General features: G+C 35.9%; 6 protein-coding genes and 1 long non-coding RNA gene across 9 annotated transcripts; 3 read left to right on the top strand and 4 right to left on the bottom strand.

The window, feature by feature from the left end:
* Window positions 1–71,359: 71,359 nt before the first annotated feature.
* oaf (BRICHOS-like domain-containing protein out at first) lies at window positions 71,360–211,240 on the bottom strand. Its single transcript, XM_074134737.1, has 6 exons — window positions 210,805–211,240; window positions 167,010–167,123; window positions 114,688–114,822; window positions 105,680–105,863; window positions 76,232–76,491; window positions 71,360–73,119 (listed from the first exon to the last, which is right to left on the bottom strand). Exons 1-5 carry the CDS (start codon window positions 210,904–210,906, stop codon window positions 76,235–76,237), a joined length of 792 nt encoding a protein of 263 aa, XP_073990838.1. The 5' UTR covers window positions 210,907–211,240; the 3' UTR covers window positions 71,360–73,119; window positions 76,232–76,234.
* Window positions 211,241–216,323: 5,083 nt separating this feature from the next.
* Window positions 216,324–248,153, top strand: LOC141457540 (larval cuticle protein A2B-like). Of its 2 annotated transcripts, none has more exons than XM_074134681.1 (2): window positions 216,324–216,421; window positions 247,541–248,153. In XM_074134681.1, exon 2 carries the CDS (start codon window positions 247,547–247,549, stop codon window positions 248,084–248,086), a length of 540 nt encoding a protein of 179 aa, XP_073990782.1. In that variant the 5' UTR covers window positions 216,324–216,421; window positions 247,541–247,546; the 3' UTR covers window positions 248,087–248,153. The 2 variants fall into 2 exon arrangements, with proteins under 2 accessions (XP_073990782.1, XP_073990781.1); XM_074134680.1 differs by lacking the exon at window positions 216,324–216,421 and adding an exon at window positions 244,142–244,300.
* Window positions 248,154–249,360: 1,207 nt separating this feature from the next.
* Window positions 249,361–251,611, top strand: LOC141457541 (uncharacterized). The gene is made up of 3 exons (XR_012460407.1): window positions 249,361–249,954; window positions 250,040–250,190; window positions 251,116–251,611. It is a non-coding gene; the product is annotated as an uncharacterized lncRNA (long non-coding RNA).
* Window positions 251,612–257,373: 5,762 nt separating this feature from the next.
* LOC141457539 (uncharacterized) lies at window positions 257,374–259,453 on the top strand. Its single transcript, XM_074134679.1, has 2 exons — window positions 257,374–257,599; window positions 258,541–259,453. Exons 1-2 carry the CDS (start codon window positions 257,591–257,593, stop codon window positions 259,351–259,353), a joined length of 822 nt encoding a protein of 273 aa, XP_073990780.1. The 5' UTR covers window positions 257,374–257,590; the 3' UTR covers window positions 259,354–259,453.
* Window positions 259,454–260,137: 684 nt separating this feature from the next.
* LOC141457537 (uncharacterized) lies at window positions 260,138–263,386 on the bottom strand. The gene is made up of 2 exons (XM_074134678.1): window positions 262,862–263,386; window positions 260,138–261,802 (listed from the first exon to the last, which is right to left on the bottom strand). Exons 1-2 carry the CDS (start codon window positions 262,868–262,870, stop codon window positions 260,429–260,431), a joined length of 1,383 nt encoding a protein of 460 aa, XP_073990779.1. The 5' UTR covers window positions 262,871–263,386; the 3' UTR covers window positions 260,138–260,428.
* Window positions 263,387–267,352: 3,966 nt separating this feature from the next.
* Window positions 267,353–272,786, bottom strand: LOC141457542 (uncharacterized). 2 transcript variants are annotated; one of them, XM_074134684.1, is made up of 4 exons: window positions 272,606–272,786; window positions 272,243–272,412; window positions 271,627–272,116; window positions 267,353–269,568 (listed from the first exon to the last, which is right to left on the bottom strand). In XM_074134684.1, the coding sequence occupies exons 3-4, from the start codon at window positions 271,636–271,638 to the stop codon at window positions 267,952–267,954; spliced, it is 1,629 nt and encodes a 542-aa protein (XP_073990785.1). In that variant the 5' UTR covers window positions 271,639–272,116; window positions 272,243–272,412; window positions 272,606–272,786; the 3' UTR covers window positions 267,353–267,951. The 2 variants fall into 2 exon arrangements, with proteins under 2 accessions (XP_073990785.1, XP_073990784.1); XM_074134683.1 differs by having other exon boundaries at window positions 271,627–272,412.
* A 12,693-nt stretch (window positions 272,787–285,479) lies between these two features.
* Window positions 285,480–287,317, bottom strand: LOC141457567 (uncharacterized). Its single transcript, XM_074134736.1, has 3 exons — window positions 286,723–287,317; window positions 285,740–285,891; window positions 285,480–285,669 (listed from the first exon to the last, which is right to left on the bottom strand). The coding sequence occupies exons 1-3, from the start codon at window positions 286,907–286,909 to the stop codon at window positions 285,583–285,585; spliced, it is 426 nt and encodes a 141-aa protein (XP_073990837.1). The 5' UTR covers window positions 286,910–287,317; the 3' UTR covers window positions 285,480–285,582.
* Between the last annotated feature and the right edge of the window lie 1,041 nt (window positions 287,318–288,358).

Below are 288,358 nucleotides of genomic sequence, written 5' to 3'. Positions count from 1 at the left end.
TCGACAGATTTTTACGAAATTTTATACAATTATAGAGAATAGTATTCTCCATATAGAGGTAAAATATAAACAAAATCGGTTGTGTAGTTTACGAGATATTTGCATTTAAAGTTTTCACAGTTTTAAGCAGAAACAAACTTTAACTCTAAATATCTCGTTACCCACTTGACAGATTTTTACGAAATTTTATACAATTATAGAGAATAGTGTTCTCCATATAGAGGTAAAATATAAACAAAATCGGTCGTGTAGTTTACGAGATATTTGCATTTAAAATTTTCACTGTTTTAAACAGAAACAAATTTTACCTCTAAATATCTCGTTTCCCACTCGACAGATTTTTACGAAATTTTATACAATTATAGAGAATAGTATTCTCCATATAGAGGTAAAATATAAACAAAATCGGTTGTGTAGTTTACGAGATATTTGCATTTAAAGTTTTCACGGTTTTAAACAGAAACAAACTTTAACTCTAAATATCTCGTTTCCCACTTGACAGATTTTTACGAAGTTTTATACAATTATAGAGAATAGTGTTCTCCATATAGAGGTAAAATATAAACAAAATCGGTCGTGTAGTTTACGAGATATTTGCATTTAAAATTTTCACTGTTTTAAACAGAAACAAAATTTACCTCTAAATATCTCGTTTCCCACTCGACAGATTTTTACGAAATTTTATACAATTATAGGGAATAGTATTCTCCATATAGAGGTAAAATATAAACAAAATCGGTTGTGTAGTTTACGAGATATTTGCATTTAAAATTTTCACTGTTTTTAACAGAAACAAACTTTAACTCTAAATATCTCGTTTCCCACTCGACAGATTTTTACGAAATTTTATACAATTATAGAGAATAGTATTCTCCATATAGAGGTAAAATATAAACAAAATCGGTTGTGTAGTTTACGAGATATTTGCATTTAAAATTTTTACTGTTTTTAACAGAAACAAACTTTAACTCTAAATATCTCGTTTCCCACTCGACAGATTTTTACGAAATTTTATACAATTATAGAGAATAGTATTCTCCATATAGAGGTAAAATATAAACAAAATCGGTCGTGTAGTTTACGAGATATTTGCATTTTAACTTTTCACTGTTTTAAACAGAAACAAACTTTAACTCTAAATATCTCGTTTCCCACTCGACAGATTTTTACGAAATTTTATACAATTATAGAGAATAGTATTCTCCATATAGAGGTAAAATATAAACAAAATCGGTTGTGTAGTTTACGAGATATTTGCATTTAAAGTTTTCACGGTTTTAAACAGAAACAAACTTTAACTCTAAATATCTCGTTTCCCACTCGACAGATTTTTACGAAATTTTATACAATTATAGAGAATAGTATTCTCCATATAGAGGTAAAATATAAACAAAATCGGTTGTGTAGTTTACGAGATATTTGCATTTAAAGTTTTCACAGTTTTAAGCAGAAACAAACTTTAACTCTAAATATCTCGTTACCCACTTGACAGATTTTTACGAAATTTTATACAATTATAGAGAATAGTGTTCTCCATATAGAGGTAAAATATAAACAAAATCGGTCGTGTAGTTTACGAGATATTTGCATTTAAAATTTTCACTGTTTTAAACAGAAACAAATTTTACCTCTAAATATCTCGTTTCCCACTCGACAGATTTTTACGAAATTTTATACAATTATAGAGAATAGTATTCTCCATATAGAGGTAAAATATAAACAAAATCGGTTGTGTAGTTTACGAGATATTTGCATTTAAAGTTTTCACGGTTTTAAACAGAAACAAACTTTAACTCTAAATATCTCGTTTCCCACTTGACAGATTTTTACGAAATTTTATACAATTATAGAGAATAGTGTTCTCCATATAGAGGTAAAATATAAACAAAATCGGTCGTGTAGTTTACGAGATATTTGCATTTAAAATTTTCACTGTTTTAAACAGAAACAAACTTTACCTCTAAATATCTCGTTTCCCACTCGACAGATTTTTACGAAATTTTATACAATTATAGGGAATAGTATTCTCCATATAGAGGTAAAGTATAAACAATATCGGTCGTGTAGTTTACGAGATATTTGTAGTTAAATTTTCACTGTTTTTAACAGAAACAAACTTTAACTCTAAATATCTCGTTTCCCACTTGACAGATTTTTACGAAATTTTATACAATTATAGAGAATAGTGTTCTCCATATAGAGGTAAAATATAAACAAAATCGGTCGTGTAGTTTACGAGATATTTGCATTTAAAATTTTCACTGTTTTAAACAGAAACAAACTTTACCTCTAAATATCTCGTTTCCCACTCGACAGATTTTTACGAAATTTTATACAATTATAGGGAATAGTATTCTCCATATAGAGGTAAAATATAAACAAAATCGGTTGTGTAGTTTACGAGATATTTGCATTTAAAGTTTTCACGGTTTTAAACAGAAACAAACTTTAACTCTAAATATCTCGTTTCCCACTCGACAGATTTTTACGAAATTTTATACAATTATAGAGAATAGTATTCTCCATATAGAGGTAAAATATAAACAAAATCGGTTGTGTAGTTTACGAGATATTTGCATTTAAAGTTTTCACAGTTTTAAGCAGAAACAAACTTTAACTCTAAATATCTCGTTACCCACTTGACAGATTTTTACGAAATTTTATACAATTATAGAGAATAGTATTCTCCATATAGAGGTAAAATATAAACAAAATCGGTTGTGTAGTTTACGAGATATTTGCATTTAAAATTTTCACTGTTTTTAACAGAAACAAACTTTAACTCTAAATATCTCGTTTCCCACTCGACAGATTTTTACGAAATTTTATACAATTATAGAGAATAGTATTCTCCATATAGAGGTAAAATATAAACAAAATCGGTTGTGTAGTTTACGAGATATTTGCATTTAAAATTTTTACTGTTTTTAACAGAAACAAACTTTAACTCTAAATATCTCGTTTCCCACTCGACAGATTTTTACGAAATTTTATACAATTATAGAGAATAGTATTCTCCATATAGAGGTAAAATATAAACAAAATCGGTCGTGTAGTTTACGAGATATTTGCATTTTAACTTTTCACTGTTTTAAACAGAAACAAACTTTAACTCTAAATATCTCGTTTCCCACTCGACAGATTTTTACGAAATTTTATACAATTATAGAGAATAGTATTCTCCATATAGAGGTAAAATATAAACAAAATCGGTTGTGTAGTTTACGAGATATTTGCATTTAAAGTTTTCACGGTTTTAAACAGAAACAAACTTTAACTCTAAATATCTCGTTTCCCACTCGACAGATTTTTACGAAATTTTATACAATTATAGAGAATAGTATTCTCCATATAGAGGTAAAATATAAACAAAATCGGTTGTGTAGTTTACGAGATATTTGCATTTAAAGTTTTCACAGTTTTAAGCAGAAACAAACTTTAACTCTAAATATCTCGTTACCCACTTGACAGATTTTTACGAAATTTTATACAATTATAGAGAATAGTGTTCTCCATATAGAGGTAAAATATAAACAAAATCGGTCGTGTAGTTTACGAGATATTTGCATTTAAAATTTTCACTGTTTTAAACAGAAACAAATTTTACCTCTAAATATCTCGTTTCCCACTCGACAGATTTTTACGAAATTTTATACAATTATAGAGAATAGTATTCTCCATATAGAGGTAAAATATAAACAAAATCGGTTGTGTAGTTTACGAGATATTTGCATTTAAAGTTTTCACGGTTTTAAACAGAAACAAACTTTAACTCTAAATATCTCGTTTCCCACTTGACAGATTTTTACGAAATTTTATACAATTATAGAGAATAGTGTTCTCCATATAGAGGTAAAATATAAACAAAATCGGTCGTGTAGTTTACGAGATATTTGCATTTAAAATTTTCACTGTTTTAAACAGAAACAAACTTTACCTCTAAATATCTCGTTTCCCACTCGACAGATTTTTACGAAATTTTATACAATTATAGGGAATAGTATTCTCCATATAGAGGTAAAATATAAACAAAATCGGTTGTGTAGTTTACGAGATATTTGCATTTAAAGTTTTCACTGTTTTAAACAGAAACAAACTTTAACTCTAAATATCTCGTTTCCCACTCGACAGATTTTTACGAAATTTTATACAATTATAGAGAATAGTGTTCTCCATATAGAGGTAAAATATAAACAAAATCGGTCGTGTAGTTTACGAGATATTTGCATTTAAAATTTTCACTGTTTTAAACAGAAACAAACTTTACCTCTAAATATCTCGTTTCCCACTCGACAGATTTTTACGAAATTTTATACAATTATAGGGAATAGTATTCTCCATATAGAGGTAAAGTATAAACAATATCGGTCGTGTAGTTTACGAGATATTTGTAGTTAAATTTTCACTGTTTTTAACAGAAACAAATTTTAACTCTAAATATCTCGTTTCCCACTCGACAGATTTTTACGAAATTTTACACAATTATAGAGAATAGTATTCTCCATATAGAGGTAAAATATAAACAAAATCGGTCGTGTAGTTTACGAGATATTTGCATTTTAACTTTTCACTGTTTTAAACAGAAACAAACTTTAACTCTAAATATCTCGTTTCCCACTCGACAGATTTTTACGAAATTTTATACAATTATAGAGAATAGTATTCTCCATATAGAGGTAAAATATAAACAAAATCGGTTGTGTAGTTTACGAGATATTTGTAGGTAAATTTTCACTGTTTCAAACAGAAACAAACTTTGAGTGTAATTATCTTTTTTCCCACTCGACAGATTTTTACGAAATTTTATACAATTATAGAGAATAGTATTCTCCATATAGAGGTAAAATATAAACAAAATCGGTCGTGCTGTTTACGAGATATTGGTAGTTAAATTTTCACTGTTTCAAACAGAAACAAACTTTGAGTGTAATTATCTCGTTTCCCACTCGACAGATTTTTACGAAATTTTATACAATTATAGAGAATAGTGTTCTCCATATAGAGGTAAAGTATAAACAATATCGGTCGTGTAGTTTACGAGATATTTGCATTTAAAATTTTCACTTTTTTAAACAGAAACAAACTTTACCTCTAAATATCTCGTTTCCCACTCGACAGATTTTTACGAAATTTTATACAATTATAGAGAATCGTATTCTCCATATAGAGGTAAAATATAAACAAAATCGGTTAAGTAGTTTACGAGATATTTGTAGTTAAATTTTCACTGTTTTAAACAGAAACAAATTTTACCTCTAAATATCTCGTTTCCCACTCGACAGGTTTTTGCGAAATTTTATACAATTATAGAGAATAGTGTTCTCCATATAGAGGTAAAATATTAACAAAATCGGTCGTGTAGTTTACGAGATATTTGTAGTTAAATTTTCACTGTTTTAAACAGAAACAAACTTTACCTCTAAATATCTCGTTTCCCACTCGACAGATTTTTACGAAATTTTATACAATTATAGGGAATAGTATTCTCCATATAGAGGTAAAATATAAACAAAATCGGTTGTGTAGTTTACGAGATATTTGCATTTAAAATTTTTACTGTTTTTAACAGAAACAAACTTTAACTCTAAATATCTCGTTTCCCACTCGACAGATTTTTACGAAATTTTATACAATTATAGAGAATAGTATTCTCCATATAGAGGTAAAATATAAACAAAATCGGTCGTGTAGTTTACGAGATATTTGCATTTTAACTTTTCACTGTTTTAAACAGAAACAAACTTTAACTCTAAATATCTCGTTTCCCACTCGACAGATTTTTACGAAATTTTATACAATTATAGAGAATAGTATTCTCCATATAGAGGTAAAATATAAACAAAATCGGTTGTGTAGTTTACGAGATATTTGCATTTAAAGTTTTCACGGTTTTAAACAGAAACAAACTTTAACTCTAAATATCTCGTTTCCCACTCGACAGATTTTTACGAAATTTTATACAATTATAGAGAATAGTATTCTCCATATAGAGGTAAAATATAAACAAAATCGGTTGTGTAGTTTACGAGATATTTGCATTTAAAGTTTTCACAGTTTTAAGCAGAAACAAACTTTAACTCTAAATATCTCGTTACCCACTTGACAGATTTTTACGAAATTTTATACAATTATAGAGAATAGTGTTCTCCATATAGAGGTAAAATATAAACAAAATCGGTCGTGTAGTTTACGAGATATTTGCATTTAAAATTTTCACTGTTTTAAACAGAAACAAATTTTACCTCTAAATATCTCGTTTCCCACTCGACAGATTTTTACGAAATTTTATACAATTATAGAGAATAGTATTCTCCATATAGAGGTAAAATATAAACAAAATCGGTTGTGTAGTTTACGAGATATTTGCATTTAAAGTTTTCACGGTTTTAAACAGAAACAAACTTTAACTCTAAATATCTCGTTTCCCACTTGACAGATTTTTACGAAATTTTATACAATTATAGAGAATAGTGTTCTCCATATAGAGGTAAAATATAAACAAAATCGGTCGTGTAGTTTACGAGATATTTGCATTTAAAATTTTCACTGTTTTAAACAGAAACAAATTTTACCTCTAAATATCTCGTTTCCCACTCGACAGATTTTTACGAAATTTTATACAATTATAGGGAATAGTATTCTCCATATAGAGGTAAAATATAAACAAAATCGGTTGTGTAGTTTACGAGATATTTGCATTTAAAATTTTCACTGTTTTTAACAGAAACAAACTTTAACTCTAAATATCTCGTTTCCCACTCGACAGATTTTTACGAAATTTTATACAATTATAGAGAATAGTATTCTCCATATAGAGGTAAAATATAAACAAAATCGGTTGTGTAGTTTACGAGATATTTGCATTTAAAATTTTTACTGTTTTTAACAGAAACAAACTTTAACTCTAAATATCTCGTTTCCCACTCGACAGATTTTTACGAAATTTTATACAATTATAGAGAATAGTATTCTCCATATAGAGGTAAAATATAAACAAAATCGGTCGTGTAGTTTACGAGATATTTGCATTTTAACTTTTCACTGTTTTAAACAGAAACAAACTTTAACTCTAAATATCTCGTTTCCCACTCGACAGATTTTTACGAAATTTTATACAATTATAGAGAATAGTATTCTCCATATAGAGGTAAAATATAAACAAAATCGGTTGTGTAGTTTACGAGATATTTGCATTTAAAGTTTTCACGGTTTTAAACAGAAACAAACTTTAACTCTAAATATCTCGTTTCCCACTCGACAGATTTTTACGAAATTTTATACAATTATAGAGAATAGTATTCTCCATATAGAGGTAAAATATAAACAAAATCGGTTGTGTAGTTTACGAGATATTTGCATTTAAAGTTTTCACAGTTTTAAGCAGAAACAAACTTTAACTCTAAATATCTCGTTACCCACTTGACAGATTTTTACGAAATTTTATACAATTATAGAGAATAGTGTTCTCCATATAGAGGTAAAATATAAACAAAATCGGTCGTGTAGTTTACGAGATATTTGCATTTAAAATTTTCACTGTTTTAAACAGAAACAAATTTTACCTCTAAATATCTCGTTTCCCACTCGACAGATTTTTACGAAATTTTATACAATTATAGAGAATAGTATTCTCCATATAGAGGTAAAATATAAACAAAATCGGTTGTGTAGTTTACGAGATATTTGCATTTAAAGTTTTCACGGTTTTAAACAGAAACAAACTTTAACTCTAAATATCTCGTTTCCCACTTGACAGATTTTTACGAAATTTTATACAATTATAGAGAATAGTGTTCTCCATATAGAGGTAAAATATAAACAAAATCGGTCGTGTAGTTTACGAGATATTTGCATTTAAAATTTTCACTGTTTTAAACAGAAACAAACTTTACCTCTAAATATCTCGTTTCCCACTCGACAGATTTTTACGAAATTTTATACAATTATAGGGAATAGTATTCTCCATATAGAGGTAAAATATAAACAAAATCGGTTGTGTAGTTTACGAGATATTTGCATTTAAAATTTTCACTGTTTTTAACAGAAACAAACTTTAACTCTAAATATCTCGTTTCCCACTCGACAGATTTTTACGAAATTTTATACAATTATAGAGAATAGTATTCTCCATATAGAGGTAAAATATAAACAAAATCGGTTGAGTAGTTTACGAGATATTTGTAGTTAAATTTTCACTGTTTCAAACAGAAACAAACTTTGAGTGTAATTATCTCGTTTCCCACTCGACAGATTTTTACGAAATTTTATACAATTATAGAGAATAGTGTTCTCCATATAGAGGTAAAATATAAACAAAATCGGTCGTGTAGTTTACGAGATATTTGCATTTAAAATTTTCACTGTTTTAAACAGAAACAAACTTTACCTCTAAATATCTCGTTTCCCACTCGACAGATTTTTACGAAATTTTATACAATTATAGGGAATAGTATTCTCCATATAGAGGTAAAATATAAACAAAATCGGTTGTGTAGTTTACGAGATATTTGCATTTAAAATTTTTACTGTTTTTAACAGAAACAAACTTTAACTCTAAATATCTCGTTTCCCACTCGACAGATTTTTACGAAATTTTATACAATTATAGAGAATAGTATTCTCCATATAGAGGTAAAATATAAACAAAATCGGTTGTGTAGTTTACGAGATATTTGCATTTAAAGTTTTCACGGTTTTAAACAGAAACAAACTTTAACTCTAAATATCTCGTTTCCCACTCGACAGATTTTTACGAAATTTTATACAATTATAGAGAATAGTATTCTGCATATAGAGGTAAAATATAAACAAAATCGGTTGTGTAGTTTACGAGATATTTGCATTTAAAGTTTTCACAGTTTTAAACAGAAACAAACTTTAACTCTAAATATCTCGTTTCCCACTTGACAGATTTTTACGAAATTTTATACAATTATAGAGAATAGTGTTCTCCATATAGAGGTAAAATATAAACAAAATCGGTCGTGTAGTTTACGAGATATTTGCATTTAAAATTTTCACTGTTTTAAACAGAAACAAACTTTACCTCTAAATATCTCGTTTCCCACTCGACAGATTTTTACGAAATTTTATACAATTATAGAGAATAGTATTCTCCATATAGAGGTAAAATATAAACAAAATCGGTTGTGTAGTTTACGAGATATTTGCATTTAAAGTTTTCACGGTTTTAAACAGAAAGAAACTTTAACTCTAAATATCTCGTTTCCCACTTGACAGATTTTTACGAAATTTTATACAATTATAGAGAATAGTGTTCTCCATATAGAGGTAAAATATAAACAAAATCGGTCGTGTAGTTTACGAGATATTTGCATTTAAAATTTTCACTGTTTTAAACAGAAACAAACTTTACCTCTAAATATCTCGTTTCCCACTCGACAGATTTTTACGAAATTTTATACAATTATAGGGAATAGTATTCTCCATATAGAGGTAAAATATAAACAAAATCGGTTGTGTAGTTTACGAGATATTTGCATTTAAAATTTTCACTGTTTTTAACAGAAACAAACTTTAACTCTAAATATCTCGTTTCCCACTCGACAGATTTTTACGAAATTTTATACAATTATAGAGAATAGTATTCTCCATATAGAGGTAAAATATAAACAAAATCGGTTGTGTAGTTTACGAGATATTTGCATTTAAAATTTTCACTGTTTTAAACAGAAACAAACTTTAACTCTAAATATCTCGTTTCCCACTCGACAGATTTTTACGAAATTTTATACAATTATAGAGAATAGTATTCTCCATATAGAGGTAAAATATAAACAAAATCGGTTGTGTAGTTTACGAGATATTTGCATTTAAAGTTTTCACGGTTTTAAACAGAAACAAACTTTAACTCTAAATATCTCGTTTTCCACTTGACAGATTTTTACGAAATTTTATACAATTATAGAGAATAGTGTTCTCCATATAGAGGTAAAATATAAACAAAATCGGTTGTGTAGTTTACGAGATATTTGCATTTAAAATTTTCACTGTTTTAAACAGAAACAAACTTTACCTCTAAATATCTCGTTTCCCACTCGACAGATTTTTACGAAATTTTATACAATTATAGGGAATAGTATTCTCCATATAGAGGTAAAATATAAACAAAATCGGTTGTGTAGTTTACGAGATATTTGCATTTAAAATTTTCACTGTTTTAAACAGAAACAAACTTTAACTCTAAATATCTCGTTTCCCACTCGACAGATTTTTACGAAATTTTATCCAATTATAGAGAATAGTGTTCTCCATATAGAGGTAAAATATAAACAAAATCGGTTGTGTAGTTTACGAGATATTTGCATTTAAAATTTTCACTGTTTTAAACAGAAACAAACTTTAACTCTAAATATCTCGTTTCCCACTCTACAGATTTTTACGAAATTTTATCCAATTATAGAGAATAGTATTCTCCATATAGAGGTAAAATATAAACAAAATCGGTTGTGTAGTTTACGAGATATTTGCATTTAAAGTTTTCACGGTTTTAAACAGAAACAAACTTTAACTCTAAATATCTCGTTTCCCACTTGACAGATTTTTACGAAATTTTATACAATTATAGAGAATAGTATTCTCCATATAGGGTGAAGGGACCGGACCAGTAATTGACTGAGCACCAGTGATTGACATACCAGAAATAAACTGGTATTTTAAGGGATATGAGCCGTTTTTAGTGGTGATTCTTTCAATTTCGTTATTGAGAAGCCTTTGGGCAGCAGTTCCAGAAAAATATTAATTATTGGAAGGTTCCTTGGTATCAGTGGAAGGTTATTTGTGTTAAAAGTTCAAAATCAAGGAAAAAACAAGCCGTTGCTAAGGAGGATTGATAAGAAAATAATTTTTCTTTTCTCTTATTTTTCGTTTATTTGTTCATATATTCGTGTGGTTATCAATGTTCTGTTATAATTAGTATTACTTGTAGATTTCATTTATGTAGTTTTTTTTTTAATTATAAGAAGCATTGAGGATTAAACTGGGGCTGTCAATTACTGGTCCTTGAAACGGCAATCTGCCCAGTAATTGACATGTATGTCAATTACTAGTCCTACAGCTTTTTTCTTTGAGACCAGTGATTGACTTCCTGGGAAAATAATAAGATAGGTTGGTAAATTTTATTATAATTAAAAATTCAATACATTCTAAAATAAAATCATTGATAAAAAATATCGGCAACATAAAATAAATAGTAAAACTTCCAACAAAATATGTTTAAATTAATGAATTAGCAAATGTACGCCTTATTTCAAGAGGGCATGCAGAATGATTATTCTGTAGAGAACAACAATGTATGAACAACAAACTGGAATAGTCGTGATCGCCGAACAGCTTCCGAGGCCTACGTGACTAATAAAAACGACGCCCACGTAACGGAGTTGGAAAATCTCTCATTCTCCCTCAGTTTTGGGTCCTAGCCACAAGACAAAGAAGAAAGGGAGGAAATGGCTAAACCATAGAATTCCATCAAAGAAAACGGCCAGAGGAAAAATGAAGCTCCCTCAAGAGAAGTACCAGGTGCGAAATCAAACATACGTAGAGAGTTGGTGACTTTGTGATGTTTGTGATGTTACCGGTAAGTACAGTTGTGTAAGGGTTGATCGTCAAAAGCTGCATAAAAAAGGGGAAGGTTGAAAAAATATTAGATTATTTAGGTTTGCCTATTTAAAAACTGATTGTAATTAATTATGAATAAGACTAATTTTTGTTATAAATCCAATTGAAAAAGAGATTTAGGTGATTTAAGTGATTTATTTAGATTTAAAAGTGATTTTGAATGCATACCTTATGTCGTTTCATGAATGTATTTGTATGTCAATTACTGGTCCCACCCCATGTCAAACACTGGTTCCACCGAAAATTCGGTATGTCAATTACTGGTTCATTGACATACTTCCAAAAAAAATCATTTTTGGTTGACATAAAGATCGAATTTACTGCTTTTAAAATATTAATAAAATAAAATACATCCTACTGGAGCGGTACAATTTTATAACCTACACCTGGAGCCAAAATAACGGAAGTTATTCTATCTTAAACTCGAATTTTTTCTTAAGCAGTCAATTACTGGTCCCTTCACCCTAGAGGTAAAATATAAACAAAATCGGTTGAGTAGTTTACGAGATATTTGTAGTTAAATTTTCACTGTTTCAAACAGAAACAAACTTTGAGTGTAATTATCTCGTTTCCCACTCGACAGATTTTTACGAAATTTTGTACAATTATAGACAATAGTGTTCTCCATATGGAGGTAAAATATAAACAAAATCGGTCGAGTAATTTACGAGATATTTGTAGTTAAAGTTTTCACTGTTTCGAACAGAACCAAATTTTAACTCTAATTATCTCGTTTTCCACTCGACAGATTTTTACTTGCTTTATTGTGTTTTTAATAAATTTTAAAAAATATTAGTTTAAATTTAATACATTAAAATTTTTTTTTTTTTTTTTTTTTTTTTGGCGCATCAACAGCTGAGGTCATTAGCGCCCGGAGCTTTTTCCAGTGCACTGCCGGCCTCCGGACAGTGTTCTCTCGTTACAGACAACACTGTCCATCACCGGACAGTGAGCTGTAAGAAGCTCCTAGGAAGCTCCTACATTAAAATTAACGAAATTTTTTCGACGAAATATTAGTGAAAGGTTCGATCTTGGTGATTTTGTAGGTTTTTTCGTTTTTTGGACGCTTGCGCTTCAGTTTCTAAACTGTAAGTTTTTGTTAAATTTGCTAATGGAATGCATTTACTTGTAAAAGGGCCTTATACGTAAGTTGTGGTTAGAATTCCAATTCACTCAGTACAGGGTTTTTGAATGGTACAAGTTTGATTGTTCCAATATGGACACAATAAACCCACATAAGATTAAATTTTAATTTTTCTATAGCGGTAAGGGAAACTAATTAAGGTTCCAATAAACCGGAAGCCCTCTCTCTAATTCCGCTAATGCCAATTTATGTGTTCAATTTCATGTATAAAAAATTTTATTCTTGCCTGCAAATTGTGTTTACATATTTAATATGGACCAATCGAAAAGCAATTTTCTAAATGCTGATTTAATCAATTATTTATAAGATTGCAGTACGTGGGTCAATCAATTTGTGGGCAAAATGGAAACCAGGGAGTGGGTAAGTACAAAACAAATCTTTATCTTGAGTTTTTTTTCGATTGGTAAAATTTTCTACAAATTTATAATTTTTACCTTAACGTTACATTAATTTGGTAAACTAGGAATGGCCTAAGTGTCTTTTGCAGTGTCAGAGTAATTAGGAGGCCCCGCCCGATGTAAAATGAATTTAAAAGAAATTTAAAATTTAATAAAAAAAACAAGGTTGATAAGTTCAGAATAGGGAAATTAAAATGCTAACAAAGTCAACACTGTTTCCCAATAATTCGTCAGACATTTGAAAATTAGACATAACATTTTAATTAGCTCTTAATCCTTGGAAAACACTGCAGATTTCCGTTTCCAAATTTTCAATGGCAATATCCGTTTTGTGGTCCTCGTTGGTAGCTTCTTTTTAACACTTTTGTTTTAGATTATATCCGCCTTTAACTGTGATCGGGTATTTTTGTAGATGTATCATCAAATATGAACCAGAGATTGGACTTTTTCTTAAAAGGAAAAAGTTATGGCTAATACTTTGAGAGGCTGTATCTACTTACAGATTCACCATTTTCAAACAATTGTTTCCATTTTGTTTTAGATGGCGATAGATCTGTATTGGCTAAAGCAGATGTTTCAACTTTTGTTAATTAATAAACTTAGAAAATGGCGAATTCATAGTGAACAAAATGCACAATTTGCTTTTTCTCAATTTCTTCAATAATTTAACCATTTTCTTAACTTTTCCATTTCCCCATTAGCATCATAAAATACCACATATATTGTAAGCAAAATATTTATTTTCGGTATTTTTTACAAATAAATTTTTTATATTGCATTATTTGATAATTCATCAAACACCTACGGGGAAAAAGTTAGTGAAACAAATTTGAATTGTTTTTACAAAGAATTAATTCACTGTAAATAATTGACCAATTATAATGAAGAATGAAAATGTAGGCGGTATATTGGGCCAATCAAAAGCACTGAAGTGTTTGTTGGCCACGCCCCACAGCAGTAGTACACGTTCTCTTTGATGGAAATTATATCCAGCTATTAAGTAAGTAAGAAATTGAGTTTCTGTAATTTTTCTTTTTCAGAATTTGATATAATTAATGTTATAATTGATAATATAATTTAATTATAAGATGATTTATCAAATTTATTATCTATTTTACAGAAAATACATATTCTTCATTATTCTTATTTTGTTTTTATTTATTTTTCATAATTATTTATTTTTATTTTTTAAATAGTCTGTATTAAGCATCTCAAAAATGAAAATATCTTAGAAAGTTGCTAAGTTGCAAAGTGATCCGTTTAGATGAGAAGAGACTTAAAATGAAGGTTTAGTCACAAGTTAAACTTAACTATTCCCATCTGATACTCTTAAATCGATTCACTCAGTTGATTCTGCTCTTTCTGCGCTTTATTTATTTATTTACTTTTAAATATCTTCGACATATTTACAAACGTGTTTACAGACCGGAAGAGTAGGATCGAGCTAAAAATAAATCGCCCAGATGAATGGGGGGGGGGGTGAAAGAGAACAGGAAATTTCAGCCATTCATCCGGTGTTTCATAGAAATTCAAATTGGAGGAAATATTGAGAGAATCTGTGCTAAAAAAAAAAAGGCGTGGCTATAAGTTCGTTAAGCGGTTTACTATGTAGTGTAGTGGTGAGCAAGTACAGAAGAGATAACATCAGCCATCGAGCAATCCTGGCCGAAACCCTGTCCAGAGGAGGGTGCGCTTCAAATTAGTATCGCTCCAGCCGACTAACATACACAAACATGGCTACCAAAAAAAACCACCACTCCAGAGATTAAAACTCTGGCCACCTGAACAAACTACGTTAAATACTGTTGCCAAGTATTACGTCACTAAGGATCTTACTGCCGGAACGGAATGTTTTGCAAAAAAGGTGCGGATATTTCTATTTAGAGATTTTCACCGGAAATAGTCGCTTTTATATTCCTCAAATCATGAAGAGTCTATAATTACCCTTACTTCCGGTTGAGGATTTACTGTGATCGTGTTTCTATTTCAAAATCAACTTTTCACCGAAAGTGACAGTTTTAAAGTCCTCTAATAATGAAGGGTCTATAATTACCCTTACTTCCGGTTGAGGATTTACTGTGATCGTGTTTCTATTTCAAAATCAACTTTTCACCGGAAGTGACAGTTTTAAAGTCCTCTAATAATGAAGAGTCTATAATTACCCTTACTTCCGGTTGAGGATTTACTGTGATCGTGTTTCTATTTCAAAATCAACTTTTCACCGGAAGTGACAGTTTTAAAGTCCTCTAATAATGAAAATTCTATAGTTACCCTTACTTCCGGTTGGGCATTTACTGTGATCGAGTTTCTATTTCAAAATATAAAGACATTTCACCGGAAATGACGGTTTTGAAGTCCCCTAAATTCGAAATATGGCGTTTAGAAGATGTTCTGTGCGTATTGTGAGTGCAGTCCGACACCAGTAACTTGGTGAAGAAATTTACTTGCCGTAATAATTTTTCACTTTTTCGTTACTTATTATTATTGCTAGAAAGTGCTATTTCAGCGTAACTTAAGTTTTTATCTCCATCAATAAAAGTGCGTAAAGTTAGTTACTGTCGCAAGGAAGTACATTCTAGCTCTCAACATATTTCGGATTTCTTACAGAACGTAGAGGGGAAAATTTTTAAATAATTGATTTATTTATCCTTTAATTTATCCATTTATCATTTGATAAAAACCAATGAAATATTACGAATTTATCGCCTCACTTCCTGTTGTGATAATGTACGTTTCTTGAAACTTCCTTTTTATGCGATAAAAAAAGGGTTAAAAACAAGAAATTTATTCAGATCGGAACTTTAGTCTAAAGAGGACACTTCCGGTGAAGACTTAAAGTAAAAAATCTATTCGTAATCATAATACTTCCGTTTTTGATGAAGATAAGCTGTGGGAGTAATAAAAATGCTCCCGCCCTTAGAAGAAGTTAAGGAGAGGAGTGGTGGCCTATTTAATTACGTCACAAGATATACGTAATGATATTAAAGTGATAATAACGTCACGCCCTGTGTACTCTACAAAATCCTTGTTTGTATTATATGTAGATTTTACATTATATAAATCTCTAGGAATTATTATCTCTGTGTAGTATGTAGTGTTGCGGTTTTGAAAGAGTTGTCCAGTCTTGGTGTGAGTGAGTACGCTTCGTGTTTTACAATTCCAACGTTAAGGTTATGTTTGTCTGTTTTTGTAATGGTGATGTGGTGCTGCCCGTGTGTAATGAGAGAAACACAGAGTGAGGTTACACTAGTGGCTATCCCAGCCTGACAGTGGAATAGTCAGGGTTCTCCTTTGTGTTCTATAGAATGTGTAACCTTCCAGTATAACCTTGTGAAGCACACAGTGTTGCCACAAGTGTATGGCAGAGGTCCTATTCCAGTCTTAGGACACCTCTACGCTTCAAATTACCCCCCCCCCCACCCACCCACCACAGCAAAACAATGTTGGCACAAGTGGTATTGCTGCTGCTATGTATGGGTTGTACACGGTCGGAGAGTGTCCTGTTTCTCCTGCAGAGATGTTACAGCCACTACTAAGACGGGGAGGAAATACGATTACAGCCTAATTTCCACATAAATCATGGAGTTAGTCCCTCATCCTCCTCTTCTTGGGGCTTCCTCAAACCCCCAAGACTTCTTGGGGGGGGGGGGGTTCCCGAAAACTAAAATGGGTAGAGAGAGGTACGGGCAGTCTTTAGTTGTGAAAGCATACCACACAATCACCTTAGCAAGTGTGTGTTCATTTTGTTTACACAAACACACCAGGACGCTGAAGGCAACAAACAGAGTTACAGTTCTCCCCTTTGTAACTAGCGCGCTCTACGGCCACTTCAAACTAACAATAGCAAAGCCACCTAACAACGACGGCTCGCTTCCTCCGAAGCCTACAGTGTTACTGCTCTTCGCTTTGTTTATCAGCCGGTCGTGCTCTGTTTGTCATATTTATTTATTTCGCTTGCTATTATTAAAATTATTGTTCACAATATAAATTTGTCAAAAATTGAGATTTTTATGATCAAGAGGAGCATCAAGGATGTTTTTAGACTACCCAGATAAGATAACACCTACCCACTCTATGTTCCTTGGTGGTTTCCTCCGACTTTTTTCTGGAAAACAGAGTCTAGTACCACCTAATGGTACATATTTCAGAGAGAGAGATACCAACATGCTAAATTCCAGGACAAAACGGAGCGTGCAGCGGGATAAGCCCCTTCACTGGGGCGCACCCAAGCAATAAATACCCCCACCTCACTCATGTTCCCAAGTGGTGCACTTAACACCACTCAGTACTCGATATTCCTGAGAGGCCGTCTAAAAACTCATAACTCTACCCCAGCAAACTCAACAATTATACAGAAAGACAATCAAGTACTAATCAAACATGCACTTTGTCTAGCCAAGAAATCACGTTTGACACGATTGAGCCATTTCTGCAAACTTTTTAGAAGCATTTTACTCACTCACAATTTCTAGCCGTATGGGAAATTAATCTTAGTTAACTGCAATGGAAAATTTTTAAGGTTCATTTAGGTGGTCAAAAATTGCAGAGTTCAATTTTATTGAGGGTAAATGTTATTTATTGTCATAATAGAAAATTGAATCAGTGTTTAAGTCAATGAAATAAGCCAGTAACTTATTCAGAAAATATTAAGTCAGGGGTCGGCAACCTATTTTAAGTAGAGAGCCATTTCTTCTTAAATAATTTTAATAAATCTTACCAAAAGCCGCAAGGATGGTAGTGTAAACAAACTCTTTAGATCATTTGTATCATAGATTATTGTTTTATGATATTCAATAACATTTAAATGTTTTATATATTTATTTTCACATATTGCAAAGTAAATAAACAAATAAATAATAACTAAACCTGTGTTTGAATGAAAATGGCGGCAGTCCTGTATATTACGTACTGTATTTTAATATAATTCTATTCAATTTCAAACATATCACATTTAAAATTCTTTTTGAAAAAATATCTTTACTTTAATAAATGAAATTTTCATTTGTTTCAATAAAATTGAAATATACAATTTATTTTGGACAGGCTGAAGAGCCACAAAATTTGATTAAAAGAGCCGCGGGTTGCCGACCCCTATACTAAGTGAAACTGACTTTAATTTCTTACAACCAATTTACTATTTCTTAGAACAGCCATTATACTCGTAGCGTAACAATCACTCTACAATCGGAACATATCAACTTTACAATAATCGATACTTGGAAACTTAACGATAGCACTTTCAACAATAAATATCAGCTGTTATAGTCAACATAAATAAGGACACTGATAAATAAAATTAGCCAAACTCATTCAATGAAAATTACAAATTTTATCGAACAAATAATAAATAAATGAGTTATTTTCAGTTGTAGTGGTAACGATAAGAGTTTTGGTCCAGCAAATATTTTAAACAGAGTTTTAATTGGATCAAAAATGCAGATTTCAGTTTGGGCTTAACCTAAATGAAGTCGTAATTAATTGGCTATAAATTACTGAAACATGTCGTCACGTAATCAATAGCCTATTTAGTGGCAAAGTATTTGTATGTTCCGCTACTTTTTTATTCTTTATACATGTTATATAATGGGGAAAATTATTTCGCAAAAATATTTTACTTTTAGGTAATTCTTATCGTTAGTACGAGCGGTGTTCCATTTACGGATTTCTCTCTGTAATTACCGTAACTGTGCTGATGTCACAAAGAGTAGGTGTGGTGGAAGAGGAACAATACTGTTCTACCGGAAGGATCATGGACAGAAAAGAGGAACGTAATAATTGAGGCGGGCAAACAATCCTGGTTAAGAACTCTGACAAGTATTTTGTATATTGTAAATTTCACTATCGATTAAATTAAAGAGAAGCGAAAAAATCGATTTAGTAAAACGGCGCTTGCGGGCGGTTTGCTTTGTTGCAAAGATTGCTTTGTCTGGTGCATGTACTCGCCATACAGCCAGCATCGTCTAGGGGCTTATCACTCACTCTCCATTCTTACTTATAAATACATTCGCTTCGCACATTCATCCCTCTACTATAATACAACTATTTACATACAAACTTACAGCTAATGGATGAATCAGTACTCTATATTCCTGCCATCCTTATAGCTTAACCGAAATTAAAATCACGTAATCCTTCTCTATTCCATTCATTCTAATCGGCTATAACTTTTAAATACAATCATATTTCTTTGCTAGCTCTGCTACAGATTTAAGCGCATAGATGTTGGTGGAGAATATAATGTAGCGAAATGGTGCATCTAAAAATACCTGTATAAGTCGTCAAAAATTCGTTTCTTTTCTACTACATAACGTGGACATATCATTATTATATGTTTGAAATCCTCGCCCTCATTGCAATCTACGCAAAGAGGAGAGAGAGGACCTTTTGTTTTAATCCTGTGAAGATACGATCTCCGCACACCGCGTGGTTCGCTCTCAGCCTGCTTATTGTCGTAACAACCCATTTCAGTTCCCTTATAAACCATGGTTGTCTAGGTAACTGATCTGCCATAGTTTTATAGAATCCTCCCTTTATTACCATTACTGTTAATCTGTCTGCCATTTTTGTAGCGCTGTTTTTGCAATTATACACTTGATATCGGAGTGTGGTAATTTATAATTAGCCATTTCCCCCACTATTGGTGGGCTTCCTTTGCAAGTTTATCAACAATAACAGTCCTACAAGTATTATGTATATTGTCAATTTCACTTAAGGATTAAATAAAGCGGAAGCGAAAAAATCGATTTAGTAAAACGGCGCTTGCGGGCGGCTTGCTTTGTCGCAAAGATTATCGTCTGGTGCATTCACTCAGTATTTCCTCCTTAGGCTTTCCTTGTCGCAGTTCGGCAGATTTTGAAATGAGAGAGAATGGGCAGACAAGTCAATTACACTGAATTTCTTGACGTACAGAGTTACTATTCTTGTGAATGTCAACGTTTTTGATGTACGCCAAGTTCAAAGTCACTAGTTACGTCATTGAAGTAAGTACTTGTTTCCGCTATCTTTACAAAATTGACTTCCGCTCAAGTCTTCATACTCCTAATTTTGTCTCGGCATCTCGAAAAGTGTATTTCCGGTAAAGCTTAGAATCGTCTCCTTCTTCGCCCTCTTACTTGATCCGTGCAGACTAGTGAGTGGTACATGGAGTTGAGAACTTGTAGCCCATTTGTACGTACGAACCGACAGACAGGAAAGTTGAGACTAAGGCTTCCGCCTGTACGTGCGGAAGTTCGCCCCCACAGCGAAGTGAGATGGCCATTATTTTTAAAAGTATTTACCAACGCCTTTTTTTTCTTTTTCTTTATTTTATTTATTTATTTGTATCCGCTTTGATCTTTGACCTGGAGCAAATTTATTTTTTTCTTTACTCCAAAGAAACCGTAAATTCAATTTGTCCATCTACTCTGGCGCCCCCATTGCGTCACTGTGACATCACTCTTGCATTCACTTCCTCCCTTAGTTCTACATCTTCCTTTTCTTTTCTGAGCTGTACTTCACCCTTAACTTTTTATTTAAAAACTCCTTTTTTTTTTGCACTAAGACTTCTTGTAACAGAATATGCTGCACTGACAGATCTAATGTGCCCCTCCTCACTGGTTGGTCAGCACCTCCAGGTGTTACAACTCTCCCAGCTACTCTGAGGAAGTTCTAGAAATAGCGGGTAGCCAGGATTCGCTACTCCAACACCTAGTGAGGACCTAGAAGGAAACAGGAGCCAGTAATTAAGTAACAACAAATCCCTGGAGCCAAACAACCTCAATCACTTGCTTTCGATGTTGTAAAAAAAACCAAGATTAGGTGGTTTATTGTCACTGTATTGGTTGAAATCATAGAAAGTGAGAAATCTGATTGGTGATTGAAACATTTTCATTTTACATAATTCACAATCACACGCAAAACATACACAAAATATTGATTGATTGTTGAATTTAGAAATCATTTATTTGTCAAGCAGGACTTGATTCAGGGGAAAACCTTATATTTTGGCCCAACATCACGATTTAGTGGTGTCGTAACTTAATGCAACACTGATGCATAATGTTTGAAAAATGCTCCTTTTGAAATTAAAATAATTACATGAGACAAGCTATGTATTTAATACAGTGGTACCTCGGTTTTCGAACGACTTGACTTTCGAACAAATCGATATTCGACCAAGAAATTCGCGGAAAATATTGTCCTGAAATCCGAACAAACATTTGGAACTCGAACACCACCGAGATGAGCCGAGTTGTTTTTATATTTACACTTTTAGATCTTATTTCTTGTTTAGATACCTTGTTTTTACATAAAATATAAAAATTAGTCCAGTAAAACTGGCCTAATTTCTGGGGCTTAGAAACGAAATAAACTGCATAGTTTACATTATTTCTTATGGGATAAATTGTTTCGGTTCTCGACCGCACTTCCGGAACGAATTGTGGTCGAAAACCGAGGTACCACTGTACTTCATTACTAATAACAATAGGCATATTCTATCAGAACCTCTCTGTCTGGTTTGCGATTGTACGGAGCATGCGCAATGAGAGTTGGGTGTCAAGTCGATTTTCAAATTTTTCGTCAGCTGTTTCCATCATATCGATCATATTGATCGATCAGAGAACAGTCAGAGAATGAAGCCATTTACCAACAGACTGGACATGCCCAGTAGGCCGTATTTATCTACTTGATGTAGGAAGGTTACAAAAAAAATTCTTAAAACTTTTTCGGGCATGCGCAATGTAATAAAGTGTTCTAACAGAAGTCAAATTCAAACCAGTACAGAGATTGCGCATGCGCGCTAACACATACAAACCACTCGATCCTGAAATAGGCTAAACAATAAGCAAGCCGATAACCGCAAGATTACCTACCATTGCCATTTGCGTAAAAGTTGTAAGTTTAATATAAATAAATAAAATGTAAACAAATACAACAGAATATACGTTAGCAATTTGTTTCTTAATTTTTACAATTGCCGATACTTACAGTTAAACCAACTTGAAGGAAATGTCTTCCCCTCCCTCGTCCAGATGTCCACTCGCTTCCTGTAGTTGGTAGTTGAGAAAAACACACAGCTAATTGAACGTGCAAATATAATCGCCAATTTCACCAGAGATTAGCCAAGATGAGCGTATTCTAGAAAACTATACTTCTTGTAAGATATCATCTACAAACTGTGCTCGTTGTGGAGTGTGCAGAATAAAAATAAAGAACAAGAAGAAAACGATCATATTACTCGGGATTGGTGGGTAGATGCCCGAGGGAAATTGTAAGCGAAGGCGCTCGGTACTGATAGCGCCCAGATTTCCATTATATTTTCTCCAAACCAGAGAAGCCACGGCATCCCATTTTCCCTGTACTACAAGACCCATCCCCTTCTTTCTTTTACAGGCTGCGCCTGTTGGGTTGTCTTTATCTATGCAGCGTCATCATTTAAACAGGTTTAATCCACTTTCGGTTGTTACATCTCCCTCCTGTCTGGGCAATCTCAGAGAATCGTAAAGAAGGATAGGAGAAGAAAAACAAAAGGAAAATCAAGAAAAACGTTTATTCTATCCCAAAGATTAAACCCCCAATCATCTCCGTCATGGTTATCTGCTCATCCCATGGCTGTCAAACAAAACTTTCTTATCAATAAGTAAACTTAGCTTAAGGGAAAAATACCTCCTCAATTTTCATCCTTGAATTTTCCTCTCCAGAAAGAAGTGGGAAAGGAAAATTCTGGTGTTAGAAATTCACACTAATTTCCTCTCTGGGTGTATGTGCTCACAAATCTGGCCACGTTCGTACAGATTTACTTTAGTGGAAAGTTTATTGAAAATTGTTACAGTCATTTTCCTTGAAAATTTCAAACAAGAGAAAATCTGTAGAGTGCTGCCTCTGGTAGGATGATTTTCTTCGCTAAGTTAGGATCAAGAACGCGGTAAAGTCTGAGACATCTCCAAGTTTTCACTTTTACGCTCCAGAAGAGGCCATTAAAGAAACAAGTTAACATCTTTTTTTTGGACTCAGAGGACCTCATATTTCCTGTGAAAACTCGGCACCGGAAATTGGACACGGTCACATTAGTCCCTCTTACCTAGTAAGAGAAAGCAAAAATACAGGTTCCAAGTCTGACAGGAAATTAATATATAATTAAATAAAAATGAATGTTGATTTAATAATTAATGGTGGTCGGTCAGCACCTGGGGTCCTAGTAAAGAAATACCTTAAAAAGAAAGGATTGAAAGCTATCCCGAAGGATCATGCGAGGAAATGTAAACGACAATCCTGTTCCTTTAAAATTGATTAAAATTTAATAGTTGAAAGCTCGGCGGTAAATTCAATGAAATCCTCTTTCTTGCAGCTCGATCAATTATTTATTTTGATTAATCGAAACGTTTCTAGGTAGCCTTATTCTTTATTCAATAGTTTTAGTTCTGATACAGCCACATAGATTTTGTTGATGGTTGGTCGTCTAGGTAGATCCATGGCAACAAGGCGAAAAATTGTGGCAGCCTTGTGAGCAAAGTTAGATTCAATGTGAATGTGAAGTATTTAGATTTGCATCAGGTCAAGGATATGTTGTCAGAGAAGTAAATTTAGTGTTTTCAGGACATTTTATCTGAAGGCAATATTTATGCCAGAATTGCCACTTTTTTACTGGACTGCAGTTTGACTGGCAATGGTCCAAGGTCTGGGGAAAGCAGTCAAAAGAGAAGCTTGGCCAAAGAAACATTGCAAAGGGGAGCGCCACGGTAGCCGAGCGGTTAAGATACTAGACTACTAGAGGGTTCGATTCCCGGTGTCTAGGCCTTGGATTTTATCTAATGGTTAATAAAAGAAATTTACAGTAAAATATGTTTGCTAGTCGCCTCCGTCCACGACACCTAATTTGGTAGTTGGACGTAAAGCCCGCCTGAAAAAAAGGCAATTACTTTACTACTGAACCGATCCCAAAAGTTTACAAATTATGATTAACGCGTTCTTCGAGTATTGCAATGCTTGGAATCTGAAAATTAACCTAACAAAGTCACAAATATTAGTTTTTCGAAATGGGGGAAGGCCCTCGAAAAATGAGAAATGGAAATTAGGTAGCGAACTAATACAGGTTACTAATAGGTACAAATACTTGGGAATAATACTAACACCTACACTCTCGTTTAAACCCCACCTTCATGATAAACTTCACAAATCAAAAATAGTGTGGAATTATTTTATGAAAAACCGAGATATACCATTTTCTGCTAAGAGAAATGTATTTAATACAGTTTCTAGGACAGTAATGTGCTATGGTGCACAGGTGTGGGGAGGAAATATGTTTGAAGAGGCGGAGAAGTTGCAAAGATTCTTTTTAAAAAAATGTTTTAATCTTCCGCGGTTCACCCCGACATATCTGCTGTATCTAGAAACAAACTCGACACATCTCTTCATCTACACGCTCAGACTGCACTTAAATTACATAGTTAAAATTACGCAACTTCCTGCTAATAGATACCCTCTCTTAATGACAAAAGAATTAATAGCAAAAAAACTATTTTGGTATTCTGATTTAGAAAAACTCATAAATAAATTTAATATAACTGCGGATATTTCTTTTGAGAATATGAGTAATTGGAAATCTGAATTTGATAAAATACGTAACCGTTTGGAAACAATATTTCATGCAGAATTCATTGAAAGGGCACAGAGATCAATTTCAAACATGATGTACAGAGAGCTGAACTTTGAGCATAAGTGTATTAGCTATGTGTACGACAATAACATGAGCGATAGTGTTTGGATCATGAAGGCCAGAAGTGGCCTGTTGAATTTAAACTTTAAAATCTATCAACATAGCGAATAGAGCTCACTCTGTAACTTATGTAACTTGTCTCAAACGGAAGACTCTTTCCACTTCATAGCTGTCTGTCCCAGATTAAAAGAAATAAGATTAAACTGTTTAAAACAGGAGATCTTGCAGAAAGATGTGTTAATAAAATACTTAAATTCAGTTGTCAATTTCTGTAAGATTGCCTCAAGATTACGTCAAAATGTAAACTCTAGTGCGTAGATAAAATTTGAGATGATTATTTATTTTGCATTACTATTATTTATTTTAGTTATTTATTTATTTTTATTTCTTTTCTTCTTTTTCTTTTTTCCCATTTATCTTTTATTAATTAATTAAATTATTTTTTGCTTTATTTTGTTTTTAGTTTTTGCATAAGCATAAAAGTTTACAATTTATTTTGCTTTTGCTTATTTGGAGAAGTTTTTCTTTTTCTTTTATTTTCCCGTTTGTATTGTTTTTGTGTAAATTTTTCATCTCATTTTTTTTGTATTTTGTACTTTTTATTTGGTTTTTGTATTTTACCAGTAATGTACCAAATCTGTTTAATTTAATGTATGAGATGACCGACTCCCCCGATGGTCGATGGCCAGGAGACAGTCTTGAATAAAGACTATTATTATTACTTTACTACTGTTTTTTAAATGGCAAAGGGTTTCTAATGATGCTTTTGATTAAATGGAATTCTCATCTAGACGAAAATCCAGTTTAAAAACGAAATTCATGAAAGATCATGAAGGAAACTAAAAGACCAAACCACACTAGTTTAAACTACTAATCTATGTTTGACCACAGTTCCGGTTGAAAGTTCAAATCAAGTTTTTAAGTATCCTTTTAGATTCGCTTTAGTTCACACCTGACGTCACTCACACACACTCAGTCATTGGGACTGGGTTAAAGTTTTAGCCGTTTCCGCCCTGCGTCACCCATATCCAATCTTCACAGACAAACCGTGCGCTAACCCCTTCCTACACCTTCGCAAGTAAAATGGAAATGAGCCATTTTGTTTGGCGAGAGTGTCACGTTCATATCTTCTAATAAGATTTGAATTTACATCGTGAAGCTAAAAGTTTGGTAAACTTATCTTTGTGTGCCGTTCTATCTACATAAATAGATATTCAATTTCAAGAACCCAACTGCGAACTTTGACAACACATCTTTTCTGACATTAAAAGATTTATTAAACAACCCCTATCTTCTTTGGGTACAGCTCTTTGTTGTTTTAAGTGATTTTTGGCCTAATTCAGCGTCAGCATACGTCGTACACTTGTCATTAGCCTCATCCGGTCAATACGATTGGCAGAACTGGTTTTCATTCATGTACTAGACCAGGGGTCCCCAAACTTTTTACACAGGGGGCCAGAGTTCACTGTCCCTCAGGCCGTTGGAGGGCCGGACTATAAAACAAACTATTTTTAAAGTAAAACAAAAACAAAACGGGAACAAATAGAATATTTCAAATAAAGAACAAGTAAATTTAAATCACCAAACTGCCCAGTATTTCTGTCGGAACTATGGGCCTGCTCTTGGCTAATGAGATGGTCAATGTCCGGTTTAGTTATAGTGCTTTGCCTTTCTTCCTACTTCTGCTGTTATATTTCGTCCGTCCCGCGTCACCGGAAGTATTACTGTCCTTGAGCGACGCAGCGCTTTGCGGCACCGTCACTGCTTCTCTCACTGACCACCAATGAAAGAGGTGCCCCTTCCGAAAGTGCGGCGAGGGCCGGATAAATGTCCTCAGGGGGCCGCATGAGGTCCGCGGGCCGTAGTTTGGGGACCCCTGTACTAGACAATGACCCTACACTTCAACTTTACGCACGTTAGGCCAGCTATTGTAGTATTCAACTCCGGAAACACTGACGTCACGCTTGCCCTAGAACCCTTTTTCGAACTTACTTTTGGTGAAAAAATCAAGTTGAGTTTCAAAAAAAGGGGGCTTTAAAGAAAGTTTTGTGTAAGAAAATGGGTTTTATAATGTAATCACGGTCGTCCGATCGATGGCAGTCTACTGAACAGTAGCCCAGCTCGGGAGCTGACAAGTATAGATGGTACTTAAAGCGAGCCTCTCATTCTACGAACCGACTTGAGTACACTTCCTACTTAAGGCTATTTCACAAGAGCTATAATAAGCTTTCTTCGATGTCATGTAAATAATTGCTCAAGACGGAACAGTAAACACTAAATCAGTTTAGAGTGGCCCAGTTTGTTGCTGGCTCCAAGAGAGTATCAAGTAATTCCCGGAATAGAAAATTAATTCCAGTTTCCATTGATTGCCGCAACGGCCCAACTGGAGGCGGTAGAGGTAGAAAAAACTTTTCGATGAGAATATTAAACAAGGCTCGAGTGTTGGCCGGCCAGACCCTGTAATTATTCCATCGATAGATTTACAACCATTCAATCGATCATCATCGATTATACTTGCAAATTTAATTAAGAGATTAATATATTGTGAATATTTATCGAATGGTGCCACATATAGCGGTCCTTGTCTGCGTTATGGGTCTGTTTACTACAGTTTGCGTCTACGTAATGCTGTTAAAAGGCGCATCAAGGTTGGTAATGAAGCTCTGAGATTTCTCAGGATATGAGAAGTGAAACGCAGTTGGTAGTTCTGTTATATGTATCGTACTTACCCATGTTTAACACTTACAAATGTGTAGCTAGTACTGTTCGAGGAGGAAGAATATCACACAAGCGGAAGTGCGCTGAACAGAAGTTTCGAGTTACTAGTTATTTTCTAACAAGTCATTACGGATATGACGTATGTTAGAGGCTTCACTCTAAAAACTTTTTCTCAAGGAAATATTTGATGGGGTTCTAGACGTGCCGCTTCCTTTGACAGCATCCCTTTACTATAGAGATCTAGAGATCAGGTATAATATTGAAGCCAATTACCTTTTCAGTACAAAGTCTGAGCTTAAAGGAAATTTAATGACGTTGATTTGCGATGAAAGAAGGTCGTATGAGGGTCCTTCAGGTTTGTATTTCGGTTCTGCGTCTTGACTCCAAATTACTTCGAGTTGCCCGTCTTAGTGAGCTGGAAAGAACAATTTTAGACTAACTTCCTTGAGATCACGTCGAGCTGGTAACTTGATTCTAAATTAAAGCAATTTCTTACTTTTAAAAGATTGGATTACTTATAATTGTATAAAACTGGCAGTGACTCTCTGTTAGTCATTTTGGTGAATCGCGATGATTACCGACTCCGGATGTAGTAATTAACAAAAGGCAGGAAGCGTAAGGGCGGGCGTGAAACGGGCAACAAAATCATGTTCCCAATTATTAGAATCTCCGTCAGAGAGCAGCATTTATTACTATTATTTTTTTAATGAATCTAAAATCAATGGAGAGCAACTCGTCCAAAATAAAAATCTGACTTGAAGACTCACACGACTTACTCGTACCTCAATTTACCGGAAATAAATTTTCACGAAGCTTAGAATTTGTACCTAATTAACAGGAAGTCAACTTAAATGTTGTACAAGTTGGTTACACTGACGTTACAGCTCCCCCCACCATAAAATCAATATTTTTGAGAAAACACACCTAATTGGATACAGCTAATACCCATTATGTTCAAATTCAAATCGATGTTTTTAGTTACTTCCTGGAATAACCGAAAAAGCGGTTCTGGACAGATGCATTTCCGGTTGGCTGAATCAGTTTCATCCGTTTCGGAATTCAGGTTTAAAATGTTAGAACCATCTTTTGTATTCAAATTTATTAAAAAATCGTTTTGAAAAATCTCAAAAAAACGGAAAAACAGTAAACCACTTCCGGTTGCGGTATTTTCATACAAACAATCATAAGTTTAAGCTTCCGGAGATTTTTTTTTATTTTTGTACTGAGAGCCGAGTGACTAAGAATTCGGTTTAAGTTTGACTGCTGCTTGAGGAGGTTCCAGCAAGACCCGTGTTTGGCCTTCAGCATAAGCTGTTAAGTAAGGGAGCTGGAAGTGTACTGGACAGTAGCCAATAACATTCTCCAGGATTGGCCAGCAGTCCTAGCCAATTATCTTGATTAACAATACACGGTGGGGATATGTTCTCCAATGGAGAGAGGAGACAATTCTGTGGCATGTAACTTTTGGCACACCACTTGGATCTGCCACTTGTCGCCCGCCATTCATTGACATTGCTGACGTAGTGCTGAACCCAACAATCCCCCATGTCCTGGATCAATTAACTAATCTTCACCACCCGCCCACGCACCTTCAAAATCTAAATCTAGCAGTCATCAATATAGTTGAGCTCAATTTGAGAACACAAACTTATCTCTCGAACACGTTTATATCTCCACTAAGTTTAATTTCTCCACTTTGACTGTAAAATTAGTTTAAATTTTACAAAGTTTGAATTTATTATGAACACCAAACACCATTCTCATGCTGCGATAATTATAATTCTAAATTACGCATTTTTGTTCTAACATTGCATTTTTACTTTCCCTCACTCGTATTCCCTACTCTTTCTCGTATGACCAAAACGGCACATCGTAAAATGTACAAATCTGAATTTCAGCAAGCTGCCACCAGGAAACACTGGATCAAATACGCCAACCGGAAAATACTACTTCAACGAGTAGAGAATTAAGATTATTTAAATTTTCTTGTAAAATATTATTTTACTTAATCCAATTTTTGATTTTCATCGATTTGTTTTGGTAAAAATGCCACGTTTCATAAAAATTTCAATACATAATTTGCGTCAGGAGAGTGTCGTGTGAGTGTGCGCACAAGATTAGTTACTTCCGCCCACTCTTACCTCGTAAAGTGATGTTTAATCTAGTAAACTTGGAGTTTTTAACATATAAATAATGCTTTGCGGTTTCGAATCTAATTCCTTATTTTCTGGACATGGCTGGTGTGGTGTGTTCATGATATTAACAGAATGGGAATGCTAGAAAATAGGAAAACATTTGTCATTTCTAAGGAACAGAGAAAATGGTGTACTATGAAATAATAGTAGGCAGAGAACGGATTAGCCATGCGGTTAGCGTATTGTATTCCCATGCGTAGGTCCCGGGTTCGAATACAGCTGCTGACACTTAGATTTTTTTTCCTTCTTACAGTTCATTGTCCGGTGATGGACAGTGTTCTTTGTAACGAGAGAACACTGTCCTGAGGCCGGCAGAGCACTGGAAAAAGCTCCGGGCGCCGATAACCTCGGATGTTATTAAGCGCCTTAAATCATTAAATAAGAAGAAGAATAAGGCAAACAAGGCATTGTCTACCCAGACAAAATAACCTTCAAACTGAACCAATCAAAAATGGCCATGATGTTATCTGGATATAACCTAACGATGCGGGGTTAACCTTCTATACAACGTCCAGGGCTGATCAAGATATTACGTTCCAAGTTCCAGCCTGTTAGCATGATTGCGACCTTCTGTTGGTATTGCAACATGTTTGTGTAGCTGTCAACCATGATGAATAGCTGGCCAAAGAATACAGCATTCTTGGAAAGCCGTTCATCCAAATGAAGAGCGCTTTCATAGCCAGAGTGAGAAATAACGCGGGAGGTATAGTTTGTGCAGGTCTGGACATTTCACAGTTTCACTTTGTTTCCCCTTCAACAATCCCTTGATTAAACAGGCCTCCCATAATGTCAAAGTGTGAATATACAAGCTCCTCTTGTTCTGCTCTAACCAAGGGCCCGCTTTGTGAATCTGCCATTCCCATCAGCATTTCAATGTCCCCCTTTTGGCTTATTTTAGTTGTAAAACTTTACTTCCTTTCCAGCGTGTAATCAACTCCCACCGGAACTTTCCCATCAAGGGAGGAAGAATGGGTGTTTGATTACTCTCCAACAGGATCATTCCATTGACAATCCCAATATACAATTGAAAATGTAACAGTTTTTTTTTTCTGGGCTCTGCCGCGATATCGCTTTAAATATTAAAGCCAACGATTAATATCCTGTAATAACATTGTCACAGGGTTCTGCCACACCAATTAATTAATTTGATTGCCTTCTACAATCCAGCCAGGAACATTAACGATTCACTTTATAAATAATTAAATACCAGAGATATTTTATGCGGTCCATTTCTTCGCTCGGTGTTTATTAATTTCTGAACGGATTTGAATATATTAATTTATTTATTTATTAGCAGGTTGTTTGGTCCCACTCCCTCCTTTTGAATTATGCTACTAGAAATCGATACAACATACCACGATGAGGCATTCAACTAACGGAGAAATTTGTTTCTTGACAGGGTCCTAGGATTATCGAATTACCATTCTTTTTCGATTAATACTATCGATAGATTTTTGGTAAAAAAAAATCGGAAGATTGTGACTGGAACTGAGATAATTATCAAATGATTTTTGGTGAATATCGAGGTGCTATCCATCAATAAAAACAACTTTTTTGCTTTATACCAACGTTTCGGTAATGTTTACTACCTTCTTCAGGGTATTGTAAAAACGTTTGTGAAGTTCAATGTAGTTAACAGTTATGATGATATAGCTCTACATTAAACTTCACAAACTTTTTTACAATTTTTCCCAAAAATCATCTATCAACCAAAACCAAAACCATCATAATTATTAATGAAATAGCTTCTACAAACACATCTTTGATGTACCCGAAATTCATTTGTATCCCATGGATGAAGTTTTCTGGCATAACAATTGGAGAATGAATACTTTCGGCTTCGTCTAGCCGGAGATAAAGTAACCACGTTACCCTACTGATTATAAGGGCACATTATGCCAGTAGAACAGAGAAATACGAAAGCGCCATGATTGGCAGGTAGAGCAGATAAGGAGCCAATCATACACAACTACTTGTGCGATACTAGCGCTGTCAACAGCGGGCATAACGAACAAAACCTCTCTATCGCAAATATGGTCCTCTACATCACATTGAGTCAGACGTTCGCTTGTCATTTCTGTTTCTGTGTGGGTGCGTGTGAGTGTGACGTCACTGTGATGTCAACATTTCCTCACAACCGGCCCCCGGTCGCAGACTATTTAGTTAAATTCCATTACCGGGCGAAATTGAAGAGAGTGTCTCTCAGTGCAATATTCTTCAGCCGCCTCGCAAGGATGGACACTTGATGCTGGCACTTTGTGACCGACTCTGCAAATGATAGATATCTTTATTGGAGAATATAGTGGCACAGATAACTTATCTGGCGGCGAAGTTAGACAACACTTGTCACCATGACGAACAGAATGGTCACAATATTCTGGTGGCATTGCATTTCCAAAATTAATACCAGAACTTGATGATCAGTTCGATTTTCAAACAATTACACGTCACAAGTTCTGTTCCAGTTTGGTATTGCAGTCCCTCAACTTCTTTTCCAAATAAATCTTTTGAAAACTTTAAAATAGCCAAACAATTTTCACAAAATGGCCCCCCCAAAAAAAGAACACAGTCAATGTTGGGTCTCATTTCCGGAACTACTTCTTTTCCTTTTTTTCCCCACCAGGTTCCCGTGTAAAAGCAAACTTGTGACGGAATTCATGTAACGGAAAGGAAGTATTTTATATCTATTTCCGGGGTAACAGGGGTAAAGAGGTGGCAAATCGTTTGGTCCAGGAAGGGTTCTATGCAAAGGGACGTGAACCTTTCTCTAGGGTCGTCACAGGATAGGGAGTGGTAGGGGGAAATCCCAGGCCAAAGACAGACGAAAAAGTTGATCAGTGGCAACTCGCCTTCACTAAATGCAGGCATTTAAATAATTTTAATAAATCTTACCAAGAGCCGCAAGGATGATATTGTAAAAACCTCTGAAGATCATTTGTATTCACAAATTATTATTTTATGATATTCAATAACATTTAAATGTTTTATATATTTATTTTCACATATTGCAAAGTAAATAAACAAATAAATAATAACTTAACGAATGATAAGGCGGCAGTCTTTTGTATATTGTTATAAATCAAGTACTTTATTTTGATATTGTATAATTCTATTCAATTTCGTACTTATCACTTTAAAATTATTTTTGAAAAATAATAAACGGAATTTTCATTAGTTTCAATAAAATTGAAATATACAATATATTTTGGACAGGCTGAAGAGCCACACAATTTGGATAAAAGAGCCGCTGGTTGCCGATCCCTGTACTAGGCGATTTTACTGTCCCTTGTACAAGGTCCTAAAACTTTTTTCCGGGAACCTGATTCCTTTAATTTTGGGAAGCCACTTGCAGAACATCTGGGAAGGTTTTGGGATAAGGATTAAATGGATCAGAAAGTGGTTATCCCAAACGGTCCACGTTCATTCTAACCCAGTTCAGCAGTTGTAATTATTTTTCTCACAGCATCAAGAAGACATGTTGTTCTTTACCATTACAGTGAAACTGTGTGTGTGCTCACAACTAGATCTTCTGTGTGATGTAATTTTGGCGATGTCATGAGGAAGAAGTGGGCTTTCAAGCGACGTAAGGGGGCCCTACTCTAGTCCAGTCCTAAACCCTACTATGTTTTTTAAACAGTTAGATAATTGTGACGCAAAATTTATTGTAAGTTGTTTTATCTTATCGTTGGTTTCTCCGCCATCGCTCTTCAACATTGGAAGTTGTACAGAGAAAGAAATAAAGGCGCCGGGCGGAAAAGCAAATAGATAAAATATTTTATAAAATGGAAAAAAAGGGCAGCAGAAGAAGAAGAAGCAGGGCGGTGGTATAGAGGGTTATAAAATTGAAATGGTATAAATTGAAAGAAGGTGGAAAAGAAGAAGACAAGTAAAAGCGGAACGGAGCAGTTATCTTCAGACAGTGGAAAACTCGACGTTATGGCGCGGCAACACTTTCCTCTCACTAAACATCTTGCGACAGAAACAACGTTACCCACAAGCTGGGAATGAGCGGGAACACCCACGGAGACCCAAAGATATCTAGATACAGAGTGGTACCTAGCCATCTCCACTGGAGTCTGGCGCCGCCAGTGGTGGGAAGTTTTCATATTACCTGGATATCTGTCGTTGTACCCTCTTCACTGGAGTGTTCCCTCACCTCTTCTCCTTCTACACACACACAAAAACTCTTTCAGTGTAAAAACTTAGTAAAGCCTATTTCGGGCACTTTCGGCCACCTTCTCCTGTTCAACTTTACACATTTTCCTCAACTTCCTTTATATTTATTTCCGCGTGATAGTTTCCAATCTTCATCGCAAGTAGTAGTTTTCTATTTTCCACCTCCTTAAAGATGAACTGACATTCTCTTGGTCTGTATATTGCATTGTCAGGACTTTCAATGGAAGGCCTTTTATGGGAAGTCGAAGAATACCAATTCTTACCTAGCCACACCTACTAGAGCATTTTCACCTTTGATAAAATTGGATTTTTCAAGGAAAATGAACGTTAAACTCCAGTAATGGCAATATCGTTCATTTTAGAAAAATGACATTTATAAAAAAAAAGTGTTTTGCCACCTCCACCGCCCCAGAACTGCCCTAAAGTGCCCTTATGTTTCAAAAACCAAACTTAGAGTAGTTAATGCACTAACTTTAAGGAAGTAAGTTTTAGGGAAAACCGCCGATAAATATAAAAATAATTTTCTAAAAGATTTTAATAGAGAGAATTAAGGTTCATATAAATGACTGTCAAGGTAAGTCAAGGATACCAATCCTGGACAAAGGAGAACTGGAACCCGCCTGCAAGTTCCCAGACCAGGTTCTACAGCTGGACTTAAAGCAGTTAGATCAAGGGATAGCTCGTTTCAAGTCATCTTCCTCTGTAACTACCAACAAGAATTGTCAAGACATTGCCCTCCACCTCAACGTATCCCAATTTCTTCTTAAGCTTGCTTCAACTACTGCTGCGGAAGTCTTTCAAAAATTCGCCCGAATTTCAACATCTCATTCACGTATAATGCAATATTTTGTAAGTCAATTAATTTTAAAAAATCTTTAAATTGTTGTCCCTTATTGAAAATAACTAGTCAAAGATTAAGGGTTAACTATAATCAGAATACAGCATCAACACAATGCTAATGTGATTTGTTAATTCTTGTCAATAACAGTTCAGAGTTAAAAATACCCTATTTAACTTTCAATATCTCGCTCATCAATAATTATATCATAATAACATATTGAACAAATAAATAAGCAAACCTTCTACGTAAGAGGTAATTAAGAGTTAATTATTTGAATTTAAAATCCTCTTAAAGTTTAAGACTCAATGATTCGCTCCAGATTTAAATCTTGGACGATTACAAAAAAGTCAGTATCTATATTTGAGTAAAAGATGAATTCTTTAGATGTGTTAGTCTAGGACAGCGTTTCCCAACCTGTGCTACGCGAGTTACTGCTTGGCGAAAAATAATCAATAATGGCGGACATAAAAAAATTAAATCATAAAAATATCATAGAAACGTTGTTTTTTCCTATATAATACATAAAAATTATTTTAATTAATAATATTATACAGTAAAGTTGTTAATGTACAGTAAATAAGGTTAGTCTGTCTCAAGATATACGAGAAAATATAGCAGCACATTTAACAGGATTAAAATTGTCTTTCATGGAGTATTTTCCCAAAACCCCGAAAACACAAACGATAATTGGATTTCAAACCTCCTTCTACAAAGAAAATTTAGAAAAAGCTACATCATTTATCAACAAAAGATAAAGAAAATTTAATAGCATTATCATGTGACAGGACTTAAATGATAACTATGTGAAAATCTGCTTAAAGATATTGATTGTAATGAGTAAGCTCTATCCAAGCAACATTAAATTTAATTGGTACTTACAGGTAGTTGAATGCTTAAAAGAAATTATTTTAGAAGATTTGGGCACAAATATATGTAATCCTAAAGAAGAACTTTGTAAATTAATTAATAATTTTGAAGAGAAAAATATGTATGCAATTTTTAATTGTTTAAAAAAAGTTTTACAACTAAGATCCTACACTTTACAAAGTTTATAAAGTGAACATGAACTTGAACTCCTTTGTAACAGATACATTGTATCTCTATACAAATAAAGATGATAATAATAATAAAATAACACACTCAGAATAACAAATTTCACGAAATACGATCATTTTTACGAAGTGATAAAATTTAGCATGTTGTACTATCAAGTGGTACGCGAGCCGAAAAAGGTTGGGAAACGTTGGTTTAGGAAATAATGGCAGCTAAACTTTTATGGGTAAATGATTTTAAGTAAAGAAAGAGACTTAGTGTATACAACAAGGATGCTGTGTTTAGAGAAAATCGGTGCGACCATTAAAGAGTAAAACACTGACAAGCTCAAAGTAATCGTTCCGGTGTAGTGGCACTACTGGTTACCTGAACTTTGTCGAAGTGCTATTGAGGGTTGCGGATGTCAGCACCGATTTGAAACATCAAATCTGAACTTTTTCCGTTTTTTTTTGCAAACCACTGCTGGTTTCTGATTAGAGAAGGTCGTACGAGTTTTCTGCGGCCAAAATTTTTAATGTGGGCGAGGGTATTCACCAAAATCATTGCCTCCTAATATAAACAAACCTCACTGCAGTGTTGCCAACTAGAAATCAATAAATAAATCGCAAGTTTTTATCTTCATTACTTTCTGTTTCCTGTTTTATTTGACAGTTAATTTCTGTGAATGTCCTGTTTAATCCTTTTTAATTAGATTTCCTGGAGGAAATTAGAAAAGTTGGATAACTACTGCCAGACAGGTTATTAATAGAAAAAATATCACTTCGTAATTGTGCCAATCAGCTGACAGCCAGCTAGAACTTCGTGACCAGAAGCACTCTTAGCTCCAATGAATCTCTTCTCGATTTCTCTCTCTAAAATTAATTAATTGCCAGACTTCTTCTAGTAAATAGCAAAATTAGTTTTTGACTTCCTTTAACTGTCGTAACAAAAAGTATTACAATCGTGCTTCCTGTAGGAAATGCATGTTCTATGGAGGATATCCAACTTTTTGAAGGGGTTTTCTTGAACCGGAAAGTGGTGATCCCAATCTGTCGACTACGTAGTTAACAGTTGTTGAAGTAGAATAAAAGTAAGTAAAGTAATTGCCTATTTTTTCAGGCAGGCTTTGCGTCCAACTACCAAATTAGGTGTCGTGGACGAAGGCGACTAGCAAACATACTTTACTATAAATTTCTTTTATAAACCATTAAATAAAATCCAAGGCCTAGAGACCAGGAATCGATCCCAGCACCACAATACATCTTAGCTTTACAGGTCTCGCCTCTTAACCGCTCGGCTACCGTGGCGCCTTGAAGTGGCATATATTCTCCACAATAGGGGGAGAGGTGTCTGGCCCAAACCAATGGTAATCCGTAATTCTAGCCAATCTAGGCTTCCCATTGCCTGTAATTTCTTTGAAATGTTGGGACAATGTTGGACAGAAGCAAACACGCCCTAGAACCATTCGAGTTTCTTAATTTGGGATGCTATCTTTTGGAATATCAAAGGAAAGGGTTATTCTTGACTGCCAGTTCCTCTCTCACTTTCGGGGTTTCTCTAGCAGTTTGAAGCGCAATACGTACTCCTTGGGAAGCATTAGAGGTACGCGTAAGATGCAACAGGGAGTGGCAATCCCTCATCCAGCTCTACTTCAGGCTTCCATGGATAGTTAAGAAATGTTGATAGAGAATATATCCTATCTAGAATGCTTGTCTTTCCAATTTGGGGGGAATGCTTGTCTTTCTGGATAAGAAAGACATTGGAGGGAGGTTTGAGTTGCCCAAAAGGATTGTTGATCCTGGCTTCCTCCACTGTTCCTGAAACTTCCCCGAGAGATCCTGGTTGAGCTGTTTCATTGCTGGAGTACTGCAGAACGCATTTCAAGTTTTAGCCACATTCTAGCTCTGCAAGCTTTTTGAATTACTTTATTCACAATACAATCAGAAGAAATTTTCGTTTGATGAAATAGATGTCCCAAATGTTAAAAACTTTTTTTGCACGTTTTTTTTTTTTTTGAGAAGTTAATTAAGTTTTTTTCCCCATCCGGAAATACATACACATCTGGAGGACATGGACATGGACCAACTGACGACATCCACTTGTATCAATTGTGTAAACGACTGAGTTTTACATTTAGAGAGCCCAAATGAAATTGGCCAGTCCGACTGACAGACCAACAGTGTAATATGGCCTCCAATACTCTACTGGGCCACTTTCAAAAAGAGCTCATCCATTTCCAGGACTTAATTAATTTGGGACGCTCCAGCCTGGCAAAGTGAAACTAGTTTGGGAGTGCATCTGTGTTTGTGTCGGAGAATCACTTGCGGCCGTCATGTTGTGTGTCGATGGGTTGTTACACGTGGATTGGTTTCCGCTGAACCATGGTGATGGTGGACAACATGTGGCTTGTAAATGTCGCAGTAAATTCTCCCCTATCAGTATTAAAAAGCTGGATGAATAAATTCAACCAAAACTAGCATCCTTTTTCTTTATAACTTGCTGGCGCTCAAACTTAAACTGAACTCTCGAATCTCTCTCTAGTACTCTTCAGAAATCACCTATCAAGCAGCAGTCTTAAGATTGCCAAAAATTTCAAGATAACAATTCAGAAAACTCAGGCAATACATTGGTTGATCAATTCCCAAAATTAAGGTGTAAAAATCCTGATGAACTTGCCGGTATGAGGACAGTTGCGGGAGACCATGTTACATTATTTGGTAAAGTGTATTTGCTTCCTGAAGGATGTAGTTCGGATATTTGGTACTGAATGAATGAATGAATGAATAAAGATGTTTATTGATTCAACTTATTCAAGTACATACAGAAATATACAAAAACATCACTAGACAATGATCTTTCGACCGTCTGTCAAGCTGCTATCCAACTAGAAATTATACAAAACAAAGAAAAATAGGACAGAATAATAAATTATAAGAAATAAATACAATGAACAAAAAGACATACTCGTGACACTAATAATAATATTCCCCTTCTAACTAAAAATTAAATTCTTTAATTAAAAAATTTCTGTAGGAGGACGCCGCTGCAACAAACTTAACCAAGCCCATCCAGTCTCCGCCATTTAAATAAAATAAACATTGTTCATTGTCTAATTGGCTCCTGTTAAAACAGGTTAATCTAAATTCAGTTAAAACTGGGCACACTGCTAGAAAATGAAACGAGTCTTCAATAGCATTTAGATTGCACAAGGAACAAACAAACAAAATTTGGTACTGCCCGGATATTAAGGGAGTTAAGGGAGCATGTAGGTCGGTTAGAAATCATTGATACTTTGTTTTTGGGTGGGAAGGGTGTTGAGGTAAGAGCCCTTGGAGGTGAAGGTTCCATGCGCTTTAGGGCAACAATCAAGCATTGCCCTAATTAAGTTTTCACAGCAAATAACTATGCCTGTGGCATAGTACGTATGTGTCCCTATTTAGGGTAGATTATTTGAGAAAACTTGTTGAAACCATTTTCTTAGTGCTTTGCATATTTGCTGCCCCCCACCTAAGTACTTAACATTTGCCGGAACCTATTTAAATTTGCACAGTACCATTAATTATGGTTGAGGCCGGAAATGGTAAAAGAGGCGGCCACTCCAGGGAACAGCTCGCCCTGGAGGACACTCTTCAACTCCACTTTGCGGATATCCCTCACCCTCTCTTTTAGTGAGAACGACCATAATCCAAAGTCCTTTGATTTAATTAACTCTGTGGTAGTTCCTCCAGCCCCGGTTGGTTCTCCAGATTGGAAAACTAAATCCAGTGGGCGGCGTACGGGCTGTTGTAGATAGCTTTGGACTAATGAATTAACTATCAGCCAGTTTTCTCGGTCATGCTTCTAACCTGTTTTTTTAATCAACAAAAAGTAACCATTGAACGAGAAACTAATTGAGGAAAATGTTCAAAGGAATATCCGAGATTAGAAGTCTGTATTCAGTGTTTGCAAGTTTAAAAAATAAATTAAAAACAAGTTCAGAACTACTTTTATGACAAAGTATCAAACACTTCTAAGGGGCACCGCTGAATGGCGGGCAGATCAAAGTAACCTTTTTCAATTGTCTGGCAGAAACGTAAACTATTTTTGGAAATGACGTGTAGCTTTCCCATCTAGCTTATCGTGACCGTCACTGAAGAAAAGTCACTGAAAAAAATTATTAAAATGTTCGTTATGACGATAAATGTGGTTTTAAAAAAATTGATGCGAACATACACGGATTTTCTCCTATCCCAGCGCTGACGATGGCCCTGCTCTTTTCCACCTCTGGCTTGATTATTAAAGCCCCAAAGCAGAAACCTTAATACTTCCGGTCAAACTAGACGAGAATGGCTTATTTCTCTTTTTATTTGGCAATCGTAACATCATATTCAGGATGGCCGTGTGCACAATCCAATCATGAATTTCGAATGACCATCACTAAAAAAAAGAAAGAAGAAAACTAAGTAATTTTCTTCTAATTAAGAACAAAAGAACTTGATTTCTGCATCAGTGTAGTAATAAATAAGCCAGAGGTGGAATGTACTGACAGGGCAGCTCAGAATTTGGAATTACCATTGCAAAATTTATAAAATAATAAGGAGTTCTCATCTTGTTTGATTGGATGGATTGAGATATCTATTTTATTGAACAAATTACAAAGCCAGCTGTGAAAATATACAAACAGGGTGGCTCGAATTTGAAGTTAGAAGTGCAAAATAAAAGTAAAAATAAGGAATACTCGTCTAGTTTAACACGAAAAATTTCTTCATCCTTTTGCAATCTTTCACTGTCATTTGTTTATAATTAGAATAGAATTTCTTATTTTTCCACTAATTTTTCAATCTTAACTCCAAATTTAGGCGACCCTGTGTGTACGTTCCACCTTTGGCTTAGTTATAAATTCACTGACGCCGATATCTATCTCTCCAGCAAACTAGTTGAAAATTCATTATTTTCCCTTTTATAATGCAATCCTAACTTCAAATTCTGGACTACCCTGTGTGTCATTCCTGAATTTCGAATTACCATCTCAATAATAATAATAATAATAATAATAATACAATAATAAGAATAATAAGAGGAATAATAATAATGTAGGGAAGGGATTAGCTATGCGGTTAGAATACTGGACTCCCACGCGGAGGTCCCGGGTTCGAATCCAGCTGCTGACCCTTAGATTTTCCTAGGAGCTTCTTACAGCTCACTGTCCGGTAATGGACAGTGTTGTCTGTAACGAGAAAACACTGTCCGGAGGCCGGCAGTGCACTGAAAAAAGCTCCGGGCGCCAATAACCTTAGATGTTGACGCGCCTTAAATCATAAAAAAAAAAAAATAATAATAATAAAAAATAATAATAATAATATTAATAAGAATAATAATAAGTTTTCACCTTATAGAGAATTTCATTTAGTTTAATATTGCCATAAAGGTAGTCATCTAGCTTAATTTCATGTTCAGTGTTCAATTTATCCCATTGTTTATACCAAAAAAGTTTTATTCTCTATAATTATTTTTGTCAGTATAATATAGGGATACCTAGAAAGAATTACTACCACAAAATAATTGGAAAAATCCAAAACAGACGCAATGATATTCTGGCTTAGATTAAATAAAGGCATTTTAAAGAATTAAATGAAAAAATTGTTGAAATTGAAGATAATCCATGTTTTCTATTTTTCAGATCACTAAATCTGAGAGATGCAACTTTGAAACTAAAGTAATACGAGGCAATGGTACAAGAAGCTGCTAAGTGTAAATTGTGGAAGAAATCATTTCCATTCCCAAGTAATTATCAGCTAGTATTAACTAATTAACTCTGGTTCAGAGTTTGACTGAAATATTAGTTTTATTTTTAATAAACCCAAACAACTGATGAGTGGGTACCTTCATTAGACTTAGTGAGAATAAACAAAAAGAAAGCAAACTTTTTAGTCTACTTTAATAAATTATCAGCTTTAATACGTCATTTTCTAAATTTAAATAACTTTCACATGCCTTAAATTAAACAGTAGAAATTAGGTGACGCCACATTGGATTCCCTGGTCCCATTAAATTCTTCATAAGAGATCATCCAGCTTTCAAAATTTAATGAACACTAGAATTTCTAATTAATGTAATTTTGAAATAAAGGTACGTAGATTTTCAATAAACTTATATTTTTCAACTAACTTTCAACTAAGGTATTTTTTTGTTTTGTTTTGATACAAGGATTCAACAAAATATATAATTTTATACCAAGTACCTTCAGTTATCCAGCGAACCTCCGTCTGGTTATAAGTTATTGTGTTGAGGGAGTTTATTATTGAGTGGATTGTACCTAAACTCTGTTAAAGAAGTGTGGTGTAGACTCTGATGTAGTTACTATAGTGGCTGAGATTGTTTATCTACCAACTGTTGATAATATGTTGATTCCTTCCAGGGTTGGTAGTGAGATGTGATGACTTACGTACAGACTCTTTCAAGCAGCTGGACTCCTCACTGGCCATTCTGGTTTAAGAAGAAACTTTCCTAAGTTCTGGACAGGTCCAGACTGGTCAAGAATGAACTCGTGTGCCAAGAGAGAAATGTTTAGCAGTTTTGTTTTTTTTTTTTTTAATTGCATAACTAACATAAAGTAACATATTCTAGATAAAAGAATCAACTTTTGCAATAAAAATATTCACTACAAAAATAAATGTAATTTTTAACCTTAAATTGTTTTATTCTTACAAAATTCTTCAAGCAAATCAAAATTAGGTGCATCGTTAATGAAATAAAACAAATTCTGCAATCATTCATAAACCGTAGTTGATGGTGAACCGACATATAAATCTTCAAAATAATTTCTAGTTGTTTTTGCCTAATTTCATTCTTTATTAAATACCTATGGAGGGAAAAATAGTGAAAAAATTCTAGAGTACATTTTTCATAAGAAAAATAGGCCTTAAAAGTCATAATGGTGGACTGTAGAAGTGGTAGGTGGACGTGTAATTGAGCGTGGTCTAGCCCCACCTCCCTACGGTTCTATTGGCCAGTATACACGCCCACAACACACTTGTTCGATCCGCCATTAGGATTTTTAAAGTGTAATATTTTTATTAAAACAATAGTTTAGAATTTTTTTACTATTTTTCCCTCCGTAGGTATTTCATAAAGAATCAGTTTATGCAATAAAAAATTTTTACTACAAAAACTAATGTAATTTTTTACTTAACTGCTTTATTCCAACGAAATTCTTCAATCAAAACAAAATCGGGCAAATGATAATTGAAATATAACATATTCTGCAATCATTCATAAACCGTAGTTGACGGTGAACCGAAATATAAATCTTCAAAATAATTTCTAGTTGTTTTTGCCTAATTTCATTCTTTATTAAATACCTATGGAGGGAAAAATAGTAAAAAAATTCTAGAGTACATTTTTCATAAGAAAAATAGGCCTTAAAAGTCATAATGGTGGACTGTAGAAGTGGTAGGTGGACGTGTAATTGAGCGTGGTCTAGCCCCACCTCCCTACGGTTCTATTGGCCAGTATACACGCCCACAACACACTTGTTCGATCCGCCATTAGGATTTTTAAAGTGTAATATTTTTATTAAAACAATAGTTTAGAATTTTTTTACTATTTTTCCCTCCGTAGGTATTTCATAAAGAATCAGTTTATGCAATAAAAAATTTTTACTACAAAAACTAATGTAATTTTTTACTTAACTGCTTTATTCCAACGAAATTCTTCAATCAAAACAAAATCGGGCAAATGATAATTGAAATAAAACATATTCTGCAATCATTCATAAACCGTAGTTGACGGTGAACCGAAATATAAATCTTCAAAATAATTACTAGTTGATTTTGCCTAATTTCATTCTTTATTGAATACCTATAAAGAAAAAAAATAGTAAAAAAATTCTAGAGTACATTTTTCATAAGAAAAATAGGCCTAAAAAGTCATAATGGTGGACTGTAGAAGTGGTAGGTGGACGTGTAATTGAGCGTGGTCTAGCCCCACCTCCCTACGGTTCTATTGGCCAGTATACACGCCCACAACACACTTGTTCGATCCGCCATTAGGATTTTTAAAGTGTAATATTTTTATTAAAACAATAGTTTAGAATTTTTTTACTATTTTTCCCTCCGTAGGTATTTCATAAAGAATCAGTTTATGCAATAAAAAATTTTTACTACAAAAACTAATGTAATTTTTTACTTAACTGCTTTATTCCAACGAAATTCTTCAATCAAAACAAAATCGGGCAAATGATAATTGAAATATAACATATTCTGCAATCATTCATAAACCGTAGTTGACGGTGAACCGAAATATAAATCTTCAAAATAATTTCTAGTTGTTTTTGCCTAATTTCATTCTTTATTAAATACCTATGGAGGGAAAAATAGTAAAAAAATTCTAGAGTACATTTTTCATAAGAAAAATAGGCCTTAAAAGTCATAATGGTGGACTGTAGAAGTGGTAGGTGGACGTGTAATTGAGCGTGGTCTAGCCCCACCTCCCTACGGTTCTATTGGCCAGTATACACGCCCACAACACACTTGTTCGATCCGCCATTAGGATTTTTAAAGTGTAATATTTTTATTAAAACAATAGTTTAGAATTTTTTTACTATTTTTCCCTCCGTAGGTATTTCATAAAGAATCAGTTTATGCAATAAAAAATTTTTACTACAAAAACTAATGTAATTTTTTACTTAACTGCTTTATTCCAACGAAATTCTTCAATCAAAACAAAATCGGGCAAATGATAATTGAAATAAAACATATTCTGCAATCATTCATAAACCGTAGTTGACGGTGAACCGAAATATAAATCTTCAAAATAATTACTAGTTGATTTTGCCTAATTTCATTCTTTATTGAATACCTATAAAGAAAAAAAATAGTAAAAAAATTCTAGAGTACATTTTTCATAAGAAAAATAGGCCTAAAAAGTCATAATGGTGGACTGTAGAAGTGGTAGGTGGACGTGTAATTGAGCGTGGTCTAGCCCCACCTCCCTACGGTTCTATTGGCCAGTATACACGCCCACAACACACTTGTTCGATCCGCCATTAGGATTTTTAAAGTGTAATATTTTTATTAAAACAGTAGTTTAGAATTTTTTTACTATTTTTCCCTCCGTAGGTATTTCATAAAGAATCAGTTTATGCAATAAAAAATTTTTACTAAAAAACTAATGTAATTTTTTACTTAACTGCTTTATTCCAACGAAATTCCTCAATCAAAACAAAATCGGGCAAATGATAATTGAAATAAAACATATTCTGCAATCATTCATAAACCGTAGTTGACGGTGAACCGAAATATAAATCTTCAAAATAATTACTAGTTGATTTTGCCTAATTTCATTCTTTATTGAATACCTATAAAGAAAAAAATAGTAAAAAAATTCTAGAGTACATTTTTCATAAGAAAAATAGGCCTAAAAAGTCATAATGGTGGACTGTAGAAGTGGTAGGTGGACGTGTAATTGAGCGTGGTCTAGCCCCACCTCCCTACGGTTCTATTGGCCAGTATACACGCCCACAACACACTTGTTCGATCCGCCATTAGGATTTTTAAAGTGTAATATTTCTATTAAAACAGTAGTTAAGAATTTTTTTACTATTTTTCCCTCCGTAGGTATTTCATAAAGAATCAGTTTATGCAATAAAATATTTTTACTAAAAAACTAATGTAATTTTTTACTTAACTGCTTTATTCCAACGAAATTCTTCAATCAAAACAAAATCGGGCAAATGATAATTGAAATAAAACATATTCTGCAATCATTCATAAACCGTAGTTGACGGTGAACCGAAATATAAATCTTCAAAATAATTACTAGTTGATTTTGCCTAATTTCATTCTTTATTTGAATACCTATAAAGAAAAAAATAGTAAAAAAATTCTAGAGTACATTTTTCATAAGAAAAATAGGCCTAAAAAGTCATAATGGTGGACTGTAGAAGTGGTAGGTGGACGTGTAATTGAGCGTGGTCTAGCCCCACCTCCCTACGGTTCTATTGGCCAGTATACACGCCCACAACACACTTGTTCGATCCGCCATTAGGATTTTTAAAGTGTAATATTTTTATTAAAACAATAGTTTAGAATTTTTTTACTATTTTTCCCTCCGTAGGTATTTCATAAAGAATCAGTTTATGCAATAAAAAATTTTTACTACAAAAACTAATGTAATTTTTTACTTAACTGCTTTATTCCAACGAAATTCTTCAATCAAAACAAAATCGGGCAAATGATAATTGAAATAAAACATATTCTGCAATCATTCATAAACCGTAGTTGACGGTGAACCGAAATATAAATCTTCAAAATAATTACTAGTTGATTTTGCCTAATTTCATTCTTTATTGAATACCTATAAAGAAAAAAAATAGTAAAAAAATTCTAGAGTACATTTTTCATAAGAAAAATAGGCCTAAAAAGTCATAATGGTGGACTGTAGAAGTGGTAGGTGGACGTGTAATTGAGCGTGGTCTAGCCCCACCTCCCTACGGTTCTATTGGCCAGTATACACGCCCACAACACACTTGTTCGATCCGCCATTAGGATTTTTAAAGTGTAATATTTTTATTAAAACAATAGTTTAGAATTTTTTTACTATTTTTCCCTCCGTAGGTATTTCATAAAGAATCAGTTTATGCAATAAAAAATTTTTACTACAAAAACTAATGTAATTTTTTACTTAACTGCTTTATTCCAACGAAATTCTTCAATCAAAACAAAATCGGGCAAATGATAATTGAAATATAACATATTCTGCAATCATTCATAAACCGTAGTTGACGGTGAACCGAAATATAAATCTTCAAAATAATTTCTAGTTGTTTTTGCCTAATTTCATTCTTTATTAAATACCTATGGAGGGAAAAATAGTAAAAAAATTCTAGAGTACATTTTTCATAAGAAAAATAGGCCTTAAAAGTCATAATGGTGGACTGTAGAAGTGGTAGGTGGACGTGTAATTGAGCGTGGTCTAGCCCCACCTCCCTACGGTTCTATTGGCCAGTATACACGCCCACAACACACTTGTTCGATCCGCCATTAGGATTTTTAAAGTGTAATATTTTTATTAAAACAATAGTTTAGAATTTTTTTACTATTTTTCCCTCCGTAGGTATTTCATAAAGAATCAGTTTATGCAATAAAAAATTTTTACTACAAAAACTAATGTAATTTTTTACTTAACTGCTTTATTCCAACGAAATTCTTCAATCAAAACAAAATCGGGCAAATGATAATTGAAATAAAACATATTCTGCAATCATTCATAAACCGTAGTTGACGGTGAACCGAAATATAAATCTTCAAAATAATTACTAGTTGATTTTGCCTAATTTCATTCTTTATTGAATACCTATAAAGAAAAAAAATAGTAAAAAAATTCTAGAGTACATTTTTCATAAGAAAAATAGGCCTAAAAAGTCATAATGGTGGACTGTAGAAGTGGTAGGTGGACGTGTAATTGAGCGTGGTCTAGCCCCACCTCCCTACGGTTCTATTGGCCAGTATACACGCCCACAACACACTTGTTCGATCCGCCATTAGGATTTTTAAAGTGTAATATTTTTATTAAAACAGTAGTTTAGAATTTTTTTACTATTTTTCCCTCCGTAGGTATTTCATAAAGAATCAGTTTATGCAATAAAAAATTTTTACTAAAAAACTAATGTAATTTTTTACTTAACTGCTTTATTCCAACGAAATTCCTCAATCAAAACAAAATCGGGCAAATGATAATTGAAATAAAACATATTCTGCAATCATTCATAAACCGTAGTTGACGGTGAACCGAAATATAAATCTTCAAAATAATTACTAGTTGATTTTGCCTAATTTCATTCTTTATTGAATACCTATAAAGAAAAAAATAGTAAAAAAATTCTAGAGTACATTTTTCATAAGAAAAATAGGCCTAAAAAGTCATAATGGTGGACTGTAGAAGTGGTAGGTGGACGTGTAATTGAGCGTGGTCTAGCCCCACCTCCCTACGGTTCTATTGGCCAGTATACACGCCCACAACACACTTGTTCGATCCGCCATTAGGATTTTTAAAGTGTAATATTTCTATTAAAACAGTAGTTAAGAATTTTTTTACTATTTTTCCCTCCGTAGGTATTTCATAAAGAATCAGTTTATGCAATAAAATATTTTTACTAAAAAACTAATGTAATTTTTTACTTAACTGCTTTATTCCAACGAAATTCTTCAATCAAAACAAAATCGGGCAAATGATAATTGAAATAAAACATATTCTGCAATCATTCATAAACCGTAGTTGACGGTGAACCGAAATATAAATCTTCAAAATAATTACTAGTTGATTTTGCCTAATTTCATTCTTTATTGAATACCTATAAAGAAAAAAATAGTAAAAAAATTCTAGAGTACATTTTTCATAAGAAAAATAGGCCTAAAAAGTCATAATGGTGGACTGTAGAAGTGGTAGGTGGACGTGTAATTGAGCGTGGTCTAGCCCCACCTCCCTACGGTTCTATTGGCCAGTATACACGCCCACAACACACTTGTTCGATCCGCCATTAGGATTTTTAAAGTGTAATATTTCTATTAAAACAGTAGTTAAGAATTTTTTTACTATTTTTCCCTCCGTAGGTATTTCATAAAGAATCAGTTTATGCAATAAAATATTTTTACTAAAAAACTAATGTAATTTTTTACTTAACTGCTTTATTCCAACGAAATTCTTCAATCAAAACAAAATCGGGCAAATGATAATTGAAATAAAACATATTCTGCAATCATTCATAAACCGTAGTTGACGGTGAACCGAAATATAAATCTTCAAAATAATTACTAGTTGATTTTGCCTAATTTCATTCTTTATTGAATACCTATAAAGAAAAAAATAGTAAAAAAATTCTAGAGTACATTTTTCATAAGAAAAATAGGCCTAAAAAGTCATAATGGTGGACTGTAGAAGTGGTAGGTGGACGTGTAATTGAGCGTGGTCTAGCCCCACCTCCCTACGGTTCTATTGGCCAGTATACACGCCCACAACACACTTGTTCGATCCGCCATTAGGATTTTTAAAGTGTAATATTTCTATTAAAACAGTAGTTAAGAATTTTTTTACTATTTTTCCCTCCGTAGGTATTTCATAAAGAATCAGTTTATGCAATAAAATATTTTTACTAAAAAACTAATGTAATTTTTTACTTAACTGCTTTATTCCAACGAAATTCTTCAATCAAAACAAAATCGGGCAAATGATAATTGAAATAAAACATATTCTGCAATCATTCATAAACCGTAGTTGACGGTGAACCGAAATATAAATCTTCAAAATAATTACTAGTTGATTTTGCCTAATTTCATTCTTTATTGAATACCTATAAAGAAAAAAAATAGTAAAAAAATTCTAGAGTACATTTTTCATAAGAAAAATAGGCCTAAAAAGTCATAATGGTGGACTAATCAATTAAAAAACAATTGAATTAAACCGAAATTTAATTTTAATAATGATTAAAATTAAAAAATTTAATCGGCCAAAATTAGTCGATTAAAATTAAATTCACTTTTAATTTTATCGGAATTTAATCAATTAAAATTTTTAATCATAACTAAAAATTAAGATTAAAATTAAAATAAATAATCGTAATTTTAATTTATTGAATTAAATTCCAAATTTAGTTTTAATCACTTTGGACGATTAAATTTTTTAATTTAATCAAAATTTGAGAGATTAAATTTTTAAAACCAAATATTGCCAATGGTTAAATCAGAATCGGACCAATGCATCTTTATTCCGCCTAGCTGGTGCCTCTTCTCTATCCATATTATCACCTTTCCCAAACTTGGCACCTTCATTCTACCAGTCTGGTGTCTCATCTATACCATGTTGGTGACTCTCTAGACTACCTTACACACATTTAACCATGTTTACCACTCACTATACTTAGATAGGACCACCTCACACTCACATTTAACCATGTTTACCACTCACTATACTTAGATAGGACCACCTTACACTCACATTTAACCATGTTTACCACTCACTATACTTAGATAGGACCACTTTACACTCACATTTAACCATGTTGGCGACTCACTAGACTTAGATAGGACCACCTTACACTCACATTTAACCATGTTGGCGACTCACTAGACTTAGATAGGACCACCTTACACTCACATTTAACCATGTTTACCACTCACTATACTTAGATAGGACCACTTTACACTCACATTTAACCATGTTGGCGACTCACTATACTTAGATAGGACCACCTCACACTCACATTTAACCATGTTTACCACTCACTATACTTATATAGGACCACCTTACACTCACATTTAACCATGTTGGCGACTCACTAGACTTAGATAGGACCACCTTACACTCACATTTAACCATGTTTACCACTCACTATACTTAGATAGGAGCACCTTACACTCACATTTAACCATGTTTACCACTCACTAGACGTAGATAGGACCCCCTTACACTAACATTTCACCATGGTTACCACTCACTAGACTTAGATAGGACCACCTTACACTCACATTTAACTATGTTCACCACTCACTAGCCTTAGATAGGACCACCTTACTCTCACATTTCACCATGTTTACCACTCACTAGACTTAGATAGGACCACCTTACACACACATTTACTTATGTGCAGTGGTTCATAACCTTTTTATACACGCGAAACACTAACATTAAATAATTTAAAATTCGGTATTTAGCAAGAACATAAAATTAAATTCTAATTAAAAAAAAGAACAATTTTTTGTTTTCGTATCTTTCTTAAGTTTCTAAATTTCAATACATTTAAAATTGAAACTTCGCGGAACACTTGGACCATATTCGCAAAACACCGGTTAAAAACCACTGCTTTATATCTTCTAAAATTATAGTTCTGTGCATAAAATAACTATAGTTTATAATTGAGAAAAACAAAGTGTACAAGAGAAATTTCATACGAATATGTGGTTCACAGTGGGAGATATAGAACGGCCATAATTTTACAGAATTTCATGACCCAAAAAATTATCAACCCTTTATATCTTCTACATTTATAGATCTGAGCACAAAATAACTATAGTTTATAATTGAGAAAAACAAAGTGTCCAAGAGAACAAAATTTCATACGAATACGTGGTTCACAGTGGGAGATATAGAACGGCCATAATCTTAATGAATTTCATGACCCAAAAAATTTTCAACCCTTTATATCTTCTACATTTTCAGATCTGTGCACAAAATAACTATAGTTTATAATTGAGAAAAGCAAAGTGTACAAGAGAAATTTCATACGAATACGTACTTCACAGTGGGAGATATAGAACGGCCATAATTTTACAGAATTTGATGACCCAAAAAATTTTCAACCTTTTATATCTTCTACATTTATAGATCTGTGCACAAAACAACTAAAGTTTATAATTGAGAAAAAAAAAGTGTATAAGAGAAGAAAATTACATATCAATACGTACTTCATGGTGGGAGATATAGAACGGCCATAATCTTACTGAATTTCATGACCCAAAAAATTATCAACCCTTTATATCTTCTACATTTATAGATCTGAGCACAAAATAACTATAGTTTATAATTGAGAAAAACAAAGTGTACAAGAGAACAAAATTTCATACGAATACGTGGTTCACAGTGGGAGATATAGAACGGCCATAATCTTACAGAATACCATGACCCAAAAAATTTTCAACCCTGTATATATTCTACATTTATAGATCTGTGCACAAAATAACTATAGTTTATAATTGAGAAAAACAAAGTGTACAAGAAAACAAAATTTCATACGAATACGTGGTTCACAGTGGGAGATATAGAACGGCCATAATCTTACAGATTTTCATGACCTAAAAAATTTTCAACCCTTTATATCTTCTACATTTTTAGATCTGTGCACAAAATAACTACAGTATATAATTGAGAAAAACAAAGTGTACAAGAGAACGAAATTTCATACGAATACGAGGTTTACAGTGGGAGATATAGAACGGCCATAATCTTACTGAATTTCATGACCCAAAAAATTTTCAACCCTTTATATCTTCTACATTTTCAGATCTGTGCACAAAATAACTATAGTTTATAATTAAGAAAAACAAAGTGTACAAGAGAACAAAATTTCATACGAATACGTACTTCACAGTGGGAGATATAGAACCGCTATAATTTTACAGAATTTCATGACCCAAAAAATTTTCAACCCTTTATATCTTCTACATTTTTTTATCTGTGCACAAAATAACTATAGTTTATAATTGAGAAAAACAAAGTGTACAAGAGAACAAAATTTCATACGAATACGTACTTCACAGTGGGAGATATAGAACCGCCATTATTTTACAGAATTTCATGACCCAAAAAATTTTCAACCCTTTATATCTTCTACATTTTTATATCTGTGCACAAAATAACTATAGTTTATAATTGAGAAAAACAAAGTGTACAAAAGAACAAAATTTCATACGAATACGTGGTTCACAGTGGGAGATATAGAACGGCCATAATCTTACTGAATTTCATGACCCAAAAAATTTTCAACCCTTTATATCTTCTACATTTTCAGATCTGTGCACAAAATAACTATAGTTTATAATTGAGAAAAGCAAAGTGTATAAGAGAACAAAATTTCATACGAATACGTGGTTCACAGTGGGAGATATAGAACGGCCATAATCTTACAGAATTTCATGACCCAAAAAATTTTCAACCCTTTATATCTTCTACATTTATAGATCTGTGCACAAAATAACTATAGTTTATAATTGAGAAAAACAAAGTGTACAAGAGAACAAAATTTCATACGAATACGTATTTCACAGTGGGAGATATAGAACCGCCATAATTTTACAGAATTTCATGACCCAAAAAATTTTCAACCCTTTATATCTTCTACATTTTTATATCTGTGCACAAAATACCTATAGTTTATAATTGAGAAAAACAAAGTGTACAAAAGAACAAAATTTCATACGAATACGTGGTTCACAGTGGGAGATATAGAACGGCCATAATCTTACAGAAGTTCATGACGCAAAAAATTTTCACCCCTGTAAATCTTCTACATTTATAGATCTGTGCACAAAATAACTATAGTTTATAATTGAGAAAAACAAAGTGTACAAGAGAACAAAATTTCATACGAATACGTGGTTCACAGTGGGAGATATAGAACGGCCATAATCTTACAGAATTTCATGACCCAAAAAATTTTCAACCCTTAATATCATCTACATTTATAGATCTGTGCACAAAATAACTATAGATTATAATTGAGAAAAACAAAGTTTATAAGAGAAAAAAATTACATATCAATACGTACATCACAGAGGGAGATATAGAACGGCCATAATTTTACAGAATTTCATGACCCAAAAAATTTTCAACCCTTTATATCTTCTACATTTATTGATCTGTGCACAAAATAACTATAGTTTATAATTGAGAAAAACAAAGTGTACAAGAGAACAAAATTTCATACGAATACGTGGTTCACAGTGGGAGATATAGAACGGCCATAATCTTTCAGAATTTCATGACCCAAAAAATTTTCAACCCTGTATATCTTCTACATTTATAGATCTGTGCACAAAATAACTATAGTTTATAATTGAGAAAAACAAAGTGTAGAAGAGAACAAAATTTCATACGAATACGAGGTTCACAGTGGGAGATATAGAACGGCCATAATCTTACAGAATTTCATGACCCAAAAAATTTTCAACCCTTTATATCGTCTACCTTTTTAGATCTGTGCACAAAATAACTATAGTTTATAATTGAGAAAAACAATGTGTACAAGAGAACAAAATTTCATACGAAAACGTAGTTCACAGTGGGAAATATAGAACGGCCATAATCTTACAGAATTTCATGACCCAAAAAATTTCCAACCCTTTATATCATCTACATTTATAGATCTGTCCACAAAATAACTATAGTTTATAATTGAGAAAAACAAAGTGTATAAGAGAAAAAAATTACATATCAATACGTACATCACACAGGGAGATATAGAACGGCCATAATTTTACAGAATTTCATGACCCAAAAAATTTTCAACCCTTTATATCTTCTACATTTACTGATCTGTGCACAAAATAACTATAGTTTATAATTGAGAAAAACAAAGTGTTCAAGAGAACAAAATTTTATACGAATACGTGGTTCACAGTGGGAGATATAGAACGGCCATAATCTTACAGAATTTCATGACCCAAAAAATTTTCAACCCTTTATATCTTCTACATTTATAGATCTGTGCACAAAATAACTACAGTTTATAATTGTGAAAAACAAAGCGTACAAGAGAACAAAATTTCATACGAATACGAGGTTCATAGTGGGAGATATAGAACGGCCATAATCTTACAGAATTTCATGACCCAAAAAATTTTCAACCCTTTATATCTTCTACATTTTTAGATCTGTGCACAAAATAACTATAGTTTATAATTGCGAAAAACAAAGTGTACAGGAGTACAAAATTTCATACGAATACGTACTTCACAGTGGGAGATATAGAACCGCCATAATTTTACAGAATTTCATGACCCAAAAAATTTTCAACCTTTTATATCTTCTACATTTATAGATCTGTGCACAAAATAACTATAGTTTATAATTGAGAAAAACAAAGTGTACAATAGAACAAAATTTCATACGAATACGTGGTTCACAGTGGGAGATATAGAACGGCCATAATCTTACAGAATTTAATGACCCAAAAAATTTTCAACCCTTTATATCTTCTACATTTATAGATCTGTGCACAAAATAACTATAGTTTATAATTAAGAAAAACAAAGTGTACAAGAGAACAAAATTTCATACGAATACGTGGTTCACAGTGGGAGATATAGAACGGCCATAATCTTACAGAATTTCATGACCCAAAACATTTTCAACCCTGTATATCTTCTACATTTATAGATCTGTGCACAAAATAACTATAGTTTATAATTGAGAAAAACAAAGTGTAGAAGAGAACAAAATTTCATACGAATACGAGATTCACAGTGGGAGATATAGAACGGCCATAATCTTACAGAATTTCATGACCCAAAAAATTTTCAACCCTTTATATCGTCTACCTTTTTAGATCTGTGTACAAAATAACTATAGTTTATAATTGAGAAAAACAAAGTGTACAAGAGAACAAAATTTCATACGAATACGTGGTTCACAGTGGGAAATATAGAACGGCCATAATCTTACAGAATTTCATGACCCAAAAAATTTCCAACCCTTTATATCATCTACATTTATAGATCTGTGCACAAAATAACTATAGTTTATAATTGAGAAAAACAAAGTGTATAAGAGAAAAAAATTACATATCAATACGTACATCACACAGGGAGATATAGAACGGCCATAATTTTACAGAATTTCATGACCCAAAAAATTTTCAACCCTTTATATCTTCTACATTTACTGATCTGTGCACAAAATAACTATAGTTTATAATTGAGAAAAACAAAGTGTACAAGAGAACAAAATTTCATACGAATACGTGGTTCACAGTGGGAGATATAGAACGGCCATAATCTTATAGAATTTCATGACCCAAAAAATTTTCAACCCTTTATATCTTCTACATTTATAGATCTGTGCACAAAATAACTACAGTTTATAATTGAGAAAAACAAAGCGTACAAGAGAACAAAATTTCATACGAATACGAGGTTCATAGTGGGAGATATAAAACGGCCATAATCTTACAGAATTTCATGACCCAAAAAATTTTCAACCCTTTATATCTTCTACATTTTTAGATCTGTGCACAAAATAACTATAGTTTATAATTGTGAAAAACAAAGTGTACAGGAGTACAAAATTTCATACGAATACGTACTTCACAGTGGGAGATATAGAACCGCCATAATTTTACAGAATTTCATGACCCAAAAAATTTTCAAACTTTTATATCTTCTACATTTATAGATCTGTGCACAAAATAACTATAGTTTATAATTGAGAAAAACAAAGTGTACAATAGAACAAAATTTCATACGAGTACGTGGTTCACAGTGCGAGATATAGAACGGCCATAATCTTACAGAATTTCATGACCCAAAAAATTTTCAACCCTGTATATCTTCTACATTTATAGATCTGCGCACAAAATAACTATAGTTTATAATTGAGAAAAACAAAGTGTACAAAAGAACAAAATTTCATACGAATACGTGGTTCACAGTGGGAGATATAGAACGGCCATAATCTTACTGAATTTCATGACCCAAAAAATTTTCAACCCTTTATATCTTCTACATTTTCAGATCTGTGCACAAAATAACTATAGTTTATAATTGAGAAAAGCAAAGTGTATAAGAGAACAAAATTTCATACGAATACGTGGTTCACAGTGGGAGATATAGAACGGCCATAATCTTACAGAATTTAATGACCCAAAAAATTTTCAACCCTTTATATCTTCTACATTTATAGATCTGTGCACAAAATAACTATAGTTTATAATTAAGAAAAACAAAGTGTACAAGAGAACAAAATTTCATACGAATACGTACATCACAGTGGGAGATATAGAACCGCTATAATTTTACAGAATTTCATGACCCAAAAAATTTTCAACCCTTTATATCTTCTACATTTTTTTATCTGTGCACAAAATAACTATAGTTTATAATTGAGAAAAACAAAGTGTACAAAAGAACAAAATTTCATACGAATACGTGGTTCACAGTGAAAGATATAGAACGGCCATAATCTTACAGAATTTCATGACCCAAAAAATTTTCAACCCTTTATATCTTCTACATTTATAGATCTGTGCACAAAATAACTATAGTTTATAATTGAGAAAAACAAAGTGTACAAGAGAACAAAATTTCATACGAATACGTATTTCACAGTGGGAGATATAGAACCGCCATAATTTTACAGAATTTCATGACCCAAAAAATTTTCAACCCTTTATATCTTCTACATTTTTATATCTGTGCACAAAATACCTATAGTTTATAATTGAGAAAAACAAAGTGTACAAAAGAACAAAATTTCATACGAATACGTGGTTCACAGTGGGAGATATAGAACGGCCATAATCTTACAGAAGTTCATGACGCAAAAAATTTTCAACCCTGTAAATCTTCTACATTTATAGATCTGTGCACAAAATAACTATAGTTTATAATTGAGAAAAACAAAGTGTACAAGAGAACAAAATTTCATACGAATACGTGGTTCACAGTGGGAGATATAGAACGGCCATAATCTTACAGAATTTCATGACCCAAAAAATTTTCAACCCTTAATATCATCTACATTTATAGATCTCTGCACAAAATAACTATAGATTATAATTGAGAAAAACAAAGTTTATAAGAGAAAAAAATTACATATCAATACGTACATCACAGAGGGAGATATAGAACGGCCATAATTTTACAGAATTTCATGACCCAAAAAATTTTCAACCCTTTATATCTTCTACATTTATTGATCTGTGCACAAAATAACTATAGTTTATAATTGAGAAAAACAAAGTGTACAAGAGAACAAAATTTCATACGAATACGTGGTTCACAGTGGGAGATATAGAACGGCCATAATCTTACAGAATTTCATGACCCAAAAAATTTTCAACCCTGTATATCTTCTACATTTATAGATCTGTGCACAAAATAACTATAGTTTATAATTGAGAAAAACAAAGTGTAGAAGAGAACAAAATTTCATACGAATACGAGGTTCACAGTGGGAGATATAGAACGGCCATAATCTTACAGAATTTCATGACCCAAAAAATTTTCAACCCTTTATATCGTCTACCTTTTTAGATCTGTGCACAAAATAACTATAGTTTATAATTGAGAAAAACAATGTGTACAAGAGAACAAAATTTCATACGAAAACGTAGTTCACAGTGGGAAATATAGAACGGCCATAATCTTACAGAATTTCATGACCCAAAAAATTTCCAACCCTTTATATCATCTACATTTATAGATCTGTCCACAAAATAACTATAGTTTATAATTGAGAAAAACAAAGTGTATAAGAGAAAAAAATTACATATCAATACGTACATCACACAGGGAGATATAGAACGGCCATAATTTTACAGAATTTCATGACCCAAAAAATTTTCAACCCTTTATATCTTTTACATTTACTGATCTGTGCACAAAATAACTATAGTTTATAATTGAGAAAAACAAAGTGTTCAAGAGAACAAAATTTCATACGAATACGTGGTTCACAGTGGGAGATATAGAACGGCCATAATCTTACAGAATTTCATGACCCAAAAAATTTTCAACCCTTTATATCTTCTACATTTATAGATCTGTGCACAAAATAACTACAGTTTATAATTGTGAAAAACAAAGCGTACAAGAGAACAAAATTTCATACGAATACGAGGTTCATAGTGGGAGATATAGAACGGCCATAATCTTACAGAATTTCATGACCCAAAAAATTTTCAACCCTTTATATCTTCTACATTTTTAGATCTGTGCACAAAATAACTATAGTTTATAATTGCGTAAAACAAAGTGTACAGGAGTACAAAATTTCATACGAATACGTACTTCACAGTGGGAGATATAGAACCGCCATAATTTTACAGAATTTCATGACCCAAAAAATTTTCAACCTTTTATATCTTCTACATTTATAGATCTGTGCACAAAATAACTATAGTTTATAATTGAGAAAAACAAAGTGTACAATAGAACAAAATTTCATACGAATACGTGGTTCACAGTGGGAGATATAGAACGGCCATAATCTTACAGAATTTAATGACCCAAAAAATTTTCAACCCTTTATATCTTCTACATTTATAGATCTGTGCACAAAATAACTATAGTTTATAATTAAGAAAAACAAAGTGTACAAGAGAACAAAATTTCATACGAATACGTACTTCACAGTGGGAGATATAGAACCGCTATAATTTTACAGAATTTCATGACCCAAAAAATTTTCAACCCTTTATATCTTCTACATTTTTATATCTGTGCACAAAATAACTATAGTTTATAATGGAGAAAAACAAAGTGTACAAAAGAACAAAATTTCATACGAATACGTGGTTCACAGTGGGAGATATAGAACGGCCATAATCTTACAGAAGTTCATGACCCAAAAAATTTTCAACCCTGTAAATCTTCTACATTTATAGATCTGTGCACAAAATAACTATGGTTTATAATTGAGAAAAACAAAGTGTACAAGAGAACAAAATTTCATACGAATACGTGGTTCACAGTGGGAGATATAGAACGGCCATAATCTTACAGAATTTCATGACCCGAAAAATTTTCAACCCTTAATATCATCTACATTTATAGATCTGTGCACAAAATAACTATAGATTATAATTGAGAAAAACAAAGTTTATAAGAGAAAAAAATTACATATCAATACGTACATCACAGAGGGAGATATAGAACGGCCATAATTTTACAGAATTTCATGACCCAAAAAATTTTCAACCCTTTATATCTTCTACATTTATTGATCTGTGCACAAAATAACTATAGTTTATAATTGAGAAAAACAAAGTGTACAAGAGAACAAAATTTCATACGAATACGTGGTTCACAGTGGGAGATATAGAACGGCCATAATCTTACAGAATTTCATGACCCAAAACATTTTCAACCCTGTATATCTTCTACATTTATAGATCTGTGCACAAAATAACTATAGTTTATAATTGAGAAAAACAAAGTGTAGAAGAGAACAAAATTTCATACGAATACGAGATTCACAGTGGGAGATATAGAACGGCCATAATCTTACAGAATTTCATGACCCAAAAAATTTTCAACCCTTTATATCGTCTACCTTTTTAGATCTGTGTACAAAATAACTATAGTTTATAATTGAGAAAAACAAAGTGTACAAGAGAACAAAATTTCATACGAATACGTGGTTCACAGTGGGAAATATAGAACGGCCATAATCTTACAGAATTTCATGACCCAAAAAATTTCCAACCCTTTATATCATCTACATTTATAGATCTGTGCACAAAATAACTATAGTTTATAATTGAGAAAAACAAAGTGTATAAGAGAAAAAAATTACATATCAATACGTACATCACACAGGGAGATATAGAACGGCCATAATTTTACAGAATTTCATGACCCAAAAAATTTTCAACCCTTTATATCTTCTACATTTACTGATCTGTGCACAAAATAACTATAGTTTATAATTGAGAAAAACAAAGTGTACAAGAGAACAAAATTTCATACGAATACGTGGTTCACAGTGGGAGATATAGAACGGCCATAATCTTACAGAATTTCATGACCCAAAAAATTTTCAACCCTTTATATCTTCTACATTTATAGATCTGTGCACAAAATAACTACAGTTTATAATTGAGAAAAACAAAGCGTACAAGAGAACAAAATTTCATACGAATACGAGGTTCATAGTGGGAGATATAAAACGGCCATAATCTTACAGAATTTCATGACCCAAAAAATTTTCAACCCTTTATATCTTCTACATTTTTAGATCTGTGCACAAAATAACTATAGTTTATAATTGTGAAAAACAAAGTGTACAGGAGTACAAAATTTCATACGAATACGTACTTCACAGTGGGAGATATAGAACCGCCATAATTTTACAGAATTTCATGACCCAAAAAATTTTCAAACTTTTATATCTTCTACATTTATAGATCTGTGCACAAAATAACTATAGTTTATAATTGAGAAAAACAAAGTGTACAATAGAACAAAATTTCATACGAGTACGTGGTTCACAGTGCGAGATATAGAACGGCCATAATCTTACAGAATTTCATGACCCAAAAAATTTTCAACCCTGTATATCTTCTACATTTATAGATCTGCGCACAAAATAACTATAGTTTATAATTGAGAAAAACAAAGTGTACAAGAGAACAAAATTTCATACGAATACGAGGTTCACAGTGCGAGATATAGAACGGCCATAATCTTGCAGAATTTCATGACCCAAAAAATTTTCAACCTTTTATATCTTCTACCTTTTTAGATCTGTGCACAAAATAACTATAGTTTATAATTGAGAAAAACAAAGTGTACAAGAGAACAAAATTTCATTCAAATACGTGGTTCACAGTGGGAGATATAGACCGGCCATAATCTTACAGAATTTCATGACCCAAAAAATTTTCAACCCTTTATATCTTCTATTTTTTTTAGATCTGTGCACAAAATAACTATAGTTTATAATTGAGAAAAACAAAGTGTACAAGTGAACAAAATTTCATACGAATACGTGGTTCACAGTGGGAAATATAGAACGGCCATAATCTTACAGAATTTCATGACCCAAAAAATTTTCAACTCTTTATATCTTCTACATTTTTAGATCTGTGCACAAAATAACTATAGTTTATAATTGTGAAAAACAAAGTGTACAGGAGTACAAAATTTCATACGAATACGTGGTTCACAGTGCGCGATATAGAACGGCCATAATCTTACAGAATTTCATGACCCAAAAAATTTTCAACCCTGTATATCTTCTACATTTATAGATCTGCGCACAAAATAACTATAGTTTATAATTGAGAAAAACAAAGTGTACAAGAGAACAAAATTTCATACGAATACGAGGTTCACAGTGCGAGATATAGAACGGCCATAATCTTACAGAATTTCATGACCCAAAAAATTTTCAACCCTTTATATCTTCTACATTTATAGATCTGTGGACAAAATAACTATAGTTTATAATTGAGAAAAACAAAGTGTATAAGGGAATAAAATTACATATCAATACGTACCTCACAGTGGGAGATATAGAGCGGCCAGAATTTTACAGAATTTCATGACCCAAAGAATATTCAACTTTGTATATCTTCTAGATTTATAGATCTGAGCACAAAATAACTATAGTTTATAATTGAGAAAAACAAAGTGTACTAGAGAACAAAATTTCATACGAATACGTGGTTCATAGTGGGAGATATAGAACGGGCATAATCTTACAGAATTTCATGACCCAAAAAATTTTCAACCCTTTATATCTTCTACATTTTTATATTTGTGCACAAAATAACTGTAGTTTATAATTGGGAAAAACAAAGTGTACAAGAGAACAAAATTTCATACGAATACGTGGTTCACAGTGGGAGATATAGAACGGCCATAATCTTACAGAATTTCATGACCCAAAAAATTTTCAACCCTTTAATAATAATAAATTGTCTTTATTTAAAAGAATTTACAATCTCAATTTAATACATAAAAACATGACAATATACTACATGGTCAAATGACCGTCCGAGGGGTTCATGGGAGCTGCAACTCTATGATATAGGAAAAAGCAAACGATAAATAAATTGCAAAAAATAAAAATAAAATCAAATAAATAAGCAAATAAACAATCCTCCAAATCACATCAAATTAATATAAATAAATAAACAATCTTCCAAATAACATCAAATTAATATAAATAAATAAACAATCCTCCAAATCACATCAAATTAATATAAATAAATAAACAATCTTCCAAATAACATCAAATTAATATAAATAAATAAACAATCTTCTAAATCACATCAACTTAATATAACTTTTTTTTTTCTTTTTTTTAAACCAAAACCTAACGAAATCAACAGTATACTCAGAAAACAAAGTTATGCATGATGAAGACTTTACAATAAACTCTGCCTTAACATCCATGCCTCTTTACAGTAGCCGATAAGCCTATACCAGTCATCTCCGTTAACATAGTTCATAAACTGATACCCTTCTAAATGCTGCTGGTTGAACCATTTAGATCTAACACCGGCTAGCCTTGGACAAATTGCTATGAAATGATAGACATCTTCTCTGTCACAGACATAGCAAAGAGGACATGAAGCGTCCAACTGGCCGCTGATTGGTTTAGCATTTACATTTAGACTTTCTCCTCTAATTTTTGCAACCCATATCGCATCACTTAGTGGTAGATCATATATATAACTTTTATTATAATCTAAATCTTTATACAATAAATATCTATTTGTATTTCTAGCTGCAGTTAAATTTTCATTTTGTAGTTGAATTAGAACTTCATCTCTTAATTGTTTGAACTGTTTTTTCAAAGAAATAGTATCAGTAAAATCTATTTGAATGTTTATGTTATATTTGACTAATGTGTCTTGAATATCTTTAAACCAATATGTATTACTATCAATAGTTTTTTGTGCCAGTAACCGGGGTAATCTATCTGTAGCAAGATTTAACGATTTAATTATGTAGTCGTGGTGTAATTTAAGAGTATGTATATAGAGCGGCCATATTTCTGTTTCGAGGTGTATAAAATATGTTGGCGTATGCTGAGGCAACTGTAATATTTTCTTAATAAAAAACCTCAGCAATTTCTCTACTTCAACATACAAGTTACCACCCCATACCTGAGCTCCATAACACAGGACAGCACGGGACACTGAGTTAAACACTCTGTGTTTTGCTGGAAAACTTACGTTTGCATCCAACATTACCTTCTTCCAAATAGAATTTAGCCCAGTTTTCGCCTTAGAAAGCCTCGCAAATAAATGCTTTTTAAAGTTCAAAGTAGGAGTTAGTAAGACACCCAAATATTTATAGCAATTAACGACCAGGATTTTCTCTTTTCCGTACCACCATTTCTCGAATTTTGCTGGTTTTCCCCCTTGTCTAAAAACCATGATTTGAGATTTTGAAAGATTAAGTTTTAAATTCCATTTTTCACAGTAACGTTCAAATGCGTTGATAGACTTTTGTAAAGATTTTACATCTGAGGAAATCAAAACAATATCGTCTGCATACGCTAACAACTTAATATGGATATTGCCAATGTATAAACCATCCGGAAGATAATCCTCGAGGTCATTAATGAACAAAGCGAATAATAAAGGACTCAGCAGGCAGCCCTGCCTTACCCCCATCTTAGTTTCAAACAATTCCGAGATCCCTTCTCCGCACCATACACCACTGGCCGACCCCTGATACAACCCTTCAATCACACGCACCATCTTTGTGGAGAGTCCTAACTCACATAATTTATATATCAGAGCGTGACGGTCAATAGAATCAAAAGCAGCGGACAGATCTATAAAAAACGTAAACACTTTACTTTTCTTTTGTTTTAGTTTTATTTTAATTAAACTAACTAAATTAAACACATTATCGACTGCAGAATAGTTTGGACGAAAACCAGCCTGTGACTCCCTCAATATATTATCCTCAACAACCCATTTTTGTAATCTGTTTAAGAGCAGACCAGTAAATATCTTTCCTACAGCATTTCCAAAGGAAATGCCTCTATAGTTGCTCACCAAATTTAAATTTCCTTTTTTATGAAGAGGAAAAATAATTCCCTCTTTAAAATTTGTAGGAATTTCACCTGTTTCAAAAATAGTGTTATACGTTCTAAGTAATTGTCTTTGGAAAAGTTCCGAACTGTTTTTGAAAAATTCATAGGGTACTCGGTCAATACCCGGAGCCTTATTATTTTTAACACTAGTTAAAACATTTTTCAGATCTTCAATAGTAAACGGTTTATCTAATTCATTATTTAAGATGAGTGGTTGAGCATAACTTACACATTCCGAAAGCAGTGGAGGATTATACAAATTACTAAAGTAGTCTACCCAATCTTGAACTGAAATATTACCGACAGATTTAACTGTACTTCCCCTAATGGTCTTAATAACCTCCCAAAAACTCTTAGAATCTTTAATGCACCGCAACTTCTTTATAGAGTCATCATAAAACTCCTTCTTTTTTGTTTTACATACGTTTTTATATTGTTTATTAAGTTTTAAATAGAGAGTTTTATCTTCTTCCAATCCAGAAGCTCGGTATTTTTTCAATTGTTTAAAAACCCCGCGCCTAGCTCTCGAACATTGATTATCAAACCATCTGTTCTTCGGGAGATTACCAAAACCCCTAACACTGTATAGTCTGTTATTAGATGAATCCTTAATTATTTGAATTATATAATTTAATTGTTGCTCCACAGTAAGGGACTCAAAATCACAATCTTGCAGCTTCTCGTCCAAATTCACCGTATATTTATCTTTATATTGATCTATCCATTTTAGTTTCGGTAATAAAGGGAATACCTGCCGTTTTACATCCTCACCATTAAACTTACAGTTCAGAACCAGAGGCAAGTGGTCAGAAAATATATGGGGTTCGACACTAAAACTCGAAACAAAGGGAACCAAACTACATGAAACTGCGCATACATCTATAACCGAGCTACCTGCGCCTCCAATAAATGTAAATTGACCAGCGTAATCGCCTCTAGCCCGTCCATTCAAAACAACCAAATTAAAATTATCAAAAAACTCAATCAGTCTCTTACCATTACTATTAATTACTGTGTCTTTGGAAATTCTTTTATTTTGTATTAAAGGGTTATGCGAAAATAATTTTTTAGAAAAATTCTGAAGGTCACCAAATCTGCCATTAAAATCCCCACACAAGAGAAAATCTGCTCCTGGATTCTCCAAAATTAGGTTGTACAATCTAGAGAAATCGTTGTCCCAATTATTGCAGTTGAGATAAACTGGCACTAAATAACAGTTATTATTTTTACCCTATTTCAATTGTATAACTTCTTCATTTATTAATAGGATAAATTTAGCGCGTGTATGCAAATGTTTACATTCCCTTATGCCATACAGACAACCTCCGGAAGCTCTACCAAAAACAGACCTTCTCACAGCGGGCACCCACCTTAAAACATATCCCGGAAATAGGTTCTCAAAATTACAATAGTCCGCAACTTCAACAAATGTCTCGAAAAACAGGAAAATATCAAATTTCTTTACATAATTATGAAAATCCAAATCATATTTTTTCTTATAAAGGCCACTAATGTTATATGAAAGTATGTTAACAAATTTATTTTTACATTCACTTACATTTAATTGCTAAATTTCACCTATTTCTTCCTTTTTCCGAAGTACCTGGCACTGTAGATTTCCCAGTTTGTCAGGTGTGCTCCTCTTGTTTGCAACTAATTTCTCCAAATTCAGACTTCCTAATGAGTCACTTCTTCTTAAGAATGAAGTAATTTTACCCTGATCCATTTCTAAACTCATAGAATGGAAATTAGTTTTATTACGCTTGTGTATTTGTTGTGTCGATACACCTAATTCTTTCTCCACCTCAGTTCCACTTTTATTTTCTTTTTTTCCTGAAGTTTTTGGCGAATTACTTAGTTGTCGTTTGTTACGGGGAGCTTCATGTTTTGACGCATTTAACTCTTCCACAATTAACTTATCGTATTTCATAACAGAAAACTTTCCATTCCTTCTTGCCTCTAACATTTGAGGGAAAAGTTCTCTACGTTTTTTTACTACCTCAGGTGGAAAATCTTCCGATATAAACATTGACGTTCCTTTCAAGTTCTTGCTATTCAATAGAACCATCCTCTTCATACGCCAAGTAGTGAAACCAACAAGTACGGGGCGAGAAGTGTCACTATTTTTTACTCCAAGCCTTTTTATAAAGTCTATACTCTCCAAAGTACAGTCGATTTTAACATACTCTTTGAAAAACATCAAAATTCCTTTTTCTAATTCGCCGTAGATTTCATTACCAGCCTCTTTAAACCCGTAAATTACAATATTCCTTTTTCTAAATTCTCTTTCAAAAAATTCCATTTTCCTATCATGTGCTTCCACTTTGCAATTAATTCCTTTAACTATTTCTTCTATATTTTTGACAGCAATTATTCTATTTTTCTCATTATCTTTTATAAGCTCTTCTTTCAGATTTAAAATCATATGTTTTAACTCATCCATATTTACAATGATCGTTATTACAAAAGAAAAGAGTAAAGTTTAAATACTTTTGTTTGTCAGGTATTACTAACACAGTGACACACTGACACACACACACCTAACGGGTGGATGATAAGCCTGCGCACTAGTTACTTCCACCTCTTCAATACCTAAATTTTAGGTGAATTTAATCAACTTTTATTAAAATATTAAAAATTCTTTTTCTTTTTTCTTATCACCTGTCCGATTTTAAACAGTTTTCTAAACACTTACTTAAATAACTGCACTGTCTGCACATGCACACCAATCCTCAGAATTATCCATTCAATAAAAACCACTAAATTTCGTAACTAATTAATACACGATGTGAACAGCACCAAGACTCACTTGAACTCTTTTCAACCCTTTATATCTTCTACATTTATAGATCTGTGCACAAAATAACTATAGTTTATAATTGAAAAAACAAAGTGTATAAGAGAATAAAATTACATATCAATACGTACTTCACAGTGGGAGATATAGAGCGGCCAGAATTTTACAGAATTTCACGACCCAAAGAATATTCAACTTTGTATATTTTCTACATTTATAGATCTGTGCACAAAATAACTATAGTTTATAATTGAAAAAACAAAGTGTATAAGAGAATAAAATTACATATCAATACGTACTTCACAGTGGGAGATATAGAGCGGCCAGAATTTTACAGAATTTCACGACCCAAAGAATATTCAACTTTGTATATTTTCTAGATTTATAGATCTGAGCACAAAGTAACTATAGTTTATAATTGAGAAAAACAAAGTGTACAAGAGAACAAATCTTCATACGAATACGAGGTTCACAGTGCGATATATAGAACGGGCATAATTTTACAGAATTTCATGACCCAAAAAATTTTCAACTCTTTATATCTTCTACCTTTTTAGATCTGTGCCTAAAATAACTATAGTTTATAATTGAGTAAAACAAAGTGTATAAGAGAACAAAATTCCATATCAATACGTGGTTCACAGTGGGAGATATAGAACGGCCATAATTTTATGGAATTTCATGACCCAAAAAATTTTCAACCCTTTATATCTTCTACCTTTTTAGATCTGTGTACAAAATAACTATAGTTTATAATTGAGTAAAACAAAGTGTACAAGAGAACAAAATTTCATACGAATACGTGGTTCACAGTGGGAGATAAAGAACGGCCATAATCTTACAGAATTTCATGACCCAAAAAATTTTCAACCCTTTATATCTTCTACATTTATTGATCTGTGCACAAAATAACTATAGTTTATAATTGAGAAAAACAAAGTGTATAAGAGAACAAAATTTCATACGAATACGTGGTTCACAGTGGGAGATAAAGAACGGCCATAATCTTACAGAATTTCATGACCCAAAAAATTTTCAACCCTTTATATCTTCTACATTTATTGATCTGTGCACAAAATAACTATAGTTTATAATTGAGAAAAACAAAGTGTACAAGAGAACAAAATTTCATACGAATACGTGGTTCACAGTGGGAGATATAGAACGGCCATAATCTTACAGAATTTCATGACCCAAAAAATTTTCAACCCTTTATATCTTTTACATTTATAGATCTGTGCACAAAATAACTATAGTTTATAATTGAGAAAAACAAAGTGTATAAGAGAACAAAATTTCATACGAATACGTGGTTCACAGTGGGAGATATAGAACGGCCATAATCTTACAGAATTTCATGACCCAAAAAATTTTCAACCCTTTATATCTTTTACATTTATAGATCTGTGCACAAAATAACTATAGTTTATAATTGAGAAAAACAAAGTGTATAAGAGAACAAAATTCCATATCAATACGTGGTTCACAGTGGGAGATATAGAACGGCCATAATTTTACGGAATTTCATGACCCAAAAAATTTTCAACCCTTTATATCTTTTACATTTATAGATCTGTGCACAAAATAACTATAGTTTATAATTGAGAAAAACAAAGTGTATAAGAGAACAAAATTTCATACGAATACGTGGTTCACAGTGGGAGATATAGAACGGCCATAATCTTACAGAATTTCATGACCCAAAAAATTTTCAACCCTTTATATCTTTTACATTTATAGATCTGTGCACAAAATAACTATAGTTTATAATTGAGAAAAACAAAGTGTATAAGAGAACAAAATTCCATATCAATACGTGGTTCACAGTGGGAGATATAGAATGGCCATAATTTTACGGAATTTCATGACCCAAAAAATTTTCAACCCTTTATATCAGTGGTTCTTAACCGTTTGATAGACGCGGAACAAAATTATATGTATATATTTTCCTCGCGGAATACTAACATTAAATAATTTGAAATTCGGTATTTAGCAAGAACTTAAAATTAAAAAAAAGGAACAATTTTGTTTCCGTATCCTTCCTAAGTTTCTAAATTTCAATACATTTAACACTTGGACCATATTCGCGGTACACCGGTTAAGAACCAGTGGTCTAGAGACTCGTGAAGAAGTCCAAGTCAAAAATTAACCGAAAAGTATTTATTGAAGACGCTCAGAAAAAGGGCCTCGCCAAAACGTGGTTCGAACCATTGGTTGAAAAGCCATAAAAGTGTATGAATTAATTAGTTTGATCAACGATTGAAATTGAACTAATTCGGTGATTAAAATTAAAGTTCAATTTAATTTTCAGATTTAATCATAATTTTTTTAGTTTGATTAAATTAGTTTGATTAATGATTAAATCTGAAATTTAATTGATTAAATACCTAATTGTCATATGATTAAAATTACGATTAAATTCGCCGATTAAATTCTAATTAAAATTAAAAATAAATTTAATCAATTAAAAAAATTAATCAATTAAATTTAGAATTTAATTGTTTTTTTAATCAGTGCCCAACTCTGACTGTAGAAGTGGTAGGTGGACGTGTAATTGAGCGTGGTCTAGCCCCACCTCCCTACGGTTCTATTGGCCAGTATACACGCCCACAACACACTTGTTCGATCCGCCATTAGGATTTTTAAAGCGTAATATTTCTATTAAAACAATAGTTTAGAATTTTTTTACTATTTTTCCCTCCGTAGGTATTTCATAAAGAATTAGTTTATGCAAAAAAAAAAATTTTACTACAAAAATTAATGTAATTATTAACTTAACTGTTTTATTCCTGAAAGAAATCTTGAATCAAAAAAGTCGAAGAAGCACCAGTTCTAGAGGGTTTAACTTGAATATTTTGGGGGGAGAAAAATCTGATATTCACCCTCCCAGGACTTCCTCTAACTGCCATTTACGAAAAAATAAAAGTTTCTTGAAACTTAGGACACAGGCGCGGCTTAAATATTTATTTCCTAAATAAGTAACACTGCGGGTGTTGCAAGACTTATTTTTGTGGGAGGGAGTAATATAAAGTTAAAACGAATATCTATTCTGAAAAAGTTTAAAGATGGAAAGTAAGGATCAAAATAAAATTAAAAAAAAAACTCTTTATTTTATTATTAAAATATATTTATGCATTTAAAAATTTCTTTACATTTTACAAGAATATTTTTTTTTAATTTTCGAAGCTTTATTACTTCTTTATAATTCAAACTTCTCCTTTCTCAACGAAATAAAATTGAAAAAGAAGTTCCATTCCAAATTTTTAAAAGGAAAACAATTTTCCGAAGAAGTTCTTAAGAAAAACGTTACAAAATAACAATTAAAAATAATATATGATTTTGTCATACTAGAATTTGACTCTTCTTTAAAATTAATCTATTGGCCTTTTTTTAAAATGGTAACAATTTAAAAAGAACTGAATGGTATAACACTCTAAAAACACCATGTAAACATTGAATTTTGGTTTTATACCAATCTAGTAAATCCTCTGCAAAGCTAGTCGAAACGTAGGTTACAAATAAAAGAGAAACTAGTTTTTCACCCTTTAAAACGCAATTAATGTTTAAGAAGAGAAAAATTAAAAATAGAGCTAAACAATTGTGAATCATCAAAAAAGAGAATCAATAATAATCTTCATCTTTACTGAAATATTTCCAATAATTGATACCTTGGCTATAATCTTTATCAGTATAATGTGTTATACATAATTTATTTATATTTTAATATACATTGAATTGTCTCTTATCAAATTAGTGTTTACACAAGGTTAGAAAGCTGAGGTTACACGACTCTAAATAGGAAGAAAGGCAGACTCACAATATTGTTTCCATTTTTTTTTTTTTAATATTTAAACTGTCGATATATCGATTTGTTTACATCGATTATTCTCCGTTTTTACACATTAGAGATTTATTTACACAGTGTTTACAAGATTTGTATAAAAAAATACAGTCAAGCAACCCTTTTCTCTCTTTTTTTTTTTTGCAATTTGGGCGGCATTCGTTGTCTCCTTTTACTTTTTAAAAATTTCATTTATTTATTCCTAAAAAATAGTACAATAGTTTTAAAGTTACAAAAAAAAAAGAAAAGAGCCTTCAGTTTTGTGTGGTGGTGTTCAATAAGCAGAAGGAAATAAATACAAACGATTGTAAAAAGTTTAATACGTATTTTCAGTATCTTAAGTTGGCAACATTGAGGCCAGCAAAACAGCTGTTTTATCATCGATTATGGTTGCTTATTGTTATTGTTGAGTGTGGCTGGCAACAAACCTTATGAAGTTTGCATTAGACTGATAAACGTAATCCGAGCATTTGTTCAACTTCTGGATCAGTGCTTGGGAAGCTTTACCTTCGGATTGAGGCTAAGACTGGATGTACTATCGATGTCGTCTGCTTATTGGACACCCCGCTTATAATAGAATTATTTATGCGTTCTAAGTTCTGATCTAAAAACTTGTTCATATACATAATTGCAAACTATCAGCGCCATCGTCATTTCTATCCACCAACTTTGGTCAAATTTGATGAATAATTTTTAAAATAAAATAAATTATGATGGCACTGTATCTGAACTCTGGTCAACAAGTCAATGTTTTTTCCTTGATAGGTCAAATTGGATCTTGGATCCCATGAAGCTGGAAATTACGTAAAAGAAATTTTAAAGGAACTCATTACTGATCTCACGATGCTCTCACGAACTGCAGGAATATGGCGAGCAAAACTTGGGAATAATTTCCCTTTCCCTGAGCAGGATTGCACGGCGGTGGTGGGAGACTTGCAAATTCTCTTCAGCAACGGAAAACTTAAAGAAAGATTCCAGAGACTAAACACGGTAAGAGACCCGGGCCCAAAGCTTTGCAAAAAAGGAGACCGTTAAACTAGTTACGAGGACCTGTGGCGTCTGTTGGCTAGCTTACAACAGTACGATCAGTGCAGCATGTGTTAGGAGAATGACGGGAACGGTCATATCATTTTTTGGCTGCACTGAAATCCCACGATTGTGACTGAAGATCTCTGGCGCTTAGAGATCACAACGCAAAAGAAAGAGGATAAAATCCTAGAGAGGGAAGGTTTCCCCTATTATTAAAAACACAAGAGGTTGAAACACAAGAGCCGTTTTACTGGGAAGTCCTGCGGAACAGAACCCACCCCTTGCTAATCTAATCTAATGAAAGTAAAACGGTGGTGAGACCTAATCATCTGCAAAAAGCTTCAGCATTCAGATCAAGAGAGCTTCTGCAGAGCCAAGAGAATCAATGGGGGAGGAAGGACAACCTGCGAAATGGTAACCTCGCAAGTGTTTTTGTTGAAAAAGGAAAAGATTTCACGAAGGAATCCAAGATTATGAGGAAGTTGAGAAGGATATTTCTTTGAAAAAGATAATTCACGGTTGAACAACAAGAATTTTTTTTGGGAGTCTCCAACTCTCACTCAATGAATCTGAACTCAGGTTCTCATCAAAGTCTACAGTGGCTTGACAGATATAATCCGCCATTTTGAGTCAACTGTTCTTGTTCAGGCCGTTAGAGGCGTTGAAACTGTTCCAGAAAATAGCCACTCTGACTTCAAAACTGACATCTTTTCTGAATGTTTTTCAACCCCTAAAAAAGGCCTACGGACTCACTAAAAGTTGTGATGCACTCATCGCCGGTATGGTAACTATCTCCGTTATCTTCCAGACATACCTTCCCACTCGAAATAGGAATCAGAAATCTTGTATTATCCCAGATAATTTAGTATTTATTTACTCATTTGGATCTTCTTTTCTTCTGGACCAATACAGAAGCGAGATTACCCATTAAACAATTAAAAATTGTACCCACACTACAGTCCTGAAATTAGAGCACCAATTTTATTATAATTACATCATTGCAAGTCTTCCAAATTGACCAGATATTCATAGTAAATAACGCTAAATATTTAGAAGTCTTTGTTCATATTGAATATTAGTTTTACAATAATTATATTTGGTGTAGTTCATTTTTATATTTTCCTTACATTTAACAATTAAATCAATCAAAAACGTAATACAGAAAAATTATAAACTAAATTTAATTTCAGCTGGCAGTACTATTTCACATTTCACAAAACGTCATTGTTTTCCAAATTAGCTTGGAAATGGCCCTCTTTCTCAAACAATGTCACGGATGTGCCGGAGATCGGTGGAAATAATTTCGTCCATCTGGAAAACGATAAAATTAAACCATTAGAAAGAGCAATGATCGATCTGCTGCCACCAAAGTAGGCAAGTATGTTTATCTAAACAGGAAATAAACTAAAAAATTACTACAGACCTTAAACACTCTTGATAATTAGCAAAAATTAATAAAATATTATCGATATTTTTCTCCCTCTCTAATTCCTGCAACGAGAATGTATTGTGGGACTCAAATTATCGATTTTTTTCTCCCTCTCTAATTCCCGCAACGAAATGTATTGTGGGACTCAAATTATCGATATTTTTCTCCCTCTCTAATTCCTACAACGAGAACGTATTGTGGGATTCAAATTATCGATTTTTTTTCTCCCTCTCTAATTCCTGCAACGAGAATGTATTGTGGGACTCAAATTATCGATTTTTTTCTACCTTTCTAATTTCCGCAACGAGAATTTATTGTGGGACTCAAATTATCGATTTTTTTTCTCCCTCTCTAATTCCTGCAACGAGAATGTATTGTGAGACTCAAATTATCGATTTTTTCTCCCTCTCTAACACCTGCAACGAGAATGTATTGTGGGACGCAAATTATCGATTTTTTTCTACCTCTCTAATTCCCGCAACGAGAATGTATTGTGGGACTGAAATTATCGATTTTTTCTCCCTCTCTAATTCCTGCAACGAGAATTTATTGTGGGACTCAAATTATAGATTTTTTTTCCCCTCTCTAATTCCTGCAACGAGAATGTATTGTGGGACTCAAATTATTGATTTTTCACAGTGAAAAATCCGTTTACCCTAAGTCAGGTGGTGCGAGCGCGTGGGTCTTTGAGAACTTAAATATCTCAAAACGGAGATCGAAGAAGGAGGAAACTTTTCATTTAAATTTTTCTGGAAAATAATTCCAATTTAAAGTGTCGTGGTTTCCACGGTTTTGATGGAAGCCACTGGAGGAAGTGAATGTTCTTGGGTGGCTGTTGCTGAGAATGTAAAGTTACAGATCTCTAGATGTATACTAGGTTCAAAGAAAACCTCAGGAAACTGTGGAAATGGCACTTCCGGTAAGCCGCTTCTCATCTAAAGCTTGCTGTAGTCCTAATTGTACATCAAAGCACAGCTTTCTTTCATTATCTTTTATAAAAGAGTGAACTGACAAAACACATACCGACAAACCAAATTTGTAAATATCACTGTTTACGTGTACTAAAAGAACGCCGGCCGAAGAAGCTTTATGTGCCGAACTTCCTCTCACAGTTCGGGAATCTCTCTCTCCGTTTCCTTGGTTTTTTCCCACTGGTGGTGTTCCAGATTACCTCCTACTGGTTTCCAAGTACTAGAGATCAGATGTGGCACCCTAGTATTTGCAACTAGAAGGAAATGGAATTCAGGCGGCCAGACCAACCGATATGGTCGTCCTGGGCGACAGGATTCCCTTGATCAGCAGAGACTAATAAGTGTTGATCCTGAGTCTTTAGCTCTAATGCTTCCAGCGGCAGGTCGGCACTGCACGTGTTGTGTCAGTGTGAGGGGCTTGTCTGGCTAAGGATGTTACTTCTCGAGGAGGAAAAAAACCAAGGCCTCTTGAGCTTTACCCAGGAATTAAGAGTCTGATTAAACGGACAAGTCTGGAGGGCGAGCTCTAGAGTAGGGGAGCCACAATAGATCTCCAAAGGAGTCGCAGTGGCGTAGGCCTTAAGTGCTGCCCTAATAGAATCTTATCTTCCAGCGGCAGGAGGTAGAGGGGAATCTTTGGAATCAATTACTGGGTCTGAATCTACGTCTAAGTAGCAAGAAAATTTAGGTAGCATCTCTGACGAAATAGCTAACTCTTAAGACTAGTTTCTGCCATCCCTTCGTGAAGTTCCTCATAGTCACGAAATTTGGGCGTTGAGACAGCAACTGCTGCATGACTTCCTGGACCATTTCTTTCGGCAGCATAAAGGTAGAGTAAAATTCTTTTCAATTATAAATAAATTCTTGATGTTAGTGAATCCAAGTTTTGTATACATAAATAATTGAATTAACCGACGAGAAAGGCAAGATGCCGGCGGGGGCGGGAGATAAATTATATCTAAAGATAAATGGACGTAAAAAAGAGGGCGCACCGGAGAAGGCACTACTCATTCTTAATGATAACTAAATAAGTGGGCGAAGAAGCTGGCAATTAGTCTGGCCGGAAAAGGAGAGAACCAGCGAGCCACGCTGGAGCCGCTTTACCGGATGAACAGTTCAAATTAATGAGTTTAACAAGCTGGCAGAGAGCGGAAAAGCCCGCATGGAGAACTTGATGAGAGCGGCACCCACCGCCAGGGGCGCTGGTGCAAGCCGATATCGGTACCGCAACTTGCATGAACTCGTCCGACTGTAAACTAAAGCAAACATCACGTCTATTTTATAAACATTTCACACAGTGTTACTATAAACAAGGCATGTAAGACTCCACTCGACTGACTATTACTTGATATTCTCAGGGTTCTAACTTAGAGGTCGTCAAAGTAGTCTATATAGACCCCCGGGGCCTATTTAACAAACGTAGGGGGGTAGATCTGAGCCAGGGGGTCTTATTTATAATTACTTATTATTTAATAAATATTAAGGTATTTAAATTTCTAAATTAAGATATTTTTCATAAAACTATTTGTCACATAATGTAAAATTACTTTAATAAATGATTAAAATCATAAAATAAATGTACAAACCCAGTACCTAATAGATAGTTTTATTTTTAATTAACTGAAAAATACTTTTATGGGGGAGGGGGTCGATGGAGATTTCGAAAAATTATATAGGGGGGTCCATGATCAAAAAAGGTTTGGCGGCCCCTGTTCTAATTACATTTACTTCATGCTAACATTAACTATTAAGTAAATAAAACTGAAAAACGAGTCCACAAAGTGCTACTTCCGGTTGAGCTATTTTGACCAAAATCACATTGTGGCGCCCTCTGGTGGTACCTAAGCGGAAGATTAAATTTCAAATTGCGGTAAGTACTTCCTAGATACTTGCATACAGTCCAATTCGTAAAAAACATTTTTTCGTAATCCAGGAGCTTTTAAAAGGGATATTTCCGGTGAAATATCAGCACGATTACACCTCCTCTTACTAGAGTCAGAGAAAGTAATAAAAGAAGATATACCTGTCATTCATCCCAAAGACACAGCTGTTTCTGTCGAACATGGTATGTGTAGAGATGACATTTACGGCACGTCCTAATGCCACATCTGTACGACGTGCCATCCTTGGCGCGACAATACTTAAGCCCGCAAGGGTACCAGCCGATGCAAGTTTCCAGGTGACAGGTACAGGGTGTCCACAGCCCTTTGGCTTCCCTACATCGTGGACTTGGACCGGGTGATTTTCTTGCGGCCAACATTAACGCTCCTCTACTCGGACCTCCTGTAACACATAAGTGCATACATACATTTGAAAAATAACTTAAGTTGAACCAAAGTACCATTAAGGAGAAGACTTTATACGACTTTTCTGTAATTTTTCACGCAGTCGCTTTAAGGTTTTTATTTGAACTTGAACAAAACTTATTCTTGAGGAGCTGTGACGCCACGCTTGACTTCAGCAGTGCTATTTTATTTCGTGAACAATAATGAAGGGAACTGCCTTCTTTTTAATACAAATCGTAAGTTCCAGGAAATCATAATTACGAAGAAATACGAAAATAGAAAGTCGTGTGAGTCTTCTAACCAGATTTTTTGATTGGAGAGAATATCAGCCAACCAGTAGTGCACTTCAAGGGGGCCATAATCAGTTTTAATCAGAATAATCAGAATTAACTGAATACCATAGGCGCCACGGTAGCCGAGTGGTTAAGATACTAGACCCGCAATGCTAAGATGTATTGGTGGTTTAGTGGGTTCGATTCCCGGTCAAGAGACCTTGGATTTTATTTTAATGGTTAATATGAGAAATTTACAGTAAAGTATGTTTGTTAGTCGCCTTCGTCCAAGACATCTAATTTGGTAGTTGCAAGTAATAAAGCCCGCCTGGAAAAAATAGGAGTGATGACGATTAATTAATTGGTCATACATCCAAGACCGATTTAAAAACATTGAAAACCAAAAATGAAGAAATCCGGGAGCAATAAAACGGTCTGGTTATGAATATTTCACTTATTTTCCCTGTCACCGCTTTTCTTTTCAAAGGAAAATACTTGAAAGAAAAAGTTTGTTTTCTCGTTAAAAATAAATAAATAATTGCTGCTTTAATGGGAGTTTTCTTTTTATGACAATTTTCCTCGTTTATTTATTTATTGAATATTGAGCCTGGCGCTAGTTGGGGGAAATCATTAGCTCTGCTTTTTGCAACTCTCTGCATCCACTTCCTTCTTCCACTTCCTGCATGTGCGCACGCACCCCCACCCAAGATTATTCCTATTAAACGAGTCATTACCTCACGTCTATCGTTATAAAAATGCTTTTTAAGCAGCTGAAATTTTTCCATTCAAAGCTGAAGAAGTTCTGATTTCGTTTCAAGGTGACTCGGGAGCTTTCTCTGACGATTTGGTAAGCAAGCGTTAGTTCCTTCAGGTTTAGCACTGAATGCTTGAATTACATCTTGTTAACATTGACTCTTCAACAATCCTAGACAAACTACCGAGAATTGTCAATTCGAACTATTTAGTATTTCCTGTTAATCACTATGAAATTTGTAGTTCTGCGATAAAGCAAGATAAACATCTTGGTGTGGGAGGACCAAGTAATGGCTGCAAGTATTGAGCCAAAAAGCAGTTTTCTGATCACGTTTCCATATCGAAAAGTTGGCCGAAGAAAGAGGCCCACGGAGAGTCAACAGTGCCGAACCCTACGCCCTACAGGTCACAGCAGGCAGCCCTAGTTTCAACCTACCTTCCTTCCGCTCCTAACAACTTTTCCACTTACGCCATTCCATCGCTTCTCCTCTAGTTCACCCCTCGCTCTCCACCCAAAATAGAATCGACAAATACTGATGGAATATCTGTTTGTTTGACTTCTTTACATTAAGTAGCATTTTATTAGTATACAATTTTTAGGTTGTTCGACGTGTTCCGACATTTTAATAGGGCGGGCTACAGTTGGTACCAATGATTTGATTACTCGATAGGATGTAGTAAACATTTAAGTTCCGGCTAACAGAATACAGATCTTATGCCGGATGCGCTTGCTGTTCCAACATCATAATTATACTAAGTATAAAGTAAACCACAAAATCAGTAAACCAACCAAGTATACAGTCAGTACCTTGAGAATTATGATGTCACATTAACAGGAAGTGGTGTTAGTGTGACCTACACCGGTGTGGGTTTCCACGATGTGCTCCTATGTAACCGGAGCGAGAGTCAGGTAAGCTACAAATCAGGTACCAGGAAGCTATAATTACCTCAGGCTGAGCTCTAAACCTGATATTGTAGGACCATTAATTCTATAGGGCGGGCTATAGTTGGTAAAAGGCTATAACTCTCTCTCTCCTATTTCTGCCAGTGTGTTTGTGTAAACTAGCCACTCTTCTACGGCATTCGGTTCATCCAACTTCAATAATATTCAATTCTAGCCTTGTTACCGGTCCGCATTGTTTATCACCCCATTTATGGCTCTTTATCTTTCAATGACCGAGTTTATCCCTTTATTGCCTCGTGACTTTGGACGTGTCACGAAAAGGAAGTGGGAAATATTTGAGTTATGTTTCTAGTCTAGGACGATAAATTTGAATCCGATATGGGCGAGGCTTATTAGCTGGGAAAAAGACAAGAATATCTGTTGTAATGGTGGGTAGGTGAAAGCTATTGGGTGAACCACACTCGATAACCAATAGAAACAAAGAAATGAAAAGAAGGAGTAGGCCTCTCTATTGCAGAATAAGAACGTCTGCAATTGAAAGATCTTACGTACAGATCTTGCGGATTATAAAGAAAAGTTTAATGCATTGCTGAAATCCCAAGTTTAAACCGGAAGTACCACTAACAAGAATGGATTTTCCACGATTATTTCTTGATAGTTTTCCGGAAAGGCAATATTTTCTTCAAACTTTTGTAACCTGATGTTCATGCTGTTCAACAAACCTTATCTTGAGCATTTGATTAAAGAGATTTTGTAGGATGGGTAGAAGTGGGGGGAAGTAATGCCAACCTAGATGTGATAACTAATAAATCACACTTTATACACCTCAATGAGTTGTTGGTTGGTAGACCTGTCCAGGCCGACGTTTTAATAGCAACGGCCATGGTTGGGGTAGGTCAGTGGCAGAGAGAGAGAGAGAGATAAATCAGCGTCATAACTCCGTTATGCTGAACATTCCAACATCGCGAACTACCGGTGACGTCATCATCATGATGCAGCATTTGGCCACAATATCCACCTACACTCACACACCACAACAAAATCTCCATTTAATAAACACAAACAACACATACGCACGTATTTCATGTCTACCCTAAGTACAGTAAATTCCCGCTGGGGGCAGCTCTGTCTCATGACGGCCGCTTACCAGAATTACTTCCTATTTCCTGGTAACAGCAACACTTGCTTTCCAGCCAAAATGATATTTTTTTTATATTTACTTATTTTTTTTATCGAAATTAAGGTTCTTAACATTATATTTTTGTTCAGCACACGCCCAGATTCCAGAGCACCATCTTGTGACATTTTTCTTGTATATCACGTTTCTTTTTGTTGGTTCGAAATTTAAAATACTAAGAAGAAAACATGCAGAAACTGCTGCGCCACAAAGAGCCAGGAAAATCCTTCTTTGTAGCTCATTCTGTTCCAGTATCAACATGTTCTTAGGGTGGTAATCAAACTCAAGTTATTCAGAACAAATTTGTGTGTGTGTGTTCAACATCTATGAAAAAGGGGAAACTTCAAATTACATATTAGGCTGAGGAAAATGGTTCCAACGATTTTCCGGAACTCCATTATGCCCACCCTGGGAGTGTCTACTCCAGATTTCCTACTCCGGATCACCGCAGTTCTCGTCTCCGCTATTTTCTCTTTTATTTTTCTAAAATTAATTACAGCAGAATGGACGATGTTGATGATTAAGTTTACAACTTTAATTATGTATAGTTTTTTTTTAATTTAGTTTTTATAAACATTTCCCCCACCACCGTCCGTCCCTCTGTTATGGAAATAAAAGCCGGGAAAACAAAAGGGACAACAAAAAACACAAAGAAAATGCACTTTGTTCAGAGAAATTAAAGTGGGTGAAATATGGAAATTAGAAAATCCAAGTTTAGCTAAGAGTCGGTCGGTCGGCTGGAGGCTGGAAGGCGGCATTTCTCCAGCACCGTCTGGAGCAAATAGCTACAGTGTGCCCTTCATACTCCTAAATCTGCATTACAAGAACAGTAAAGATTTAGATTTCTTGTTTTTTTTTTCTCTTTCTGTCTTTCTCTCTTGTTGTTACGCAGAAGTAGAAGAACAATAACTACTGGTACCATTCTGGGCCCTATTGGGCTTTTTCCCTGCAGTATATGCTTTAAGGGCTCTAAGTTCGAAAGTGAATAGAAAAGGGCTGTTCTTGCAGTAGTTCGTACTTCAATTAGTAACTACCGAAACTTGTCGTGGAGAGGAAGAGATTGTGACATTATCTCTAAACAGGATCCACCAATTGGATTTACCAACATATAGAAATTAGGATTACAAGTGCAAGGTTTTCCCCTTAATAGTGATTTTCCATTATCGCATATGGTGGTTTTACAGAAAATTATAGTCAATATTTAAGGCGCCACGTTAGCCGAGCGGTTAGAGGCTAGACCCGTAAAGCTAATATGCATTGTGGTACTGGGTTCAATTCCTCGGTCTTAGGCCTTGGATTTTATTTAATGGGTAATAAAAGAAATTTACAGTAAAGTATGTTTGCTATGTCGCCTCCGTCCACGACACCTAATTGGTAGTTGGACGTTAAGCCCTGCCTGAAAAAATAGGCGATTACTTTAACTACTTACTTTACTTTTAGTCAATATTTATAGACTTAGAATGAAAAAGAAAATGTTCTAAACATACCTGAATCAACGCTGAACCAAGAAGAGATTTAATTTGCCGACTGACAAACAAAACTGAAACCAAAAGAAATTTACTTCCGGTGCAGAAATGTCGCCGCTGTCTCACATGTGGGTACGCAGAGGAAATATCTAGTTCAAACTTCCGGTGATCGTAAGTACGTGATGTTCTATCATTTGCTGATGTTTTTATGAAAGTGTCGTCCACTGATTCAAGCGAAATCATCTCACAACTTACATCCGTATAGTCTACTTCATACTCTGCATCGCTCAAATAAGAGCAAAGTAACCAGTCGTATGGTGCGCTGAAATAATAGTTATAACTAAATCCTGTTATAACAGGCTAGCAGAACTAGCGACCCGCAGAAATACGTATACCGTTGAGATGTTTGTCCAGTGGAATTCGCCATATCGTTAGGCGGATGTCCTTGGCCACATAATGTAGGATATTTGGGTCTGCACTACGCGCTGGCGGTGGCTAAAAGGGTTTTCCTGTTAAGGGTGTTCTTGCTGTAGGCGGAAGTGTGGACCATATTCTTTATACGCACACACACAGACACAGGTAAAAATACCCCAAGGACAGTGTACTGTTCTCAAAAGATAGAGTGAGTATTCCAGGTTTTATGGAGGTGAAAGACCAAGATACTGGGGTTGCTACGCGTGGGTGGGTGAAAAATGCTTAGTTCGTTTGTGGGTCATCCTTGGGGCCGGGGAATGCGGGGGGGCACTTGCCCTAATATCTACCGACAGGGACAATGGACCCAGCACCCTGTTTGGATGTCTCCTTCTTCCCGTAGTAGGGGTCGCTTAATACCCCCAACACTCTTGGCCAGCAGGTACTTCACGCATCGCCACCCAGTTCTGGCACTCTCCTGCCAACACCCTCCTCGCCACGTGCTGATCCACAGGCCCACGATGTAATCCCCCTATCAACTCCATTTCTCCCCCCCCACACCTTCTACACACAACTCAACCTTACATCCCCTGCTTGTACCAATTTCTTCGAATAACTGGCCCAACATAATAACCTCCCACTTTGGCAATCAATCACCATTTTCCTATTTACTCAAGGATACAATCTGCTGGTACATTCTCATCACCATTATCTTGCTCATGTTCACAGGATTTCAACTTACACATTTACTTCAGATTCGAAACTTCAAAACACATTTTAATTCTCATCGAATGTTAAACAGGAATGTCTCTTTAGAGCGGAACCTCCCGCAACCTCCCTAAAAATGACCTAAAACCAAATTTAACGAGGGGCCACATTCCATTGTGAGTTGTACAACATGGCGCCCTGGGTGGAATGAGTCGTAATACAGATGGCCAGTAATTCTTTTAATGGCCACAACTAAGGCGCCATTTATCTACCCCCATTTTATTTATCTTCCGTTTGTTCTAAAGTTTTTGCGCCATTTGTTGTTCCATTGCAAGTGATCGTGTACACTTTTCGGGAAAAAGCTATTAAATGATTAAGATAAATTATTCTGAAATCAAAATTCACAAAAATTTTAGAGACATCCTGGTGATGAATATCAGAATTTATGGAATGATTAATTGCAGCTCATTTAATACTACTCTGATTGATTCTGATTCAATAATAAATAGGTTACCGTTTAGTGTCGTCTAGAATTAATGGTTCTCATGGACCATTGTTTTCCAATTATTTCTAGCTGGAGGTTTTGATTTATTGTACCAACATTTTAAAAGTTAACCGCACTGATTTTTAAGGTGAAAAAAGAATTGTGTAAAACACCAGGACAAGATTCATGTAATTTTTAAACTTGGAATTATTATAAAGTAAACTGTTATGAGAGGGTTGTCTGTAATAAAAGGATGCTGACAGAGAAAAAGGGAAACGACTATTTCAAAGAAAAGTATAAATCAAAGTACACATAGAGATCATTTTCTTAAAACCAGGGTTTTTCAGGTGTAAAGTGAAAGTAGATGGCAATTCGTTTCTTATCCAGTAGAAAACTAAAAAATAAAGTCAAGCTTTCTGCTCGATTCTCGAAAAGATGTGCGGCCCGCCAGTAAATAATTGGCTCTGGTAGCGCCGCCTGTCTACAGTTGGCAGAACTGGTGAAGAGGAAGGAGTGGGAGCTCTAGCAAGGTGCCTGGGAGTTTTGAGCCAGTCGCCCCGGGGGCTTCTCACAAGAACAGACGATAGTGTGTGTCTGCTGTCTGTCCGCCATTAAGCTTCGGTCGGCTTGCCTGGTGTCATTCTAATCAACTGACTGTCTGGTCTCTGGTACAAGTTGTGTATATGTTTATTGTTAATGTTAAGTTACTTGGTTTAAGTCAAAAATGGATGTAAGTCAAGTTAAATAATAAAATTTTATTGTGTCTGGTTACTCTGAATAAGGTATTCCAAGTGTTTGTTGCTTCCACCACCCCTTATCCACCCTTTTTCCTTTATTATCTAGCTCTCCCTATTTGTCCTTAGACCAGGAAGGTCTAGAATTGTACTTTTCCAAAGTTCTTTTACTTTTCTTAAAAGCTAAATAGGAAGTATCTATTAAAAGATAGACTATCCCATGCGGGTATTCTAGTCTTCGATTAGTGAAGAGGTTCGACATTGGGAACTCTGGATGGAAACGAAGGAGCTGGCTCTGGCCCACGAGACAAATCCATAATTAGGACAGACTGGAAGAACATCGAGTCCAGCTGTTAAGGGTTCAATCTGAATTACAGCTAACTGAAGCTCAATTCCTGAACTTGATGGGAAGAGTGAATAAATAGATACTGTTCTTAAGTAAAGGAAGATTAACCAAGCATCATCTTCTGTACTTTCTCATACATCCAGTGAGTGGAAGTCTCGTGATCAATTCACATTTTGGGTTTAAACAATAGAAACAACAGGTTTTGAAATTCTGAGTTCGACTATCAGTTTATTCATGTAGAAAATATCAAAATACTCAAGATCCCACTTAATTAAAGAAACTGCCCTGTTTTCTCCTCCCAGGATATCTCTTCCAGTGGAAACCAAACTTCTGGATTTCTCAGCAAACTCAAAATACTCTGTGGCACACCTACCAATTTCCGTGCTTTATTCCCTGCTAACTGAGGATATCTAAGGATCTAGACTGTGAGTGATTACTTGATAAACTTCGTGTTTATAAAGACTTGGAGCCTGTTGTATTTGAAAGTTGGATGAGAAAAACGGGTATTCTGTCGGGTAGGATACCTCTTAGTGATCTGATCCTTAGGGTTGCAGCCTTGAAAGGCAGAAGTATGTTGGCCTCTCTCTCTGTCTCTAAGTAGAATTAGCCTTCTCCAGAACCACACATTGATGGCAACAATTTATGCTGGTATAATTCACTGGAGAATTCATTATGTTCCTGGAACAGCTAGAATCTTGGAGTCCTGTAGTTAGCGAAGTGGAGCAAGTGGAGGCAGATCGATGGAGGGAGTTAAAAAAAGGAAGAATGTGTGATTGTGAGGTGGCGGCCTGTGGCTGTAAGAAGTAGTGACGTAGTGTGACGAGTGCAGCACACGGCCAGTGACGTCAACACCTGTTGCATCTGCTCTAGATTCCTGGAGGGCGAACACTGTGATTCTGCCGCCTTCTACCTACCTACTACACTGTGTTCTCTGTGTAGTGTGACCTTCACTTCCGGTCCAAGACACGAAGATTAAACTTTTGCTGGCCACCATTCTTGTGTCTAACTTCCACTTCAACAAACCAATTTTACTTTCTCCTAACGCTCGCAAGAAGAAAGTATTGTAATCGTGCTGATTTTCGATTTAAAGTTCTTACCGGAAATAGCCTTTTTATCTAAGCCGGAAATAATGGTTTCACAAAGTGCCTTCATGATTTTGTCCTTAATGGTTTTCATTAGAGCTTGGACATTTAGTAAGTTCGTTAAAATGCGCTGGTTCGGCGAAATCGGCAAGTTCCCCACAGTTCATGTTTACGCTGACATCATTCTTACCTTTTCCTGACAAAGGATCTTATTCTACGTCATACAATCATAGTTAAAGTTCTTAACTCCTTTTGGCCCAGCTACTGACGACTACCCTTATTTTTTCGGGGACAACACCTAACCTTGGTCTGTTGAAGTGTAAGTAATCTCCAATTTCTGAAGAGACTTCCCGCATAGCTACTTTTATTTTTTTGCAGGCCTATCACGGCAATGGAATCAACCACAATCTTACAGAGCTTTTCCTCTTGTGGATGAGAGGGGTTATCCAGGGATCTATCCCCTCTCTACTTCAGCCATAACCACCTTTCCTTTCTTTCTCTTGGCAGCAATGATTTCCGGTCCAAGCAGTTTTCTATACCCATTTCTGCACATCACATTTGTGATCTCTTAATATTCGCAAAGCGGTTTGAATTGCCACCCGATGTGCGGCATCCAAAAAATTAGTTATTTAGGCCAGGAAGTGAATATTAAACATCAAGATGTATCAGTTTGTGACAACAAGATCGAATGTTTAAAACTATGTTTGCCAGTGCTCGACTGGAAATTCCATTATAAGATCTTAGCTAAAAGAATGTTCTAGTATCCTGCCTAAAACACTCATAAATTTCCTTTAAAACAAACAGGAAGCATACAAGGAAAACCTGGACTGAATAAATCTGAAACACTCAAATTAATTTGAATATAAGATTAAAGATAAACATGCGCTAAAGGCCCAGCTAAAGGCGTACATACGTTTATTACAGGGAGACTGGAATATGTGAGATAAGCATAAAGCTCACACGATAAGCATACCTGTATGTAAAGAGGAACGAGAGAGAGGGTGTGGAGTATATGTGATTATAAGGTAGACATAGTGCGGATGTAGAACATACTGTGAAAAAGATACAAGATAAGAGATATAGGTAGCACTTATTGTTATTACAATCGCCGGGTAGGGTAACCTTCCGCTCACAGGAAGGTTACGCTGAGCTCTACTATATTATAAGAAAGAATATCAGCGGAAGGTTATACGATACCAGGTTTATTTTATTAATATAACTATAGAGAATGGTGTATTGTATAAACACAAGGAGAGGGGTGAAAAAAAATGGGCCTTGGTTGGTTATAATTTATGGTGATATTTTGGAAGTTAAAACATTTAATGGCAGGTGTTTTTTAGGCACTAAGTACAGTTACTTATTGGTTACCTTGTCTGGGTTCTCTCTACGGACCGAACACTTTACAGCGGATATGGTCTTATTTGCTTCTGAATGATTAGGCACGCGTCTCCAGAGAATGATCACTTTAGTTAGAATGCAAACAGGAAGAACACTTCAATTTTGAGTTTTTATCAGAACTACAGTACAATCTCGATTAAAACCCATTCGAGACGACGATTTTTTTCGAACACGGTCCCCAGGAGCGAAATTTTTTTTTTTTTCTTTATATTGTTCATTTTTAATAAAAAAAAATAGTTTACTATGGAATCACCCAATTCGTAAGTGAATTTACTAAATAAGATCACTGCACACAAGGGTGTGCAGCTCGCTCCTCAAAAATTTTTTTATTAACTACTGCACCCTAGCGGTTACTTGATGTATTTATCCTTTAGAATAGACGTTTTTGTTTATGTAGGTCAAAGGTTGTCCCACAGAATGCACTGGTAGAGTGACAGTAGTGTTTTTTTTTCTATTGGTCCTCCCATTTTGATATTTTTTCGTCACATGTTGCTTCAGAAAGGGGTTGGTGGAAATGACATTTTATTTTAAGAATTTGGATAAATTACTAGCGAAACCTTATACACCTAGCTAAGTTCTTAAGAAAGATGTACTCAGTTAAAAAAGAAATTAATTGGTTTTCTTTAAATTTAAGTCTTTAGCCAATTGGGTGCGAGCAAAAAACCTAAATAAAATCGATTTGAGATGTTCAGAATTTGTTTTACTATTTTTCCCACAAAATAGAGGGTTTGAAGGATAAATTGTAATTTTTTGAATGAAAAATACAACTATATGAATAAATTCATGCAGTGAAGGGTTAAGCCTTCAGATAATTTTTAGATTTTTTGGTACACAGTAAAACCCATGCCAAATTTTGTTTTCCTGTACTTTACAGATTTCATTAGTTCAAGAAAAATCTTATTTCTACGACTAGTTTACTCAGACTAACTGATAATTGCACATTACTGTCATTGCCGTCTTATAGCCTCGGAAATCAATTGCACAAACAGTGTGCAATCGGCCTCGAATGGGTTTTAACCGGGCTGACTTCCGGCTATACCCACCCCGGAAAACTGAAATCCCGGGGTTAAACCGAATACACTACTAATACATAGTAGTACATTACTGTTTCGTCCCAGAGATCAACTCCTATCTTAGACGGCAATCATTTTTTTATTTTTTACATACAGATTTTTGTTTTCATTTGTTTTAATTTTTAATATTTTTTAACCCTTCAAGAAAATCAGGTATAAAAGAAGAGTTGCTGCCATGTCTACAATTATGTTACATCGGAAGACAAAAAACGTTTTCCTGTCGCCAGCGAAAATTAACTTTTGTTTCGCGGCGCCGATCCAGGTGTTCTTATGATGACTCAACATGATCCCGGTTAATTGAGGTTGCACTGTATTATGAAGTCACCTGAGGGAACGGAAAAGTGATGTTCAGAAATTGGTCTACGTTTATCTGTGGGTTCGTAGAACAAAATAACTGAAAAACAGAATGTTCCTATTGGTTGGCTGTAAATGCTATTAATATTCATAAGTATTTCCAAAACCATTATAGAACCTAGAGCTCATACTGGTCTCTAGCGTAAGAATAAATACATTTTTACAAATTGTGAGGAAAAGAGGGTAAAGCGAACCTGAACGGTTCGGTCTACACAACATCCCTTCCAAAGCCAATTTCTCCTACAAGCATCCTAAATTCTGGGAAGGAATGGCAGAGAAAGAAAAAAATGCAATTCCTCTTCAATATGTGTCGCAGAAGGGCCTTCTCCCCTTGGTAAGCCTGGAGCAGGGACTTCCCTTCCTCTCAATGTACAGTACAGCGATCGTGCTTTTTTAAATTGAGTTTTGAAGCTCTCTAAACACTAGCAAAATATATATTTTTATAAGCATCAACGTGAAGTCTTTAACGTTTGAACAGAACAGCAGAGAGTTGAAATTGTTTCTCCAAATTTTCTTAATTAATTTGTAATTCTTAACATTAAAATAAAGAAGGTTAATTTAAAGTTAATAAGGGGGAAAAAATGGAATTGCTATTACGATCCTCTCGTAGTTAGGGTGACGAACGCAGTATTTGTCTAATTAAAAACTTCAACGTATTTAATTTCCTTCAACAAATTTTATATTTGTAAAATTACGAGTACAAGTGAAGTAGAGAACTGTATGGCAATGCTAGGTATGTGTTTAGATTTTGTTAAAGATATTTCTTCACCTGCACATCTTCCCGGGTACTTGGGAAAAAAAATCCCATCAGATTTATCCAGGGACAGAGGAGTGGGCGGAAGGTGAGAAACCATAAGGGAAGGTGGGAATACAAAGCGCTCCGCAGGTTCGCCGGAAATAGGCAGGGATGCTGTAGCTGTGGCTGTTTACTATCGTTTCTCCTTCTCCTTCCCGTTGGAGGCAAGAAGAGCCGTCTCACACCCTACACAAACATCCACGCAGCAATACTCCAATCTCACCAACTCCAAATCATACTTCTAAACCTGATTTTTTTCTCTTTTTCCTCTTTTTGCAAGAGAGTCCTTGCATGTGTGGATAAGCTCCAGTTTTCCCAAAGGAATATCTCCCGCCCATTTTCATACAGATTCCCACCCCTAGACTATCAGAACCTCTACCGTCCATCAATATATTTATATATATATATATCCATTACGTACTTTAACCCCTTTATATCCCCATATCCTTGGGGCAAACTCACATACACCTGAGTAGATCTCCCCTCTAATAGAGTCTCCATGATCACATTTATCAGAAGAAAAAGGAGAGAGAAGAAAACCTACTTCCTGCGAGTACACAGGTTCGCTCAACCTTACTTAGTGCGCCATGAATAATGGCCGCATAAAAAAGTATATATTTGGCGTGAAACACACTCATACCACTTCCTTTAACTATTCTACCAGTGAACGGAAGTGTCGCGAGTGATGAGTTTAGACCGGAAGTCTTCTTCTATAAGGTCCTCAAAGTAATTTTTTTAAAAACTAGTCCGTGTGAGTGCCGACATCTTCCCTCTCCCTCTTTCTCAGCAGGTTACAAATACTTCAAATTTGGAATTTGATTTAGACATTGAATTCTCTGTATAAATATCATAGAAATAATGAGATCGACTATTATATTGTAACGAAGTTGGCCTAAGCCAGAGAAGAAAGGCCTAGATTGTTCTGGGAGTTGAGTGGCCGAAGTCTATAACGTTCCACCACTGTGTAAACAAAAGGCCAGACGTTACCTGAGCCGGAGAAAAAAAGGGCTAGACTGTTCTGGGAGTTTAGTGACCGAAGCCTATAACGGTTCACCACTATGTAAAAGCCAAGGGAGCGGCCCCAGTTGGGGTGGGGGCAGTGTGTGTTTTCCCCAGCCACTGATTGACAGGTGGGAGTGAGACAGTCGGAGTTGGAGTGAGGGAGTCGCAGTTGAAGTGAGGCAGACACAGTTGTAGTCAGTCAGTTTTGAGAGAGTCAGTGTTGCGGAGTGCTTCAGAGTTAGCCAGTTAGTCAGTTAGTGAGGAGAGCTGTGTTAGTGCGGTTGAGTCTAGCGCAATTCGGTGCAGTGCGGACCAGTAGTCAGTCGTGAAACAGTTTTGTGGCGTTACGTAGTGAGTAACAGTAAACTGTTGTGACTGTTGTAAATGGTAACTGTAATGAATAGCGTTAGTTGCTAGTAAATGTTAATGTGTTAATAAGTCAAATTACTACTTATAAGTTTAGCGAGTTTTATTATTTATCGAACCCACATATTAATAACTAGTGGCAGTCACTAGTTGTAGTTGTAAAGTTTTTTTAGTAAAAGGACGAAAAACTTTACAATATTCTGAAATAGCCAAATATTAAATTTGAAAGTTCCATGATTTCCGATTTTTGGTTATGACCTTGGAAAGTATAAAATCCACTTTTTCGTACTTGGTTAACTTCAAATTCGTTCTTTAGTTCATTTCCGTTGCAAGCTCATAGTTCTAGGTCTACACGAATGTAGTTCTTTCTTTTAGAAAGCGATAAGAAAAGGTACAAAAATTCCTTGTTCCTCGCTCTGTCTAAACTGGCAGCAATATTTGTTCTGCTCTGAACATAAATGAAATGTACCATTGTGTATGTGAAGTTATATATATATATATATTTCTTACCAGGGTCTAAATAAAACTTAATTAAGAACAGCTGTAAAAGAGAGCTAGTTGGACGCTTTAGAAGCGGAACTTTTGCGAGGGAAAGAGCGGGCAGTATCAGAAGTACAACACAGTTGGTAGCAAGACAGTTCAAGAGTGGGAGGTAAAGTGGGGAGAAAGTAAAACTAACAACACTCACAAATAAAACACGCACACACTGACATTTTAATCATGAAGTTAATTGTTCTGGCAGGAAGAGTTCATGTTAAAGGTACAGAGAGAGAGAGAGGTTGAGGTGGAAGTGCGCCAGACAACGGGTTCTGTTGTGTGAGCGAAGTAGTAGAGTAGCACGCCCCTTGGTGTGACGTCATTCATGTGTGCAAGTTTGTACAAGACTGGCCGGCTCGTGGGCTGGACTGGAACATGTCTAAACATGCAATGTACACCGAGAATACCACAATACTTGTTGTTTTTGTGCACGTATTTCAAGCCTCAACAATATTTCTAAACCGTATTCAAAAGCGATCATTATAAAAGTTTTTTTTTTTTACTTTCTCTTCCTGCTCTAAAGAGGAAGTATTGTAATAGAATGTTTCAGTGCAGAATATCCTGTTAACAAAACCTTTGGAAGTACTTCTTCTGAACCAGACTGTTCTCGTTCCTCGTACCCATTTTAAGGGACTCCTCAGCTCTGGTTTTGGCATTAGCCACTCGCTCAGGGAGCCCTCGAGTTCCTTGGGCTCCCTCCAAAGTCCTTCTTTCAGTGGAATTCCCTGTGCCCTTAAATATATTTTAGCTTCTGACCTAAGTATGAGGTGGCTGCATATTTCCTGTTGCCAGCATTCATATACAATCTCGTAGCGCCGCAGTAAGCTCTCTTGGACTCACAGATAGATACGAGGTGCTTTGGAAAGTTTCCCAAGGGTGCAGCCAGGTTGAGTGACCGAGAAAACTTAAAATTTCAGTCTGGCATTCCGTGCAGTGAGAAAGGTTTCCCTGGCACCTGTGAAAGAATAGCTGTAGACTCATCCTAAAGACTCCTGCTTCTTTACCTCAGCCCGTCTTGAAGTCAGTTTTAATCTTACCCTCCACTTAATGGAAGGAGTCAAAATCTTAATTGTTACTGATTCTCTATCGCTTTAATGAATGACAAAGCTCTGTAGAAAGTTACCATTACATTTGACGACCTCATTTGTACTCAATATGATTTGTCACTATTGCTGGAGTGACTAAAGAACTGGAAAAAAAAAATTGTAAAATAAAATTTAAAATCATAAATCTGAAGAATTGTTGGTGGGTAAAGTTGGATGCTAGGGAATGAGTCTGTGGGTTATTCAGTGTGCGGGCAGCCAGACTGTGGGTATGAGCCAACTGCCGGAGCCATGTGCCCGCCTGAATATTGTTATAACCGTACATGTATATATATTACAGTGCCATATTGTTGATGTAGCGACCCGAATATGGCAGATTGTACCATATATTTAAGAGCATGAAGGTTTTGTAGAATAAGCAGCAAGCATTGCACCCCACAACACTAACTACACGCTGGGGTCGGTCCTTCATCTTGTGTGATGTTTGTGGTGGCAATACTGCTGGTGGTGGTATAGCAGTAGATTGTTGGTAACACTGTTCACAGTTTGGTGGCCATGTCCATAGTATTCTAACACTATATAGACTTCACTAGTAGCCTCTCCCATCATGACGCACCATATAACTATCATGGATGGAGAGTGGAGGGGGTATAACTTCCCTTCATACAAACCCTTACTGTTCTCACAGAATAGCACAATATAGTTTTGATGGTGTTGGTACACAGTGTGGCCAACAGGCACAGTCATTACTTGGCCCACTGTTGCCAACATTATTATATATATGTATACAGGGTACACAGTATTCCCCATTTCTTTCCACCCCAGGGACGTCAGTTTTCACAAGTCGGTTTTTTTCATTCTTGTTCACAAAGCTGTCATTATGGTTTTAATTTTATGAATATGTTTTACACCACGAGTATTTAGAAATTAAAGTAAATTTTTAGCATTTCTTTTTATTTAAATTTCTTCGAGCTTGAACCCAAACATTTGGTGTCTCTAAGCTTCCGGGGTATTACGAATTATCCTTATCTGGACGTGCAAAGAAATATAGGTACACAGTTTTATAATATGTAATCATTATTGATGACGTTATTCGTTTCCAAGACTTTTTCTTTAAAGAGAGGGATGACCGGAAATGGTGTCTCTCCCACTTCTTTTCCCACTCTAGATCTTGTGATTGTCTAGCTCAGCGTTTCCCAACCTGTGGTTCGCTTACCACTGGTAGTACGCGAAAAATAATCAATAATGGCGGACATAAAAAATTTTAAAAAAAAAGTAAAGCATAAAAATATACTAGAAACGTTTTTCTTATAATACATAAAAAATTATTTTAATTAATAATATTGTATAGTAAAGTTGTTAATATGTACGGTAATAAGTAGGGAACGGATTCGTATGTATTTACATATTTTTTTCTAGGCAATTTACAGACGTTTTTCAACTAGAAGTATTCATACTGACACTTTTTAAGCCGTTTGAGTCTACTTTTATTTCACATATTTCCACATATTTGGATGTTATCGCATATTTATACATATTTGATTAAAATAAATAAACATTTCTACATATTTAATCAAAATATGTACATATTTTTTCATATTTTTCATTTTGGGCATATTTTCATAATTGGGAGGTGGTTGACAGGAACTGTGAACCACAGACTGTAGGGCTGTGAATCACAGTGGGTACAATGGTTATTGTAATTTACACAGAATGCTGCTAAACAGTGACGGGCACTTGTTAGTTCTTTGAAGTTGTCTAACGTTGTCTGTTCTTTCAGCTGGTTCGTTGAAGTGTCCAATTCATTTCGTTCGGTCACTTAGTGTATTCTTTTTTGGGTGAAATGCCACGAACATCGGCCACAAACGAACAACTGATTGCTAAATATCTTCGCGAGTTTCCAGCAGAACTTTTTCTGATGGAGACATTTTGTACTGCACAGCTTGTGACAAGCGCGTTTCTTGCTCTCAACGTTCCCAAGTCACCCAACATATTGCCACCGGATCGCACATAGAGAATAAAAACAGAAAGAAAGAGAGGACATCCTATCAAGCCTTCCTTACATCTCCATCATCAAGTAAGTCTACACTGAGTACAGATCTGTGTCGGGCTTTGATTAGAGCAGATATCCCTTTCCACAAACTTAAAAATCCTCATTTCAAAGGATTTTAGTCGTTACAAGTCCATCTTACGCCCAGATCGTCGTCACTTTACGTTCGAACATTTGAAATTTCATGTGGTTGCAAACAATTTCGAAGAGAGAAGTTTTCAAAATTGAAAATTTAACACATCTTTTTATAAATAGTAAAAATGTTCTTTGTTGTATAAATCATTATAACTTGTAAAAACAAATTATTTTGTTCCTAATAAATTATTATAAATTGTAAAAATGTTCTTTCCTTGTATAAATAATTATAACTTGCCCCCCCCCAAAAAAAAAATCCATTTTCATAAAAAAAAATGTCCATTTTACTTAAATATTCCAGAAAATATTTTAGGGAAATCACATATTTTCCACATAATTGACGAAAATAAATGCATATTTTAATTAAATATTTGGCATTTTTAAATACATAAAAATCCGTTCCTTAGTAATAAGGTTAGTCGGTCTCAAGATATACGAGAAAATATAGCAGCACATTTAACAGGATTAAAATTGTCTTTCATGGAGTATTTTCCCAAAACCCCGAAAACACGATTGATAATTGGATTTCAAACCCTTCTTCTATAAAGAAAATTTAGGAAAAGCTACAAAATTATCGATAAAAGATAAAGAAAATTTAATAGAATTATCATGTGACAGAACTTAAATGATAACAATAGAATGAAAAAAATAATTGCCATTTCAGTCGAGTAAAATTTATTTTGCCGAGATTTTCGACCTAGGGACTAGGGTCATCTTCAGGGCTAATTTGCAATTTACTGTTTTACATCATTAGAGGGTTGGTGGGTCTTCAGTCTTGGCTGCTCATCGACTAACTTCCAGAATTGAAATGGCAAGTACTTTTCATCCTATTGGAACTACGAAACAGTCAAAAAGAATGAACAACAATTAAATGATAACTATGTAAAAATCTGCTTAAAGAGACTGCATTGTAATGCTAATGAGTAAGCTCTATCCAAGCAACATTAAATTTAATTGGTACTTACAGGTAGTTGGATGCTTAAAAGAAATTAATTTAGAAGATTTGGGCACAAATATATGTAATCCTAAAGGAGAACTTTGTAAATTAATTAATAATTTTGAAGAGAAAAATATGTACGCAATTTTTTGATTGTTTAAAAATAGTTTTAAAACTAAGATCTTACACTTTACAAAGTTTATAAAGTGCACAAGAAAGTGGAACTCCTTTGTAACAGATCCATTGTATCTCTATGCAAATATAGATGATAATAATAAAGTAACACACAGAATAACAAATTTCCCTGAAATACAATCATTTTTATGAAGTGGTACAATTTAGCATGATGTACTTCCAAGTGGTACGCGAGCCAAAAAAAAGGTTGGGAAACGCTGGACTAGCTGAAAAACTTTCGAGTAAAATTAAAAATTTGAATGATTTAGGGATTGTACAAATTTTTTTTTTTAATAACAGAAAATAAAGTACACTGGTGAGAATTCTGAGCAATATTGCTGCCCCAGTTAGCTGGTCCAATTTAAATGGTTATTTTTAATGGGTTACAAGTTTTCTGTGGGGGAACAGAAAAAGGTATAAACCCAAAAACATTTAATTTGTATCCAACATAAAATTGGGGAAATTTTTTTTTTAAAAAAACCTGTTTTCACTAAACCTATTCATTATTTCTCTACTTTTTTTTTTAATTTTCATTTTTAACGGGAGATAGCGCTCCGGTAGAGCACAATTGTGTACACGATCTGTTAGTAGCGGCCGGTTAGTACGGGCCCACCGCGGCGAGGGGCGCTGCGATCGCGTCCATTACTGCCAACTTAATCACCCACCCAACACCAATGCTACCTTTATCCGTTTGCAAATAAATCGTCACGTTATCATTTTCACGGCCAGTTTCAATTTCACACTGGCACAATATTATTAAATAGCCAAGCAGCAACAGAATTGATATGTCCATTTTCAATTCTATACATAACAAAAGGCGTTCATTTTATTTAATGTGTTTTACGTATTAATTTATTTAATAATTTCATTTATTCTCTAGCGTGAATACTCTTACGACTTTTCTGCAGAAATGCTCACACAATTTATGATGAATAAACTGAGACCTAATCATAAATTTGAAAAAAAAAAACCTCACAAGGTTATAGAACTATACGAAAGGAACTATTTATATTTTGAGCCTAATAATAAAAAAAAACAGTAGGTAATTTGTCATTGAAAATGACTTTATTGTTTTTCAAAATATTCTCCTTTATGATCTGTACACTTCTGCACGCGTTCGAACCACTTGTCAAAGCATTTTTTCCATTCCGCTTGAGACACCTCCAAAACAGGGTTTTTGAATGCATCAACGGCTTCTTCTGCCGACGAAAATCGTTGTCCACGTAATTTATTCTTGACGTTCGGAAACAAAAAGAAATGCCAAATCAGGACTGTACGGCGGATGACCCATTAATTCGATTTTTTGAGTGCTCAAATAGTCGGTTGTTAGACGAGATGTGTGACAGCTGGCATTGTCTTTTGATGAAGAATGATCCGACGGCCCTGGTTTGTTTTCCTTATTTCATCGAAGACTTCCGGCAAACAAATGGTTGTATACCATTCAGAATTGACCCGTTCTACGTTCCTCTAAAGGCACTGTTGCCATATGACCAGTTTTTCCGAAAAAAACAGGCGACCATTTGTTTCGAAGTGCTTCGAGCGCGAACAACTTTTGTTGGATTTGGTTCATCTTGAAACACCCATACAGTCGACTGCTGTTTAGTTTCCCGGCTCATACGCATATATCCATGATTCGTCACCTATTACAATCTGATACACGTCTTTTGAAGCACCGCCATTGTATTTCTTAAGCATTTGTTTGCACCAATCAACAAGAGCATCTTTTTGAGATTTTGTCAGATTATTTGGGATAAACCTTTTTCACGGCTAAATGATCATGCAATATTTTACATATGCTGGTGGAACTAATGCCTAAGATTGCCTCAATCTCACAGTATGTCACATGACGATCTTGCATTATTAGTTTTTGCACAGCATCAATGTTTTCTGACACAACAACTGTTTTTGGACGACCTTCATGACTTTCGACAGGTGAGCGAACGACGACCACGATTGAATTCGTTATACCAGCGTTTCACGTTGGCAAAGGATGGGGCTTTATCGCCAAAAGTGGAAGTAAGTTTAATCGATGCACACCTGTCTTGATAATCCACGTGGAAAGTCGTAATAAATCATTGCACGAAAATTTTCACGAGTTAATTCCATTTTTTCGCTTCCAAACTTTCAAGTGGAAACGTCAGATAGCACCTGACAACACTCAATGTTGCCAAGGCTCAAAATATAAGTAGTGCCCCTCGTACATTTTCTCAGACATTGCTATTTTAGCGATCATTTATAACTAAAAAGTAAAAACAAAAATTATGAAAGTGGTGTTTTCGGCTGTTACTACAGATTTCAGGGGAGAATCTTGCTCAAAATACGATTAAATAGATCGCATATTGGCTTGTCATTATGCGATATCACGTTGGTGAGCTAGAGTTTCTAGATTTTCTGAAAAAAGCTCTGTGTGGGACCCCAATTGAGAGTATTACTGATGTAAATTCTTAATCGAAACTTGACACGTAATACTTTCTCTGACCTAAGTAAGAAAAATGTACAAAAACTTTAGTAAACTTAAAAAAAAAAAATCCCAAGTTAAGTTTTTGGCTGAAATGCTAGGCTGGAAAGGGCGTTTAGTCTTACACATGGTGGCCAGGCTAACGGATATAGTGGAGCGGAAATCTTTGAAAATAAGACAACCAGCTGTAATAAAAGTGAACAAGAATGTAGCAGATAAAAATAGTGTATTATTTTATTCTAAAACATATTATCACACACTGTTCACCTCAGGTGATTCTCTCAATAGAAATGGAAAATTGAAATTAAAAAATATATATATATTCCCTAGGTATTCCTTCTTGTAAACAATATTATCTCAGAACTATTTACTTTCAGCATTTATTTACACACAGCAGATGAGCTTTTCTTGTAAATATTAATGTAAATAGAACAGGAAATGAAAAATGAAATTACTAAAAAAGAAAAAAGAAGAAGAGAAAAGTAATTGTGTTAAGAAAAAAGTCATGCGAGTGGTCACCAGGATATTTTTCTCTCGCCATCTTGTACTTTAATTTATTAGGGAGACCCCCCCTGCCTCTATAGGGTAAATTAATGTGCAGACTCCGCTGGACTGTATAATTAAGGAGCTTGTATATACACAAGTTTAATAAGAAGAACTTCTATCGTATAACTAACTGGCAGCGAAGGGCCTTGAAGCCGGGCGCCTGAGATTATCATGCTGGCTGTGACAAAGATTGATTTACCCATGTTCACCCGCCTTGTCCACCCGCTACCGTTTAAGTCAACTCAATTATTTATGGCTTTATTAAAGAAAAAGGTATTTTCATAAGACTGTCATGTTGACACGGAGGTTATCTACGGCCACTTTTCGGAAGGAATTCTATCACTGAGTTTACATCATACTCAGTGCCTTCTTTATCAACGATATTTATTGATTATAATTCGAGAAATTGCGAGCCAAAGCTTGAGAAACGTTGCATCTTCCCCCACACCCTATCCAAGTCCGCTCCCACAGACCCATTGTTCATTTCACAGCAGCCACCCCGTCTGGTGAACAAACACAGCGGACCAGACAGTGATGCTGGCTTTACCGGTCGCTCCTAAACAGCTCTAATCTACGGGGATTATTTAGTTATTTGATAAAATATGAGATGACGTGATCAGCTTACACAATACACCAAACTATATTCTATAAATAATTCAAAGAATGGAGAGCTTACACTTATGTTTGGCCATTCATAAATAATCTATCCTTAACAAAAACTTACAGTTTTAAAAGTTAAGTATAAGGGTTGATTAAACGCCAAAAGGTACACAAATCAGCAGTTCCCAACATTTCATTAATACTTCATTGATATAATTTAAGTAATTTTACTGCATTAACTTTTCCTTCACATTTTTTAGAATTTATTAGATGTCACAGACCCTTATGCTGGCCATTTTCGTCTACAAAATATTTACTCAAGTAGCACACCATTTAACTTAGATTGACTGTAATATCTGTTTATCTATAATAATCAAACTATTAATCACAGGTGAAAAAGAAAACGTTAAAAAAATATAAAAAAAATAAGAGGCTAAAAAATTCATAAACTTTTTTTACATCAATGATTTTATGCATTTATTTTTATTTTTAAATAAAAATCATTGGTTTAAGTTCATTCTTCGATTAAAGCAATTGTTATTTTATGTTGTAGTCAAACGTTTGTAATAATAAGTAATAAATAATCTGGCTTTATCGCAAATAATATAGTTTTCTTCAATTACATTCTCAATCTAGGTGTTCTTCCCACAATGTTATATATATGTAATATAAAATAAAGAAAATAAAGATATGCATATTTTTAGGACAGCTAATTATTCCAGTATTTTACCATAAGTAAAATTAGGGGGACTAAATTAAATTACAATTGAGAAATGAGTAAATATTATTGAATAATCTACTTGTTATTAAATGTATGTTATTTGTGCTCACGAATATTTCGGTAAGACGAATTTAAGACTGAAATATTGTTTTGAATCCTCCGTGATTGAAATTTAAAAAGTGGCCGACTCTAACTTTGTTTTTTTCTACTTTAACATGCATGTATATGTGACTACTCAGAATAATTCATCACTCATTTTATCATAATTATAATAAAAAAATATTATGAATGAACTGGCCAGCATAAGGGTCTGTGACATCTAATAAATTCTAAAAAATGTGAAGGAAAAGTTAATGCAGTAAAATTACTTAAATTATATCAATGAAGTATTAATGAAATGTTGGGAACTGCTGATTTGTGTACCTTTTGGCGTTTAATCAACCCTTATACTTAACTTTTAAAACTGTAAGTTTTTGTTAAGGAGATTTTTGTACCTTTTGGATAGATTTTCCTTTTTGTCTATTTGCAAAGTTACGTCTGCTTTACAGATTTTTTAAAATTTGGAATAAGCTATTCTATCATTATAACCTGATAAGGTGTTAAATCGGAACCGTAACTACCACTGGAGAGATCTTTTTAAAGAATGATTATAGTTGCGGTCCCCAAACCATCCTCAATAACCATTTTTTTGAGAAAGCGTTTTGAATAAAATAGGAAGGTATTTGTACGTAAATAGCAAAATTAAACTGCGATTTCAGTACTTCCTTTTAAGAGGAGCAAGAAAAATAAACTGCGATTACAGTACTTCTCCCTAAAAGGCAAAGATTTTGAATCGAACGACAATTCATTGATGTAAATCGGTTCACTCATTGATAATTTTAACGATTGCAGTACTTCCTCTTAGTAGGTGTAAGAGCATGATGGCACTTCACAGCCACGTAGAGGAGCTTTAACCACTTTATTTGAGCTAAATTTTATCAAAATCGGACTAAGCTTTGTAGAAATATTGGTAATAATAGTTTTAGAAAGGGCCTTATTTGGGTGGGGCGAACTCCCCTCCTTATGAGCCATAGCGTCGAGACTTTTAAAGTACAAATCTGTACAAAATTTCGATTCGAATGACACTTCATTCATGAAAATCGGTTCACGTGTCGATAATTTGAAACGATTGCTATACTTCCCCTTAACAAGTGTAAGAGCAGATCGTCGCTTTATTGTTAGGTAGGGGAGCCCTAACCCTATCATCCTACCAAATTTTATCAAAATCGGGCCAAGATTTACAGAGTAATTAGTAATAATAATTTTGGAGGGGGCCTTACATAAAGGGGGCTAACTCCTCTCCCATTCGATGTACAGGGCCGAGACCCCCAAAAGGCACATCTACATAAAATTCCGAATCGAATGACACCTCATTCATGAAAATCGGTTCACGCGTTTAGGCGCTACGTTGTTTACAAAAAAGGTAACAAGAACAACAACAACAACAAGAAGAAGAAGAAGAAGAACAAGAACAAGAACATTTTTTGAAAAAGCCGTTTTTGCTCATTTTCGGCAACTTTTTTCTCAAAACCTATTAGATCTGGGTGGTTGCAAAAAAATTACAGTTATAAAGGAGGATTTGCCCTATATTATAAAGAAAATTTGGGAATTTTATCTTTTATAGAAAAATAGAAAAAAATTGTCAAAGTTGGGTGTTTTTCAACGTTACACTTTTTCGTGCAGTTTTTGATGGTCAACCCTTATACAACTGTCCTACCGGACAGTTTTAATGAATGAAACATGAAATTACGAAGTAGGACAAGTACGAAGTTCTATCTTTGGAAATACGGCTAACACAATTACAGTTGAACAATTTCTGGCTCGCACGAACAATCACGAAGAAAGGCCGCAGTTTTATAGGTTGTCCGGCCAGTGGGGAAAGAGAACCTTCCCCTACTTCCGGCTATCTGTTTCCCCTCCACTGCTTCTCATGGCCGTAAGCACTTTCTTACTGTGGTAAGTACAATGCTTTGTTTTCTGTACACATCTTAGTCTCAGTTCAACCAATTTGGAGTTAGAAATGCAGATAGGTCCTGTTGCCCAGCACTACAGCCAAGAGAGGATTGTGGTCTACCCTAGTAGATCCTGTAGGAAGACCCAGCTATGTGGCTATTACTTCAGCCTAGCCTCCAAGTGCCAAAGACATTTCAAAATAATGGTGCTTTTGAAAGAATTAGCTTAGAAACCAGTGAGACTGCACATCAACCTCCAAACTGTCTTCATCTGAAAATTGTTCCCATCCTCTTTTGTATGGCCTTTGTTAGGATACTTGCAGGATGTTTACATTTGTCCTAAAGAAATATACGATAATTGGTGCAAAGAAAAAACGGTCTATTCTCCGTTTAGCACATCTCAGTACCAATCTATAAAATCAAAAGATTAGAATCGCTCGATGCGTGATGGTAGCATTATATTATATACTCGTATTATATTATTTAACTAAGTTCTAATAATAATTTCAGTAAGCTTAATAATTTTCTCTTCTCAATGAATTGATATTATACAAATTTACTTACACCAAAGATTGCTTAATCAATAATTAGTAATCAATTTAAGATCATTTACTTAATTTAATTTGCACTTCTATTTTTTGTAAGAATTCGTTTTAAAGGGATTCTTCTATCAGAGGTCTTGTGACTGTCTCTCCCACCAAACTCTAAAAGGGAAGGCTAATTGGTGAAATATCTGAACATCAAAGGGCCCGAGCAATTGTGACAACAGGCAGACTGTGCTGTAAGGGAGAATCCAAAGGGCTGGATTTTATCTGTTGTAGTTTTTTTTTTTTTTTATCGATTTCAGTCCGGTTTAGGATCTTCATCCATCATCAGAATCATTTGATTTATCAGTTTTAATTGATGTTTTTTTTTACATGAATACGTCTTTAAATTTGCTCTCATATGGAGGCAATCCAAAAAACCTAATGATAACAAAATCCGGGGGATACAGATTGGCATTACAGTTTCGAATCTATCGTCTACATCCAAAATTAAATTAGACCATTGGATAGCTAAAGGATCAAAGAATTCATTACGATAAGCGAGGACTGTGACGCATCGCGCGCGGTGGAGGGGGAAGCGCCGCCATTTTGAGATCATTTTGTTGCATGTCGAGATTTGCAATTAGTATAACTTTTGACACAGAGAAGCTACGATGTTCGTTTAAGTTTTAATCGTCAGCTGTTGTCACAATCTATCGATTGTATATAAAACATTAGTGTAAAATAGTGACAATGAATAAAATAAAGGTGTTAGAATAAAAAAATATTATCAAAAATATATAATGTCTGCCTTTACGCGTCGAAAAGCCAAAACCAAATACAGAGATCGTATATTGTTGGAAAGGGCTTCTCAAGAACAATCGAATGGTAAAAGTCGCAAAGCCGGTGGAGTCGCCATATATCGCAACATCAATAGCTTCACTGATTGTAATAGAGTTAACATTGACATTTCGGAAATTTATTTGGAAATGAAAGACGCAAAAGCTGGTGATGTCTGACTAGTAAACGAAAAAGGCCAATGGCATCTTCAAATTCGTACTCGGGCGTGTGTTTATCCATCCGGGCACAGCGTTAGCAGAAATTAAACTCTTTATGTTACGATCGTTGTTAAAATATTCCAAAATCATCTCTAAAATTATACCCGATTACGAGCCTGATCTTACTACACCAATTATGATAGTTGGAGACTTTAATGTTGATGTCTCACAAAACCGCTCATTGCCCGACTTCATGCTCAACGAGTTCAATTTGTCTTATATTGAAACTTCTACAACAACGTTAGGTAATACCTATATTGATTTACCAGAAATCTCGATGTATCTTGTATGCCATTTGTGTCGTACTTTTCGTATCACAGACCTATAATTAATAAAGTTATATTGTAACACAGTAATTATTTGTTTCCTTGATTTCATCCTAAATACATAAATAAAAATATTTTACATAAAATATATAACCCGTTACGTAAACGTATTCACGTACAACACACGGCCATGTCCATGACACAGCCACACGTTAATTTTTTTTTTTTCATTAAACTTGCTGACCCCTAAAAGGGTATTTCCAAAAAATAATTTTATCCTAATGCGATTATATTGTACAAAATGTACTAGTTCTATATTTAGATAAATACGAACAGATACATCGAGAATGAGAGGGGAACTAATCTATTTTAATAAATATTTTTTATTAAATTACACAGTTGGTAAAACTATACAAACTCCAGCCTACTACCTACGGGGAACCTAAATGAATTTCCTGGAAGAAATTGTAAACAAAAAGTCTTTAACTAAGTAAGCAATTAATAGGCCTATCGAGCAAAAACAGGAAATCTGAAAACTATTCGGTAAATACGCAAAAAGCTAGTGGGGGGGGCGCCTTCTCTTCAAAATTTTACAACCTCTTAGGGGTCAGAGGTCGGCAACCTCAAGTAGAGAGCCATTTCTTCTTAAATAATTTTAATAAATCTTACCAAGAGCCGCAAGGATGATAGAGGGTAAAAAGCTCTAGTAGATCATTTGTATTCGCAAAATATTATTTTTATGATATTCACTAACATTTAAATATTTTATATATTTATTTTCACATATTGCAAAGTAAATAAACAAATAAATAATAATTAAACCTGTGATTGAATGAAAATGGCGGCAGTCCTGTATATTACGCACTGTATTTTAATATAATTCTATTCAATTTCAAACCTATCACATTTAAAATTCTTTTTGAAAAAATATCTTTACTTTAATAAATGGAATTTTCATTTGTTCCAATAAAATTAAAATATACAATTTATTTTGGACAAGCTTGAAGAGCTACACAATTTGGATGAAAGAGCCGCATGCGGCTTTGATCAAACAAACCATCGTTCGCCATAAAATGACATCTCCTTTCACCGGATATGGCTTGCCTTTAATAAAAATTGTTGGAGCCATTTTCAACTCCTAATAACTTGAAAGGAAGGAAGGAAGAGTCCACTAATAGGGCTCCTAAACGAAATATAAAATTTGGTCTACTTGCAATTCAAATATTTTTTTTTTTTTGGTTACCCTTCCACGGCCATTTGTATAAATAACTTCTTCATTTCCGTCAAATATTTTTCAAGGTGAAACTTAAAATGGATTGCCAAACTTCCTTTTATAAAATGGTAAGAGAAAAAAATCAAGAAGTTGAACCGAGTTAATGGAAGTGAGTGTTGCTAACTAAGTACTCGGACATAAATATAAGATTTAGGGCTATTTTTGTTTAAAGAAAAACCAAAACAAAACAACAGTGTGGCGCCCTTTGCATGAGTAAACAGAAGACGTGGGACGTTAGTGTGGCAGCTTGTCGCTGACAGCGCTCTCACTGCCTTATAAATCTACATTATCTAGCAGGCCGTGGCGGAGCGGAGGCACTTCACTCCCACACAATATTTATTACCCTCACAATTTTTTTTTCTTTTTTTTTAAATGCTCAACAAAATAAACAAATAACCTCACTGTGTACAACTCACACGACTTTTACTTGCTACCATCCTGGGGACTAGTGAGAAATTTAGGGAAGCTCAATTAAAAAATGTTCCGTGGAAGAATGTTCGAAACTAAAGAGCAGTTCTCCAAAATGGCAGACCAAGATTTAAAGTTACACTTGCTGGAAGTGGCTGACCGTGTCTCCACCAACTAGGCGTTCTAAAGCGAGTTGGCACGTCGCTAATGCCAGCCATTAGCATGCAGACAGGAAATACATGTTTACAACAAAACATATGCACATACAAACAGTTCTGTGTTTTGTTCTAAACTGGGATTAATGTAAAATTAAATACCAATTAACAAGACTGTGAGGAATGCAAAGCAAATAGCTGTGTGTGTGTGTGTGTGTGTGTGTGTGTATTGTGGTGACAGAGAGGGGAAGGCCCGCAATTAGACGCAGTCTGCGGTCCCTTGGGGAGGCCTAATTGTCCCACCTGCCCAGAGACAAACAGTGGCATGCCTCCCATTACCAACACAGCACGTAGTAGTGGCGTATTATGCCTCTAACGTTCTCCTACCGACTGGTACTGTAAATACCAACAGTTCGGACAACTCAGGGCGACCTCCAAACAAGTCCTTCCCCCCTCGTAGTAGAGAGAAATTTCTAATCTTAAACATTCTAATTCTAATTTTACAGGTTTGCTTCCAGGGATAATCTGGCTCAGCCAAAGTAAACCTTGAAAAGCATCTTCTGGCCCTTTCTTCAAACTCGCAAGGGCAGCCCTTCAGTTTGTACCTCCCATTTATATAATACCGAACATTCTTCTGCAGTGGTACCTTAAAGAAAAGCCCACCCTGTTCATCTCAAAGAATATCCTTAATCGAATTCTCCTGCGTTAAGTTCTACAACTTCTTGTCCTTCAAGCTGCTTTGCTAGAACAGAAGATACAACAAGATCCCTGAGGCTGTAACCTGGAGTCTATTGCAGAATGGAATTTATCACGAAGGCCTCTGCAATTGATAATTGACCAGTACTAATGAGTGAAAGACTTCCCGTCTTCAGGATCTAGGAAGCAGGAGATCCAAGCAGGAAATGAAGGAAAAATGGCAAAAACAAAAGAGGGAAGCCAACAGCCATATTAAACTAACATTGCCCACACGCTGATTGTACTGACTTGGTAAAGAGGTCCAGTGGTCTATGTCGGTCCGACGTGTGTACGTGGCGTCGCTGGCTTCCGTACAGAGGGAGTGCACGTGCCTGGAGAGGACGCCACTGCGCGCCACCTCTACCAGCATGTCCATGTCGTAGCGCTCTTTCTCCTTCTCGATTTCCGGCGTCCTCAGGGTGCCGGGGTTTTTCTGGAAACAAAACAAAAATCAACATTTACAAAGTATTTCTCTTTCATGAAGAAATGTATCGCAACCCTTAACACCTTTTAAGACAAACGGCTAAAGTGCCCAGCCAAGGAAGTGGTAAGACAAGCGAAGACATACGTATACTTCACAGAGAAAAAGACATTGATCCAAATATCAGCTGTTAGTTAATTAAATTAAAATCATAGCATAGTTACAATCGCGAGTATCCTAGGTCATGGCATAGATCAAAATAGGGTTCGCCACTGCAAGAGACTATAGAATATGTATTACTATCGAAAATAAATAAATAGAGAGGTAAATATTCGGGAAGAAAGCTCGTAGAATGTATTAAGCATGTACTTTATGCAGATGGGAAATGCCTTTATGAGCCGGAAAATTGAGGAAAGAAAAGATGATACGTGGCTCGTAGCGGCCACTTTTCGCAGCATCTTTAATATTTTAACCATTCTCTTAGCAGGTAAGAATTTTTCTTTATATTAACATTGGAATAGAAAATTCCGGATCGATATAGCATATCGATTAAAGGCATTAGACCCTTGCTACATGTTACTACGTGTAAAATAAATCACGTCATGTACATACCAGAGGAAAAACTACACCATGTTTGCCACTTTAGAGCAGGACTAGGGTGGGCCAGATGTCTTGTCGTTTCGATGAGCCCAGGAGCTTTCCGCATTTTAAATTTTTTGTCCTAGATTTGTTCTGTTTGTATAAAAGTTCTGGATTGCGTTTTTTCTACGTAATTGTTCTTATCAAAAACTCTAGATCTGTTATCATTTTATTTGGAACATTTTCCCCAGAATTCGGTGAGTGGGGATGGTTACGTTTCCCTCTAAACTGCTACATCAATATGAGGCTCTACCACTTAGATAATATCCTATTATTAAACAGGATTAAATGGGTTGGTTGCTGAATCTCCGAGTTTGTAGGATATTCCCTGAAGTCCCACTTTACAGGATAGCTTTTACCTGGAATTTCTGGGTAACAAAGTACCAAAGAAAAGTCCCTTTGATCCAATAAGCGAGCTTGAGGAAATCTGCTCCAGTCTTTTCGAAGAACTCCAGGCAAATTAAAGGGACTGTTAGGAACTTCGCACTGCTTTATCTTCTGCTCGGAGAATACAGACAATCATTTAGTATTATAGGCTGTAAATTACACTGATCCTTCACAAGGAACCCTAACACTATCCTATTCCTGGCTCAAAAATGCTCTTTGATCGAATCTTTCCCGATACATTTCTGGACTCTTTCTTGAGTTAGTGGCACATATTTCGGTGGGGCCCCCTGAGAATCTTGATCTTCAGCAAGACATTTTCGAAGAAAACTTCCGCTGCGTCTCTCTGGAAATGGTTTGGGGGGGGGTCAAACCGGATGATCAAAATTCCACAACAGGAAATACCACTTTTTTTGTTTTTGAGAAAGACTCCTACGATTTTTCCAAAACTTGATCTATAAATTACCACCTACAAATAGTGTTTGTAACTGATCTAAAACATAATTCTAAATCTTTTTTAGGGCAGTTCTGAGAAGTCCTTTTAATATAAAAGAAAATTGGGGATATTCAAACCTGTAAAAGTTTCAAAACAGCAATAACCAAACCAACTTACGTCTGTCGATCTCGAGAGCACAGTGTATAAGAGTCTATAATAATAACAGACAGTTTTAGTTCCAAGTTTCCTAAATAACCTGCTGACATGCAGCATAATAAAACCATTTCGTCGCCTTCCCATTGTTGCTCTCGATTACCATTGTTTGGTTTTTCTGTTCCAAAAATGAAATTATATTTTACTTTTTTTTTTTTTTTTAGAATTGAATGAATAGAATAAATCAGTGTATGAGCAGTGAATCCCTTTCTACGTATCGAGTCTTTGGTTCCGGTCAAGAAGTATCATTCCCAGGATGATTTTGGACTTCTTCTGTGAAGTGGAAGTATTGACTGGCGGAAGCTAATCAGTACTGCGGCGGCCATAGCTATTGACTCCCTGAGATAATGAGCCACCATATATTCAGCTGATTATACTCCCTCACATTCCCCTAAGCTGTGTACTGATCCCTATAATGAGTCGTCAACTCAGTCTAATCACTGTACTGAAGCATTTCCCAAATATCCCTAAATATAACGTTTACTCATTTTTATTTATTTATTTTTTTAAAATTTATTTGTTATTCACAATCTACAAAAAGAATAAAATGTAATTAGTGAATATGATACAAGAAAGTCTTTATGACAGGATCAGCTTGATGAGAGAAGCTGCCCACCGGCAACACTCTCGCTGGAGTTTCTTGCACTACTGAAGCTGGTCACGAGGCCATCAGCGTTTCAATCGTCGTGGAGGACGTTCTGGAATCGTTTTGGAGGCAAGAGGATTTGTACAGTATGGAAAAGAGTCAAAGAATTTTCTATATTTAGATTTAGATTTTCGTCAGTTACGTGTGAGATTTTGAGATAGTTATGGAGGGTGGAGTTAGAGACATAAAATGGCGGAGAATTCGTAATCTGACGGATTAATTTTTGGATTGGAAGGACTGGATCTTTTGTAAATTGGAAAGTTTGGTTGAAACTCACGGTTCAAGCCCGTAAGTCCAGATCGGTTTAAGTACGCTGTAGTAATATTAGTCGTTTATGTTCCAGTGGTAGTTTTGATTGTCTGCCAATTAGTCGTAACAGTAATTTGTTTCGTCGGTTGAGTTCCAATCTTTTCAGTTTAGTGTGCGGATTCCACGTTGAATCTTTTGTCGATGTACAATCCCAAGGTAGCGAACTAAATTAGCAGAAGGAAGAGGAATTGAGTTAAAACTTATAGGGGTAATTATTTATTTTTTTCCAACTTGTTTGACAGCTACGTCACTTCCTCTAATTGGGACTTCAAAATTTCGGACCTAGTTGAACTGGACAGTAGTTCACTACTCTTTGTGAATTCCTTTGCCACTTACACAGAAGATGGAACCGCTTATACCAAAAGCTAATTACTGGTCACGGCTCTCACAGTACTCCAAGGGAATCAATATTCCCAGAGGAACAGTTTCGAATCAAAGCGATTGGTTAGGGCGCACGGAAGTTGTCCAAGTTCAAATAATGAAATCTTCAAATCAGAATATTGTATTCACTTAGACATAAAGCTGCAGCAAGCTGTTCCGCAAGGAAGCATCTTAAGATCCTATCTTATGAGGGGGCTGAGAAAATTGCACTTTTAGTTGTGAGAAATATGTAGTTTAGAAAAATTTAATTTAGTTGAAAATAAAATAAGGAGGGGACGTGCACAATAAACTACTAGTAACGGAAGACTGGAGAGAATACTTGTGTGACGTCATAGAGGAGCGTAGAGACGACAGTATCCCCCACCCCAGGCGAGTTTAGTATTATCCAATAAAATTTAATAATCTTGTTCATTGCAGAGCTGTATAGTGCGTGGTGGGGGTAGCCTGGGGCAGGAAGTGGGAATATTAGAGACCAGCAAGTGGGGTGCAGGCAGAATATTTCAAATAAATTCAATATTAAGGTTATGTTATGGGGCGCCAGAATACTCTGTAGTGAGGGGGCGGAGGCGAAGACCAAGGGGGTTGCCTGGAGGGGGAACGGCTAAGCCGACCAAAGCTCTAGGAGTGGCGCTCACAAAGAACTTTACATTCTGATCGGGTGCCCTAAGGGCTGGTAGAACGCTGCATCCTTCCATATCTAGCTGGCAGGCTAGAGGAAAATATCTTTGCAGATCAGTAGGATAGGTAACCAAGCATCGTCTTGGGGAAATTTGGAAATTCCACACATTTCCCAAAACAGAGCCTGAAATGTATTTATCCAGGACTAGAACACGCCCCACACAGATGAAACTAACGTTTTTGATTCACCAGGATCCACTAAAAATGCCGGGAAACTGACCGGAAACCAGCTATATAACTCACACCTTCTCCTACATTCAACTTTCTAGTTACCCCTTCACGTGATTTAACTGATTTAAGACTTTTTTTTTTTACTAGAATGGGCAGATGGGACTTCAAACTATTAAAGACTCATTAAAATCCACTCGAACTTTTTGTAAATAATTCTCCAAAAAAGTGACCATTACAATTCTCAGCCGCCATTTAAGACCCACAAAGTAAGATTTGGGGCCAAAATCGACCCACAGGAAGTGCCATTTGACTTTAATTTTTCGATTTTTTCAGTTAAGTGAAATTTTCTCGGAAATGCTCCAACCTTTTTTCCTTAAGAAACTTGTTATTCACATTGTAAAATTTATAATCGATATATGTATAACATATATATTGAAGCGAGACTTGAAAAGCTAATATGCTTTGTGGTACTGGGTTCGATTCCCGGTCTTAGGCCTTGGATTTTATTTAATGGTAAATAGGCGCCACGGTTGGAGGCAGTAAAGTATGTTTGCTAGTCGCCTCCGTCCACGACACCTAATTGGTAGTTGGACATTAAGCACCGCTTGAAAGAATATACGATTCCATTATAATGAAGCATTCGTCCAAGAAAATTCTTTTAGGGTACTTTTCAGTCAAATGTGGTTGTAGAAAATGTTTTTTTTTGAGGTTTCAGTAATTTTCTTGACCATCTCAAAAGGTTTTCCATTTTTCCACTAAAGTTTTCCAATTTCCCTGTTACAGATCAATTTTGTTCGTATTCAAAATGTCAATTAAACTTTTCAATAGTGTTTTAGTGCTGAAGGTTTAGGCAGAAGATATTCTCCACTTTGAGAATGGCCTGTTTCCATCTGATGAATCCCAATGACTCTTAACTAAAGCGCCGAAAGGTGGGATGAGAAAAAACGGGGAGATTCGATTGTAGTTCTCAGTTAGAGAAACCACCAAACGTTACTGTGGTCGGCAAAAGTAATGGAATAAAAGTTGCAGTGTAGTTACCGGACAGAGAGCATGGTTTGATGGTAGATAACTCGTGAGTTCTGAGAACTTTGTAAAGGGTAAAGTTTGTGGTAACCCAAAGAGAGAGGGAGAGAGAGAGGACGGGAGGGGGAGGAGTTATGGTGGAGGTCATATGTTTTGTTTGAAAACAGGATGTAAAATGATCATCTGTAAGAAGATTGATGGGTATGGGTTTGGTAAGGGTTTGAGGGACATCATTGTTCAAACCCTTTTATGTTTACCTAAGAACACATTCTAGTCAAAGAGAGTAGTTGGAGGACCAATAAAGGGCTCTCTGAAGACGACAAATGACCCTTGTGTTCCGTACCGCGCACACTCACAGCGACTACAGGTAGGCTTGTGGCAAAGATGCGGGCTACTTGCAGCATCCATTATCCCCCCAACAGTGTAGTGCAGTAGTTGAAGGTTTGAATGACGAGGGTCTTCCTACAGATCAGCGAGCTAAGGCTGGCTCGGTTCTGGTGAAGGGCGTCCAGTACTACCCCAGCAGCATTTATCTTCCTCTAGAGGAGAGACCATGGACCATGGAGTAATCAGCATTGCTCGCGGTACCCTTACCTCACACTTAACGATCATTTAAAAGCTCACTTAACCTCCCCTCCACACACATCCAACCAAATTATCTATCACTACTACCAACCCTCGTGGCGTTATTTAACTAAATTATCGTGCAAAATTAGCACCCATTTAATGCAATTAACCTAAGCCAAAAGCTAGTAGGTACTACACCATCAATTAGTTTGCATATTAGTGGTATCCACTAACATGGCCGCTCTCTAATGTTACGTCACAAGGTGTATTGTTTATTAACTCTGGCGACAACAGAGCCCATCAGTCTGAATAATTATCTTTTAATCAGCAGCGCGTAGTAAGGTTGTCTCATTTGGGTAGACTGTAGCCGAGGCGATTCTTCAATTTTATGTCATTAAAACTTGTGGACTAACTCTCTTCGATTATTGGACTCATCTAAATCGCGACCATAGAACAAAAGTCATTAGAAGATCTCTGTAAAGGAACTCCCTGCAAAAGTCAAATACAAGTTTTTTATCAACTCCCTGGCAGAAATAATTACGAAACTGTTTTTGGAATTGTCGTACATCTCTCCGGGAAAGTTACCAAAAGTGGTCCTAACTGTGTTCTTTACAGGAAGTGAACAACAGTAGGGTTACTATATGTATGGCTAAAAGTGGCTTAGATTGTTTAATTAAGTCCGGATATAATCTCCGGTAATTATATATATATTCAAATTTGGAATAAAAAAATGTGTAACACGACGAAAAAAGGGAAAAGGGCGGGAATTGCCAGCAGGAGGTGGAGGAGCAACGCGATTGAAGGGACAGTAATTACCGGGAACAGAGTAATTACCCGCCCTTAGGGTGCAGCGCTATTCCCAGGGAATTATCTTCTTTTTTTGTTCATACAAACTTAACCCTGGATCACAGCTGGATCCTCTATACCTAACTCTACATACCTTGGGATTGTTTCCCTTTGCAGAAAGGGAATAGCTGGCCCTTAATAGTCCTCTGACCTTCTTCCTGCGCTGAGACTGAGCTCAAGTTATCTAATCTTTAGATAGATCGCAGAGGACCCAAATTTGGCTATTCTCTCTAGAATCCTCACTAGGAAGTAACAATCTTTGAGTATACTTTAAGGTGACCTAGCTTTAGACAAGAAAGAGGAATTGAATTCTAAAAAAAAATTCCTCTTTGGTCGTCGGGTATAACTAGGATTTTCCTATTGCTTGACTTAAAGGAAATGGGAGCACATTTTCTTGTTCCATTCTTCTAGTCACTTCACCTCATACGGTGGATTTCCTCAACAGATTTTATATAAAGAGACGATCATGAATCACGATGTAGAAGTAATTATTGTTGTCAACGTTATAAATACTAGAAGCGGCTCATGGAGTCTAAGGAGATTAAGGGCGTCGGGTAGTTTGCTGAGAGGAAGCGAAGTATTCAAGGAAGTAGAAGCCGAGTCTATTTCTGCTGATGCCTTCTTTAATAAAGGAAGCCGTTGGAATGTTAGTTATGGCGGGAGAAGTGTGTGTGCGTGTGTAAATCACCCTTACGTCAGCCGCTTCCACAAAGAATGGAGTGCGGAAACGCCGTGTTACCGTGAGGCGGGAGAGAGAGGTATTTATTAAGATGAAACTGAATGTCATGGCCTCGCACAGCCTCACCCAAGGAGTCCTCCAACACTACCTTGCCGCTGTTCCCTTAGAAACTGTTAACTTGTGTTTAAATATGCTGACATCTTGGTTATAAAGTACGGAGCGGTCGGTAAGATATCCAGCAATGTAGTGGTAATGTTAACCTGAAGATCCAGGTCTTAGAAATATCAGAAAAACAGCCAAAGGCACTTTTCGGCAAGGTTATATTCAAGGAATTCATTATCTTTGCCCAAATCTATACCAACAAAAGCTGACAAATTTTCCTTGTTGGTGTTCCTCTCGTACTACAAGCAACTCTTCCGAACAGGCAACCGGGACGACGATATTGCCCGTCTAATTCAGCTAGTCGTCGGTAATCTTGAACAAGCCCTGTTACCACATATCACTCAACCAATTGCTCGACTGCAAATTGCTTATATATACGTATTTCCGATGGAAATATTGAACTGAGTACGAAAATAATAACAAAAAATCTGGTTTCGACAAGTTACTCTTTACAATGGCTTTTTCAAATTAGAAATTTTTACTAAAATAAGCAGGTACCTTCGACCTATTCACTCCAAAAACTCTTTTTAGGAAAGGGAGCCGTCCAAAAAACCTTCCTGGACAGGATGTACAGACTGGATTTTGGAAATAACTAATCTTAAATAAAAGTAATTAAAGAATAAAAAATATTTATTTAAAAATATAATGTTTATTATTATTTATTGTATTTTAACAAGATTATTAGTCTGGCAAAAACTATTATTTGTCCGACTAGAAGAATTACTTTGGTGAGGCGCTCTAAGTTCCTGGGTGAAGTATTAGTTTGTCTTAAGGGAGGCGGCAGAGGTCGAACTTAGGGTGTCTGCGGTCACTCTGTGAATACAGGTCAGTGTGCGGTAGACCGCACACTAGATAAATCTTCCTCAGTATTCACAGCCCTACGGCACATAACGATTTTCTGACTTGAGAGTCTACTGTGACACTCACTTGAGTTTCTCTTACTAGCTTGAGTTTCTCTTACTAGCTTGAGTTTCTCTTACTCACTTGAGTTTCTCTTACTCACTTGAGTTTCTCTTACTCACTTGAGTTTCTCTTACTCACTTGAGTTTCTCTTACTAGCTTGAGTTTCTCTTACTAGCTTGAGTTTCTCTTACTCACTTGAGTTTCCCTTACTCACTTGAGTTTCCCTTACTAACTTGAGTTTCTCTTACCTCAATAAGATACTCATATCTGCAACTCTAATTGACAAAGTTTCTATTGCAGTGGTTAGACTACTTCAGTTTAGTGAGCAGGGTTTCTTTTTCTATCCGTTCCCTGCAAACAGTTAATAAACAAAAAGTACATCCGTTCATACCCAGTGAAGTAAAAGATAACTTAACATAAGCGGAAGTGACGACATAAACCTTGCGAACAAAAAAAAAAGAAGCAGATCAACAGAAAGACTACACGTAGAGAGCCAAAACTATGGAGACCAACTATTTTGCTTCTTTAGCTTAAGAAATTCTTCAAAAGATAAAATTCAAACTGAACGGATTAGCTCCCCTCTCACCAAACTTGGAGACCTCGTAAACCCTCAGATTCTTGTTTGCAAACAGAACTGGTCTTTTGGACAGAAAGAAGATCTCGGATTTCCTGCTTGTTTTCCAATTTCAGGCCAATAGTTGCCATTATGACCAAATTGGTGGTCCATTTGGGGGCATCACTTATTAGGGGATGGAAAACATAGTTTCATCGTCAAGTATAACTAATTGGAAGCACCTACCTGTCTAAGTTTAGACATAGCATCTGAGGAGATGAACTCGTCCTTGTTTACGTGACACACGAAGCACATCACCTGGTACTGGCTCTGTCCTCGTTCTTCTTCGCCCAGTACCAAAGCTTTCAGCACCTGCACTTCCTGTAACATACATCGAATTCAACATCAATTCTATAGATTAACAACTGAATGACTGATGAACAAAATCAGTTCGACTCTATCGACTAAATCATTGTATTGAGAATATACGTTGCTCTACTACATGTTTACCATACTCTTACCACAAACGGCAGTTCCGGTTAGACAGATTTCTCTGAGCACGCTGCAATTGGAAAGAGAAGGCTTTACGCTGAACAGCTGTCGGATAGTTAGGATTTGGTGCATGCATAGTTCTTCTGTAGCCCAGCATCAGTCTCGTTATTTAATAGCCACACTTCGTACTTGTATGCTAGATCTGTAGCTTTAAGGGGTGGGTCCTGTTGGAGGGACCAGGATGAACAGGAGAATGTTCTGTTGTGTTCCAATGAGCAGGAACGTTTCTAAGAACCTTTATACCAAACAAACTTGAAATAGAGTGAACCAAAGAGTTAGACCAAACTACATGGAACGTCAACGTAACGCAAAGCGAACGGAAATCAATGGCCACAATCCATTCGTCAACTTTGAGGTCAGCAAGTGTAGAGCTCAACACTAAATTGACCTCTGATTATGGATGAAAATCGGAAACCAGTCAGGGATACCAATAAAAATGCGTGCTGCGACCGGATAACATCCAGTACTGCCAACATAATCACATTTTCATCAAGTGTAAACTTATTTGGAATTCAATGTCTCACTTTACGGAAAACTAGCGTTTATAAATTATAACTTTTTACAAGTAGCAAAGAAAAAAAAGTTATACATTTTGGAACATGTTCCAGGCTGTTGGTTGCAGAAGCTTGGGAAGAAAACTCCCTAGAGTTTTGGTAAATGACAGAAATAGTTTATGACTGGATGGGGGCAAGTTCCCGCAACTTAAGCACGCTCATTATTTTTAATAAAATAAATCTAGAATTTTCCAACCGTAAAACTTTTGATTTAACTTTTATAATTATCTAATAAAAGTGGCAAAAGTGAACGCAAACAGATTCTCTCTGTGTTTTTTGGACCCCCCTGCTCACCCCAAAAAAAGGAGAAGTTTTGGAAGTCCTTGCTTATTTCCAGTTTCTCCCGATTCCCTCCCTGGATGCATTTTCACCATGTGGAAAAGTTGTTATTTCTGGAAATTATGTGCTACACTGAGAGAGGGTTTTCACTCCTCCCTCAGTTTGGAGTGTTTTTTTCTTTATTTATTCCTGTGGCTTGGTGGGTCCCGAGGGAGCGACTGGGGTCCACTACAACACTTACAAAATGCCCTCCAGGGAGACCTCTTGATTGATTCACTTTAGTTCGCTCTCACCCGTTTATCTTCTTTCTTTCTCCTTGTAAGCTTTTATATAAATTAAAAGAAATACAAAACACACAACACATAGTGTGTGGGGTAACCAGGGATTCCAGAATGTATGTAAGTAATTGAATGGGGAAAATAGAATTCCCTCAGGTTACCCAAACAGGCGTGGTAACTTAGTGCGCTTAGTAGAGGGGAGAAATGCTCATGGTAACCTCTTCCTAAAGTAACTGAGAAATTCAGTGATTTTCCTGGAACAAGAGATGAATTGCCCATCACTTCCTGTCACAAGCCGGAAGTGCGGCCTTAATGCAAACAATTGAAACTAAGAGCGACTAAATAAAAACCTTTTCCGAAATAAATTGAACTTTTTTCATTCCCTAATTCCTAGGAAGTGATTGTGTAGGTTTTCATCTGTAGTTTTCCCCAAATGTAATTTTCAGTCAGCCTGAAAACGCTGAAAGCCCAAATTTGCTATTTTGACTCGGTGCCTACACGGTTCCCCCCCAACAAGCACTTGGGCGGAAAACAGGCCACCGGATGTGCCTCTTGGGCGCTTTCTTCAACGATTTCCTTTAAACTTGGTATGCTTCCTGCTTAAAGTTCCCAAGGGAAATGCTGGCCTAAGACTATTCCGGCGGAACTCAAGGGCATGTGAGCGAGTATTGTGAACACATATAATACACCTTGATGTGATACGAGAAACCTGTGAATTTCCGCTTAGACAGGAAATAGGAAATAATCTGGACGACTGCAGCCACCCTCTCATGAGAAACAAGAGAAAGTGAAAAAATAGAACCAAAGAAATAACCAACCAACCAAAGGAGGTAAAAACTGTAATTAAGAAAAGTTTGGATCGAGCAGAGCGGGGGGGAGACACTGCGTTAATGTAACGACTGCACCGTATCCCTGTGACCAGCTGGGGGCAATTCGGCCTCCATTAGGGGGGTTCCCTTCGTTAAAAAGTTGCCATTCTGTTTTTTCCTACTCCTCTTCGAACAGTTTTCTTTCTTGGTTTTTCACTGTTTTTATGCATAATTTTCCTCTAAAGACTCATTTGTAAGCAGGTGATGAAACCCAGTGGAGACACCAAGACGCCCCCTAGACTTCCTGCTGGTAACTAAGGTAACGACATCTTCCCTATGTACGCTGACATTTTATTTCCGCTAGCGTGTTATTAAAAATAAAAGAAATAATTATTTCTAAAAGAACAGAATTTAATTCAATATCTTCAAATTTTACCAAACAAATAAATTGTACAAAGAAAGAACATCATTTTTTTACAAATTACAATAAACTTTTACGTCTTTTAAAGATAAATATTGGCGATTGTGACGAAAATACGGAAATGCACGTTTAAAATTGCCGGATGGTCGTACTTGGGAAGCAGTCATGAGATTTGACTGTATTAAAGCAATCAAAATCAGCCAACCGGAAACAAGGAACTTCCGCGTGGGAGTCTACAGTCCAATGATCTCAGGATATTTCTTCCCTGAGCGGAGTTACTCAGTGAGAGATTGAAGGTAAAAATAAAGATTAACTTTAAAATGTCTTTCCGGTGAACGCTACTAAGTTCATGTCGTTAGTTTTGGAATAATATTATGTTGTTAAGAAGATCTCAGGGCGCCACGGTAGCCGAGCGGTTAAGATACTAGACCCGCAAAGCTAAGATGTATTGTTGGTTAGCAGGTTCGATTCTCGGGGTCCTAGGCTTTGGATTTTATTTAATAGTTAATATGAGGAATTTACAAGTAAAGTACGTTTGCTACTCGCCTTTGTACACTACACCTAATTTGTAGTTGGATGTTAAGCCCCGCCTGAAAAAATAGGCGATTACTTTACTTTACTTTAAGATCTAAAGTTCCACTTCCACTACAGTAAGTATACAACTAGAGATGGTCAGTCGCCGAGGCTATTCGACAAATGCTGTATTTGGGAAGGACGCGCTTACTCTGCCGAGGGCAGCCTGAAAGAGGTTGGTTTGGTACACAGAGGGCAGTAATCTGTAAATCAATACCTCTCCACTCTATGTAGAGATCATGTACTGTTTCTAATTGGCTAAAGAAGGCCTCATTCGCTGCGTTAAGCTGTAGAAGAATCAAGATCATTAAGGCTGTATTGTACGAGCAACTCCCGCTGTTTAGGGAATCCAATTGAAGAGAAATGAGGACATCCTGCAACAATGTTCTAGAAAATACGACTAATTAACCATTCAGGATTTCCATTGAGATTCTTCCACTTCCGAGCTACATCTAGTCTGTAGCAAAAAAAACAGCATCTCGTACTTTTAAGAAATCTCCAGTTTAGATCTCCCAAATCTTTGGACCATCATCGTAAACAATCGGACGGGGGATGTGGAGGTGTGACAAATTCTGCGACAAAATTTTGACTTATTGATTGGTGGGGAATAACTACTAGCACGAGCTAAAGCAACAGTCCACACCAATATGGCACCCTTCCGGGCCGGAAGTGCGACTGCGTAAAACGATTAATATTTATCGAGTTCCTGTTTATGACTGTCGCCAAAGCGATTTCATGGAACTTGGACTTAACTCAGGCTTCAGAGAACTTATGGTGGGTTTGTTACGTCAAGCACTTCCTGTGACGTTTCATTTTAAAATATAAAATAAAAGACTTGCCTTTTCGTGTTCAGATCTGACGTTTCAAGAAAATTGTAATTACGTAAGTAGTGGAAAGCGGAAGTTATTAAAGTGTTCACATAAAATATTTTGATTTTTTTTGTTTTTTGTTCAAAAAGAGAATAGAGCCGCATTGTCTGAGAAGACGTCACAGTGAACTCTTCAGGAGTTCCGGTTATCCCTGTCCACCCCTCCTGCGGTTATTCTCCCACCACTCTCTCCCAGCCCTTAATTATTTCTCAATCCACTTCTTTTTTAATTCGTTCTTTATTTCTTTTTTACCTTTTGAAAGAATTGCTCACGCTGACATTTTTTTTTTGAGTTCTTTTTGCTCGCCTCATTCCTGCTGAATGGCCGCCTCAATAAAAAGCAAAGCCCTTGAATAATTACGTCAGAGAAATAAACAGAGATTAATTCATTTCTTTATATAAACGATTTCATTTATTTCTAAGATTAAAATGTATTACTGTATAAAAAAGAGAAAACATACTTAACGCTCAAAGGAGAATTATCGCGACACCCCCTCCTTATCTTTTAGAAAATAAATTTACCTGAAGTAAATAAACGTTTTAAATAAAGTGAAAGATTTGCGGGCGCTAGGTGTGCCCATTGAATAGAAAATCAATTCCAAGAATTGATTGAATGAGGGACTTGTAAGAAAACTCTTAAAAAATGACGTAATGAAAATTTTCTTGAAACTATAGCTAATGGAAACTAAAAGTTTCCCGGGTAAAAAGGGCGGAATTCCGATCAGAATAATTTTCTTAAAATTGGGAAATTTTAATTCCAAATTAAAATAATGCAGAAAATGCCCAGAATGAGACTCAAGATCAGCTGTGGTACACGCTCGTCCACTTTGGTCTGATATTGCCAAAGAGAAAAACATCAGACATCAATCAATCGATTGGGCTAAATTTCCGAGATTAGAATCAATACCGGAAATAGCAAATAGACCATTTAAACCATTCATGAGTTCGTTGGATTATAGATTAGATTAGAGATCAGATTAGACTAGGGTGGCCTCAAGGCCTACGCCACTGCGACCCCTTTTGATCTATTGTGACTCCCCTCACTTTAAAGCTCACCCTCAAGACCTGTCCTTTTAATCAGACTATTAATTCTTGAGAGCGACTCTTGGGTAAAGCTCCACAGGCCTTGGTTTATCACTCCCCGAGAAGTAACATCCTTAGCCCAGACAAGCCCCTCACACTGACACTAACACGTGCAGTGCCGTTTCCTCCTCCTCGTCCAGACAGAACCTACAAAGGCTAATCTGCCAGGCCTATGCGATGCATGGGTTTTCTGAGTCTGCAGTGGCCAGTTAATAGTCCTACAATCATCCTTATAGCCCCACGGCTCTCTATACGGATATACATCTATACATCTATACGGATTATAGATGCAAAGTGCTGGTAATATAATTCAGGAAGTTGTTGTGTCTTTTGCGCGCATCTCCCAGACTTCTAAATGCTTTTGTACTTTGTAGTTTTCATAAGAAACCTTTACCTCTAATAACCGACCTTTCCTGTAGAGTTGAAGGTAAATATTGTAATCGTTCATAACTACTCTGGAAGAGATTAGCTATGCGGTTAGCGTATTGGATTCCCACGTGGAGGTTCCTGGTTCGAATCCAGAGCTGCTGACCCTTAGATTTTTTCTTACCTAGGAGCTTCTTACAGCTCACTGTCCGGTGATGCGACAGTGTTGTCTGTAACGAGAGAACACTGTGCGGAGGCAGGCAGTGCACTGAAAAAAACTCCGGGCGCCAATAACCTTAGATGTTGATGCGCCTTAAATCATTTAAAAAAAAATAAAAATAAATCTACTCTGATTGGATATTATCCAGCATTGAACTACAAATTACCACTTCAACTAAATGTTTATCCAAAAAATGTTTGGAAAATCAGTTTCGATTAAAAGACAGTCCAATATTAACATCACAATCATGGTGGACTTACTTCTCCTGACCCACACTTAAGAAGATTTCCGTTTTTCCTTCATTTTTCCCTACAAATCTACTTAATTTTTCCCCCCTTTAGAATTAATAAGATAAATTAATAAATACGATTACATTTTATTAGATTCTTTCTTATAAAATTGCCAATTCTCATAATTCATCAAATACCTACGGGGGTAAAATTAGTACTAAAATTCTAAACTATATTTTTCTATGAAATAATTAGTGTTGAATAATTAACCAATCGCAATCATGCAGAATCAGAGGTAGAAATATGGGCGGTTATAATTGGCCAATCAGAAGCTGAAAACTTTCATGAAGGCCACGCCCACAGTCAAGCCCTCTCCTTTCCTACCAATGCAATGCTGTTTGCAATGGCTGCTAATTGAAATGTACCGTCTTTTGTTGACCAAAAAAAAAGAAGTTTTTATCCATAAATTTGTCGGAAAATTTTCAGTTCAATGGCCCTAAGTGATAACTTCAGATACAGGAAAATGCACGTTGATAACTCAAAATAACTCAAATAACTCAAAGCACGTTGACCACGTTTTTCTAGAGAACAAATATGGGAAGTTCTGTATATTTGTGAAGAGGTACTTTTTGGTCATTGTGGGCGGTGGCTTTTTCCAGATGAAAGTTATTTTTCTCCTTCTTTTTAGTAAGTTCTCAAGATTTTTTTATTCTCCATTTGGACCAATACAGTTGCGAATTATCCGCAAACTATGGAATTACCCCTTGCAGTGTAAACAATAAAAAGAATACCATTTAAATTAGAGAGTATTGGTGCCAGTAAAATGCTATATAAATAGTAATTTCATAGTAGTAGGTAGTTATATTTACTTCCAAATAAAAGTATTCAACAACAAAAAACACAGTACTGTACCGCATGAACAATATCGGATTTCCGGTATATACAAACACGATTAGTGGGAAATTTACAGTTTGCCATTTATAGTTTGTCTAAGGCCGAGGTCGCCAAAGTGACCTCCAGGGGTCTATTTAAAAAAAAAGGGATCGATCTGAGCCAGGGAAGACCCCTGGATCTAAGGGAAGAATCGACCAAAGAGCTTCAGCACTTCAGACATTATGCTAAAGGAATAAGGAGATGTTATAAAATTGAATGAAATACGACCTCATTTGGCTAACTTTGTGATTTGGTAAAATTACAGGGAAAGCCGGCCTACTTTTCTCTTTGTATTCATCGCAGTCGGTGAAAATTAACTTCGCCAAACTGGTGCGGATGTTCTTGAAAAGTGGGCCAAGGTAAAGTTTAATGGTTTATTAATTTAACTGCAATGGATTGCGCATGCGCGACACTACCATTTTTAGCTTATACAATATAGTTATGAGTAAAATATTAGTCATTATGATGAATTTAGCTTCAGTGAAGTTTTAGAGATTTTGTGGAGGGAAAGTTCCGTTTTCGAGGGAAAAGTAATGGAATATGGCGGGGAAATTAAAGAGACAGAGCGGAAGTGAAGTCACTCATAGCTGGCAGGAAGGAAGGGGAAAGTTGTTTGCGTAGACATTATTCAAGTATTGGAGGAGGCTGCGTGAGTGGGGACACACTCCGAACTGACAGGCGCACACATCCTCTCTTAGGGCAACTCTAACTAATCCTAAAATCCCAATTTCACCTCCCCGCCCACTGCGTCATCACCCCGTCCCGCTAGCAGTGTGTGCGTCACATATAAACTCTATCAATCGGAAGTACCAAGTTTGTAAAGCCCAGGGAACTGAGACAGACAGACAGAGATTGGAGACACACAAAGCGAGAAACTCCTAGATTGGATATGCTACTCATTTCTCTCATGGATCAAGCTCCTGGGAAACAGTTCTCTCCCCCCACCCACCGTCAGATGGACGGATTTTACACACACACACACACACACACACACACACACAAACGTTCTCAGTAAAGTTGGAAGAGAGAAACTAGCTAGACGAGCACTGAAGAGGCCAAGTAAAATGGGATGACAGACATTGAATGAGTTCAAATAGAGGACGACATCCTGGGATGACTGCTTATAGGGGTAGAATGGGCAGACATGTTGAGACCAGATACACCAGACAACAACATAAACACAACAGCTATTATTAGATACGTGCGTGCACAATCTGCATGTAAAACTGAGCTCCTAATAACCATGCGCACATTCTGCAGGAGTCATGTTGCATTAACACATAATCTGAATTATGCCTCAAACCCTAATTTAAATCTAATTTCATGGTCTATGAACCTAAGAACAATTACCATTATTTAAAAATAAAGAGGATACAAAAGTCTGGACTATTAAACTAAACTATCCTGAAGAAAGAGATAGGAGGAAGATAGGAATGTAATCTAAGATTCCTGGAACTGTTCGGTCTCAGGCATTCATCCCTGTTCTAAACCACTATTCGCCGGGAGCTTTAAATCAGATATTTCCTGTGTAAACTAGAAATCAGATAGTTTGAAACTCTACCAAAAAGAACGTATTTATGTCGGGATTCTAGGATAGCTGCTACGTCACACTTCCTTCTAAGGCACCATTTTGCATAATTTTGAAGTCAAGAAAATTATAATTGAAATTGTAACTGGTGAGAGAATCTAAAAAAGGTAAATCGCAGTAAGATAAAAGTCTTGTGAGTGTTGGCATCAACATCTATTTCCGTAAAAGTTCCGGAAAGAAGCGGAAGTACGAGAAAAAAAATAGCGATAAGTAATTCTAGCGTTTACTCATTGCTAGCAGCAGAAATGTAAATAATTTTCAGAAAGTATGATTTACAGGCACTCGGCCAGCACACAGCCAGTAAAGTGCCAGAGAGCTGTCAATAGTGTCGATATAATCGAATTATGGGGCCACCCCCCAATCATGTCAATTTAGCTTGTCCCAGCGTACGACAGACAATTTATGCTGTATTTAAATATGTAGACGTAGTAGCTGTCTTTAGTCGATTAATCGATTAGTTCACGAGGAAACGACTTTTCCAGATTTCATTGCGTTTACTTTTCCGCCAAGAATAAATATTAGTGACGTGGAGTGGTTTTCTATTATACGTTTTCACGGGAAAAGTAAGTTTTGAGAGCCAATGGGCTCGAAGAAAAAGTGGTTTTAGTTGAATGAGTTTGTTCAAAAGTGGAACAGATATTTCAAATTTGTTCCGGTTCATTTTCGACCTTTCCGGAAGTGCCGCCTTACTGAATGGGCTTTTCTCTTTTTTGAGATTTTTTCACGAAAATTAGCGGCTCTTACGATATGTTTTAGCGTACGCTTATTGAAGATAAATAATAATAATAATAATAATTGCATTCATTCATTTAAGTAGTAATCAATAAATATTTAAAAACACGACAGTGTTCGTCTGCAGAGTTGTTTTAACAAAAAGAATACTCTGATAAAACTTTTAAAAAATAAGAAATAAATATTAACCTTTTATTGTAGTACATATTTTAAAAGAAATTAATGAACAAAATAAATTATAGTCTACATACATACGTACGCACAATAGAAGACAACAAAACGAACAAAAGACGAACAGATAACTTCTAACAATACAATACAAAACAAAAACATAACTATTAGGTATTATAAAACAATAAAATGCCCCTTCTAACTATTTATTAAAGATAAACACTAAACCTAACCTAAAATTAACTAAACATTAAAAATTAAATTTCTCAAATAATATTTTCTTATAATTTAAGACATTTTCAGGTAAAAATAAATAAATTCTGCCAATTCCCTATTGAAGATCATATTTATCGCTACATTAATTCTCTTTTACCTTTATTCCCTCTAGGATCAGAGCAGTTCAACGGGAGGTCTTCCCTGTGACGTAAAGTGACATTCAGTACTACATATGTACGGTGCTACTAACTGTACAATGATGGCATTAAATTGTTTTTTTTTAAAAATATTTTTAAGAATTCGTCCAAGAGAACCGCCGTGAAGTAATTCTGAACAACCGAACGTTCAACAAAAATTTCAAAGTTTGGAGGAAGTGCGTCAGTTTAAAGTTGTAATGGCTGCAATAAAAGGAAATCATGAAGGTGAGCAAACCAAATTAGTTTACTTGCAACCGCAAATAAACTAAAAGCATTTCCAGTTCCGACTGTAATGGCTAGCAGTGAGCAAGATTGGTTCTCTCTCAGACGACACGAAGCTGATGGAGGAGTTTTTTTTAGATGTTATAAATAAATGTCTTAGAGAAATGACTAGTGCCACATCTCTTGCCTCCCACGTTCCAGGGCGGAACGGGGTCATTTTATACCACCCATAACATATATATATCAGGGTAAGCCTATTTTCCTCTAGACATTTCAGCAGCACCTTTAACATTCTTTTACAGCTCTGCATCCCCTACCCTACCATCAGCTGCACGTCCTTGGTCCTTGCGTCGGACCAGAACAGAGTATGTTCCGTTTTCTTATCGCTACATTTATCTGACAGTTACTCCTTCTTGGAGACTCGCCATGGCTCACTACCACCTCCTCTCCGCTATCTCCAGTCGCCAACAGTTCCTACTCCTCCCCACTTCTTGGTCCTCCACCCCCAAAATCGCCGCCACCTTCCACGACACTGATAAATTTTTCTCAATTAAAAAAAAAAAAACGAACTTGGCAACTTCCTTATTAACTCCTACATCCTGCATCCCCCTCCCAAAAAAAAACATTTCCGCTGGGATAAACTCAACAAAATACCCTCATTCTTCTCCTACAAGTTTAATTTTTCTAATTTCCAGCTTAAATCTAATTAAGATTAGACAGTACAAAAAAAAGAAAGAAATTCGCAGACTCACAAAAATCTTTTCACTAGATAAAATTTTAAAACCATGAATGCTTTCCTGACTCTGAAAGGCCTGCAACCTCTGATGAGAATCATTCTTAACTATAAGAAGATAAGTTCTCGTCCTGGAGGTCCAACTGATCCCACGTGTCCAATAAAGCCCCCCCCCCCCCAAAATGCATTTACTTTTTTCCTCTATACGTCCAATTTACTTTGTCCACATTCTTTCTAATTGATAGATGATTCCATCCCAGTATTTGATCCAGAAAGCTATAACCTAAAATCACCTCTACTCGTTTTTCAGCTATAAATCCCTGGTATTCGCAACTCTTTTTTCTTTTATGAAAATAGATGCTTTCAGGACGATCCTCTCGTTCCAAAATGCTTTTAATTAAAATCAGCCACTTCGAAAGCAAAATCTTTATAAATAACACTACAAACCTATCCTAACTATTGTAGGTAAATTTAAATGTGTTTGGTATACGAGTGGCAACACTGTTGAGGGTGAGTGTGAGAGGGGATGATAGTTTGGGGTGGTAAGAGTTTAGGTAGCAAGTGACGCTCTTTATGTTAGGTTATGTTGCTTTTATGTTAGCGTTATGTATTATGTATTAAGTGAATAAACTAAACTTATGTTAAATTGGTGTTTAATTCAACCCTTAAGTATTCAACGTATAATTTTTTGTTTTTAATTCTCATTTTTACACTACCAAAATATAAAGTCCAAGTCTGAAGAAAACCTTCAGGTTTAAAACAAGTAAAGTTTTGTATTTTACAATTATAATTACTAGTTCATTATTTTTGGTGACTGATTCATAGTAAAAAAAAAAAGTAAGAATAAAGTAATCGCCTATTTTTTCAGGCGGGGCTTAACGTCCAACTACCATTTACTAGGTGTCGTGGACGGAGGCGACTAGCAAACGTACTTTACTGTAAATTCCTTTTATTAACCATTAAATAAAATCCAAGGCCTAAGACCGGGAATCGATCCCAGTACCACAATACATCTTAACAATGCGGGTCTAGTCTATAGACTATAGGTTATAACCGCTCGGCTACCGTGGGCGCCTAGACTGATTCATAGTTTCAAATAGGATGAAACAAATAACTGCCAGTTTCAGTCATTATATATTTTTATTATGCCGGAGCTTTCGACCTAGGGACTAGGTCATCTTCAGGGCTAATTGACATCGTAATATTTTGCTACATCATTAAAGAAGGCTGGTGTGTCTTCAGTCTTATCTGTTCATGGACTGATATGTGCTCGGCACAATAAAATAGTACAAAATATGACTCTGAAATTGGCAGCTAATTTTTCATCATATTGAATTATAATTTCTCGTATCAAATTCCCGAAGTTGCTGCGTCACAAGTCTATAAATTCAAAAATACCTTTCACAAAGTAAGCCCAAGTGTAATTTCTAACATTTTTGAAAGTTATCCCTTCTTAAGAAATGAAGAAATTGGGGCCCCTCTAAACCCCCTAAATTTTTTTTTATTTCCGCCCGCGAAATATGTCTATTTATTCATTTAAAATCAAGAATGAGCAATTTTTGGTATTCGTCGCTCAGAATTAGTACTGAAAAGATCCGACTTCACATGAATCTTGTAAACAATGAATAAGATGATTTCGGTTCTGTTTTATACAGGGCATATCTAGACCCAAGAGGGCAGGATCTGTTGAACTTGACTCACAGTGCAGTCAAAGAGATTATGAATGTAGTTTCGACCTTATAGTCGACTATTTCACGGAACTATACAAACCTCTTATAAAACCCAAAAATAACCAACATATTTTCTCTCTTTACCCCTACCCACCAGAGGCGCTGCCGGCTGGTTAAGGAAAAGTAAACAACTGGCCGAGTAAACATGGGCCAAAACCCTTTTTATCTCTTCGGCGGATTTACTGGCAGATAGAGCGGCCGGGCCGTGTCTACACCAGGACGTTAAGGTAAACACTCCAAAAAAATATGACCTCACAGGAGGAACAAATTTTCAAGAACCGTCACATGAAGATGTACGTTCACTGCATGATGCTTGTTATCTTTATCCCCAGAGGAGATGTAAGGAATCGTGCACCACAGGAAATAACCCTCTCGCTTAACATCTATTCCTTTTGCTTGCTGTTATTGCTACTAAGTAGGGGGAGGGTATTTTAATCGTGCAGATTTTCACCGGAAATAGGGGCCTCAATCTCTCTCTCTGTTGTGCGCATGCGGAAGTGGGACTGAAAGAGTTCCGCCGCAACTAGAAAAGACCAAAAATCGCAAAATTGCACATCATTGTGCAAAGGATGCCACAATCAGGTTTTAGCGGAAATGGATCTACCGGAAGTGCCGCTTTACGACATTTAAAAGCTGCTCCGGTGATTTTCTTTCAACTCGGTGTACCTCTTTTATTTGAAAAAAATCTTCCCTAGAACATTCAATTAAGGGCACTTCTCTAAAGTTCCATTACTGTTTATTGTACTGTAAACTTACTCACCGGAAGTGCCATTTTTGCCTAAAATAGATTTTTTCCCCCCAGCAGTTATAATCTTGGGAACCGTTTTCGATTGAACGGAAGTGAGACTAATTTACGAAAGTTTATGATCTTCGGGGCCGATGGTGATGTCAATACTATGAGTTTCAATTTCCGAGTTACACTCAACACACACACAAACCCATTTGTTCGAAACCACCTTTACGAACTAGTAGGACCAAAAGTGCTGGTACTTCCGGTGAGTATCAGCATGATTACGGTACTTTCCTTACAGGGGGGGGGGATTGAAAATGTAAATACTATATGACTTCGAGGGGCTCAAGAATCTAGTTCTCGCAGTAAGTCTCCTTTACCCGTGGTACCATGTTGCCGTAGAATATAACTACAATACCGCAGACATACGTATTTACAAAAAAAACTACTAGACAGATATACTGCCCGCCATGTTTTTTTTTTTTACAACACAATAAGTAATACGTATATGTGTGTGATGATATGAGAGAGGTTATTCATATGCAAATTAACTGAAATACATCATGTGTAGACTATGTGTGGTTGAGTGTGTGTTTTGAAGAAGATTTATGAAATTAAATTACGATCACAGGACAGCCACTCTTCTGGTGTGCGGACGTTGCGACTACGACTACATAGACCAGGACAATATGAAGATTATTAACATGGCGAGTCTATCTCATAGTCGGGCATGAGCATAACACCTAATAAACAGCTGTAATAAAACGTTAGTACAACCGGAAATAACATGGAGGAAATACAGTCTGACATCTCGCTCTAGTTTAGCGTAGTACATGAACACAATCCTGGAAATATCGAAACAGGAAATTAAATTTAAAAAACAAACAAAAAACTGTGTGAACATTACTGTTTTGGACGCCATGTTGGATTTCTTGTTCTAACTGACAGATTTCCGGTTTGAGAACTTTGTAAACCATATTGGTGATGACCAGTATACGGGATCTTGGCTCGTGTTCGACTTTCATAGTCGATGGTGATGTCACCGATCGTTAGCTAGACCATGTCCTTGGGACAAAAAAAAAAGCGACTCCAGACTTAATCGATCTTGCTGTAGATTACATGCTGGGGACTCATAGACAACAATCATCTGGATTAACAATCCAAAATCCTCCCAAGTATAGGTCGATGCTCCCTCATTTCTACGACTCTAACATCACAATCCTTTGAAGATTCCTTTAGGTCCACGACTTAACAAAATACCGATTCAACAGATTCCATAATGGACTCTTCTTTCACCATCTCCATTCCTCTCCATCTTCACTTCCAGGAAATCCGGCTGAATTGTGGATGGACCGAGATCTTTCTAGCAACTTAGGGCAGGATAACTTCCTTCCCCGTTTGCTTCTATTTTAAAACTCTCCTCTCATTAAATATATATATACATATATATATTGTATATATATATACAATATATACATATACGTATACTTATAGTATATACATTTTCCTCTACTTCAGATAGAGTTCCCAATATTGGGCAATCGAACTCCTTAGTAGGAGCTGACGTCAAAAAATCGAGCGTTACTAGATTTTGTGCTCAAAATTCAACTAAAGTCCGTTTTATAAATTATTTATTTACAATTTAATAATTTGGGTAGGAAATGTATTTTTATTCATTTTGGTTGCACTCAATTAACTCTAATAGAAGAAGGAATCGCAATCATGTGGAGTTTCAGTCAGACTGAATCGTTTTTTTGGCAGCAAAGGGTTTAATAGATGTGTCTATGAGAGATTGTCTGTGTGTCTATGAGAGATTGTCTGTGGGTCTATGAGGGGTTGTCTGTGTGTCTATGAAAGATTGTCTGTGTCTATGAGAGATTGTCTGAGTGAGGGGAAGAGAGGGGGTGAGCACACCCCCAAAATGATCAATCACTGGAAGTTCAACACAAGACACAATGAGACTCGACATCAAGCTTCCTGGAAATCCCACTAAATTGCTAATTCATACTAATGTCAAGGATATACAAATGATCAAAATGGCAAATTAGGTAGCAATCAGCTGACAATGAAAAGGAGAAAAATAAATCAGTATAAATCAGTAATCAGCAATTCGTGACTCTGCGCAGCCCCAGGAAACATCAAGGAGAGTACTACAGCAGTTCTGCTACAATATAAAAACCGCAAAAGTGAACAACACGGTGATTCAAGTCTCTGTTTTTCGACTACTAAATGAAAATGACGTCACACTCCAATGTTCAGCTTGTACGGTGAATATTCAAACTTGGTCTTTAATGAATTTAAATCAGCATTGGTTGGTTAATAATATACAAAGCAGCCAACTCTAAAAGGACTGAAGTGTATTTACCCAAGACAAAACTAACACAGCATCTATCTTCTAATGGAAGATTTCATCAACTGATGGCTGGTTTCCGGTAGTGTAAAATCTTATCCAATGGAAATTCTCTAAATTAAAGGCATTGCAGTAATTTCTCATTACCAATTTCATTTCTCGTATCTTGCAGTTGGAAGTTTGACTAGAATTGTCTTATGTTTTGTTTTGCGGTTTGTCCAATAATGGCACTGATATTTACTTAATCCTCCGGAAGTGTCATTTAAATGTAATCAATGGTCTCAGAACCAGAGTATAATAATTATAAGAATTCCGGAAGTAAATCCTAATTTTTTTTTATAAAAAAAAAGAAATAGATGAGCGAAAACACTACTTTATAGAATAAATTTTTGAAGTTTTTAGTGATTTAACACACAAAATAGTTATGAGGAAATTCCTCTACGTCATTTATGGTGGTGAGCTGAAGTTGTGCAAGCGTTAAGCGTCACGATATTCTGAGTAATCAGCTGGTCTCAAAACTCAAAAAAAAATTTGAAAAATATGCACAATTACAGTTCCAATTCCAATAACTTGCAGACGCCATATTGAAGGGAAATACGTAACGAAGAAGTGGAGGAATGAGCAACAGGAAGTTATTACGGCTCATGAATACCAGATTTAGTGGGCACCCAGGCCTGGTATTCAGCGCAGGTGATGCGGATAGATAGATACAGCCAGATCGTAATCCAATACAACAGCCTGATGGGTTATTGGATATCCCAATGAGGTTATACAACCTCTGAACTGACAGATTTTATTTTTAGATATAAATACCGGTCGGCCAGAGAGATATCTACGTTCGACAATCGGAACGCAGTCCAAAAGTCCGTTGGCATGGTAAAATCTCATTCTACAAATAAATTCCAGTTGTTTGGAGGCGGCAATGTTGGCATGCCCCGCCAAAATATGGAATACTTTTTTTAGTGAAAATGGAAAAAAAATAAATAACTCTGAACTCTCTCTATCGGCAGCATAGCAAATACTGTTTTGTGGCAACAATAACAACGGAAACCCCAAGGGCTCCTTGCTCGAAATGAATTCGGCTTGCGCTACTATTCTCCAGATTGTCTAGCTTCTCCTCTTAGATACTTAAATAATGCCCTCTCGTGACCCCAATCGCAGAGAAACTCCGGTTGTTTTCTCCAGTATTGGCTGATCAGCTAATCAGTGCTCCAGGTTAGTTAATAGGTGTTTCTTTAACCAGCCCGTGCTCTGTTAAGACGGCACGAAACCGATTTGTGGTTCCGACCTCAACATCAAATTATCCAGAATTCCAGTTTTACTTACTTGAAGCTGATTAAATTTGATATTCGGAACAGACTCACTCTCCTGCCCACCTTAATTAAAAATAAAGCCAAATTTTCTCATACCAAAATACTTCGATAAAACTGAAAGCATCCTTTACCGGAAACTTCTAAAATAATTCCAGCGGATGAATGGCACTGTTTTTAACCAGGAACTACTTGCAAATGGTTAGCCTTTTATTAACCAGGACAATTGGCAACACTGACTTCCATATATCACACACAGACCGATCACACTCAGTCCATGAACGGACAAGACAGAAGACACACCAACCCTCTAATGATGTAAAAATATTACTTTGTAAACTAGGTAAATAATTTTTATAAATTTCGTTATATTATATATATTTATTTTAATAGAATCATTGTTAACAATCTGTAAACATGTTCCACAGCCCTGAAGATGACCTAGTCCCTAGGTCGAAAGCTCGGCAGAATAAATGTATCACGACTGAAATGGCAATTATTTTCTAATCCTATTGAAACTATGAATCAGTCACCAAAAAGAATAAACAACTATTAACCAGGCTATTATTCTATGAAGCATACAATATCGGTAAATGAACGAATGAATGTCGTCTTTCAACAACAACATGACGGTTACCAATGTTTCGAAGTTTATGGCAGCAATTGTATCTCACGATAATTTGGAAAAAAAGTTGTCGTGATTGAAACTTTGTGAACGGAAATCCATTAATTTATAACAATTAATCGCCGCTCAAAAACAAATCAATTTTTAATAAACACTATTCATGAAAATCGGTTCGCGCGTTTAGGCACTACGTTGATTACAAAAAAGGTAAGAAGAAGAAGAAGATTTTCTGAAAATACCGTTTTTGCTCATTTTTAGCAACTTTTTCCTCGAAATCTATTAGATCTGGGTTGTTGCAAAAAAATTACAGTTATAAAGAAGGATTTGCCCGATATTTTAAAGAAAATTTGGGAATTTTATCTTTTATAGAAAAAGAGAAAAAAAATTGTCAAAGTTGGGTGTTTATCAACGTTACACTATCTTCGTGCAGTTTTTGACGATCAACCCTTATACAACTGTCCTACTGGAAACAGTTTTAATAACCAATTCATACAACCAATCACAAACTAGTTTGGGGTATGAAGGAATTCGAAAAAACTATTTTATTTGATTTCGGCCCAACCAAGGTATGTAAGCAATAGAACTGCATCTACAACAGCTAGTGCTGCACGAGAAACGAGACAAATCTCGGTCTCGGTACCGAGACCGAGATCGAGACATGATATATATCTCGTCGAGAAATCTCGGTCTCGTCTCGGTTTTTCAAATATTAATTTTTAGCTACAAAATTATAAAATTGTGTTCTTTATTAATAAATAATCATTACGGGTATTGAATTAATTATTAAAAGATACGATTTTATTATATATGTTCAATATTACTACATCTATTTGACTTCGAATTACATAAGTAAAGTAAGCAAAGTAAAGTAATCGACTATTTTTTCAGGCGGGGCTTTACGTCCAACTACCAATTAGGTGTCGCGGACGGAGGCGACTAGCAAACATACTTTACTGTAAATTTCTCATATTAACCATTAAATAAAATCCAAGGCCTAAGACCGGGAATCGAACCCAGTACCACAATACACATTAGCTTCGCAGGTCTCGCACCGCTCGGCTACCGTGGCGGCCCCCTTCGAATTACCTAATTTTTATATAAATTCACTAAATTTCACTATTCATATCATTCATTCATTCAATTTCATAAATTTCACTATTAATAATCTAATACTTTGAACTTTGATATTATTTAAATTATATTTTAGAATTTTAGAATTAATGAATTTGAAAAAAAAGACTATCTATGCACCTAAAAAATATTGCCACAAATTTTCGTTTTTATGATACACTTTGCCCAAGCATTGATACATAAAAGAGCTTTTACTGAGTTAGAGAAGATCTTCTATTGGTCATTATCATCGCAGCTTGCGAAAATAATCTTTCCGATGGCACTGAAGTTGCACAGATACTAAAAATATCTTTTGCCATTCTAGACAAATTTTTGAAGGAATTCTCAAGTGTTTTCCACCATTCTAAAATGTCAACGTCAACTGGTGCTTGGTCTAATTTGGTATAATTAATTATTTCTGTCTTCCATGCTTCGGTGATATTTGCTGATTTTTGAGCAAATGGTGCAAAAATATTGATGCAGTTGTCGTCGTCGTCAAAAGGTGAATCACCAGATTCTTTATCTTCACCAACAGCCATGGAGCGGGAAGTTTGTTGGGAGGTGTATTTTTTATTTCATGAATCGACTTGTTATAGGAGGCAGATTTGGGTCTTTCATTTGGCGCGTTTTTAACATCTTTTTGAAATTATATAAAGATATATAACAGTAATAGTAACATATGATGCATTGAAGTGTAAGTAGTAGTCTTCTTTTACACACATTTTCATTATTACCAATATATAAATTAAAATAATTATTAGAAAATAATAACATTTTTTGAAAAGATTATTAATAGCAAACCGCTTTTAATACTTAAACAAAAATTCAAAAAAACCGAGACCGAGACCGAGATATCTCGACGAGACCGAGACCGAGACCGAGACTTGAGCGACCGAGACCGAGATCGAGACTGCATAAAGTCTCGCCTCGTCTCGGTCTCGTGCAGCACTAACAACAGAACCAAAATGTAGAACATATCTTGACGAGTCCTCGCAAGAGATGATTGCATCTTTGAATGCACTAAAAGTTTTCGTCCCACGACCTTAGAACACGTTTATTTCCGGTGAAAACAAAATGTTAGGTAATCGCCCTAGAACTTGAAGCTCATTTAGTGGGAACAGTGAAAACCAAAAAGATAAAATGATTGTGAGAGCTATAGCAGCTTCCAAAGCACAAAAGTCATGCAAAGCGGAAGATGAGAACAGCTGGCTAATTAAAAGTTTTTTTTAGTTCTCTCCTTTTCTTCCTTCCGGTTATTTTTAGCTGCGAGTTCAAGTATGACGTCACTATTATCAGAAAGGCGAGCCCATAGAGGGAAGAGGTTATAAAAAATAAAAAAAGAAAAGAACAGTGTAGAAAATAAATAACATTTCTGATAGAACTTGTAACATTATGGGGCACTAATGGCCTGTTAATTTATTTATGTGGACAGAGAGCGAAGAGGAAGGGGTAAAAAAGAAAAGCGGTTATATATTGCCAGGTTATGACGTAGTATATTGGGTTAGGTTTAGGGCAGACAACAACAGCGCCGCCAGCCGGGAAGCTGTGGAATTTATTGCTGGTTAGTAAATAATCTAGCAAGGATTACAACTTCCACGTTCTTATACTCTTGTTTTCATCTTATAACCGTTATAGAAGGCTGAGCGATTTCCTAATGGAGCTGAATTTTGGAAAAGATTTTTTTTTCCAGCTCCAAAAAGTTTCCAGTTTCAATTGGATTTCCACCAAAGAATTCCTGGTGAACTTGATGTAAGGGGCCCAAGATGCTTAGCCCTGAGGGGAACTCATCCCAAACATGAATTGTCCAGGAAAATGTTTAAAGGGGAAATTAAAGTTGAGTATTTCCTGGGAGCCACAATGATACTAAACTAAAATTTATTAAAAATAGAAAGTTTAAAGCATAACCTTGAGACATTACCAGTCAAAAATTCTTCGAAAACTTCTTAAAGCTTCGTTCTATGTATCTAACCTCACCATCCATAATGAAACTCCGAAATCCCTTTCATTAAAGATCTTGCTAAAACTCGCGTTTTCTCAAATTTCATTCCTCTACTCAGCAGCTCATCCTAACCCTCTCATAGAACACCTATCTTCCTCCACATTACGCCAGGTAATCCTTCTAAGGAGACTGAAGAGAAGATGGCCTCGTGATCTACTCTTATCGCAAGAGCAGGGCAGGATTTAGATGAAAAGAGGCCCCCTAGGCTATTCCACTTATGAGACCCTTTCACCTCCGATTTTTAAGTTTTTAAATTACATGAGAGATAATAAAATACATCACACTACAGAGATACATTACTAAAACAGTGTTTTAGTGTTCACTGTTTTTAGAATAGTGTAATTTTAATTTTGCTAACAATTTGAATGTAGGCCCCTCTTGATCTTGAGGCCCTAGGCTGAAGTTAGCCTACAGGAAAATCCGGCCCTGAGCAAGAGCACGTTTCTGGAGTGACACCAATGGGTGCCTTCTCCACTCGTGATTTTCACGTATTTTCTTTTATTTTTTTCATCAGATACCATATTTGCTTGTTGCAACTGCACAGAGGTAAATTCCAATAAAAGATTAAAAAAACAAAAAATTGATAATTTAAAAAAAATAAAATAAAAGTCGTGTGAGTTGTACATGGATTTTTTTTAAATTTTATAAATTTCATAGAAACCATAAGTTACTAATTAGTAACTAAGTATAGAACTTCGGAAGTTCTCTTTTAAGGTGAAGTGCTCTGCCGGAGTGAGAGCGCTTAATTCGAACAAGGAGAGAGAGCAGACCGTTCCCCAACGACAAAGTTTTAATGGCTTCAAAGTGGGAACTGCTCCAGTTTTTCTGCTAAGTTCATTCCCGCCGCCAGCCGCCCCCATTTGTGTTAAGTAAGGTAAATGGCTGCCCCTCCCCTTCGCACTCTCTCTATTGTCATTTCCTTGCTCTCTCTTCGTCACACACACAGTCGTCAGGATCTTAGCCGGCGCTTTACTACAATGAAAGCACAAAAGAAGTAAAAACCGTGTAAGCGAGCGAGGTGAAAAGTGTAAAAGGTTGACGACAGTGTAGGTAACTGCCTGAGGTGAAGAACAAAAAAAAATAATAAAAAAAATAAAATAAAGGAAAAGACAGGAGAGAGGGGTAAAGGTTTTTGTGCTACTAGGTTTGAGTTGGTATCCCTGGTGAATAACAGCAGGAGTGACTGTGTTAGTGGAGGAGAATGCTTCCAGTATTCTTGCTGCTCTTGGTAGCGTTAAGTTGTGTATTCGTGTAAGAATGGTTTCTGGCCCTGTGACATCCAACCAACCCACCCGCCACACAGAGGATCTTCAGGTAGAAATTGAAGATTTACCAACCACTCCGCTGCCTGCCTGAGTGGTGGTGTTGTGAAGTAGGTTTTGTCACACCCGACCGACCAGTGGTGGGTCTTGTTCCAGATGAACGAGGTCCTCTTCCTTCTTCTAACCTTCTCCTCCTCCTCCTCTTTTCCATTGCATTAAGATGGTGGCAGGAGTTGTTTTATAGCCACACTTCTTGCCAGTAGACTCTCTCTCTGCAGGAGGTAAACGGAACATAGCAAGAGCTCTCCAGATATATCAAGCTGGCAATGGGTTTATTTTGTGCGGGCAGAGGTCGCACGGACTTCCATTGGCCTTATTCATTAATCAATTTTGGGGAAATTTCGAATTCCCATCTTAAACGATCCACTTTCAACACTTATTTTAACTAACCAATGAGTAATTACGCCCCACTCACCGCTCAAACTTAGAAACCAAAATAACTTTTTTGCTTTATACTAACGTTTCGGTAATTTTTGCTATCTTCTTGAGATACATCAACAGTTATGATGATATAGCTCTACATTAAACTTCACAAACTTTTTTATAATACCCTGAAGAAGGTAGTAAAAATTACCGAAACGTTGGTATAAAGTAAAAAAAGTTGTTTTTATTTAAGACCGCACCTCGATATTCACCAAAAATCATCTATCAACAACGGTCGAAAAAAACCATAACCATCTTAGAAACCAAAGTTCATCTCTAGTTCGCCCTTGCAACTACATAATTCAATCTTTTTATTTATAATTATCCGTACATTACTTCAATTATTATCGCAGATTACAAATCTGAAAACATAAAAAAAGTCTAAAGTAAACACACTCACACGACACACTCTTGCCACTTCTCTCGAGGGTATAATTTCGAGAAACATTTAAATTAAGTAATAACTTCAATGTGGCCTAAGACAATTTTTTATCAGAGGCGCCACGGTAGCCGAGCGGTTATGATACTAGACCCGCAATGCTAAGATGTATTGTTGGTTTAGTGGGTTCGATTCCCCTAGTCTTGGGCCTTGGATTTTATTTAATGGTTAATATGAGAAATTTATAGTAAAGTATGTTAGGCGGTTTTAGGCTAGACCCGCAATGCTAAGATGTATTGTTGGTTTAGTGGGTTCGATTCTCGGTGTCTAGAGGCCTTGGATTTTTATTTAATGGTTAATATGAGAACTTTATAGTAAAGTATGTTTGCTAGTCGCCTCCGTCCGCGACACCTAATTTGGTAGTTGAACGTTAAGCCCGCCTGAAATAATAGGCGATTATTTTACTTTACTTTTTTTTATCAGAAAATAAAAACTTTGTAGTTACAAATGAACGCGTTTAAATAGAAAATAGTTGAAATAAAAAAAAAGTGTTAATATTTCCTTCCGTACAATGGAACCTCCGGTTTTGAAATGTTAACCAAACCGGAAATCCTAACCCTCCTCTACAGGATGTAAGACCTAAAATCTTGTAATGCACTAAAGTGGTACATTAGAAAGGAACTTAAAGTGCCCAAATCGAATTTCGAATAAACTCCAAAGCACATCTGGGTTGACCAAAATGATCCTCAACTTTCTACTTCTAGATGGTAATGAGTTCAACACTAAAACTGCACTTCGCCACCCGATTGGTACAAAGTTATCCATCATGGTTATTCAATCTACAAATCTTAATCCAAGAAACAGTAGATTAAATCTGCATTCCACATGCTGGCTCTCTGAACATATTCCATTAAGAAAGATACGCTACTGTTGCAGAAGTAATGGTAAATTAATGATTTAGAAGTCAAGAAAAAAAACATGGAAAGGGTGAAGGAAAACCAGTAATACATTTATAAGGAAAATGTGGAAAATTCGAGCAGAGGGGGAGGGGGAAACAAGGAAACTTACAACATTAGGGAAAGGAAGTCGGACAAGGATAAATGATGCAAACATTGTAAACCAAAATGGACTTACGATCTGCACTGGATGGATTAAATGGACGAAACAATCTTAGAAATACATAAAGCAAATCGAATCAGCCAAAAGGAATAAACTTAACGACTAGAAAGTTAAAATATTCAACCAAGTAGTTAATGATTTTTAACGGAGGAGGAATGAATTAGAGATGAAGATGGTACCCACATCTTCAAATCGGTAAACACAATAGATCCAAGATTCTAATCAATCTTTGCCCATAGTTTGATGAGAAAGCAGGGCATGTAAGTTCAGTTATACCAAGAACTGCCTAAAGTCAAGAAGTACGAGTACATGTAGTGCTCTGACTTCTGTAATGGGCTGAATTCTAGATATGAAAGTCGGGTTTGCGGCCTTCACAGGAAAAAGGAAGTGGGACTGAGACTACGAAGGAAATGAGTTGAATGGAGACTGAGACTAAGGACGACTTAATTGAATAAAAATAGAATTTATTATCGTATTGTACAAGATGTACACGATTTCAATTGGTTTATATTTCTAGAATCGATAAAATGTATTGAAGTAAGGCCAATTGATTCACTCATTTTTATTTCTAAGAAAGACGGACAGACAAACAGCCTTTCCTTTCAATTTATGTCTGTGTGAGCGAGACAGAGAGTCAGAGACTGATGTCCTTCTCAATATAAGATCTCCAATACAGGATTATTTACGAGAATTGGTTTTAGATATCAATTTTATTTCTCATTACTCTCAATTGTACGGAACGCCCCCCCCTCTCCTACTCCTTTTTAATAAAAAATTTCTGATCAATTCTCTTCTCTTTTTATTACGAAAGTGGACGCTCTTGGAGGGAAAGGATGCACAGCTATCGATAATCTTCCAAGATCGATAATTACAAAAAGTACGGTTACAATGGTTGGGCTGGATCACGAGACAGTGGGGAAAAATCTGTAGCGCCAAGTCACACGACTTAAATTCTTTATTTTCTCAACAATTTTCTGATTTTCACTAAATGATATTAACCCCTAAGTTCTTAGTGAAAAGCGAATTTTTGTGGTAAACGTTCTGGCTCACTTGGCCCTACTGAATTAAAATTTTAATAATCTTTAATATTCTGGGGCACCATTAATTTTGAACAAAATTTCATTCAGTACTGAACTTTCTGAAGGGGGACACTGAAATTTAGGGGGCCTTGAGGGCACTGAATTTCAGCAGCATCCTTTATCTCCTGCATCTTACCTACGCTCGCAGATGTTTTTTTTTGGAAAACTCACCTTCCTGCCAAAAATTCTGAACATTAACTCGGGGCACGATTGCCATACACCCGGCTACGAGGAGTATGAGCCAGAAACTTCAACAACAGGTATCTAGGAATCGATTTTTAATTAAAAAAAAGAATAAAGGTCATTATATCCAATCACGTCATCATCATGAACTACAATGAAATGAGTGAGCGGCACTTTGCCAACAACTCTTAAGAGTTACGACAGAAAGAAAGGAAGAATGCCTTTAAATTGTATCTTCTTCCAACAATGGATATTGAATATAATGGTCTAACCGAGAGGTGGAAATGGATAAAAACCAATTTGGCCAGAATTACCCGGCAGCCGCTAGCGCCGCCAGTGGTGCATAACTTAAAGAAAGGATATTGCAGACGGCCGCCAGATAGAGCGCCAAGTTACCAATTCAGGTGCATCAATACTGTGGGGTGGAGGGGATAGATTACAATATTACATCCATCTATTTGGCACTTAAAGCGGGGCTTTCCCGCTCTTTATTGCCGTGAAACAATGGGCAGCCTCTTCCGCCCGGGCAAGCGGCTTCAGCCTGTCAAGGCTCCCATCATCCGGTTCCACCATTACTGTTTTACATATTCAATATTCCAGTTTAAATTGTAAAACAGCCAATTACCAGTATTGTTTTATTTTAAATATATCTAACCCTATCGGCTATTGGCTAGTCATTGCGGATTTAATTAAACTTTCCCCCCTCCCGTAACGCTGGTGTCACATTCAATGGCAGGAAACACATTCAAATTATGGTAACCAAAATCTGGTATTTTTTTTCAACTCACACGACCTCCTATCGCAAATTTTTCTTCTAACTCCCAACATTTGGGTCATATTTAATTATTACCAACATAACACAATTTAAATGGTTTATCAGACTGAAATGTAAACCATACAGTCAAGACAAAAGATGCCATGTTTCAAAAGTAGTACAAGCTTTAAAAAAAAAAACGTTAGAATCATTTTCAAAAACTTCTTAAAAACTGAGAACACAATACTAATTTTGACCGGAACCCTACTGCGCAGCCATCTGGTGGCATCTAAACGAAATATGAATTTCACTGCACCATTTCCTTTTTCTTTCTTTTTAAATTTCAGTGGATTTACACACACGCACAAATTCATTGAAACCCCCAGGAGAAGCCTCAAAACGGAAGTTAAACTTGGAAACCGGAAATCAGCACTGTTACAGTACCTTCCCTTACTAGTCTAGGGGTGGCGGAAATTAAAAAAATCTAGTTTGTGTAACTCATATGAATTTCTTTTTCTGTAATCCTAATAATAATATTCTTGGGTAAGTTCAAGTAAAAACCTACTGCTGACCTTGATTTAGTACTTACGTACTTTAAGTACTTACTGCACAGAAAGACATACAGAAAGCAGACTTGAACAATCCAAGTGTTCAGTCGAACTCGATCTTTCTCAGCATCCCCTCTTTTTTAAATTTCCGGCCATGCTTTTCCCGCATTTTAGTTCCCGCCAAACTTCTGTAGCCAACGCATCTTGTAACCTTCATTGTGTGTTCACTTCTCTTCTTTCCAGGCTACAGTGTTCATCTCGTTCATCGGCAAGAAGAAGGAGCAACAACCGCCTTCCTTAACATACTTCTCTTCAGCATCAGTTTTTCTCCATCTTTATCGGCACGGTTGTCTCGGTGTTTTTTGTTTGCCCTCTTTATGACCCTGGCCCTTCCCGGCCTTGACCCCACTTGGTGTCCAATCTTGTCGAGATAGTGGGGCTTACGCACTAAGGGCACTAGAGATTAACCCTCTCTAAAACTCTCGCGTCTTCCGCTTCTGGGCGCCTACACCAAGGATTGGGGAAACAGATACACTTCCCCCTAACTCCAATGAGTTACCCCACTACCAGTAGGCTCCGCCCAGTCACAGAGGAAAGAGTATTTATTTAATTCTGAGGGCACTGGCGTACCCACAGGTTTGTTTCCTATTAAAAATAAGGTTTTTTAAGGAGACGTTTGAAGTTGTCAGCGCAAGCCAGTGTAAATGAATTCAACAAAGAAAAAATAATAGAGTTGGAAATAAATGTAATTGCATGAATTTCTTACCTCGGGTGTAAAGAAATAGGAGAGCTCACTACAGAGACAGAGAGAGAGAGAAAACAGTGGACAAGCAATGAACAAAAACCCCAGTGCCTGCTGGATAGTGTTTGAGATGAACAGCTACATCTAAAAAAGGGAATAGAGGATATAGACTGAGGGGACAGTTGTAAGATAGTACAGCAAAGACAAAGCGCCGACTGACAGACGGACAGAACTGAAAGAACACGTTTCCTTTTTTTCTTGATTTCATTAGAGTAGACGGTTGTCTGTTTCATTTCCACTATCGTATTTCCTTCTCTTCATTTCCCATTCCTGTGACACCAGCAGCCCTTTTGTACATCCAACTCTTCGGGTAATATGAAGCAAGTATTTCCTGTATAAAGGACAGTATTTAGGAATTTCGGGTTATACGTAAAGGTAATTCCACAAAGCTGATATTAATATCCAATAATTTGGAATCTAGGTAAAAGCAGAAGTCAAATTTTGGAGTGCGAGTTGTCACCGATTATGAGGGCACTGCCTCGAGCGCGAGCTGAACAAAGATATCCATCCCTGCGGGACGCCCTCGTAATATCTTCACATGAGACAAAGTGATCGTAATAACTTCATGTCTTGGTTTGTGGTGTGAGTGAATCTGAATGAAGCAGGAAATCTTATTGCGCCATTTTTCACAGGAAATACTGATTTTGTTTTTTGGGTATGATTCTGGGATAGCCGTGACGTCAAGTGTCCTTTATTTCTACCCATACTCTCGTTCAATAAGCTCTCGAACGGCACGAATATTGTCATCTGTTAGGCTTGAATCTTGGGCGTCGATCATGACTTTCGTTTTCAACCCGTTCTCGTTCGCCCTTAAATTCTCTCGCCCACGCAAACACACGATTCTGAGACAGTGTACTGTCCCCAAACTGTGCCCGCAAACGAGTTAAAATTTCCAACGGTTTAACGCCTTCATTAATTAAAAACTTGATGATAATAAGCTGCGCAACAGACGAAGGGACCTCTTGCTCGGTCATGGTTGAACGCTAACCAGACCGGTTCCCCCACTCCTCATAAACCAAACATCTACTCCACACAACATTATCTAGGTAGGACCTGCACTCTAAGAAGAATAGCAAAATTACCGTTTATATTTGATTTACCGTAGTACTTCCAAAGTTGTCCCGTCATAGGTTGGGAGGTCCAGGGGACCTTTCCGGTGTAAATTGATTGTCGAAAATTCTGACATACTTATTCTCTGACAGTCGGGGGATGTTAAAAGAGATTATTACAGCACTAGTTGGTAAAGTACTTTGCTTAACACTTTCAGACATTGCTGAAAACTTCTAAATAAACCCCAGAGATGACGGTACCAGCTCACGACTTCATTGCTCTCTTCTAGTTTAGCAAAGAGGCTTACCGAAGTGGCTGGTTCACCAAAGTTGGTGTACGTATTACCAGGGGAGAGAGGACAGGACCCACAGCGAACTACTAGTGAGTCTTAATATAGTTTTAGAGAATGGTACATGTCAAGCGAACTGTGTTCTCCAGCCTAACAACCTTCTTACACACCTCTCAACAAACTGCCGTTTTGCCGCGCCTTGGACGCACCGCCTCCTGGATATTAGCCCGGGCCTACAGTTGCTCTCAACAAACCTCTCTTTAAACAAACTCAAACTTCATACCCGGGAACTTCTCTCCTCCAAACACAGCCCCCGCCTACCTAATATCCAGCTTGCTTCCGCTTCACAGGGCAAACAACTCGCATGTGTACACACTTGAATATGTGCGCCAGTTGTCTACACATATACTCGTATGTTTAACTTAATCATTTATTCAAACAGGTTTCGCTTACATTCTCGCATCATGCGTATACTACACACTTTATCGTGCTAATAAAGCAAACTTTCAAGCTCGTGCAGGCAGAAACCTGCACCAACATGCACACTCACACCACTTTCGCTCACCTAATGTAATATTCTGTAATTTTAATTTAATTTTTACAAAAAACTGAATTAATAAAGAAAATTGTGTTAATAAGGCAAGAAGTTCTACCTCTGGTCGTTTATATTGTAAATTAGATTATGAATTAGATAGTAATAATAAATATCTAAATGACCATTTCCATTTTAATGACATAAAATGGATCTTGAAAGCCAGAGGAGGCTTGCTTTATCTCAATAGTGCACCTTCAAGAGAACTCCCACGTCGGCTGTGTTCTCTATGTAATAAATCTCTACCGGAAGACCTGTATCATTTTCTGTCAGTCTGCCCTATTTCGAAAGAGTTTCGGCAAGCGTTTCTTAAAAATAGTGAATTGACGATGGAAGAAACGCTAAAATATCTAAATGGCGATCTCCAATGGAGACCGATTATTAATTACTGTAAAGGTGCATGGAGGTATAGAAAAGAATTAATAGCAGAATTTAATTTCTAAAATCAAGTGAAATAAATAAAAGTAGCAAATATTGTTATATGGATAATAGTTTTCTATAAAAATTCTTAATAAATAGCTTATAAAATAATAATAATTAGTTAAAAAATAGTTTAGTATGAGAAATGAATAATACATTGTAATGGTATCATAAGGTACAAACAACAACCCCGCTGATGGTCTCAGACCTAGTGTATGTCTTTATTTTGTTTAGTCTTATTATTTAAAGAAGGATTTCTTATTTATTATTTATTTTAAAGGTAATTTATAATTTTTGTGATTGTTTACTTTTTTGTTATTATAAAAGGAAAATAAAGACTATCTATCTATCTATCTACAAAAAACTGGACTTGAACATTACGTACAAGTACTGTAATTAAATGATCCTGTCAAAGCAAGCTTGACGGCAACAGCGCCTCTAAGACTGGTATTCTTCTAAGCAGGGGAACCAATTAAATTTCAAACGGACTATTACAACTGTAAATAAACTGCACTTTAGACGCGAGCTTAATGTAACCACGCCCCTTAAATCCAACCTTACAATTGACTGAGGAAATGTTTCAAAAATAAACCTTTAAGTGCAATGAGTTTGCTCATAGGCCTTTTAGATATAATGCAAAAAAAAGAGAGCAAAATCGATTTTGTAAAGAGTACTTCCGGTGGCACCTAAACCAGGTATCAAATTGGAAGTTCCTACCAATTTTAGTTTTTGAGTTATGCAGCCCAGTCAAAAACACTAACCACGCAGAGGAAGTCAGAACAATTTGTAAAACCAATCATTCAGTCTTCAAAACGGATATTTTAGTCGATATATCGAAATTGAAAATTTGTCACGATCCTCTTAACGGAGAAACAGGAAATAAGAAGTTGAGTACAGCCAAATCTTCGCAGCAAAGTGGCACTTCCGGACAATCGATTTACTTAAAATTAGATATTCGATTTACATATCTAGTTGATATTGCACTTTACAGCAAGTTCAGACCTTGGGTAGATTTCTGAGATGTGGTACAGGAAGTTTGTAGGGGGGGACTGAACGGACTTCCTATAACGTGCCATTTAGTGTAGTGTACGGTTCTACCATTTATGCAATATTAATTAGCATTAAATTTGATGCTGAAATTCCGAGTTCGAAGGTAATTGCTGAAAAGGAAGTTGCTCATTACATGGATTTCTCATTTGGTTAAGATTTTCTAAGATCTGGTTCCTTAGTTTTCTCTGGACTCAATAACTTTTTTTTGTTTTACACAAAGTGGTCTCTGGTTTACAATCCATATTGTGTTAGGAAGATTTATCTGGAATTCGGGATAGAAATATTTTAAGGAAATGTCTTTGTTGTGTTCGATTTATCCGATTTGTTCGTTTTGCGTCCTTATTAAAGAAGATTTTCATTTTGGAGTTAACTTCTGCTCCCAAAAGTGTTGGCTCCGAGACTAATTATGGCTGAAGGGAGGATGGTCAAGTTGAAAGGAAACTGGAGTACAGCTCTGGAAGTTCATCACAGTCTCCTTTAATCAACATGGGATTATGAAAGCGCAAAAAAACCCCTGGCCGTATGATGTGTTCATTTGCAAAAGTATAACGGGGTCTAAGGATGGGGTACAGACAGGTGCAAAAAGAAGAGAGATAAACACCCCCCATACACACATACAGGTGAAGGCGGAGAACCAAAGCGAAATGATCAATCCTTAACCGGTGCAGAGATTACCCTAATTAAACCCGGCTACAGGGTCCACTGTAGTTGGGTGTGGAGAACCCCAAGGCCATAAATAGGGTTTCCTTTGAACTGGCACAATCTCTGTAAGCCTTGCAGTAATTAGAATTGTAACGTGGACAGATTTTTTATCCCTGAATCCCTGTCCAGGCACAGTTTTTTATTTTTATTTTTGGTATCCCTGACAAGTTGCAGGCTTTCATCTCTCACCAGAGATTGACTAATCAGTTTGGTGTAGTGACGTCAACTCCATTTATGTTTCCGTCCACACTTCCTGGGCTAGCCTCCACTGGAATTAGTGTTTATCTGAAGATTCCACAAGACAAAGACAAAGTTCCCACAAAGTTTTACTTCCGTCAGTGCAAACAGTAATAAATTGAAGATAGCCAACTGATTTGTAGAAGGTTTTCGATCTATGGCGGCAATACCCAGGTTTAGTTAGCGTCGGTGATTGGTGTACATCACAGTTTCTAAACAGGAAGTCCTTGGAAAATACTGAGGCTCATTGTCAAGTAACCTGCTTATTGTCAAGTAACCTGTCGTAAGAGGGTACGTGTACGGAAAACCGTCTCACCTGGAATGGTGTAGTAAGCCCAAGCTGACTTACAGGAGGGTGTAGAGAAACCGTAAGTCATGAGCTGGGCATGGCTGGAACAGTGACCATTTTAGGCCTTAATTAGGAGACAGAGTCTCTATGAAATGGTACCACGGGATCGTGAGCCACAGCCCGCTGGAGTTCTGACTCCAGGTTCACGAGTTAATGAAAGGTTTCGTGGTGGTTGTGGTAAAGCAGGGACGATGGTAGAGACCCCTTGTCTATTGTATGTGGGAGGAGGATGGTCGTTTAGCCTTCGGGAATAGTTGCGCCACCTTCTAAGTCACCACAAGAACATGTTAAGTAAATAATACACCCTAGAAGTAAAGTGAATGAGTGTGATGTCCGTAAGCCTGCATCATACAGTTTTGTAGGCTTTGCAGAGTTGCATTGACTTTCCTTATTTCTGCAGAGAGATTTTTTTTGGCACAGATGATATGCGAATCGATTTTCTAAAATCGATTTTAATTGAAACATTTCCTTGGAGAATTAACGTAAAAGACTTTTCTTCCATTAATATTTAACAAAAGTTTTAAATTTGAGAAAAGTCGGCCCCCAATGGAACAGATTTTGGCATTTTGAGAGTTGTTTAAATTGTGCTTAAAATTGAGATCAACTTACTTTTAGAACAAATTGTAAGTTTCAATTACTGAGTTTAAAATATCTACAGCATCAGTGCAGTTCATCTCATCGAGGATGAGGATAGCACAACATCTTAAAAAAATAAATACCAAGTCAGAAAATATTAATTGGGAAAAACTATTTCTTCTGCACCACGCTCCCCTCATCTACCCTTCGTGTACGTCTAGCGAGAAAAACGCTTTTTGGATCCTGCCAGGAGAATATACTTCCCTGCCTTTTCATTTAACCTGCAGGAGATGCCCCCTTTATCTACAGATTATTTACAGGAAAAGCAATTAAACTTTACTCTAAAGAGGATTATACGTCATTCTCCACCGCTACGTAGATACAGATCGCTATCTGATAGAGGAATTATGGTCTACTTCCCAGTTCAGAGTTCTCACCGAGCTGCGAGCTATCAAATGCCAAATAATACTTATAGATTATTTGATCCGGAAATATCCGGCAGAGAAAATTACATCGCAACGAAAATTTGGAAATGAAAAAATACGGTGAGAAAATTTCCATCCAACTTCCTCTTGCCATTCCCTCAGTTTCTGATTCATACATTTACTCCAATCCAACGCAAAACGAACTAATAAAAAAGCCAACAGCTGTAACTGTAAACGGAAGTAAAAAATATAATAAGGGAAGTTACAACATGGGGCTGTGGCTATCCAAAAATATATTTTTCCAGTTTATGTACTTGTGCACCTAGATAACGAATCGGCACAACTTCCGCCGGAAGCAGAAACGAACTCTACCAAGAACATATGTATATATATAAAAAAAGAAGTAATAATAATGGTCCAACATAAATTGGTTAAATTTGCACAAAATACGCTACCTTGTGAATTTTCTGGCAATACACTCACATTTCTTCCGTTAGCAGGGATACTTTTTTTAAAAACTCGTAAAGGGAAAAAAAACGGGATCGTATCAAAATGTTTAACCGGAAATACAAGTTTCCGAAACGCGTATTTATTGGTGAAAACATAATTTACTTGGAGCTGCAACTGCATCAACTTTGCTGCAAAGGAATTTGCATAGCCTCCTTTGTGAAGTCCCCTGAGTCGAAAAAAGGGCATATGCGTGCAAAGTACGATCAAAATGTTTCGAAACTCAGCCGAGTTTAAACCTTCGATGAAAGCATCTGGAAGTGATTTTCTACTGGAGTTGTTGTTATCTTTTGGATCTTTTCCACCGATATCAAATCATCTTGCTGTAGGCTTCCAAGTCTAAGGTCCAAAGTTCGCTATATAAGGGTTCATGCTGAGTATTTCCAATTAATCAAACCTTAGACCTACACGTGCCAGTCTAGAAATCTCTTTCATTCTCGAAGACACACTCTCTTCAGATCCAAAGTTATTGAATTAGTGGCATTTCCAGGGAAGGCCTCGCCCTGGACATTAAGGGCAAATCACAATCGATGGAAACCTGTGGGATGAACAAGAAGGAAAAGCCCCTTCCTCTTCTTCTTCTAGAAAAGCCATCAATAAGCTTTATTATGGCATTAGCCACGAACTTCCCCAAATAAGAGAAGATAGATGCTGGTCCAAACTGACAGACTGCATCATTGTAGATCGTATCAACTTCAACACCACATAAACGTGATCGCGTAATATGATTAATGTCCTTCTGGGCTATGTATATATAGACGAGGCTGATTATATCTAATTTAGGGCTTCATTACTCCTTATTACAGTTATGGCGTCGAACTCATCATACTGTATATTAGTCATTACTCATAACTTCAAAAACATTAATTATCTGACAGAATAGGACATTTTTCTTTCAGATTTTGGTGATTAATGAGTGCTGCACTCTGTGGCAGAGAGGCAGAACCACACACTTCACTTCTCAGGACAATATGGCTGCCTTCGTATTTAATTATATTTTATAATTTATATTTAGCTTGGTTAGTATAGATCCACAAATCTAATTATCTAATTGACCCATTTTACGACACTCCCTTCATCAGTGGCTCTGATATCATTTGCAGGTTTACTATGAAGTGTGGACGTTTATCTCGGGTTACTCGTGTGGAAACCTTTTGACATTGCACACGTCATGACAATGTAAGCTTTGTCAGGGTGGAGGGTACTTGGAAATACAGATAACCTACTGCTTAGGGCTGTTGCTCTAATTTAGCTCACAAAAAGCTCTCTAATTGTGGCCAATAGCATTTAAATAAACACCGCTTGAAACCCGGTTTTCTCTTAAATCTGCTGAAGTGGGCAGCTTTCAGCGCATCTTTTCTGCAGAAAGATCCGAGAAAATCGATTTACATTGTCTGAGGCAAACCGGAAGTACTATCAAGAGTAGAAAAGATACCGTCTCAAGGTGCCTTTAGTAATAGTATATCTGGTGATGCTATCATAGATACGGCCAATTACAGCAGCTGCCTTTCTTGATGGTGCGGATTGGTCTAAGCACCTCGTAGCTGAGCTCTAGAAATCGGTTTAAACCAACGTGGGCGGCACGTTTATCGTGATTCTAAAAGAGACGGAAGTGATAAACAAAACATAACCAAACTAATAAAGAAGATTTACAAAGTGCAGAGGAAAGCATCCCAAGAAGTTCCATTATTTTCCAGTTGACATTTACACCGTGATCACCTAACAGTGTGCTTCCAAGGTAGAGAGCGCCACAATACGTACGTAATAAAAGTTGTTGGAAAAGTATGCGAATAACAGCATTGAAGAGAAGGCGAGCATTACTCTCGATATTATGACCAATCGATATCGGCCCCCTGCCGCTCCTATAAAGATCACTGGCTCGGGATATATAACAATAAACTCCTTAATGGATGGAACCAATATCATCGCAGAGGGTGGGGGAAAATTGGAAAAGAATTGGAGTTAGGGCAATTCTCTCCTCGCATTGGCCGCCATATTGCATTGTTAGGTGACTCTTTACCAATCCAACAACTAGATGACCCAAGAATTACTCTGGACAAATAGCAAAACAATCTAACAGACAGGTACCGACATGCTTTCACCTCATTTCAATACTTTTTTTTATTTTTGTAAACACATCCTTGCCAACAACAGTTTCCTGTCGGTTTGGTTTCTGTCCAAAACATTTGACGGCTGCGAAATTGGCGCCAGAGTTGAGCAGACATAATTCTGAGGAACCACCGGCAATCTGAATTCGAAATAAAGGTGTAATTATTCTCTTCTCAGATCCGCAAGTCCGCATATGATACAAGGTGGACTGAACAAGGAGCTTCATCTAAAGACCAAGTTCAAAATTGTATCCAATTAATTAGTAAACAGTCCCGGGTTAACTGGATCATTATTTTCTAAAGCAGGAACTGGTAAAGGAACAAGCCATAGAGGGGTCTGAGAAAACGGTACAAAGAATCTGATCAACAATTTCGAAGGATTTGTAAGTACGAAAGTAAACAATCAAGTAACCTTCCTTTTTCACTAAATATCATTAGTAACAATAATTCGACTTCTATCATACAGAATTCGATACAATTTAGCACAATTATAGACTTCATCTATATCTAGAATTGAGCGAAATTAGATAATTGTAGACGCAATTGATAATGAAATATAAAAAGTTAAATTTTAGTAACCTTTCGTTTTCCCTAAACTTTAGATCCTAATAACTCGAATTCTACTGTACAGACTTTGATACAATTTAGCACAATTATAGACTTTACCTTTCTGAAGAATTGAGCGAAATTTGAAGATTGTAGACGCAATAGCAAAGAATATAAAAGAATGTAAAGTTTTGTAACCTTTCGTTTTCCCTAAACTTTGGAACCTTATAACACGAATTCTACTTTACGGAATTCGATGTAATTTAACGCGAAAATAGACTTCATCTATATCTAGAATTGAGCGAAATTTGAAGATTGTAGACGCAATAGCAAAGAATATAAAAGAATGTAAAGTTTTGTAACCTTTCGTTTTCCCTAAACTTTGGAACCTTATAACTCGAATTCTACTATTCGGAATTCGATGTAATTTAACGCGAAAATAGACTTCATCTATATCTAGAATTGAGCGAAATTTGATGATTGTAGACGCAATTGTGAATGAAATATAAAAAGTTAAACTTTAGTAACCTTTCGTTTTCCCTAAACTTTGGAACCTTATAACTCGAATTCTACCAGACACAATTCGACACAATTTTACACAACTTTACCTTTCTCTAGAATTGAGCGAAATTTGATGATTGTAGACGCAATTGTGAATGAAATATAAAAAGTTAAACTTTAAAGTAACCTTTCGTTTTCCTTAAACTTTGGAACCTTATAACTCGAATTCTACTTTACGGAATTCGATATAATTTAGCACAATTATAGCCTTCATCATTATCTAGAATTGAGCGAAATTAGATGATTGTAGACGCAATAGCAAAGAATATAAAAGAATGTAAAGTTTTGTAACCTTTCGTTTTCCCTAAACTTTGGAACCTTATAACTCGAATTCTACTTTACGGAATTCGATATAATTTAGCACAATTATAGCCTTCATCTTTATCTAGAATTGAGCGAAATTAGATGATTGTAGACGCAATAGCATAGAATATAAAAGAATGTAAAGTTTTGTAACCTTTCGTTTTCCCTAAACTTTGGAACCTTATAACTCGAATTCTACTTTACGGAATTCGATGTAATTTAACGCGAAAATAGACTTCATCTATATCTAGAATTGAGCGAAATTTGAAGATTGTAGACGCAATAGCAAAGAATATAAAAGAATGTAAAGTTTTGTAACCTTTCGTTTTCCCTAAACTTTGGAACCTTATAACACGAATTCTACTTTACGGAATTCGATATAATTTAGCACAATTATAGCCTTCATCTTTATCTAGAATTGAGCGAAATTAGATGATTGTAGACGCAATAGCATAGAATATAAAAGAATGTAAAGTTTTGTAACCTTTCGTTTTCCCTAAACTTTGGAACCTTATAACTCGAATTCTACTTTACGGAATTCGATGTAATTTAACGCGAAAATAGACTTCATCTATATCTAGAATTGAGCGAAATTTGAAGATTGTAGACGCAATAGCAAAGAATATAAAAGAATGTAAAGTTTTGTAACCTTTCGTTTTCCCTAAACTTTGGAACCTTATAACTCGAATTCTACTATTCGAAATTCGATGTAATTTAACGCGAAAATAGACTTCATCTATATCTAGAATTGAGCGAAATTTGAAGATTGTAGACGCAATAGCAAAGAATATAAAAGAATGTAAAGTTTTGTAACCTTTCGTTTTCCCTAAACTTTGGAACCTTATAACTCGAATTCTACTATTCGAAATTCGATGTAATTTAACGCGAAAATAGACTTCATCTATATCTAGAATTGAGCGAAATTTGAAGATTGTAGACGCAATAGCAAAGAATATAAAAGAATGTAAAGTTTTGTAACCTTTCGTTTTCCCTAAACTTTGGAACCTTATAACTCGAATTCTACTTTACGGAATTCGATGTAATTTAACGCGAAAATAGACTTCATCTATATCTAGAATTGAGCGAAATTTGAAGATTGTAGACGCAATAGCAAAGAATATAAAAGAATGTAAAGTTTTGTAACCTTTCGTTTTCCCTAAACTTTGGAACCTTATAACGCGAATTCTACCAGACACAATTCGACACAACTTTACCTTTCTCTAGAATTGAGCGAAATTTGATGATTGTAGACGCAATTGTGAATGAAATATAAAAAGTTAAACTTTAGTAACCTTCCGTTTTCCCTAAACTTTGGAACCTTATAACTCGAATTCTACCAGACACAATTCGACACAACTTTACCTTTCTCTAGAATTGAGCGAAATTTGATGATTGTAGACGCAATGGTGAATGAAATATAAAAAGTTAAACTTTAGTAACCTTCCGTTTTCCCTAAACTTTGGAACCTTATAACTCGAATTCTACCAGACACAATTCGACACAACTTTACCTTTCTCTAGAATTGAGCGAAATTTGATGATTTTTGGCTGAATAGGATCGGAACCTTCCAACTAATAGGAAAGTTACTAATGAGCTGAACATAAATGTATGTTGAATAATATAATATATACATAATTGGTACTACTTTCATTTATTGTATGTTTTTATACGAAGTTTTATTTTATAAAATACTAAAAAAAAAAAATCTGCTTTTTTTCATCTGTTTGAAACCTTTTTCTTTAAATGTGGCGATACAGGCGATGTGTAAATTTAATAACAGATGGTGTTAGCTAACAGTCTGGTCTTTATGAGAAATATAGATGGAAAAAAGGCACCCAAATTGCACGCTCATAAGAAGTTTAATAATATGATGGTGGCACCATATTTAATAAAACTTAATATACTTTGTGCGGCGGTGGTGGGAGGAGGAGGGAGAGAATATAACAGCTGATTTCTACTTCCTTTCGTCTCTGGGCAAGGGGGAGTACGACTGCGCAGATTATCCGCTTTTGGTTTCTCCTGAATATATTGTACTAGTGGTTTGCGTTCCCCTGACACCAAGGAAATGGTGTCCTTGTGAGGAAGTATCTCAAAAACCACCAGACAGTTGGCATTTCGTTTCAGAAACTCCTGGGGCTTTTCGTTACTGAGGCAGTCTGCGGATAGAGAGAGGCATATGTTTGCCAACTCAAATGTTTATTGCCTGCGGAAACTCAATATTGTGACGTAGTCACATCGTAACATTTCCGCTTTCTAGTAAGTAAGAGGAATTCAAAATTCATGTTAATATGTGGCCTGTAAGAAATGTGTACAATTAAGATTTAGTTGGCCTTGCATATTCAAGGTTCCACGTCCGGGAAATTACGACGCACAATTACGTCAAAAATCTGTAAATACTAAGTCGAGGTGACTTTGGCAATCAAAATATTCAATGTACAGATGGTATTTAGTGAATGGAGCCGACTCGGGAGTGGCGATCCATGTTCCAGCGGGAGAAGCCGAGCTGTGTGGAGATATATTACACTTCCACCTAAGTGGAGGGGCTCACACCGCGCGCGCGCGTGTGTGTGTGACTGTCCACTGTAACTAGCACTGGCTCATGCAATAGTGGTTTACCCAGTTAAGTACCAAATACTCAATCAACTACAGAGAATCTGCTGCATCTCTTAAGCCCCCGGCATCATCACCGAAGCCCCCGCTCAGCACCACAACACGTTCCTCCTAACAAAACAACCACCAATCCAGCAGGAAAATCGTGCACACCACCCGACATACAGTTAAATTGTTGGGATTTGTGAAAGGATCATTGTTGAAAACAATACTCGACAAATACTTGGTGTATTTATAAACGTCATCAACGTGGGAGTCACAGTCACTTGCAGGGATTGTGTATAACTCTCTGGAACGGTTTATCTCTTAAATCCCTACAACCACCGGGAAAAGGAGAACAAACCACTGAGTGGCGGCATTCATCCTGGTCCAGGTCACGCATGTTACACACACTCAGACATACCATGAATAGAATAAGTATTTACTTGGTTCGATTTGAAGACACAATCAACGGCCCAAAATCAAGATGTATTGGGGGTAATTCCTTCAATGGGACCAGTGCATTAATCTCAAACTATATCTCAGGCTTCCTTTACAGGGCGCCAAATCTACTTTCCGGCGAGACCCGGAAATAAAATTAAAGTCTATTCTTAGTTTTGATTAAAAATTTTGAATTATTTTAAATTGTGCAGATTTTCAATTGAGTTTTCCAAAGTTGAAATATCCTTTTTTATGATTCCCTGAATCCGGGGAAAAACGGTTTATCACAAACTGCACTGGAGGGGGGGGGCCAAAAAGTTGGAATCAAGAGCTGGAAAAATTGAAGTCTGATGGGTTAGGTTTGGTTGCAAACAAAGACGCAACAATAAGGTTTTGTTCCAAACGGAAGTGACACGCTTCCTATTAGCATTGTAACAACTGGGAAAAAGGGTAAAATACAAACAATGTTTTAGGCATTTGTAATTTTTTGCAAAACCATTGGTCTAACATTAACTTTTTGCAAAAACGATTGGTCTAACATTCCAAAAAAGTCGTTTGCGTCTAACCCACATCACATTGGCAGCTTTGAACTCCGTTTGCATCTATCCTACATCACATTGTCAGCTTTGAGCTCCGTTTGCATCTATCCCACACATCACATTGTCAGCTTTGAGCTCCGTTTGCATCTATCCCACACATCACTGGCAGCTTTGAACTCCGTTTGCATCTATCCTACACATCACATTGTCAGCTTTGAGCTCCGTTTGCATCTATCCTACACATCACATTGCCAGCTTTGAGCTCCGTTTGCATCTATCCTACACATCACTGGCAGCTTTGAACTCCGTTTGCATCTATCCCACACATCACATTGTCAGCTTTGAACTCCGTTTGCATCTATCCCACACATCACTGGCAGCTTTGAACTCCGTTTGCATCTATCCCACACATCACATTGTCAGCTTTGAGCTCCGTTTGCATCTATCCCACACATCACATTGTCAGCTTTGAGCTCCGTTTGCATCTATCCCACACATCACATTGTCAGCTTTGAGCTCCGTTTGCATCTATCCCACACATCACATTGTCAGCTTTGAGCTCCGTTTGTATCTATCCCACACATCACATTGTCAGCTTTGAACTCCGTTTGCATCTATCCCACACATCACATTGTCAGCTTTGAACTCCGTTTGCATCTATCCTACACATCACATTGTCAGCTTTGAGCTCCGTTTGCATCTATCCTACACATCACATTGCCAGCTTTGAGCCCTGTTTGCATCTATCCCACACATCACATTGTCAGCTTTGAACTTCTCAAAACTCGTTAAAACACAAATTCGATTATTTGAGACCACCACAAGTCAAGAGTTGTTGTTAGAAGTTTTCCCTCAGTACTCAGCTTAAGTTATTCAAAACTTAATATTGAACAACTTTCAAACAGTGTACAATCAATTCAACATGTAGTGCACTCCAGTTAAATTAAGACTTTGACCCACACCGGCAATCAAATCTAGACCCAGGGCACGAACATCTAGCGTAATAGATTTTCAATTAAAATCGGAAAACTTCCGAGACTACTATAAGATCGTATATTTTACAAACTATAAAATTGGAAATCTGTAGCAGTTAACCCGGCTATTAAATGGCACGATCAGACCAGGTAATTGTTTTGGTCCAGCAGTTTCTTGCTGACATTAAATCCCGCCGGGAGGGTGAGTCATGTTTCTTTTACCCAGTGTATCGTACCCTGCACTTAACTGCTTAATTACAGGGAATTCTTTTTTATACTTATTTCTACATCACCCATGTTTTACAAAGTGTTATTTAAGCTCAATTACTGTTCTATTATTCCAGTTATCTGGGAGTAAATCAGGAAGTTACAACAATCAGAAAAATCCTTGGAAAGTTTTAATTTTTCCAAATGCAAATTTACTTTTTTTCAGTGTGTGAAAGGAAGGCTTTTCAATTTGGGAAAATAAATTAAAACGGAAGCTTTCTTTCTTAAAACTTACGCGTCAGTGAAAACTTTTTGTTGCAAGTAAGTTCTTAGGAGAACCAACTCACTTCCTATGGCCAGTTTTACCTCGTACATCCTATTTAACTCACACGTAACTTTAACTGAATTTGAAAATTAAACAGATACATAGATAAAGATGTTTATTAATTTTTCCTTATAACAGGTACATAAAGAAATATTCAAAACATCATAAGACAATGATCTTTACGAACGGTCAAGTTGTTATCAAAATAATAATAATACGAAACAAGTATAATGATTCAGTGAAGAGAAAATAAATGAAATAATTCGCTCCAATTTAACAACAAAGATATACAATATAAAATGAAAGAAAATAGCATAATCTTGAAAATAATAATAAATTATTCCTTTCGTAATTCTAAAGATTACGTTCTGTGATTAAAAACTTTCTATAGGAAGATGCTGCTATAATAAACTTATCCAGACTCCGCCATTTTAATAAAATAAATATTGCTCATTATCCAATAAGTTCCTGTTTATCCTAAATACTTTTAATGTTGGACACACTGCTAAAAAAAAGAAAAGTGACGTCATTAACATGCAGATTAATACGTAATGGTAATGAACTCAGTTCTGATTTTAATGCAAAATTTGATTTGTTCAAAATTATTCAAATTTAAGTAACTATTGTTAGAACTATAATTGAGTTGAAAATACAAAGTATGGTAGATAGCGGTATTGAGTTTTAACTTTAAATTGCTATTTGAATTCATACTCAATTTGATTGAGAATAAAATTTAAATTTTCCTGGACATTACTGCTTGTTCAATTTTATAAATTAATTAACCAGTTGTATTTATTTGATATACGTATCCATTCTTTGAACCAATTAATTATTTCTTTGGCCACCAATAATGGTAGACTGTCAACTGGTGGTTCGAGCAGTCTAATAATATAATTAATGTGCAGCTTCAATGTTAGCAAATAGAATGGGGATAATCCCTTCCCTAAATATGATGCGTAATTCGGCACATTCGCTGAGAGTCCAATCTTTTTACAAAATACCTTTACAGCTAAAAAATTAAATAGATACTTTAATGTGAAAATGTAAGGCGCCATGGTAGCCGAGCGGTTAAGATACTAGCCCCGCAAAGCGAAGATGTATTGTTGGTTTAGTGGGTTCGATTCCCCGGTCTCTAGGCCTTGTATTTTATTTAATGGTTAATATGAGAAATTTATAGTAAAGTATGTTTGCTAGTCGGCTCCGTACACGACACCTAATTTGGTAGTTGGACGTAAAGCCCGCCTGAAAAAATAGGCAATTACTTTACTACTTACTTTACTTTAATGTAGACTCTTAGTTGCGAGAAAATTAAACCTAATCCACGTCTAATCTTTCTTTAAGGAGATCGATGGAAAATTTAAATTATCCAAAAATAGATTTCCTAAGTTTTCTCTAAGAATAAGAAACATCCTGTTTAAATGCTACTTCAGGCAAGTGTATAGCAAGAAGTTTTACTAAATAAGAACTGAAGTCAGCTCGTTCAGACAGGAAGTTCAACTGCAGGAAATTACAAGGCCTGTACATGTAATTTAGAATCAGTCCTTAAACGATGAATAATAAAAACCAAGTTTTATATACTGCATTTAAAAAAACACCACAAAACCCTTTAGGAAAAAAGGGAAAATTAATCCCTTGGAGAAGGCTTTACACGTAAATAAATGATTATTGTTAATATACATATTTGTAAATAAAACGCACGCTAAATAAACTGTACATAAAACTACATATATACACACGAAAATGCTTTAAAATAAAAATGGCGTAATTTTTACCCATATTGCAAAGGAAGCGAGCTTATTTAATTTTTTTGTATACATTTGTGAATGTTTTACATGGGAACAGAGCGGCGACTCGGCAATGAGTAAAATATGGAAACCTTGGTGGGCCACATAGACGGGAAGCGGCCAGGGGATGAAATCCTATGGGAAAGGATGTATATATATTTAAAAAAAAAGCAAACAGTAAAAGGGACCAAATCTGCAAGTCGGAAGGAGTTCGGTTTGCGGGATGTATCCTGCTCAAAGACTTTCTGAGCAATATTCAGGATGATAATCAAAGAAGTGAGAGACTGGGGAGGCTAGTCCCATCTTTTGGTAATTACAGCGGAACCAGAACGGGGGGGGAGGGTTAGCGAAAAGGAAGAAGTCTGCGATGTGTGGAAGACTTCCGGTGTGATCACTTACTCTTACTACTACTCTCACAGTTCTAACTCGCAAACTTACTCTAACTTCCGTACTTTCGGGTCAAAACTTGATTCTTACCAACATTATACGTACTTCCTAAGACCGGGGACATTACACTGAACTGAGAATCCCCTAGGCTCTAGAGAACAGCCCCAAAAAAATGATCAAAATAAAACAATTCATGAAAAACAAATAAGAAACTTAAGAGAAAATAGTGGCGGCCATTTTGGAGAAAAACTCAAAATGTGGAAAATCTACTCAGTAAATTGGTAATTCCGGTGAGGGGATTTCCTTCGAATATTGATTCCAGTATTAATTAATTCCTGTTGATTGCAACAGGTGATGATGCCGTAATTAGCACTGAAATAGCACTTTAGAGGAAAGCTCGCCTCTCCCTTTTCCAGGACAGCCCTTACAGGAATTTCCCTAGACAAATACGGGCTACAGATCTACTCACAAAGCAACTTCGTACACCAAGATTGAGGAAAACTGTAGGAGTCGTTTTCAAAAAAAAGAAAAACCTGGAAAAACGAATGGTACTTTAAACTGAATATCCTGTATACTACACAAAATTAGATAAAACTATTCTCCACTTAGATTACAGGAAATACTAGGATACGGAGGCGGCAATCTGGGCCAAATGCATAGTTGGCCGACCCCAGCCGCCTCTCAAATGGAATGCAGCGAACATTAGCGACCAAAACCGGGATGTGAATTACTAGAAAACCAAATAGTTCTCGGCCAACTACAAAACAAAACCAACAACGGGCGAAATCGCATTGTATCACAGTAGATATTCCGTGCTCTAATCACCACATGCTACTAACATTCCTGAATCTACCCTAAAAAAATACATGGGTGTTACTACATTGTATACAGACAGCTGAAACTGGGTAGAACCTGGAAACTACCGTTAATGCTGAAACTAGGGATACTTTCAGCCCTCTCGTCTACTCAGGCAAAGGAGGAACGTAATGACTGCAATATTTCTGGAATGTTGTTTAAAGTCTTTTGTAGCAGAAATAATTACTAACCTATAGCTGAACAACACTAAATAACCGAAGTGACACCTGAACAACGGCAAAGAAAGTGAAACTAAGTCAAAAGTAATATAAGTAAATAAGGCGGGCTTTACGTCGTAACTACCAAATTAGGTGTCGTACGGAGGCGACTAGCAAACATACTTTACTATAAATTTCTTTTATTAACCATTAAATAAAATCTAAGGCCTAAGACGGGGAATCGAACCCACTAACCAACAATACATCTTAACTTTGCAGGTTTAGTATCATAACCCCTCGGCTACTGTGGCGCCTAGAACATGAAACTACTACACCCCAGGAAAAAGCCCGAGACACTGGGTACCAACCCCTCTCCGTGAGGCAGGATAAGCACAACAATAGTTCATTGGTAAAAACAGGTGTGCCTCGGAGTTTATAGAAACCACATAGGGAAACCAGTAACCAGTATTTCCAACAATGCAAACCAGTTACCAGTTAGCAGCAATCTTGCTCGGTATGTTTAACTAATGCCCATTATATACTTAAAGCAAGTTGAGTGTGTGCCTTGTCATGGGCGATCTGCTATTAAAATGGCCCAATATAGTTTAGCCAAGTTGAAAGACTTTTACGTCAGTTGTAAATGCCTTATTCAGTAACTAACCAACTTGGTCTTCTGCATTTCTCAAGAGCGTTGCATAATTCCAGCTGTCAAATCTTCCTTCCTAAAACTGGGAACTGTTGCATCCTATAGATTAAGCTATACACCATTAAGCGTCAGAAAAAAGCCGAAAACCCCATAATTAAGGATTCCTAATATTTCAAGATGGAAGAGTAGTAAATCTAAGGGGGTAGGCCGCAAAGATCTGGTTGATTGGCTCTCCAGAGAGTATTGGGTTGTAGAGATTAACAGCTCGAATCGAACCCACTAAAACAGACTCTAGGTAATCAAGTTACTTCCAGCAATCTTCAAGTTTGGATTAGTGTGGAGGCGGTAAATACATTCAAGTCCGCCCCCCCTATCTCTACTCCATCATTATGCAAGAGGAAGTACTTCGGTCGTGTCCAATTTCCGTAATAATAAGTCTCACTGGGCAAAGAAAGGTCAAGGGTGTGCTGCTGGGGTGTTTCAAGTAAATAATCAAATAACTGGGCATCTCCCACTTACAAATCTACTCTTCGTAACCACTACACCAACACCCGCTCCTCAATACAAGTAATGTGACTACATTTTTACACTTAAAAGACACATTAGAGGCAGCCTTACAAACTCGCTTCCCCATGAAGCATCTTTCATCGAATTTTCTAGTAGAAAAGTTCCCAACAAAAGTTGTAGATGTACTAAACATAAAGGAAACTTGGCCATTTTCGAGGATGTATCCAAAAAGCTGCTGGATGTAGCCTGCCAGAACCCAAACATAAATCTACTGTTCTGTTACCAAATAAATAATAGATTGCTGGCTAGTTAATAGAATTTGAGCACTTAGGGAACAAGAATGATTGGGAAGCTGGGGAAAAAAATGAATGATTACTTCTCCCCTGAGTGGGCCAAATAATTCGGAGCAGGAACGATTTATGTAGTGTGGAGTTGGGAGTGTGAAGTAGGATATTAGAGGAGCCTTGCCCCCTCACAAAGAAATCCCTCAGGATCCTAAGTGCGGCAAATGAATGATGAGTGTATAGAAAACAAAAAGAAGAGGAAAAGGAGAGCTGGAGCGAACACCGGGACAAGCTTGCCAAACACTCTCACAGATCTGGAGAAGGGGTAACATGTCAGCAGAATGTACTCAGAGTAACCCGTACTTAGAGATCACTGGTTGTTATGGCAACCAGTATATGTACATAGAACACGAGTGTGAGTGCCTTTTAGAAGCTGCTACAGTACAGTACACACAACACACACATGGACACTACGGTGATGAATTACTGGAGAACAGATTCAGTGGCGCTGTCATACGACGACTAGGTGCACTATCAGCTGGCAGAAATAGCTTGCGCGGCCCACCTGTTCCAGCTGATTTACAGCCTAACCCACTGCGTCCTAAATATGCCAACTAAATCAAAAGCACGAAAAGAAAAACTGATATTCTCTTGGAAATTTTTGGAAACATATCTTGCGGATCTGCCAGTGAGTCCAGACGTTAATGGACCCGCTATCCTAATCTAACCATTTACTGCACAGGAATCAGACAATGTACCAAATATATAGCAGATAAAAGTTACGAACGCCGTCTGTAGGCAAAGAGAAACACTAAAGTGGGACTTCCGGTGGAGGATTTTCAAAAGTCAAGTTTCTGGCCGAGTTTCGCGCTGAAACTAAAACTGAATACAGTTTCACAGCTTCCTTTTTAACTTCTGAGCCAAAGTGTGACGACACAAATTTCTTAAATTATAATTATACAATTTCTAGACCAAAAAAAAACTCTTTAAATTTGACGTCACCACATTCTTTTAGCTAAGGAAAAGTAAACATGTTTGTGACCACTCGCATGATTTCCTATTTTGCTATAAATAGATAGCCCTCCGGCGGTTATGATAAAGCGACTAACATTTCTACATACATCTGCAGAGCCAGTAGGACGAGGCCGGAAGTGCCCGGCACACACAGACAGACAAACTTAATTACATATTTCATAATTAACTTTTTCCACACTCACACACGCGCGCGGCACATTACTGTCCACAGCCTGCATGATCTCTCACACATGTTCCAAACTCCTCTGACTAAAAGCTAATGGGTTTTATCAAAGTTTAAAAGCGCGGCCACCCCCCACGGAAGTACTTCTTCCTCCACGGGCTGAACCAGGTCGATGAAGTGTTTTTTTTAAAAATCCTTTTTAGCAGAAAATTTTGTGGACGTCTCGCGCACAACTTACAACTGTGTTCATATATTTCCTACATTAGCTGCGAGACAAAAAAACCTCAATATTTAGAGAATAGTTGGGGCTCTTCATAAAACGGAAATGAAGAAATCCATAATCATCTGTAAACATGGGATTCTATTGGTGCCAAATAAATGACCAATACAGGGCAATAAAGCACCAACCGCGCTAAATAATGAATCCTCAATCCCAACACTTCCTAGCTGGAGTCCTGCTTATTCTAAAACTCAGCATCCCAGTGCAAAGATCACAAGTGATTACCAATATTCTGTGAAAACATCCAGGGAGAAATATCCCATGGTGCTGTAGAGATATTACAAAGTCCATATGTACGTACGAGCACAGATGGTTAGTCACATTAATGAATTTAGTGTGCACCAGAAAATTTATGGTTATTACAGTTACGGTTATGGTGAGCGCTACAATGGTGCACTCACTTGGTCGGTGTGAAAGTTCATTACACTAAACTGTTACGGGGCCTTAAAGTGCTGCCTTATCTCAGTGAACATTAGCTGCTTAATAAGGTGTTATGGGAAACTGCATAAGCCATATTATGTACGTGCATGAAACAGCCAAGTCCATATTATGGCCAAGCGCCACACCACAAACTGGCACTTTAACACATGGATGTCTCTTTGATGGAATAAGCACCAGCAGCCTGCCATATAGTGCACTATATGGCGCACAGCTTATGGTCTCGCAAAACATGCTCTCATATTAATTCTATTAAAGTAACCAGCTGGTATATTGCGTCATTAAAAGAGGAATGGCGGAATGCCATGTAGAGCATAAACATGGCTGTATTAGGCAACTCCACTAATTTAATGACTACTTAATTTCGAATGTTTTTTTTGGGGGGAGGGGGAAACCCTCACACGATAATTTTCGATATTTGGAATCGATACTAAATAGGTAGTTAACTTTATCGATTCAGAAAAGTCGAACTTCCAGTTAGCTGAGTTCGATCCAATTGGCAACCAAACAAATATCGGATTCGAAATTTCAGGATGCACAAAGATCAGTCAAGAAAATTCGCATTTCCGGGATTGCTGAAACCAATTTAAACTGAACAAACCATTTTCACATTTACCCATAACGATGCAAGCTATTTAAAGTTATCGATTTCCCTCCACCTATTATTATCGAGAAAGGATTTTTGCCTAATTCCAGAACAGTTTGCCAACTTGTTTGCCAGCCGGCTGAATTAATTTATAGCGGAAGTAATTCAGCTTTAATCCAAAAAAGCAGCCAACATGATTGAAAAGTTTTCAATACTTGAAGAAAATTCAATTAAATCACTAACAACTTACTTTGGGTAGATTATTAATTGAAAAACATTCGAGTAGAATTAAGTTGGTTATACTGTTTTGTAAGATTCAATTGGTTACACTGCATATATTTGGTGAGGGAGGGGGGCTTAGATAGACCATGATGAGAAACGTTTCACTAAACATTTGGAAGTGAACTTGAATATTGTATCCAATCTTGGGAGTTTTAAAATCAGTATCGCTTGGGAAAGCACATATATGTAGTTGTGTGGAGATCGGAAAAGGTTTCCAACCAATGGGAAGCAGGGGATACAAACATTAATTGGATTTTCTTGGTATTCCTGCCTTTCACAGCTAAAATTAGAAAATTTGGTACCAATGATTTTGCGAAATATAATCATTGCACAAAGTTCAATTTTTTTTTTAAAGAAAGGTTTTTTCAAATAGTGCCAAATAGTAATAATGATATGTCCACGTTATGTGGTAGAAAGGAAACGAATGTTTGACAACATACGAGGGTCGTTTGAAAAGTCCGTGCAAAGTCAGAGAGATAGCACTACTGGCGCGTATCGAGGTTATGTTTAGTTAGTAGCATCTCTTGGAAGAACACACACCAAGTTTCAGCCAGATCGGTCTATTTCTTTGTGTTTGGCATTCGTTTGAATCGAGGAAGTCGAGTGATTTTCAAAAAATGGACGAAAAAGAATTTCGTGTGTTGATTAAACACTACTTTATGAAAGGCAAAACGCCTTAGGAGACTAAAGAGAAGCTTGATAAACATTATGGTGACTCTGCACCTTCGATTAGAACAGTTTATAAGTGGTTTCAAAATTTTCGGAGTGGCCATATGGGCACAAGTGACGCTGAACGTTCTGGACGCCCTGTTGAGGTTACTACTCCAGAAATCATTGATAAAATCCATGATATGGTGATGGATGACAGAAGAGTGAAGGTGCGTGAGATTGCTAGTGCTGTGGGCATCTCGAATGAACGGGTACATAATATTTTGCATCAACATTTGGACATGACAAAGCTATCCACAAGATGGGTGCCGCGATTGCTCACGCTTGACCAAAAACGAAATCGTGTGAAGTGTTGCAAGGACGGTTTGCAGCTGTTCCAGAAGAATCCGCAGGACTTTAAGCGTCGTTTCGTCACTGTGGATGAAACATGGATACATCACCACACTCCTGAGACCAAAAAACAATCTAAACAATGGGTTACCAAGGGGGAATCTGCGCCAAAAAAGGCGAAGACCGTTCCTTCGGCCGGAAAGATTATGGCGACTGTCTTTTGGGATTCGCAAGGAATAATCCTCATCGACTATCTGGAAAAGGGTAAAACTATTACAGGTGCATATTATTCATCGTTATTGGACCGTTTGAAAACCGAGCTGCAAGAAAAACGCCCACGATTGGCCCACAAAAAAGTCCTTTTCCATCACGACAACGCACCAGCTCACACCTCAGCAGTTATGGTCGCAAAATTAATGGAAATAGGGTTCCTACTCGTTTCACATCCCCCCCCTATTCTCCAGACTTGGCTCCCTCGGACTACTATTTGTTCCTCAATATGAAGAAATGGCTGGCGGGAAAAAGATTTTATTCAAACGAGGAGGTGATTGCAGAAACGAATGGCTATTTTTCAGACTTGGACAAATCCTATTATTCGGAAGGGATCAACAAACTAGAGCAGCGTTAGACGAAGTGTATAAGCCTAAAAGGAGAATATGTTGAAAAATAAAAAAGGTTTACACCAAAAAATTAATTAGTTTTTATTTCTGCACGGACTTTTCAAACGACCCTCGTATACAGGTATTTAGATGCACCATTTCGCTACGAAGACATAATGTTCTCCACCAACATCTATGTGCTTAAATCTGTAGCAGAGCTAGCAAAGAAATATGCATGTATTTAAAAGTCATAGCCGATTAGAATGAATGGAAGAAAATGATTAAAGATGGATTACGGTGATTACAATTTAGGTTAAGCTATAAGGATGGCAGGAATATAGAGTACTGATCCATCCATTAGTTGTAAGTTTGTATGTAAATAGTTGTATATAGTAGAGGGATGAATGTGTGAAGCGAATGTATTTATAAGTAAGAATGGAGAGTGAGTGATATTCTAGTGATAAGCACCTAGACGATGCTGGCTGTATGGCGGAAGCCAATGCCAAAAAAAAAAAATAGTCTATCGTTTCTAAAACACGGGAAAAAAGGTTTGACCCGGAAAACTGTTTCGAATAAGCGTTCCACGTTTTATAAATATCGATGGATCGATGGCTCTTCCGGAAAACAGACTATCTTCAACTTAAAAGTACTCAGCACTCAGAAGGCGATGAAACGGTAACAAGCTCTTTAAAGTATAGTATTTTAAAGACGCTCTTAAAGTTATGGTTATCTGATTTTTTTTTTTTTTTTTTTTTTTCAGAATCTCTGCAGAAAAACTAATTAACATCAAATTAAAATGATGTTCTTTACGTAGACAAAGACTTCAGTAAATTTTAAAGCATTTCAAGAAGCCATTTTGAGAAAATTCCAAAAAATTAAAATATAAAATCGCTGCAGAAAAAAGATGCACTTCCTGTTGATGGATTTCCGCCAAAAATGTTGTATCTGAAGTGAAAAATGGTACCAAAACGGAATTTTAAAACGAAATAGTTTTATTTTCTGGTAAAATTTTGGTTTTGAGATATTCTATTAAGAAATACACTCAATACGTAAGTGTACAGATTATGAACTAAAAAAAAAACCGTTGGTTTCTCGAGTTTTTACGAAACTACGAAACTACCCACTTCCGGTAAGAACTTACAACTTTCTGGAGAACAATAGTAAGAGAAAGTTGTTAAGTATTAGCACCAGAATTTTTTTTTTTTAAATAATTTTTGTGCACGTGTTTAAAACTTTAAGCTTTGGTATTAGGACACGTGAAAGTTGCCCAAAAAAAAGGATACTCACAGTTCTGAAGTCTATCAGCTGAGTGATGAGGGTACCGTCAGTCCTTTGAAACTCCAACATTACCGTATCGTCGGTAACATTAGCTGTGATAGTCTCCTGCAGTACATCTCCGCCCTGGAACATACATCAAGAACAGATGTCAACATGGAACGCCTTAGATCTGTGAAATGAACCGGAAATATAATATATATATATATACGTACACTAAACACAAACACACACACACCCTCTATGTCCAGTCGGCTACACCGAACTAGATGATCAACTCTGTGTACATAGGTGCACTCTGAAGGAAAATGGATGATTTTTCTCTTTTGGATCATTTGCCAGCAAATTTCCAAAGTGAAACGGTTTGGAACGAAATGCGAACATAATGCAACTATAATGGTGAAATGGTAGAAGAGACAGCCTTTATTACAATTTCATTACTGAAATATAAACATCAATTTAACAGGCAAATCTGATGTGAGCACTGTTACTAGGCATTTTAAAGGCTTAAACGATGACTACATTTAAATGGTTAGTTTAAAGTCATTAGAGATAGAATTGTAGATTGTAAGATGGAGAATAGATTGTAGATTGTAAGATGGAGAATAGATTGTAGATTATAAGATGGAGAATAGATTGTAGATTGTAAGATTGAGAATAGATTGTAGATTGTAAAATGGAGAATAGATTATAGATTGTAAGATGGAGAATAGATTGTAGATTATAAGATGGAGAATAGATTGTAGATTGTAAGATTGAGAATAGATTGTAGATTGTAAAATGGAGAATAGATTGTAGATTATAAGACGGAGAATAGATTGTAGATAGTAGTTTGGGATAGTTGCTCCGGAATGCTTTTCACATTGAGATCCTGTACTCCGCGATGCCTCCACAACATTTGAAATCAAATTCACAAATATACCAGCAGAATATGCTCCATAAAAAAAGAGAAAGGGCTTTTGTAGAAGTAAGGAAGTTGAGAGAGAGAAGCTGACTTACCTCTTCTGCTCAATTCCTTTTTCAAGGAGAAACTAGAAGACTTTGAGGAGCAGTAAGAGAAAACACTCTGGATATTCCTGCACTTTCTCCTGTTTCTTCTCAAGGTTATCATTTACCCTATTTCTCATTTTACTCCTCCGACTGGCACTTAATTCTTACACCCATCACTATTCAGTTTCTTTAAAAAAATGGCCCGCTTAAAGGGAACCTATACTTCCCCTTCCCTTAAACCGATTTTTACAGGAAATACTTTACAGAAATCTGCACATTATACAATTAGTGACCACACAAAGCTTAAAGAGATAATCGTTTCATCCGTTTTGGGAGCAACTATCCCAAACTACTATCTACAATCTATTCTCCATCTTACAATCTACAATCAATTCTCCATCTTACAATCTACAATCTATTCTCCATCTTGTAATCTACAATCTATTCTCCATCTTATAATCTACAATCAATTCTCCATCTTACAATCTACAATCTATTCTCCATCTTATAATCTACCATCTATCGTTTAAAAATAAGATACAGTAACGTGGCACTTCCGGTTTTTCAATAAAACCTTATTCTTAGTTGGTAACCAAGAGAACCGTCTAATTTTGTACATTCTGTGATTTTTCGTTTTGAGTCAAAGTGGAGACCAATTCTAAAAACCATTTTTTCGTGCTCTGGGGACTTTGAAATGGGGAGGAAAATCTGCATGCTTCCGCGGTACATTCTCTTACTAGTAAAGGAAACAAATAATGATTCCTGCTTAGTTGAAAAGAAGATTGAAGATTCGCCTGCTAACGGAGGCGGACGCCTGCTTTTATAAATTTAGTTTGCTCATTATTGACAGAGGAACCCAAGAGACGATGAGCTAGTTGTAGAATAACATCATCATACCCACACCCACTGTTCCGGTATCTGTGCCCGCAATTAAAACCTAGATGAGGTACCCAGCTGTTCGTATTACTGTGGAAGTACTCGCTGTACAAGCAGCATCCCAGAACTACCGACGAAAGTGGCTAGAAAGCGGATATTGGGATCAGTCGAATGATGCTGCCTTTAATTCTCACTGGCTCCTCCCAACCCCCACAATCAGCTTGCAATGGGAGCCAAAAGAGAAAATGAAAAGAAAAACACACACAAAAAAAAGGAAAATGGCGGACATTAATACCAGCTGATTTCAAAGAAAGAAAGCGCCTGATGGCCACAGCTGATGATGAGTAGCTGAGGCACACAAAAACTACCCTCACGAGCGAGGAGGGGGGCGACTAACCCTCTTTTAACCCTGAGACGGCTTCAATTTTTATTTTATTTTATTTATTTTTTTGGTTACCGCAGCTAAAAACCACAAAGAAGCGGAGGCAGTTTAGGGGGAAGAATGAAGTAATTATTTGCTGTTTAGCTTCAGCACTGCCTCCCCGGAGAGCTGTGGAAACTGGGGGCGGCCCCATTTTCATTTAAATTGGATTATGTATTTATTTATTTTTTTTATTTCTCTCAAACATTAAGCCTTCTTCTACTAAAAGGACTATAAAAACTCTAAAAACAGATGTGGTTAAGCGCTTTTGGAGGAGCTAACCTAAGGGGTGCACATTCTGCCAGCGATCTGTCTCTTAACTCATGACATGGAAGTTAAAAGAAAGAAAAAAAAATCCCTAAAACTCAACAGAATCTACCCAAAATTAAGGATATACTTCAATAATCTCATTTTTACAAAAAAGAGGAAGTGGAGGAACCAACTGTTCCTGGAAATCGCAGTTCAACAGTTACAGGAAGTAGTGCACTCTCTCTCCGTACCCAAAGATATCCTTCATTTACAAGATTCTGGAGATGGATGCTGCCAGTATTTCCAGTCTTGCGAGGCTTGACACTTATGACAGGATGTAATAGAGCTGTTGAAGGTCGTTCAAGCTAACAACCCCTCTGCCAGTACTAAAGACGATAGCCCATGGGCTACCTAAAGGATTATCCTGCTTCTATGATCTTATTTCAACTGTGGTTATTGTTTATTATTTTTGGTGACTGAATCATAGTTTCAATAGGATGATGAAATTAACGCCAGTTTTAGTCATTACAAAATTTATTCTGCCGGAGCTTTCGACCTAGGGACTAGGTCATCTTCAGGGCTGTGGAACATATTTACAGTGTGTTAACAATTATATTACCAATTAATTATATTACAATGAATATGTATAATGTAAAGAAAAGTATATATACGCCAACTTACTACAAAAATACTTGACAATTGGCAACACTGACTTCCTTACAACCAAACACAATCACACACAGACCGATCACATTCAGTCCATGAACAGACAAGACAGAAGACACACCAACCCTTTAATGATGTAAAACAGTATATTGGTAAATTAGGTAAATATTTTTGTAAATTTTCGTTACATTATACATATTCATTGTAATATAAATATTGTTAACACACTGTCAAATATGTTCCACAGCCCTGAAGATGACCTAGTCCCTAGGTCGGAAAGCTCGGCAGAATAAATTTTTGTAATGACTGAAACTGGCATTTATTTTTCCATCCTATTAACTGTGGTTATACTTAAACTTATGGTCTTTTACTGAAAACTGTAACCACACTTCTCTCATCCGAATTTCCTGGAAAACTGACTACTCTGGGGACTTCGAAATGGATTCGAAAATCTGTATGCTTCCACGGTACATTCTCTTACTAGTAAAGGTAACCAATAATGTGATTCCTCCTTAGTTGAAAAATAGATTTAAAAAAATGATATTTCCGGCTGGTCGATTTTAAACCGAACCTTATTGTTAGGGTACCCAACTATACCTAAGCGAAAGAATTTTGCGAGTCTATGATTTGGATTTTCGGTGTGTACTCACACAGCCATTGAGGTGGGCATCATTTTCATAAACTTTGTTTTTTTACTGAGCGGAACTTAACAACGATTAATTCTGCTGGAGAGCGTTGCGGGAAAAGTAATAAAATAAATAGCCGAAATTATAAACAATGAAGAATGAAGCCGCAGGACAAGCCAGAACATATAATAATAAAGTGTTCCTGGATAGGGGCAGCAGGGAATGAATGTTGAAATGGATCAAGTTTGCTGGAAGAAGTTGGAGCCGCCTCAGGGAGAAAGTTTTGCGGGCGAGGAAGGAAGACCGGCGGTGGTCCGTCCAGAGATTCGGGCGAGTTCCAGCTACAACAACCTCCAGTTCTTCTCAACTCTTCTTTACGCACACTAGTTGCTCGTTTTCCAAAAATACATCGCCGCCTCCTTTATCCCTCTTTTTTTTTTTAACCCCCCCTTCGGAAAGTTGGCCATCTTAGAAGCAGAAAACCAACTCCTGAACAAGATCCCACACAACGGCGCAAACTTTATAATTTTATCCCTTCCATCGCATCCGAGGCTGTTGGTTCCTGTTCTTTAAATATAAATAAATACTTTTGGCCCAAAACAAAAGAAACAATTTAATCTGTTTGCAGAATTTACTCTTTCTAAACTATCTCTTCACTTCTGTTACTAGGTACCCACAGATTATAAGAAAAGCTTGGCAGGGGGCTAAAGATGGAACATTGAATCCCTTCCACTGCGGCTGGAACATAACAACCTTTTTGATGATGACACGTTATGGATGTGATTGATTTATTTGCTTCGGACCGATTCCCACAGAGTTAACGCCACCAAATCTATAATCACTTTAAAGGTGGGGCTATTAGGATAATTGTAGGGCCACTGTAGGCCCCAGAAAACACATGTATTGCATGGGCCTAGCAGATGGATAGCCTTTTGTAGGTTCTGTCAGGAAGAGGATGTCAGTGTGAGGGGCTTCTCTGGCTAAGGATGTTAAACCAAGGCCACAGGAGCTTTACCCAAAAGTCGCTCTCCAGCATTAAGAGTCTGATTAAACGGACGGGTCTGTAAGGGCGAGCTCTAAAGTAATGGGAGCCACAATAGATCCAAAGGGGTCGCAGTGGCGTAGGCCTTAAAGGCCGCCCAATTAGAATCATATCTTATTTTGCTAGGACTACAAAGGAGTCGGCACAATAAGCCACGTTTAGACTACAGTGCTTGGGCTATCAGACCCACCGCTTCCTTTGTCGCCAAGCAGTGAATTCTAGGAGGCCGGAGTAAGCTCCCAGGACATCCCAGAACTTCATCACCCCTCAGCTCGTGGTAGCTTCTTCCAGTGATGGTGATCCCTCAGCCAGCGAGATAGATCTTTAATTTCCTCAGCTTTCTATTATTTCTGTCCAGTTTTCCCGACTCGCATTCCGCAGAAATATAATTTTCTTCTTGTCCGCCCTAAATAAACATTCCATTTCCCCCTCCCCCCAATCAGCCAACTCCTTGCGACCTCGTACACTCATTTATTATCCGGAAATTGTATTGACTTAAAGTTGATACTTTAATTTTCTTATAATCATTCCGGTATATTTGAACAGCCCTTCTGAATAAATAAAAGCGGAAGTATAAGTCAAGAGTTTTCATAATTCCAGTGAGAAAAAGGGAAAAATGAAAACACTTGGGCTAACATTCACTCGCGTAGTGAGAATTAACGGAAGTACATCAGACTAGAGGAACTTCCAAGCGGATGTTACCGGTTTAAAGGGAATTTCCAAAAATTTGACACGATCACAGTACTTCCTGTTTTGGCAGAATTTCATTGGCGCTCATTAATCTTATCTAAGCTCCGAGGTTTTAAGGGGGCTTCCTCCCCACCACTGCGGCACATCACAGCCACTTTTAGTAGCTTTAGGCTTTTAATTCCTAAATACCCAGTTAATAGCATTAAATTGTATTTTATACACAAGTCAAAAGCTTTCAAGCTTTCATACAGAAACGCGGCAATTATTTTGTACTCAAACGAAGCGGTTTTGGTGCGCTAGTGTGAGTGTGTAAAAACAGAGAGAGAGAGAGATGTTATTAGGAATAAATTATTGTAGCCTCATAAGCTTAAACTGGCTGGCACACAGTAATACGCACATCCTGTGAGTGTGTGTAATTAGCATGCTAATTTGGCGGCAATGAGTGTGGCAGGGAGAGTGGATAATGCGGGAGAAAGAATAGAAGGGTGGGGAGCGATCCGGAGCAAAGCAGAACAGTTTTAGTACTTAGCGGATTTATTGAAAAGGTTCTAAATTTGATGTTTAACATTTGGTAATATTAAATTTAGCTTTTCCATTAAAGCACACACACACACACACACACTCACTTATTCACAGAACTTCCGTTTTATGATAAAACTGGTGGTGACGTATTTCCTCTCCCTCACAAACACACAGTGCTTTCAGCTATCCGAGTACATTTCCGTTTAATTCAGATTAGTAAATTTAACTCGAGTTCACAGTAAAAAAAACCTTACGTTTGAAAAGTCTCAGTATTATTTCAGAAAATATTATTTTAAAATGTTCTGATGTTTCGAACCAGTCTAACATTACTGTCAGATAAACACCGTAACTGTCGGGAAATAATTTAACCGAAAAACTTTTTTAAATTTTAAACAAAACCATAATTCATGAACAGAGCTTTTAACATTTATCATTGCCTAAATTTAAAATAATATCATCATTAAAGAATTTCCTTAATATAAAATCGAAACCCCTAACTGGAAAACTCCCACAATTTTCCTCGTATTTTCTTTAAACCTACGAAGTAAAGTAGTAAAGTAATGCCTACCAATTAGGTGTCATGGATGGAGGCGACAAACAAACATATTTTACCATAAATTTCTCGTATTAACCATTAAATAAAATCAAAGACCTACAGACCAGGGGAATCGAACCCACTAAACCAACAATACATCTTAGCATTGCGGGTCTAGCCTATTACCATCTAACATACTTTACTATAAATTTCTCATATTAAACATTAAATAAAAACCAACGCCTAGACTAGTGGAATCGAACCCACTATACCAACAATACATCTTAGCTTTGCGGGGTCTAACCTCTTAACCGTTCGGCTATCGTGGCACCTCTTTAAACTTATATGAAATCACTATAAAAATAAGATTTTTGAAGGTAGATTATTTCATTTGTACTAAATTTTTTGCAAACTGAGCCCACAGTACAGTTGGAGGAGGTCAGCCTGTGAAACCGGAATGGTAGTTTCGGCGAATAACCTCCACATTTGGATGCCATCCGGTGATCAATTATCTTTTCTAGATCTCTTTTGAGCATCATGATCTCCGTTTCAGTCACATTTACGGCCAACATCAAACCAAAAACTGATTGATCCTATTTTTTTTTTTTTTTTTTTTTTTTTTTTTTTTTGGCGCATCGACTGCCTTGGCCATTAGCGCCCACTAATAATGTTCTTTTCACTTTCCAAATACTACTCGAGCTGGGGTGACACGTGTGCAGACCCATAGCTTCCAAACACTACACCTTGCTTAGCAAGGTAGGGTGGAGCCTGGGTCTGCAAGATTGTCTCCACACATCCCCTCTTATGATTGATCCTATTCTTCTCAGTTTGAAGAACATGGCTATTTCTTGGAGTGAAAATATTTTCCCGATTTTTCGTCCAGGTTTTCTAGAAAATCCAATCAAGTAAGAACTATTTAAACCACGTATACTGGAATACTGGGGGTGAGTATTCAAGTTTTTTTTTTAATGAAAATCGTTAGGGAAAATTAAGTTTAGAAGGTTTTTTTTTTAAGAATGCTCTATCAAGACTAGGAGAATATACTTCTGAGGTCTGGGTACCAGGTTTTACGGGTATTTTTGAATGACTTTAGAGGAGGCCAAAATCAGGAAGGTAGTAAAAGGAGCTTAATATAAGCAGTGGGGAAAATGTAATAAAAGAAATGAGAATTGCGCGCCGGAAGTAAGGCGAAAAGCTAACTGCCCGGATGTGGTATGCCTGGCGTTGCCAGGATGAGGTCTTAGCACTTGAGAAACTGTTCTGAGCTCCATTTGTAAGGTAAACGGTGCGTACCCTTTAAAAGCAAATCTGACGACCTCTGCTTGCCTACTTTATACCCAATCTGAGTCCTAGTTAAATGGCCCTTGATAGCAAACTCCTGTTTTTATTAGTGCTCTAACGAATTTACCCAGTTCAATTAAGGTGGTACAATGTAAGCAATGGCTTGGACAAAAACTAGCGAAAAGACTTCTGTAGCATCGATCAGCGGACCAACCAGCTGGCCTACATCTACGCTACCCTCGCGTATTCTATATTAGATTCTCCTCAATGAACTCGACTTCTCGGAAACTTACAGAATACAGCAAATATGTTCACACTGTACTGCGACTGACCCGTGCCACTTTCTCAAGTCTTCTACCCAAAAAGGATTCACACTTATTTACTTTATCTCTTACTGGGAGTAAGGCTTGAGGAGGGAGCAGATGAAGGAACCGATGTGGGGTTGTTGCGACGCCCGTTGAAGTGTACTATCTCGGGCACGTTTATAATTGAACCACGCCTTGAACGCACCTCCAGATTGCAGACGGATGCTTTCAGTACCATGGCCAGACGGATGTTCAGTTTGCTCCGTCACTTGTGACGTCACAGTTTTCTTCCTGTTCCTCCTAAGTGGAAGCCTGCTTTAGCTTATTTATCATTTTATATTCCTTTAAACCTAGCTTATCAGCTGTCCTCTACAGATCGAGAAACGCATTCTTCACTGCAGCGAACGCCCTTCCAATAATATCGATATCGTGGTGTATCAGAATACCGCCCACCAGTCTTCTTTCCATCTATGACCGAAAGGAAAGTCTCACGAAACCAAAATATTTTCCACTTCCTCAAGACACGGATAAATTTATTAAAACTACGATAGTTGCTTTATGTAAGCAGGAAGAGGAAGTAGAATGGTTAAAAATTCTAATTTAATTAAACAAGTTTCGCTCCATCGATTAGGATAGCAGTGCAATTTCCAACAATATTAAACAGCTAAAAATGTTCTTAAAGAAGGAGAAGAAGGCGAACATTAATAAGAGACTGGAGGAGCCCTTCAAGTACAGAGGCTGCCCCACACCCCCAAGAAGTATTGTTCAAAGAGAAGAGAAGGAAACTGTTGTAATTTCTCAGTTGCCGCACTTAGACCTCCATAATTAATAATCATCCCGAAAGAGGGAAGGAAAAAGAAAATTAAAAGGAAATCGCCGCTAATGGGCGCCACGAGACCCGCCTTCCGTTTATCCAACGCTTTTTATTATCTTCCTGTTTTTTTTTCTTCCAGAATGCAGAATCTTCACGTTAGACAATAGAGCCATTGGATGGGTAATAATTTATGTGAATTTGTTAAATAAACATGTTTTAATTGGCTTTCTTTTTTGTAAACAATCGAAAACAAGAGCCTAGTACAACTTCCACAAATCTTCCCCCTTATTAAACAGTATAAGCAGGATCACCAATTTCTGGATAAATGTACATTGGCAACATTGACTGCTGTAGCTGGATTGTGACGAAAGAACTTGAAGAACCTTTAGAACCGGAAATATTGCAGTTTTCTCACCGGGAACATCCGTTCTATTTTCCAAGTTTGGAAATTCCATTTTAATAAAGCCGATGGAAATGCTAAATTCTGAATTTCCTGGGATTTTTAGTTTTTGAGATATTTGGTGTCCAGACCCAGAGATACCCCCCTCCAGGAAACAGCTATTTCCGGTGAAAAGTAAATTTAGCACGATCGCATCTCTTCCGTTCACCAAAAGAGAAATTAAAAAAAAACCGTGGCTGTGTCATGGACACGGCCGGATGTTGTACGTGAATACGTTTACGTAACGGGTTATATTTTTTATATAAAATGAATTTATGTCCGAATGGATTGTTGACAAACGTCGTAGTGAAACGTGCACTAGCTGCTGCCTAATGTGTCTTCATAATCGACGATCGAACACAATCTATGCCTGTACAGTCCTTGTAGATGTAGAAGCGATTTCATCAACCACTTCCATAATTTCAACCGGCCCCAGCTGCAGATGTACTGACATCGTCGTTGATTCGCTCGGCCGCATTCATTCTTTTACGTTCCCGGCACAGCTTGACTCGGTCATATGGTGTTTTATTATTACCATTCGATTGTTCTTGAGAAGCCCTTTCCAACCGTATACGATCTCTGTATTTGGTTTTGCCTTTTCGACGCGTATAGGCCGACATTATATATTTTTGATTATATTTTTATTCTAACACCTTATTATATTCACTGCCACTATTTTACACTAATGTTTTATATACAATCGATAGATTGTGACGACAGCTGACGATTAAAACTTAGCTTCTCCGAGTCAAAAGTTATACTAATTGCAAATCTCGATACGCAGCAAAATTATCTCAAAATGGCGGCGCTTCCCCCTCCGCCGCGCGTGATGCTTCACAGTCCTCGCTTATCGTAATGAATTCTTTGATCCTTTAGCTATCCAGTGGTCTAATTTAATTTTGGATGCAGCCGATAGATTCGAAACTATAATGCCAAACTGTATCCCCCGATTTTGTTATCATTAGGTTTTTTTTGGATTGCCTCCATATGATAGCAAATTTAAAGATGTATTCACGTAAAAACCAAACGCATAGCAGGTAATATCAATATTATAAAAAAATAACTTACAGGACGACAAACTTATTATGGGAAGAAATGAGACAGTTTGGTAAAACGACAGAAAATTCTGTAAAGATACAGGAAACAGGAAAGAAGTCTAAAACAAGTTGGTAGGCCTGACATGTGCTGTATGGACAAAAATCTTGTGAACAGAGTATTGTATTTAGGGGGGGATAGAATAGAGATAGGGACGGTAGGGGGGGTGTATTAGCTGTTCGATGGAAGAAAATTGGCTACGTCTTGCAAGGCGCCGAGGCGGGGACACTCTCAAGATACGTGATTACTCACACGAAGAGAAGAAGAACACTGAATGGCAGAGAGCAGCACCAGAGGAGAGTTATGTTTGTACACAGTGCTGAGATAGGAAATGTGTTTGTGTCAGTAGAGAGGAAGTTGGAGATAAACAGAGCGGAAGTGAGAGAAGAACTCCCCGGGGACACTCTAATACCAGCAGCAGCTCTGACAGTTTCCATTAGCCAGTCTTACAGCTAAGTACTGCCACAGAAGCTCATCGCCGATCTGTCTCCAGGCCTCGGCAATCCCCCCAATTTTTCTCTCTCTCCCAATCCCACTCCTATAAACTGTCCTCCGAATTAGAGATCCAACAATTAATAAGGGATTAATTAATATTCTATATTTACTTAGTAGAAATCGAAAAAAGTGGGTGAACAAGTTCATTAGGGGGAAAACCCCGATCTTTGCCACCTCGAGTGGTTCCCCCAAGAAGCAGACCCACTGGACTTGAACCCCTCAAGCTGAGAGTAGAATAGGGAAGCAGATATTCCTGACTTCTGCACCCCCAGCTTTCTAGCCCTTCCCTAAGCTAATCCAATGCGATCTGAGCCGACCGATGGATAGCACTGGCGTAATGCATCGAAACGAATCTACGCCCCCGCATGTGCTTGTAGAAACTGCATTTATGTTTACAGAAATTGCCACCAGAGTTCCCCACCGAATGAAGTACGAAAGTAAGCTTACAGCCTATGTAATGGCGGCTTACAAGTCTAGAATATGCCTATTTCTCTTTTATCTATTTAACGATTAAACGATACAAATTCTGAAGTTTTTTGTTTCTGTTAACGATAATTCTGCAAAACATGAAGTTGTATTCCAAAAGAAATATTATTTATCGTATTTTTAAAGGTTAATTTTTTTCTTCCTTTATTTGAAAGTTTATCAAATACCTATGGGAGAAATGTTGGAAAAAAAATTTTAAGTTAATTATTTCATTGAAATTATTAGGTTTAAAGTATTGGCCAATCACATTGTAGTAGGGTTGCAGACGGTGGGCGGGTCATGCCCACCTCTAGTGTAGTCACGCCCATTCCAATGAAAACGTGTCATGGCTGATCAAGGCGTGTTTAACAATGGTGCTTCAGTACCTTGCACTTATTTTTCTAAATCTTTTATTGTTTTCTCATATTTTATTAACCTTTTTTTTGTGATTTTAGAAATAATATTAATCTTAGGTAGATATTAAGAAAAAATTATTCGAAAAAAAAATCATTCTAAATTTTCAAGAAATTTTGCATTAAGTTAAGATCGTTTTCGCCAATATTCGACAGTTTCACTTTACTTTCTCATGAAAAGAATCTCGTATGAACACTCTCATGACTTTTTCTTACCATAATTTACGAATATAATTGAATTTTATAGTAACTTATAATTGCATAATAAAAAGAAAAAAGAGATCAAATTAATAATAATGTCGATAGAATGCGACACATTCCCTCTGAACCAAACTATTAATTGAGAACAAATTACAAGCCAATCTGACATTTAAGCTTTAAGTACGTCATTAGATCAGCTTCAAAATGAATCCGTTTGGCAAATTCATGGTTAATTTCAGAAAAAGCATTTCTTTAATATTGCACTTTCGGTGTATTGATTTTCTTTCTTCTTCGAAGTTTGGTTTGGAGTTTAATAATCAAATACTTAGAGGTAGAATACCTTAAAATATCTAAATGGAAGTTTAGAAAACCTTATTTAACCTCTCGTAAAATGAGAGAGTATAAGATGGTCCTATGTTGATCTAGTGAGTCACCAACCTGGTTAAATGTGAGTGTAAGGGTGAACCTATCTTGGTTTAGTGAGTCGTATGCTAGTGAAAATTAGTTGAGAAGACTAATTCACATGTAGTGAATGATAATTTATTATGAATCATTTTTCTAAGAAAATTCGTCATAGAGCAGCTCTAGGAGGTGGGGGTAGACTTCCCGGTAAAGGTTACATTTCAGTTTAATGAACGGTTGGTTACAAACTGAATACTGTTGATTATTAATAAGAATTAAGTATGACTCAAATGATTGGTAGTTTGAGGGGAATTCGTGAGTTAGAAGAACCTTTATGATCAAGGCGACGGAAATGTTCAGGACAGATTTCTTCGTCTTCAGAGGACCTCAGAAGAGATTTTATCTGTGGTGAATACTTGAAAACATACTTCCTCTTTTAGGCAAGAGCGAGTTTATACTGGTATTTGCGTGAATAAGGAAGAATTTCAATGGGTGACTTGATAGAGGTGTGGAAAATTCAATCCCCAATCAGGGTGGGTAATGTTTTCCTTTACTGACAGCCCAGGGATTTTCTTTACTTAATGGCCACAATTCAAGTCAAGTGAAAAACTAATTCCAAGAATCTAGCATTCAGCCTAGACAAGATTGCTCGGAAATAAATCGTAAGTTGGGCTAACTTTGCGAGTACAGCCGAGCTGGCTATCTCAGCTGGTAACTTATTTGTGGAAACAAATAGCCGCGCCAATGAAAAAGGGAAATTCTAAAAAGGAAAAAACAAGTTCAATGTTTTGGAAAGAGGAAATCTGTTACAAACACACTCACACTTCCTTGAACTGGGAATACCTTGAAGGACACCCTTAAAAAGACATTGCAAGAGGGCTGGTGGTTACTACAGTTGTGGGTGTCCTGTTATAACAAGTTTAAAGAAAAGCAATCGATCCGAAAATCGATTGATTACACTCGATAAAGTGGAACTTTCATAGAATCGATACGTTTCATAAAGAAGTAATGTTGAGGCCGTACTTTTGCCCCTAAAAAAATGGCGCTTTAGAAGTGAACCTTACTACGTCATCTCATCATTCTCTCCCAAATGAGGCTTTAATCGATTTTTCTGGTAAAAATGTTTAAGAGCTGCAGTTGTAACCATTTTAGAAGAAATTTTATAATTACATTTTTTTTAAATTTTAACAAAACTTAAGTAAAAAGAGTGATCTTTTGTAACACTGTTGTGAATGTCTATGTGTTGTCATCCACAGCCTTGAAAATAAGGGCCGAACACTAGTACGCTCAGGACGCCACTTGAAGGTGTTTAACTACAGCCAGTCCACAAAATGTCTTTTGTTCTGCAAGTTGGAAGAAAAAAGAAGGGTAATAACTTTGGTAGGTTGAAAGGAGAAAAAAACAATCTTGTAGCAAGGGACACGCTGAAGTAGGGAAAGGGTCTCTGCTATTAAAATATAAAACATTTCCAAGCGTAGGGTGGTGCTGCAAACCCATGGGTTTCCCCCATCCATATAAATGTGGGTCATTGTGGGGGGGGGGGTGCTACAATGTTCCGGCTGGGTACAACCATGAAGTCCAGGGTAGTATCAAAACAGGAAGCTCGCAGGAAAACCGCCTTCTTCCTTTCTGTGCACACGCTGGCCAACATTATCCAGTTTTGTTCAGGCCTACCAACATAATTATTAAAACCACCAACCAACCATACCAGCTTTTTCTATAAGCTCGTTTTGTGTGAACGCGAAGGGTTTTTGTTCTATTGTCTAACCTACTAGGGAGTAAGAATTCCTTAATTTTTTTTTTTTTTACTAGCAAAGACTCCACGAAACAGGTAGGTGGAACAAACTTGTCAACTTTTAAAATTGCCGTTTTTTTACAGGTAAGTGTATACAAAAGACTGAAAATGGCCTTCAAAAGGATTTTGCAGCTAAAAAGTTCATACCTCGGACTGAATCTTAATAAGATTTCGAGCATTGTTCATTTGAAAAGGTTTTATTCAAGATTTTTTTTTGGCGATAAAAATGATCTTAACGCACTATCAGTGATTTTATTTATTATATTAACCAGGCTGGTCTACAGAGTTTGTCTTCGACTCTTTCGACTAGTGTGTAACACAACTTAGTTGAAGTCAAAGTCTCTACTCTAACAGAAGAATCAATCTCAGGTGATTGATAAAGAACCCGAAATCGGTCAGGAATTTTACTAATACGTGTAACATCAGCATTATTGTCCATCACGGAATATTTTAACTATATTAAACGAAAGAGCATAGTATTTCTATTTCTTGTTTAGTATTAAGCTGTCAAATCTAGAAAAATATTCCTTCAATACTGATCTATGACCAAAGTTCATCCGGCCTTTTCGAGGAGGTGGCAGACCAAATGCAACTTTATACCATAAAAAACTTAGCGGAAGTGGCATTAAAGTCATGTGTCATGATGCATTATGTTTTATCTTAGTTTTAATGCAAGCTCTACCGTAGGTCGTGGGCGAAAGTTAACTCACTTTACAGTAAATTCTCATTGGGAGAAAAATTAATGCCAGCTTCAGTTATGTTTTTTGATAGTGTATGTTATGTAGTAATTTATTGTATTGGTTGTTGTTATGTTTAGTGATGTTTTTACATTTAGTAAGGAAAGTGAGGACTTCTTTTTCAGTGATGAGCTTCTTGTGTGATTCTCAGTACCTTTATGTTGTTTTCTTCGTGGAATATCCAAAAGTGTGTTCCACTTCAGTGAAAATGTTGATTCGATTGGCTTTCGTCTTGTTATTACTGTTCATTATTTTTGGTGACTGAATCATAGTTTCAATAGGATGAAACAAATAACTGCCAGTTTCACTAAAACTGAAACAGGCATTAATTTTTCATCCTATTGAAACTATGTAAATCAGTCACCAAAAATAATGAACAGTAATAAATTTCTCATATTAATCATTAAATTAAAATCCAAGGCCAAAACCAGAAATCGCACCCACAAAACATCTTGGCTTTGTGGGCCTCGCTTCTTCTAACCGCAACGACTATCGTGGTGTGCTTAGTACCATTTGGAACTTTCGTACTTAAAACCGTTTTAAGTTGATCAGTAGAGCTTTCAAACTATCAACACCTGCAAGACAAGCAGTTATACCCCCACTCTTGTCTGTGTTTTCGTTTGAAGTCAATTTTTTTAATTACAAAAAATTAATATTTGCAAATCCAAAAAGTCATGGTGGAGGGTTAATGGTATTTTAGAACAAAAATTAAGGGAAAGTACCCCCAAAATAAATCAGCTGGGGATATTTTGTTCTCTTATCTGTAAGGGTGGTAGTAGTTACCACACCCACTCATGCTCCACCCAGTTGGTTGCTCATTTCCTGTATAGTCGTATAGGTACGCTCCCCGTTGGGTGTTCTTCAGACTATCTGCAGACTATTGTCAGGTGGCTCGCTCCTCTCTCAGACAAGCAGCCAATCTCGTTCTCTTGCTCCCGATCCCCCCCTCACAGACTGCCGATGGAGTGTTCATATCCTGTTTACTGCGCTTTATAACATCACAGGATGTTGTGTGCAAAAAACCTTTCCAAAAGTAAAGAACAAAAACTTATCGGAGGTTTTTTTCATATTGTCTAAATTTTTCTCCATCTCCTTACTATATGTTTCCTTATTTTTCTTTTTTTTATCGCTAAACGAAAAACATCTGATATAAAGACTCGCACGACCTATTCATGTTCGTTAAATCCTATAAAAATTATTACGATAAAACCGTACAGTTTATAGAAATGGCCTCCCTCAGAACTCCACTTAAATAAAGTTTCTAAGAAAGACATATCAATATAAAAAGCAGCAGATCTCCAAGTGTCTAGGGTGTACCGGAAGTTCAAGGAAATTCACGGCAAAACACTGAAATATCGGATTACTTCCGGTGATTTCGATTTTGCCCCTTAACTTATTGCCAGATTCCTCATAGTGCGCCCAAATAAACCAAATATTCAATATCTCAGGAGTTTCAGTTCTGGAATTTTGCTGATCCCAGACCTCTTTGTTAAAACCATTCTGTTCCGTACTCTCATGACACATTCTAATCTTGCATTTCTGCAAGCAGTCACCATAGCAACAGTTTCTCCTACTTAGAGCAAGTGGAAGTGTCAGCATAAAGCGGAAGTGATGATGTCACTAGATTCTAGTTGTCACACGGGTGACACTCCAGATGGGACACCTTGCACGAACTGTCCCAGTAACATATTACCTCCCCACCTGGAGCTAGAGAAGTAATACTTCTACATAGTGAGCCAGCGAGGACTCTATTTCCCTCAACACTGTGAAATCACTGTTTTCTGAGAAATAGAACCTCCGTTTTTCTCTCGACAGCATTAACCTCTAAATTGATATTTAATATAGAACTTTTCTTCTCACAAGTGGAAAACAGCAGTATTGACACCCTTTCTCCTAGAAGTATCTTTAATCATCACATTTTCCGGAAAAGTATTACAAATAAACGTTATAAGGACTAGGTTTACAGAAACGGTAGGAGCCGTTTTCAAGAAAACCTTAAAATAATAGAAAAAACGATCGAGTAACGCGGTGCTTCCGATGGACCGATTTTTGACTTAGTGCTGCACGAGACCGAGACGAGGCGAGACTTTATGCAGTCTCGATCTCAGTCTCGGTCTCGGTCGCTCAAATCTCGGTCTCGGTTTTTTTGAATTTTTGTTTAAGTATTAAAAGTGGTTGCTATTGATAATCTTTTCAAAAAATGTTATTATTTTCTAATAATTATTTTAATTTATATATTGGTAATGAAAATGTGTGTAAAAGAAGACAACTACTTACACTTCAATGCATCATATGTTACTATTACTGTTATATATCTTTATAATTTCAAAAAGATGTTAAAAACGCGCCAAATGAAAGACCAAAATAACATATCTGCCTGCTATAACAAGTCGATTCGTGAAATAAAAAATACACCTCCCAACAAACTTCCCGCACCATTAGTTATGGCTGTTGGTGAAGATAAAGAATTCACCTTTTGACGACGACTGCATCAATATTTTTGCACCATTTGCTCAAAAATCAGCAAATATCACCGAAGCATGGAAGACAGAAATAATTAATTATACCAAATTAGACCAAGCACCAGTAGACGTTGACATCTTAGAATGGTGGAAAACACTTGAGAATTCCTTCAAAAATTTGTCTAGAATGGCGAAAGATATTTTTAGTATCTGTGCAACTTCAGTGCCATCTGAAAGATTATTTTCGCAAGCAAACTTCTGACTCAGTAAATGCTCTTTCATGTATCAATGCTTGGGCAAAGAATATCTTAAAAACGAAAATTTGTGGCAATATTTTTTAGGTGCATAGTCTTTTTTTCAAATTCACTAATTATAAAATTCTAAAATATAATTCAAATAATATCTAAGTTCAAAGTATTAGATTATTAATAGTGAAATTTATGAAATTGAATGAATGAATGATATGAATAGTAAATTTAGTGAATTCATGTAAAAATTAGGTAAATCGAAGGGGGCGCTACGGTAGCCGAGCGGTGCGAGACCTGCGAAGCTAATGTGCATTGTGGTACTAGGTTCGATTCCCGGTCTTAGGCCTTGGATTTTATTTAATGGTTAATAAAAGAAATTTACATTGAAGTATGTTTGCTAGTCGCCTCCGTCCGCGACACCTAATTGGTAGTTGGACGTAAAGCCCCGCCTGAAAAAATAGGCATTACTTTACTTATGTAATTCGAAGTCAAATAGATGTAGTAATATTGAACATATATAATAAAATCGTATCTTTTAATAATTAATTCAATACCCGTAATGATTATTTATTAATAAAGAACACAATTTTATAATTTTGTAGCTAAAAATTAATATTTGAAAAACCGAGACCGAGACCGAGACAGAGATTTGTCTCGTTTCTCGTGCAGCACTATTTTGACTGAAGCCTTGTGCAAATATTGCGCGAAATATCTAATTTCAATTTCCTTTTTGTTTCTCGTGTTTGAGTCACGGTGAACATAGACACATATGTTCTCAACATGGATGGATCTCAACATGTTTCTGAAGTTCAGACCAAATCGAAACTCTTCGAGTACAGGATAACTTGCTTTTACGCAGGCCAATACACCCACCCAAAGGAAACACAATTTGGGCATCCTTACCAAGACCGCACTTTATTCTGGGTCAACGGACCCCTGAATAGACCCATGAGAGTCATCCTCCACCAGAGTCATTCCACTTTAAATGTTAGTGGAGAGGATCGGCTGAGCGGCGGACCAAGTAGAAAATTAAATTGCTTTCCCAGTCGAGGGGGCCCCTTAATTTATACAAGTTGGTAGAATTCTAAATAAGTGTGCAGCCAGTGGGTGCGGGGGCCAGTGGCTCCCCAACCAAACCCATACCCACACAGTGTTTGTTTTGATATTTCCAAGTACGAAAATCCTCTCCATCCGGGTGAGGAACTTGGATTTTAGCAACTTTTTAATTAAACTTTACTCCTAGAACTTTTAAATACTTTGCACACTAAACTCCTGATGGAATCGATCTTTAGGCTTAATCTCTCCTGGATCGTCAACCTCCTCTCCCCTTAAAAGCTACACTACTTCCTCACATTACCATTTTAAAAATGCATAAAACAAAAAGTAAAAAAGAACCAAACAAAAACATATCTGTTGAAAACAGCAGTTTCCGTCTGTAATCTACATCAGACCCTAGATTGGCAGGTAGCTCTATTACCTTCTTTCCTAACTAATTCATAAAATTAACTCAATACCGGTAAAATATAAACGAAATCTATCGAGTAGTTTTCGAGATATTTCAAGTTAAAATTTTCACTTTATAGAACAGAAACTAAATTTAACCCTAAATATCTCGAAAACTACTCGATAGATTTTTACTAACATTTACACAATAACAGACAATTGTAGTCTCCATATACAGGTAAAATATAAACAAAATCTATCAAATAGTTTTCGAGATATTTGAAGTAAAAGTTCTCACTTTCTAAAACGGAAAAAAATTTTCACTCTACGAGTAAATATCTCGTTTTTGCTCGATAGACTTTTACTAAAATTTACTCAATTATAAAAAATAGTAGTCTCCATATACAGGTAAAATATAAACAAAAACTATAGAGTAGTTTTCGAGATATTTGGAGTTAAAATTTTCACTTTATAGAACAGAAACAAACTTTCACTCTAAACATCTCGTTTTCTGTTCGATAGATTTTTACTAAAATTTACACAATTATAGACAATAGTAGTCTCCATATACAGGTAAAATATAAACAAAATCTATCGAGTAAATTTCGAGATATTTGAAGTTAAAGTTTTCACATTATAAAACGGAAACAAAATTTAACCCTAAATATCTCAGATTCTGCTCGATACATTTTCACTAAAATTCACACAATTATAGACAATAGTAGTCTCCATATACAGGTAAAATACAAACAAAATCTATCAAAAAGTTTTCGAGATATTTGAAGTTAAAGTTTTCACATTATAAAACGGAAACAAAATTTAACCCTAAATATCTCAGATTCTGCTCGATACATTTTCACTAAAATTCACACAATTATAGACAATAGTAGTCTCCATATACAGGTGAAATATAAACAAAATCTATCAAATAGTTTTCGAGATATTTGAAGTTAAAGTTTTCACATTATAAAACGGAAACAAAATTTAACCCTAAATATCTCAGATTCTGCTCGATACATTTTCACTAAAATTCACACAATTATAGACAATAGTAGTCTCCATATACAGGTAAAATAAAAACAAAATCTATCAAAAAGTTTTCGAGATATTTGAAGTTAAAGTTTTCACATTATAAAACGGAAACAAAATTTAACCCTAAATATCTCAGATTCTGCTCGATACATTTTCACTAAAATTCACACAATTATAGACAATAGTAGTCTCCATATACAGGTGAAATATAAACAAAATCTATCAAAAAGTTTTCGAGATATTTGAAGTTAAAGTTTTCACATTATAAAACGGAAACAAAATTTAACCCTAAATATCTCAGATTCTGCTCGATACATTTTCACTAAAATTCACACAATTATAGACAATAGTAGTCTCCATATACAGGTGAAATACAAACAAAATCTATCAAAAAGTTTTCGAGATATTTGAAGTTAAAGTTTTCACATTATAAAACGGAAACAAAATTTAACCCTAAATATCTCAGATTCTGCTCGATACATTTTCACTAAAATTCACACAATTATAGACAATAGTAGTCTCCATATACAGGTGAAATATAAACAAAATCTATCAAATAGTTTTCGAGATATTTGAAGTTAAAGTTTTCACATTATAAAACGGAAACAAAATTTAACCCTAAATATCTCAGATTCTGCTCGATACATTTTCACTAAAATTCACACAATTATAGACAATAGTAGTCTCCATATACAGGTAAAATACAAACAAAATCTATCAAAAAGTTTTCGAGATATTTGAAGTTAAAGTTTTCACATTATAAAACGAAAACAAAATTTAATCCTAAATATCTCGTTTTCTGCTGGATAGATATTCACTAAAATTCACACAATTATAGACAATAGTAGTCTCCATATACAGGTAAAATACAAACAAAATCTATCGAGTAGTTTTCGAGATATTTGAAGTTAAAGTTTCACTTTATAGAACCGAATGAAACTTTAACTCTAAATATCTCGTTTATGCTCGATAGACTTTTACTAAAATTTACACAATTATAGATAATAGTAGTCTCCATATACAGGTAAAATATAAACCAAATCTATTGAGTTGTGTTCGAGATATTTGAAGTTAAAGTTTTCACTTTATAGAACAGATACAAAATTTAACTCTAAATATCTCGAAAACTACTCGATAGATTTTTACTAACATTTACACAATAACAGACAATTGTAGTCTCCATAAACAGGTAAAATATGAAGAAAATCTATCAAGTAGTTTTCGAGATATTTGAAGTTAAAATTCTCACCTTATAGAACGGAAACAAACTTTTACTCTAAATATCTCGTTTTCTGCTTGACAGATTTTTACTAAAATTTACACAATTATAGACAGTAGTAGTCTCCATATAGAGGTAAAATATAAACAATATCTATCGAGTAGTTATCGAGATATTTGAAGTTAAAAATCTCACCTTATAGAACGGAAACAAACTTTACCTCTAAATATCTCGTTTTCTGCTCGATAGATTTTTACTAAAATTTACACAATTATAGACAATAGTAGTCTCCATATAAAGGTAAAATATAAACTAAATCTATCAAGTAGTTTTCGAGATATTTGAGGTTAAAATTCTCACCTTATAGAACGGATACAAACTTTTACTATAAATATCTCGAAAACTACTTGATAGATTTTTGCTAAAATTTACACAATTATAGACAATAGTGGTCTCCATCAACAGGTAAAATATAAACAAAATCTATCGATTAGTTTTCGAGATATTAGAAGTTAAAATGTTCACTTTATAGAACAGAAACAAACTTTCACTCTAAATATCGCGTTATCTGTTCGATAGATTTTTACAAATATTTACAAAATTTTAGACAATAGTAGTCTCCATAAACAGGTAAAATATAAACAAAATCTATCGAGTAGTTTTCGAGATATTTGAAGTTAAAATTATCACTTTATAGAACAGAAACAAACTTTCACTCTAAATATCTCGTTTTCTGCTCGATAGATTTTTACTAAAATTTACACAATTATAGGCAATATTAGTCTCCATAAGCAGGTGAAATATAAACAAAATCTATCAAGTAGTTTTCGAGATATTTGAAGTTAAAGTTTTCACATTATAAAACGGAAACAAAATTTAACCCTAAATATCTCGTTTTCTGCTCGATAGATTTTTACTAAAATTTACACAATTATAGGCAATATTAGTCTCCATAAGCAGGTGAAATATAAACAAAATCTATCGAGTAGTTTTCGAGATATTTGAAGTTAAAGTTTTCACATTATAAAACGGAAACAAAATTTAACCCTAAATATCTCGTTTTCTGCTCGATAGATTTTTACTAAAATTTACACAATTATAGGCAATATTAGTCTCCATAAGCAGGTGAAATATAAACAAAATCTATCGAGTAGTTTTCGAGATATTTGAAGTTAAAGTTTTCACATTATAAAACGGAAACAAAATTTAACCCTAAATATCTCGTTTTCTGCTCGATAGATTTTTACTAAAATTTACACAATTATAGGCAATATTAGTCTCCATAAGCAGGTGAAATATAAACAAAATCTATCGAGTAGTTTTCGAGATATTTGAAGTTAAAGTTTTCACATTATAAAACGGAAACAAAATTTAACCCTAAATATCTCGTTTTCTGCTCGATAGATTTTTACTAAAATTTACACAATTATAGGCAATATTAGTCTCCATAAGCAGGTGAAATATAAACAAAATCTATCAAGTAGTTTTCGAGATATTTGAAGTTAAAGTTTTCACATTATAAAACGGAAACAAAATTTAACCCTAAATATCTCGTTTTCTGCTCGATAGATTTTTACTAAAATTTACACAATTATAGGCAATATTAGTCTCCATAAGCAGGTGAAATATAAACAAAATCTATCGAGTAGTTTTCGAGATATTTGAAGTTAAAGTTTTCACATTATAAAACGGAAACAAAATTTAACCCTAAATATCTCGTTTTCTGCTCGATAGATTTTTACTAAAATTTACACAATTATAGGCAATATTAGTCTCCATAAGCAGGTGAAATATAAACAAAATCTATCGAGTAGTTTTCGAGATATTTGAAGTTAAAGTTTTCACATTATAAAACGGAAACAAAATTTAACCCTAAATATCTCGTTTTCTGCTCGATAGATTTTTACTAAAATTTACACAATTATAGGCAATATTAGTCTCCATAAGCAGGTGAAATATAAACAAAATCTATCGAGTAGTTTTCGAGATATTTGAAGTTAAAGTTTTCACATTATAAAACGGAAACAAAATTTAACCCTAAATATCTCGTTTTCTGCTCGATAGATTTTTACTAAAATTTACACAATTATAGGCAATATTAGTCTCCATAAGCAGGTGAAATATAAACAAAATCTATCGAGTAGTTTTCGAGATATTTGAAGTTAAAGTTTTCACATTATAAAACGGAAACAAAATTTAACCCTAAATATCTCGTTTTCTGCTCGATAGATTTTTACTAAAATTTACACAATTATAGAAAATAGTAGTCTCCATATAGAGGTAAAATATAAACTAAATCTATCAAGTAGTTTTCGAGATATTTGAAGTTAAAATTCTCACCTTATAGAACGGATACAAACTTTTACTATAAATATCTCGAAAACTACTTGATAGATTTTTGCTAAAATTTACACAATTATAGACAATAGTAGTCTCCATATTCAGGTAAAATATAAACAATATCTATCGAGTAGTTATCGAGATATTAAAACTGTCTGGTAGGACAGTTGTATAAGGGTTGACCATCAAAAACTGCACGAAAAAGCGTAACGTTGAAAAACACCCAACTTTGACAATTTTTTCTATAAAACATAAAAAATTCTCTTTTTCTATAAAAGATAAAATTCCCAAATTTTCTTTAAATCTTACTCCAAACCATCCTTTATAACTGTAATTTTTTTGCAACCACCCAGATCTAATAGGTTTCGAGAAAAAAGTTGCCGAAAATGAGCAAAAACGGCTTTTTCAAAAAATGTTCTTGTTCTTGTTCTTCTTGTTGTTCTTGTTGTTACCTTTTTTGTAAACAACGTAGCGCCAAAACGCAAGAACCGATTTTCATGAATGAGGTGTCATTCGATTCAATATTTTATGTAGATGTGCCTTTTGGGGGTCCCGACGCTGTACATCGAATGGGAGAGGAGTTAGCCCCCTTTATGTAAGGCCCCCTCCAAAATTATTATTACTAATTACTCTGTAAATCTTGGCCCGATTTTGATAAAATTTGTTAGGATGATAGGGTTAGGGCTCCCCTACGTAACATTAAAGCGGCGATCAGCTCTTACACTTGTTAAGGGGAAGTATAGCAATCGTTTCAAATTATCGACACGTGAACCGATTTTTATGAATGAAGTGTCATTCGAATCGAAATTTTATACAGATTTGCACTTTAAAAGTCTCGGCACCGTGCCTCATAAGGAGGGGAGTTTGCCCCACCCAAATAAGGCCCTTTCTAAAACTATTATTACCAATATTTCTATAACGCTTAGTCCGATTTTGATAAAATTCAGCTCGAATAAGTGGTTAAAGCTCCTCTACGTTGCTGATTCTCTTGCTCCTACTAAGAGGAAGTACTGCAATCGTTTAAATTATCAATGAGTGAACCGATTTAAATCAATGAATTGTTCGATTAAAAAATCTTTGCCTCTTTGCCTTTTAGGGAGAAGTACTGCAATCCTAGTTTATTTTTCTTACTCCTCTTAAAAGGAAGTACTGAAATCGCAGTTTAATTTTGCTATTTACGTACAAATACCTTCCTATGGTATTCAAAACGCTTTCTCAAAAAAATTGTTATTGAGGATGGTTTGGGAGCCGCAACTACAATCATTTTTTAAAAAGATCTCTCCAGTGGTAGTTAACACCTTATCAGGTTATAATGATAGAATTGCTTATTCCAAATTTTAAAAAAATCTGTAAAGCAGATATGTAACTTTGTAAAATAGACAAAAAGGAAAATCTATCCAAAAGGTACAAAAATCTCCTTAACAAAAACTTACAGTTTAAAATGTTAAGTATAAGGGTTGATTAAACGCCAAAAGGTACACAAATCAGCGAGTACCCAACATTTCATTAATACCTCATTAATATTTAAGTAATTCTACTGCATTAATTTTCATTAATAAGTTATTTTTTAGATTTTATTAGATATCACAGACCCTTATGCTGGCCACTTCATTTATATTATTTTTTTGTTATAATTATGATAAATCACATAAATATGTACATGCATGTTAAAGTAGAAAAAGACAAAGTTAGAGTAGGCTACTGTCTTGAATTCGTCTTACCGAAATATTCGTGAGCACAATTAACACACAGTTAATAACAAGTAGATTATTAAACAATAATTATTCATTTCTCTATTGTAATTTAATTTAGTCCCCCTAATTTTACTTATAGTAAAATACTGGAATAATTAGCTGTCCTAAATATATGCATATCTTATTTACTTTACAACATTGTGGGAAGAACACCTAGATGGAGAATGTAATTGAAGAAAACTACATTATTTGCGATAAAGCCAGATAATTATTACCTATTATTATAAACGTTTGACTACTTCATAAAATAACAATTACTTTAATCAAAGAATGAACTTAAACGGACGATTTTTATTTAAGAAATAAAAATAAATAAATAAAATAAACAAAATCATTGATGTTTGTTGGTGTAAGCATTTTTTTTAAACAAGGTTTTGAATTTTTTAGCCTCATATTTTTATTTTATTTTTTATAACGTTTTTCTTTTTAACCTGTAATTAATAGTTTGATTATTATAAATAACTAGATATTACAGTCAATCTACAGTGCTACTTGAACATATATTTTGTAGACGAAAATGGCCAGCATAAGGGTCTGTGATATCTAATAAAATCTAAAAAATAACTTATTAATGAAAATTAATGCAGTAGAATTACTTAAATATTAATGAGGTATTAATGAAATGTTGGGTACTCGCTGATTTGTGTACCTTTTGGCGTTTAATCAACCCTTATACTTAACATTTTAAACTGTAAGTTTTTGTTAAGGAGATTTGAAGTTAAAAATCTCACCTTATAGAACGGAAACAAACTTTACCTCTAAATATCTCGTTTTCTGCTCGATAGATTTTTACTAAAATTTACACAATTATAGACAATAGTAGTCTCCATATAAAGGTAAAATATAAACTAAATCTATCAAGTAGTTTTCGAGATATTTGAGGTTAAAATTCTCACCTTATAGAACGGATACAAACTTTTACTATAAATATCTCGAAAACTACTTGATAGATTTTTGCTAAAATTTACACAATTATAGACAATAGTGGTTTCCATCAACAGGTAAAATATAAACAACATCTATCGATTAGTTTTCGAGATATTAGAAGTTAAAATGTTCACTTTATAGAACAGAAACAAACTTTCACTCTAAATATCGCGTTATCTGTTCGATAGATTTTTACTAAAATTTACACAACTATAGGCAATATTAGTCTCCATAAGCAGGTGAAATATAAACAAAATCTATCAAGTAGTTTTCGAGATATTTGAAGTTAAAGTTTTCACTTTATAGAACAGAAACAAACTTTAACCCTAAATATCTCGTTTTCTGCTCGATAGATTTTTACTAAAATTTACACAATTATAGACAATATTAGTCTCCAGAAGCTGGTGAAATATAAACAAAATCTATCAAGTACTTTTCGAGATATTTGAAGTTAAAATTCTCACCTTATAGAACGGAAACAAACTTTTACTCTAAATATCTCTTTTTCTGCTTGACAGATTTTTACTAAAATTTACACAATTATAGACAGTAGTAGTCTCCATATAGAAGTAAAATATAAACTAAATCTATCAAGTAGTTTTCGAGATATTTGAAGTTAAAATTCTCACCTTATAGAACGGATACAAACTTTTACTATAAATATCTCGAAAACTACTTGATAGATTTTTGCTAAAATTTACACAATTATAGACAATAGTAGTCTCCATATTCAGGTAAAATATAAACAAAATCTATCGAGTAGTTTTCGAGATATTTGAGGTTAAAATTCTCACCTTATAGAACGGATACAAACTTTTACTATAAATATCTCGAAAACTACTTGATAGATTTTTGCTAAAATTTACACAATTATAGACAATAGTAGTCTCCATCAACAGGTAAAATATAAACAAAATCTATCGATTAGTTTTCGAGATATTAGAAGTTAAAATGTTCACTTTATAGAACAGAAACAAACTTTCACTCTAAATATCGCGTTATCTGTTCGATAGATTTTTACAAATATTTACAAAATTATAGACAATAGTAGTCTCCATAAACAGGTAAAATATAAACAAAATCTATCGAGTAGTTTTCGAGATATTTGAAGTTAAAATTATCACTTTATAGAACAGAAACAAACTTTCACTCTAAATATCGCGTTATCTGTTCGATAGATTTTTACAAATATTTACAAAATTTTAGACAATAGTAGTCTCCATAAACAGGTAAAATATAAACAAAATCTATCGAGTAGTTTTCGAGATATTTGAAGTTAAAATTATCACTTTATAGAACAGAAACAAACTTTCACTCTAAATATCTCGTTTTCTGTTAGATAGATTTTTACTAAAATTTACACAATTATAGACAATAGTAGTCTCCATATAAAGGTAAAATATAAACTAAATCTATCAAGTAGTTTTCGAGATATTTGAGGTTAAAATTCTCACCTTATAGAACGGATACAAACTTTTACTATAAATATCTCGAAAACTACTTGATAGATTTTTGCTAAAATTTACACAATTATAGACAATAGTGGTTTCCATCAACAGGTAAAATATAAACAAAATCTATCGATTAGTTTTCGAGATATTAGAAGTTAAAATGTTCACTTTATAGAACAGAAACAAACTTTCACTCTAAATATCGCGTTATCTGTTCGATAGATTTTTACTAAAATTTACACAACTATAGGCAATATTAGTCTCCATAAGCAGGTGAAATATAAACAAAATCTATCAAGTAGTTTTCGAGATATTTGAAGTTAAAGTTTTCACTTTATAGAACAGAAACAAACTTTAACCCTAAATATCTCGTTTTCTGCTCGATAGATTTTTACTAAAATTTACACAATTATAGACAATATTAGTCTCCAGAAGCTGGTGAAATATAAACAAAATCTATCAAGTACTTTTCGAGATATTAGAAGTTAAAATTCTCACCTTATAGAACGGAAACAAACTTTTACTCTAAATATCTCTTTTTCTGCTTGACAGATTTTTACTAAAATTTACACAATTATAGACAGTAGTAGTCTCCATATAGAGGTAAAATATAAACTAAATCTATCAAGTAGTTTTCGAGATATTTGAAGTTAAAATTCTCACCTTATAGAACGGATACAAACTTTTACTATAAATATCTCGAAAACTACTTGATAGATTTTTGCTAAAATTTACACAATTATAGACAATAGTAGTCTCCATATTCAGGTAAAATATAAACAAAATCTATCGAGTAGTTTTCGAGATATTTGAGGTTAAAATTCTCACCTTATAGAACGGATACAAACTTTTACTATAAATATCTCGAAAACTACTTGATAGATTTTTGCTAAAATTTACACAATTATAGACAATAGTAGTCTCCATCAACAGGTAAAATATAAACAAAATCTATCGATTAGTTTTCGAGATATTTGAAGTTAAAATTATCACTTTATAGAACAGAAACAAACTTTCACTCTAAATATCGCGTTATCTGTTCGATAGATTTTTACAAATATTTACAAAATTTTAGACAATAGTAGTCTCCATAAACAGGTAAAATATAAACAAAATCTATCGAGTAGTTTTCGAGATATTTGAAGTTAAAATTATCACTTTATAGAACAGAAACAAACTTTCACTCTAAATATCTCGTTTTCTGTTAGATAGATTTTTACAAAAATTTACACAATTATAGACAATAGTAGTCTCCATAAACAGGTAAAATATAAACAAAATCTATCGAGTAGTTTTCGAGATATTTGAAGTTAAAATTCTCACCTTATAGAACGGAAACAAAATTTACCTCTAAATATCTCGTTTTCTGCTCGATAGATTTTTACTAAAATTTACACAATTATAGGCAATATTAGTCTCCAAAAGCAGGTGAAATATAAACAAAATCTATCAAGTAGTTTTCGAGATATTTGAAGTTAAAGTTTTCACCTTATAGAACGGAAACAAACTTTACCTCTAAATATCTCGTTTTCTGCTCGATAGATTTTTACTAAAATTTACATAATTATAGACAATAGTAGTCTCCATATAAAGGTAAAATATAAACTAAATCTATCAAGTAGTTTTCGAGATATTTGAGGTTAAAATTCTCACCTTATAGAACGGATACAAACTTTTACTATAAATATCTCGAAAACAACTTGATAGATTTTTGCTAAAATTTACACAATTATAGACAATAGTGGTCTCCATCAACAGGTAAAATATAAACAAAATCTATCGATTAGTTTTCGAGATATTAGAAGTTAAAATGTTCACTTTATAGAACAGAAACAAACTTTCACTCTAAATATCGCGTTATCTGTTCGATAGATTTTTACAAATATTTACAAAATTTTAGACAATAGTAGTCTCCATAAACAGGTAAAATATAAACAAAATCTATCGAGTAGTTTTCGAGATATTTGAAGTTAAAATTATCACTTTATAGAACAGAAACAAACTTTCACTCTAAATATCTCGTTTTCTGTTAGATAGATTTTTACAAAAATTTACACAATTATAGACAATAGTAGTCTCCATAAACAGGTAAAATATAAACAAAATCTTTCGAGTAGTTTTCGAGATATTTGAAGTTAAAATTCTCACCTTATAGAACGGAAACAAAATTTACCTCTAAATATCTCGTTTTCTGCTCGATAGATTTTTACTAAAATTTACACAATTATAGACAATAGTAGTCTCCATATACAGGTAAAATATAAACTAAATCTATCAAGTAGTTTTCGAGATATTTAAGGTTAAAATTCTCACCTTATAGAACGGATACAAACTTTTACTATAAATATCTCGAAAACTACTTGATAGATTTTTGCTAAAATTTACACAATTATAGACAATAGTAGTCTCCATCAACAGGTAAAATATAAACAAAATCTATCGAGTAGTTTTCGAGATATTTGAAGTTAAAATTATCACTTTATAGAACAGAAACAAACTTTCACTCTAAATATCTCGTTTTCTGTTAGATAGATTTTTACAAAAATTTACACAATTATAGACAATAGTAGTCTCCATAAACAGGTAAAATATAAACAAAATCTATCGAGTAGTTTTCGAGATATTTGAAGTTTAAATTCTCACCTTATAGAACGGAAACAAAATTTACCTCTAAATATCTCGTTTTCTGCTCGATAGATTTTTACTAAAATTTACACAATTATAGGCAATATTAGTCTCCATAAGCAGGTGAAATATAAACAAAATCTATCAAGTAGTTTTCGAGATATTTGAAGTTAAAGTTTTCACTTTATAGAACAGAAACAAACTTTAACCCTAAATATCTCGTTTTCTGCTTGATAGATTTTTACTAAAATTTACACTATTATAGACAATAGTAGTGTCCATATACAGGTAAAATATAAACCAAATCTATCGAGTAGTTTTCGAGATATTTGAAGTTAAAATTCTCACCTTATAGAACAGAAACAAATTTTTACTCTCAATATCTGGTTTTCTGCTCGATAGATTTTTACTAAAATTTACACAATAATAGACAATAGTAGTCTCCATAAACAGGTAAAATATAAACAAAATCTATACAGTAGTTTTCGAGATATTTGATGTTAAAGGTTTCACTTTATAGAACGGAATGAAACTTTAAATATCTCGTTTTCTGTTCGATAGATGTTTACTACAATTTACCCTATTATAAGGGAAAATTACTTCCGTTTCATCAAGTACCTTTGTTATAGAGTCACCCCATCCGTAGATTGTTAGATAAATGCTCTATCATTTTAAAGATTACAGACTCCCGCTTTGTATTTTTTTTGTTTTCTTTATTCAAAATTTTGTAGTGACGTCAACATAACTAATGAGATGACAGCATCCCCAAGTTTGATAGTGGCCCCAACTTACTCTCCGGTCCAGTTCTTGTAGGAGATCCAGGTGAGCTTTCCTATTAATTAAAGGCCACAAGGAAAATGGCAAATTCTTTCTTATCACCTTATTACTTCCTGTTGCTGTACAAAGGGTAGAGAGGATGTGTTACGATCCTGTCTAATTTTGCACCGGATTTTGATCTGCGATAGTAAGTTGTCAATGGGAATGTTGGTCGGTCTACATTTCGTGCAGTAAGCTTCACAAATCGTTTTTGAACTTTAACTGAGTAATACCTTCGTAAAGACCCTCGCATTGCTCCTACTAGTGCTGCTCCCTACACTCCAAGACACTAAAATAGTCCGTCCAATCCCCACTCTTAGAGATAAACCATTTCCAGACAATTATTATTCTTTCACTGTAATGGCGCTTTTGACTATTTTCCTTTTTTCCTATTTATATTCATTCTTTGTATTCGTTCTTGCCGCTCCCAGACTGCTCTGTGTGCGTGTGTATTCCCCTGAGGACGTGCACCACTTCCATTACCCCTACCTCTGCTGGCTCGGCAGTGCATGCATTATGAGCGGAAACAAAAGGAAGTGGAAGTGGAAGAAGAAAGCAACGGAAGGCGGCTAAACCCTTTTCGTCTTATTATAATTTTCCTTAACCTCCTCGGCTGGCGGGCGGCAAGACCCACCACCTCCAGCGGCTACAATAATCTCTCTTACAGTTGCCAACTCACCAAAGTACACTTTAACCTTCTAGCTTTAGTTTCTTCTTCTTTTCTTTTTTTTTTGTTTTTTAACAAACACTAGCTTCTTTTCTTTCTTAAAATAATGGGCAGCAGAAGAACGACTTCGAACACAGATCAGAAGAGCATCCTGTACGTGCGCAAAAGCGGAAAATATCAGTGGACCATTTCAGTTCTCCCTTCTATTTCTTATCCAGTCGTAAGTTTTTCTTATGTTTTAGTACTTTTTTTCTTTTTATTTCTAAGGGCTTAATGGACCTAAACCGAGGACAATTTAAAGTTTTGTTTTCCCTAAAGAGAGTGCTGCTCTTCCGTGCAAGGTAAACAGGAAGTAAAATGGTTCTACCGGTTGAGAGACTTGTACGCCTAAGTCTCTCCGCACTAACCACTGAGCTGATCCTGAAGTTTCTGGACAGGGATTGGGGGTTTTCCCTATAAGTAATAGCGACAGGCACATGAAAGCAGTGAAATCGATACAGAAATCCAGATATTGAAAATACCTTAATTATATAAAAAGCTCAAGTTAGACTAAGATTGGTTCACAAGTAAATTAAGGACGAGACAAAAGGGATTACCCATCATCTTCGACTTCACTTCCGGAGAGTAAAAGAAGACAATAAAGCACAGCTTTCGCCACCAAAATGATGAGTATTAATTTCAACTGTTAGCGCACTGTTCTGCTGCCAGTCTAAACGTAATTGTCTATCTAGTTTTTCTTTTAATTTTTTTTTTTTTTTTGTTCCGTAGTTTGGTGAAGAATGAACAAAGGTTCCTTTGTGCTCGGGCGAAGTTTCAATTGTTTATCCAAACATCTTCAAGGCTATAAAGATGAATACATTTCAACTATTTAAAAAGCTAATTTTTTCAAACCAAATCTCCAAAATCACTGAAATCTGTTACTAACTTCAAACTGGCCAAACAACAAGTTTCAAATTCTTTGTTTTTTATAATTGTAAATAAGTCGCATTTATTTACAAGACACAAAATTAATCATTACAGAGTTTCCAAAAGTTTATGAATTCCTCTAAAATACTAACCGCTAGAGTCTCAGTAGGTGATCAAAAATACTGTAACGAAGTTGACCTGGGCATAGAAGAAAGGCCTAGATTGTTCTAGGGGTTGAGCGATCAAAGTCAGTAACAGGCCGCCACTGCATAAACAAAAGGGCGGTATCTACCTGTGGCAAAGAAGAAAGGCCTAGATTGTTCTAGGGGTTAAGCGACCAAAGTCGGTATCAGGCCACCACTGTGTAGACAAAAGGGCCGGTCTATACCTGAACTAGAAAGGAAAGGGCTAGATTGTTCAAGGAGTTAGTGACCTGTGTAAAAGCCAGCTAAGAGAAAGGCCTCAGTTGGGGTGGTGGCATATGTGTTTCCCAGCCAGTGATTGACAGGTGAGAGTGAGACAGACGGAGTTGGAGAGAGACGGAGAATGGGAGGAGGCGGCTCACAGCTGAGGTGGTGGCAGTATGTTTTCTTCAGCCAATGAACGTCAGGAGGGCGTGGAAACTTATGCTCAGAGAGTTGGAGGAGGGCAGTCCCAGTTGGAGGGAGGCACGCAGTTAAAAGGAGGCAGACACAGCTGGAGAAGTCAGTTTTTAAGCAGTTTTAATCAAGTTTTAAGGAGTTCTTAACGAGTTGTTAATCAGTTAGGTTTGGAGTTAGTCTTGGAGAGTCAGTGTTGAGACATAGTTAGAGAGAGTCAGTGTTGTGGAGTGCTTCAGTGGTAGCTAGTCAGGCAATTAGTCAGTTGATGAGTAGAGCTGTGTTAGTGCAGCTGAGACTAGTGCAATTCGGTGCAGTGCGGACCAGTGGTCAGTCGGGGAACAGTTTTGTGGCGTTACGAAGTGAGTAAGTAACAGTAAACTGTTGTGACTGTTGTAAATGGTGACTGTAATGAATAGCGTTAGTTGCTAGTAAATGTTATTGTTAATGTGTGAATAAATCAGGTTATTACTTACAACTTTAGCGAGTTTTATTATTTAATCAAACCCACATATTTAATAACTAGTGGCAGGCATTAGTTGTGAAAGTAAAGTTATTTGGAAAAACTTTACAATACTATAAGTATCACAGGACCGAACTACACTTGTGAGACGTTATTACAGCATAATGTACGGTTAAAAATTGTAAACTGTGGCTAAGAATTTAATATTCTTCAAATATATGGAAATTTGAAGAATATTAATGAGTTCGAACAATGAGAATATTAATAAGAGGAAGTCTTGTGAGTGGTCACATCATCCGATTCTACTTTCAAAAAAAATAATTTTGATTTTTGGAAAGTATAATACAATTTTTAGGACCTTGAAAATTGTTATTTTCCTAACTTGTGCGGAAAATGAAATTTTCATGCGACACAAAGCGAAGTTGAGTGCTTGTATCCGAATGAGGAAGAAATCACTTCCCGTACTAATCGAACGTAATTTTTTTTCCTGCAGTCAAAAAATTTAAAAAATAAAAAGAAATATGTAAAAGTGCCATCAGAGGGTGCTGACGACAACTTTATATAACCTGAATGTTAGGTTACAGTCTTGGAAGGTTACAGCGTATAGTTGGGGTATTTACATTACTTAGTTCATTTGAGTATTTACATAGTGTTCAGAAACGGTTAAATATTAACTAGTCATTTAATTTGCAAGACGGTTTTTGAAACAGATTGTATTATTCTGAAAAGAGTACAATTTTATAAATAAATACAATATGATAAATAAATAATTAGAACAATATATAATACCTGAAAAGAATAATTAAATGACTAGTTAATATTTAACCGTTTCTGAACACTATGTAAATACTCAAATGAACTAAGTAATGTAAATACCCCAACTATACGCTGTAACCTTCCAAGACTGTAACCTAACATTCAGGTTATATAAAGTTGTCGTCAGCACCCTCTGATGGCACTTTTACAAATATAAAAAACAAATTTAATTCTTTGAATCAAAAACATAACCTGCAATAAACAAAACAAAAGGTAACCCTGATAAACGAAGATTAATAACCGGATACTTAAATCAATAAAAAATTTAGAAAACCAGAGTAAAATGAAAAGTGGTAACCAAAATTTCGGGACTGTTTCCTGTTTAAATTAATGAAATAAATCACAATTGCTTTGTGGGTATTTCTAAAGAAATAATAAATAAGCCTTCTAAATAGATTAGCTAACTTCATAGTAAGCACGATAACGATAAGCGCGCCTACTTTCCCGAGAGCTTACTGATCTTCTACAAAAAAAAAAAAAATGGTTCGTTCATGTCCAGAAGTACTTTTCTAAATCGGTAAGTACGTGGTAAGCAGCGATTATTCACAAGATACCAAAACCTGGACTTCTGCTTAGCATCTTCTATCCATTGCAAAACCTGAACAATACTTATAAGATAATCATTGCTGGCGGCCGGATATACCCAGTAGAAGTCAGACTTAAGCAGCTGTAAGGATAATGCGGGCTTCCAACTAAATGACAGTAAATTTATATAATTGAATGAGCAGCCAAACTTGCTCCTACTGTTCGTCCATTAAATTTAACGAGAAATTTCTTGACGTAAGACCTAAGGGACCAAGTTAAGAAATATCAATTAAATGGAAATATCAAATAATGGAGCCTGGATGAGGTTACCAAATGAAGGTTACTCTGTTATCTACGAAGGTTATCTAAATTTCTTCCAGTTTCACTTACTTAGATGATCTTTTTCAGATTAGGGAAGAAATGCTCATTGGCATAGCGAGAGGTGATGACTGGACCGCTCCTGCCGCCTTTCCCACTACTTCCCTAAGAACCTGGGAGTGCTAGGGAAGATTGGCCTCACGAGTGTAGAGCTCCATAGATTTAGTTTGGTCCTAAGGCACAGTTAATAAAGAATAAAACCTGAAACAATGTTTCCTCTCGGGCTTTTGGATTTTAGGTGCACCAACAAGGTGTTCGTTAATTTATCAGCGTATTTCCAGCTTCCATCTTACATAAGAAAGTAAATAACAAAAAGAGACTTCCGAGGCAGCGTGTATATTTACATTTACTTGAAAGGAAATCAAGTAGATAACCGAGGATGGAAATTAAAAGAAAGATGGCAGTTTAAGAGGTAGTTAGATTAGGTTTAAAAAGCACGTACGAGGGGGTGCGTGCCGGTAGTACCATCTAGTGGTTAGCGTGATGGATATATCCGCAGCACGCCAACCAGATCCTTATCCGCGCTCTTCACTAGACCCATCCCTAACACTGCCTATCACCTATTGTTTACCACTATCGCTGTATCAGTCGGCAACTACACACATTATACTTAGCAATCGTGCAGATTTCGAAAAGGAGGTGTAGCCGGAAATACATGTTTCAGAAGGAAGTTCCTGAGTCCGAAGAACCGAGACATTTAGAAGAACTGCCAGGTCTTTCTAAATTAATAATCAAATTACAACTATCTTGAGTTAAGGTGATCATAAACGGAATACAGGTTTGTAAAAACCCTAGTTTCGAAATCAGGGGGACCTCGCTAAAAGCCTGCAATATTGCCTCCCCCAAGGATTAAGGAAAAGTGAAGTAAATAAACGGAAGTGGTACATTCTAATGTTTACGTACCTGAGTCACGAACCTGTCAGATTAAGGGCCAAAAATAAAGTGCCACCAAATCGAACACAGATGTTTGGAGTTCACAAACTAAATATTTAAGAGACATCGTAGAAAATAAAGTTCTGGCGGGTGCGCCAGTTGGGGAACAGCTGGAGCAATGCTTTGGAAGAAATATTTCGGAGTGGCACTGAACAAACACGGTGGCACACAAGCAAATCTACACGTGTAACACACGGCCACATCGTTGGTTTAACACCTACGTAATGCTGTGTACCAACAAGAACAGCTTTTTGTCTTGTTTGTGCGAAAACTTTATTTTTTTCTATTTATTTATTGTGCTCGTGGTTTGGTTTGCACATTAGCCGCGTTATTGTTCGCGAGGACTGGAAAAAATCAACACGGTGTCCACTGTTGGCTTTTAGCGCCTCAATTTACCAAAACATTGGTGGAAAAAAAACCGGTCCTATCTTTTTCAATGTTCGGTTGGTTGGAGGAATAGTTCCTCAGCAGCCGTCTATCGCTTCAGTCTTTTTCGTGACTTCCATGAGGAAAAGTATATCTTTGAGCGCTGCATATAGGCTTATTCCTTCTCAGAAAGATGGTAACTGAATGTGACTTCGCTAAGAATTGGGTGTGCAGGGTGGGTGTGGGACTTAGTTGATGAGGGAAACCTAAAAAGCTTTCAGCGACTCGAAGGATTAAAACCTAAATCAGGTTCGAATCCTCATCAGACTCTCTCTCCAAACAGTTTTTCAAGATTCGAACTCTCACAAAGTTTTTATCAAACTTGCGATTTTTATCAATTTTTCCCTAAATGTTTTGTTCACTTCAAAGAAGCTTCACAAAAATTGAAGGCAACTTCATTTCCTCCAAGAACTACCCTTAAAGAGTCTCTTTACATGCCAGAATTTCGAAACAACGCGACAGGTATTCCGAGATTTCGAAGAACCTTAGGAGAACCACAGTTCCGGTGAAAAAGCTACTTCCTTCAAACTCCCCCCCACTTCTGCAACTTAATTAATTCTCGCACGATCATTATGTGTTTCTTAGTTGTAGTAGAAGGAGAAAAAAAATGGTGCTATAAAGACAAGTGTAAAGTATCTCTTCCCGTCCATAACTCTCAATGAAGTTTTACCGGGCTTGGGCAGAATCCCGTTTCTTCCCCCACCCCCGGATGTAGCAGGAAGTGGGGGGAAGGACTGCAACATGATCCACTAACAAGATGCTGTTACCTGAAACTGGTGAAAGAGTAAACTGAAACCTTAAACTTTACTTTGATGCAAATGTTATCTGCACACAAACTGTACAGGTAATATATGGGAAACTTGCAAAACAGACGCTTGTAATAAACTAACTTGTTGCTTAGGTTCTATTACTTGCAATATACACATGTTTATTAGCGTAGTATAATGTTGGTAGCATTGTTTGTTAGCACAGCTGTTTGTTTTTAGTTAGGTTCATCCTCACTGCTACCTATATCTGACATGTTGATTACATCGATTGCACATCGCGCGCTCTCTCTCGCTCTAAGACTGTTTTGTTTACAGTCCCTTAGTCGCAGTGTTGGTGCCAAATAACCCTACAGCTGGCCAAATTCTCATAATTCCGAGAAAAAAATGTTCACTGTTTGTGAACACTAGCTCGAAAAAGAAAAGTGGCGGAAAACTCAAAAATTTTGCGTTTTCTTGGAGCACCCAGGGTGTTCTGTCAGTACCATACCGATTGTAAACCATCTGCCGAAAGTATCAGTTCCATTGCACACGGTTAGTACTGTCTCCTTCTTTACAGCATCCTCGATCTTCTACCTTTAATCTGGAAGCCACACATTTAATTGAATTACAAAAATTGAGATTTATGTTTTTTGCCACAAGTAAATAATATTGGTCAGTTAATATCGAGAACTGAATATTTGAATAAAAGGTTTATAAAGAGAAAAGGTTAGAGCGGAAGCTGTGGTCACCAATAGCAGTGCTTAGCATCTCGCTAGCAGCCAATCCAGAACTGGTTTAGCACTGGCTACAGAAACAAGACCGTCAAAACATGGACGCCACTATTTCCAGCGGCGGCCCTCTGATCCACATTGTTTGCAGTAATTGCCCCCCCCCCATATCCTCCTGTTTCCCACCTTCTCCTCCACATCCGCTAACCACACATCCGCACGGCAACGCTTTCCCCAATTTCCATACTCAGTTTTCCCCCCAGCTATCCCATAACTTTGGGTGGCGTCGTTTTCCTGCTGCTCAGCACCTCCCCAGTCCCACGGTCAGCAGCTCCTGCGAGTCATTGTATTGTTTGTTATGCCCGCGATCATTTATTAGGTTTATTGCTTGTTTTATAACTTCATCAAGTTGTAATCACCTGAAATATCTGGTGGGGGGGTGAACACTCCCATGACTCTTTCTAGCTTCAATCCTCGGATGCTAACTTCTTATTAGTCCTCCGAACATATTCTATCATAACTAACATTAACTAGGAAGTTGCACAGTACGAAACTCAACCCTCCAAGTCCAGAATGCCCAAAATAAGTATTGTAATATTGCTAAAAATTTACACATCTGTGTATAGATTATTGAATACACGAAGATTAGAGGCATTTTTGGAAAAAAATCTCCAAAAGTGAAAATATTTTTAGAGAGTAGAGGGTATTTCCGGTAGCGGAAGTTTCAACAATTTGTGCAAATTCAGCCACACATAAATCTTTCCTTTACAGTATACACGAAAAGCACCTTAATTTTATTCAAATAGTAACTGTAGAGGGATAGAAATTTGAGCTTTTGTTGTAATATTAGAATCCCAAAGCAGATGTTTTTTTATCTTGTTTTGAGACCAGAAGCAGAAATAAATGAATTAAACGATCTGAACTGTTTAACCGAAATGTTAAACGCTTGGAATGCGCAGTGATGAGTAATAATATGCCAGCCACCTAATATGGGAGTCCCTTAGTTTTTTATCTAGCCGGGCTACAACAATATCCGGGCTGCCAGCACCAGCAGCAGCAGCAGATCAAAGTCGTCTGCAATTCGCTTAGATGTTTATTAATAGACTCCTTTGTCTCTCTCTGGTCCCTCACTCCGCCATTATGTAATCTACAATATTGAATAATCTTGGGCAGATATACCACGAGAGGAATCACTTTATAACCATCGAGATTTAGCTACATCAAACCAGTGGGGGGGCGTCTCAACCCTTTTCTACCCATCGACTCCTTAATTTCAATTAAAATTTTATTTTAAATTTTTAATGAAAAGTTACTTAACTTCTGACCCAAGTAAATGTAAGAAGCGTCTCCTTGTGTAAACGTAGAGCTCTTTCATGGCCAGCGAGTGCGGGCATGAAAGACGTCGAGCTGTAATCAAGTTTTAATTAATTCAATTAATCACGTTCTCATTACTCAATTAATTAGAATGAGAGCAGAGAATGGCTACGTGATTGAATTAAGAATTGTCGCTTCATCAGGTCTTAATCAGATTTTTCAAAAATAATTGGTCATTAAGGGGACAGCCCTACCAATTAGGACCTGAGTCATTCTCAGCTTTGCATCACAAAGAAGGTTTTCTTAATTTATTCTCTTACTGCTCGAAAAAGAGAATATTGCAATCGTGAAAATTTTCGACCGGGACTTTTCACCGAAAAAAAAAATCTTTTGAAGTTCACTGGGTACGAAGAAAAGAGGTTTTCACAAATCGATCGGTATGGCAAGAATTCTCACTAAAGCGACAATCAGGGTGACCGGAAGTCATTCAGCTGCATCCAACAAATGCGTCTCCAAGTGTGCACAAAGTTTCCTCTTTTATCATTCTTGAAGAAAACTTCAAGCTGCAAGGTACGAGGGTGGTTTGAAAAGTTCTCGGAATCACTGCTAGATGTCAGTGCTAGAGCAACGAGGTTCCCGCGCAATAATCACACATCCTTTGTGAGTGAACACGTGGCGCGTCAGTGCACTTGCTGCAGGAGAGTGGTAGTGACGACTCTTTGTTGTTGTTCCCACGTAGTGATTTGTGACAATGGAAAAAAAACTGAGATTCGAGCAGTGATTAAGTATTTTGTAAAGATAGGTATGAAAGCAAAGGAAATTCATGCCGTATATCTTCTTGAATCGCAGATAGTTGATGATGTTTCCGCTCGTGGTTGCAGTTGTGGACCGTCCAAATATCGCGGATTGCCTTCAAGAGAACTAAGTACATCTAGCAGAAGTCGCTCATTTCTTCACCCTTCCAAATGATGAAGCAGATTCCTTAAAAAGTTGGAGACTTGTAAAGCTAATACGCATTGTGGTACTGGGGTCGATTCTCGGTCTTAGGCGTGGGATTTTATTTAAAGATTAATAAAAGAAGTTTGCAGTAAAGTATGTTAGCTAGTCGCCTCCGTCCGCGACACCTAATTGGTAGTTGGACGTAAAGCCCGCCTGAAAAAGTTGGCAAATACTTTACTTTTACTTTAAAAAGTTCACCAATTTCCGTCTGCAACGAACCCGTTAAAACCGGAAGATCTAATTCTTCCGTTTCAATGAAACACACACACACACACGTACAATTCGAAAAGCCATTATTGAGAAATATTCCACAGTTTAAGTTGGCCACTCTGGTTACTACGTACATCAAGATAAGGAAACAATTTTCTCATTGACAGCAACGCCATCTCTGGCTGGACACGGCAGAAAACTGGAATAAGGTAAAAGGTCAGTTAAGAGGGGGTTAGAAAAATTTGTATCAGCCTTAGGAAAACTTTGATTCAGAGAAAAACCAACTGGTGGAGGTGAAAAATCGATTGTTAAAATACCGTGGAGGCGGGAATGAGGAAGAGCCTGGAGTGAGAAGAAGGGGAAACACAGAGAAGCGGAAGACAAATGATGAAGACGGAAGAGAATGTAAACAGTTTTCTTGCAGCGCAACAGAACGTCTAGTAGATGGGCGGGTTGGACAAGGCGAGGAATACTAGACTTGTAGCGTAACAGTGAACACTGATAGCAAGTTGTCCAAGACAAGACTGTAGTTCTAATGTGCATTATGTCTGTCAGTCGTTTGTTAGCTGCTGTCCGTCTGAGACAAGATAAATCGTTACAATGGAAGTACACGATTCTCCCGGCTAACTCAAATATACTAGCGATACTCCATTACAACTAATTCTTTGTTCTACTAAATTACTTACACCCACACATTTAAACTTAAATCACCTGGTCTCATACACTGCTGGTGCATATACATCTAGATTACCTTTGTACAAGTACCCGGGCAAATTTAATAAGCACTGGTGTGTATATCAGCGATAAAAAACTAGGATCTCCTATTTCCGCTAAACGCTCATTTTATTCACTCCAATAAAACTTTACAGCTGGCCATTCGCTGGAATTCAAAGTGTACATGAAAACAACTCTGACTTTATTGTATTTTTATCCTAGTATTAAACTAGACCAACCAACAGTAGTGGTAACGGCCGGCTCTAATATAAACGAAATGAATATTTTACTTTATAAATAGAGGGCTTCACCAGTCCTAAAATAAAAGCCATCCTTACAAGTCCGGCTTAAATGGCAAAAAATAAATCAAAGTATAAATAATCAATAAATAAGCTAGAGAACTTGCAAATGAATTGTAACAAAGAAAAGGATATAAATAATTCTTAGAACTACATCTCGGCGCGTCGAGAACAGCATCGGTAATAATTTTATTACCAACCTTGAAGTTTAAATGAAGCCCAGGACACTTTAAATCGAGCGATCACTTCTACGAAATCTTAAGGCACCTCCAGAAGTCCTCGAAGAGTTGAGGGGGGAGAAGCCTGAGTTTAACTTAAATTAGTTATTGCAGGGCGGCAATTTTTGTCTTTATTCATTTTATCCTCAACAAACTCTTGTGAGTAATTCTGACGAGTTTATTAACCGTTAAAAACTACAATTTGTCACTTCAACAGTAACTTTAGCCTTTCTTCAAGCCCTCAGTTAGGGGTAAACATATTTAATCCCCCAAAAGAGATAAGCTAATCTTAAAAGAGGCTAATCTGTCTAAACATAATCTAATCTTTGTTAAAGGAGGCTTAACGGAAAATTTACATTCCATTTTCAAATATTTTTTAGATTTTACTTCTATCTGAAACTAGAAAATCCAATGTTTTCCTTTCTTAAAAATAACATATCCGTTTAACCGATTTCTTTTTAAACAAAACATGATCATTAGTAAGAAAAATTAAGAATTTCACGCGTTTATCTTTTATTTTTTGGTTACGCTGGCATATTATCGTATTCAAGGTCGATAAAACGTGAACCTTCTGCGACAGTAAAAAAATTTGACTATTATGGCAGTAAAAAGTCGTATGAGTGTTCACACTAATATATGAAGAAAATTATCCGGAAGTATCAAAAACTGATTGTTTACAAAAAAAGATATTTAAAATTGCAATCACATGGTTTTATAATTAAAAGTAAATAAATAAGCTGAGACTAAAATCTCAGCATTACTTAATATATGTACATATATGCTTAACTGAGTAAAGTTCTGTACTACAGAACAAAACCAAACAATGAGCTCCTCATAACAAGATGCTGGTATAATGCTTAAAGCAAGTAAAAGTTAACAATAAGCTTATCACCTGAGATAACATAACCTGACCTACGGTTCTTGTTTAGGTTATAGTATGTTTGACAATTTGTAAAAAGTAGTAGGAAATGAATTTTATCTTTGTAACAAAATAAGTTCATATAAAATGTGATACTTGAAAAAAAAAAGAACAGCATAACTGTAAATAGGTGTAATGTACATGGAGGAAAAATTACCTTCCTTGACATACACTTTTAAACATCATACTAATTCAGAACCAAAAACAACGTGGAGCCTAAACTTAAAACAAAAGTAGACTTCAATAACTTTGGGCCAAACACAATTCCAAGCGAGTCATTAATTCTGCAAAGTGGAACTTTTTAATCAACCGACTTCTCTTGTAGACAAGATATTTGCGCTAAAATTGAATTAATCTACATTAATTAATAGAAATTAAATAACTAACTGGTACTGTAACAACTTTGTATATCTAAGTAAGAATAGCAATGTAGATTTCCTTTATAAAGAATGCCTTAAAGTAAAAACTTCAATAAAATTGACAAGGACATAACCTAACTTAAAAGTTTTAACATTAGCATTACCCAAACATCAAAGACAACATTAATCAATACTTAAAACAAAAGACTTACCTGATTCTTAACGTTGATCAGTAATTGTGTATTAACATTTGTAAATAACAATAAAGAACACAATTGTAACAAACGAGCAGCTCTCGTTATATCGTCTAACATTGTAACCTTATTAAATATTTTGGTCTTTGTCTAGAACTGTCAAACATTCAATGAAACTAAGTACTACCGAATGTACATTTTAGAAATAATTAAAGATTAACTAAAAAAAAAAAAAAAAACCTAATAACACCATTCACTTTAGTCATAAATTTTCAAATTATTTAAGCAAACACATTTGTAAACATTATTTCTCCTATTTTCATGTTCTAGATTTAAGTTAACATCGGGTATGGTACATTGGGATTTTGGTAGAGCACGCGCGTGTTACTCTGTCGGGCCGATGACTGGCGTTACATCTACAAATTGCTCCCGGAGTAGTTGCACAAAAATCATCTAGTACTATAGAAATGTGCAGAGCACGGAGTCTGCTCAGTGTCACTGGGATATGTAAGCCATCTTGAATTTAGAGAAGTTACAGCCTGATGGTTCTGCATGCTCTTGCCATCTAGTAGAGCTCTCTGGTACTAATTTACTAAGCTGCCATCTTGTACAGTTTGTTGTATTGTTAAAAAAAAAAAATGTAATGTGAAAGATTTCAAAGGCTTTCTCTTAAAACAATAAATGTATACCAAGTAAAGCAGAACATACTAGTAGACATTTTTCGAAAAATTGTCTGAAAAGTGAAATAATTAAGTCTATAGTGGCACTTCCATTAGTACATTCTTAAACTTGGAAGTTCAGCAACAAATATATCCTTCCTTTTTTATATTTAAGAACAGGATGAAATGGTATTTTAGAGGCAAGCCAACTAAAGTCTTTCTTGAATTAGAGCTCTTAATCTCTTAATGTTTTGAAATCGTGGAGGAGATACCTCCCAGTGGAGGAACTCAAAACCAGATTACCAGTAGAAGTTGCCCTTTTTTAATGAAGATGGTCGCGCGGCCAGTAGTATTTCAGTTTCGCAGGAGTATGGTTTGGGATTGTGAGTAAGGAGAATCTGTGAATGAGCGGATTCGGATGGTTTTAGACGTTGGGATATGGATTTTTTTTTTTATAGCGGTTTCGATAAATTGTTCAAAAGAAATTTTGAGGCCTGTATGAAGGGTTCAGTTTAAAATATAGAACGGGGCGCTGGAAATTGACCGGGACATCGGCCAGGTATTGTGGGAAATTCCCAGTTCGAATCTCGCGATTTTCGATCGCAAAATTTCAGTCGGATCCCCTGGTGGAACTAAATCGAAATGTAAAATTTCAGCTTATCAGTTAAAAATGTGATATTTGCAACACACTACACACATGTAAGTGGGGTAGATGTAAAAGTTTTTTAAAAACAACTTTTGCGCTTATGGTGACGTCAAAACAGAGAACTTCAAAATTGGTAGCATTTGTCTAGTAACTATTCTCTATGTTCTAACTTATCTTTTTCAAACTCAGCCAATAGGAAACGACCAATGGCACTATGTTACCCAGTGACTGATTGAAAACAATCTTTACAATATTATTACTTTGTTGGTCAAAATGAATCAGCTGTAAAAAGGGCACTTTCTGCCAGCGACAGGTGAAATTGCAGTTGACGTCACCATTATTGTCTGTAGTTGTGTAGAGATAGTGTCTACAGACCACTTTGTGCACCGAGCACAACAAATAGGTCTAGACAGTCAGAGTGGATGTTATCTTCAGGTCAGTGTCAGGCGGCACATCATAAAGCCGCTCTAATTATCTACTGACAGCTTGTTCTACAGCCAACAGCCCCCAGACCTCGCTGTTGTTCTCTGCAACGAGAGCACAATTGTCAGGGTACTCAAACCTCCTCTACTGAATTCGTTATTGTGATTCAAGTGGCATTCATTAACTCAATTCATTTCAGACTTAGCAATCGTATTCACCCACATAAAGTGACAAAAAAATGGTCGTTTTCTAAACAGAATTTTGCCGGAAATAAATAACTTTAGTGATTCTCTAGAACCCTCCTTGACTTTCTCGTCCTGCAATCTCATATTTCTATCAAAACAATTTGAGCTTCCTGAATGTTTTCTTCTTAAGCCAGGTTTTCCCCTTGGAAAACTAGAATCAGAACCCCATTTTCGTACCCATTTATTTATTTATTTATTGTTAATGTGATGTTGTTTGCAATTAAACCATTTTTTTTTTAATGAAGGCTGGAAAAAACCAACATATTGGTATGCACAGTTACAGTTGGCTCCTAGCGCCTCAATTTACCAATAGGTATATTGGTGGAAAAGAACCAGATCTATCTTTTTCCAATATACAATTTGAGGAATAGCGCAGCCTCTTTCACTTCTTTCTTCATCATGACTGCCACTCTTCTACTACTTCTTCGTGGCTTCCATGAGATAAGAATATCTTGAGCGCTGCGTACTGGCTTATTCCTTCCTAGAACAACACAACAATTTCGTACTCAGATAATTTTCTAAAAAACCTCTTTTTTGGACCAATGGACTACAAAAACTTATTATTCTGTAAAAACTATTGTATACGTATATCGAAAGTTTGGCATGTCGCAATGGAGTTTGTAAACAATGATTTTTTGAAAAGAGTCGGAGCGATTGTTGGGTACACTCTAGATCAAAAACTAAGAATTGCAGCAAACCCTTGTTAATACTTCGCTGGCTACCACGATGGGGGGGGCGTAGTGATCAAAACTTGCAACCGGAAGTTTGGCACATTTTTTTAGATTTTCTCGAAAGTGGCAACGGCTTTGTTTAAACTTCCTTTTTCTTATAGGGATCCAATTTTTGTTTCTTTTTCTACATGAATTTACTTTAGGGCAGTTGTGCGGTAATAGTGGGGGTAGGCACCCCTCTAACCGCAGAATTAATCATTTATAGATAGAATTAAAGATGTCGAATTTAAGAAAGTAGTTTGGGGAAGTTATGATTCTCTTGAACGACCTCCTTGTGACAATCGTGCAACCAGACCTAACCTGTCGCTTAGGTAACAAAACTGTTTCCAAACTTGCGGGGCTGGTTCTGGAACACCATGCCACCTTTAAACGTCTCTTCATTAGGGTTTTGAGCCAACTAATATTTAGTAACAAATTCTCAAAGGTAAATTTCTCCAAACGTTCCATTAATATTTCTTAGTGGTTTAGTAGAACAATAGAAACCCCGAAGATGGAATCGAGAGAATGAAGAAGTTAGCCGATTGTCAGGCGTATTGTTAAGTTTGTACCATTCAACCAAACAGTGACGTCTGTTCCGACAAACATTGGACGAAATTTGCACAACTACTGCACTATTGATTGGACAAAGTTACTTCTGTTTGTATAGCTGCCGTTCTGATTGGATATTAATTGCTTCCGGGATTAACCGACAGCTTTCAGTGTTGCAACATTGTACTCCCACCAGTTCATTGCCTGCTCATTCTATCGTCATGTCCCTCTGCGTAATATCTAAAATTACTGATGAAGTAATAAGCCCTATTTTCAGAATTTAGTTTGTGTGAATATTCGATTGGTTCTTTGTGCACACAGCATCATCTGTTTCATTAAATAACAAGTTTTTTGAAAACTGTGCGAGGACTATCGCGTTCAGCCAATCCCCAAAAATTAACATCTTCATTTGCCATCTGGACATAACGATCTCAAGAGCAGAGTCAGCAGCACCTCTTGAGGCTGCATAAAGGAAAGACAACCTTGTAACTCTTTGGCTTTGTTCGCTCTCTTGGGCGAGCAAATCCCGGAGGAGGACAATAAACTCTGTGTGGATGACAAGCGCGAGAATAGGCATCATTAAGGAGAGAAAACGATGATAAAGTGACGGATGGAAGTGATGAACTTGCCCGAGCAATGATTGCACAATCCTCTCTCGCCACGACACACCAGACTGGCTGCCTCACAGACTCACAATAACTTGCTCACAAACGAACTTGCTACTCAATACAACGGCTGTGTCTTGTTTACAAACAAACTCTCCACTTTCACATAACCTTGACCTAAAGTGTTCTGTTATGTGCTGTAGTTCACTACCCCCACTCATACCCACCACAAGAATACAACTTTCAAGGTCACCTTTCACTGGTTGCCATGTTGAACGTTCCACTAGTTTGCTGCTGCCTCCAACAGATAGTGCTCTGGTAGTCACTTTTTCAATTTTTATTCCATTGCAGGCCCTTTCGCGGGCAATTGCTCGTCCATTCATTGATTCAACCCAATTCACACCAGTAATTTTTCTACCTTACTAGTTAAATCCAACTGTCTGCTTTCACGATTTTCTGAACGCTTGGAATCAAGGTTTTACGGTGAAAAAAAGCTATGGGAAACGGGAAATGGCAAAGACGAACAAAATCCACATGAACTTGTTCTAACGGCTTCGGGCGCCATTTGAAGATTTCGTCTCTGGCACACCCACATATTTAATTTTTTTTTTTGCTTGGATTGACGAAGTCGTCAAATTTCGCCTCCGTCAGAACTTATTGCCACTATAACGGTAGCCTTATATTTGAAGAACGTTATAATCAAAGACCGTGGACTTACAACTTTAGTACGAGTTCAGAGGTAATACTGATAGTAAAACGTTTTTATACACCCCATTAAACAGTACTGAAACCTCCATGTGATGTAAATAAAATAACCTATATCAGGGCTAAACCTAGCTACATAAATATCCCTGATTAAATTTCCCATTTATGGTGGCCACCCTAATTAATATAAAGTCACAAAAAATCGTATTTCGTTACAAACCTTATTTTATTTCTCTGAAATGTTAAGGTGTTTTCGGACAGCTGATTTATGTTCACTAAAACATCTGTTTTAATTGGGTGTTCATGCATTAATCCTTGCAATTTAATTAAACAGAACATGCCACCACTATTCTGACAGTATAACATATTTTAAAAGTAAAATGTTAAAAGATAAATTACCAATTTTGTTTTTCTTTAAAATATATTTGCAAGAGTTGCCAAATTCTAATAAATACGTTTTTTAATTACCAACACCGAATTAAAGAAACGTATTCAATACTAACATTATCCAGTTAAATAAAATTTTAGATTACCCGGAAATGGCACGTTATAAAGGTGTCCATCAACCCCCCACTTTCACCGGAAGAGAGTATTTTCAAATTTTGCTGAATAATGTTTTTGAAATCGTTGCAGACCTGCGTGAATCGATTAAAAGAGAATCATTTGCGCCCTTTTCTTAAAGAAAAGGTGGAAAAGACACTTTCAGTGCAAAGAGATTTCCTACTGAGAGATTTCCATTATCGCAATATTACCGTCGGTTTCGAGCACCTTGGAGGTTCTTGTAAGAAACATGCAGTTACAGCTTCCTGCAATTTTTCTTTTTTTGAGAATTAGAAGAACAACGGTTGACCAGAAAGTGCAACATTTTCTTTTTTCTGTCACAAAATATAATGCGCCATATAAACAGTGCTGTACTGAGCTCTGACAATCTCTCAAGAGAAACATAATTACGCGATGAATTCCCCGAGTGACGTAATACAGTTCCGTGATTGAATTCAATGTTGGTCCCACCTTCACTGTTTACTATCTGGTCATCAAGACTCACAGCCTGCTGGCGGCTGACAGATACACATTATTTTTTGGGGAAAAAATCGTTAGTAAATATTTTGTTTTGTGTATTTATTTATTTATTTATTTATTGTTCCCATTCTGTTGGCTGCTAGGTTAGCAAACCAAATCTTTATATGGCAGGTAGGTTGCGAGAGTTTGTTTACTATCTAGTGTGCTCCAGATTTGGATTAATGATTTGCCTGGATAATGGAATAAACAGAGGTAATTAGTTTGTAATTAGGCGTGAAAGATATTTACAAAAGATTGCTCCAGTAAGCACGCGTCAGGCCTAAATCTATCATCACAATGATTTACTGCAAGTAGTTAACTTCTTAACTGAGACAATTCTCAGCCCGTTGATTTGTCGAACATCAAAGCACCATCGTTTATTTCTTGTTGATTGGCAAGGAGCACCGTGAATTGTGCTGAGATTGCTACTTCAGAGCCTTAGCAACATCGATCTCCTTTGGGTAACTATTTGGGAGCGGAAAGAAATTCATTTTCTCACAAGTGTTTTAACTTCAAGAATGAGACCACTTCAACTAACTCACTTCAATTTAAGTTTATTTACTTTTTTTGTAAATAAATGAACTTAAACTCTATTTTTGTATTTATTTCTGTAGAAATACTTAATTGAATAGGTTTGTAAAGATCAATGCTTAGCCTCGATAGGCGCATTTAAACTAAGTTCATGTCACACAGAACTTTCCACACGCGGTAAAGATTTTCCTCAAGAAAGTGGGAATCACTTCTGCTCAATCTGAGCTATCTGAGAACATGGCAGATTTGTGTGTGGAGTCCAGGTTAGTCAGGTAAGGGGGCTGTAAACCTGGATAACCTAGTGTTTCTTCCACTGCATCTCAGTCTCAGTGCTGTTAATTTTCAGCCTGTTAGAATATTTCTTCTTACAGATGGTAAGCCTAAAATTTCAGCCTGCTGCGACTTTATACGTTTACATCTAGTTTCCCATTTGTGCACGGGGTAAAACAATGACGCACAATTTAATTAAAAACAAAGTTTACGTTTAATTATTTATAATGTTTTAATTGAAAGTAAGAAATGCTAATTACATATATTTGTTAACAAACTCTATACGCACATACACACGCATGACCGTGCAAACAGTAATTATAAATTTATGACGTCAGTCAGCTGACAAACGGCCGGTCTCACGGCCGCCATGATGAAACTTACTAAACACATGACGTAGGTACGTTTTTGGTACATATTTTATGAAGAATGTTTTAGCAGTTTGCAGTGGTGCAACTCAGCGTGAGATTGGACACCGTTTCCCTTTTCCGACTAATTATTTTAGTTGTAGACATTATTGAGGTCATTTCTAAAATCAAGCTTGAGAATGGTACTCGTTCACTGCCAGCTGATATCTTAAAAAAAGTTCTGCTTGCTCTGGCCGAATGCGCCGACCCAGCACGCAGGTTCTCGATTTACAGGATGATCGCTGGCTCACAGTTTTGTGCTAATCGAAATCATAACTTTTTACTTTGTCAGAGTATAACTGGAAAAACATATAATTCATTTACTTCAATAGAAAATACTAATGAAAAAACAACAAATTTGGAGCGAACACTTTATTCAATGAACTGGCATTTACGATCAGCTGATTTCCTTAAAATTAGGCATTTTAATTATACAGGGTGATCCATTTAAAACGCACCAATCGCTAATAACTTTTTAGGGAAGCGGAATTTCGAAAAAACCCACGAAGTAGACTATATGTTTTTTTGGGTCTAGTTTTCAAATTTTTTACCCCCTTTATTTTTGGTGGAGTTAAGGGCAAAAACCTGATTGGGGTTACATAAGGACTGGTTTTGACAATGATTATGAAAACTACATAAAAAACTGTGAAAAATGGCGTTAATCCTGTTTAGATATCTCTAATATTAGTCAAGATATTTAAGATCAAAGTTACAATTTTATCTATTCGAGAACGGTTTTCGATATTAATTTTCCACCAGAAATACACGTTTTGGGAGGTCCTCTGAATGCAAAAAATGTTGTTGGTGACGCAAAGTAAAGTAAAAAAATAATAATAATTAAGATTTTAAAACATGTAGTGTAATGTACTCGTAATGGTTGTGGGTGAATCAGGATTTTGTTTTTATCATCAAATAAAAGCAACCATCACATCATTTTAATGCACCCATTATGCAAGACTTCTTGACCTATGATTACGGTAAGAATATCTTGCCAGGGTGTTGGTCTAGTTGTCAAGAGCGTGGTTCCAATCCCGCGTATGACTACACTTTATTAAAAATGTATTATGATTTTTTAAGTAATAAGAATGATTGCATACGCGGGATTCGAACTGGGGATCTCCCACTTACAAAGCCACGCTCTTGATCTCTAGATCCAACACCCTGGCAAGATATTCTTACCGTAATCATAGATCCAAAAATGTTGCGTACGGAGTACATTATCATTATGTGATGGTTGCTTTTATTTGATGATAAAACAAATTTATCCTGTACTCCCACAACCATTACGTCACTCTACGTGTTTTAAAATCTTAATTATTATTATTTTTTTACTTTACTTTGCGTCACCAACAACATTTTTTGCATTCAGAGGACCTCCCAAAACGTGTATTTCTGGTGGAAAATTAATATCGAAAACCGTTCTCGAATAGATAAAATTGTAACTTTGATCTTAAATATCTCAACTAATATTAAGAGTATCGAAACGGGGTCAACGTCATTTTTCACAATTTTTTTATGTAATTTTCATATTCATCGTCAAAACCAGTGGTCCTTATGAAACCCCAATCAGGTTTTTGGCCGTAACTCCGCCAAAAATAAAGATACAGCATTGGGGGTGGAAAATTTGGAAACTAGACCAAAATAAACATATAGTTTACTTCGAGGGTTTTTTCGAAATTCCGCTTTCCTAAAAAGTTATTAGCGATTGGTGCGTTTTAAATGGATCACCCTGTATATTTAATTCCTTACAGTACAGGTTATGAGGCCGTATATTAATAAACTTTGCAGCAGGCTGTGCAACCATTTTAAGCAAAAAATACAATTGTATTTTTGTTTAGTAATATTGTTAGCAGAGATGGATTCAAAAAAGGATTCTGCACCCCCCCCCCCATTCTATGAAGAACAAAAGCCGCGCTGATTTTTCAAATAATTGAAATCGCCCGGCCATATCGGAAAATTAATTGTAATGTTTTACGCGAGTCGTCAATCAGGAGAGGTAGATAATAAAGCGGTCGGTGGACAGGCACTACCCCTTCTGGACCATGGTAGATTAATCTTCACCGTTGGGATTTAGTTTTAACTAGAGCAATCTGTAAGCAGAGAGCCAATCTGGTAACTGCTTTGTTCAGGAGGAGGGGGGTGCGTGCGTTTTCGTAGTGTGTGGAACAGGGAGATCACCTGGACATTAACATAGCTCCGATCCAGTAATACCAACTTAATCCCCCAAGAGTGTGTGCGTTCTGAGCTCTATGTCAACACTGCTTGATATCGGCTTAGTCTATTCGTTTTGCCGGGACTGTCCCTCTAGTCGCACACACTGCCACAACGGGTTGTTTGTTCGTGTCCAATTTTCTTGCAGGAGTTTTTGTTTTTATTTCGCTACAAGTCCATTTTATATGCGACAAATCCCTGCTGATTGGTAATTCGATTTGTATCAGTATTTTTTTTGTTTTATCTTTGTGCCTACCCGTTGGAGAATAACCTTCCAATGGGAGGCTCTGCTTTGGTTATTCTTATTTTTAACCAACTTCTGAGTCTTTAGGTCTTTTCAGAAATAGATCCTGTGGTTTTGTGAGCGTGATCAGTGTATTCTGTTTTATTAGGGAATGTAATAAACCAGGAAGATCCCCGGGGAACACTAAACGGAACTCTTTACCGTAAATATAATTGCCAATATCCTTTGATGTCACAGAATTAGGAAATTCCAAAGGTGACCGTGAAAGTTTTAAAGGGTTAAAGCCAGAAGGAGGCCATACCACCGCTAGGGACACTCAATCGCATCCAGACATTGCATTCACTCACTGAGGATTCATTTTTACATTTACTTTAAGACGTTACTCTACTCGTCACTCAGTTTAGCCAGTGCATTTAGTAAAAGTTCATAGTTTTCTCTTAGTTAGTTTACTATTTTGTTTAGGATAAGTATAATAATTATAATTTATAAATAGAACTTTAAAAAACAGATAGGCCTAAATAAAGGTGCATTGAACTGGGCTAACATAACCACACTAGATTTCCCAACTACTAGATTTTTACAATTTTTACAAAAGTCTGAAAAATAGTTGGCGAGATTTATGGTTTCTTATGTTCGCTTGGTTATCTGTGTGAATACAGTTGTACCAACTTTAAATCAATGTTTAGCAATCTGTTCAAGTTTTAAGTTGGTACTGCGCTGCACCTTAACGAGTATCTAAGTGTTCCATATGCTCCAGAAGTAGTGCAGGGAGTGGCGTGTGCCCAATGTACTACACTCGGACCAGTTATTCACAATAACTTAATACCAGGTGGACACCACTTAGTGCACTGTTCTTGCTCTTTAATTATTTAGACCCATTTATTTCAAAATTTAACATTATTACTGTATGAATTCGATGTTATCTTATTAATATTATCAATAATATCTGATCTATGCGAACCTGTTTGATATAAGGGATTGACTTTAGTGATCAAGCAGGTTTATTTACTAATTACGACCTGAGGCTACCCTTACTGTTACCATAGTGTCGAACTTTACTGCTCCTAATCTGCTTGGTGCCATGAGACCGAAAAATATTTAGAGTCAAACACTTACTTATTTAGATATCTCATCTAAAATGTTTATCTAATCAGAATTTTTACTAAATGTTAAATGGCTTCGCTTCATAGTAGGCACACTCTTTTGATTTCTGGTTTAACGCCAATTACGTGAAGTTTCTTGAAATTTTGGCTTTTACTTAAAGAAAACGTGACTTGAACATTGTTGAAAGAAACCACAGAGCTCTATCTAAAAGGTCTTTAAACAACGATATTCTCTAGGATTAGGGATTTTAACAAGATAGAATTTGTGGAAAGACAATTTAGAGTAAAGGTTATACTAGTAAAGGTGTTATTTGTAGTTAAGTATCCGGAGCCGCCCAGCTGTTTATAATTTCTGATTTACTTCCATTTAAATGTTTTCAAACCAGTAGTTATGGCTGTAGTTTTGTAAGTGTGTACATTTGGGCAACACCTGAACTCTGAAGTTTTTATTACCAATACAGAACGAAATACGAGGTAATTGTTACCTGTTTAAACAGGTATATATATCTTTAAAAAAATTACTACAAGCCAATTACACTGAGCAGTGTAATTTCGCCCCCTACGACCTCTGAGATTGTTAAACAATACAGCATTACATAAATATGAAACTATTAACTGGTAACTGTATCTTTGGTCAACGACTGAGTGCACAGTGCTGTTAGATTTGTAATCTTGAACAGATTCTAATATATGCAACCAGTCTTACTTCCAAAATCGCCTACAGTTTGTCTTTAATTGTGACTTTGATGTAGTTGACCTCAATTTCTTTCACGAAACTAAATAATTACTGCCAATTTGATCCGACATTATCTACTATCCTACTATTGGAACTTTGTGGCAAAGTTGTCGTTGCTGTTCTCTGAAATGATTCACTTAATTCTATCAAAGAATTATTTCATTTTCAACCTTTTTCTTATTCATCGAAAAGGAAATTTTTGAGAAATAACGAAGAATTTCATTTTTGGGTTTGAAGTTTCCAGAGTAGACAAATTAGTTCTTAAGTTAGAGTGAATGTCGACTAATCGATATTCCTGTAAGAATGTGGCCAAGTTATTGGGCTTAGACGTTTTCAAAGCAATCTCAAAAAAGTCTCCTTTCAATACAGTGGGACTTACCGTAGAGGAAACTTGATCACTAAGTTGGATCCACTGGTAGGACACAATCTAATTATAAAGTTTCAGCTTCTAACCCATTTTTTTGGATTCAGAGAGCCTCAAAACGGGTAATTTTGGCGAAAACCCAAAATAGGAAGCCCGACTCATAAAAGTGTATTCCTAGTTGATGGATGGATTCAATCCAGTTTGGGCCTCCAGCGATTTGGGGGCGCCTCTTTTTGCTCAATCTGAACAGTGAGAAAACTCGTAAAGTTTGATTACTCTGCGTAAAGCTTTGCACTAACCTTTAAACACAAGTACCAACTTACTAAGCAAATAATACCATTTTGCTTTCATAGGTTTTAGCACTATACTGGCACCCTAAGAGGTGCTTTCCGCCCCTGTGTTTCCGTTACTTTCAACCCTGTTTTTATTGTTTGGAAAACCGATAATAACAATCAAGAAATAATAGAAAATAAAATTAGCCAGAGCACGGGGGGGTAGTGGTGGAAAATCTTTATTGCGGGGAAATCTAGTCCAGAATTCTAATCTAAATAAAGTTGGCACCCCTGCCCCCAGAGTGGGCGCCTCTTTCCGCCGGGTATTACACTCTCTAGAGCCTTGGGCCTTCCTCTTTTTCTTTTTTCTAAAATGAATTCCAAGGTAGCACGGGAAATGTAGAACTGAGAGACGGAAAAGCTGCGTGGGGGTTGAAGAAGTGCCGCCTCCGCTTGCCTAAGTGCTCCGTGTAGCTATGGTTGCCTGCTGAAACTTATATTTTCCAAGGATGTTACGGAAATTACAGTGAGACCTTCCCTTTGCAAGGGTTCCCATCAATTCAATTGCATTTCACTTGGTTTCCGTTTAATAGTCATTTTTACCAATTATTTAAAGTTGTTCTATTGAAGTTAGTTTTTTGTATTCACTTTCGGTCTTTTTAGTCCAGCATCACCCACCCACTAGAGCAGAGTCACACCCTCAAGATCTGAATGTTTTCTTCCAACTTCCAATGGTTAGATCCCATAGGGGCACTGTGGCCTTAGGTGTTCTTAACTTCCGTCTCATGACCAGTCGATTTCTAGCGCGATAATTTTTGGAGTGCACCTTATCTTACCTCTCAACTTCAGCTGCACCTAACTTGCTCCACAACCTCCATAATGGTGTTTGGGGCTTTTGAGATTTATAAACAGATGGCCACAACCTTTCCAGGTGAAACAACCACGCTTCACTAGTGCTAACAACTGTAACATTCGCAGAATTAGGAAGTCAGGCGCGTTATGTCTATTTACCTTGTTTCTGCAGAAGTAATCAACCAATCCCAGTAATTACTACAATCAGCAGTCAGGTAAGTCCGTTAATTACCTACCGCTGTGACAGACAGGCAATGCTCTCAAACAGAGCAGTTTCTTGTAATGCTTTGAATCAATAAAAAAACTAGTTAGTGAGACATTTAAAAAATCCCAACGTTTGAACGTGGAATACGTACGTACACTGATTGTAGGACAATGCAGTCTTACTGAGTGACAAACGTACAGACAGCAAAGAAAGACTAAAAACCTTGTCCAGACACAATTCTATAGGCGGCCAACACAAAAACCTATTTCATAACATTCACCAGTGTGTGCGTGTGTTGGTGCGGTCACAAAGCTGAGTGTTTACCATCTAAAGTGTTCATAATGAAGCACACAAGGTTGCGCTGCAGTCACAGCGACTATATTGGCTCGGTTACTTAGTTACGGTGCAACTTGTCGGCCGACGAACAATCAACGTTCCCTTTTACTCGCTTTATACTCGGAAAGATCTTTCTTTTTTTCAGGACACTACTTTTAGTTTTTCTTTCTGTAATGAAGCCTTGACGTTTTATGAAGGATTTTCCAGTTGAATTCAATATAATCAGCCATATGACAAGAATTAAAACAAAACTGAAGCATCCACACTCTATTTGTTCCCAACAGCAATAATCGAAAGCAATGATTGTAAAGCATGCATTCCCTTTTTAACTACGCTCTTTACTATGTCGTACATTGAGATCGATTTTTTGTATCGATAGAGGCAAATATTTGGGAACATCTAGTTAGTTAGATAATTATTCAAGATTGCCAACCTAAATCGTGATCATTTATATTAATCTGTTGTAGGTAACACTAAAGTTACCTTCACTCTCTTATATAAGCATACATTCTAATTACTGTTAATTTGTTTTAGTCCATAATAATCTATATTAGGCTGAAGTATTAACGTGACTGTATTATGTTTTAATAAAGAACAAATTACAAATATTTCTGGTATTGTTGTTAATATTTCTGTGGACTTATAGTTTCACAATAGAGGGAAGTATGAATTGTGTTTCTTCCCAAGGTGGCCGTGTCTACAAACTCGGTCAAACTTCTTCCCACAACGGGCGGCCGACGCCCTGTATCCCAGTTTCAACCACTTTCTAATATTTTGTGATAAACATATAAAATAGGAGACTATTGTTCGTTTGTTTTTTTAGAGAACGGTCAAACTTAACGCTTCTGATCTTAGCACAGAATTCTAAATTAAAACCTTCTTTAGTAATGGTCCAGTCTCAGCTTCCCACTTTATGGGGTGGGAGAAGCTAGTTCTCGTCACCTCAAACTCCATAGGCCGGATATCGTGCTCTATACCGAGATCTAGCAGGCAATGTCCTGGTGGCGAGCAGTCGTGACTGGAGACTCCAGTCCACTTCCAGTCACTCTTGCTCCAGCTCCAGAAATAATTCCCTTCTCCCCACTTCTTACACTCATACAGAGAACAAAAAAAAAATGTATTAGCTAACTGTTGAATACATACAAATTGTATTATGTATTATGTAATAAGTCAAATAATGCTTGGGGCTTTATTAGCTACGTAGTGCGCACCAGCAGACATGTAAATACATGTCTACTTATCTACAAAAAAAATATACGTAACCACACCAACTCAGCGTACTTCACAAAACTCTGCGACTGTCTCTCACTGCTTCACGTTCTAAAGTTAATTTTCTTCGAACATAGGAGAGTTTCAACCACAGGAGACGCTAGCCTATACTTCGAGAAATAGCCACAACAGGTGGGTAAGCGAAGAAGTTGTAACCAGTATGGCGAAAAAGCGTTTCCTTTTGTTAGAAACTTTCAACTTGGAATGCTCACTGTGCACTTGAAGATCGATAACTTTTTTTAAAAAATATTTACCCCGGAAGTTGATTTCTAAGGAAGTTCCAAAGATGGATTTAAGCTTCTCTAAAAAAATTTTAACTTATTACGTGAGTAAAAATTTTATAAATTTAAAAATCGATTGATTGAAAATGACACTACTGAATTTTGAGATTTTTAGCGATTTTTTCAAACCATTTCTAAATTTTGTATTGTGATGTTTAGCGAAGAAAAGAATTAAATTATTTCGATTGAAAAGACGATCATTCACTAAATGCATCTCCTATTAACGATTACGGAAAATCGATTTATATCGATATATCAACATTTTAGTTCTACCATTGAATAATTAACTTCCATATACATATTATGTAATTCATGCAGTATTCATTTCGACCAGGGGGTTGCTAGTTAATTGTGGCCAGGTGTTGTTTATGTTTTGACCTTTGTAAACATATTTACAAGCTGTGGTATACTCTTCAAAATCTAGGTCATTATCAAGGTCACTGCGCATGCGTACTCACATTATACAAATAAACACGGTGTCATTTTGTTTAGTCTACTCGCGAGAAGGTTACAATAGTTAAAATTAGAGTTTTCCAAAACTCTAGGCAATTTACAGACGTTTTTCAACTAGAAGTATTCATACTGACACTCTTTAAGCCGTTTGAGTCTACTTTTATTTCACATATTTCCACATATTTGGATGTTATCGCATATTTATACATATTTGATTAAAATAAATAAATATTTCTACATATTTAATCAAAATATGTACATATTTTTTCATATTTTTCATTTTGGGCATATTTTCATAATTGGGAGGTGGTTGACAGGAACTGTGAACCACAGACTGTAGGGCTGTGAATCACAGTGAGTACAATGGTTATTGTAATTTACTCAGAATGCTGCTAAACAGTGACGGGCACTTGTTAGTTCTTTGAAGTTGTCTGACGTTGTCTGTTCTTTCAGCTCGTTCGTTGAAGTGTCCAATTCATTTCGTTCGGTCACTTAGTGTATTCTTTTTTGGGTGAAATGCCACGAACATCGGCCTCAAACAAACAACTGGTTGCTAAATATCCTAGCGAGTTTCCAGCAGAACTTTTTCGAAGTGATGGAGACATTTTGTACTGCACAGCTTGTGACAAGTTTCTTGCTCTCAACGTTCCCAAGTCACCCAACATATTGCCACCGGATCGCACATAGAGAATAAAAACAGAAAGAAAGAGAGGACGTCCTATCAAGCCTTCCTTACATCTCCATCATCAAGTAAGTCTACTCTGAGTACAGATCTGTGTCGGGCTTTGGTTAGAGCAGATATCCCTTTCCATAAACTTAAAAATCCTCATTTCAAAGGATTCTTAGAGACCTATATTGGGAAAAAAATGCCTGACGAGAGCACTCTACGGAAAAACTACCTGGAAGATATCTATAAAGATACACTAACCAAAATTCGAGAACATATCAAAGATGGACCGATTTGGGTGTCAATTGATGAAACCACTGACGTTGAGGGCAGGTATATTGCCAATGCAGTTATTGGAAAACTTGACAGTGATGCTGATGTTCTTTGTTGTATAAATCATTATAACTTGTAAAAACAAATTACATTGTTCCTAATAAATTATTATAAATTGTAAAAATGTTCTTTTCTCGTGTAAATAATTATAACTTGCCAAAAAAAAAAAAAAAATCCATTTTCATAAAAAAAAATGTCCATTTTACTTAAATATTCCAGAAAATATTTTAAGAAAATCACATATTTTCCACATAATTGACGAAAATAAATGCATATTTTAATTAAATATTTGGCATTTTTAAATACATAAAAATCCGTTCCTTAGTGATAAATAAGTGTACGCTGAGATTAGGAACCTCTTAAAGACAATTCGAGAAGCCACATTCAAGAAAACTTCAATCAATCGAATAAACTGTTGCATGATGACGTACTTCCGGCCCAGCTATTTTCTTTAGATTCTGAAATTTGGTAACACATATAAACCTGAAATGTTTATGTGCTAATATTTTTTTTTTAAATTTCTCTATTTAGTTTGTTGCAAGTGGTGGTTATTCAGTGTGAATAAGCCTAGATGTTATAGAAAATAATATTCATTTTAAGAAATGTAACTCTGAGCAACTAAAACTCATTATTGGTATATTGGGAGGTTACTGGCACCCGGAGCATTTGCGCTGCATTTCCGGACAGTGTTCTCTCGCTACAGAAAACACTAGTAATCACGGTGAGCTGTACTAACCTCCTAGAGAGGATGGGTTCGAACCGGGATCCTAAATCTAGTGCTCTATTGTTTAGATAAGCTACTTTCTCTGTCGTTCCAGATAGATAATGAATGTCCTCATCCAGTTACCACTTGAGATTAGTTTCAACGTGAAAGAGGAGAATAAAAAGCCAAACCTAACTGTCAACGAATATATAAAAGCAATGTCAAGTTGACATCAAATCTCAAGGGGGCGTTCTTAATATGCTGCAGGAAAAGTGTGAAGTACTGACTGGGTGCCAAAGTTCCTAGAACTTACTAAGTAGCAGTGAGTTGTCACGGTTTGCCTTCCACTGTACTTAGTTGGACAAAATGTCAAGGCTACCGAATGAAGAAGTTTGCAAAGTTACCCACAGCTATCTCAACATTCACTTCAAAACAACTTCAACACTTCTTCTGGGTCACCATGGTTATTCAATTCTCTTATCTAAAACAAAAGAAAATTGTAATGAATTAATGAGAAATTAAAGACAAATGTTTATATTTAAGATGGACATGAAGTTTAACCTAAAGAAATTTGAATAAACAGCGCGTGTAAACACTAAGTGTAACCTTCTCGAGTAACAGAAGCAGTTATAAGAAGTATAAATTAGGTTAACCTAAATGAAAAGTTAAAAGCTTTAAGCTCCAATAGATTACATAAGGACTTGATCAAATTAAAAACTTTGCTGCAGCGTGTTTCAGCAGTTGTAAATGGTCTGCCTGCAAACAATCTAAATCAACATTAACTAACATTGATTTTACAAACATTAGGAGCTCCTAGCAAACAATTTCCTTAAAAAAGGCCCCAATTTCCTCTTCGTAAAGCAAAGGAAAGGTTGAGAGGACGTTAATCCCGCACACAGAATGTAAACATCGTCCAGAAAACAAACATCCTACATTGAATAGATAATTTAAAGAGCAAACAATAAAAAGTGCATGCTCTAGAACTCGGTAAAATAGAAGAATCTAGGATGCAGTGGAGAAATGCATCGCTATGGAGCAGGCAGACAGTTTTTTAAAAGGTCGTGTAAATATCCGTGACAAAATGTAATTGGAAATGTCATCACCTCACGTTGTCGCTATCAGAGAGCAGCGCCTCGCTAAACTGTTTGTTCAACTAACGAACTGGTGACGTCACAGTTTACAGTGACATCATCAGCTCATCATCCACTTAGGTATACGCTGTCAAGGTGAACAGCGCAATGCCATTAAATATGCGTCTGTCTACTGGCTTTCCAACATTGGGAGTTACGACTTGCATGACATTGTTACAGCGGTAACTGTGACTTTTTTCTTTAAATTCTTTAAACTAGAAAGTTTTGCTTAACCGGTAGCTCTCTAGGATTTACGAGGGAAGTGCAAGAGTGTGCTCTTCAAGATCAAAAATGCATTTCTTTTTCTTGCATTTCCCTTCTTAGATGAATACGCCCTTAGGTCAACGTTCCAGGAATTAAGTCTGAAGTCTTTGGCGTCCGGAGCGTTTTCCAGTGCATCGCCAGTCGCTGGATTTCTGAAAATGAGTTTATATTGATATTGTTAGAAGTATTCACACAGATAATAACATAATACAATGTTTATAGCAAATAGTTCGTATTTTTATTAGATTCAGTTGGAAAGAAATTATTAGATCACAGTTTGTGTTGGTTATGTTCTGTTTGGGGCACAATCAGATCTGCCTATAAATATACAACGACACCATAATTTAAATGAGGCCCAACTTGAGGGAAGCCTACAATATGTCCTAACTACCAGTCTCTACTTCTATTAGCACACATTAAACTAGTATTTGGAAACTTTACTCTAAAATTCGGGTGTGCCCTCCAGGTCAAAAAATTCTACTTTCCAAAAAATAAAAAAATAGGCCGTTCCACCTCTTAGCAATAAATCTTCAAGCCTACTCGTATTTCTAATTTTAAATTAATAGATAAAAAAAATAAATATATAAAGTAGCTAAAGTAAGCAATAAATGTGGCTACTGAATGTTTTGAAGAGCTAGGAAAATCCATTTTTTCCAATCTTGCGCATGACACTCGCACAGTCTGCTGTCAATATTTACACGAATTTTCTTACGTCATAAAATTTACTTTAAACTTAAGAAAAGGTGGTTTGACTTAAATACGACACACGTTCACTAGTACAGCTGAAGGAAACGTGACGTCAAAGCTGAAGTCATTGTTCCTTGAGAATAAGTTGCAAACTAAATATGTGACAGATACAGAAAACTCCAGTCCAGTCACACTTCCTTGGGTTGGATGATATTCAATATGAAACCGGAAATTATTCAGTATAGTTGGTAGAACTGTACAGAATACTGCCCCCAGTACTTGAGAGAAGGGTTCCTCATCTCCTTTTAGAGCTCATGAATGAAGATGTGGGACCTACAGACAGGAAGTTACTGTAGGAGGTTTTAAGGAAATCGTAGCAGCTATTTGGGCGATTAGCTGCTAGCTGTGTAGGGCTATTGCTGAAATTAGCCTGTGTGAAGAAATATACATACTTACAAACATTTATAGTGTTTAGTCAAAACTTAGAAAAAACAAAAAACTAAATAAATAAGGACAGATTGAAGAAGAAGATTGCGTAATGTTAGTGCTACAGTTTCACAACTGCATTAGAAAGGTTGCCTGCAGCTGGTCTATTCAGCGACAGAACGTTCTGTCTGTGATACAGACTACTGTAGACTGTCTCCCCTCTCTCTCTCTCACTCTGAGACCACGTGATTCTGCATTATTATCTAGCAGTATGCACTGTGGACATTTTATGAACAAGACATAAACTGACTTATGAACTTTTATGATGGAAAAAGGGCAATGTTGTTGTTGTGGGACCGGGAAGTTGTTACAGTTTTCAAGGTAACCATGAAGATGTTGCAGATATTCGATATCAAGTATTCACTAAGAAATTCACGTCATGAGCTCTAAACAACACGATAAAGTAGTTTTAATCTCTGCCTGTCCATGGTTAATATGAAAAACTGGAAATTGCAGAAATATTGGGCACCGCTAAAGGATTCTTTGGACCGAATTTGCTCAATGTTGATGAATCTCAGGTGCCATTTCGGTGTATCTATTTTCCAGTTATTTGATATGGTTCTACGAAATGGTTCTACAGATTTTTTTTCTGAAGTCATACATTACCGCACCAAACATTTTGTAGAAGGCAGAACCGTACATTGTACTATGGTTTTTTTTTAAAAGAGGAACTTCTTCCAAAAAAGCAACTTCCTTCGGAGAAGTTCCAAAAAAATGGTTACTTTTTACGAGGATCTGTCTTCTTCCTTCCTGGAATTCCTACTCCAATCACACTCAAATTTTCAGATTCCCCCAGCAAAAGGTTCAGGTTCCCCAGATGAAGTTAATACCCAAAGTTCTGAGAAAAACGGAGCTGTTCCCGTATTCCTGAGTCCAAATATCCTGTACTGAAAGAATTGTCAGTGCTGGAATTCTCACTTGAAAGATGCCTTAGTCAGACATCCCGGCTTTATTCCACTCTGCGGGGAAATGAAAATTTTAGGACCCAATTCTTAAGGTAACCCCATCAGAGAACTTCTTATACATTTATGAACTCCTGATAGAATTGAGAAACTTGCCCAGTGCAACGCAGTTGCATTACGATAGCTCCATACACCCAGTGATGTCCAGCAAGCAAGCGCTCTCCGTTTCTAGCACTATAATTCAGCCAATTGAGTCGGTGACGCAATGATTGATTGCAGTGGTGACGTGCCAGCCCGACAGACTCTATCTTCAATTATAAATCTCAGCTTGCCTTGTGTGATTGGACGGACATCTAGGGTACAAGCTGAGTTATGTAACAGGCTACAAAGTGAACAGAACAAAACAGAGCAATTGTTTTATTAAATAATATTTTCACGTTTGATAACAAAACAGTGTGATGCTGTTGTGGGATGCCTAACGTCGGATGAGCTAAAATTTCGAATCAAAAAAGACAGGAAATCTTTCTTTGATGCTGTCGAAAAAATTAATTGAAAACTCGAGAAAGCCCTTCTGTACAGTCACACTTCCGGCAAACTCGGAATTTTGACTCGAAAGATTCGTAAAGTTGAACTACCGGTCAACAGATTTTTTTTCACATTTGAAATTTTACTTTCCCAACTGAAAGTCAGTTTTCTTTTTGCTACTTTTCTTCACTATACATCTAAAAAAATAGGATTTTCAGAAATCTGTCCGAAAAAGTCTGTTTTAGCACGATTTTCTTTAAATATGGAATTCTAGCAATACTTTTCAAAAGCTCCTTACAAGTTATAGGTGTTCTTAAAAGCTGCATCTCGCTGGGAAAATTATCACCTTATCAATTTTCTTGGAAAAATGCTCCAGTTAAAAGTATTAAGGCGGTAGCAGAGGAAATGGTGGGCATTAAAGAAATAATTCCAACTATTTTCGTGGAAAAAATGAAAAAGGAAGCAAAAAACATGAGTAAAGTCCGCACTTCCTGTTTGTATTTCCGGTGGAAAGTCAGTGAGGGAAAATCGCAAAGCTTCACTTTACTAGCAACTCAGAGGAAGTGAAAATCTTTTGATATTCTTCTGATCAAAATTCAAGATTTCTAACTCAGCTTCAATTTGGTGAATTATATTAATCAAAATGTAAAATATTTTGTATAGTTTCATTTCTTCCGGAAGGACGCGATTTCCGCTTCTAGTCTGTTTTATAATTAAAACTATATTATCAATCATTGGGCAAAGATACTAAAATGGTTGAATGTTTTAGGAAGTTGTTTTGTAAAGCAAACGGAAGTAACTGTGATTAGTTAAAAATATTAACGAAATAGGTTTTTGAAGCAATTTTGGTACCAAAAAAAAATCGACATTTTTCAGCCCCAAAAATTAATATTTTATTAAATTGGTCAATATTTTGTGTTTATTAGCTCCGCCAGAGTAACTCAAATGGACCAATCAACGGGCGAGTAATTTACACATTATAAAACTTGACATTTTTTACTTTTTAATAAATTTGGTACAAATACTAACAACTTTTTTTTATTTTAATGCCTGAAAAGGAATTTCCCCGAACAAATTATTCGAATGAATGCTTTTAATACCGTTTGGAGAAAACTGAAAAGTTTAGTGAAAATCGAACAAAATGGTACTTCTGATTTTGGAATTGTTCATAAATCGAGAGTTATATCCATAAATATAACCTCCTTTATAAAGCGTAAGACATGAAACCATAAATTACGCAGAAATGGTACTTCCGACAGAAACCACACTCCTCCTAATCCCAAAAAGGTGCCCTTAATTTAATTTTTTCTGGATAATGTTACAAGTAGGAGTTGTAGACCAGTAATGAGTAAAAATGTTTGCGCATTTCTGAGAAAAAAATCTTATAAAAAAGTGATATAACTGTGTCTGCTAAAGAGGTACTTCCGGTAGCACCAAGATTTTGACAAAAATTTATGGTTTACGCCATTTTTGTGGTTTTTCATCCTTTTTATCAGCAATGCTTCCTCAATATTTCCACTTCAAGTGTATTTTTTTTGAGTTTCAAGTAAAAAAAAATGCCTTTTTGAACAGCTGAAGGTCAGTTTTGTACGTAGAAGGTCTTCTTTGCAACTCCAGTGGCCAGCTGAATGCTTGATGAAGGGATTTGTGTGGCTGCGGATAAAAATTACCATAGCAACTTCCACTCGTTGTATTCTTCTTCTTGGGAAATCATTTTGATACATGAAACATTGAGCAGTGAAGACATTTCCCTTCATTGAGTTACATCTTTGATAACATCGAGTGTTAAAAAAAAAACAAAAAACACTATATTTAGAATGTTTGGTCCTGGAGGAGAGATATTTGTAAATAGCGGATGCTGCCAAGGGCACCCAACTAAGTATCTTAGAGATTTTAAGCAATAATTCTTATTCTGAGTTACATAAGTTGTAAGGTATAATTAACTAGTAACATAAATAATGAGAACACAATCAAACGACTGACGAATCACACAGACTTTAATCTGCCTCAATTTATCAAAGTTATAAGTTGTTAATTATTAACAAATTAAGACAAACTATCAGCTGATTATAAATGTATTTCTGTGTAGCTATGTCACATTGATTTTTGGGAAGTTCTTCAGGAAATCTAAGTACGCCCTCTAAAGCAGAGGTCGCCAAAGTGGTCTGTATAGACCCTTAGGGGCAGTGGCGTAACTAGATTTTTTAGGCCCTCATAAGCAAATTCTAACTAAGGGGCCCCCTACTAACATTTCTTTTATTTCAACTGTTTATACAAAGGAAAATTATTTTTTAACTTAAGAGCAGAGAATGAATTAGGTATATTAAATGAAACATTTATACATATATTTAAGGATTTTAAATTACAATTTAAATACGAGGATGAAACGTTTAAAAGAAAACTGATTACAAATAAAAAACAAAACATATTTTGAATATAAACAAAGTATAAAAAGTTATTTAAAAGATTTTGCAGCCGCAAATTTGTCAATTAGAGTCTTCGTGTTTAATTGACTTGCTTCTTTATTCTCAATAGCAATCAATGCTAAATATTTCAGGACGAGAAACCAATAGATAAAGTTACGTGGATGATTATTTGATAATGTAGTTTTGTAGTTATAATTTAATTTTAAATAATAGAAGGTATTTGATATTTTAATACTTCTAAACGATATTTATAAACAAAAGAAAAAGTTAATTAAATATTTGATTTTTGTATAATATAAATAGTAAATAAATACATTTTTAAAGGGGCCCCTGGCTTTAGAGGGCCCGAAAGCGTTGCTTCCAGTTGCTTCCCTGTAGCTACGCCACTGTCTGGGGGGTCTATTTAAGTAGGGGTCGATCTGAGCCAGAGGGTACGAAGGAAAAACAATTTCGAACCCAATATAGCGGAACCTTGCAAAGAAAAACCAGGCACACCCATTAATTAAGAAGCAACACTGTAGTTACTTTACTTATTTTGTAATTACTTATTATTTTATTAAATATTAAGGTATTTTTTTCAACATTAAGATATTTTTCATAAAACTATTTGTTACACATTGTAAAATTACATTTAATAAATGTTTAAAATCATAAAATACACAGTACCTAATAGATAGTTTTATTTTAATTAACTGAAAATTACTTTTATGTGGGGGGTCGACGGAGATTTTGAAAAATTATATAGGGGGGTCCATGATCAAAAAAGGTTTGACGACCCCAGTTCTAAAGTGTCCTTCATTGCAATTTACAGAACTATCACCTGTACAATATTAAGCCAGTGGTTTCAAGAGCTTTCAGTAGCTTTAAACTTTTTTTCAACAGCTTAATTTAGTAAACAGTAAGCTTAAGCTGAAGAAAATTCAGGTTTGAATACTCACACGACACTAATACTATAATTCGCAAGATACTCCTCTGAAATGAAGTTGCCATAAGTTGGATGGTGGTTGGATGGGAATAAGCCCATCTTTGTCTGCCAGTTGGAGCGAAGTTTAATCCGCAGTTGCCAATAATCGCATTTAGTTCCCTTACCCAATACCCTCCTCTACTTCCAGACTAAGTAGCCGTCCGTCTGCTGGATCACTCCATTGCTTTTCATCATTTCCATAGCTACTTGTTTCGGCAACCTATTGTCTGGATAATCTAGATCTTTCAGAATGTCTGGCTGGCTAACTGGAAGGTTACCTCCCTTCTTTTTCCTTTTTTTTTAGTTTTCCAGAACTTTTTTTTTTTTAAAAAAAAAAAAAAAAGCCTTTCAATCAAGATTTTGAAACTCAGGGGTTTTTCAACGATAAACCTATAAATAATTTATTTCCGCTAATACACATGTTCCGATTTTTATTCTTCTCCCAAATTCATGGGCACTAAATAGCGTTTAAACTTACCACATTAAAAATGACATTTTATTCGGTACGATTTGATCTAAGTAGACGATCTTAAAAAGAGATTAAAAAAAAATAAATTTCTTCCAGTTACGACATGTTTTCAAAATTGAATTTTAGCACTCATTTAATCCTAGTAGCAAAAAAAATTCCTAATTCCAATAAAATTGGCTCAAACTTTCATTTTTCAAAAGTAATAGAAAGTAGAAAAATGAAAAATACTGAGCTTCCATTTTTTTATGAGCCAAGGTGGGCGTGGCGTTACATACATAGAAGGTAGGCGTGGTTTAGTAACTGTTCTTGCTTCTGATTGGCTTTGTACCCAACCTACTTTTCACACTTCCATTCTTCACAGTGATTGGCCAATTCTTTATTGTTAATTATTTCTATGAAAAATAAAAGTTTAATTTTTTTTACTAATTTTTCCTCCGTAGGTATTTGATGAAGAATCATATTAAGCAATAAAAATTTTACTCAATAAAAACACGAAAAATGAAAGATTTTTCTTGCTTAACGTCTTGTCTTCTATCCAAATAATGTAAGGGTGAACAGAAAATTGGGAATAATGGTTATTTTCTTGGGAAGTAAAAAAAAAATTGTGGGTCATATTTCATGTTTACCTATTGTTTGTTGCCCGCCATTTTGTATGCTTATTTGCATGCGGATCTTATTTAACGATTTTTAAGGATTAAAAGATAAATAGTTTGAAACCTCCAGTTACAGTTAACTTAGATTAAATGGTGTGCTAATCTTTACTGGAGTCGTTTTCCAGAAATATACTCAACTTCTGGTTGTTTTATTTTGATTGAAACATGCTACCGGCTGGAGCCACCTTAACAGACAATAAAATTTGATCCTGCTGGAATTACAAACTTTTAGTTTTGCTGAACAAGGCTCTTTCATTCAACAAACACGTGTAAACAAACTACTTATATGTCCTCAGGTATTTCCGGTTAAAATATGCACGATTGCAGTACTTCCTCTTACCAGATCCGAGAGAAAATAAAGTTAGTCACAACATCCCATCCGTTGTATATTGGACGCACTCTGAAGTTTGAGTGGGGCCACCAAAATAAAGACTCCACGGTGCTAGTGTTGGTTTAATTTTCAGCCGTTGAAGCTGTCCATTAAAAGAAATGACATGAAACTTCTAAAGCTTAATAACAGAGGGGCGGCCCTTAAGATTGACCACACATTGTGGCCAACAGTCATAGCCACAACTATAGTAATTGGCCCTGTGAAGCAACATCTGCTCTTGTGTATTCGGAAAGGTCAACACTGGAAATAAAAAATAAAAATAAATAAATACGACGTACTAATTTAGTTTGATTTACTTCTCACTTTATTATTTTTATGTATGAAGTAATCCAAGTTTGTACACCTGCATTCAGGTGCTGTGCAGTTGGTACACACGGAAAGGTTGTCAAGTTCCTTCACATCCATCAAAGACCGGCCGTCATGCGCGCGTACAACATGTATGGCGTCATCTCCCATTATTAGATTAGATTTTTGTAGGATTCGAATTTGTTTTTGTTTTTATTTTCTATAATTTTCTGTAAAAACAAAGCCATTGCCTAACATGGGCTCCAAAAAAAAATATATATATCGTATATGTACCCCCACTGACGGATTGTTATTGAAATCGGAACAGATAAGAGTGCTTAATCAAGCTTTCTTGATGGAATGTCTCAATATGGGCGTAAGAGGAAGTCGCTTGAAGTTGAATAAATCGACTCCACGAAGTGGCACTTCCTGATTGATTGATTTTGACGGAAACATCGCCACTCAGACTTGGATCAAGCTCGGGCAAGGAAACGGAAACAAGAAACTGTGCACGATTGCAGTGGGGAGTAAGAAAAAGTAAAGGAAAATACTTAAGACGGAAGAGGTCACAAGTTCCGCTGGTTCTGGAAGTCTGTCTGTACAGATAACTTCGGGAAATAATTTCCACATTATCCCCCACCCCCCCACGCTACATGAAAACAACTTTTCATTTTCCATTTTATAAATGCCAAGTCTGCCTCTAAAACGCCTGTAACTGTAGACATAGGCTAACTTGCAGATCTCTCCTATTTTCCCCTGTTCAGAGATACTTGACTAAGTAATATTTTAATGACAGTTCTAAAGTTAAAATTATGTCTCTTTTATTATAATTAAAATTTCTATTTAAATTCACTTTGAAAGTTATGTCCAGGGTGAATGGTACAAACCGACCGACAATCATGGTTATCTTAATGGGATTCTGTTTGTAATTGTCTTGTTTAATCTAGTTTATTAAGTTTTTGTTATTTAATGTCATTTCACTTGTCTAAACTTTATCTCAACTTTTTTTTGTTTTTGTTAAACAGAAAACTTATAATGAGTTATTTAATTATGGAGCATTTTGGAGTGGGTTGAAAGAAAAAATTGGTAGCATGTTTGTGGCAGCTGGCATTATAGTTTTTACTTTATTTTTGGTGTGACCTAAATCCAATTTACGTGGAACAGTTTTTTGCTCATAATCCTGAGTAATGTTTGCAAACTTGGCGAGCCAATTTGTGGCGGGAACTAGGCGTCTCGTAGTCTTCAGTAAAAGGCGAATAGCCTAATACTAGTAACGAAGATTAAACACATTCTGAAGGAAGAAATAATATTGCCAATTTCAGTCTTTATTTTTGCCAAGCTTTCGACCTAGGCACTAGGCCATCTTCAGGACTTATCCTACTGACTGTTCCAGTACCTAAACAGGCAGGGCAGAAGGCCCTCCTACCTTACATGTTTATAATTGTCAATAGTATAAGTAGGAAGAGGATTATCACTTATTGGATTCTCACGCGGAGGTCCCCGTTTCGAATCCAGCTGCTTTCCCTTTCGATTTTCTCTTCCTAGGAGCTTCCTACAGCTCACTGCCTGGTGATAGACAGTATTGTTTGACACTGTTAGAAAGGTATCACTTCCTCGATTTGCGTTGGACGCTTAGCGTCTGGCCCCAGAACAATGTGCAGATAATTTCCTTTGTGCTTAATATTGCTTAGCATGTCAATCTGTGTATAATACTTCCGTGGGACTTACATTGCTTTAAAAAAAGAAATCAAGGAAAAGCAAGAGAAATTAGGGTGAGGGTTTACTTCCGTTTTTACGAAATACAAACTCAGGCAAAGAAAAAAAACTCCGAGTATCACCGCTCTAGGCAGCAGTGGATATTTATTGATCTGACGAGTCTTGGAATTGGCATCTATCGTCCTACTCCCTCCAACTCACTTTTTATTCTATCCAATCAAAACCACGCTTCATTAAGTTTCAAATAAAATCTAAAAGTATGGCATAAAATAGAAATATGATTAAAGAGCCCCAGCCATTGGACGATTTCCATGAAACAAAACTTATTACGTCATCCCTTTTTGTTTCTTTTATTCCATTTTATTGTCTCTAATCCCATTATTAAGTTTATTGTATCCTCTGCCTTTGATATCATTGTCTCCATACTCCAGGATGCCTCTGCGTTTTTTTTATAAATCTTTAAGTAGTGTGAGAATACAGGGACTTTTTTGTTTTTGTGTGCGTGTCCTGTGGATTGGTAATCCTGTAAATTATATTTTTTTCCAGCTTCTGTTTGTAAGTATGTTCCCTCCTTCTGAATACGGAATAAATTCTTCTCTTCCTCAATCAATACTGACACCAGGAGGGCGCTAAGGGAGAATGGACTTACTAGCTTCACCTCCTAGCACCTTGGCTGGGACGGGTATCCCAGTCTAGCAACACGAACAACATTATTTATTGGCAGCTGATTCTCTGTCCCTGACTTTCTACCTTTCATTCCGTGATGACCAGGGTGCCACAAAGAGGGTACAAGGACCACTATTTAGAATTTGATTTCTAAACTAGGATCTATTCCGCCACCTAAATTTGGAAATATTGACCATAAGCGCAAATGCAGACGTAATTTGGTCCAAGTCTTTTGTTGGGGCAAGATAGGCTCAGAAAACCAACTTTACAGGGCATCACACTGTGGATGGGTGAAGAACGCTTTAAGAATGTGTCAGGAAGATAGAAAACACTCTCCTATGCCCTACCTAAATCGCTCGGGTTCTGCTACCCTGGAAGGATACACCCCTCTAAAACTCTGGAGAACTTCATGACTAAAACTTTGTTCCTTTAAAAGTTCAGTTGGAGGTGCCTACATTTGGTGGAAAGCTGAGAAACGTTGGAGAAGGGTGTGCTTCACTAGGGGAGTGACTTGGCTATCTGCAGTCTTCCTGGGGCTTCCCTAGAGAGCCTGGGTGCTGTACGAAGAATGTACCCAACCTGGGATTGTCTCTTTAACACAGGGAGGTCTTCTTCAGAACGCCAAGGAAGGGCTCATCCAGACCTTTGGCCCTTAGAGGCCTCAGCAGTTTACCGAGCTCCGCCCCTCAAGAAGTAAATTAAAAATTGTATTAAAAAATGGTGGTCATTAAGTTGGCTAAGTAGAGTGCAGTTAGTTAAGGCAAACTCTTCGCTTAGTAACCCGCACTCAATTGTTGCTGCCGCCAATTTAAGCGCTCTATGCTCCAGAGATTTCACAAAGCAAAATGAATTCCCAGTTTTATAAATTCATCATGCACATTCGAACAATGGAAAAAAAAACCCTGGAACAGGCAGCGTCACAATGAAAACTTTTTTCCAAAACAAAAGTTAAATTGGACTGTACTCGCTGGAAATGGAAAATTGCCGGTATCGATCTTTTGGCCCACCATTGTTTCGTTCTTAAAAAATGTTCCCGTTCCAATAATTCATTAAGCGCATTTATTGGGATTTATTTTAAGCACTGCCTGTTTTGTTGTTTCGAACTTTTCACTCAGTTCAACAATTTTGTTTCCAGGATTTAATCAGTGATTGTAGGATGTTGGTGTTCATAAACTGAAAATTGTGGAGCCCGAGGTTGGGAAATCATTCGATTTCCTCTTTCTAAAAAAGCATTTATGACCAAATTTCATAGAGCCTCGAATTTAAGGAGTATTTTTAATATCCATTATCTGGCAAATGGCTGATAGAATTGTAAAGACACTTAAGGGGTAAGTCTCAAGTCCTCTTAGCTCGAAACCTCATTAAATTAGACTTTAAGTGAAAAAAAAAGAAGTCCAACAAAGCCTTCTTGTTCACGGCTGTAGGGTGAAAGGTTATAACCTTTCCAAAACTCCCGCTGTGGGAAGGGGGGTTAAGAGAAGCGCGGAAAACTTCAAGAAAAACCTTTTCAGAACTTCGCTCTTCCGTCCAATGGCTTGGAGTTCTATTTGGAAGTTTAAAGGGCTGTGCAACAAATCTGCATAATTAGAAGCCTTAGATGCTTTGTCCAAATATAGAATCCCACATTATATAACTCATTAGAGGGAAATCTGCCTTATAAATGCCGCAGAACGAATTTTAGTAAAAAATACCGATGTACGCATATGTGTAAAATAAATAAAACAGTAAGTTTCAAGCGGGCTTAACGTCCAACTACCAATTTAGGTGTCGTGGACGGAGGCGACTAGCAAACATACTTTACTGTAAATTTCTATTATTAACCATTAAATAAAATCCAAGGTCTAGGCACCGAGAATCGAACCCACTAAACCAACAATACATATTAGCAATGCGGGTCAAGTATCTTAACCGCTCGGCTACCGTGGCGCCTAGTAAGCATATATGTATAATGCAGTTTAGAGAGAATCGTAGGTATCAATTTTGAAAAAAATGTTCGAACTCTAAAAACCCTGGTACATCCGGTGGAGAGGTTATATAAATGAGCTAACTTTCAGTAAAATGTAAAGTTTGAACTATGCGATTTTCGTTTATGAGTAAAGGGTATTTATAGAACATACAAAATCATATTCAAAAAAAATAAAACAAACCTTAAAAATGTATCACATTTTTCTGAGAACTACCGGATGTTGAAGACAAAAAAAAAATTATCAAAGTTTACATTTCCACAGAGAAATTAAAATTGAAAGTTTAACATATTCTTCACCGAACAGTATGCAAAATAGTCGAACTCTGAAAGCCCAGATATCTGAACGTATATAATAATATATCTAGATCGATGGAAAAAAAGCTATAATTTTTAAAATGAAAATGGAAAAAGTTTGCTTTCCAGCGAGACGGGGGGGTCGCTCAGCTCAGTTTAAAGGCGCTAACCTACACACGCAAAGGAAACACTTCTGCTCCCCTTCTGTTCCAGCATCTCATCTGAGTGATCAAGTACTGCCAAAGTTAACTTAAGAAATATCTTTGAGGAAACGTAATATTTTCCTTGGAGAAAAGTAAACAAGAAGTTGTTCAACCAATTTTTCTTGTCAAAGTAAGACTCAGAAATATGTCGCTCATGTGGGGGGAGGGGAAGGAAGAAGTAACAGTTTTCGTCACTGACTGCTGATGATGTCATCAGTTTGTGATACGCGACATTTGTTAGAGACTAAAAGTTAGTCTAATCTTGGGATACAATGAGATCTGAAATCCCCTTGGGTTGGGAAAGTAAGTTTGGGTTTTTCAACTCAAGACAATCTAATTAAAGGCCAAGAGTTCTCGATGAATCGAAGATTAGCTTTACTGAGGTGCCCCTCAAGAAATTTAGGAGCCTATTTGTGAGAGGGAAAAAGGTCTGAGCGATTGGACTTAGCTGAGTGATGTAACAAGTGATTCTTAACTCCCACAGGAGACCCAAGATTTAGTACCGGCTCTCACCGCTCTTCTAGAACAATTCTAGACTTTGGTACCTTGATTCCAGAGGTTGTGGTACACAGCAAATCGGCTGATTAGAAAAACCCTGGAAATAAAAAATTGAGGAGCGTTTCTTCTACTAGGCATGCCTTCAAGAGATCGACAAAACTTTTAGCTCCCTTGTCTGGGGAACAAAGTGGGCAAACCCAGGATGTCTAATAAAATCTTATACACTAATAACCGCAGCGAGGAAAAGTCTGGTGAGTGGTCATATCAGAGAATGTTGGCTACATTATCTAAAGATCTTATTTACAATAATTAAATTTAGTTCGTGATGTTACCGCGGATGGCGGGGTAAATAATAGTTTAGTTTAACATTTAACTAGTTAATATATGCATAGCAACAAGAGGAAGTGGAATGTAACTGATGAGCTAAAGATGCTGGTAAGAGATAGAATGACGTGAATCAACAAATATAGGGACGCGCACAAGTTGTTGGCGGAGGAATAACATCTCGCACAGCCTCTTGTAGTTTGAAGTTCTCGGTCGACGGAAAGTTTACCTCTGCAACATTAATTAGCCATCATTGAATATTAACGCAACTTTATCGTATATACACACCTGAGAACGTTGCTGCCTTCAACATTGATTCAACTCTCAACTTTATTTTAACTTTTGTTCCATTACTAGTGGAATATTAACAGCTAATTTTCACCCAGATCAAAAATGAAATATGATACCTTCGCAAGACAACACGTTAGAGTTACTACTTGGACAGTTAATATGTAAAAACAAACTAATATTGCTTGAACAAGCATATGACTTCCTGTTTTGCAATAATCTAACTTCTAACTTACATTTTCTACAAGTTAGGAATTCCGAAACTAATTATAACTACCATTATCCTATTTGTGAGTCTAGACAACCAAAGGGCACTCTTTACAGAGGGAAGTCTATCTACATCCCTACACAGATCTGCCCTACAACTAGATATCCAAGAAGAATAATTCAAAAATAATCGATCTTAAATAATTGATGTTAAAAATAGTCTACGAAAATTTCAAGATTTAATATAATTTTGTACTTCCTCTTAAGCTAAATGAGGACGGATGGTACTGAAGATTTTCCGTTTGGAATTTTCAATTGAATCTTCCGTTTTGAGATTTCCTACTTTTGGAAAAGTATAAAAGAATTTTCACAGTATATGTGTGTCTGAACACTGAGTTCAAATTCAATAATACTTGGTCAATGGGTCTCTGCAATGTTAATTTCAGCTTGACTCAGACGTGGCTAGATCGGCACAATCAAAACCCAAATCAGACATAACCCACAGTCGTCATTTAACATTCAAATGACCTCACGTCTTCATGGCACTGCCATTTAAATAACATATTTGAGGAAGTGGAACTTTTTTTAACCTCTAAATTTCGCCTATTGTGTTTCGGATTCCAAAATAATAGAGGCGTACTCAAGTTTAGAGCTGACAAGCCATGGGTTATTCATTTGAACGTGGGTATACTTAGATTCGAAACTTTTACTCAGAGTGTTGTGATTGATCTGAGTTCAGGAGGAGCTGTTACGTCATGCTTCTATAAACAAAATTTTTTTATTAATGTGAACAAGTATAAGATTTAATTCAAATTATTTTTTTAGTAATAATTCTGAATTTAAGGAGAATTTAGTTAATTTGGTAAGATATCGTTGGTGTAGTTGTTAATCCTCGAGGTAATCTTTTGATCCGCGGGTTGTTGGCTGTCCCTCTGTTGGCAGAATTGAAGATTATAACCTAAAACAATTCGTAACCTCTCGGTAAAGATAAGTTTTCTTAAATGACAAAAGTTTAGAAGATAGATCTAAATGGTTTAATTTCTTTGTAAGACTTTTATTCTCAGCAGTAGAGTTTGTGTGCCGAAATTGAACTAGAAGGGGGTGTGGTCGAGGCTGGTGCAAGACTGAGGCCGCGGCAGTGAAAGGAGCTCCCCCCTAGCACCCTCGCTGGCGGTAAGTGCACTTCTATATAAGACTACAGCAGCTTCATCGACCACAGTCACTCAACTTCTTACCGAGGAACATCTAGTGATAGATAGCTATTTCTTCTTTATCATCCTTCTTTGGACCTGTAACTGTAATTTCTTTTAGACATCAACCATGGCAATGAAGGTGAGCTGTCACGTACTATGTTTCCAGTTTTTCTTAATATGTTTGGAAAATCCAGTGCTTTTTCGATTTCTGTTTTAATTTAATTTAGAGACACTGATAATCTCTCAAACAGACAGCATGTAATTATGGTGTGGTAAAGTAGAATTAGAGAACTCAGTAATGAAGTGTTCATTAAGCAAGGAAAACCAGAAGCTCGTAGGAAATCTCGGCGACACTAGCCGATTTAGTCTCGGCTTGCCGGATTGCTTGGGATGGAGAGATGCAGGCGCTGAGAGAGCGCTTTAGCCTTTGTGCTATTTCATTGTAGGAAAGTAAGAGATTTGTTGTAGAGTGAGCTTTTGGGCCACTAAGGCGCAACAAGGATTTATGTTGGAGTATCTTTAGATTGTGATGATTCCCAATAGTTGAAATAGTGGGAATGCTGATTCCCAAGCAGTTACAATCGTTGCCAGAGGTTGGATTCCTGGTATAATTTAAATCTGCTTCTTAATGAACGATTTAGTAGATATCCTTGCGAGAATCATTTATAGATTTACATTGCTTAACTGAACGAATCATTATTATAACCTCTCGGTTGACGAGCTTTCAAAAACATAGACATTTGATTATTGGTCCAGCTGCAGTATGACGAGTGGAATTGATTAAAATTGGCTATGGAGACTTGACTCAAAACCTTCTGCTGAAACTGACAAGATTTTCACCAATACGAATAATATTACAATTTAAAAAATCAAATTTTCTTTAAAGGTTTAGTGCCCTCAAACAGTTAGACCCTTGTTAGTTAATTAATGTCCTTTATCTAGTCAGGACCAAGCCCACTTTAAGACCAAGAATTCTTTTAGTCAAGTTCCTTAATCTACTTAAAACCTCTATTTCCAAAAGTTATAATTTCAAATAAAGGTAAATATTGAATAAACAGTATGTGAAGTTTAAATAAAATGGTAAGGTTAGGTAGTAAGGTAAGGTTAGGTTATGAAAAAATTCAGAAATCTCCAAAATGTATTAAATGAAATCGTACATCTGGTAGTTTGATTTCATTCAAATTTAGAATTCTTGCAGAGCATTTAATATATTAAATGATGCTGCCCAGATAGTAGAAACTGTACTGTAGAGGCACTTTAGAGGCTTGTTTAATGATGATTTTACCGAGAAAGTAGCTTCCCTCTCCGCAGCTCAAATTTCTCCTCTCTTTTCAGTAGATATGATGATAAGAGGTAGCAGAGACGAATATTTAGTGTTAGGTTATGTGATCTATGCAATGCTACCTTGAGCCGATGTGGGAGGCCTATTGGATATCCAGAGGTATGGACCTTGGACCGAAATCTTGGTGGGTATTTCGAAAGACTCCTTGGGACCTTTGAAAGACCTTGCTTTTCGGCTGGTAAGGTATTTGCTTAGGAGCAGCAAGCGGTTTTACAGTCCATCTAACTTGTTTTTGCTGCTCAAAGCAAACGGCACACCTACTGGTGTGGCAATTAAGGGATCAAGCACCTTTACCCGGTCTAACGCCTGGGCTAACGCCTATTTAATCCTGGTGCTGAAATATGAGAAGAAATGAACCAGTCAGATGGCGATATGAGGTCTCGACACTAATGAGGTGACCATGACCGGTAGTGATAATGCGTCAAAAAGAACGGCAGGGGAACTATCCCTAATCCTTGAAAAGAGGTTTTCAGGAGTTTCCCTCAAGAATAAAAAGGAGGCGGCACCCTTTTCTCTTCACTGCAGTGAAGAGAAACTCTTAGTCCTTTCACAGACACTGTCAGGAAGAGGAGAAAACTACTTCCCATATCTGTTTGAGTGCCTTTCAACTGCTAGTTTTGGCTTCCCGAAACTAGAGAAGATCATATCGTATGAGTCTTCTAGCCTCTTCAAAGAGGTACTTTATTTACTTGACTTTCTGTGGGCTACCGGCCTTAGAGAAAAGGGCCCTCGCTTCTGTTTTAATCTACTAAACTAATCCAAACTGCAAGAGAACATGCAAATAAAAATTTTATTCGAGTCCAGTGGGTTTCCGTGGGTTCGACAACATCGAAACATGTATTTCCATGTAAAATGCCAATTTTTAAAATTTCACGCTATCGTAACACTTCCACTTACGAAAGACTAAGAGAAACAGGAAGATCTCCGTCTTAAGAGGCCTGATCCGCCATCTGGGCTGGAAAAGTTCCTGGTGCATTGCCGACCCCTACTGGCGTTCTCTCGCGATGAGTATCGCTAGATACAAGCCAGGCTAGAGGCCACACCCAATGGGTGAACTCGCAGTCACTTATTCCACCCTCTTTGACTCGCCCTGGGCACCCTCCAAATTAGAGAACTCTGAAGAGCGATTGAATAATCACGTGACTTTCATCTCAAACGCATTAAATACTCCTTTAAAATATTTCGTATAGTTTTTCTAATAGATGTCCGACTGTAAGTTTTTAATAAAAAATAGTTTCAAGTTTTGTGGGCTTTAGAGTCCGCAGAAAGCCAGAATAGGAATTGGTCCGCGTCGTGTGCATTATGTAGCCAATGTATAACTTAAATGCGAAGTACGAGTAGAAGACGTTTGAAATTTATGTCAGTTCTCTTGGCACCAGGGACTCTAAAGTCAGGAAAGGTTTGGGCCGACTACAATTCAGCCACACTCTAAATCTTCCCTTTAATTTGGAACATTTACCCGGAAAATTCATTTAACCACAGGTTTAAAGGAAGAGATGGAGTTAGACTTCCGTCTGAAATGGCGCAGCAGCAAATTGAACTGTTTTAATTTTTGTTTAATGCTAAATAACTGTATTTTAATTTAATAATAAATGTGCGAGTAAAATACCAAAGGTGGGGAAAAACAGAAAATCGCGGACTAATTTAATATTTATTTTCATGAAAATAAATATTAAATTTCCCGACCTCATGATTCCTAAACTTTATTTACACACAAAACGTACAGAATTTCTTTCAGCTCTAATTTTAATTAACTTGATTTTACCATTTTGACTAAAAAAAACAATTTTCTAAGTATCATCCGTAAAGACTGTCAGACTCCCTCACACAGAAGTCTCTAAATGAAGTTCATTAAAGCCAGGACTTTCCTTGCGGTTTCATTATTTCCAGGAGCTCCTCAAAGAGCATTTTCGAGACTGTCCAAAATAAATGAAGAAATTAGAAATTTTATTTGAAAGTAAAATTGTTGTTTTACGTATTTATAAATTATGAACTGATTATGTTTTTATCAATGAATGTTTCAACTTTTTTTTTCAGTTTGCAATGTTGGCAGTATTGGTAGCGGTCGCTAAAGCCGGCGTACTTCCCGCCTACGCTGGACATGGATATGCCGCAGCACCGCTCGCCTACGCTGCCCCAGCGTACGCAAAAGTAGCCGCTCCAGTAGCTTACGCTGCACCAGTCGCCAAAGCCGTCGTCGACGAATACGACCCACATCCACAGTACAGCTTTGCCTATGATGTCCAAGACGCACATACCGGTGATGTGAAATCCCAGCATGAAAGCCGTGACGGTGACGTTGTCCATGGAAGTTATTCGCTGGTCGAACCGGACGGCAGCAAGAGGACCGTTGAATATACGGCCGATCCACACAACGGATTCAACGCTGTAGTACACAAATCAGCCGGAGCACATCCAGCTGTGGCTAAAGTGTATGCCGCTCCCGCCTACGCTAAGGTTGCCGCACCCGTTGCCTACGCTGCACCCGCCTACGCTGCGCCCGCCTATGCTAAAGTGGCCGCCGCACCTGTAGCGTACGCAGCTGCACCGCTAGCACATGCCGCTTACGCCTATCATCATTAAGCTGCGAACACAAAGCCACATAAACTAAGACTCGTCGCCAAAGACCATCGCGTCATCCCTTCATCATCCACCTCAATCGAGAAAATCTCACTTTTCTAACTTTTTGTACTACAACAAACAAAAAAAAAATAAAAATTTGTAAAAAAAACTCAAAAGCCTTTTTTTTTAGCCTCTGGGCCCTTGGCTTGCTCCATAGTTCCCAAGCCCTCTTGCTCCCTAGAAATATCTTGCTCACACATCCTCTAACCTTCTTTTACCATTCCGGTGACCATCCACTGCTGTAATCGGCATTCAGTCTTCCACTATTCTATCAGCATTCAATCTACTAACAATCTACTTCCCTAAAATGAGGCTCCCGCTTACAGCTCCGCCATTTCGAAGATCGATCTTACTCTCCGTCACCACTTCTTCCAGATCCACATGTTTTTCTTAACACCTTTCTTTTCCATGAATTCCATCTCATTGTCTGATCTCTCGTAAATATTTCTGGTTTCTTCCCCGTAATTTACTAACACTTCTTTTAAACTGTTTTATGAATTCAGTATTTAATCTCCCCTCGGTTTTCTGCAGTCAGCATCATCCTAATATCTTGGAAATTTCATTTGTTGCAGAGTTTATTGTACTTAGGTACTTAAAAGTGTTCCTTAAACCAAGTACCATTCCATCTTTTACAAGATACAAGACATTCCATGTTTTCATCATCAATTTCCCGGTCCAACTTCAGCTACTCCTAACTTCTTGTGATGAATTACTCAAAAAATTTAGTTTTTTGACAATTAAGGCTATGTCCTCCGAGAGGCCATTATTTACAATTACGCCATATTTACTAATAGAGATTTTTCTTACAACTTTTTATTTGAAACATTTTCCTAGGAAAATTCTATTGAGGGTATTTGTTGAAGAGGGGACAGGGTAGGCTTTTCTTTTATGGACCATTTCAGTACAATGTGTGACTTTAGGAACCAGAGTTCAGACATTTTTTAAAACTATTATCTTGGTACTTAATACCAGATAAACATGGAACATAATGTATCGTATTTTAAGTAAAATAATAATATTAACAGAAATTTCGGAGCGGTCTCAATTTCCCCCCTTAATTTTGACCAATTGTGAAAATAAGAAAACAATTAGAAGTTAATCAGTGTTGCCAAAAACTTTCACAATATCTCAGAACAGTATTATATAAAATTTCCCCGAAGGAGGGAATGTGGGAAACTAGAGTGTGTGTGTTGATAACAATGGAGCCAGAGGAGTGTTGCAGAGTTGCACAAGCCTTCGTGACCCCAGTCAGTAGCTGTGACGGTTCTCACCTTATCCTCCGCACGGTCACCACTTACCCAGATCCTAGATCACGTATAGACTACCTCATTATCCAGTAGTTACTAGAACAAACTCTTTATTAATCATTAGTTTAACCTAATGAACCGTTAATGTTTGCACATACACTGTTTAAATAACATCGTAGAAGTTGTTTACATCAATCTCAAAATTCTGAAAAATATATTCAGTAAAGGGGCACTTTCGGTCCAACAATTTGTTCCTAATTTAGTTCCACATTTGATTCTTATTTTTACGCACACAAACATAGTGAGAGTGTAAAAAGTGGATACCAACGGATACACAAAAAATTGGTGCTAATTTTAACCATAAGCAAAGTTCAGCTTACACCTCTTCGCAGTTTACGCCTCTATTCCAGTTATTATAAGATGTTTTTTACAAATGTCTTAGTTCCAAATCACAGCAATAAGAAATGCACATCCCATTTATTTGTTTATATGAACGGCACTGTTTTTTACAATATCACAAGATAGTTTCTAGTGGATGAGAGCTGCCAAATACGATCTACACTCACAAGGTCACGGTCTTAGGTAAGAATCATTTCCGTTTGTAAAGGCATATCTTTGGGAGCCAATGATTAATGAACATCAGTTACCAGGTTTAAATGTTTTATAGAAAAAAAAATAGTTTCGAGTCATATTTTAAGAAAATAGCAAAAAGAACAATTTAAAAATCACTTCAGGAAAGGCAAACTTCTGAGTAACCGACTCCAGAGAGAAGGATTTCTATACTAAGGCCAAAGGAAACCACTAAATAGTGGAAACCAGTAAGTAATTTCAACACATCATTCACGAAAACTATTGTAAACTGATTCGGTCTTAGAGAAGGTAACCTCACTGCTTCATAGACCAACTTCAAATAAAACTCTTTGGCGCGTGTTTTGACAAGAGAATTATACTGTAATTATTGTTTACTGGCTATTCCCACATCTTCTAATTAACATTTGTGCCACAAATTCTTTTAACTTTCAACTATAAACTTTAAAGTAGTCGCAAAATAGCACCTTTCATTGAGAAAATTTAGGTTATAATTTTTTTTGTTTTTCGTTAGTTTCTCCAAAGCTCAAATTAAGTTAACTTTAAAGAAACTAAAAGTTTCTTGTGCGACTGAGACCAAAAGAGGAAATAAACTAGTGAACGTGAGGTGATGAAACGTCGGGTAACATTGGGGTCACACACGACACAGCTGCCACACACTGTTGCCAACATAATACTCTTTTAACATTCACAATAACATTCGAGAATACCTGTGAACAGTATGTTGTCACAGAAACTTGTGTTTACAAACACCAGACGGTCATTGTCGGGAAAAGCAAGACTTGAAATTGTATTGTCCTGGTTCACTCACAAGAAGGAGATATATTCTGCTATGAGCCCATTTATGTATTACTTTGAGGTTATTAGAAAATATTAGATTTGTGAACGCTACGTACAAAAAAGTAGCTACACCCAAATATAACCTATCAGAACTAAAAACTGAAAAGTGAAGTACAAACTCTTAATTTCAACACCTTTATCTCTTACGATATATTCTTATTGGTTTTTGTCCTCCTAAATGATAAACAAACTGCAGTCTTTTTAGGAAAGTTAAAATTGTATGTAGAAAAAAAGATATAGGCATTAGAAATTTTAGGTGATGTAAGATAAGTGTCAAAAAATTCAACATCCTCTATTTCCTTTTCTCCTTTACAGGATATTGCTCGAGACCACTGGGAGGCTTTTTGTCTTTAGAGCTGATTCTACCATTCAGTTGGGGCCATCAAATCTGAGGTAGTGGTGGAAACTAAGAGGCGAATTGCTGTATTTAGATTATGTACCATGACAAAGCTAGTCATAAAGAAATACATACATACATATGTTCATTGTGTAATTTAAATAGTACTTTAATTATTAATCATTGATTTTAAAAATTATTACTTTTTAATTTTAATTTAATTGATTTTAAAATTTACATTCACAATAACATTCTTATTTAATAAAATTTTTATTTACAGCATAACTCAGAAATTATTATTTTATTATTGTATTATTTCGTTTTATTAGCGCCATTTAGGAATACAGATTATTTTCATGTTTACTTTTATACATAATTTATCGAGTTTTTCTTTTTTATTTTGTAACCAAACTCTGGCAGACGGCGTTAGCCACGCCTTTTGTTCTTTGTAAAACGATTTAGTGTACTATAATTGCTTAAATTAATTATTATTATTATTATTATTGTTATTATTATTATTATTATTATTATTATTACTATATTATTATTAACATCCTATAGTTCCTTCATTATTCAATTTATAGAGTTGATGATTCTGCTAATTATTAAGATATCGCAGTCTATAATTGAGCAATAGAGATAGACTCCCATACTAAGCAGCAAGATAAGGCGGAAGTCTAAATCACTTAACTAAACTACCTCTTAAGTTAGATGAAAGTGAGAAACCGTCCTGTAACTTGCGTGCAACGACGGACTGAATAAAAGATACCTCTGGAGTAGTTGAACCCAAGGGGTAACCAGTATGGATATGTTTGGAGTCAGACGTTGAAATATTTGACATCGAACCATAACATGTCTCTGAATCGCCATATTGCCCGTCTCTAATAGATTATTCCTTAAAATATAGATTAGACGGTTATGTGTTGGACAGAATTAATTTGTAATAATTCTAGCATAATTCCAGTTGGGTCCAGTGCAATTATGCCTCGTGAGCGGCATATAAGTCTCGTTTCTAGTTAATGTAAGCCAAATGCTAAGGATGTCTTTGATCTTTAGATAAATGTCAGTATAACGCAGGTCCCCGGCCCAGAACTCCAATTCAATCGAATTGGGCGGGTTTATGGATGTGCGAACGGGAACTGTACCAATTGTATCGAACTGTACTTTGTACTGCACTTATTTGCTAGCTCAGTAGGTCAAGTAGAAGTGCTGGCCCGTAAACACAGTTTAAAGAGAACCGAGATATTTTCTCGTGATTTTTGAAAAATCAATTGGGTAATGGTAATATTATTCTTGGTAAGGGAAGGAAAGAGAAGATAGTTTGTAATGTAACAAGTTCACTTAAAATAAATTGGATACACGAACATACATGTAGGACGAAATAAAAGTCACTCATAGCAGAACATCGAATTAGCAATGAACAAATATAACTGTGACTTTACGATGCCGTAGTTTGACATAATAAACTTTTAGATTGGGATCCGGGCGTTTTTATGGCGTGCGGAGCATTTTTATGGCCTACTATATAAAAAAAAAAAAACTTTAAAACTCAACTAACAAGACACGTAATAAAATTAAGGAGCTATGGAGGTAATCAAACTGTCTCAAATTGCTGAAATAATTAGTAAGACTGGCACCCAGTAGAGTTCAGCACTTTCCAAAACAGTACTTAGTGCCAAAGTGTCAAAGAATTCGTCTTACCTTGGTGATGGAGGAGGATATTGAAATAATGGAGATGAAAAAATCTAATGTGCAAAATTGAGAACATTCAGGAATAGTTTAATATCTTCGGGACTAGTAGATGAAGACCAAGACTGTTTCGAGTAAATTGAGCCATCTGAGATCACCTTTCTTAATGTGGAACAGTCAGATAAGAGGATTTCGGCACCCAATAGCCTACGTGGTAGTACTTGAAACGACGTGTCCCTATGGTGGTCGGCAGCAGTCCAGAGACTTTACAGCTGGATTCAGCTCATGCTTCTAGGACATTATCTTAATTGTGCAAGCACTGTTCGCTTGTAGGCAGGGCAACAACATTAACCAATCAATCTTACAACCATTTCACAATCTGCTTACATAGGGAAGCCCTTTTCTTTAATTAAGGCAGCATTTAGAACTGTTTCGTAAGTTGCTTTAAGGGAAAGAAATAAAAAAAATACATGCATCAAGGTCATTAGAACTGGTTGCATTGTCAGTAACTGGTACAATTAGATCTTATTCTAGGACCATCTGGCTGTATCACCTCTTTCTGTCCCTTCGAAGACACCCTATTCACATTAATTATAAATTATTATTTTTTATTATCTTGTCGAAACCTTAGAGAGAATTGAAATTGCAGTGTTTGCATTGACTAACACATTTGACAGTGCTAAACTACGTGATAATATGTTGAAGTAGGAATTCGACAACGTGACCGCCATATCGACTTGGATAGCTCTCCTCATGTCAGGGCCCACATCACAGCTAGATAGACAGACAAAAACTATCTTCCGGTTCCTCTATTAGATATCTGTGTTGTACTCGAATATAAAACCATTATAGCTCTATTAGGCCGTGAAATCAAATACTATACTACATAACACCTATATCCGTTTTGATATTAGATAATAGAATCTATTATTCCATTGAGACATAGTTTCTATTAGAAATATAAAATGCGTATCGAAACGAAATGATCGATATTGCTAACTAGATAAGATGATGGTTAACAGCTAGCGAAAATCTTTAGAGCAAGTTGTACTGGTTAGGTTAGGTTAATGTATTCATTATTAAAAACTGTGTTCCTCAATTATTTGTCCTTCGAACTTGGAATTTTCTCTATGTTAGTTGGCTTCACTATTGTAAAAGTAACTTTCATTATAACTGTTATATCAAGTTGTTGTAATGAACATAGTGAGCCCTTTTTGTAAACTAATTTCTTGGTTATTTCCGATCTAATTTGTCTGCCACTGGTGAGCTGCTTCAAGAACTTCTATAGTCGAGACATAAAGAGATTCTTCCTTACGTTGCAAGGACTCCGAATTGTGTCCGATTAAAATATTCATAACAGAAATAGAATGCTAAAATAAGTTTTGTTAGAATAAGATCAAATCTGATTAGTTTATTTTTCTTTAATATTTATTTCAGAGTGAAGCCAGAGTGATTCGAAACATATGGAATAAAAAGTAGAGTTCAAATCCGATTCCATCCCACTAACACAGCGCCAGCACATTCTGGCGTTAAGTAAAGAAAGCAGTAGTTTCTTCGATAAATTTTAGAAAGCGACACGCATTGCTTTTTAAGCCAGGAGGGGGTTTCGCACTTTGTTTAAATTTTAATATGCGTGCATTGGCGCCCAGAACTTTTTTACTACCTAAAGGCTAGCAGCTGGATTCGAACCCAGAATCTCAGCGTTGGGATCCAATCTGCTGAACCATTGATCTGTCCTTTATCTTTTCTACCTCATCGCACTCTCGAACAACATCTGCAATACCTGTGAGCATATCCCTCACATTTCGATTGCCCTTCATTTTAAAGTTTTTTCTTTAAATTTTCAATATTAAGAATATGGGATTTTGGGTTCGTAATTTAATCTTTGGTATACACTCTTTTTTGTTTTTTTAATGCGAATTGCCATAATTAAAAAGTTACAAGATATTATTTAAAAAAACTCTTGTTAATTCTAAAATTCCTCTGTTTCCAGCTTCCCTATTCCACTTCACGTCGATCTTGTTGCCATCGTGGAATGTAGATAATAACAACACAGTTTTGCTCTTCTTGGGTTCGTTAGAAAGAAGACTGTATCTTCTGTTAGCCCTTTTAAAATCCAAAAAGGTGGTAGCATATCATAGAGGCGCCACTTTAGCCGAGTGGTTAGAAGCGAGGCCCGCATATCTATTGTCGGTATAGTGGGTTCGATTCCCGGTCTAGGTCTTGAATTTTTTGTTTAATTATTAATCTGAGAATGTAATAGTAAAGTATGTTTATTAGGCACCCTCGACGCAGTACCTAATTAGGTGTTACTTTAATTTTACTGGTATCCCTACTCTCTCATTTTTTCTGACAGTACCAACTATAGGCACTCTCGTTTGAAGCAAACCGGAACCCAATGAGTGTAGCTGCGAGGGTTCCTAATCAAGAATAATCACCAGCTGCTAACCCAACTATGATCAAACAAGTCTCATCCTGTCTTTCCAATGTCTAAAATCTTAACTTCAGCTAGACAGTAATTATTATTATTGTACAGTTCTAAGAAAAATATCGACTAGTATTACAATCATGAGCGATTCTAAACCTGTGTGAGGAAATGCTCCCAGGGTCACCGGTTCCGGATTAAGTCATTTAGCACTTGGGTTACAATAGAATTTAATTTTATATTAGCATAAATTTTAAAGCATCGAATTGGAGGTTTCTGAACCGAAAACATTTATTATAGCTGAACTAGTCCATTGGTAACTGCCCATTTGGTAAATATACAACGTTTCGAGGGAATTTAATTGCACAAACTAGAGTTCAGAGGAAGATCAGCGAGTGAGCATACCTGAGATGTCCTACTCAGAACCTCAAAACCTATTTCTGAGGTTTATTCACGATTCATGATTGCAATATTTCCTCGTACTAGGAATACATTCCGCTTAATGGAAGGTAATTCCGAGTTCATTTTTTCGTAAACTGTTTGAGCAATATTCACCTAAATTAGCCATCACCTGAAGAATCAGCACAAAATTACTCAAAGGATAACCATTTGCAAATAAACTTAGAAAATGGCGAGTACCTATAAACAACTTGTCCACTTTCTTTTTCCTAATTTTTGTATAAACAATATTCAAAACTTTTTAGCAGCTGTTTTTCAATAAAACTATTAATTAGGTAGCACAATTTATGGGAAAAGCATTTTTCTGGTGTTTTTGAAGTAAAATGGAGTTTTCATACTTTTAGTTTTCTAACAGTGTTGTCACTGCTGGAAATTTTGTCTATCCGATTGTATTATTTTTAATATATACTGGAAATCGATTCATTGGAAATTGCAATTGATCGATTTAAAAATATTTTTATTATTGGCTATTGATATTCATCTGGCTAAGTACTCATTTGTACAAGGCAATATTCCATTATAACATGATATGGTGTCAGTGAAATTCATAGGAGTGGAACTATTTGTGTAGCCGTACAAAAGTATGATCGGGGTATTGTTCCAAGAAGCGGAAGGGTTGTCAGATGTTTACTTAAATTGCAGCAAAAGAAAGTGGTGTGAGGGACAGACACCAGATTTTTCAAATTACTGAAAATAAACTGTAAATCTGGTTAACATAAACCACATTACAGAAAAGAGGGTTTTCGCGGCGCAACTCGTCTGAACGGTTGCATATTAATCCGCATAACCTCTAGATTGTATGGATTTTAGCGAATCCGGCCGTACGTTACTTCTCCACTTCCTCATCAACAGTCGGTGCTACTTCAAATTAGTTGCATAATTAACCAATAGTTATGGTAATTAGCAGAATTAATTAAACAGTTATTATTATATTGCATAATTAATAAGCTATGAACGTAGTTGGGCCTCTGAAATTAATATAAATAATCTATTAATATATTTAGGTCAATTGATTGGATCAACCAAGTAATTATGCCATCTAAATAGTTATTAATATTCATTCTTAAAGCACTCATAAACATGCTTAACTGCAGTTAGACATTTCATTCTGCTTCAGAAATGATCGACCAACTTCGTCTGCCAGCTCAGGATGCATCTCTGCCGATATTCCGGCACCGTGAACACTTTCTCTTTCCGCCATTCTGTGCTGTCTCCTGCAAATAAAGCAGCACAACTGTTGGAAAAATATTGTGCGTAACTATTAAATGGAAATGTGGGACAATTAGACAGGATAATAGGGGATTCGAGATTAAAAACTTACCTTCTACAAGTTTAAGGACAATATTAAGAGATATTTAGTGTAAAGTTATCCGCCTCCATCTATCACGTGCACAAGGTCTGTGGCAGTCGTACTTTAATGCCCGCCAGACCAACTTTTACTTTTCTGTTTCATTCAGATTGATTAGAAACTATAGCTTTACTGTGAACTTGAGTAATCTAATAAATGATTGCATCAAGGTCTGCCTAGAAATAATAATTATTAATTTCACCGTTCAACGGTCCACTTACCAACAACTTCAGACTAATTTAAATAGTCGCTTTAACTGGACAGGTGTCGCCGCGTTCTCTACTGGCATTGAAATAAATTAACACTAAAGGTTCCTTCCACACTCTGTTTACACAATTGTAGCGGCCAATGCTTGATCATTTCTTTCATAGAAAAAGTTCCAGATTGGGACTCGATGTTTTTTTTTTGGAATTATTACATCACTAAGCAGGAGTTAGACCAGTTTCTAGATGTATAAATATCTATGGATTTGGAGTAGTGCTTACAGTTCGCATTGTTTACCTTAGTGGTTAGAAACTAAAATAGAGCCAACATGTTGAAAGTAAGTACATATCATTTACATATTTATTATGAATTTTCCTTTTATTATGGTTTTCTCAATGAGCAAGTGGTTATAATATTCTGAACCCCAAAAAAATGTTGACCATAATCCACTTTGCTGAATAGATTTTTGTACTTTTAACTTTTTTTCCCCCTAAACTGAAACTTTAGAGTGATGAACTTCAAAGTACAAATTGTAAGTTTCAAATAAATGTTATTAAAATTGTCCGTCAAGGCTGCTGTATAAGGGTTGATCCTCAAAAAGTGCACGAAAATGCGTAACGTTGAAAAACACCCAACTTTGACCATTTTTTTAACGTAAACTCTGGTGAGAATGTCTGTGAGTGTTCATAAATTATTTTTTTCCAACTTTTCCACGGAATATCTCAGAAAAGGAATATAATATGCGGTTTACTCACATGTATAATGTGAGCAGGTGTTAAAAATTTAACCTAAATTCCAAATTTGAAGAAAAGTTTTTGGTTCGAAGCAATTTTTTAAACGCTCTCTTACTGTACTTGTAATCATGGGTATTTTAGTCATGCAGGTATTCGGATTTGGAATCCGAAAAATGGTTTTTACCAATTGGTGTGTATTTGTTAACTCAAAATAGGAGAAAATTCAAATTTATTTGGAATCGATGCCGCGGTGGGACCGACAAAATCAGGCACCCAGAAGAGCCACTTAGCTTAATCCAAGTTCCGATTTTCATCAGACTTTGAAGGGAAACTGCCCACCTGCGTCTGTTACTTTTATTCCCAACGGTTTTCTAGGGAACGTTTAGGCGAGATGAAGGTGTAAAGTCATATTCCCCTTCAAGAAACTTATTGTCAGGGAACATGTTTTGTGCAAACCTACAATAATGGTTTTAACTAACTTTTTAGTTTAAAGTCCTAGTTTGCAGATAGAAATGACTACCAAACTTTTATTGCTTGATTCCAGTTCGTAGCGCTAGCCGTGCTGTTGGTCCTGGCGGAAGCCCTGGAAAATTTTGGACATCATCATGACTTGTCACATGAACAGCACCATGCGCAAGACCACTACGCAGAACCACATTACAATTTTGTCTACGAAGTCAAGGATCTACACACTCATGATATCAAGAGTCACAAGGAAGAACGTAAGGGCGACCACACTCAAGGTGTCTATTACCTGGTGGAACCTGACGGTTCTAAGAGAACTGTGGAATACCATGTGGTTGGTAAATCTGGTTTCAACGCTGTGGTACACAGAGAGCCCAATAAACACCCGAATACGTTGCATAAGAGTGGATATCACGATGCTGCAGGAGGTTTGAGCAGTTATTCCACAGGTTATAAAGCTGCAGGAGAGTCGAGCAGTTATTCTGCAGGTTATAAAGCTGCAGGAGACTTGAGCAGTTATTCTGCAGGTTATAAAGCTGCAGGAGGCTTGAGCAGTTATTCCGCTGATTATAATGATGCAGGAGATTTGAGCAGTTATTCTGCCGGTTATAAAGCTGCAGGATATTCTGCTGGGAAAGAAGCCTCATCGTTTGCTGCGCTTTCGAAGAAGGTATCCAGTGCTGCTTCTAGTGGACATCATCATACCTTAAGTTACTCATCGCTGGATGGAGCAAACAATCTGCATGGCTACAAGAGTTTTCCAGCATCCGCCGCATCTGGCGATCACAGCGATGCCCATGGCGCTGCCACTTCCTCCGTCAAGTTCAACGTGCATGGAGCGCACCACGATGCCACCATTCAACATGTTGTCCCTGTCAAACATCATTATTAACCGCTTGAAGTCATGCTGCAGTTCTCTCTAAATTTGTACATAAATGTATCATTTGTCATTTCTCTTCTATAAATAAACCTTTTTGTAATTTTGTAACTAATTACTGAATTGAATTTACTTCCTACATTTAACTCCTTCAATTGCTCTACGACTCATTGCTGACTTTTGCTTTTTTAGCCTTTTTGGTATATCAGTAATATGTACTTATTTTTACCTGTAGTAAGGGAAATGAAGATTAAACTGAATCAAAACATTTCTGAAAGCACCTACCGTATAAAATAGATCATTAGAGTATCTAATAAACCGTAAGTCTAACAGTGTCGAATAAAACAATAAATATAGGATTTTCGGAATTTTTTGTTTAACAATTAATTGTTTAGCAATTTAACAAATGTGAGTATGACGAGTACTCAGTTTTGAATCTATCTAACTGTATGTGGTATCAGAGTCAACGTTACTCAAAAATATTAAATGATCTAATTTGAAATTTCTCCCGACAAACTTTTGGGCACAACTAATTGTGTGTGAATACTTAAACATAACTGTCAATTTAGAAATATGTGAATTTTATTTATCAGTAAAATTTATTGAACTAATTTGAAAATTAAATAAAAAATAATTTTTGTTACGTTTTCGTCAGTAAAACGTTCTCAACTCGAGGTCTATTTCAAAAATTAGGAAAATAACTAACATTACATCGTGAAAATGTCCTTGTTAATTTCACCAAGTCTGAACTGCTTGTTTATTTCCGGTCGGTAAACACTCACATGACCTTCTATTCTTAATTAAAGGTTCTTCAAAATTGGACATTGTGATAAGAGGCAGTTATATGAATGTTTGTAGTGAAAGAATCCGCTACTAGAGGTGGTTAGTGCGCTAATTAAGGGCTTCTTAGAGAGAAAATCGATTTAAAAAAGTAAAAAAAAATGTATTTTTAATTAAAGTTATTTACAATAAAATATAAACCCTGTTTTGAACAATCTTACAAGAAAAATCTCCTCGCTTTGCAGCTTATTTTGAGCAATTAAGATTCCCCTGCCATCTGAGAGGTAGAACATCTCTTGTGACTACATTTTCAATAACCACCAGCACCGTATCCTCCATGCGAGGAGAAACCGCCGTACACATTTGATTCTTTAGAACCTCCTTGGAAACCTTGAAAGAAGCTGCCTTTGTTTGACTGTCCATAATTGTAGCTAACTTGCCCGGGATGGACTTTGTATCCAACTGAGGGGTCAGGTAAACGTCCTTGGCCTCCATAGGCTCCCAAGGCGTATCCTCCTTGATGGCCGCCTCCGTAGTCGCCTAAGGATAATGCCACGTGGCCACCATAGCCGCCTCCGGCTTCAGCACCTGAAGTGTATCCTGATTGGTGCCCAGCTGATTGACCACCTCCGTAAGAAGTGAAACTAGAATACGAGGTAGCACCGCCTTCAGCTTGGCCTCCATATCCTCCTGCTGCATCGCCTCCATGATTGGACCCACCATAAGCTCCCAGGGAAACACCACCTGCATGCCCACCATAACCAGCATGCTGACCTCCACCGTACACTCCTAACAGCACTCCAGACGATTGCGCTCCTTCATAGGATGGTCCTCCGTGACCAGCAGCCCCGAATCCTCCTCCATAGCCACCAGCCGAGTGCCCAACACCGTACTGTCCAAAAGATAATCCTGAGGAATGTCTACCAAAATTACCACCGGTCAAACCTCCAGCATACCTTCCAACAGAGGATTGATATCCACCATGACCGGAGTAGGCTGCTCCCCCTCTATAAGCGCCAAGTGTAGCCGCAGAAACGTGGCTACCATATCCTCCACCTCCGGCGGCGAGTCCGCCTCCATGCCCGCCCACAAATCCTCCTGAAGCATATCCTCCACCTCCTTCAAGATGGCCTCCACTCACTTCTCCTAGACCACCCTTAGTTGAAAAGCTTGCATAAGAACTGGCTTCCCCTGCACCACCATATCCTCCAGCGGCATGACCACCTCCATAACTGCCTCCAGCACTATATCCACCTCCTCTTACCGCATATCCACCGCCTCCCGCACCATGACCACCTCCTCCAGCACCATAACCACCGCCTCCCGCACCATAACCACTGCCTCCATAACCTCCTTTGTAACCTGAAACTGGATGTCTGGTATGCTCCCTATGGACTACAGCATTAAAACCAGATTTACCCTCCACTTTGTACTCTACAGTTCTCTTGGATCCGTCAGGTTCGACGAGCTGATAGACGCCCTGCGTGTAGTCGCCTTTACGTTCTTCTTTGTGGCCCTTGACGTCATGCGTGTGTGGATCGTTTACCTCGTAAACAAAACTATAATGTGGTTCAGTGTAGTAATGCTGTTCATGATAGCCACCATGTCCTCCTCCACCGCCTCCATGGCCTCCATAAGGTTCTACCGCTTCTACTGCCGCCAAACAAGCGGCTAGAACTAGTACCTGCAACCCAACATTACATTACTTATCTGCATTAAACAAAAAAAAAAGAAGTTCTAAAATTAAAATAACCAAAGATGGCTCTCCGAGTGCAACACAAGCTCTCGGCGCATCCTCCGAATAGTGACGGAAACCTCGGAGAGCACTGAACTTGGAGGAGAGGCCCTGAAAACTATTTTTTAATTTTTAATGTTGCAAAATTTCATACTACCGCAGTAAAATTATTGATGAAAAATGATCTTACAAAATACCTTACATTATTAATTGATGTCGCTTTTTTTGTAATAATAACAGAGTCTAAAAATATTACAAGACGATGTACAAGTATAATCACTTCCGACTGAGAATCGGGCGAGAAATACTCATTCTGACGTCACCTTCCTTTTACCGTAATCCTAATTTTCGGATTTGCCTAAAACTTAGTGTTTTTTAATTTAAATGTTGTCGGTGGGGATGGCCCTTAGCAGTTACAGGCTAAGATTTGTGAATGCTGTAGTCCCTACTGCTATTATCTCTTGGCGGGATCTCTCCTCCCTTATCAGACCATTCAGATCTCAGAATTCTCAGAAAGAAAAGAGTTTTAAGGTGTTTTCCAGTCACTTCCGAAAAACACAGAATTCTTAAAACACGATTTTCCACAAAGTTGAAACTCTAGCAATGATTGTAATGTCCATTGATATTTTATAGATGCAGAACTTACATTGTTGACTCTGATCAACTCTAAATAGAATGTTTGCACGATTCAATCGTCCCATTACAAAGGGTAGCAGAAAGTAAAAAAAAAGAGTAAAATTGTTTTGACAGAACTATCGCGAATTCAAGGATATTTTTGTTGCCCTACACATTTTCCGGACTTCCGGGGGCTTTAAAAACTACATTGCCAGTGAAAACTGAGTTTCGCACAAGTGCTGCGAATGTAAGACGTCTCCATATAAGTAAATAGAAAATACTAACTAACCATCATAAAGCAGAGAGAATTTCAAATGTAAAATGAAAGGAAATAATAAACAATATTACGCAACGTTACGTACTAAAATTGTAGCTGATCTCAAAATTACCTACCTTCCACATACTTTAACTAGAGAGCACGTCAAACCACCACTCAGTTGTGGCTAATATCGGCCGGCTGGCCACCTATATATACGTACCGCATCTACACATTGCGCCGATCTCCCCGGAGTCTGTACTTACGCAACTCTGTGCCGATCTTATTTCACGTAAAAATTAAGCGATGCCAGATTTGATTTATCTTCACACTCGTTTAGCTACACTATAATTACAAATCAGATGTACCCACTCTCACGATGAACTCACTTACTGCAAATTTACACTTTGTGAATAACTAATTTTTCTTCCATTGTGAATTTTAATACTGAAGCCAGTTAGTTGATTTAAAAATTATATCTGTGATTCGCCGGATGCCTGCTGAATCCCCCTACAGTCTGTCTCAGGACTAAAGAGAATGGTCACTCGCAGTTAAGTGACAAAGTTACAATCTAAGTAACTCATCACTTGCAGTTAATTTATCAAAATACAAATTGCAAACACTGCTCACCATTGAATATTTATTAGTTTTCATTATTTTGAACGAATTATTACTTACTTGATTGGCTAACAGAATCCTTAACTTAACGTTCAAATTTGAAAATATCCGCCTTAAGTATTATTAATTTAAACGCATTTAACACTGTACGTATTCATTCAAAAGTTGTGATGATCAGCTGATCAGCCACAATGAAAAACAGCGCGAAAGGCGAAAGTATGGTAACCTTCTGACTGTAAAGAACGACAATAATTGTTCTCCAGATAGCAGCATAATGCAGGAGGTTACTTGGACATCTGTTGGTATTTATAGCATTTCTGCTTTCAAATAGTGGTAGATAGTGACAATCTTAACTTCTAATTAGAGGCTACCCTGTGTACAGAGTCCAACTTTGTCTTACCTGTTAATACGCTGTAGAAGAAATCAATTATTTTTAATCAAAACTAGTCTACAATAACTTATTTTTCCAATTATTTTGTTAATGTAATTCCGAAATTCAGGTGTGAATTGGATTGTAGAAACAGGATACTCCGAATGAGAAGTTACGAGTGCAGAATCAAAGGAAAAATAAGGAATTCTCCTCTAGTTTGACTGGAAATATTAAGATTTCTGCTTCAAAAAATAAGCCTCAGGTCAGAGATGGGCACTAATTAAAAATACAATTTAATCTTAAATTTAATTAATTTTTTAAATTTTAATCAGAACTTAATCGGTGTAATTAATCTGAATATCTAATTAGAATGTGTCGCATTCTATATTCTATAACATTATTATTAATTTGATCTCTTTTTCTTTTTATTATGCGATTCTAAGTTACAATAAAGTTCAGTTATATTCGTAAATTATGGTAACAAAAAGTCATGTGAGTGTTCTTACGAGATTCTTTTCTTGAGAAAGTAAAGTGAAACTGTCGAATATTGGTGAAAACGATCTTAACTTAATGCAAAATTTCTTGAAAATTTAGAATGATTTTTTTTCGAATAATTTTTTCTTAATATCTACCTAAGATTAATATTATTTCTAAAATCACAAAAAAAGTTAATAATACATGAGGAAATAATAAAAGATTAAGAAAAATAAATAAAAGGTACTGTATCACCATTGTTAATACGCTTTGATCAGCCATGACAGGTTTTCATAGGAATGGGCGTGACTACACTAGAGGTGGGCATGACCCGCCCACTGTCTGCCGTCCTACTACATTGTGATTGGCCAATACTTTAAACCTAATAATTTCAATGAAATAATTAACTTACAAATTTTTTTCCAACATTTCTCCCATAGGTATTTGATAAACTTTCAAATAAAGCAAGAAAAAAATTAACCTTTAAAAATACGATAAATAATATTTCTTTTGGAATAAAACTTCATGTTTTGCAGAATTATCGTTAACTGAAACAAAAAACTTCAGAATTTGTATTGTTTAATCATTATATAGATAAAAGAGAAATAGGCATATTCTAGACTTGTAAGCCGCCATTACGTAGGTTGTAAGCTTACTTTATGATCCATCCGGCGGAGAACTCTGGTGGCAATTTCTGTAAACATAAATGCAGTTTCTACATTCACATTTAACCTTGTTAACGACTCACTCATATGGAACTATCTTACACTCATATTTAACTATGTTGACGACTCACTAGACTCATATGGAACTATCTTACACTGATATGTAACTATGTTGACGACTCACTAGACTCACATGGAACTATCTTACACTGATATGTAACTATGTTGACGACTCACTAGACTCATATGGAACTATCTTACACTCATATTTAACTATGTTGACGACTCACTAGACTCATATGGAACTATCTTACACTGATATCTAACTATGTTGACGACTCACTAGACTCATATGGAACTATCTTACACTCATATGTAACTAAGTTGACGACTCACTAGACTCATATGGAACTATCTTACACTCATATTTAACCATTTTGACGACTCACTAGAATTATATAGGACCATCCTTCACTCAAATTTGTCTTATTTTTAATACATGTTATATATTTATGTATTAGTCTATTATTTTGACAATCTATGTACTACACATCTCCATGTTAGTGAAGTAAGTAATTGAGCTACTTCTTTTTCACCTTTTCTATTCCACTCTGGTTGGAACCTCGTTTTGTAGGACGATCCTGGATTAGAAAGATCTCACGTAAGGCTACATGTCTCAGTTAATTTGTGAGTTATTATTTTAGTCTTATGTATGCAATTACGGTAATTCTCACTTTATGTTACACAGAACCAACTTTGGATTGACTTGCCACTTTTAAAGTAGGCAAATGCTACTTTAAAGTATCCTTCCTTTTCATCTTTTTGAACCGACTAGGTTACTCAATGAGGATGTTTTATTTCTCATTTATCAGTGTTTTCTGTGAGCTGGTAACACTTTGTAAGTTAAAAGCATTATTTGTTACCCCTCTAGTAAACTATGTTATTTCAATGGCAAAAATCCTATTGATCCCACTAATCAATTGCTCCAGCGATACTTAAATAGAGAAGTCATCAGAACTTATTCCTAAGACCGGCTTGAGATAATTCTCAAACTCTCTCCTCAAAGTATTTCAAGATTAGAGTTGGAATGTACACACAGGGTAGCCCGAATTTTTTTCATTCATAAATCTGACATACACGTTAAAATCGAACAATTTACTTTTACAACACTAAGAGTTGTGGTCGACGTCACCGCCCTTTAAGTACCGAGCTTAAATGTTCTTGGAAAAATTATTTTAAATAGAAGTGATAGAGCTGCTTTTGTTCAAAGAAAACCACTTTCAAAAAACATACTGATCATTTTATAAAAACCATTGTTTTGAGTTCAGGGTATTCCAGTACTTTTTCGTCTAGAAGAGGTCAGAGAAAGTTGGGGAAAAATAATTAAGTCTTGAGCAATCTTGAACCGACGATCCCCACCAAGAGAATTAAGGACTTTTTACTCTGCAATTATTTTTCTGAAAATATGAAATGTATGAGTTTTAAAATTTTTGTTTCTTGGATTTGGTTTTGAAAACATTTAGTCCCAGAAAATTAAAGTTCGTTAATTTAAAGAGTTTACTGTACTGGCTGATAACATTGAGAAGGAAAGTGGTCGTGGCCGGACGGGTATTCAGGTTGGAGTATGATAAATACGATGACATTCTGTTTGAAGATGAGTTACGTGGCAGCTGGGATGTACCGCTAGACAGCAGTTTCGACACACTCACTTAATGGCAGTCATCAGGTGGTCATATCTCTAAAAGCTAGCTGTATTTAAAAGAATATTTATCTATTTTCGTTTTTTTTTTTTTTTTTTGTTGAAGGGTCAGTAATACCCTCTTGTACTCTAGATCAAGTAGGCAGTTTAGTCGGCATTACTCAGCTGGTCGAGGCCACCTGAACACTAACCTGAAGCGTATGTAATAACCTTCCCGGCTATGATATAATATGAATAAATCACGTATATTTCTATTGTAGTGTACGCATTTCCTTCATTTTCTGTAACTGACCCTACAAATTTCTCTTGCTCTGCTTAATTACATATCTATTTTCATGTAATATTACTTTATTAAATTTACTCAAGACAGGGTCTCTCACGTACAAATTCTACACAATGGTTATTTGTGTGACTATTGAGAAATTTTGTTTTAATACGATTGTGAGATAGCACGATGTTAACCTCTGACAAGCACAAGGTTAGAATAAGTTTGCATAGCACAGATTCAAGTGATATTACACTTCATCGCAAAATTAGACCCTATTTTAGTCTAATTGATAAAGTTTTACTTAAAATTTATTAAAATGACTTCAGCAACCATACAACAGTTTTTTAGTGCCCTGAAAAAGGCACCACATACCAGAGGAGAGTGTTAAGTACCTATAATTAACATTTTATTTATTTTATTTTAATATCCCATCTTAGATTAGCTAACCTCGATAAGGCAAACATTTATTTCAACTCTTGTACTTACATATGTCTTTGATAGTTCCAATGTATGCACTCTATGTAAAAATAACCTTTCAGACTCCTTACTCCAATTCCTTTTCTCTTGCCAAGTCTTTCCGCCCACATAAATTAAACAACTTAATTTTAACAGCTTTGCCTGACTCAGAAAACTATGTGAATCTATTTTTCTATTATCTGTACATCAAATCAACGCTGTGTATGATTATGTCAAATTATCTTTACAAATAAGTGTTTTACTTAATGAGTGGTAATTTTTTTAAAGCTAAGAAAGCTAAGATCTGATATAAGACAGAAAGGAAAAGAAAAGCTCTTAAGAAGTTGATATCATTTTCTTTTCTTAAATTTAAATTTATTACTTTGCATATTTTTATATCTGACATTTATGTACTTTTATGTATATTATTTGTCAACATTCCATGTCAAACTCCATGCTAAAGGGATAAACCCAAAAAGCATTATGTAATAAATAAAATAAACATTAAAAAAAAGACATCCTTTTGTTACAGTTCTACAGGAAAACTGAAATTAAATAAAAACAAATATATTTATAATATCAAATAATCTACAAATATTTGTTAAATTATTTATAATATGGTACATTCAAAACAAAAAGTATCAGACTTTAGATGTGGTATTCTTAATCAGGTAGTTCTAGTAAGGTGAGGTCTGTTGTTTGACAGGAACTATGTGGCGGGTCGAGGTAGACACTTCGGCACCGTGAGCGTAGAACTTGAGGGAGGAAGTAGCGTGTTCTCCTGAAGAGCCTGAGGAATACTCTGCTGGATTTATCGCTGTGTACCCTCCGGAAGTGGAAGTACCTAGATAACTTTGGTCATTCAAACTTCGTGCAGGCTGTCCATATTGATTAGCTCTTTCAGCTTGCTGGCCATGAAAGTCACCAAACTGGCCACCTAAACCTTCATTGCCGGACGACTGGCTTGTGTAAGTAGTCGTTCCGGCCGAAGTATAACCTGCTGGCTGGTTCTGACCATAAGGGGACTGTCCGCCGAAACCACTTTGTAGACCCTCGCTAGAATAGCCTGTAGACTGTCCGACGACTTGACTTCTATGTAAAGCGAAATTAGCGTAGGATGTAGGATGTTCACCATGCGAACCACCATCATAAGCACCAGCTGAAGTACCAGAATAATGTGCTCCTTGTCTTGCATAATTAGCATCTACAGAACTCCTATGATCTCCAACAGATGCTCCAGTATTACGTCCTGCAACAGATCCACTTCCGCCTAGGTAACTGCCCTGTAAGGCTCCGACATTATGTCTTCCACCACTTGCATAATTAGCACCCAAAGAACTTCGATAATCTCCAAGGAATACTCCTGCAGAAGGTCCAGCGAGAGATCTACCTCCTCCATTGTAACTGTCCTGCAAGGCTTTAGATGAGTGTCCTCCAAATTCAGCCTGCAATGCACCAGCAGAAAGTGTACCTACACTACTGCCCCTTGCAAAATTTCCCTGATTGCCGTAGTCCTTTTCAGACTGCCCTTTGTATCCATCAGAATGTCCTCCTTGACTTCCTTTTTTGAACAGACCATCATAAAAAGTAGCATATTCTCTGCCTCCACCGAAATTTCCTGCACTTGTATGACTACCTCCGCTTTCTGCACTGTAATCTCCACCCCTAGCGCTGTAATCCTTGCCACCAGAACTGTAATCTCCACCCCTAGCGCTGAAATCCTTGCCACCAGAACTGTAATCTCCACTCCTAGCGCTGTAATCCCTGCCACCAGAACTGTATTCTCCGCCCCTAGCGCTGTAATCCTTGCCCCCAGAACTGTAGTCTCCACCTACAGCGCTGTAATCCTTGCCACCAGAACTGTAATCTCCACCTACAGCACTGTAATCCCTACCACCAGAACTGTAACCACCGCTTCCAGAACCATATCCAACAGCTCCTCCAGAAGTATAACCTCCCTTGCGCATAGTAACTGGATGCTTAGTATTTTCCCTGTGGACAACCACATTAAAACCAGATTTCCCTTCAACGGTATATTCTACTTTTCTCTTCGATCCGTCCGCTTCCACCAGTTCGTAAACTCCTTGTGTGCGTCCACCTTGGCGTTCCTCTTTGTGAGTCTTGATGTCTTGGGTGTGAGGATCCTTGACCTCATACTCAAAACTATAATGTGGTTCAGTGTGCTGCTCTTGTTCGTCATGGTAGCCGCCATGTCTTTCCCCACCGCCGCCTCCAAGTCCTCCGTAAGGTTCTACCGCCAGTACTGGCGCCAAACATGCAACTACAGCGATTATCTGCCGAATAATTAAAAATAATAATAACAAATTAACATAGAATAAATTAAAAATGCTGAATGGTATAATTAAAGAAATTGTCTTGACAAAGTTAATCTGCAATTTACAAATACCTATGGCGAACTGCAGTAGCGTAATCCAGTGTTAATTATAGTCTTATCGAAATGATTTCGATCGAGATATTGACTCGATATTGACTGAAATAACAGGCTTTGAGAGTTCGATAAACATGGAGGCAACCAGTAAAATTATGTAACACGCCTAGTATATTTTTAAAGAGATCCATATAGTAACATTGCCCAATTAGGATATCTATAATCATGGGGTTGTAAAATGGAAAATTGCCCCAGCTTGTAGTCGGAAAACCAGCCTGCCGGCATTTTGAATGCGATGGTATTCAAATGAAAGCACGCTCATTTAATGATATTATCGGAATATTGGAGGTAGTGATCGCAATACGGATTCGATATTCATCCAAAATGAATACCATTATCATTCAATATGATATTGGATATTGGATTGAATAATATTGGATCGCAATACCATTGTTAATAAATCCCCGGAAAAAAAAATAAAAACTTAATCATTCCTTTATTCTAGGATTATCATTGATATAATGGAATTTATGAAAATGAATTTTGACTGAAATTAACAAATTGGACTAGAAAGGATGAAGCTCCTAGGAAGATAAAATCTTTGATGTGGGCTAATCCATTGGGTAGTTCCTTTCCCTAAATTATAGGATTGAAAAGTAAAGTAAAGTAATCGCCTATTTTTTCAGGCGGGGCTTAACGTCCAACTACCATTTGTCTAGGTGTCGTGGACGGAGGCGACTAGCAAACGTACTTTACTATTTCTCATTTAACCATTAAATAAAATCCAAGGCCAAGACCGGGAATCGAACCCAGTACCACAATTATAAGATTATTTTAGTCGATACTGTTGAAGTAACCCCGTACTCCCACAGAACTCAACTGAAATCGACACTTCCTCAGAAAATTATCAAACCACAGAAATAGGCCAATCATACGACATACATAAGTGTCAATGAAACCCTTTTGGTTACCAAGAGAATGACATATCCGGTGGCTCACTTCCTACAGCGAAATTTCGGCCAGACATTTCATATTCATATTTTGCTAGTGTTAGAATCGTACAATATACTGAAATGACACTTTAAAGAAGTTACCCTTTCAAGAAAAACCTCTCGCTTTAAAGTTGCCCGTTCAAATATTTCAAATAAAAGTAACTGAAATTTATGTACGCAGTGTGTAACTTAAGGCCAACCGATGGTCTTGTATATTTAATTTTTAATAATATTGAACAGTTGATGAGGCCTTAAATCCCTCTCATCTAACCAAAAATGAGGCACCACGGTAGCCGAGCGGTTAGAGGCGAGACTAGTAAAGCTAATATGTGTTATGGTACTGGGTTCGATTCCCGGTCTAAGCCTCGGATTTTATTTAATGGTTAATAAAAGAAATTTACAGTAAAATATGTTTGCTAGTCGCCTCCGTCCACGGCACCTAACTAATTGGTAGTTGGACGTTAAGCCCCGCCTGAAAAAATAGGCGATTACTTTACTTTACTATCTAAAAATGTCTACAACTACATGCATTTTCCAAGTGAAATGTTCCCAATAAAAGTTATATATCTACAAAGAAAATCGTCTGCGCTAAATGTTTGTTATGTTTTCTAAAAAGAAAAACAACTAAAAAAACTGAATTTATAAAAAAATCGATTGAGAAAATCGCACTTTGACTCGATGACTGTTGAAAAGCTTACCGTCGGGAATCTTGATAATATCTAAACCCAATGTAAAATTGATTGTTCTGCGATTTTCTGATTCTAAGTTATACCAAGTAGATAGGTAGACATTCAAATTATTCTTCGTAAAAACTACTTTTACGGTCCCAGAGTGTAAAACTGACCTGTCTTGTGAAAACTGAATATTGAACAACTGGACACGCTCGCCACAATTGATCAGAAAGTAAGAATGAACCAAGATATTAGGACGGTAGTAATCCATCAGCAAGATCTAGGACGAGGTATACTCACTCGGAACAACATGATGACCTGATGATGTTAGTGTGTTGGCGATACGATGATCACTGAGCTGTCGCACATTGTACTTAGCATGTTATATATAGCGGCCAAATCGTCATATCATATAACCACTGGAGTAATTACACCAACCATATTTACTTTCACTGTGGAGGACCTTTAGATCTTGGGACCCCACTACCTTCTCCGGATCTTCCTTTTTAGGGTCCGTACTCCCTTCCTCAGGTACTTGTCTATTTGTTTACTTTAATACTTGGCAGAAAAGAAGGACAACAGTAGCAGCTCTCTCTGTCTCTCCAGAACAGCAGAGTGACTGTTACATGTTAACATTGAGTTGAGTGTACTTGGAGGCAAACAGAGGTCGATCAACAGGTGTCACTCATTCATTACGTCACGCAGTTTGATGTTCCAAATTTCTTCAACATCATGTTTGTTGCCAATAAACGAGGACATTAAAGTGTTTCAACTTGTTTAACAGCTGGTGCTGTGCATGAAGTTAGTCAATGAAAACAAACAAAATTTACAATAATTTGCGCAAAACTTAGTTAAACAAAAGTAGTTAGTTTGTAGTTCACAAACTTATTCTCACAGAGAAATACAAAGTAACAACCTGCAAAAAAGAAACCTTCCAGTTTTCAAATCGATTGGATCCTCAATAACTAGCTCACTTATATCGAAATTCGCACCCATCATCTGAGGTTGATTCGAGTTTGGTTTAAGAGTTTCACTTCCACTTGTAAAGTTACTCTTGATTCAGTAAGTTTGGTAGAATCTTTATATCTAGTAAAACAGGTTTAAAGATATATTATAATAAATTTAAAGAAAAATTGTGTGGAATGTAGAGTTTTATAAGGAATTGTGTGTAAATAATGTTTAAGGAATGCTGGAGTTGTAATTTATACGAAGTTGAAATTGGCAACGCCGAATCAGTTCAGTTTGCTAACTGTAAACAATTAATTGACAATTTAAATACCTGTATTCGAGGACTATTATCAATGAGTCAATGAATGTGTGTAAAATTAAAAAAGACCAACTTTAATAGCAGAGAACTATGCAACAGGCTTTGCGTAACATGTTGTCCAATTGGTATTCTATTTGGAGGGAAAAAAGTGAACAATTTAGTAATTATAAATTAATTAATTTTTCAAAGAACAATATTAACAGCTCTAGGAACTATTATCAGCTGTAGTCAATATTGCTAACAATATTCCTACACGGCTACACCACCTGGTTATGAAGGACAACTAAATACTGTGGAAATTCGATACACTTTTCTTGTATATTAGTAATTCTTTGCCAATAATTTTGAACTAAACCATACAGAAATAGAAGAGAAGATGACCTATATCAGAATATTGTCACAGCTGTTTTCAAAAACTGTATAAGGGCGGTAAGGTTCAGGGCGGCCATCATTGAAGAGGTTATATTTAATGAAGTTGAGACGCCACGGTAGCCGAGCGGTTAGAGGCAAGATGTAAACTAAGATGTATTGGGTTCGATTCCCCAATCTTAGGCCTTGGATTTTATTTAATGGTTATTATGAGACATTAATAGTGAAATATGTTTGCTAGTCGCCTCCATCCACGACCTCTATTTAGGTAGTTTGACGTAAAAAGCCCGCCTAAAAATAGACTTTTTATTAGGTGAGAATGTTAACTGTCGCCCGCTAATTGTCACACATGAGCAGGCATTTCTTCCAATTTTGCCCCCTTTAAAAGTTTGTGCGTCATAACTCTGACTACCAACTCTTTTGGGAGCCACAATGAACTTTCAAGTCGCAGTAGATACCTTCCTAACTGTAGCTTCCGGTCCTTTCATTTATCTACAAATTCCATTCTAATTATCTACTTCAGGAAGCAACTGTACATCATTGTAAACACAACAGGAGCAATCATTTTGAACAGATTATAAGAGTAATTGCTACCACAAATTGTACGTTACCATAGTGACAGTATAATGTTTTTATCTGTGATTGGTCCAGTTCTTCCGCACTCATTTCTATTAACATTTTACAATGTTGGAGTTAGTAAATGTATTTTAAAAAGATGGTATTGAGAACTAATAAGTTAAGGCTTTCTCTTAACTCCCCGAAAGAGGTACATTGAACCTGAGGACCCCAATGATTGTGTGGACAACATATTGCCAAAACTGAAGATCGCAAATATTTCTAACTTGACATTTCCTTTAAGTATGATCAGTGATCAAGGAGTCATAAGATTTTTGTTAAAATCGATCAATAGGAAGTGAAAATTTCAATTTTCCAGTTACGCGTTTTTCTTGAAAATGGCTGGAACGACTACATGTGAATTGGATATAATTATTCAAAAATGTGGAACTGCTGATTCTATTTGGAATACTAGAAAAAAAAAATTCAATGAGGACACTTTTTGGAGATTAGGCATTGGTTAGACCGACCTCTAAAGTGTAATGTGTAGCCTGTGCCTCATATATTTCATTTTCAAGTATTAAATATGTGTAATTCCGATAATGAAGTCAGTTTGACCAGAAATGTGAAATGCCTTGTTCTTAGCATCTGTTTTCCTTCTACCAAGATAATGTGCTTCATTAAAATTATTTTAAAGTTGTAAAGATTGATTCCAAGATTGGTTTTGGGGCGTCACACCTCCCTCAATGCAATTTACTGATATCCTACATTGAGACCAACTAATATTTTTAAAAAAAGTCTCAAGTTTTCTTACAATAGGAAATAAGAAGTTTGTTAAAAGCCACAAATTTTCAAAATCAAGATCTGAGTTCTCTTAAAATTGTACACGATATGTTCTCTTAGAGATATACAGTAATTAGCGCTCTGAATGGCCACTCAGAACAGTCCATACTTTACAGATGGAGATTATTAAAGAAGTCCTAAATTTTGACAATTTATTGGGCAATAACTGGAAGAGCGTTTCAACATGTTCACACTCCATCTGATTGGCCAGAAGAACAAGCACTAAGCTTACAAATTACGCCGCTAATTGTTACAGTAAATTACGGCGGTACGCTGCTAACTAAATACGGGCTGTAAACTAGTTCCAGTAACAGGACTGAAACACTCAGTTTGCTTGTCGTTAAATCACTCTAATTTTAAATTACTCTCTGAACTTTAATGTGGCTTAGCCTAAATTATTACCCATTAACGACGACACGGTCTGGGGCAATTTCACATTATCGTCCTTAAGTACTCCACAGATAACAGAAAGTAAAACTATGGCCTACTCCACTGCCACTGCCTACAGTAACCATTTCTAGAGCGACTCCTATACTACAAAGCACCCTTTAGAACCTCATCTACCCAGCATAGATATCATTTCCATCATCTTCTGATTTTATTGTCTTTAGATCAAGGGATACACGTTAAGGTGGGCCATGGACATCTGTTCAGAGCACAACACATATAGAAGATAATAGATACAGCAATTCTTCAAAGTGCTCTTCGTCTTCGGAGAGACTTCTACCTGGTCGTTCTAGGTCAGCGCCCTGAAGAGTGCAACCCCGAGGCAACATGGCCATTTGGCTTTCTCTGGACTTCCCAGCGCTTTTGAAATGAGTCCTACATGTATGTTGGTCCATCTATTTTTATTTAAACAGTTAACTGGTTAAAGAATTTTTCTAAGAAACGTTATTTAAGCGGCGTTCTTAGGAAGGGATTAGTCTTAATAGGCCGAACCGAACGGTTCTAGTACCGACATCATGAGCATCACAAGTGTTGCCTGAATTCCAAGTTAGAAGATTATCATTTTACCGGCAGAACTGAGCATCTTGTTGAGGCTCTCATGTCAGGACTTGCGCTTAGGGGATCGTGCTGCTGCTGTAAGCTTCTTTCCTGAAATAGACTTACCCCAAAGTGCTATTTTAATCCGTAAAAATGAATGTAATCGATATTGAATATCAATAGATCATGTACGTAAGAATTAAGCAACTAATACAGCCTGACGCTGCCATTCTGTTGGCGATGAGCAGTTTGTAGATGAATGGGACGCTTTATAAAGTACCTGTCACTTAGATATGTCTATTCACAGCTACCTCGCAATGGCTACGAAATTAGCCATGATTTTTACTTATCACTAACTTTTTAAAGAAGAACCTGTCAGCTGGAGTGGTGAGCTAGCTTCAACATGAGCGCACGATGTCTATTCTACATATTATGAAATTACAGTTGCAAAATCTTTTATAATAAACTGTGCACTGTTTAATGGCTGAGAATTTAGGGCAGTAGAAAAATCACCAATACAACAGTAACCTGCATAGTTGTAACCTTACTGTTCCAGTTGTTCCTGATCTCTTGTTATCTCTCTGGTGGATCTGCTTTCTTCTTCTGCTTCCTCACAGTGAGGATATGTCACACAATGTGTTTATCAGTTTACAGAGATCAGTTTTTTTTTTAGAAGAAAAATTCCTGCATCAGGCTTTAATCAGGAGTCAAACAGAACTACCTACAATAAAGAATCAGACTTTAGCAGACATTCTGGGTCCACTTCTGAAATAGTATTCAACAACCGGATAACAATGTGAGCAAGGGAGTTCATCCCTGGTTTCAGAAATTATCTTGTTATACGAGAGCAACTCGTAAAGCAATGCAGCCACTAGAAACAATAACATTATGGTTATAAAACTAAATTCTTAGAGTTAGCATTATGACTGTGACCAACGCACCGCCTACTTGAAATTAACTTACAAACGGCGCAGATTGGTTTATATTTTGATTCTGGTACAGTTCAATAATGCGACTGAGTGGGCGTCTAAATGAAATAAGTTTTATCGGTTCTTAATTTTAATTTAGTTCAGATTGTTCTCGCCCCTCCACATAAATTAATTTCCTGTTCTAGTAGCAAATTTACGTAATCTATTTATATTTTAAACAAATAAACGAGAATAAAGACACTGTTTTTTATATTCTGTAACATTCGAGAAAGTAATGTAATCGTACAAATTTTCGATTATCGTTTTTCATCAATAACACAGGAATCGAAATTGAATTCCTTAAAAAAGGAAAAATCGTTAATTACAAATCGATTTATGTGTTTGTGTCTGACAACCGTAAATGCCTCTGAAACAACTTTTCAGGTTTCTAACTTGTTTTCAAAAATAGCTCAAACGATTTCCTTTGCTTACGTCAACGCAGATGAATAAAACTTTTAGTTAAAACATTTTTCTTGGAAAATTTATTTAAAAGCACATTTAGGGGAAAGAGAGGGGGCCCACTCTCCTCTAATGTGCCATTTGTGTCCAATGTACAATCCTGTAGTTAGCGAAAATTCCACGTTTGAAGAAGATTCCTTTTTCTGAGGTCACAAAAACGGAAGCTCGGATATACATGCGATGACAACACTTCCTTCGTACAATAACTCGCCAAAACTAGTCACAAGTATCATGCTGCCCTCTTTAGTTGCTCTAATCCAGTCTCTCGCCTTATTGAGGCGCCTGCGACCGTAAAGCTTCCTTGGCGATTGAAGATCGACTTCGATATCCTGTAAAATGTGTTGCACTTCTCTCCTGCTGCTCATCATGCACGCAATCATAATAATCTAATCAAATTAATTTACTAAAATCATTTCAAAACCTGTTCTTCCAGAGAAAAGTCGATTTGTGAAAATTTGCCCTAAACTTGACTAAAATTGACTTAGAACTTATCAGAGAGCGCAATAGATCTCGGCTCAGTAAGAAGTCATTGTCTCAATGGAATAGAGTTCTTGACGAAGAACAAGTGTTCAAGATTTCTATTTAGAAATGTGTGTTACATTTAAATATCATTTAGAGTAATTATTAAATGATAATTAATAATAATTATAAAATTGTGACCCCATTTTCAAAAGGCCATTATTTCAACACCTGATGATGCCTTATAAAACAACGCACACTTTCAGACACGCTGGACGACTGTAACATAGGTGGTATTTACTCTCACACAGGCTGCCTGTAATTTAATCCTTATCTAAAAGACACTGAACTCTGGACAGACTGCACGAACATTTTGTCCACTTATGTATGTACTAGTAGAAGTGATGGTAACCTCACGGGTCCTCAGTGGTTCGCAACGGGAGCAAGCCTGGCTATTACGGACTTCACATTTTTGGGGCATGGAAAATAAACACGGTGGATAATACTGTTTTTCAAGAAGCTGCAGAAATAATATTCAATTTGTATTTAAATTATTCTTGGAAATTTGTTAAATGATCACAAAGGAGAGCATTTAAGAGTTTTAAGGAAGAATTATTCAATATTTGAATTAACTTATTTTAACGAGAAGCAAATTCTAATAAAACTAACCGACTATTTTATTAATAATAGTTCTCTAATTATTGATTTTAGTTTCCATGAGAAAGAAATGTAACGCGCAATACTAGCGGTGACATATTCAAACTGTTAACAGTTTACAACATGCATGATTTGTAAAAAAACAAATTACAAAATATTGCGCCCGAAGCCTGTTTAATAATAATTATAACCTAACAATCTGCTTTCATAGTTTCTTTAATTCTTTCTTTATTTGTAAGTTTTAATTAGTTTCTTATATGGCTTCTGTCAGTCATTTCACTGAACGTTAGTTTTCAATAATAGTTACGTCTAATTTGTATGAAACAGACGGTTAGGCAACTGTTATACTAAGGTTTCCATGGGGTTATATGTGGTCAACTTTATAACCTAAACAACTGTTTTACCATCGCTAGCAGTTAGTACCCACTTAAGGTACCTTAAGGACTCTGATCCTTTAGGATTGTTGCGCCATCGATACATCGAAACACGGTAAAATCACCTCAGTCCTAAGTCATCACATAATTTGTTTTTAAATAATAGTAATAATATTAAGGTCATCAACGGAAAAAATTATATTAAATATTATCTTGTCTAAACGTAATTTGATGTTATAGAGAATGGAAGGGAGGTGATAAGCCATTCCAGCTTTGAATATTGCACAATTTGGAGCAGAGGAGAACAGTTAATGGCAGAGTGGGATCAGTGTACTGAAGTGGCGTACTTCGCTAAATCTCGCCTGACTGGAGGAGGCCAAACGTTTTATAGCCTGGAATGTATTTATGGAAATGAAAGTATCGTACTTACTGGCCCCTAACTTGATGGCTACCGTAACTCGGCTGTACTTCTTTAATTTTATTACTAACTAACCTAAATTCTTCTCCATCTGACAGATTAACTTCTTAAGTTAATTTAAAAAAAATTATTTCACCAAGTATATCTAATTTATTTTTAAATTTAATCAGGGTATTTGATCTATTTTTAATTGGTTTGAACAAGTTAACATAATTCTTGACTGATTTAAAAATATTTACTCAAATGATTAATGATTCTTTTTCTTTACTGTCTCTTATTCCAAAAAACAGGAAGAATTACATTCACGATGGCGGAACTCTTTCAAGATTTCCCACTTTTGGTCTTATGTGAGAGAACAGAATATCTGCCAAATAACAGTAGGAGGAAGATCTCACTGTCTGGTTTAGAAAGCATAAGGCGCTTCCGAAACCCGTCAGTTCGTCTAAGAGTTATTTAGTGATCCTCAGCTTTAGTAAATAAATTTATTTCAGTAAGCAGTTATTCAGCATTGATTAATTTAATTTTGGTTCACGCAATAAACACTGAGGTTATTAACCGCAACATAAAATTCTTGGAAGTAACTACAATACAGAAATATCGTCGAGGAGAGAACTAGATCAGGACAGCTTCTGGCTGGTCTCAACTAATCTCTCTGCCCCCCACTTCAGGTCAAATTGTAATTAATTTTTTTTGTTAAATTGTTTATAAATATGACGTAATTGGTGTAAAACTGCCAGACGCACCGTGTGCAGGTTAATGTATAGAGATACATTAAGTTATATAATCTCAATCATGTTTTATTTACATCTACGTACAAGTTGACACACATAGTGACTAATAACATCAGTGCACTTTTCCAAGGACCTAATCCAAAATTTTTTTTTTGATGATATAATCACTTGACTGGGACAGTAATGCTCCCCGAATTAAACATCTAAAATAGTACTGCATTTATCGTAACTAAACTGCAGTGTGCTAGCAACAGAAACTATGACATCGTATCAAATTAGCGACTTACATTCAAGATCGTTGACTTCATTCTCATAGCACCCATGTTTGATTGATTGATTAGTTGCTGAGGATTTGACTTAAACTAAGTTGTTTCTCACATATACTTACTGATTCAGCCTCTGACCATGAATGAAAATCCGAAACCGGTATGGAATATAAAAATAATGAGTTCTAAGACGGATAAATCGGAGATGTATCCAGCACTGCGGACATAACTATATTTGCAATATCTTTAAGAATTTATTTTTGTTTTAAAATCGAAGTATGAATCAATGTATAGGTTAGAAATTTGAAAATTGTAATTAGGGGAGGTTTTGCAACAGTTCCCTCCAAAAGGTTTTTCTGCCATCAGTGAGGAGAGAGGCCCCTAAATGATGCAACAAGTAAATTTTTTGGAGGTAGTTGAACTACCTCAGTGCAGTGCAGTCTGATATTTCCGCGAAACCTCTACCCTGACGGCGGCAAAGTGAAATAAGGAAACTGCGGCACACCTGAGACTAATAATTAATTGATCTCGTTATTGTAATCTAGTCTGTTGAAAGTCAGAGCTAATACCCAGCCAATAAATCTAGCCATGTCTGGTGGTATCAACAATGGCCATGCAGGATCTGGGTCAATGACACGTATTTAGACGGTCTGAGACACACCTGGGATTGCGCACCAGTGACGCCTTGTGGACATGATTTAAGGCCCTCCGGAGTAGCTTGCTATTAACAGATTAGACGAGAAGGTCGGTTTCATTGGTAAATATTTACTGCCCCCATTTTTGTAGGTTAGTATTCCATCTGGTCATGATGAATGTTTTGAAAAAAATCGATGATATTTACACAACAACCTGGAATGGCTGGTAACTCACTCAATCATCTCTTACCCAGTTTACGTGATTCATTTTTTCTCGTAATATCGAATCTTAATTCTATACTACAAATGTTTATTTTTTGAGATTGACCGGAAAATCGTGCCACTGATTTTTTTTAATACCTTCTACACCCACTGCTCACATATCTAAGTAAAAATACCGGCACTTACTTCTAGAATAGTAAGGTGGCTAGTTTCACTTCAAAAGTGCCATTTCAGCCTAATGTAAGGTTCTTTGTTTCACATTTGATAAAGGAACGAGTTGAAATCTCAAGGGAGAAGGAAATTCCACAAACGTAAGCACTACTTTACAAAATAGAATTTCCTCTAATCAGACATTTTTTCCTAAAATGCCTTCCACGTCACTAAATTTCAGTACATTATGTACACGTAAATTGATAACTTTAATTCGGGCAATGTTTTTTAGCAAAATTTAAAATTCTGGATGAAACTTCGATTCATGTGAAGATTCACGGCGGACAAGTTACGGTCGATACCCGCAAACAGACCCACTTTCTCTGGAGGAACTCAAAACGGAGAATGCTCTGAATTGAAAACCAGCACGACTGCAATACTCACTCCTACGTACGGTACAAGGAACTGAAATGAAAGACTGATCAGCGTTTAGGGCTAGTTCTAGTCGTGACTTGGTCGGCTGTAATCTTCAATTTTAACTGGCACAAGAACCAACCTCCTCACTGTATAAACTTTCACACGTAGATTATAAGCCATAAGAGAGTTAGATACGTTTAGTTCCGCAGTTGGCAACATCTCCACTTCCTGCAGACTCTCGCCACGTCAGAGTTGATTTACATAGATCACTCCTGTTGCATGCGGCGCAGAGTAAGAAAGTAGCTCTAGATACTGAGACTCTCAGAAGAGGCTTCTGGGTAGAGCGGAGTGCCAGCGATGTGTCCGGTAACCAATTGCTGAGAACAGACATTATGTAAGCGTAACTCCGTTGGAAGTCTACTTACCATCGGCGGCCCTATTTTTGCTACAACTAATATAAATCACAGATTATAATTGTTTTAATCATATCTAATTTTCTATTTAGAGTTTACTCCAGAGGTAACAGTTTTGAGGTGCTTAGACTTCGAACAAAGTGCCCCAATTGGAAGTTGGAACATTATATTTGGATAGAAACTGAAATTTAGCGATTTAAAATACCACAATTCTACTGCGCTGAATGAATTTTCCACTTACTTTAGATTTTCTGAAAATGGCTCCAACGCATTTTCTTAGAATATGTTATACACTTTTTACTTATATAGGACTAAAACTTTTATTTCAACCACTTTGGAGGAAAAGTATATTTTGGGGGTGTGAGCAGGTATTGTTTACAAGGAGGTTAAATGTGAATATCAGTTGGCAATATGTATACGTTTTGGGACGTCACACTTGCCTCAAATATCCTGTCACGATATCAAAGGCCAACTACCATTTAGCGAAAGTTCTAAGCATGAAGGTAACCGTGAGTGTTGAAGACAAAGAAAGTCATACTAGTACTCAAAACAGGTTTCTTATGTAGCGATAATATCCGAGATGTCGAGGCTACCGCAAATAGGACTTCGAAATAATCTAAACCAGAGAATCGTCCAAGGATTTCATTGGAACATGGAAATAACGTACTCCCGAAGTCTCCTTCCTGATGATGCCATCTTTCAGTTTGTTTCCCAAAGGATCCAGAGTGCAGAAGTTGCAGAAGCTCTGTCATCACATTTCCTTCAACAGTATCTTATTTTATGTATCATGACAGAAGCCAAAATATGTGTACGTTAATTTTATTACGTAAGTAGCTTCCGTAAGGAAAAGTCGTGTGAGTTTACACAGCTGGTTAATGTTGCAAAAATAAACATAACCTATATCAAGCACAATTAATCTGCTGCTGCTGTATTCACTATTACAGCATTAAATTGTAAATTTATGGCGCCTCAACTTACATAATCTTGATTAAGATTTGAAGCAGTTAACTAGGTTGTATGTAAGAAAGCCCACTTTAATTTTAATAGCCTTTTAAATGTGCACACGCTGACGGAGTTCGCGTGAGATAATGGGTTTGTTATTATATATATATTATACATAAATATTTTAATTTGAAAATGATAATAAAGCCTGGAATACTTAATGGATATTTTTTAGTCCGGTTATATACTGAGATATATATATAGATTGTCAATAGATCACAATATTGTGAAATGTACGCCGAGTGAGAAACACCCTCTGTTTGTCACTTCCCTACACTTTCTCTTATTCCAGGAAAACAGACAGCATTGTCACATTATTTTCCATTTTGAGTCTTAACTGGAACTACATGTCAGGAGATCCACTGGAAACGGGAGAGTGGTTTTTACAAAGTGGTCGCTCAAAAAAACGAAATAGTTTTCACAATTCAATATCGGGTGGCTGCTGTATCACCAAAGGAACAAAATAGCCAACTGCAATACCACTTCCTTAATCAATGTTTTTTAAATTTTATTTTTCCGAAAACAGCTGCAATTGTTTTAAAAACTGGCACTTTTATTGGTCGTTAGCTTTTACTTGCAACAATTTCCCAACCACTTTTAAGGGCTGCTTGCTCGACACTAGTGCACTGACCCTTTAAACCCAGCATCTGTATTTCCTCTACGGAACGTATCTCTGGTGAAAACAGAATTTTATAGATTTTTCTGTGACCTCATTCTTTCTTACCTGCATTAAGAAAAAGAAAATTGTATGCGACATTCTTTGCATGAACAAATTGAATTTCATGGCCAAGTTCAAGATCTGAAGGCCGAGTGAGTTACAAATGGAAGGTTGTAGTAGCTACTGACCTTTCGGATGTAGTCCAAATGTTCAACCATCTCTACAGACTAAATGTCAATGTCTTCATTCATAAAAAAAAAACATCCATTCAAGTTTCCCACAGTTAACTGCCGTGTAACTTTTGCACGTTTATTACAGAGTTTATTAGTAGCGTGGTTATTTCTTTTGGGTAGACAGCCCGTTCGAAAGACAGTAGTAGTTTTAAAAGGCACCACTGGAATAGTTATCATATCGCACAATATTTCACTTTCCTGACAGGAATACAATATTTTTGCAAATGCCACCTAAACTTCCAATCAGCTTCCTTAGATTTTTCAGGTTATAATTGTCAATTTTCCTCTGAAATTACCTGAGTGGGTGTAATTCCAGAAAAATATCTGCTACATTTTCCTTTCCTATTCTTTGACGTCACAAATTATATATCTAATACAATACTGTATAATAATTCTGTATAAACCATAACTCCTTCTCTTGAATCATACTCATGATCAATATGGCACACCCTCGCTACTTCTCTTCCAATATTCGTGGCACTAACTTTTACATCTCCTTTCTAAGACATTAAATTCTTACGGCCATTGTTATAGTTGTAAACCCGAACCTGAAACTACACAATAGAAGGAAAACCCATTCTTTTAGTAAAAGTGACCCTTCAGGTTGACTTGAGTAGATTTACTGCCAGGAAGAACAGAGTCGTAGAATGAATAAACTCCAGGGTTAGGACCATTATCGCGGTCTCTCTCTAGTGCCTTTATATCAAGGAGCTCCCTTAACAGGATACTTTCTACGCTTGCAAACTTAGTTGAATATTCAAGTTCCATCGTTTGGACACATACTCTAAATCTTGAATAGTGTTAGTTAGTTCTCTAGTTTAGTTAATGTAATCAAAGTTTACAAATATATGTGAAATTTATCTCATCTTTATCACTCCAGGAAATCAGAAGCATTTCATATTTGTTGGTGACGAACATTGAAGTGGAATACATCTGTTTTTTGTTAATACCGCCATTATACACTTTCCAATAATCTGCATACATCAGAATACTAAACTAAACTGAGCACTTAATAATCAGCTTGGCACTACTGTTTACTACACTGACATAATGCGCCTGGGGCGATGAACAGCCTTCCACGGCCAGAGCGCTTTATTGGGCCAAATTAGGGTAAATTAAAGGTCCAGTTGGGCAAGAGAGAGGTTTAGCATGAAAGTTGCACCGTTTTGCCAAAATTTGACACTTTTCTAGAATTTGGAACAGAATAGTTTTGTTGAGTCTTTCTTGATGAAATTTCTGTGAGGAGGTCCTTCAAGTGCTGCAACTTCCTCACTCAATAAAAAATTGGGTAGTAATTGCGCACAGTATACAGAAGCAACAATTTGTAGTAAAGGGACACCCTCTATGCACTAATACTCAGCATTTCAAGCGATTTCAGTTTATGAGCTAAAATGTTCACATAAATACATACTTCATTGTTTACTCATGGAATTCAAGTGAGCTTCAGTTGAAAACCCAATATTTAAACTCTTATTTAAGAGTGATCATCTTATCTTTCTCTTACTCCATGTAAGAGTACAGATGAAAGCTTAAATTTCCTAAGAGGTAACTCAGGCGGCCAGTGTTGAAACTCATCTCCAGTTACAACCTGTTACAATATTAGAGAAACAATTACCTAGCTACACCGATTTAGCTCTGATTGCATTACATAATTGCTTGATTCCCTTTGAAAAAATTAATAATTTGCAGACGAATTTGATTAATACCTGCTAAAAAAACACATAGTTCTAGCATTAATTAATTATTTCTAAAAAATACTGTAATTATTTAATTCAGTAAAATTCACATTAACATAAAAATACAATAAATGCACATTATGCAAGTGATGCATTTAATTAGATAATTCAGATAGCGGAATTATGGTGCTGTCAGAAAGAGGAACTACTTGTTTGAGCTGGGTTCCCAGTAAGCCTGAGTCCTAGGTTAGGGCCGATGTGGTTAGCTAATACTACCATCAGTTCAAGCACCTTGCACCTGGAAACATTTTGGCTGAGCATAGCCCTTTGTACTCCTTGTCTCATCAAGATATCTAACTTACAACTAATCTAATTCCACTTCTAAAGTAAGCAAAACTTTTCGAAGGACTTTTACTTTATTTCTCTTGGCTACGATAACCTTCTATTAAAGATCAATAAAATGTTTCCACTTTGGACCTGTTAGCCTCCGTCCTCTGGGGTTACGCTTTGCTGCAATGACATTTACCATCCGCTTTGGGAAGAACAGTTGGTATTAATTCTTTAATTTTCTGTTCAATATTACGTGCCTGGAACAAAGCATGGTCGTCAACGAGAAGCAAGGAAACCAATCTATTTGATTTGCTATTAAGGTCTCACCTCGATCATGGTCAGATCGTAATAGCCCTGCACATCGTTAATGTACAGTGGAGGTTGTGTCTGAGGTTTCTTGCCCTCCTCAATTTGTCTCAGTTTGAAGATAAGTTCATCTAGTTGTTTCAATTTACCGTTTTGGAAGACTTTTATTTTACCTGCAAAATACAGAGTCGACAATCAACTTTCACTTCACAGTTATTAAAATTCTTGAATCAACAAAATCATAATTTCACTTGCTGTGCCTCAGCAAAGTTTTACACTTAATCAGAAGCACTTTTTTTTAAAGCGATTCATTCACAATACTTACCCATCATGTACAAAAAAACTACTCTTCAAAGTGCGGATGAACACAGAACCTATCAAGAAGTGTTATCCAAATCTTAAATTCAGAAAACTTATGCACGAAAGCTTAAACTTTGCCCAGAAACTTTTCCGATCGTCCATTTTTTAGATTTGAAATTTTTCTAACATTTAGTAAAAAGTCTGTTCCTGTTAGCACAAAACAGATAATGAGGCGGTACATTACAGTTGGAGTAACACTTTAGAGCGAAACTTAAACATACCTCTTGCCCAAAACTATCTTAGAATAAGATTACCTTGGAACGTGTTATAAATAAAAGATATAGATCTATCTAGGAGGTATGATTGTACCAAGTTTAAATAAAACCGTGGTAGAAGAAAATGCCCAATCAGGTAAAAAACCGTCAGTAAAGTGGTGAGGGATTTTCATCACTAATTTCAGTCACCCCCACGGGAACATCACTTTTCCGGGCCAACTTGACGATAAGATGTCCACAAAAAGAAAGAAGGTTAAGGTACGACACCTGTTCTGTTAAATTCCGATACGTTCAGTAACCTGTTTATATCAGTTTTATAAGGACAAACAATCAATTTTTAATGATTTCGAATATCACTGACATTACAATGATTGTTAGTATTTGAAAATGTATTTGTACTGCATTGCATTTATAAAAAGTAATAATTACCTGAAAGTTCTCGAAGGTCGTCTACAATTTTAGCTTTAGAACTGTCACTTTCATCCAAGGTTGCGGAAATCTTGTCGATAGTTGCCTGCAAAGTGTCGTGCTCTTTCTTGCAGGCCGTTTCCATCTGCTTCAAACTCATACTCGTCATTTTGACAGTAGTTTTACTTACACCAACAGTCACGTTCATACATACAAAAGGCTATGTCAGTATTAATGTCAGTTAGTGCAAACCTTTGTGGTTTTCATTTAAACCACTTCACATTTTGTGCTCATACTTTTTAATGTAGATTTTATTTATGTTGATAATATTGGCAGAACATGTGTAAGTGTGTTTGTCTATTGTAATCAAATGTACATAATATTAAAATTTGTTCTGGTATTTTTTAAATTGTTTTTATTCTGCAAATCAACAGAAGGAGAACAGCTGACATTTTTATGTAAAGAATTTTTTCCTTTTTTTTTAAGATACTTTTTTTACTATACTTGGAAGTAATAAATCTAATTTTTACGTGGTACGGTGGTTGATCAATCTAATATTTACGCGGTACGGTTGTTGCGGAACAAATTTCAAACGTCCTAGAGTTCAAAATAGTTGCTTTTCTCAAAATCTAGTGATTAGCAGTTTTACATTGAGAGCTTGTGTGTATCCATGGTTTAGTCATCTACGTATGTTGATAAGCTTTACGTACAAATTTAGAATACCAACTTTGATTCATAATTTTGAGCAATTTCCCACAAAATTCAAAAAAGGAAAATCTTTTCTCTTGACTTAATCTTCCGCAATCCTAGTATTAAATTTTCAAGATATTTAAAATTAGTACTAAAAATTAAACTAACATCAAATGTTATCATATACATACATATGTATGTATGTATATGTTCAATATAACAAAATGGTACAATTGAATTAAATTTGAAGTTGCAGCACCCTAAAACCCAATTTAATTAGTTTCCACCTTAACTACCATCACTTTATATAGTACATCCTATCAATTATATACAGTTACGGAGAGTAAAATGTATAACAAAAATTACTGGGGATAAAGAAATTTCTTATCAGAAGTACCATTTTAATGAACGGATCTTTCATTTTTCTTAGAGCAACAACTAATGTAGGCAATTTTATTTAAACAGCTTCTACACTCCAAAAATATAATCTCATGTACCAAATTCCATCTAAAATAGTAACAAACTCTACGGGATATTTAGGAACTCGCTGTGATGTGAGGTGGTTAGTTTCGTCACATTATACACCAATCATACATAGTATAACCTCCCTCATAAAAAAAAAAACACTTATTTTCTCTGGATGAGAGAGTGATATTTTAGATTAGTCAAAACAATAGACACACCGACAGATAAATCAAGCTAATCCACCATCCAAATAAAAACAGGAAAATTGCATCAACAAAGTGCCTTATTTACTATCATAGCATTTAATTCACAGTTTGCGAAAAATTACAGCTATTTCCACCTAATTATAATACATACATACTTCGCTCATTATTAACCTATCATTAAAATACAACTAATTAGACAGCTCTCTCTCTTAAAACAAGAAATATGAAAACAACTTTAAACTAAGATTTACAGTTTTTTAAAACCAGTTTTTAATGAATCAAATTTGTCCAGTCAG

Source organism: Rhodnius prolixus, unplaced genomic scaffold (genome assembly GCF_049639745.1).
Source record: "Rhodnius prolixus isolate KJV_2025 unplaced genomic scaffold, Rpr scaffold_22, whole genome shotgun sequence".
NCBI lineage: Eukaryota > Metazoa > Arthropoda > Insecta > Hemiptera > Reduviidae > Rhodnius > Rhodnius prolixus.
Note: the sequence above shows the minus strand (reverse complement) of the source record. Positions and strands in the feature narration are given on the sequence as shown.

What these genes read in the sequence shown, in the direction of transcription:
- LOC141457567 (XM_074134736.1), bottom strand. Translation starts at nt 286,909, where the DNA reads ATGAACGTGACTGTTGGTGTAAGTAAAACTACTGTCAAAATGACGAGT. An exon ending in CGACCTTCGAGAACTTTCAG is followed by an intron (nt 285,892 to 286,722) that starts GTAATTATTACT and finishes TGTATTTTGCAG; the next exon opens with GTAAAATAAAAGTCTTCCAA. An exon ending in ACGATCTGACCATGATCGAG is followed by an intron (nt 285,670 to 285,739) that starts GTGAGACCTTAA and finishes GCTTTGTTCCAG; the next exon opens with GCACGTAATATTGAACAGAA.
- oaf (XM_074134737.1), bottom strand. Translation starts at nt 210,906, where the DNA reads ATGTTAGACGATATAACGAGAGCTGCTCGTTTGTTACAATTGTGTTCT. An exon ending in TGATCAACGTTAAGAATCAG is followed by an intron (nt 167,124 to 210,804) that starts GTAAGTCTTTTG and finishes TGTATGTTCCAG; the next exon opens with GGCGGAGATGTACTGCAGGA. An exon ending in CTATGTCTAAACTTAGACAG is followed by an intron (nt 105,864 to 114,687) that starts GTAGGTGCTTCC and finishes TTTTGTTTCCAG; the next exon opens with AAAAACCCCGGCACCCTGAG.